Here is a 288,358-nt window from a genome sequence, read left to right on the forward strand (position 1 = left end):
GCTCCAGGTTGAGGTAAAGAAAGGTTATTATTGAATAAGTACATTTATCAAGCACATCACAATAGGAAACTTATGTTGGGTACACACGGGAAATTGAAAAAAACATACAGATCACTATACTAACACACATGTTAATGGGGCAATCTTCCCGCTGGGCAATTGTGCTCTGACAGGGGGACTGTCACTTTGAAACACACTCCTGTAGCATTTCTGCCTATGGTCACCTTAAGTAAGGGCAGATGATTCATCTAGAATTTACTTCCTGTAATCCATCTGCCCTTGGCTCAAGCATGTATGCAGGAGGTGTGCCTAGCTGAGAAATTCCCTCCTCCTCTCCTCATGAAGACTCCTGGGATGTGTGATATCCAGGACCGTTTTTAAGGCAGGGCAAAAGGGGCAGCTGTCCTGGGCTCCATCATTGTTGTGGGGCCCAAAGCAGCTGCCTCATACTTGCCAACTATCCCAGTTTAAATTCCCTTATCCCTTGAAGTTTTAGTCCCGTGCTGTGTCCCGATATCTTATGCCGCGTACACATGTAGCAGACTATCCGGCGGATTTAGTCTGGCGGACAAACCGCCGGACTTTTCGAACGAGCTACCTGCCCACACATTGTACTTTTGCAGTGGACTAGGTCGTACCGCTGGACTATCCACCATACTTTTAAAATGAACGGACTCTCCCACACACACGGAGGAAAGTCCGCTCATTTTGAGCGCTTCTCCGGGTAGCCAGGACCAGCGAAGGAGGCGTCGCTGGCCCCGTCACCTGGTATGGAGTTAAAGGGGAATCCCTACGCCGAAAAAACAGCGTGGGGGTCCCCCCTGGGTCCATATTAGACCCTTATCCGAGCATGCTACCCGGCCGGTCAGGAAAGGGGATGCGGACGAGCGAGCGCCCCCCCCCCATCCTGAGCCGTACCAGGCCGCGTGCCCTCAACATAGGGGGGTGCTTTGGGGAAGGGGGGGGCCACGTGGCCCCCCCACCCCAAAGCACCTTGTCCCCATGTTGATGAGGACAAGGGCCTCTTCCCGACAACCCTGGCCATTGGTTGTCGGGATCTGCGGGCGGGGGGCTTATTGGAATCCATGAGCCCCCTTTGATAAGGGGGCCCCAGGATACCGGCCCCCCACCCTATGTGAATGAGAATGGGGTACAATGTACCCCTACCCATTCACCTGTGAAAAAAATGTAAAAAAAAACACAACACACGAGGGTTAAAATAGTTTATTGCACAGCTCCGGGGGTCTTCTTCCGTCTTTGGGGGTCTTCTCGCCAGACTCCTCCGCTATCTTCTGCTAACTCTTTTACTAGCGGAGGAGCCCAGCTTTCTTCTTTGCCGCCGCCCTCTTCTCCTGACTTCGGGGGTCTTGTCCCCCTCTTCGGTTCTTCTTGCCAGGCCACCGTGCCTTCTTCTAGCTCTTTTACAAGCGGTGGCCCAGTCTTCTGTCGCCGCCGCCTTCTGTTCTTCTCTTCTTCTGTTCTTCTCTTCTTCTGTTCTTCTCTTCTTCTGTTCTTCTCTTCTTCTCTTCTTCTTTTGGTGAGCTGTTGCCTCGTCGCTGTCTCTGGTCAAAATGACAGGCACGCGGCGTGCGGCGACTTATATAAGGACATCGCCGGATGATGTCCCCACCCATTATGATGTCACAGTCCCAGAGAAAGCACCCCCCCATGTTGAGGGCATGCGGTCTGGTACGGCTCGGGGGGGGGGGGGGGGTGCTAGCTCGTCCCCACCCCCTTTCCTGGCCGGCCTGGTAGCGTGCTCGGATAAGGGTCTGATATGGACCTGGGGGGGGACCCCACGCCATTTTTTCGGTGTAGGGATTCCCCTTTAACTCCATACCAGGTGACAGGGCCAGCGATGCCTCCTTCGCTGGTCTGGCTACCTGTAGCTGCGCTCTAAATGAGCGGACTTTTCTCCAGGCGGTAAAAGTCTGTTTATTTCAAAAGTACGGTGGACTAGCACACACACGGTCGTATTGTCCGCCGGACTAGCACACACACAGCCGGATTGTCCGCCGAAATGCGATTGATGTGCAAAACCACTTTCTTAGTCCGCCAAACTTTTGGGTAAAAAAAGTCCGCCAGAGCCCACACACGGGCGGATTTTACACCCGGATTGTTTGATCGTGTGTATGCGGCTTTAATGTAAAGTTCTGTTGCTGCTGCCCAGCTCTGCCCTATTGCAATGTACAGATGACTCACCTGCAGACCCTGTGTTTACATGTGAATAACATTCATTTATATGTAAATAGTGTCAGCATTAATATGTAAACGGTCGCAGACCACGGCATTGATATGTATATAGAGGCAGAATTCATATGTATATCATGTCCCCCTGAGGTCATATCTACTATCATTTCTGCTGAATGCTGCCCACTGTGGAGGTAAAGGTGCATGCTTGAAAGTCCTGCCTACAACTATAGTCATTAAGCCTACTTCAGCCTGTTCTGCAAAGGTAAGCAAATTGGAGGTGGAACCCTTCTTCAAGATAACACGGTGCCATAGCACCCTGAATTTTGGTGCATGTGAATACGCACATCTCAGCCGATGCATGAGGGTGTCTTTAACAACTAATAGCAGTGCTGTGTATCTGCTAAAGGGCAGCATGTTTCTGTGGTGTCAGGAAATGTTAACTCAGGCTAAATGTTTCAGTTACATTGGTGGTCAGTGTATATCTTCTCATTACATTGGGGCTTGGTGAACAATCCTTTCATTCACACTAGTGCCCAATGTGAAGGTCCCCCTTACATTGGTGGTCAGTGTAGAAACTCTTCTATATATTGGTAATCGTTAAAAAAAATCCCTCTTTACATTCGTGGTTACTGTGAATGCTCCTATTACGTTAGTGGTCAGTGTGAATCCCCATTACATTGGTGGTGGGTGTAGAAACTCTTTATATTGGTCGTTAAAAAAATCCAAACTTGCATTTGTGGTCAGTTTCAAATCCTCCCTTATATTGGTGGCCCATGTAGAAGCTCCCTTTAAATTGGTAGTGAATCCCCCTTACATTGGTGGCCAGTGTAGAAATACCCCTGTATTAGCTGTTGATTTAAAATCCCCCATTACATTGGAAGGGGAAGGACATTGGGACTTTTTAGGTGCATAGTAAATGATCAAAATATCAAATATAATGTATAAAAATGATTTTATTTTCTATTTTGAAGAACAAAATAAAAAATGATTATTGATTAAAATATAACAATGGCTGGTACAGTTTGTCACAATTTCATCAAAACAGCATTATAAGATGGACTTCCCAACATGTTTCGCCCATATTTCGGGCTTCTTCAGGGGATGATGTCCAGTTTGGGGGTACAAGCTTTCTATAGAAAGACACAGAAACATATATATATATATCATATTAAATCAATATATTTTGAAATTTATATACTGTAGTATATTAACATTTACATTTTCATTATGCATATGCATCTCCGCTGCCAAGGCACCACTGCTTACCTATATCTCCTAGAAATATAGATCCAAGAACTTCCGGGATAGCTAGGTGTCTAACTGCATCACAGGAACCATGTGTTACAGGCAGCCTTAGATGGCATTCAAGGACCAACTAAAAGGATAGGAACATGTATCAGATGCGTTTAGATATCAGAAAGAAAGATGACGTATCCTTCCCGATATTGAAACTTACAGGAACAGGTTCTGCAGCAGACATGATACCAAGGGCTACACACTCTCAACACCAACAGGTACTTTTTTTCTAAGGCTATCTAATGGCACAAATGGAGGAAGGAAAAAATCAATTGAACACTTGCAGTACAGATGCCAGCAAGAGAAGATGAACACAGAGAGTTTCAGAGACTATTATCAGCATAGTGTGCCTAGAGAGAGAGTGAGGCTATTTTTCAAAGCTTTATCTGTTACAAATTTATCTGGTTTTTAAATGGCGACGTGCTTGTGTCCCTCAGTTCCTGCATCGCCTAATTGCTGTACACAGCGGCCTTAAACACCATCCATCCAGTGCAAAAACCAGATGCGGACGTACAAGCCGCGCTGTGCATGCGCAGATCGCGTTGTTCCATCACCGCTGGGTCTTAAGGCCCAGTCGAAAGACGGAAAACAGGACTCCATCTAGTGGATGGGAGGGAGAATTTCACATGTCAATAGACATATAGAGATCCGAGGAGGGACAGCGAATGGTGTGCACGCCGCACAGTGAATCGCCCATGTTCCCAATTTCCTTCCTCTTCCATTTATTAAACTTAGGGATGTGGTGCCAAAATCTATTTGGTCTGTTTGTGATCTTAAAAAAATCCCCCCATCACATTGGTTGTCAATGTAAATTCTTTATAACATGTCCCTTTACATTGGCGGTAAGTGCAGAATTGCCCTTACACTGGTGGTCAGTGTCAATCCCCCTTTACATTGGTGGTCAGTATAAATCCCCCTAACATTGGTGGTCAATGTAGAAGTGTCACCTTACATTGGTGGTCAGTACAAATCTCCTTGACAATGGTTGTCAGTGTAAAGTCCTCCTTACATGGAGGTCTTTGTATATTCCCCCTTACACTGGTGGTTGGTGTAAATGCTCTTATTGCTTGGTGTCAGTGTAGAAATTCCTCTTTTCTATTGGTGGGTGGTGTAAAATCCCCATTACATACTGGTCAGTGCTAATTCCCCCACACATTGATGCTCATGGTAAATCCCCCCTAACACTGGTGGTCATTGTAAATTCCCCATTACACTGGTAGAATCCCCCACTATATACTTGCCAAAGATTTTCAGCTTGCACTACATGATTCAGAATCTGCCACAGTGTACTGCCTCTTAACTAATCTCATCCCCCCACCACTGCCACTCATTCGATCAACCCCCTAGCACTGCCACTGATCACACCCCCTCCCCCCCATTCCCCTAGCATTGCCACTGATCCCAGGAGTCCTTAGATTCCTAGAAGTTTTCTGTCTATTGATGGGTCCCCTCACCTCCCCCAGTCCATGGTGTGCAGGCAGTGAGGATATTATGTGCTGTAACCTTTAGCAACCAGTGAGAAGTAATGCTGTGCACTAACATCTTGCAACCAATCATTGAGCAGTAAGGATATGTAGTGACCTCTAGGAACCAATCAGTGAGCAGTAATAGTGTGCAGTAACCTCTAACAACCAATTAGTGAGTGGTATAGATGTCCAGTAACCTCTAGCAATTAATAAGTGTGCAGTATTGATGTACAGTAATCTCTAGCAATCAATCAACAAGCAGAAGTCATGTGCTGTAGCGTCTAGAAAATAGTGAGCCATAATGTGTGCTGTTACCTCTAGCAGCCAGTCAGTGAGCGGTAATGATACACTGTAACCTCTGGCAAACAATCGCAATTGCTACTTGATCTGATTCAGTAAACTGATTTTGAGTCTAGCTGTTATTTATTGTTTGTCTCGGAGCATGTGGAGAGCAAAATTGCATGGACGAGGGAGCCCAAGAAAATGTTTGCACAGGGTCCAGTCAATATTAACAACGGCCCTGATGATATAATTTGTGAAAAAAGAAAGAAAATACCGCGCTGTCGCTCTGAATACTAAATAGCAACCAGCACAGCAAAAGACGATTGCAAACAAGTGATAAATTAAATGTGCAGCGCTAATAAGAACAGTCGATATATGATAAGAGACCATATAAATGATAAACTGAAATACTAAGTGATAAACTGAATATGTTACATATACATATATTAATACATGTGTGAAAACACGAATATACAGTGAGATGCGTCCACGTGAAAAAATAAATTTATGAGAAAAATATATATAAAAAATATAATGAGTCCACAGGTGAAGACTAGGTTTAAATTAGTCCCAGAAGTTGAATACCATCCTTAGGACATCAGTGGAAGGATAGGTGAGGAAAATAGGTATGGAAGATAGCCACCACCAGCAATGAGAAGGCTTACCAGAGATACTGGACTCAAGAGGTGCGTCGCCAAGGCTTGTGGTGAAAACACACCAATGGAATGGAAACTCCATGTCTGCAATCTCTGGCTCAAAAGAGAGATATTCACTCCTTCCTTCAAATGGTTCACAGCAACACCCAATGGATAATTTTAAAGAGGGGTGGACCAAATCTTTCCCATGCATTCATACGATGTAACCAAAAAATGAAAAAAGGTCCACATAGTGTAATATGATTGATTATTATTATAATACACAATTTATATAGCGCCAAAAGTTTGTGAATCGCTTTACAATGTAGAGGGGGGACAGCACAATTACAGTACAGTTCAGTAGAGAAGGGACAGGAGGGCCCTGCTCGTAGAGCTTGCATTCTAAAGTGAGGGAGTGGCGTAAAAAGGTAATAGACACAGGGAATGATTTGGTGGGGGTGGCTCGGGGACAGTTGTTAGGTGGGTGTGGCACAGGCTTCCCTGAATAAGTGAGTTTTCAGGGATCTCCTAAAGGTGGACAGGTTAGGGGCTGATCGGATATACTGGGGCAGGGAGTTCCAGAGGATGGGAGAGGCTCTGGAGAAGTCCTGAAGGCGAGCATGAGAGGAGGTAACAAGGGAGCTAGAGAGCATTAGGTCCTGGGAGGAGCGCAGGGGACGATATGATATCTGCAGAAGAGGTTGGTGATGTAGCTGGGGGCGATGTTATGGATGGCCTTGTATGTTGTGGTTAAATAAAACAAAAGCATTTTTACATAAAGTATGCTTAGATTGCTGTGCCGCAAATAATGCCGTGTACACACGACCGGTTTTCCAGTCGGAATAAACTCTGAAGGTTTTTACGACGGAATTCATCTGAAACTGTCTTGCGTACACACGATCACACCAAAGTCCGACCGGCAAGAACGCGGTGACGTACAACACGTACAACGGGACTAGAAAAAGGAAGTTCAATAGCCAGTAGCCAATAGGATTGTAAAAGACCTGGGACACCTTTGGATGTTCCAAGGGAGTAGTAATGTGACACACATAATGTGGTGAACAGTGGGTGTGGCCAAATTGCATTTACAGTGGGAGGGACTTAAAGGGGCATAATTAAATAAAACAAAAGCATTTTTGCATAAAATATGCTTAGATTGCTGTGCCACAAATAAGAGTCTCACAGACATGCACAATCAAAAAAAATAAAACAATTTCAAAATCAACCTCTATATTATGTGTTTTTGGAAAAAATTGATTTACTTTGCACTGATTTTATATATCATTCTTTGTGAATCTTAATATGGACTGTATTTATGTTATTTGATCTTGATTGCATTTGTTTTCACATATACGGACACTTTATTATTCGTTTTGTTTTTGAAAAAAGTTGTTTTATAGTGCACTATTGTTTGGAGTTTGTTTAATTGAAGGTATGGTGAAATCACTTTCTTGGTGTTGAGCATACAAGCATTATATCAGGGGTAGGCAACCTTTTGGGCACAGTGTGCCAAAAAATGTTTTCAAAGAAATTGAGCGTGCTGATTCTATAACAAAAAAAATTCAACTTCACACTCTCAATCACGAAAAGGATTTTGTATAAAGTAAATGCTGTAAACTACTTTAGTAGTGAGAAATTAACATCCTGCACTCTCACGCCTCAGATCAGCCCCAATTCCTGCACCTTCACACCTCAGATCACTGTCACCCCTGCTCATCTATCCCACCACTGTACCCCCTTTGCACATCTGCCCCACCACTGTGCATCTGTCCCACCACTGTGCATCTGCCACACCACTGTAATACCCTGCACATCTGCCCCACCACTGTGCATCTGCCCCACCACTGTAATACTCTGCACATCTGCCCCACCACTGTACCCCCCTGCACATCTGCACCACCACTGTAACCCCCTGCTCATCTGCCCAACCACTGTACTACCCTGCACATCTGCCCCACCACTGTACCACCCTGCACATCTGCCCTACCACTGTACCACCCTGCACATCTGCCCCACCACTATACCCCCTTGCTCATCTGCCTCACCACTGTACCCCCCTGCTCATCTGCTCCACCACTGTAACCCCTGCACATCTTCCCCACCACTGTAACCCCCTGCACATCTGCCCCACAACTGTACATCTGCCCACCACTGTACTACCCTGCACATCTGCCCCACCACTGTACCCCCCTGCTTATCTGCTCCACCACTGTAACCCCCTGCTCATCTGCCCCACCACTGCAACCCCCTGCACATCTGCTCCACCACTGTACTACTCTACACATCTCCCCACCTCTATACCCCCCTGCTCATCTGTCCCACTACTGTAACTCCCTGTACATCTGCCCCACCTCTGTACCCCCCTGCTCTTCTGTCCCACCACTGTAACCTCATGCTCATCTGCCCTGCCAATGTTCTCCCTTTTCTAATCTGCCCCATCACTGTACCTCCATGTACATCTGCTCCACCACTGAATCATCTTCTCATCTGTCCTAACACTGAACGTATCTGCTCATCTGCCCCACCACTGTAACCCACTTTCTCATTCTCACCTGCCCCACTACTGTACCTCCTGCACATCTGTCCCACCTAGGGTTGCCACCTTTTCTTGACGCCAAACCCGAACACATTAGTGGAGCACAGAATTTTTTATTTTTTTTATTTTTAACACTATGGGATTGTAAAAGACCTGGGACACCTTTGGATGTTCCAAGGGGAGTAGTAATGTGACACACATAGTGTGGTGAACAGTGGGTGTGGCCAAATTGCATTTACAGTGGGAGGGACTTAAAGGGGCATAATTAAATAAAACAAAAACATTTTTGCATAAAATATGCTTAGATTGCTGTGCCACAAATAAGAGTCTCACAGACATGTATAAACTTCAGCACAATCAAAAAAATAAAACTCTTCCATTGCATAGAATTTTGTGTACACTGAATATAGTCAGAGAGCTAACATTTTATCTCAGCATACCATAAAAAAGAAGGCCTTAATTAAAATAGTCAGGGACTGCTTATCAACCAGTAACTTAAAGCAATCAACACTTTGGTCAGAAGTATGCAATGTACAATATAGTGTATATTGATGTCCATTTATGAAGCAGTGAAAATTTTTCACCGTTCCGTTCTCCGGCATTCACAGAGGAGATCGTTCTCTTCTGAGTGGCAGTTTATGAAGCGGTGTAGATCCCTTCTCCTTTTAGAGGAGTAAAGCGATCTATAAATGCTTCAGTGGAGCTTGCCCCTGATACTGGAATCTTGTGAGACATACAGTACCAGAAATTCACAGAAACACAGGGCTGTCCATTTATTAAGCAGTGATAAATTATCCCTGCTCAGTAGAAATGAGCCGAACACCCCCTGGTTCGGTTTGCAGCAGAACATGCAAACATGCAAAAAGTTTGTTCGAACACGTGAACAACATTAAAGTCTATGGGACATGAACATGAAAAATCAAAAGTGCTAATTTTAAAGGCTTATATGCAAGTTATTGCCATAAAAAGTGTTTGTGGACCTGGGTCCTGCCTCAGGGTACATGTATCAATGCAAAAAGAAAAGTTTTAAAAGCTGAAATTTTCTCGGGAGTAGTGATTTTAAGAATGCTTAAAAAGCAAAAAGATCCCTAGTGGTGGACTTTTGAGGCACGAACAATGAGTAGAAATATATAAAGAATTTATTAAATTTGTAAGATCTTTCTGCTTTTTGGTCTAATACTGGATGTCGCACACAAAATTGCAAAAAATTGCCATTCCATACATATTGTTAAGGATGCTTAAAGTGAAACACTAAAAATTAAATATTCCTTTAAATATCGTGCCTGGGGGTGTCTATAGTATGCCTGTAAAGTGGTGCAGTTTTCCCGTGTTTAGAACAATGCCACAGCAAAATGACATTTCTAAGGGAAAAAAAGTCATATAAAACTGCTTGCGGCTGTAATGTATTGTTGGGTCCCAGCAATATAGATGAAAATTATTGAGAAAAACGGCATGGGTTCGCACCCAAATTTTTTTAAAAATGGCGTGGGTGCCCCCAAGCGCTATATACTATGAAGAGAAGTATATATACTATACGGCCTGCCCTATATACTATGCAGAAAATTGGGCCTTAGGTGTTGGTGGTACCAGAACACTGTAAGCCCTCACAGCTCCTTTTGGTGAGCGCAGTCACAGGCCCTGCTGTGAAATACTATATCAAAAATTGTAATTACATGCCCCTGTTAAACAGGGGCAGAAAAATTGGGCATTTGGTGGTAGTGGTGCCACAACACTCTAAGCCCTCACAGTTACTCTTGGTGGGCGCAGGAACAGGCCCTGCTGTGAAATATCATATAAAAAATGTTAATTACCTGCCCCTATTAAACAGGGACAGGAAAATTGGGCCTTGGGTGGTGGTGGTGCCACAACATTGTAACCCTTCACAGTTACTCTTTATGGGTACGGGCCCTGCTGGGAAATTGTAATTTTAATTGCATGCCCCTGTTGAACAAGGGCAAAAAAAATTGAGACTTGGGTGGTGGTGGTGGTGGTAGAGGTGCCAAAACACTGTAACCCCTCAAGTTACTCTTGTTGGGTGCAAGAAATGACCCTGCTGTGAAATATTATATCAAAAATTGTAATTACATGCCCCTGTTAAACAGGGGCAGAAAAATTGGGCCTTTGGTGGTGGTCAGGCCCGGATTTACTCCCTTTGCTGCCCCAAGGCCGGGTCCTTCAATGCCGCCCCCCTCCCCCCCCCCCCACCCACACACACGCGCACCACCATTCTCGTCCGTTATTGATGACTGCTACAATAGATCAAGTGTCAGGTCACCTTGAGACCAGGTGACAGATGCACCCCGTAGAGATTAGGAGTGCACCGCAAGGTTGTGGACCCTACGGCTGACTGCTATGGACGGGGTCAAGGTGATAGGAAGGCAGGGCCGCCAGAACACCAAGATGGATCCCACCGGGGTTAGAGCATAAGATTCCCTGGGGTGCGGAGTCTAAGAGCCAGCAGGTGTTCACCAGAGCCTCGAGTGGTGAGGATGGACTTGGCTGCAACTGGCTCCAGGTCGTGACCCCAGGGGTCCCCCAGCTCACACCCACAGTAGGCAACAGGAGGATAGGGATGGTGAGGGACAAAGCCAAGGTCGGGGCCACAAGCAGACAAGAATAGTCGGGGACACTCCAAAAGGTCAGGATCACAGGCAAACAGGGATAGTCAAAGACACGCCAAAATCGGTAACGGAAAACAGTAGAAGAGCACACGGCAGGAAACAAGAAGCTAACACACAAAGGTTGATCAGCAGGATTGGCTTGCAGTGCACAGGTTAATATAGGGTTCTCTGATAGGAGCTAGGGTGGAGCCATGCCAGAGGATGGATTATAAAAGCAGTCAGGTGAGGGTCGGCTGGTCTCTAGATATGAACACATGGAGACAGGTAAGCAGACGAACTCTATTGCATAACCATGACATCAAGCATCCTGAGACTTTTCACTAACATTAGCAATTAAGTAGTAGTAGTATAAACATCAGACTGTTTACTAAGACCCTTTACTAACCTAGTCAATGAATTAGTTAAAGTACACAATAAATTCAAATGAGAGGTCTTACCATGCAGCAAAGCAGGCTGAGGGTTCTGCTGAGAAGGCTGGGTGCATATCACAGGAATGCTGCAGGCTTCAGCTGGTCCAGATGAGAGAGCAGGGGATCCAACTCTGCCAAGGAGATCATCTGTAAGATGCAGGACTGGTTGCCCCTCTGCTTCCTCTCAGCATCCCTGGTTGCCCTGGTGACTGAGCTCCATCCCTGGAGAGAGATGCATAGCTCTGCCTTGCTAAGTTGCTTTGCCTATGGTCCAGCCAGCAGCCGTCCCTCTGCCTCTCTCCATCTATTCAAAAAATGGTGCGGCCGGGGGGCATAATGACGTTACTGCACATGCGCCGGCCAGGTGAGTGTGTACGAGCTTTCCCGAGCCTGGTTGGCTTCGGAACGGCGCATGCTCAGTTGCGTGGTTGGGTCGCGGCCATCTTTTTTACGGGCACCGGTGCCCGTAACGGACTTTAACGGGCAGCCTGAAAAAGGTTTAGTGCGGGGGACGGCTACAAAAGCTGCCCCTGCACCACTGCCATCCCAAGGCCTGGCTTTGTGGGAAATCTGGTCCTGGTGGTGGTGATGGTGGTGCCACAACACTGCAACCCCTCACAGTTACTCTTGGTGGGCACAGGAACAGGCCCTGCTGTGAAATATTAGATCAAACATTGTAATTACATACCCCTGTTAAACAGGGGCAGAAAAATTGGGCCTTAGGCAGTGGTGGTGGGGCCCTAAACCAAAAATATTGTTGGAAGCTAGCATCATCAAGATTGATGAGGAATAGAATAGTCATTCAGCATAGTCTTCAAGTGATCCCACACCCATAGAAAAATCAATCAGTTACATGAGCATTGGGTGCTTGATAGCTGCTGCTGATCCAAGACTGATTCATTTTTATTAATGTGAGTCTATCATGATCCATTACAAACCCACCAGCAGCACTGAATGTGCATTCAGAAAGAATGCTGGATGCAGGACAGGCCGGTAGCTCAATTGCATATTGAGCAAGTTCTGGCCAGTGGTCCATCATCAAGACCCAGTGACCCAGTGGATGCTCTGTTGGAAAGGTCTCCAAGTCTGCTCTTGGTCCTAGATATTCCTGCACCATGTAATGCACATGCTGGCAATGGTTGCTTGAACCAATCAGACCTTGACGCTGAGGATTAAAGATTGTCTAATCGGTCAGCCGGTCACCTTCTCCATCGCTCTTCCTCTGACTGAACGAAGCCTCAGCAACACATTGTCCAGCACCAGGAATTTGTAACCTCCCAAGGTCTGGAAATGCATTGCACAAACTTTTCTTCAAGGCCTCCTGAAGATGTTTCATCCTCTGCTCCCTCTGCGAAGGCTGGATGAGTTCTGCAACCTTACCCTTGTAACGTGGATCAAGAAGGGTTACCAGCCAGTAATGATCCCTCTCCTTGATACCACGAATCATAGGGTCCTTTTGCAGGCTTTGCAGAATCAGGGAGGCAATGCAGCATAAGTTTGCAGAGGCATTTGATTCTGAGTCCTCTGGGTCACTAAAGATCACATTCTCCGTAAAAACTTCATTACAGCCACATACAACTCCTTGGGTTTCTGGGGACTGAAAACCATCCCTTGAAGACTGCTGCTGAGTGTTATCCTCCATGTCCATGCTGACACAATCCTCCTCTTCCTCTTCTTCCTGTGTGTTTTTGGCAGGCCCGCAGGAATACTATCTGGATAAAGGGGGCCTTGAGAGGTAAGGAAGTCCTCCTCTTCCCCCTGCTGTTCTGCTTCAAGTGCCCTGTCCATTATTCCACAATGCGTGTACACCAACAGGAAGACAAGAGGGACAGTATCACTGATGCATGCATTGTCACAGCTCACCATCCTTGTGGCCTCCTCAAATGGTGACAGGACAGTGCAGTGTGATCAGTAGCCACTGGTGTGGCGAATAGAACCCAAGCTCCCCTGATCCTGTCCTGGTACCATACTCACACAGGTACTCATTGATTGCCCTCTGCTGCATGTACAGCTGTTGCAGCATTGCCAACATTGAGTTCCACCTGGTGGGCATGTCATAAATGAAGCGGTTGGTGGGCAGGTTGCATTCCCTTTGAGTGTCAGCCAGCCAAGCACTGTATGACCGGCGGAAATGACCACAGACTTTTCTGGCCTGCCTCAGGAGAGCCTGTAAGCCTGGGTAAGTGCTAATTCAGGATGTGTGCCAAACATGGAACATGGGTCAAGTGTCCCTGTCGTAGGGTGGAGAGAAGGTCGGTGCCATTGTCGCATACAACCATTACTGGCTGAAGCTGGTGTAATGTCAACCACCTCTGAGCCTGCCCCTGCAGAGCTGACAGAATCTCTGCCCCAGTGTGGCTCCTGTCCCCTAAGCAGACCAACTCAAGAACTGCTTGCCATCTTTGTGCCTGAGTGCTTGCGTATGCCCTTGAACGCTTACGGAGCACTGCTGGTTCAGAGGACAAATCTGCAGAAGAGGCCATAGAGGAAGAAGAAGAGGGGGGTGGAGGAGAGACCTGTGGCAGAATCCCCAGTAGCATTTTGGAGGTGTGGTGGCAGAATAAGATCCAACAATACTGAACCCTGTCCTGCATCCTTCCCAGCTGCCAGCAGTTACCTAGTACCTAGTGCACTGTGAAGGAAAGGTAATGTCCCTGCCCATGCCTAATAGACCATGAGTCAGCGGTAATATGCACCTTACTGCTAAAACGCTAAAATACCAAAACATTGCCTTCCACATGCCGGTAGAGAGCCAGAATGGCCTTCCGTGAAAAGAAATGGTGTTTGGGAACTTGCCACTGAGGTCCAGCACATTCCACACATTTATGAAAGGGGGCAGAGTCTACCAGCTGAAAAGGCAGCAGTTGGCCAAGCTAGCATTCAGACGTTGAGCATGTGGATGGCTGGGACCAAATTTATTTTTACGATTTAGCAACTGGGGTAGGGAAATTTGCCTACTAAAATCAGATGGAGGTGTACTGATAGCAGATTATCTGTAAGTACTTGGGACACCTATTGCTATACCTTCAGTCCTCTCAGTGCAGGTTTTTGAGAAGACCGGAGGTATAGTGTGGGTTGGAGATCCCAGATAAGGAACAAGAAGAAGTCCGCCTTTTTCTTTGATGTATGAACCAAGGAACTTTTCAAAATCAGCGGGGAGTCAGCAGCGTCCTGAACCTGCAGAGCTCTGCAGTGTGATGCAGTAGGGTGGCTGCCCTTAAGCTGCCCCATAGAGGACATCCTGCCTCTTTGGAATTGTGCCGCCTCCTCCTCTTTGCTATCAGGCACCCAAGTAGAGTCAGTGACCTCATCACCCCCTCCATCCTCATCACTGGAGCAAACTTGGCAGTATGCTGCAGCTGGGGGAACATGATTGCCAGTTTCTTTTTCTTCTTGGGAAACCCCTCTCTCTAGGCTCACGTTACTCCCTTCCTCAACCTAGAAACCAACATCGGAACCTTCCAATCGCTGCGCATCCTCCAGCAGCATGTAGCCGACACTGTGGTCGAATAGTTCAGGGGACTCCTCCATGCATGATGGTGGTGCTACGGAAGGAGTGACTGTGGACAAGGAGCCAGTGGAATAGGCCACTTTGGCAGCTGCATTGGAAGGCAAATTACTCTGAGCCTGGGTGACAGAGGATGAGGATGGCTTTGTTATCCACTCCACCTACTCTTCTGCATATTCTGGCTCAATAACACGACCAGCAGCAGAACAAAAGGACAAGCGTGTCTCATGGCCACCTGCAGAGGATGCACCATGTCCACAACCAGCACTGTTGACTGTAGACACAGAGGCTGCTTGTCATCTTTTTGTGGCTTGTGAGTGTCTGCCTCTCCTTGGTGGCCTTCCGGACATGATGTATATTTTGTTTTGCAAAACCACACTACACTGTATTGTGTACTTTTTACACCACCAGAAAAGTAGTAGCAACTGCACTAAGGCTGCACTTTATTGTGTACTGTGTACACCACCAGAACAGTAGTAGAAACTGTACTACGGCTGCACTGTATTGTGTACTGTGCACACCACCAGAAAAGTAGTAGCAATTGTACTATGGCTGCACTGTATTGTGTACTGTATATATATATATATATATATATATATATATATATATATATGTATATATATATATATATATATATGTATATATATATATACGAGACTGTATATTTATATTAATACACCGCCTGAAGTATATTAGAAATAGTGCACTACGGATTGCACTGTAGATATAGGTTACACTGGATGCAGAAATATATATATACTGTATATATATATATATATATATATATACACACTAGACTGACTATATATATATATATATATATATATATATATATATATATATATATATATACAGTATATATATATTTCTGCATCCTTGCATTCTGCATATTTCTGCATATATATACACTAGACTGACTGTGTATATATATATATATATATATCAAATACACTGCCACTAACTGAATAACCTGCCTGCTTAATCTAAATCAAGCTATCTCTCCATCCACGCCAACAACACTACACAGGGCCGCCGTGTAGGTAGCGTTATATAGTGTGGGGCGTGGACTTAGTCCCCCAGAGCCATGACTGGCCAAAGGCACCCTGCAAAAGTTTGGTGTGATTTTCATTGCGCTGAATGCTGGCTCTGGCTTAACCAAAACATGTAAACATATGAGATCAAATGTAAAATGTAAACATATGAGATCATCTCTGATTGCCAGCTCTCCCTCCTCACACAGAGACTACATGTGAGAAGGGAGAGTGACCTGCAGCTGCAGCGTGAGCCGTGAGTGTGTGAACACAAACACAATCATGCCCACAGTGCCATCTGTCCCCAGTGCCACCTATCAGTGCCACCTGCCCCCAGTGCCACCTGCCCCCAGTGCCACGTGCCATCTGTTATCAGTGTCACCTGTCATTAATGCCACATGTCAATGCCATCTGTCATCAGTGCCACCTGTCAGTGTCATGTGCCAACTGTTATCAGTGTCACATGTCATCAGTGCCACATATCAGTGCCATCTGTCATCAGTGCCACATCAGTGTCATCAGTGCCATGTATTACCCATCCCATGTGAGAGAAATAACCTATTACAATGAAAATTTTGTGGAAAAAATAAATAAAATAAAAAAATCCTAATTTTGCAAAGAATTGTGGGAAAAAATGACAATAGACAATATCAAAAACCTCACCATGCATCTTACTTAATACATTGGAATGTCTACTTTCAAAAAAGGGATCATTTGGGGGGTATTTGTACTTTCCTGGCTTGTTTGGGTCGCAAGAAATTGATCGGCCACCAGTACATCAGGTGTGATCAATTTTTTATGGTTTGCACCACAGCTTGTAGACTCTCTAATGCCCGTGCACACAATCCGAATTTTGGTTGGAAAATGCTCTGATGGTTTTTCCAACGGAATTCCACTCAAGCTGCCTTGCATACACGCGATCATACAAAAGTTCTCTGAACTTTCGTCTGTCAAGAACGTGGTGACGTACAACATTACGATGAGCCAAGAAAATTAAGTTCAATGGTTCAGAGCATGCGTCAAATTGTTTCCAAGCATGCGTAGAAATTTTGCACGTCGGACTTTCTACAGACGATCGGAATTTCCAATCTGAACTTTTTCTGACCGAAAAATTGAGAACGTGCTCTCAATTTTTTGCTGGCCAAAATTCCACCAGCAAAAGTCTGATGGCACATACACATGATCGCATTTTCTGACCAAAAGCTCTCATCAGACTTTTGCTGGTGGAATTTCATGGCATAACTTTCACAAAGACCAAATAATATCCACTAATTTGCAAAATTTAATCACAGAAACAAAGAAAAATGTGTTTTATTTTCACAATTTTCAGTCTTTTTTCTTTGATAGCGCAAAAAAATAAAAAACCCAGAGGTGATCAAATACCACCAAAAGAAAGCTCTATTTGTATGAACAAAAAGACAAAAAATAAATTTGGGTACAGTATTACTTGACTGAGTAATTGTCATTCAAATTATGAGAGCACCGAAAGCTAAAAATTGGTCTGGGCAGGAGGGGGTTTAAGTTGTAGACAAGTGGTTAAAAGGATACAGAGTGCAGGTGTTCAGTAGTAAGTGACGCAAAGGTTCAGGAATAATTTTAACAAACTTCCCAGAAGCTCAACAGAGATTCCACAAACTGTCTCTGACTGTGGTATTCTCAATCACAGTGAAATCCCTTCTTTCTGAGATTGGTAGTGGCAACCAAGCGAGTCATCTTCCTCCAGATGGTGAACGGGGCTAGCAGGATTGTGATTGGCTTTAGAAGTGGCCAATGACAGCCCTCCTCCTGGAAACAGGGACCCTAACCCCCCCCCCCCCCCCAGCGGAACTGCACCCGATCTCTTCCCCATCACAAAAGCTGACGTTCGCAGCTACAGCCAAGTTAGAGAACCAAACAATGTTTCCCATCTTTTACAATGTGTGGGGGCACAGTGCCTCCCCATCAGTGCAGGTGCGGTGTGGGGAACTGTGAGAACGGAATGCATTAGTGTCTCACTGACACTTCCCTGCACTGCTCTGCTGATGGGGAGGGAGTCGAGTGCCGGTGTTCTGCCGAAAAAGGCGTATAATGACCCCCCTGTACTGCGTAGGCGCAGCGCTTGCGCAATAGGAATCACAATGGAGCTGCCAAAAATAGCCGAAGCTGAACACCTGTGAGCCAGCTGTACACGGCGCCTGCATGCCAACAATATTATAAAAAAACACTTTGTAACAGGGCCCCTCGCAGGCTCGCTTCGCTCGCCAGGCTTCGGGCACGGCCCCGCTTCACTCGCCATGCTTCAGGCACAGCCTCGCTTCGCTCAGCATATTAGTATTCTGACTCTATGTCCACTTGGATGGTGGGGCTTGAACCTGGACTAAGGCTGGATTCACACCTATGCATTTTTAGTGCTTTTTTGAATTTTGCAGATTTGCACTACAGCCCACCTAACATGGTTTCCCATGGAACATGTTCTGTAGTGCAAATCTGCAAAATGCAAAAAGCACTAAAAATGCATAGGTGTGAATCCAGCCTTAGGGCAGAATGTAATGTGCATGTGCCGTGTAGAGCTGACGATCAGATGTTCATCTTCTGAGACTTTCGGTGGCTCCATAGTTGTTCGTACTGTGCAAGCGCAGCACAAGCACAGTACAGGGGGATCCTTATCCACCGGGGGAACTTTCTCGGCAAGACACCGACAAAAGAGGCTTTGTGTGCGGCGGGTTGCCTATCCCTGCCTTATATAATGTTTTGTTTCGTACATTTACATTCGTGTGGCTGTGCTGATTGATTTCTATTTAGTGGTTGCATGTTTCTGTCACAGGTACACACATACAGTTATTACTTTTGCAGCCATGTCGTGTAAATGAATCCTGCATTTCTAGAGATACTTATTGGGAGCAAGTTGCAAAATAGATTTTACACAGAAACATGGACGATAAATAGACCTATAATGACATTTCAGCTATCCTCTAATAGCTTTACTGACCTTGAGAACCAAACAATTTCCCTTGAGATGCTTGCTGATCCACACTTTTCAATTATAACGAAGGCTTTACCAACATGTTTAGCAAGAGAAAATTAGCTCATGTATACCAGTGATGACGCAAGACATGGAAATCAAAGGAAAAACAAAAACATATTTGCAGAATTAGATACTGTACAAAATGGAATCTTACTGAAAAAAAAGACGATGGTAGAAGAAAAAGATAAAAATGACAAAGCTGCAACCTGCTGAAATTTGTTGTTAAAGAACACTACTCCAAGCGACATCTGTGTAGATGATAGTAGTATCATCAACATTTTCAAAGGTTCACATTTATATCCAAAATAAACAAACTTTATTAGGAGGGATGGCTCACATTTTTTAGATTTCAGTATGCATTGGTCACGTTACTTAATATGGCTCATTCACTTATCTGTCGATTATGAAGAATGAAGAAACCATACTCATTAAAGCATCTTTAGCATTTTTGACACATTCGTGAAGTGTTGAAAGAGCATTAAGAAAGCTTGTCAAATGCTAATGAAAGAATTGATTTTCTAGAGAGGAAATGCACAAAGGTGAAGTGATGTAGATGGGAATTCTTTAGGTTGTAGTGTGATAGCAGACATTTTTGTGATTTCTCTGCAAGATGGATATATATACTTAAGTGCCGGTTCACACTATTGCGATGCGAGAACCCTGCGAATCAAATGCGAGTTCACACTGCCATATGCGAACTTCTGGGGAGTGTCATTATATGTTAACAACACCCCCATTTCAGCTTGCATATCGCACTGCAAACTGACAGTTCGGACATGAATCGGATCGCTTATGTGTGAACACATATGCGATCCGATTCTGGTCCAAACAGAAAAAAAGGGTCCTGTGCATGCTTGATCCATATGCGGTGCAATATCAGCTATACTATCTGTATGGCTGACATCGCACCACACAGACATCGCATGTAATGTGAACAGCAGTGGCGCTGCGAATTACATGCAATGTCTGCCATCGCAATAGTGTGAACCGGCACTTAAAGGGATTGTAAAGGTTCATTAAAAAAATAACAAACATGTTATACTTACCTGCTCTGTGCTCTGCGGTTCCCTGCCAGCGATTTTGGCTCCTATCTTTCATCAGGTGCCCCCCCACGGAAAGCCGCTTTCCATGGGGGGGACCTGTACGGGGTCCCTCCTGAGTCCCGCTGCTGCGCCACTTGACACAGACAGCAGGACTCGCCCCTGCTCCCAGCTCCCATGTCACTGGATTTGATTGGCAGCCCCAGGAGCCAATGGCTCCTGTTGCTATAAATCTGTCCAATGAGGAGAGAGACAGTGACTGGAGCCACTGGGCTCATGCACATTGCTGGATCAGATTGGGCTCAGGTAAGGAAACGGGGGTGGTTTGGGGGGGTGCTGCAGCAAAGAAGGTTTTTTACCTTACTGCATAGACTGCAGTAAGGTGAAAAACTTTGAGACTTTACAATCACTTTAATCGCTTTATAACACTTGGCTTGGTCCAGTTTAAGATGATCATAGAAAGGTCACTTGCTGGCACTTCCTTTGCTTGTAAAGTAAGTTGCTGACACCCAATCTTGCGGGCACATCACTTACTGGCATGGACACTCGCTTGCACTGACAGTTGCTGACACTAACACTTGTTTGCACTGACTCTTGCTGGCACCGGCACTTTTTGACACAAAAAGTTTTGCCACTGGCAATAATGCTCAGTGCCTCTGCTCCTACCTGGCACTGTGAGTATGGCTGGCTGGGTTGATGCTTCTGCCGACACACAGAAGCAAATGGCGTTAACACACAGCTGCTCTGTACAAACAGGAAGTGGCAGGAGCTGGTCTGTCCTAGTTCTCTGGGATACAGGACCCTCCACTGCCTCTCCCTCAGCACTAGGGATGAGCCGAACACTCCCCGTTTCGCATCCAGAACATGCGAACAGGCAAAAAATTTGTTCGAACACGCGAATAATCAAAAGTGCTAATTTTAAAGGCTTATATGCATGGTATTGTCATAAAAAGTGTTTGGGGACCCGTGTATCAATACAAAAAAAAGTTTTAAAATCTGGCGGTTTTCCGGGAGCAGTGATTTTAATAATGCTTAAAGTGAAACAATAAAAGTGTAATATTCCTTTAAATTTCGTACCTGGAGGGTGTCTATAGTATACCCGTAAAGGGGCGCATGTTTCCCGTGTTTACAACAGTCTGACAGCAAAATTTAATTTCTAAAGGAAAAAAAGTCATTTAAAACTACTCGCGGCTATAATGAATTGTCGGTCCGACAATGCACATAAAAGTTCATTGATAAAAATGACATGGAATTTCTCCACAGGGGAACCCTGAACCAAAATGTAAAAAAAATGCATGGATGTCCTCCTAAATTCCATACCAGGCCCTTCAGGTCTGGAATGGATATTAAGGGGAACCCTGCGCCAAAATGTAATAAAAAAATGGCGTAGGATTCCCCATCAAAATCCATACCAGACCTGAGGTCTGGTATGTGACTTAAATGTGACTTAAACACAGGATATAGCCACACGTGTGAACAAGCCATAATGCCTAGTACACGTGGCCATCATTCGGCCCATATGTATGTGAGCCACTGGGTTGAACAAGAAAAACTATAGTGCCACGTACACACGATCCCACATTCCGATAACAAAATACATGTTTTTTTTCCGACAGATGTTGGCTCAAACTTGTCTTGCATACACATGGTCACACAAAGTTGGTCGGAAATTACGAACGTCAAGAAAGCGGTGATGTACAACACGTACGATGGCACTAGAAAAGGGAAGTTCAATACCAAGTGCACCTTGTGTTAGTAGAAGTTTGGTGAGACACGATTTTCACTTTTCAGACTTGTGCTTTTCCGATCATTACTGCTCTTCAGTCTGTGCTTGTGGGTTCGTATCTGGTTTTCAGTGTGTGTAGTCAATTCGCATTTGTTTTTCAGTGCGTATTTTATAGTACATATTTGAATTTGTAGTGCGTTCTTGTCTGCTTGTTTTTGATTTTCAGCTCATTCTTTTCAGGCCTTTCTCTTTTTCAGTGCGTTCTGTTAGTTTGTTCTGACCAGCTGAGCATTTTGAAGTCATGTTGTGGTTACGTCCTTATTATAGAGTTCGTGCTGTGCAGGGGCTTGGTGTTGGGGTTCTTGCTTTGATCCAAGTCCAGTCCATGGACAAGGTGGGGAGGAGTTCATGGACGAAGAATTGGTTGCTCCAGGGTGACCAATTCTCGCACATGTCTTTGTTGCAGGAGATCCATGCGAATAATCCTGATGATTTCAGGAATTATCTCTGACGGACCCCGTTTTTCACCGTCTGTTGGCTTTGCTGTACCCTTTTATTAGCAGGCAGGACACCTGCATGCGGCAAGCCATCACTCCTGAACAGAGGCTAGTCGCCACCTTGCGGTACTTGGCAATGGGAGAAGTCTGCAGGACATCAAGTTCTCGACAGACATCTCCCCCCAGGCTCTGGGGATCCTTATTCTAGAGACCTGTTCTGCCATCATTCAGGTCTTGCAGAAGGACTATATTACGGTAAGTTTTATCCTTTAACATCACATTCTATGTATTTAATGTTTGCTAATCTATTTGATTTATTCCATCATTCGCAAATTACCATGATTGTAATATGTTGTGAATGTCCCCTTTGTCCTCATGCATGCTTGAATTTTTTAAACTTCCTTCTTTGTCCTTCATGGAGGAGGACGTAAGGTATTACGAAACATGTCGGGCTGTTTATGCTGATACCACCACGTTTAGAATATCCCCCAGCAGGGGTGTATATTTGTTCTTAATTTAACCGTTTTTTATTTATTTCTTTTTTATTTGTCATAACCTGGCCATTTTGGGTCATACCTCTGGTCTGCTGTATATATTTTTTAATCTAATAAATTTGTCGATTCTTTAACGGTACGTTCACGATCGGAGTCCACTTTTGTTTTCCCTTCCCTTCGCTCGTGGCCAGGCGGCCCGAGCGTCTTATGTCTTACTACAGGTTTGTTCATTGAAGAACCTTCGTATATGATAGCCTATCGGAGAGCTCTGCAAAACTCTGGAAACTAACAGTGATTGGACGGCCACCCTGCCCATCTGCTCCGCGTCAACTGAGAGGAAAGCAGGACGATCGGCTGGTTCCGGAATCTTTCGGCCCGCGTCGGTAACCTTCAGAAGATCCGTACGTGCTCACGCCCTCAGCGGCATGTGAGAGCGGAGTATGCATCTGTGATCCCTGCAGAGGGTTTGTCTGCCAGCGCTAATGACTCCGTTGGTCTGGAGTCTATCCATTGCGGTAAGAGTCCAACTTTTTTTTGGTCTGGAAGTGATACTGGCAAAACCAGGAAGGTCTCATCAAACTTTTGAGAAGGACTGATTTCCCTGTTCTCTATAATTTGGGGACTTATGTCATAACTAGGATTTTTTTTCTTTTTTTTCATATAAGGACTTTTGATTGAATTTCTTACATGGTGTATTTTTTTGACTCATGTTTTATATATAATCTATATTGGATTTCATTACTTTTTACACTATAGATTTCACGTGTATTCAGCGCAACTTTACACATAATTCTTCATGCATATTTGCCTTCAATAACCTCCCCAGCATGCTATCCTGGGCCCATACCCATCTAGCCTAGTCACTTAACAATGTATTTTGTCAGCTCCATAGTAGTGCTTTACCCTAAACACCCCCTAAAATATGTTTAAATGTTATTTGTGTGCTTAAAGTCATGCAGCCTGCCTGAGGCTTTTTTTGGGGTCCCAAAATCATTTGGAACCCTTCTTACCCCAGCCGCTAAGTCAACCGATACCAATCCTCTATCTGCTGACTTTGCCGAACCCATACACACTATACCTACCTCTTTTGTGGTCATATTTCTGTATGAATTCACCAAAGCATGTAGTGCAAGGGCCTGCCTGAATACTTTCAAATGGTACTGTTTAAAGTTTTGTTCTCCTATTATCTTGATAGATTGTTGCAGAATGTAAAAAAAAAGTGCTTCAATTTGTACAGTGTGTATTTATATTTTTATATTATGACACTTCTTACCTGTCCAGTGGGCTGCCAATAGTGTAAGTAAAGGAGGGGCTGGCCAAAGTAACACACTTTATTTATGCATTCAGCTCTCAATGAAGTGGAGACGGTTACCTGTCTAAAACATCCCCCCCCCCCATAAAATTTTAACAATGGGCCATCAGAGGGAGTGAGGAATCTGATAAGTGTACTTTATATATTTTTCTTTAAATACGCCTTCAAATAAATGTTATACTGATGTTGGCCAAGTATGTTTGTGTCTAATCTGCTTGCAATGTTATGTGCAAAATTACTAATTATTTTTTTTCTTTTTTGACTCCACAGTTTCCTTCAACACCACAGGAATGGCAGACCGTGGCTTCCCAATTTGCCCAGCGGTGGGACTTTCCCAACTGTGAAGGGGCAATAGATGGGAAACACATCCACATAGTCCCACTCCCCAACTCGGGGTTATACTATTATAATTAAAAGGGATTTAATAGTATAGAGATGTTGGCGGCAGTGTTGGCGACATGATTTTCCCTATGTGGACGTGGCCGGATGTCGGATGGTAGAGTAATCGATCAGACAGAGTTTTACCGGCAGCTGCAGAATGGCAGCTTGGGCTTGCCACCTCCAGAAGACAATGTGGAAGGACTCCCATTTGTCTTCGTCGCAGATGAAGCATTTGCGCTGGGGGACCATCTTATGCGGCCATTCCCTATGAGGACCCTCACCGCAGAGAAGAGGGTTTTTATTTACCGGCTTGCCAGAGCCAGAAGAGAGGTGGAAAATTAATTTTTATGATAATGGCCAGCCGGTTCTGCCTATTTCTGACACCAATCCACATGGCGGAATATAAACTGAACCATATTGTGCTTGCCTGCTGCATTCTACACAATTTTCTAAGAAAAAATGTTACAAACTATGTGGTCTCAGTTGGGACTGAGGCCAGCTTTCCTGATACTTCAACCCTGATGGCACTTGAAGCTGGCTGTCCTGGCTTGCCCCCTCAAAGTGTCCGCAAAGTGAGACAAAAATATCTGGAGTATTTTGAGGGTAGGGGGGCCATTGATATTCCACACAATCAAGAAACGTTTTAAAAATAAATATTTTTTTGGATAAACTGAAATAATATTTCCTTGTATTTACTGCTTGTGTTTCTTTCTTTTGTGATTTTTTGGTAGTCACAAAAATGGTGTGATTGTGGCAAATTAAAAAGCACTGTGGGTGTTATTTGCTAAAGGAAAATACACTTTGCACTCCGAGTGCACTGTAAAAATGCACTTAAAATTGCAATGAAAGTGCACTTGTAGTGCAAGGTGGATTTGCCTTTAGTAAATAACCCCCATTGTCACTGTAAACACCAACTTACTCCAAAAACTGTTTTTGAGCATTGAAAGAAGATGCCACACATTGTTGAGTAGAAAACATTTTACTCAAAGCACATTCACATGTGCGTTAGAAAAGGGTTTTTGAACAAACCAACATCTTTGGTGTATGAAATTCTTTTTGGTCACATTAGAAATATACTTTTTTGGGGTCAACAGGCATGTTTCCAGACATAACATACACAATTCAGGAACTTGCAAAGTTCAACTTTGATAAAGTGAAGGAAATATCAGACATTAGTATGTCCAAACTGTGTTGATATTGCCTTCAGCAGATGGGGTGATGTCACCAGTGTAAAAGCCAAATTTTGAAGATGCACACACATTGGGATTCAAAATGGGGATTTCCCTCCTGATCCCATGTCTAATGTCAACATGTGCTATCTCCCATCATGGGGGATCAATGCACGTGTTTTGGGGGTGCAACCCCTTCCTCTCAACTACTTAATTTGCGAGTAAGGGATTCCACCCACAAAACGCATACATTGAGATCCCATGATGGCAGATAGCACATGTTGACACACAGTGTGCAACTTCAGAATTTGGCTTTTAAAATACTTTAAAACTTGTTTTTAAAATAAAAAATACACAATAAAATGGTACAATGAATGAATGAATGAATTAATTAATTAATTAATATTACTGGCTGTGTGTTGAATTATTTTGAGGGGACAGCAAATTTGTTACAAGCTGTACACTCACTACTTTACATTGTAGCAAAGTGTCATTTCTTCTTGTCACATGAAAAGATATAATAAAATATAAAATATTTACAAAATTGTGAGGAGTGTACTCACTTTTTTCTTCAATCAAATTTTTTTTAAATACATTTTTCTTAATACAAACAAAACAAACCCTCCCCAACGCCTCCCCAAAAAAAGTCAACATTTAGGGCCGGTTCACACAGGGGGCGACACGAGGCGACACGACTTGCCGTGCCGCGACCTGACAAGTCGCCCCCGTTCTGTACAATGGAACCGTTCTCAGAGGAGCGGCTCGAGTCGCTCCGACTCAGAAAAAGGGTTCCTGTACTACTTTTGGGCGACCTCGGGGCGACTTGCATTGACTTCTATACAGAAGTCATTTGCAAGTCGCCGCTGAGGTCGCGGCAGGTCGCGGCGAGGCAAGTCGTGTCGCCTCACATCGCCCCCTGTGTGAACCGAGCCTAAATGTCCTTCTGTAAGCAGACAAAAATACCTGATTCCCTGGAGGAAGATTCCTCTTCCTAGATGCAGCTCCCAGCCAATAAGTTCAGGTAAGGGAAAAAACTTACATGGGATAATGCAATAAAGCCTGATTGCCTCACAAATCTGGTCCTCACTCTCCCAGTCTGAGTACTACTGCGCATGGGATCACGTGAGTTGATATTAAAAGAAATTCAGGTACTAAATGCAGTTGTATTTAAAAATACATTTTTTATGCACGCATACATTAATTAAATGTTTTTTTCTAATATTTGACTGGAGTTTTTGTTTTTGAGGTATGTGTTAAAAGTTTGGTGAATGCTATCAGAAAACTTCAAAATAATCGCTATCCTTCATAACACACTTTTGGCAACGTTCATAAAGCTTCTGGAAGCTGTCAGCAAAGACCTATTTAGCAATCAATGGCAGAACCGCTATCACACATTCTTGGATTGATGCCACATCCACAAAACATGCGCCTTTCTTGCTGGTCTTCAGGCAACTCTTTTTGGGCCACGGGAAGAAGGTGAACACCATTCCAGTGATTGCCGCTTGGATTTCGGATCGAACTAGTAGCACCAGGTCCCATCCCCTGTAATGATGGTTCGTAGAAAGGATGGATCCTGGTCACACATGGTAAGAAAATCTCCACGGGTTTCCATCGGTTTTGCTTTCTGTTCATCTGTCAGTTTGTGTGGCAAAAAAACAGGAACAGTTCTTCCGCTTACCCAAATCTTTGTAGACTATGGTGCACACGTGCTAATGTCCAAATCTGGCATCAAGAGTCAGTCAGTGATCTTGTACCAGCATTTGTCACACTCACTCGATCATGTCTGGGGTTCTGCTTGTCCATGGCTGACCCGAATGTGGCTAAACCTTAGTCGTTTCCTTCCTGTCGTGAAAGCATTTGAACCAGTCAGAAATACATTTCCTGCTTGTGGCTTTCATCCCACACACTTTCACCAACATTTCACGAGTCTCCGTTTTTCCCAATTTGTAACAGAACTTGATGTTCACTCATTGCTCCATTGCACTGTGACCCTACCTCTCACGTGACTACGTTCAACTGCCCACAGACGTTCACATGTACTCCACGCTAGATGGCACTTCTCGACATGTCTCTGGATAGTGATGTGCATGCGCATGCACCTTGCCCATGTTGCCGTTGAGGTATTGGTCCATTCACCAAACTTTTTAGACACACCCCATATCCCACCCCTTACGTTTACTGCAGGCTGGGGCTCCTGGCTGATAGACAAACCTAAAGTGTCACACATTTTTCAAATGCATTTATATGTAAAACTAAGGAGTGCTTCTAGTAATGGCAACTGTCATGTATGCATTTCCTCTGTATTTGTAAATACCTGGTTGACCTAGCCATTTCTAATCACTTCCTAGTTGCAGATGGCAACCTAACAAAAGCTGATTCTCTAGCTGTAGCGTTGCCACCCTTTTTGCACATATGCCAAGTAAATCCAGGGGAAGACAATTACTTCTGTTCTTCCCTTAAAGCTGCCCCATGTGACTCTCGTCAATTTAAAGGGTGACTATATTCAATCGCTACTCGAGTGATGTTTCCACACTGTCTCTCAACAACCCACTGCCACGGCATGCCACGAGACATGATTAAGTGTTATCTAACAGGGGCGATCGGTAGAGGTTTCCTTCAGCTGCTAGCCACCACCCATGACAAACATTCCTCAAGACTGAAGGGTGTGTTTCACATAGTGATTAGTAGCAGTTCCTTCAGAGAAAGATATGGAGTATCAGGCTGGATTCACACTAGATATAATGTATAGGAAGATCTATATGACATTTTTACAATAGGTTTAATAATACTTTAAAGTGGTTCTAAATGCAGACTTTTTTTTTTTTTTACCTTAAAACATTCTCTGCATTAAAAAAAAAAAAACCTTCTGTGATCAGCCCCCCCCCCCCTTATATTTCCATGAGTTGTATCTTGATCCAGTGCTGTGTCCAATAATGGCAGCTCTCTTCTCTCTCTCCTTCCTCACAGGACATGAACGCAGCAGAGGGAGCCATTGGCTCCTGCTGCTGTCATTCTGAGATGTGAGGAGAGAGCAGGGCCATGCAACTCTCTGCGTGTCAATGGAGACAAAGAGCCCCACTCGGGATCAAGCCTGTGCGAGTGCCCCAATAGCAAGCGACTTGCTCGGGGGGGACTCTTAAGGGGGGAGGAGTCAGGAGCGCCAGTGGGGGGGGGGGGGGGCTAGAAAAAGAGGATCAGGGTGAAAAACCTTTGCAGAGAGAAGGTAAGTATAACATGTTTGTTATTTAATCTTTATTACAGGCACACCCCACTTTTAAGTACACAATGGGGTTTATTTACTAAAGCTATAAAGTGCAAACTGTGTGAGGATCTTCACAAAATAAGTTTACACACTTAAACATCATTCAGAGAAATAGGAGTAGGCTAGAATTAACTGAAATGTCATGTGGAAATGAATATATAATTTTACATTTTGACCATAGATATTCTTTATAGTGATTGTAAAAGATAAATACAGGCATACCCCACTTCTAAGTACACATTAGGGTTTATTTACTAAAGCTGGAAAGTGCAAAATCAGGCTCACGTCTGCATAGAAACCAATGAGCTTCTAACCCCAGCTTGTTCAATGAAACTTTGGTAATAAAACCTGGTAGCGCATTGGTTTCTATGCAGACGTGAGCCTGATTTTGCACTTTCTAGCTTTAGTAAATAAACCCCATTGTGTACTTAGAAGTGGGGTATGCCTGTATTTATCTTTTACAATCACTATAAAGAATATCTATGGTCAAAATGTAAAATTATATATTAATTTCCACATGACATTTCAGTTAATTCTAGCCTACTCCTATTTCTCTGAATGATGTTTAAGTGTGTAAACTTATTTTGTGAAGATCCTCACACAGTTACTTCCATGAATTCTGTGACATGTATTTACTATGTCTTGTGTGTAGGCACTACTGTGTCACGCATTTCACAGAGCCTGCCTTCTGTACTAGGTGCTAAGGGGAGGAGTTTCAAGAGGAGTTTCAAGAGGCGGAGTCAGTCCAGAATTACAGTTTGCAGGTAGCATAGCACTGTGGGATATGTGGTCCTTATAAATTGAAAGTAGAGGGGAAGCTGTAAAGCATGCAGAGAATCCAGTAAGTCATGGAAAGAGATGACCAGCAGACAAGGCAGCACTCACAACATAAGGGGGATTTTTAAAGAATGCTTATATTGGATTGTTGGATTGTCAACAATATTGATTGTTTGTATTGCTATTACAATGCTGATTTACTAAAATGAAAGTGTAACTGCATTCGTTCATCAGGGAACTCATTTACGCATCACAGCATTCTCTTGAAGGCAGCAAACGGTTAACGTTTGGGTTGAGCATCCAGTTTTAGCTCAGTCTGGTGTGTCTGTTTTTATTCTCAGTAGCTGCTGTTTTTTTACTAAATTTCACTCTATCAGAATGATAATATTTATCTCTATTTTACTCCTTATTTACAAGCAAATGTTATCTATTATAAACTCGATCAAATGAGAGAGCCAGATCATTCCTTCATATCTTTCAAGGCTGTATGACCAGCAGCTGCATTATTATTTTCTGTTTTCCGTCTTTTTATGATACTTTTCATCTCTAAGAATTAAGCGTGTTCACGTTTTTGTCTGCTGATGGAAAGTTTGGCTTTGATATTTTTAACCGAGCATTGTGTGGATAAATAGGGATGTGTACTCCTTGTACCAAATGACTGAAGCATGAAGAGTATGGAGCAAGGCTGCATCTTGCTGGAGGCAGATAAATAAGGTAAGTGTTTGTTTAAGTTGATGTATCGGTGCTGTGATGATGAGGATGGAGTGGACACTGTGCAAAATAATAGCTGATATGTCATTTTCCCTTTTGTTCAAAGCAGATAAGTGTTTACTACAGATAATAATGCAGTGATAATCACTGTCACTGTTCTTGGAAATAAAAGGCATTAGGAGATTTTTTTTTTTTTTTTAATTTTTATTTTATTTTAATTACAATGAAGTGAAAATGCTAAAATACTTTGATTTACCATAAAGATGTAACATTAGGACAATTGTAATATTATTACATTTTCACAGTGTATATCATTGATAAAGATGACTATAAAATGTGTTCTGCATTGACGATGCATAAGTTACAATAATATTTCATTTTTGCAGTGTTTGTCATAGATAAAAATGACTATAATGTGTTTTGTGATGACTATGCATATGGTAAAATAATTTACGGTAATACATTTTCACTGTGTATATTATAGATAAAAACGACTACAAAAAGTATTCACTATGAATAAGTTAAAACATTATTATATTTTCACAGTGTACAGTATATAATAGATAAAGACAACTATAACATATGTTTTGCGTGGACTATGCAAAATGTACAAAAATATAAAATTTTCATATTTTAGATCATTTACAGAAACAACTATATTAAGTGTGTTTGTGTTGGCTGTGCAAAAGTTACAATATTACATTTTCACAGTGTATAGTGTGGAAAAAGACACAAAAAAATGCGTTTTGTGTTGACTGTGCAAAGGTTACAATAATATTAAATTTTCAAAATTTTTTATATAATTGAAAAAGACAAGTATAAAATGCGTTTTGTGTTGACTGTGTTGAAAACTTCAATATGCACCAACTTTGGAAATATCAATATGGATAAAAATTGGACTTTTGTTTGTTGAAAAAGACTGACATATAAATGCATTAAAAAGGGGTAGCAGAAAAAATGCAGTATGAGGTCCATTATCAAGGATTTTTTTGATTTTCTATAGGGGCAGAGGAGTCAAATGAATGTACTGTAAGGACTTGCAATAACATGTATTACTAGGTCACTCACCCTATAATTCTTGTCATCTGAAAGGCCGCATGTACACACATATCCTGGATTAAATGTTTTATTACAGCGTTGCTTGTTAACAAAACACACATTAGGAATAGAGGTCCAGTCCATCATGCCAATTTATTACCCATTGCATAGTACTTCATCATTATCTATTTTTTAAATCTGTTTTTACTCCATACACTCTCGTTTTATTAGGCCAAGGAGCCAGATCCAGCTGAATCCTATGGGGACATGTGATGGTTTGTATGGGTAGACTAATCATTTGTCCTCCAGAAGATTTACCCCCCCCCCTTACTGACCAGGCCATTTTTTGAGATATGGCACTGCATTACTTTAACTGACAATTGCGCGGCCATGCAACACTATATCCAAATAAAATGTATGTAATGGCAGCATTTGATAGCACACTGGTAGCATTTGATGGGCGCAGTGGCAGCATTTAATGGCACAGTGGGAGCATTTGATGGGCACAGTAGCAGCATTTGATGGCACAGTGGCTGCATTTGATGTGCACAGTGGCATCGTTTGATGTGCACAGTGGCATCGTTTGATGGCACAGTGGCAGCGTTTGATGGGCACAGAGGCAGCGTTTGATGGGCACAGAGGCAGCGTTTGATGGGCACAGTGAGGCTGCAGTTGATGTTTTTTTTTTTCAAAATTTTTTAGTTTGTTTGCGCCCCATCTAAAAATCTTGAGCACCAGCCGCCACTAGTCATAACCCTGGTCAGTTTATTTTTTGCCATCTTTGTTCCATTGGGGACATTTAACTTAAATTCCTGTCCCACAGTCAAAACAGGAAGTGAGAGGAAATCCCTGCAAGTTAAGGGAATCCATTGGGGACCCCGAGGTCACTAGAACTAGTGGCCCCATTGGAAGAGTTCCCTCTATTACTTTCCTTTTACTTTCACTTTCAATGATAATGGTAAACAGGACAAATAGTGACGGGTGAATCTCCTTAACAGGACACAGAGAGAAATAAGAACTGACTAAACTGTTCTAATCCATCTCTACTCTATCCAAAAATAAAAAAAGGTTTTGACTAGTTGTACTTTAAGGACGTCTTTTGCTAAAGAGGTATTTATTAGACCAGCATACCAACCAAGTGTTAAACAGTCACATTTATAATAGCCACTATAAAATTGCATTCTCACCTGCCATTGTTTGGTGTTCCTGATCATAAAGATCTGAGCTTGATTCATACAGTTGGTTGCCTCCCCAACTTCGGCAACCTTCCAGATCTGGCCAGCAGCTGCCGAGGGCAAAGAGCACATGAGGGTTGGAGAGGTACTCAGATCTTACATAGCATTGCACAGAATTCAGCCCCCAGCTTGACACAGTAAGTAACGATGGTGGCACCTTGAATTGATCCCCAGCATCAGAGGCAGCAATGAGTTTGCTATTTTGGGTTCTGCTCATTTCAGTGCTGAGAATTCAGAACTTCAAGTGTCCAAACTAAACAGATTAGGGGGAACATACTATTTTTTTAATTTCCCTCATTTCAATGTCTTTAAAATATATATAGGATAGCCTCCTTAGCATTTTATTCCTTAATAAAGAACACAATAGAATTATTATGGTTAGGAGATTAAAGAATCCTAAATGGATTGTTCTGTGAATTGAACTATCAGCAACAGCAATGAACAGATGTTAATCATATGTTATCATTTATTTAAAGGCAAGCAACTGAATTATTTAAATGTATTTCGGTTAGAATAAATACAAACAGACCCTCCATTTATCCATGCAAACAAGAAGTAGAATCACATTTTAGAAGTCCATTTGTAGTGTATTCAGAGGGGACAAATTATAAATAGGCTTCAGGTAGATCTCCCATAAAATGTATTCACACAACAATTTCCAAAATAAGACAAATGGCTTTGTCTTATGAGTATTGTGAGTATTGCCTGAAGTCTCCACTTCACCATAGTAATTCCTGTGGGATTTTACAAAATAGCAGAACAGCCCAACATCGACATCCTGTTTATGAGTTGGCGTTCAGGTTAATAAAGGCCAATGGGTGGGTCATTTATTTAAAGACTTGCCTCGCAAAAGTGTCACTTACCCCAGATGTCCTTTCTGGTTATCTAGAGGTTTTTTTCCCCATACGGAAACGATAATCAACCCTTTAAAGGGTAAGCTCAACTTTAACAGGCAATGTATGGAATGCCACTCAAGAAACATTGATTGATCTAAAACTCAACTCCAGGAAACTTGCAAATTCTCCCTTGCAGTGGGGCTGCACTACACTGAATGAATTACTGCTCATTTAAGTGTAGGGTTGTGGAAAAGAAGATTTACTTACTGGATCCTCAGCACTGCTAGACCAACCCTCACAATATCTTCTTCCCTGTACTCCAGTGGTTTAAGGTCCTGATGTCATCAAGACTGATGTAGGGTCCATTGCCCTACAATGGGCATAATGACACCAAGGAACAGTCCACCGCCGAAGCATGGGGAGGACCATCTGCTGGGGGAGTAGAGAATTGGGTAAGTGAAAGCGCTTTTACTCCCCCCTTGAATAAACAAGCTGTTAACCCTTGCAGTGCAGATGCAGCCCCAGAATTTTCAAATTTTCCAGAGTTGGGCTTTAGGGTTCCTTAACTTAACAACACTAATGGTGTTTAAGGGGGATCTATCGTGATTGCAACCTATAGTCTGCTATTACTAATTTCATGAAATGCTAGTTGCCTGGCTTTCTTGCTGATACTCTGATCTCAAAACTATGTTCTACAATGTAAGTAGGTCACTGGCCTGAAACAAGTACACTAAAGAGGAGTTCTGACTTCACTTTAACTTGACTTGTTGCACAATTGTTTCAGGTAAGTGATCTATAAACTATATATGGTAGGTGATCAGCATGACAGTCTGGCAGCTATACTGTACTTTTATTTTTATATAAGGTCAGCAAAACATTGCAGTTACCTAAGGGTGCTGTGCTCCAAGAAGCTTACTTAGGTGACAGATGCGAGAAGTATGGCATTGGTATACAATAAAAAGTGTGGACTAGGGGACAAAGAAACTGAAAATATAAATTATTGATTTGAGGGATATACTTTCCCTAAGAATACAAGGAAAAATGAATTCTCAAAATACAATACCAGCAAAGGCAAGCATCCCTAACATCTATTTTTATAAGGCGCCGAGTGTAACATTCAACAAATTTTCACAGCAAGTGTAATTTAAAGCACCATTACCATACATGTGCAGTGAATACATAGTGAAAGGCACATTCACTGCTTTATGAATATACCCCTTAGGGCCTTAATTGCAAATGCTGAGGTTCCCTTGACGGGATGTAAGTCTGACAAATTCCCTTCACCTCATGTACCAAAAAGTCATTTGTAATGTAAAGGCTAATGGTACTGCATAAGCACTCAGTTGGGACTATGGATACTTACAGTACACTTTTTAAAGTTTCAGCACCAATTGTCATGTTTTTTTTCTCTCTGTTTTTTCAATGTGCTACAAAAATGACAAATGATATTTGTGTTTCTGTTGGAGAGTTTTCTCCCCAAGTGGCAGAAGGGGGGGGGGGGGGGGGGAGAGAAGCGAGGAAAGGTCCCCTCAGGATGAACGGACAAAAATAAAGGTCTCTTATATGGTATTGACTGGCGTTGGGCTTTAAAGTGATAGTAAAGCTTTGTTTTTGGTTTTTAATAACAAACAAGCCATACTTACCTGCTCTGCGCAGTGGTTTTGCACAGAGCATCTCCGATTCTCTTCTTTTTGTGTCCCCCGGATCCTCTTTCTTGAGTAGTGCCCCCAGAGAAAGCTGCTTTGCCTGGGGGCACTGCTGCATGCTTGCTCCCGAGACGCCGCTCTATGCATCCATAAGATACATAGAGCTGCAGCTCAGCCCCGCCTCCCAATGGCCAATGGGCTCCCGCTGCTGTCTCAGCCAATGAGAAGGGAGAGTCCCGGGATTGCCGAAGCTATCATGAACATCGCTGGATCGGAGGAAGCTCAGGTAAAGATTGGGGGGTCTGGGGGAGGGGGCCGCTTAGAATGCATGAAGGTAAAAAACCTTGAGCCTTTAGAACAGGGTTATGCAATTAACAGACCTCCAGCTGTTGCAGAACTACAAGTCCCATGAGGCATAGCAAGACTGACAGCCACAAGCATGACTCCCAGAGACAGAGGAATGATGGGACTTGTAGTTGTGCAACAGCTGGAGGTCCACTAATTGCATATCCCTGCTTTAGAACTACAAAGCATACCAATTTTATTGATATTTCAAATCCCCAATAGGATCAAATTTAAAGTGGTTCTAAAACCTGTGTGCAGCTCCCCCCTCACCTCCCCCTTTTATTTAACTGAGCCCGATCTTGATCCAGCAATGTGCACAAGAGCAACAGCACTCTCCCTTCTCATAGGCTTAGACACACTGTCAATCACAGTCAATGGGGAGAGAGCTGGGGCAGGGGCGAGCCGTCCTCTGTATGTCTATGGGCAACTCACTGTTAGACGATCACAGACTCGGTGAGGGAAATGGTGTGGGGGTGGAGCGCTGACACGTAGGTTCGCACCAGAGATCTTGGCCCCGCCTGTGACCCCAGCCTCCCTTGGCACCGATGCCGAGCTTACAGAGGCTGCAGTGCTGGCTAATGGCATTCTCCCTACCCATAACAAATACTCTGTATCTCCATGAGCTGGTCTCTGGAGCTCAGCTCCTGGCACGGTGAAGCGAGTCTTGCCTGGGACTCCCCCCTTTTTCCTGTTCCCAGTACCCCTGGACTTCCCATTATTGCTGCTCCCAAGGCCAGACACTGGAGGAGGTGTCTCTTCTAGCCAGCGGAGCGGCATAGTGATATTGCAGCTGTGAGTCGGTGACCGCTGCTGGTGCCCCCAGAGACCGATGGGTGGGAGACAGACTAAGGGGAACTACTAACGCTGGCTGAAGCACAGACCCCCTGTGTTGATGGTGAGGAGGAGACGACAGAGTCAAGACCTACAGCCTCTCTGAGAGAGGTCACCACTGTAGATCCACCTAAAGGATGGGGAAGGAGACTAAATTGACAGTGGGAGGAAAACGTTTCCTTAAATAAGAGCTCAGTGAATGTTCTTAACTAAAAGCTAAACAGACTTGATTTGAGCTAATTTCTCCCCTCTTGTAATGTGGATGAATAGCAGGAGACCTGAAGTGTATTTAGGAATTGCCTACTTTCCTCCTAGTCACTCATTAGTACCTAGCCTGGAATTCATTTTTCTTTCTCTCTGGTGTGATACGCAAATACTATGCAAACGGGAGCATATAAGAAGAGCTAAATAAATGCTATAAAAAGGTTAAACAAATGTTAATTCAACGCTCTACTGATGCATTTAAAGGCTAAAATTAACTTTCAAATTCATGCTACTGAACTATAACAGCAATTAAATATATAAGCATAAATGCATCTCCTTTATAGGCTGACGGTCAGCGGACACTATTGAGTGACCCAAGAATTGCTTCCCCTTTTAGCCTTATTTTTGTCATTTTTGTTTTTGCTTTTGATTTGTGCTGTAAATTAACCCCTCTAGTGATTTATTTGCTCTTATTAAGTGGTGGCAAGAAGGAGTAAACAGATGAACTCTGGAGGTTTGCAGAGATAAATGTGTTGATTTATGAGCAGTCTGCTGAGGCCCTTTGAGGAACTTAATATTTGGTGAATTTTTTCCTCCCTCCCCCCACCTGAGTATCTCTGAGCTATAATTTAGAACTTGAAAAATCTTTCTTTCAATTGAACGAGCAACTGACAAAAATGAGAGGAAAGGCAAATAAAACAGGCAAAGGAGCCCTGCCTTCTCCAAGCTCAGGAGGTATCCAGCGCTACATGTCAGCAGATACCAGTATAGTAGAGGATGGACATGGCAGCCCTGAGCAGCGGACTGCATTACGAACAGGGACTAGTAGGCAAAAAATGCTGGAGGAGGAGAATAAGGTGGGGAAACGTAGCCTCTACCTGGTCAAGAAGCAATGGGAGTAATTCCCAGGGAGGTCTTAAAACTCAAAATGGGGTGCAGAAGTAGAGAGGAGGAAGCGAACAATCAATGGAAGAAAACTCACAACCTATGGGAGCTCAGGAGGGAGTCCTGAAAATTAAAGAGATACTGGCGGATATGTTGGTAAAAAATGGAGATATTGTTAAAAGTAGACATTGCTGCAATACGGTCAGATATTGGGCAAGTCCTAGGAAGGGTAGAAGATATAGAGGGGTGACTGGATGATCATGATCAGAGACTGTAGGAAATAAATGAACAGATGAAATCCCTGCAGAGAATAAATAGAGCTGTTCTATATAAATTGGAAGACCAAGAGAATCAAAGTTAACACCTACGAATAAAAGGTCTCCCAGAGAAGCATAGCAATGAAGAATTGACAAAAGTGATGCAGTTTAATCCCTTATTGGAGAGACAAATGGCAGAGATACTGAAAATTGATAGCGTGCATAGGATCACAAGATATCACACCCAAAGGACAGAAAACTCAAGAGATGTGATAGTGAATTTTCACTATGCTGAAGAGAAATCCAAAATTATGGAAAAAATTTGTAAATCAGCAGGAAACTCCTATGAAGAAGTTGAGCTTCAGATTTTTTCAGATTTATCCACTGAGACTTTAATGAGACGGAGATTCCTTAAACCTCTAACTGAACAAATGAGGATATTGAATATATCATATCAATGGGGATTTCCAGCTTGTCTTAGAGGAAAGAAATATGGCCAAACTGCAGTCTTGAGATTTCCAGAAGATCTGGAGGATTTCTGTCATAAACTGGACATCTTAGCCCCCCTACCAGGTTGGGGGGAGGAAGAAGGAACATTACCCCCTCAAGGCAACATGAGATGGACTGTGGGGGATGGAAGAGGGAGGGGGGCGGGGAGGAAGAGGGGGACCCATATAGGGGAAGCTTCCTCTGCCAGGAAAAAGAGTGAAATATTGAAGGAGAAATTTAAAATAATGAGTGGGGACAGGGGGTGAGTGGGGATCAGGGGGAAGGGGCTGGGGGTACTGGCAGGGGGCCTAGAGGTGTCAGAGGTAATAGCCCCTTGGAAGATATGGAGATGAGACGACATTGGGGTGATGTTTGCTGGGCCCATATACTGAACAGAAGGAGGGATTCTGTCCAGGCTTTTTTAGGTCTACTGTTCCAGAGGGGAGGGGGGTTAGGAATTGTGGGGTGGGGGGGTTTGAGGTTGAGGGGGCTTTCCTTTTTTTTGTTGTTTCTTTGTTTTCTCTCTCTTCTCTCTCGCAGCCTCCTCTGGGCGAGCAGATGCTCCCTGTACTGAGCCATGGTTTTTGTAAACTTGGTCACTTATATTGTGAGGGGACTAAACCCCTATACAAATGCACTGATTCCTATGTAAATGACACTGGCAGTGAAAGGGTTAACCACTAGGGGCGGCAGATTAAGGGTTAAGTGTGTCCTGGGGAGTGTTTCTAACTGTGGGGGGCATGGCTACATGTGACCCGTCACCGATCTCTGCTCCCGATCACAGGGAGCAGAGATCAGTGATACTGTCACTAGGCAGAACAGGGAGATGCTTGTTTACATTAGCATCTCCCCATTCTTCCTCCCCGTGAGACGATCGAGGGTATTCCCACGGTGATCGGGTCCACGGGAATCGCGACATGACTCATGGAGGTCCCGGCTGGTGCGCACGTGATGGCACGGCGGCAAATTTAAAGGGTCATACAGGTACACCCATTTGCCCAGCGGTGCTATTCTGCCGAAGTACATTGGCGTGCACCAGTCGGGAATCGGTTAAAGCAATTGCCCTTTCTGACCCTTTCTGACCATGCCCCAGTTGCAATTCAACTGGAAATATCAGGTGATCTCCCGGTAAGGAAAAACTGGAAGCTAAATGATTCTCTTATTCAGGATCCTGAAATAATCAAAAGATTTGAGCAGGAGTTGGAGGCCTTCTTTGATGTTAATGATAGAGCGGAAATCCCTAGGTCAACTCTATGAGAAACACACGCCTTTGTAAGGGGAATTTTGATAGGGATTGGAGTGTGGAAAAGAAAGAAAGGGGAAAAAAGATGGCCCTTCTATATAGGGAGATACAGGAATTAGAACAAAGAACAAGACCTAAAGGTATTCCTGAGATGCAAGAATTAACAGTAAAAAGAGAGGAATTAGAGGAATTGTTAGAACAGGAGAGAAAATGTGCTTTTCATTCAGTAAATAAGGAAAGATATCAATGGGGTAACAAATCTGGAAAATGGTTGGCTAGAAGAGTAAAGGAAAAAAATAGGACCTTTATTCTTAAAATCAGGTATGACAGGGGAGAGATGGTGTATTCTTCCCCATCGCAAACATATTCAATTTATATTATAGTGATCTATATAATGTGAGCCAGAGTGGGGAAGATAGAGAGAAGCAGAAGATTGAATCTCAGGAGTCTCTATGGGGCCTAGACCTTCCCAATGCTTCTAAGGAGGATCTTGAATATCTTGAAGCGCCAATTTCGCAAGAAGAGGTGGAAAGAGCAATAAAGAACATGACCCTGGGAAAGAGCCTTGGCCCCGTTGGATACTCCATCTTGTATTATAAAATATTTCAAAAGTTTTTGATCCCTAAGCTGTGCGATTATTTGAACGCATTGGCAGAAGGAGAGACTCTCCAGGAGGAGTCATTACTAGCTCATATAACCCTAATTTTAAAAGAAGAGAAGGATCCAGCATCCCCAAGGAGCTATAGGCCAATATTTGTGTTAAACACAGATATTGAGATCTTTGCCAAAATAATAAAAGAAAGATTGAAACCTTTGTTACCAAGTTGGATCCATAATGATCAGGTGGGGTTTGTGACAGGGAGAGAGGGGTCTAGAGGGGTCTATGTTCCCGATACACGAAGCAATAAGGAGGGAGACCCCAGTTGTACTTCTGTCAATAGATGCCAAAAAGGCCTTTGATAGGGTATATTGGGGTTTCATGTTTGAAACATTGAGATATGTGGGTGTGGGTGAGAGGATGATGCATTGGGTATCGGCTTTTTACCACCATCCAACGGCTAAAATTAGAATAAATGGGAACCTGTCTTCTCCCCTTGAATTATTCAATGGGACAAGACAGGGGTGCCCCCTCTCTCCAATGTTGTTTATAATAGCACTGTAACCCTTACTAGCTTCTATCCGTAAAAATCCTGATATTGAAGGAATCAGAGTAGGGGAATAGATTAGCTGCTTATATGGATGATTTGCTTTTCTATATTTCTAACCCCATGACAACAATCCCAATAGTCCTAAAAGGAGCTGAGTCGGTACGGGAAACTGACAAACTTTAAAATAAATATGTCCAAATCTGAGATTTTGCATATAACTAAACCGAGGGAAGAGCAGTAGGCAATTCAAACCAAATTCCCCATTGTATGGTGTAAGGAGGAGCTGGGTTATTTGGGTATAAAATTGACAGCAACCCTAGGGGCTATGTTTAAGGCTAATTATATCCCAATGTTTAATAAGATTAAGGAACAACTGAACATCTTGCGATACAAAACCCTTCCATGGATAGAGAAAATAAACGCATTAAAGATGTATGTATTACCAATGTTGATATATACTTTTCAAATGATCCCAATAACACTTCCTCAGGATTATTTCAGGAAATTAAAATCAATGGTATTAAAATATATATGGGCACACAAGCGCCCTAGGATTGCGTATGCAACATTGGTTAAAGAAAAAGAGATGAGGGGACTAGCAGCACCAGACTTTAAAAAATATTATCAGGCGATCTCTATTTCTCGCATTGCAAACTGGATATATAACAAAGAAGAGAAAAGTTTTATAAATGTAGACATATCACAAAGTAAAGCAGATATAGGGAAGATGGTTTGGATACCACCACAATACCGAGATTTAGGTTCTAGCACAAATCCACTAACGCAAAACACTTTGAAGATATGGGATGGATTGGGTAGGATTTATCACTGGTATTATAACTCACAGCTAATGTCGATATTAGGTACAAATAATTTTAAACCAGGGAAAGAAGAACACATATATTTCACCAGATGGGAAAATAGGAAGAAATATACCTGCAAGATGTGTTGAAAGGAAATAGATTATACACCTATGCAGAAATTACATGCGAATGGGTAAACAATCCACTAGATAAATGGAGATGCACAATTATACGGCATTTTACACAATCATTACCACAACCACTACGAGGAAAGGGACACATGAGGTTAATTGAGAAATTGTTTGGTTCCCCCTTAAGCTTAAATCGAAGTATATCTAAAATATATAAATTTCTGATTAAGCAAGTAGAATATGAATATCCATCTTACCTAGGAAAATTTAAAGAGAAAATAGGACCTCTTAGAGATGAGGAAAAAATATAAAGAATAGCCTGCTTTTCTGCAAGGGATGTCAAGACAATGGAAATGTGTTATAAACTACTGGCTAGGTGGTATGTGACCACCCAAAGGGCACATAGATACGGGGGAGAGAGCCCTTCAACTTGTTGGAGGGGCTGTGATGCCCCAGGGACCTCTGCGCATCTTTGGTGGGAATTCATAAAAATACAACCCTATTGGGAGGGTATTATAGGGGCAATTTTTCAAATAACAGGAGAAGGGATTCAGAAAGATCCTTGGGTATGTTTGTTCCATGATACTAGGAAAGCGGTCTCCCATTCTAAAAATTTCCTTGACCCATATCTCCTGAATGCAGCTAAACGTTTGATCCCACGTTTATAGAGAACTCAGGAGGTCCCAAAGATGAAGGAGTGGGTAGCAAGGGTGGAATGGGTGAGGTCCATGGAGGAAACAATACACACAATAGAGGACTGACTGGGGATATACTATAAGATTTGGCAAAACTGTATTGAGTTTAAGAAATCGGATGGATATATGTCAATGATGAAGGTACAGAGAGAGGGGGGAGGGTGGAGGAGTAGAGAGGGAATATTTAATTTTTAATTATTTTTTTGGGGGGGGGGGGGGGTTAAGAATAAAAAGAGGGGGTGTAGCAAGTGATCTTAATAAGGAATGTAATACAGAATGTTGATTGGTATTCTTTTAATATTATTTTTATTTTTGATATATTTAAAATAAAATAAAGAATATAAAAAAAACAAAGCTGGCCTGGGATTGGGCCCCCATGAATGCCCCCATAGAAAGCGGCTTGCTATTGAGGCTTTCAGCGGGGGGAGAGGAGCTATGTGCGTTGATTGGGACCCAAAAAGAGGAGGATCAGGGCTGCTCTGCAAAAACCATTGCACAGAGCAGGTAAGTACAACGTGTTTTTTTATTTTTATTTTTTATTTGAACTTTTACAGTCACTTTAAGTTTTAATGTTTGCAGCACAGTGGCTTGGTGGTTAGCCCTTCTGCCTTTCAGCTCAAGGGTCCCTTTTTCAACTCATGATTTATTGTTTTGAGTTAACATGTTCTAATGCATAGGTTTTGTTTGCATAGGCATTGTCCCATACTCAAAGGTTGTGCTGGTAGGTTAATTGGTTTCTTTGCATATTAGCCTTACTGTGTGTATGATACAGCCTTTAGATTGTAAACTCCATGACGGCAGGGGCTGATGTGTATGTACAGTATGTAAAGCGCTGTGTAACCTGTCTGCAAACGATCGCCTCTTCAGGTCCATGTAAAATGTGAGCCCTGGACAGAGGGTACCACATCATTATTTATCACTGTAATACAGACAATTTCCTCACACAATAGATTGATCAAAAAAGTGTTTTCTAGCTCAGTCTTTCACAACTAGGATACCATGAAACCCTAGGGCAGTGATGGCGAACCTTGGCACCCCAGATGTTTTGGACCCATGTTTCCCATGATGCTCCACTACACTACAGAGTACCTGAGCATCATGGGAAATGTAGTTCCAAAACATCTGGGGTGCCAAGGTTCACCATCACTGCCCTAGGGCTACTCCAGAGATTGCAAGAGGGTTCCTTCAGCAGTGGAGAATTGATCGCCAGCCTACACTGACCACCAATCAGTGGCATATCATCCATGGGTGCAAAGTGTGCAGTACACACGGGCCCGAAGGGGATGGGGCCCACTGTGCTCCGACAGATACTGCACTCATGGATGAGACATGTTTCAGGCACCACAGAAGCACCTGTCACTAAATAGATACAGCGCTGCTAATTTTTTACACCATCAGCCTGAATGCTTCTCCCTCCATCTCTCTCGGCACTCTCGACCACTGTGATCCAGCTCTACCTGCAAAAAAATGCCTATGGGGAGGCAGACAAGTGCTGGCAGGATGGGAGCTCATTGTCCGAGTTCTGAGATCCTGCTGGCAGAGATGTCTGCTGCAGGAGTTCATTCTGAGATTGGTGGAAGGAGGAGAATCCAGCCCTATGGTGTATCAACTGCTGCTGTGTGCCTGTAGCCAGCGTCAGTTGCTCCATGCATGCCACTGCCCAGTGGCCTCTGTAGTGCTGGAGCGGTGACTTTTCATATGTTGTACTTTCTTACCATCTGCACTCCTCTTTCTGCACTAACTACCCATTATCATACATTTTGCACTTCTCGCCTGCACATACTACCCCCCACCATACACTCCGCATTCTTCTCCTACTGTCATACACTAGATGTGTGACTGCGACAGAGTGAACCAGACATAAATAGGCGAAAGTATGTTTATTAAAGTACCGTATATACTCGAGTATAAGCCGAGATTTTCAGCCTCTTTTTTGAGGCTGAAAGTGCCCCCCTCGGCTTATACTCGAGTCATCGCTGTCTGCCCGCTCGATCAGCGTGTCGAGCAGACAGACAGCGGCCATTCTATGATTCAAAAGCCGCGCCTCCGGCTCCGCCTTCGCCTGTGATAGGCGGAACACTGAATTTCCCAGCAGCCTGTGTTCCGCCTATCACGGGCATCGTCTCATCCTCGTACTACGGACGAGGATGATACGACGTCCGTGATAGGCGGAACACAGGCTGCTGGGAAATTCAGTGTTCCGCCTATCACAGGCGAAGGAGGAGGCGCGGCTTTTGAATTTTACAATGGCCGCCGACGAAGAGGGCACGGGACGGAGGCAAGGCAAGGCACGGCACGGGACGGGACGGGACGAAGGCAAGGCACGACACGGGACGGAGGCTCGGGACAAAGGCTCGGGACACAGGTAGGCTGGACACACACACACACACACACACACACACACACACACACACACACACACACACACACACACCTGTACTGCCCACTAAACATGATGGGATTTTTGTCGTGGCTATGACGCAAAGTGGCTGCTGGATGGTCTTCTCTGTGTGGGTGGCCAGCGGGAATAAATCTGCGACTCAACTATTCCCTTTTCCCTGCCAAAGTGAATGGGTCCTCAGCCCTGGTTCACACTATATTGCCATGCAGCTAACACTGCAAACCCTATTCATTTCCGCACTGCGTTTTGCGATCTGCTGCGGGTGTAGGTGCAGGTAGGCTGGACACACACACACACACACACACACACACGGATGGAGACACACACACACGGATGGATGGATGGATGGAGACACACACACACACAGGGATGGATGGATACACACACACACAGGGATGGATGGATGGATGGAGACACACACACACAGGGATGGATGGATGGATGGATGGAGACACACACACACAGGGATGGATGGATGGATGGATGGAGACACACACACACAGGGATGGATGGATGGATGGACACACACAGGGATGGATGGACGGACACACAGGGATGGACGGACACACAGGGATGGACGGACACACAGGGATGGACGGACACACACACAGGGATGGACAGGCATGTCTCACCCTCGGCTTATACACGAGTCAATAAGTTTGCCAGTTTTTTTGGGGGTAAATTGGGGGCCTCGGCTTATATTCGGGTCGGCCTATACTCGAGTATATACGGTAAATGCATATAAATGTAAACACACCACCAATACAAACCAAACAACCAAACAGCGATAATAAACTAACCAGCATATGTAGCAAAAGGGAGTACCAGAATTGTAGTCAAGCCAGGCCAGGGATCAAGCTGCAGGGCAAGGATCCAGGGATACAGGAGCAGATACAAACAGGTCCAGGATACAGGGTTCAGGTTCAGGATCAGGCTAACAGATAAACAGGCTGCAGGTCAAGGCACAAGGACAATACCAGGGCAAGGTGTGTGTGCACTTGCCGGGTATTTATACAATGGCTGTTATCAAAGTCATGTGATGCCTGATTGCAGAAGGTAATACCTGCTCCACACTGCCAGGATCCCTCCACTGGTGGACCCCAGTACTGCGGCTCAAAGTGACATAATTCCAACTGGGAAAAGGTCTTCTGACAGCTCCAAACTACCAGGAGACACCTGCTGGTGGATCTCAGTACTGCATGCCAAATGATCGATATTACCAGCGGAGGAAACCTTTCCTGACACCTACACACACTACCCCTTTCCCATACACTCCGTACTCCTCTCCTGAACATTCTACCCACCGCCATACACTCCACAATCCTTTCTGCACATTGTACCCACTGCCATATACTATGCACTCCTCTAATACACATACTACCCTTCAGCCATACACTATGCACTCCTTTCCTGGACATACTACCAACTGCCATACACTCTGCATTCTTCTCCTGTGCATACTATCCACCGCCATACACTCCTCTCCTGGTCATAATACCCGCCACCATACACTCCGCATTCCTCTCCTGCACATACTACCCACCACCGTACATTCCACACTCCTCTCTTGCACATACTACCTACTGCCATACACTCCTAATTCCTCTCCTTGACATACTATCCACAACCATACACTCCACACTCCTCTCCTTTACATACTACACCTCCCTCCTCTCCTGAACATACTACACTCTGCCATACACTCTGCAATCCTCTCCTGCACATACTACCCAACGCCATACACTCTACTTCTGGTTGCTAGGCCGTTCCTGACTATTTTAATAAAGTTCTTCTTTAAGGTAGGCTCAGTCAAAGTATTAGCTCTAATGGCAGTGTTTCATTTTAAATAATGATTGTGCTGAGGTTTGTGCGTGTCTGTGAGACTCTGGCTTGTGCCAGCAATTTCAGTATATTTTATGAGTACAAGAAGGCTTTTGTATTATTTAAACACATCCCTTTAAGCCTCTCCAACTTTTACTACAATGTGGCTCTACTCATCATTTGTCATTGCGTGCTACATAATATTACTTGTTTTTAGGATTATTACTGAATATAATTTTATGATACACAGAAGATGGATGTTAAAAAGTGATCTACACTGGGTTTTATTTTTTTTGATAAGGGTTTAAATACTTTACATTCTCTACATTCTTTCCTCTTGTATATAAAAAATACTTCCTGTTCAAGTTAATGTCCTGTGAGCCCTAGATACGGTATAATGACTTTTAGCAGGGGTCATCTGAGAACTGAAATTGTTTCAAGGGTTCCATTGGGTTAAAAAGGTTAGGAAAGGCTGGTGTAGCTTATCAGTGTATCCCTATTTTTCTGTTGGGGAATAAGGTAGAAAAAAGCTATTCCTGAGTAAGGGTTCCAACGTGGCCATAGGCCCAGCAGCAGTTGCTACAACCATTTTCTCTGCAATCACACTATTTTATGTGAAAAATGCATTATGCACTGGCAATGGGACAGCACAGTGGCTAAGCGATTAGCACTTCCACCTAGCAGCACTAGGATTGTAAATTTGAATCCCAACCACAGTACTACCTGCCTAGAGTGCATGTTCTCCCTGTGCCTGCATGGGTTACCTACTACAGGCCAAAGACATGCTAGGTAAATTGGCCCTTGTACACTATGTATGAATGTGAGTTAGGGATCTCAGAGAGTACACTCCTTGAGGACGGGAACTGATGTGAATGTACAATATAGACATTAAGTGCTGTGTAAATTGTCAGTACTATATACATACTAGGGATGGGCTGAACACCCCCCTAGTTCGGATCGCACCAGAAAGAGACAGTTTTTGACAATTCCTTTGTTAAAAAAGAAAAAAAAGTGTCCCGCGATGTACATCCACCATCAATCACACTGCCCAATGGACTCGGGTGTCAGGAGGCGTGATTGAAGATGGATGTACATGGCGGGACACTTTTTTTCTTCTTTTTAATAAAGGAATTGTCAAAAACTGTCTTGTGGTTTTTACTTTTTGACACTTTTTCTGGTGAATGGGTAGGGTACAATGTACCTTATACCCATTCACATAGAGGGGGACCAGGATCCAGGGGCCCCGTGGTTAAAGGGGGCTTCCAGATTCCGATAATCCCCCCGCCTGTAGATCCTGACAACCATCGGCCAGGGTTGTTGGGAAGATGCCCTTGTCCCCATCAACATGGGGACAAGGTGCTTTGGGGGAACCCCAAAACCATCCCCATGTTGAGGGCAAGTAGCCTGGTAAGGTTTGTGGGGGGGACTTGTCCCCTCCCCTTCCTGGCCTGCAAGGCTGCATGCTCCGATAAGGTCTGGTATGAATTTTGGGGGGGACCTCACACCAATTAGATTTTTTTGGCGTGGAGTTCCTCTTAAAATCTATGCCAGACTCAAAGGGCCTTGTATGGATTTTGTTTATTTTTAAAAAAATGGCGTGGAGTTCTCCTTAAAATCTATACCAGACACAAAGCACCCCACATATTTTTTTTTTCTTAATTCTGTCAAAGGGTTCCCTTTAACCACTTAAATACACTGTATTATATACTTTGCACTGCACTATATAACCTGCACTGTATTATATATACTACACTGACTGCACTATATATTCTCCACTGTATTATATATACTACAATGACTGCACTATATACTTTGCAATGTATTATATACTACACTGATGGCACTATGTACTCTGCACTATATTATAAACACTTCACTGAATGCACTATATAATCTGAACTGTATTATATATACTACACTGACTGCACTATATACTCTGAACTGTATTATATATACTACACAGACGGCACTATATACTCTGAACTGTATTATATATACTACACGGGCTGCACTTTAAACTCTGAACTGTGTTATACTGTATATACTACACGGACTGAACTATGTACTCTGAACTGTATTATATATATTACACCGGCTGCACTATACACAAACTACCTGCCTATTCATTCACTACATTTGGTCGCCGTGTAAGCAGCAGCCTTATATAGTGTGGGGCATGGTCTTAACGCCTGAGCCATGATTGGCCAAAGGCGAATTGAAAAGCTGATGTTCGACTCAAACATCAAGCCCATCCCTAAGTACCTGTAATAAATACATCTGTGAAGCAAATGTATTCTTTTCAAGATGTTATAAAACAAAATAATGTAAAATGCTTTAGGCTCCATTCACACTTGTATGACTACAAAGCTGTGCCGACTTTGCAGTGCAACTTTGACGCAACTTTGGATGGGTGCAGCATGGATACAGCTTTGGCTTTGACCAGTGGTAATGGACAACTATTACAAACAAGTTGCATTGTTTAAAATTCAGGTACCACATTCATTCAACTTCTGACGGTTAACATTGAAGTCTATAGCACTCAAGTTGCATGAAAGTCGGACAAAAATAGTGTATGAACTACTTTGAAGTTGCTGCAACTTTAAGTCGCATATATATATATATATATGAATGAGTATCATTGGAAAACATTGGGAACTACTTGTTCCCAAAGTTGCATGACAAGTCGCACAAGTGTGAATGGAGCCTTGAAGGCAATATTTGTGCAGGTGTAACCCTCATAAATTTTTACTAGAGATGCACCGAATTTTCAGCCGCCAAAAAATTGGAATGCCTGCTAAGAGAAAAGGTGTCAAATGGCACCAAAAGCACACAGAGTTTACTGCGGTATTGCAGTGATTTTACTGCAAATCCACATCGATTTTGCTGTGATTTTATGGCACCTTTAGGCCAATTTTACCATGATTACTATGCTTATGGTGTGTTTTTCATAGGTCATGTGACTCAAAATCCGCTTAAAAAACATAACGCAAGTGTGTTAATGATGCATTCTTGCTGCGTTTTCAATGCATTTGAACTGGGAGGTGCTTTTTTGTGCGTTTTTTTAACTGACCAAAAATGCACCAAGCTGGATTTTTAACACTACAATGGAAGCGCAAGGGATCACTGTGAAGACATACATAGAATTTGAAAGGATATTTGAAAGGATTTTTCTTGAGCTTTTCTTGCACTAAAGGTGCCAGTAATGGCCGACAATAAATTAATATTCATTTAAATTTATTATATTATTAAAAAGTTGAATATAATACAATTTTTCTAAATAAAAAAAATATAAATATTTTTTGAAAACTCATTTTCGGTTTTGTGTTTGGTTTTCAGCCAAGCGCATCCAACATTTTTGATTTCCGTTTCAGCACCAAAATTTCCATTCGGTGCACCTCTACTTTTTACTACAGTATTCCTCCTGCCATATCTTACCAATATCAATAAACCAGTACTGTTCCATATTATTTAGGCATAATAAAGGATCAGGATTTTCAGCTAAGAAGGTGGCCTATGGATGACACAACCATTTAGCCTTTACGGTCTTGGTTGTGTTCAGTCACATAACTTATCCCCTAGCGCTGTCAAGTTATAAAGTTAGGACAGTGCCAGCGGGCACAGGGACTAAGAAAATAATTTCCGCCTGTCTGCAGAAAACTAATGGCATCATTCTCCCAAGATACTCCTCACAGGTCTAGGCAAAGTTACCTGCTTGGAGCTCAAGAACTTCTTTTTAGTAAGGGAAAAAAACAAAAAACAATTACTGTTAATGTACATTGTAACATATCAGGAATTTATTAATGTAGACTACTAAAATTACTGATGGTCCACTTTAAATATTATTTGTAAAGAGTTCTGCATTAGGCAATTGTACAATGATGGCACTTATACTTTGAAACACTTAAACTAAATAAGAGAAAAATATGAAGTAAAAGTACTGTCTGTAACAATTTCTGCAAAATGAGATCAAGTGACAGCTTTTGGAAAATATTAGTAGGCTTTCACGATTGATTAGGACAGTGATGCCAGGGTAGAATTTCTTCAGTCACAAAGTAAAACCTATTGCGTAATTTAACACTGTATATTCATTTTTGTGTTGATTTTGAAAAGCACTTCACAAACTGTTGGCATTATAAAAACTCTGTATATTCATAATAATGATAATAATAATAATGATATGTGATTTTATATAGTAGGTCAACATGTAATTGCAAATAGACGTGCTTAAATTGAATAAAACATCTGCTCTATTTTTAAATGTAATTTTATTATTTCATACTAAAATTATATGTAGCACTGACCCTCAAAGGATCTGCTGGTTTTATTGGGCTTACCGTTACCTTCTTGACCTCATCTGCGTCTAGGGGTTTCCCATGGTAGATGGCCCAAAGAATTGCAGAAACTGACACTGGATCCTCTTTTTGGGATATTTATTGAAAAAGATAACACAGTTTCTCATTGAAGGGTAGAGGGTTAGGAAGGAAGTTCAGGTACTTTTGGAACTGCAAAAATAGAAAGTCTCTCACAATAGAAATCCAGAGAATTACCATCTCACAACTGGATTCTCACAACTGCCAGATAGGTCTTCTCTCACTAAGCCTAGCAGCTGATAGGGTGTTAAGTAAAACAAAGTCTCTGCCACAGACTTGAATGTAGAATAAGTGAACAAAGTCTCTGCCACAGACTTGAATGTAGAATAAGTGAACAAAGTCTCTGCCACAGACTTGGATGTAGAACATTTGTGAAGAAGTCTCTGCCACAGAATTGGATGTAACTGAGGGACGTAGGTAGATTTAAAGAGCTATCATACTGTACCAGTATCTCGCAGCTGGTCCGGCGATACTGTATGAGTGTAGATCCATTTAGTGTCCTTCAACTGAGCCTCCAGGCTCCTTCGGAGGAGCCAGCCTTGTGTGTGGCCTCCTGCCAAAGAGTCCTCCCCTGGGTGCTTCTCCAGTTTCTGGGCCTTTCCTCAGATGAGACGGCACCGGACCACCTTTGAATCCTCCTCTCAATTACTTCGCCTCGGGCTATCCAGCCCAGAGACTCGGAATTGGATGGATCCGCACCCCAGGCCATGAGGGCCATGGGGGCTGATCAGGAGGACCAGGACCAAACAGACAGAAAGATCTTCTGGACCGGAACCCAGAAGCATGTGATGTCAGCACCTTAAATACCACCTCCCAGAGTGCACAGCAGGATGACACTCCCACTGGGCTGGTTCCGAGAAAGGATGGCACTCAGTACGCCCAGCCAGACTGTGTTCTCACACTTGCCAGCGGTGTCAGCTACACCTGTGGCCAGGGAGAACCCAGTGCAATCCAGCTAGACTGGTATTGAAACCATAATTTGGCATAATCAACCCTAAAACCCAACTGTGGCTTTAGGAATATTAAATTGAAAAAAACACATAACGAGTGCTCGTCAGGAGCCGGCACTACATATACTAAACTTAAATAACACATTTAACCACTGGGCACTTAAACCCCATTTCCTAGCCAGGCCAACTTTCAGCTTGTCACATTTTGCATGACAGTTACTCAGTCATGCAACACTGTACCCATATGAAATTTCTGTCCTTTCTTTCACACAAATAGAGCTTTCTTTTGATGGTATGTAATCAGTTTTGTTTTTTATTTTTTGCACTATAAATAAAAAAAGACAGACAATTTTGTAAAAAACAAAACAAAAAAACCCGAAAGCGTTATTCTTTGTTTCTGTTTTAAAATTTGGCAAATGAGTAATTTTTCTTTATAAATTTTGGACAAAATGTATACTGCTATATATCTGTAGTAAAAAATAACCCAAACCCAGTGTATATTATTTGGACTTTGTGAAGGTTATAGAGTCTACAAGCTATGGTGCCAATCACTAAAAATTGCTAAAAATCACACCTGATGTAATGATGGCCTATCTCATTTCTTGAGACCCTAACAAGCCAGGAAAGTACAAATACCCCTTCCAAGGCAAGTTTTTTTACGTAATTATTTCCCACAATTCTTTGCACAATGAAGATTTTTATTTATTTTTACTTTTTTCACAAAATTCTCATATTAACAGGTTATTTCTCTAACACGGCCTGTGCATACCACAAATTACACCCCAAAACACATTCTTCTACTCCTCCTGAGTATGACGATACCACACGTGTGAGACTTTTACACAGCCAGGCCACATACAGAGGCCCAACATGCAGGGAGCACCATCAGGCTTTCTAGGGACATAAGTTACACATATCATTTCCTGACTAACTCCTACACTTTTGAAGGTCCTGGAGCACCAGGACAATGGAAATTCCCACAAAATTACTCCATTTAGGAAAGAAAACACCCCAACGTATATTCTAGGAAGCATAATGAGTCTTTTGAACATGTCATTTTTTCCACGTTTTTGGAAAATGTGGAAAGAAAATTAAAATGTATTTTTTACACTTTTCCGGAACTGACGGGTACTGATGAGGATCCACTGATAGGGTAGCACTGATGAGCACTTACTAATGGGCACTATATTGCCACTGAGGGGCACTTTAGTGGCACTGTAGAGCACAGATGTGGCATTCCTAGGCACTGATGTGGCACTGCTGGGGCACAGATTTGGCACTCCTAGGCACTGCTGGGGCACAAATGTAGCACTCCTGGACACTGATGTAGCACTGATGGGGCACTCCTTGGCACTGATAGGGCACTCCTTGGTACAGTTGGGCACTGATGTGGCACTGATGGGCTCTGCTGGGGCACTCTTTGGCCTTTCTGGGCTCTGGTGGGGCACTCCTTGGCACTGCTGGGCTCTGGTGGGGCACTCCTTGACACTACTGGGGCACTCCTTAGCACTGTTGGGGCACTACTTGGCACTGATGTGTCACACCTGGGCACTGCTCCGCACTCACACTGCAGCTTCACCCTCCTCTCTTCACATGATCGGTGTGAGAAGGGAGAGAACCAGACACGATGCCGGTTTGTTGACAGTGATTGCTCCATTCAATTGGGGGCACGCGAAAGCACAATTCTGGGAGGATGTCATTGTGCTCCCTGACAGAATTATCCAACCATGCTGTAGCCGTCATTCAGCTATGGCCCGGTCAGGAAGAGGTTAAAGTCATTATAAATGGAAATGTTTGATAACTGAAATATATAATTTTTGTAGCCTAGAAGCATTTAGATCTCTACTATAGGATATAGAAGAAAATCACAATACGTTTAGAAAACACATTGTAGAAAATTTGTGAAAAATTAAGTTTTACTACTAGTTCTCTAGTAGTTATTGAGTTGCAATACACTATCTGCTATAGAATTGTGTTGGAATTCATGATTTAGTATTAATATTATACAAGATTTATATAGCGTCAACAGTTTGCACAGCGCTTTACAACATGAGGGCAGAAAGTACAGTTACAATACAGTTCGATACAGGAGGAATTAGGTCTATTTATAAAGCAGTGAATGTGGCTTCTCTGGTGGAGAATCACTCACTTCTCATTTAAAAGACACGGACCTGGAAGATTTACCTGCAGAGAATGTTTGCTGAATATCAGACTCACTAGAGTTGATTTACTAAAGGCAAATAGGTTGTGCATTTTGCAGTTTCTCCAGAGCTTAGTAAATTAGGTAAATCTTCACTTTGCAAAGAGTACCCAATCACGTGCAAGGAAAGAAAAAACAGCATTTTTGCTTGCACATGATTGGATGATGGAAGTCAGCAGAGCATCTGCTCATTTACTAAGCTCTGGAACAAATGCTTTTGCAGAGTGCAACTGCACTTTGCCAAGTGCACAGTCTATTTGCCTTCAGTATATCAACCCTAATGTTTTATAAATATGCCCAATGTCTCTGGGGCCTATTTATAAAGTTGGTGCAAAGAAGAACAGACCTTTTTTACTTTTCATCAGCATACAGAAGTCAGTTACCAGTAACAATATGATTAAGTTCTCGTAAAATAAGGATGCAACAAAAATATAAGAAGATCATGAGAAAGAAACATAAAACACATAGGGGGTGTCTCATGATTGTACATTTTTAACATCTTTTATGGGGGGGTGGAAATTACACCTTCTTCTAATTTATATTTATTTATTACAGCACCTATTCATTTGCAGTATACTCATATTGAAGTACGGAGGTCAATCAGATGATTGAAGATTGGCTGTTCCTGGCGTTGTACAGTTCCTCTCTACTTCCAAGGTGAGAGCTGCAGAAGTTTTACAACACCAGCATGCATAAGAGCAGGAATATGTCCTGGATATCTTTGACCCCTCTTGACATTGGTGCTAATACTATTACTCTATTTAGGGAGCCAAATGTATATTGTATATTAGTAATTTTTTTTCATTGGTACGTTTCTCAGGGCAGTGACCACCCCATGTGATTTTTTTACACCCCCTTGCCTATTAGCCCATAAAATAGGCCTTTTTAATTTGACAGATTTGGCCCGTGTTAATATCAGTGAGGTTCGGGTTCAGCATCCGAACTTCCTTGAAGTTCGCCAAACCCTGCTCAAACTGAGTACCGGGCAGTTTGGCTTATCACCAATCATATCTAAACAACAACTTGAAACAGTTCTGAACACATTTTGTGCCCTGATGAAGTCATGAATAGGGATTAATAGGGCAAAATCTGTAACATGAAGGGATTGTTGGAATATTTGTTGGGGAAAGAGATTTATAGTAAAAAAAAAAAAAAGAAAGTAAAGAGTATAAGTATATGTGGGAGGATAGTAAGTCCAGGTTCACACTATGAAATGCACAGAAATGTGACACGCATTCCTGTGCAATTCCCATGTGATTCTGTGTGGTGTGATTTGTCACACTACATCACACCAAAAGTAGAGCATGCTCTACTTTCAGAAACACACTGCATCCTGATCATATGGTACCTTTGTACTGTGCGATCTGGTGCAGGCAGACGCACTGCAATGGTGACCTGCAATTGGGATTTCCTTTAATTAACATTAGAAAAAAGATATACCTGTGTTCAAATCCCAATAGCTTGTACATGTATTTGAACTATCAGGTGCTAAAGGGGTGTGACCACATAATAACACTACAAATTCTGGATGGATCCTCTGCACACTGCTATACAATTCCCTGCAAACTATGCAATGAAAAACAGGGATATTTAGTTCGCATGTATTGCAATACATTTTTAAACTGGTCAACTGTGCCAAAGTAATCCCTCTTCTGGCCAGTCCTACACTGCCTTGACTCTGTAAATGCTAAGGTGGACACCATGCCAACATGGGGCATAAAGACCCAAGGTGGGGAAGAGTGATCAATTTTAGGTTCAAATCTGGTTACTGGCCTGCGTTACAACAGAGATTAACTTTAACACCTGCTGCAGTTCGCAATTGCAGTGCTTTTTGAACGTGGTACAAGAAATGTGCATGGAATGTAGATTTTGCCACACCGCATTCTAATGTGAACCTAGCCTAAAGATGATAAGTACATGATTGAGAAGTATATAAATAAACAGACCAAGTGCAAACACAGCTGAAGATATGGTTACTTTTCTTAAATACATTTTGGAAAATGCATATACAGTAAAACCTTGGATTGCGAGCGTAATTCATAACAGAAACATGCTTGTAATCCAAAGCACTTGTATATCAAAGCAAATTTCCCCTTAAGAAATAATGGAAAATCAAATGATTCATTCCACAACCATTTATTTATAAGTCCTTCAGTTTATAGTCCATATGAAAAGTTTATAGCAATGTGACCAGGTTGTGTAACCATAAAATATCAATCCTCAAATGGAAGCCTCTACAAGGGAATTAGAAGCTAAATCCAGCAGGAGCTACAGGAGTATAAAAGAGAAGAGAGGCACCTTTAAGTGTAGCAATATGTTGCTAAATGTTGTACATTCATTTAGAGCTGGTTCACACAGGAAGAAGGCGCTTTCAAAAATATAATAATTTAATAATCGTATGTGTGCACCCTCATCCCATTAGATTAGTTTAGAGAGAATGTAGATATCTCCTTTCTCCCAAGGTAGACATCAACAAAAAAGAGGGGGGGGGGTGAGTATCGGGACTATTGCGGGGCACATGGAGTATTTTAGTTACATAAGAAAGGAATATCAAGACAGTAAGTCATAAAAAACAATTTATTTAAAGAGAACAAATAAAAATGAGACACACAAAGATATACAAAATCTCAAGGTACAGTTGGTAGAGACTCATAAGGTGATTATTCAACTAGTTTCGCTTAATTGCTTCATCAGGATAACACCTAGGTCTGCAGGTATACAAATAGATATAGACATATCATTAATATCAATGGATACAAAACGCACAAACATTAAAATTAAACAGATCTGCACAATTTGTTGAGACATGAGAGAAAAAATGTCATCATTACAATATTAAACGCAGAGGTATGTTCCTACCTCTCCTTTCAGGCCTGTCTCTGCTCCCAGCCAACTCCAGAGGTGCAAAGGGAAGGAATCTCTCCCGGCGACTGGGGGAGGGACAAATCGCAGTACCAGCGACAGGTTGACATATTATAAGGATTTGCTAGGTATATAAAAATATATAAGTGTGGTCAAAATAAAATCAACCGAGTGAATAAGTGGAGATTTGGTGAGAGGAAGACCATCACAAGGAAGAGAAGGAAAATATGTATATATAAATATACCACAGTGAAACTAGAATAAAATAGGGAAGTGAAGAGTAGGGGGCCAAGGGCCAAGAGTGATATATCATCACTCAATGGCTGAAAGAATTCTGTGAAATGGGGGGAGGAGAAAGAGGTGCAGAAAGTGAATGAATGAGGTGGTAGCCACGGTGGATAAGTCAGGAGGACCAAAAGGTCCATTAGGAAATAAGACCAATGGACCAAAAAAGTGAATAGAGAAAGACCATGTGTGTAATACCCAAATATATATGTATTCAATTTTACCTCTTCTTAGAGAAAGAAGGAGACATTTTTGGGGATCCCGGGGGAGCAATGGATAGAAGGACTAGCTGGCTATAGAGGGTAGTAAGCCAGAGACTGGATAGAGGGCAAGGGTGGCACACGGTCCATCTTGGTTATCCCAATATTCAATAGGTTCAGATGTTTCCCACCAGGTGCTGTATGGCACATCCATAGAGTAAAAAGATACAAACAACCAGGATTAGGATCATGGATTGAAAACTGAGAAGGGTTCAATGGGATGGGTTAGTTGCCTACCCTTGTGTCCTCTATCGATTGTGTCCCGGGTCCCGTCGCTGCTGCAAATAGGCGTTATGAACGCCCTTTTATACCTCCCAACCCCGCCGCAAGTCCTCACGCCGTGTCGCCGGCGTGTGACGTCGGCGGGGTCAGTGGTCCGGCAAGGCGTAAAGGGATATCCGCCCAGCGCATGCGCCCAGGCCGAACGGACACCAAAAACATGGCCGCGCCCATATCATGGACGTTCGGCTCACGTAGTCCGTTCGGCCGGCAGCGCATGCGCACCCAGCGGCATACCACACGCACAGGTACTGTAGCGAAATGTCAGGGGAGGGGAATGGACCCGCCCCCGATCGCATCAGTAGGGCAGAGGGAGGAGCACCCAACCACCGCATCATATTGCGGATGAACGGGCACCCACCTCTGTCCCCGGGCCACACCAGCCGCCGGGAATAGAAACCCCCACACACCAGGGGGGACCAGGAGTAGGCCAGAGACGTGGGCTATGTGTGTCAAGGGGAGCCAGGAAGTTGCCCCTGCATATATAAAATACATAAAGCAAAAATTATATACAAATGCACATATTACTATACAAATAAGTTACAAAAATAATGTGAAATACAAAGAAGGTATTTATTATAAATAAATAATAAAGAGCAAAAACATATTATTTTGCCCGGACACAATATGGGGACAAGGCCCAGTCTGTGTCAGGGCGAGTCACTAACTGGGCACGGATGGCGGAGAAGGTAATATATCTAGTACCACCATATCTTATTTAATTTATTAACAGGGCCAGATCATATATAGGAAAAACCAGAAGGAAGGGAGGGGAAGGGAAGGGAAGGGGGGAGGGGAAAGGGGGAGAGGGGGGGAGGGGAAGGGGAAAAAAAAGGGGGGAGGGGTTTAGAAGGGGTAGGGGGAGGAAAGGGAAAAGAGGGGAGAGGGATGTTTGGCGCAAGGTGGGGGCAGAGATCCAGAACAAATAATTCCCCATATAATGTAAGTATATTCCATGGTTAATTATAGAATGCCTATAGAAAGGCTTTAAAGGAGTTGGTTTCGTTGAGTCCAGGGGGGACCAATGCGTTTAGTTTTTCGATCCATATAGCTTCCTTTTGCAGGAGTAGCTTATCCCTATTGCCCCCCCCTAATATTCAGTGGGACCACATCCAATGCCACAAATTTGAGGGTTTTTACCTCATATCGGTGGTATAATCCGATATGCCGTCCGATAGAGGTCAGTTTCCCATTAGTCGTGTAATAAATATGGTCCCCTACTCTCTGCCTAAATTCCCGTATGGTTTTCCCAATATAGTATGCCCCACAATGGCACATCATTAAATAGATAATGCCAGTGGTGCCACAATCGGCTCGAGATTGTAGTTTATAATTTTCTCCGTTCGGGAGAACCACTGATGTTCCCGAATATATCCATGGGCAGATAGGGCAGTGGCCGCAGGGAAAGGTACCTTTTTGACTAGATTGCTGGGTCGGTTCGATCTGGTAGTGGCTACTGGTTAGTCGATCTCTCAATGATCTAGCCTTACGAAAGACTATTTCAGGAGTATCTTTTACATATTGAGTGAGTATGTGGTTTTCTGTAAGTAAGTGCCAGTGTTTGGAGAGTATGGTTCTGAGTGTATCCTGATGGGCCGAAAATTGTGTGATGACCTTGACTGTCTCTGTTCTAGTATTTTTCTTTTTAGGATAAAGTAAAGATGTTCTATTATAACTTCTGGCCCTATTGAAGGCTTTACGTAGGTTGGTAGAGGAGTAGCCCCTCAGTAACAAGCGTTCTCTGAGGGCTGCTGCTTGTACATAATAGTCATCCTCACGTGTGCAATTTCGCCGGAGTCGCAAGTATTGTGCGAATGGGATACTACGCAACAAGGGTATTGGGTGGGCACTCGACGCGTGTAGCAAGGTATTGCCAGCTGTCTGTTTTCTATAGAGGCTTGTCTCCAAGAGACCATCTGGGCTTTTTGAAATATAGATATCCAGGAAAGAGATCCTGGAGGGGTCTGTAGATACTGTAAATCGTAAGTTTAGATCGTTTCGATTGATCAATTTGACAAATTCGAGAAGTTGGTTGTTAGAGCCTGTCCAAATAATAAATAAGTCGTCAATGAATCTAAACCAACATGAGATAGACTCCAGATGGGCCTGGAATAGCTCAGATGAAAAGACTTGTCTTTCCCAAGCGCCTAAGTACAAATTCGCATAGGAGGGGGCACACGATGTGCCCATGGCCACGCCCTGTCTCTGCAAATAATATTGTTCTTCAAATAAGAAAAAGTTCCGGGTAAGAATAAATTCAAGTAGCTGCAGAATGAAATTATTAAGGGGCCAAGATGACTCCTCTTGTTCCATTAGAAACATTCTGGCTGTCTCGACTCCCCCCTCGTGGGGAATGCTTGGGTAGAGAGCTTCCACGTCCAAGGCCACGAGAAGGGAGTCGGGAGGAACCAGAATGCCCTCTATATGTCTTAAAAGGTCAGTAGTGTCACGGATGTATGACGGGAGGCTAGAGACATGAGACAGTAAAAAGCTATCAACAAATTTACTGGCATTATCAGTTAACGATCCTATCCCCGAGATAATGGGGCGGCCCGGAGGTTTCTTAAGGTCTTTATGTGTTTTAGGTAAGCTGTAGAAAGTTGGAGTACAAGGATGTTTAGGGACTAGGAAATCCAACATTTCCTTGTCAATTAAGTTTTGTCGAAAAGCTTGAACGCAGATGTGCGTAAATTCATTAGTGAAGTCAGATATTTCAGTTAAGGTAATCGGTTGGTAGCAAATCCTATTATTTAGTATTTGGTAACACATCTCTCGATATTGGGGGTTAGACATTATAACGACATTGCCCCCTTTATCTGAGGGTTTTATAACTAGTTCATTACGCTTTTCCAGGTTCCTGAGTACCTTTTGTAATTTAGGTGATAAGTTGGGTGTAAATGGGTGCCACGTGTTTTTTTTGAGGTCTCTGATGCACTCATATAGAAACGCCCAGATGGTTGGGCATGTCATTAGATCAGGAAATTTTTGGGACTTGGGTTTAAATCTACAGCGTTTCAAGGTTTGTGTTTGTTCGCTATCAGGCAAATCTAGAGATGGGGGAGTTGCCGGGATTTCGCATGCAGTCGATGGAGTCTCGGTAGCTCCCTCGTCATACAAGAGAAGGAGGTCCCGAAGAGCTCTGAATTCATCCATTGTAAAGTGTTTAGTCTTTTCCACTAATTCACGTTCAAGATTAACATTTCGTCGTTTGTCGTCAAAGATGTATTTGAAAGTAAGGTTTCGTGAGAATAGATATAGGTCTTTTATCGTTTCAGTTGCATTTATTGGTCTTAAAGGACAAAATCCCAGTCCCAATTTTAGGATCTGTATTTCATCTGCCGACAAAGGAAATTGTGTTAAATTTATAATGTCTAGACTTACTGACTGGGAGTATTCGGAAGGGGAATGGTGGGGGGAAGTGAGGGTCTGCGAGTGAATGTATCGATTTTGGTTTGCTGTTTCCTGCATTCCAATAGTGTTGGGTCTAAAAAATCACCATCAATTGGGAACTTTCTAGAGTGTGTGGATATTGATCCCAGAACTTTTGGGATCACATTGTGTAGTGTCGAAGTGTTGGGTGTGAAGGATGTTTGGGTGGATGTAGGAGAAGTCTCTGCAGTATTGTGCGCAGTTTTTTGTTTCAAGGAAGATTTTTTCCCCTTGCCTTGAGGGTTTGGTGGTGTATTGCTTTGTTTGTTACGTTTGCGAGAAGATTGTGTAATGTCCGTATTACGAAGTTCTGTTATATGTGATGTGGATGAAGATAGTGAAGAATCTGATTCTCCATGATATCTTGTTTCCCTTGTTTGTCTATCTTGTGGGACTACACGTCTATCTCTAAATTTGCCTGTCCATTTATAGGCAAAGCCCTCAGAGAGGCACCTTTAAGTGTAGCAATATGTTGCTAAATATTGTACATTCATTTAGAGCTGGTTCACACAGGGGCGACTCAGATCCGACTTCAGGTCGCCCCTAGTCGCCTCAGGTCGGACAACATTTAAAAATCAATGTAAGTGAACGAGAGCCGTCTTAATGCACGCTACTGAAGTCGCTCTGACTTCAGAAGAGGTTCCTGTACTACTACAACCCGACTTGTAGGCGACTGGTACCCATTGATTTCAATGGAGGTCGCCTCCAAGTCGGATCTCCGTCTATACGGAGGCGACTCTGACAGAATTATTAGCTCTGAAGGGGGAACTCCACGCCAAATTTATGTAAAAAATTTGGCATGGGTTCCCCCTCCGAGAGCATACCAGGCCCTTAGGTCTGGTATGGATTCTAAGGGGAACCCCCTACGCCCAAAAAACGGTGTGGGGGTCCCCCCCAGATCCATACCAGACCCTTATCCGAGCACGCTACCCGGCCGGCCAGGAAAGGGGGTGGGGACGAGCGAGCTTTCTTCGCCGCCGCCCTCTTCTTCCGACTTCAGGGGTCTTGTCCCCCTCTTCGGTTCTTCTTACCGGGCCACCACTTCTTCTTCCAGCTCTTTTACAGGCGGTGGCCTGGTCTTCTGTCGCCACCGTGGCCGTCGCTGCCGCCTTCCGTTCTTCTTCTGGAGATGTTGACTCAACGCTCTCTCCGGCCTCAATGCCAGGGATGCGGCGACTTATATAGGGACAAGGGGCGGGGTCACCGGTTGATGTCACATGGTGACCCCACCCCCTTACGATGTCACAGTCCCAGCATCCTCCGGGACTGTGACATCGTAAGGGGGCGGGGTGACCATGTGACATCAACCGGTGACCCCGCCCCTTGTCCCTATATAAGTCGCCGCGCACCGCGTCCCTGGCATTGAGGCCGGAGAGAGCGTCGGGTCAACATCTCCAGAAGAAGAAGAAGAAGAACGGAAGGCGGCATCGGCGGCGACAGCCATGGTGGCGACAGAAGACCAGGCCACCGCCTGTAAAAGAGCTGGAAGAAGAAACGGTGGCAGAAGACCCCCGAAGACGGAAGACCCCCGGAGCTGTGCAATAAACTATTTTAACCCTGTGTTGTGTTTTTTTTTACTTTTTTACACAGGTGAATGGGTAGGGGTACATTGTACCCCATACTCATTCACAGTGGGTGGGGGGCCGGTATCCGGGGGCCCCTTATTAAAGGGGGCTCCCGGATTCCGATAAGCCCCCCGCCCGCAGACCCCGACAACCAACGGCCAGGGTTGTCGGAAAGAGGCCCTTGTCCTCGTCAACATGGGGACAAGGTGCTTTGGGGTTGGGGGGCCGCACGGCCCCCCCTTCCCAAAGGCACCCCCCCATGTTGCGGGCTCGCGGCCTGGTACGGATCAGGAGGGGGGCTCGCTCGTCCCCACCCCCTTTCCTGGCCGGCCGGGTAGCGTGCTCGGATATGGGTCTGGTATGGATCTGGGGGGACCCCCATGCCGTTTTTTCGGCATAGGGGGTTCCCCTTAGAATCCATACCAGACCTAAGTTCCTGGTATGCTCTCGGAGGGGGAACCCACGCCAAATTTTTTACATACATTTGGCATGGATTTCCCCCTTCAGAGCTCATTCTCTGATTGGCCACGGCAAAAGTCGCCTGGCCTGGGGCGACTTAAAGTCATGTTGTAAGTCCCCCCAGGTCTAAGTCGTGTTCAAGTCGTCTCCAAGTTGCCTCACAAAGTCGTCCTGGAAGTCGTGTCGCCCCTGTGTGAACCGGCTCTAAATGTAACCATATTGCTACACTTAGAGGCACCTCTCTTCTCTTTTATACTTAAGATTTATAAAAAAAGAAAATAGCTTGTCTTGCAAAACGCTATCAAACCAAGATACTCTCAAATCAAGGTTTTACTGTACATAATATGCATGGTGACCTTATCCCGCGTACACACGATCTGAATTCCTGGCAGAAAAAGACAGATGAGAGCTTTTCAACGGAAAATGCGACCGTGTGTATGCCGCATCGGAATTTAGCTGTCCGAATTTCCACCAGCCAAAAATTGATAGCATGTTCTCAATTTTCCAGACGGAAAAACTTTCTATAGGAAATTCCGATCGTGTGTATGCAATGCTGAAAAATCACGCATGCTCAGATTCAACTACGAGACAGAAGCTATTGGCTACTGGCTATTGAACTTCCTTTTTCTAGTCCCATTGTACGTGTTGTACGTCACCACGTTATAAACTATCGGAATTTGGTGTGACCGTGTGTAGGCAAGACAGCTTGAGTGGAATTCCGACGGGAAAACCACCAGAGCTTTTTCCGACAAGAATTCCGATCGTGTGTACACGGCATTACAAGACATCAGTTTGCCTGTGAAAAGTTTTAGATAAAGTAGAAATTAGTTTGACAGACTAAAAACTTGATTTCAATGTTGTCCAATGAAAAGTAAACACTAAGTAAACCACATTAACCATATTTTCGAGCCATTTGTGCTGTAATGGAATCTGTAATCATTACAAGGTCATTCCTCTTGCCAAGTTCACATTGTTCTTGTTTTATTGGTGTCGGTACTTGATTCCCCAGGTATGTGAAGCTGTATTTATTTCTGTTCAGAAACATGAATATTATTCATCTATTACATATGCTTCGGCTTTTTTCTCTAGGCTACATTCACACATATGTTTTCGCCTGACAGCATGTAGATAGGGGGAAATCAGAAGGGGATCTCAGTGATTTGCTGCAGCAGGCAGCCCTATTGAAATGTGAATAGCTACAATTAGCTACGGGAGGCGGCAGCCTCCCATTGCTTCAGAGGCCACCTTTGGTAACTGAAGGATTATTCTGCACAAAATATAAATAAACGGGGGGGGGGGGGGGGGGTCTTGTTTTAGAATCTGTGCCAACATATTTTTCATTCGTCAGCTAAGGTGTGGCACTCATTTCTCATGCTTACATATACAAAACAGATATTAACCTCCCTGGCGGTACGATTATTTCAGATTTTAGGTGCTGAAAGCGGGACAATTATTTTGCATGAAAATTTGGCGTTTTATATTGTAGTCCTGTAATTCTTAGGAATAACTCACTTAAATCTGTCCAAACCAGAGTCTAGCAGACATCCCGGGTATGATAAAGTTTGAAAAATGAAATCATAAACTATAATATAATGAATAACTATAAATAATTATACCAAATAATAATATAATAATAAAACGATTCAATAATATAATCAAATCAAAAACACTGAAATTTGCTCAGTTGCAGAATTATCACTGTCATTACTTTTCAGTATTTGATGACAGATCTCCCCACAAATCGCTATCCCTCAAGTGATTCTAATTTATTATCGCTGTTTTCTAGCTGGTCTAAAACCATTTTTGATGTAAAGGGACAGTTTTGGTTGCTATGGACAATCTCCAGTTTCCAGGCATAAAGAACAGTTTTTATAAGATAAAACTACATGCAGGACACTGGGCAGACCACTAGGGACAAAGGGGATGTGAAATAATTACATACAGTAATGTAATCTGTAAGATTACATTGTACTGTATGTAATGTGTGTGTTTTACTTTTTGAATTTGGCGCTGTTCTCTGTCCCCGTGCGTCACAATGCTCACAGGGAACGGAGCTCGGCTCGGTGATAGATCAAGCGGAGGATGGCTCGCTCGTACAGCGGGGAGACATCGCTGGATCCAGGGGACAAGGTAAGTAACCTCTTCCTGGATCCTGTGATGGGATCCCGAGTCTGGCTCAGGGTTACCGCTAACGGTACTGAATTTTCACCCCAAGCCAGACTCGGGAATATGATAAAAAAACAACACAAGATACAAGCGCTTTAAAAGATACTGGTGTGTCCTTTTCAGTTCAGTCTGTATTGTTCATTAAAATAAATTCAAAACAGTTTTTATCAAAGCAAGATGTTTTTAAAAAAAGTTATCTGAGAAAACAGTACTTGGAATTTGCTGAAAATCCAGAAAGGTTGCTTGCTGTCCTTAGAGGATAAGGGATGTATGTGCACAATCACCTGCGGCAGCTGCTTCTTTAGAGTGAAGTCGTCTCATGAATAGGATACCAATAAAGGAATATATAGAAGAGCGCCAAATCAGTAAAAAGTGCATTTATTTTATACAATTAATAAAAGTCTCACTTACATCCATAATTATTATTGTCCTCCGTTTGATAGTCAAATCACTGTTCCCTTTCGCTGGTGCTGTTACTGGATGAATCCTCCTCCACAGTGCGCTAGGGGAAGCTCTGCTGTGTTCTGTGATGCACAGAGACTCAGACTGGCTCGTAGACAGCATGTGACGTCAGCCAGGGGGGTACCCAAAAGCACAACGCGTTTCTGAGCTTGCGCAAGCCTCGTTCGGGCATGCGCGCTCCTTTCTCAAGTGCAGGTATAGGCAATGCTGCAGTGGACTGCTCTTAAATAGGAGAGTGAATAGATAATAACAGACAAGATAGCAGTTAACCCTATAATCGATGCAAGCTGGTTGAGAGGGTTATACTAATGATAATACTATGGCAAGTGAATAAAATATATGGTAACGAAGGTAAGCTTGAAAAAGGTGAAAAGTTTTAGAGAAGAGTTATATATATAGGGAACAAAGAATGTATGTATAAAAGAGTTGTGGAAAATGAACAGAAATTAAAAAAACAATGAAAATGAAAAAAAATAAAAAATAATACATAACAAAAAAATTAAAATAAATAAATAAAAAAATAAATAAAATACATTTTTGCAAAAATACTAATAAAATTAATAATGATAATAATAATAATAATAATAATAATAATAATAATAATAATAATTTAAAAAAAATGGAAATAAAAGTAAAAAAAAAAAATGAGAATAAAGATGAAAATGTAAATAATAATAATATTAATAATAATAATAATAGGAATAAAATGATAATAATAAAAATAAAGATAAATATAAAAATAAAAAATAAACATGAAAATAACTATAAATATAAAGATGGTAATAGTAAGTATATTTATAGGTGGTAGGTAATTTTGGATCTCAAAAGTATTGATAATAGGCCAAATTGAGGAATGCCTATAGAGACGTTGAAAACAACTAAAGGCTTGAATAATGTGAACATGGTAATCATAATGATAACAACAACAATAGTAGTAATAGCAATAATGCTACCACCATTACTCTTACTACTAATCAGTCTTGACTGGTTGGAGGTATTATAAATGAAGAAATAACTTCATGTTAATAGCATATGATCATGAGCCCAGTTACAGATAAATGCGACTTAGTCGCATTTTTAAACGCACGACAATGATGTTGATGGTGGAGATACAAGATCAATATATCACAATTGTATGTGAAAACTCACGTCAAGATTGATAGAGGTGATGCGATTAAATTATGTTTAAAAGATATGTGTATAAAAAGGTATATGTATAAAGGAGGAAGGAAGGGAAATTGTTTACGAGTCTTCACAGTTAAAATATATACCCAAGTTCTGTGTGTACATAAACGGAGAGATCAAACATAATTGTATAAAAATCATATACATAAAAAGGAGAAATCACATACATAAAAAAAAGGTATTCCATATGCATATATATACCAAGGAGAGGAGAGGAAGGGTATTGGCATTGGGATCGCAGTCCTTCCAGGAGAGAAATGAGGAGAGAAATGAGATCACTAATATATAAGTGAGATAACAACAACAATAGTAGTAATAGTAATAATGCTACCACTACCACCACTACTACTACTAATAAATCTTGACTGGTTGGAGGTATTATAAATGAAGAATAAACTCATGATGATAACATATAATCATCAGCCCAATTACAGATAGACTGCGACTTAGTCGCATTTTTAAACGCACGACAATGATGTTGATGGTTGAGATACAAGATCAATATATGACAATTGTATGTGAAAACTCGCGTCATAATTGATATAGGTGATGCGATTAAATTATGTTTAAAAGATATGTGTATAAAAAGGTATATGTATAAAGAAGGAGGGAATGAAAATTGTTTACGAACCTTTACAGTTAAAATATACACCTAAGTTCTGTGTGTACAGAAACCAAGAGATCAAACATATAACAATTATATAAAAATCATATACAAAAAAAAATAAAAAAAAGAAATAAAAAGAAAAAAAAAAGAAATCGCATACATTAAAAAATCGCATACATAAAAACAAAGTATTCCATATGCATATATATACCAAGGAAAGAAGGAGAAGGGCATTGGTATCGCAGTCCTTCCAGGAGAGAAACAAGGAGAGAAATGAGATCACTAATATATACTGTAAGCGAGAACTATTTTAGAGGATAGTATGGATCTCAATTTCCTCATTGAGGCCATTAGGAGCGAGGGAGTCCAAAGAAAAAATCCAATATGTTTCGCGCTCACATAATCTGGAGAAGCGTTCTGCTTCAGACACCCCCGCTGGTATGGACTCGATAACCCAAACTTGTAGGCCCATGGTGGATCGATCATGAAATTCTAAAAAGTGTCGGGGTACACTATGTTTGTCTGAACCCAGTTCAATCAGTCGTCTATGTTTGCCAAAACGCTGTCTAAGAGGGCAGATGGTCCGGCCTACATACAGCATTTTGCAGGGACAGGTGAGGCCGTACACGACATAGTTGCTGGAGCAGTTGTGGAACTGGGTTGCTGAGTGTATGATACCCTTATGGGTAAAGCTCTTCTGGCCATGATTGACAAAATCGCAAGTCTTGCACAGTGTTAGCCGCCTTTACTAATAAAATAAATAAATAAAAATTCCAGTATACAGTATCTCACAAAAGTGAGTACACCCCTCACATTTTTGTAAGTATTTGATTATATCTTTTTATGTGAAAACACTGAAGAAATTACACTTTTTTACAATGTAAATGTAGCACCCTCTACATTAGGTAGGTGCTTAGTGGTGTTTTTTTGACAGCATAGGATATAGAGACAGGTACATTTAGCCAGGGTCCTACTCTTTACTAGGCCTGATTGTTTATTTGGGTATGGGAGTGTCAGAGTAGAAGGGGGTGTGGCCGTTTACACTTGGGCTCAGGGATGCCTCCTTTGCTTGACAGTAGACTCTGCTGGAAGGAGAGGATGCTCTGCTGAGACCTGAGTGGCAGGAAACCCATGTAAGAGAATTGGCCAATGGTTCATTTTTAATGGGAGGTCTTTCATTAAAAGGGGGGGTCACATGCTCCAGAGGGATCTGAGAGTGTAGTGGGAGTTGGAGGGCCTGAGGCCCTGGAGTTCAGAGGTCCTCGAGCCTCTGGGAGGAGGCTGAAGGCACGGGAGTTCAGAGATCCCAGACCCGGATACCTGGAGGCAAGTCCAGGTAGGCCGAAGTCTGGCCCCTGGAGGAGACGTCCACATGAAACGCTGGAAGAAGAACGGGCATCCCAGGCGGGGATGTGCCGGACAGCAAAACTGGGAATCGACTTTCTGTGAGTAGAACATGGACTGTTGATTGGGAGAGAGCAATGGGAGTGCAACCCAGTAGGTCTACCACATAACCTAATACTGTGTATCCAAGGACCACGGTATCAAGCACTTTTCCAGGACAACAGAAGTAATGAAAATAGGCAGTGTGGCCTGTGACTTCGAGGTCAACATCCACAGCATTATTCAGAGTGATGCTTATCTGTCCATATTGGAAGTGCAACCGGAGATAGAAATTGGAACCAGGAAAGGATCGCTCTAAGGAACTTAACTAACAAATGCTACGGCTACAGATTAGTACCCTTGTGACCTAAAACTGGGGTCGGATGGGGCATCTCATATACTCTACTGAACAGCCCACCGATTTATACCCAGAATAAAGCATTATAAAATCCATTGTTCTGACTGTTTGGGGATCGAAAGCGGAACCACTTGACAAAAGGTAATGAACAAACCCAGCAGCCCCCATGGGGGTACCGCTACATAAAGTAGTGAGTGTACAGCTTGTATAACTGTGTAAATTTGCTGTCCCCTCAAAACAACTCAACACACAGCCATTGATGTCTAAACCGCTGGCAACAAAAGCGAGTTCACCCCTAAGTGGAAAAGTCCAAATTGGGTCCAAAGTGTCAATATTTTGTGTGGCCACCATTATTTTCCAGCACTGCCTTAACCCTCTTGAGCATGGAGATCACCAGAGTTTCACTGGTTGCCAGTGGAGTCCTCTTCCACTCCTCCATGACAACATCACAGAGCTGGTGGATGTTAGAGACCTTGCTCCTCCACCTTCCATTTGAGTATGCCCCACATATGCTCAATAGGGTTTTAGGTCTGGAGACATGCTTGGCCAGTCCATCACCTCTACCCTCAGCTTCTTTAGCAAGGCAGTTCTCATTTGCTCTGACATGCACTGTAGCTGTAAGGTTTTATATAGACAGGTGTGTGGCTTTCCTAATCAAGTCCAATTAGTATAATCAAAATACTGCTGGACTCAAATGAAGGTGAAGGACCATCTCAAGGATGATCAGAATAAATGGACAGCACCTGAGTTAAATATATGAGTGTCACAGGGTCTAAATACTTAGGACCATGTGATAGTTCAGTTTTTCTTTATTAATAAATCTGCAAACAAGTCAACAATTCTGTGTTTTTCTGTCAATATGGGGTGCTGTGTGTACATTAATGAGGAAAGAAATGAACTTAAATGATTTTAGCAAATGGCTGCAATATAACAAAGAGTGAAAATTGTAAGGGGGTCTGAATACATTTCATCCCCACTGTATAATCAGTAGCAGCCAGCACAATACTAAGACAAGTGTAACGCAAGGAATAAGTAAATGGTTCACATCTCCACTCCAAACCGCCTGAAGCTCAAGCAAGTTCTGAAGCTTTTTTTGTCACTCGAATCAGGTGGATTTGGGTGTTTTTGGCATGTTTGTTTTCCCATAGAAATGAATGGAAACACGTAAAAAGTGAAATTATGTGTAGCGCTCAAAACACTGAAATACATATGTATACAAACTAATGGGGGACCCCAGATGATGTCTCTTTAGACAAAACGCGTTGGGGCGAGCCCTGCTGATGTCATTGTGTTACCCACAAACTTAAATTTTAAGCGCTTGATCCATTTTCTAAATGTGAGAGTTTCCAATTCTCTTTTAATACATTTTATGTGTATACAAATTCACACTATGTGGAGTATTTTCTTTTTTGGTCATGCTATTTTGAACACTTGAGAGGATATGGTCTGACAAGTTGGCTGCTTCTGAAGTCCGCTTTTTGGTGACATCTCTTGACCAATTGGATTGCCTTACAACTTGATCTGGAACCCATATTTTGGTGGTTGCACCATAAGCCTTGTTGACTCATTGAGCATATGCCCATTTGACTCCTCTCACTCCTGTAAGCCTCCTCACCAACCGGTGGTGGTTCTATTGTCTGTGTCCTCACCTGAACATTGATGTCACGTGGAATCCCAATTCTAGTTACACAATTTGTTTTCACCGTTTATTTAACCACTTAAGGACCGCCTCCTGCACATATATGTCAGCAGAATGGCACGGCTGGGCACAAGCATGTATCTGTACGTTGCTCTTTAAGTGCCCAGCCGTGGGTCGGGAGCGCGCCGGTCCTCAGCTCCGTGACCATGGCCGATCAGGTCACAGAGTTGAAGAATGAGGAGAGGTCTGTGTAAACAAACCTCTCCCCGCGTTTCCTACTGAGGCTGTCACTGATCGTCTGTTCCCTGTTATAGGGAAAGACGATCAGTGACGTCAGACACCAAGCCACATCCCCTACAGTTAAAAAAAAAGCACACACACACACACACACTTAACCCCTCCCTGCCCCCTAGTGGTTAACTCCTTCACTGCCAGTGTCATTTACACAGGAATCAGTGCATTTAAATAGCACTGATTGCAGTATAAATGACAATGGTCCCAAAAATGTGTCAAAAACGTCTGATGTGTCCACCATAATGTAGCAGTCACAATAAAAATCACTGATCGCCGCCATTACTAGTAAAAAAATATATATTAATAAAAATGCTATAAAACTATCCCCTATTTTGTAAACGCTATAACTTTTGCGCAAACCAATCAATAATTGCGATTTTTTTTTTAACCAAAAATATGTAGAAGAATATGTATCGGCCTAAACTGAGGAAAAACATTTTTTTTTTATATATATTTTTGGGGATATTTATTATAGCAAAAAGTAAAAAATATAGCATTTTTTTTTCAAAATTGTCGCTCTATTTTTGTTTATAGCACAAAAAATAAAAATCGCAGAGGTGATCAAATACCACCAAAAGAAAGCTCTATTTGTGGGAAAAAAGGATGCCAATTTTGTTTGGGAGCCACATCGCACGACCGTGCAATTGTCAGTTAAAGCGACGCTGTGCCGAATCACAAAAAGGGGCCTGGTCCTTTAGCTGCAAATTGTTCCGGGGCTTAAGTGGTTAACCACTTGGGTACCGCGCTATTGCAAAATGACGGCAATAGCGCGGACCCACATTTCCGGGACTACGTCTATTGACGTAGTCCTGGTTACGAGCGGCCTGCGCGCCCCCTGAGGGGCGCGCGCAGCGCGCTCTGTGATCGGCGAGTCCGTGAGACTCGCCTGATCACCGATCCGTGTAAGGGGTCGATCCCGACCCCTTATCACGTGATCAGCTGTCAGCCAATGACAGCTGATCATGTGATAAAACGGAGCCGGTAATCGGCTAGTATTCCTCCTCGCGCTGACAGCGCGAGGAGAAAAAAAAAAAGCCGATCGCCGGCGGCCGTGTTCGGGACATCAGTCCCGATCACGGCCAGCATATCCAGCGGACACCTGCCCCCTGCCAGTGCCCACCTGCCACCCGCAGTGCCATCCTGAACTAAAGTAAGTGCCCCCCTGTCAGTGCCACCCAGCAGTGCCCATAGTGCCCACAGTGCCACCCAGCAGTGCCCACAGTGCCACCCAGCAGTGCCCACAGTGCCACCCGCAGTGCCACCCGCAGTGCCACCCACAGTGCCACCCAAAATCTGCCTCAAAGGTGCTGCACCCCAGTGCCGCCCATCAGTGCCCAGCAGTGCCGCCCATCAGTGCCCAGCAGTGCCGCCCATCAGTGCCCAGCAGTGCCACCTATCAGAGCCACCTATCAGTGCCACCTATCAGTGCCCATCAGTCCCATCTATCTGTGGTACCTATCAGTGCCCATCCGTGCCACCCATCCGTGCCACTTATCCGTGCCACCCATCCGTGCCATCTTATCTGTGCCCATCTTTGCCCATCAGTGCCGCCTTATCTGTGCCCATCGGTGCCGCCTTATCTGTGCCTATTAGTGCCGCCTTAACTATGCCTATCAGTGCCCACCAGTGCAGCCTATCAGTGCCCACCAATGCAGCCCATCAGTGCCCACCAATGCAGCCCATCAGTGCCCACCAATGCAGCCTATCAGTGCCGCCTAATCAGCGCACTTCAATGAAGGAGAAAAATGACCCGTTTGCAAAATTTTATAACAAACTATTAAAACATGATTTTTTTTTTTTTTTTTTTTGCATCTTTTTTTGTTTGTTTAGCAAAAAATAAAACTCCGAGCTGTAACTAAATACCACCAAAAGAAAGCTCTATTTGTGGGAAAAAAATGATAAAAATTTCATTTGGGTACAGTGTTGTATGCCCGCGCAATTGTCATTCAAAGTGCATCAGCGCTGAAAGCTGAAAATTGGTCTGGGACTGAGGGGGGTTTAAGTGCCCAGTAAGCAAGTGGTTAAAGACTGCTATGTTTATGCTTTAAAACAACTTTTACGTGATGGCACATGGACTTTAGTTTGGGTATGAAATTCACATCTCATTTTCATTATTTGTTTTTGTGGTCATTGCACAGTGTACATTAGTTTGTATACATATGTATTTCAATGTTTTGAGCTCTGCACATAATTTCACTTTTTACCCAGCTGAACTTTCACTGCTCTAGATACCAAACCTGATGAACTATTTCTGTCTGTCTGAGGATGGTGAAATAAAATGTTAGCCGTGGCAGCCTATACTGTATATGTTCACAGTGCAGGTTTCCGTATACGTTTTTTTTTTTTTTTTGATTGTTTGCAAAGTTCAGGGCACTGTATACTTAAATATGCTTGTTTATGATTTCACATAAGTGTGAACTGTATTTTTTTTCTGCCCAGAAACCTGTGAACAGTTAATCCATTACAAATACAACACACCCTGCTTCCTTCCCTAGTTACACTTATATACTCTTTAGAGGCCATTGTTTCTTCCTGAAGGATTAACCTGCACAGTGATAAGGCATTATTGAGGTATTTTATTTAAAAATGATGTTAGTTTATTTGTAATTTTTCAGCTACTGATCACCCCTAAGGCCCCATTCACATCTGATCGTTTTGTAGCTTGAAGCCTGAAGCTACAAAACGCTAGAGGGGAAAAAATGTATTATTCTCTATGGAGATGGTTCACATCTCCACTCCAAACCGCCTGAAGCTCAAACAAGTTCTGAAGCTTTTTTTTGTCGCTCAAATCAGGCGGATTTGGGTGTTTTTGGAACATTTGTACTCCCATATAAATGTTACTGCGTGCATTTTTGCGTGATTTTCTGCTCAGATTTAAAAAAGTACAAAATAAATTAGTAATAATATATGAATAAATAAATGTAAAATAAATACACAAATAACTAATCATCATAAATAAGTAAAATAAATGAATAATATGTAATAATATATTAATAAATAATAATCAACTTCTAACCTTAAAAAATATTAAATACATGACATGGGAATTTTTAGATAGGCAACTCCTATCCTCATATATATTAGTGATTCCTAATTAATAACTACTGCAGTAGGGAACAGACACAAAAGATACACTCAGCATCTTTCCAAATAACTATTCTGCTCATGATTACGTAGGTATCACATTAATATTACAATTGTACTTTTATGGTAACAAAGGGCGTTACATAGGCAGGCTAATTCTAATCAGGACTCGAAAGAATGCAAACTTGTACTGAAAACATTATTAGTGCCGTGTGCCCGGTGAGGGCAGTGTATAAAATAGAATACAATTATATACAGAACTTACAAATTTCCTTTACAATACATTATTATTTTTATTATTATTATTAATAATAATAATAATAATAATAATAATAATAATAATAATAATAATAATAATAATAAAACAATAAACACCCAAACTCCAACAAAAACACTTTATTAATAATAATAATAATAATAATAATATATTTTTTTGTATTAGGGTCAGGGTGTTTAGTTATTTATTATTATTTTATTTTTTAAGGGGTAATGGTTAAAGGTAAGGGTTAATTATTTATTTATTGCTACTTAGTAGTAATTTATTGAATTCATTTCTTTTTTATTTATTTGTGTATTATTTTACATTATTTTACATTTATATATCCATGTATTGTTATTTGTATAAATAATAATAATAAATAGAAATAGAATAAAAATAATAACAATAATATATAACCCTAACCACAACTCCTAATCCTAGCCCTAACCTAAACTGAACTCAGACCCCTTACCCTAAAGAAAAAACATTATAATAAATGAATAATAATAAAAGAAGAAATAAAAGCTAATGGAAAAGCTAAAAAAAGCTGAAATACCTAGCAACAAATTAATTTATAATGACAATAGAAACTACCCAAATGACCCTGATCAAAAGTTACATACCCCAGATCTTAATACCGTGTATTGTCCACTTTAACATCAATGACAGTTTGAAGTCTTTTGTTGTATTTGTGGATGAGGCTCTTTATCTTCTCAGATGGTAAAGCTGCCCATTCCTCTTGGCAAAAAGCCTCCAGTTCCTATAAATTCTTGGGCTGTCTTGCATGAACTGCATGTTTGAGATCTCCCCAGAGTGGCTCAATGATATTGAGGTCAGAAGACTGAGATGACCACTCCAGAACTTTCACTTTATTCTGCTGTAGTCAATGACAGGTCGCCTTGGCCTTGTGTTTTGGATCATTGTCATGTTGGAATGCCCAAGTACGTCCCATGCGCAGCTTCCTGGCTGATGAATGCAAATGTTCCTCCAGTATTTTTTGATAACATACTGCATTCATCTTGCCATAAGTTTTGAACAAATTTCCTGTGCCTTTGTAGCTCACACATCCCCAAAACATCAGAGACCACAGTAAGAATGGTGTACCTTTCATCATAGGCCTTGCTGACTCCTCTCCAAATTAAGCATTTATGGTTGTGACCAAAAAGCAAAATTTTGGTTTTATCACTCCAAATGACTTTGTACCAGAAGTTTTGAGGCTCGTCTCTGTGCTGGCTTATTGTAAGAGGGATACTTTGTGGCATTTGTGTAGTAATGGCTTTCTTCTGGTGACTTGACCATGCAGCCCATCTTTCAAGTGCATCTTCAGAGAATACTATATTTCACCTGAAGTTATTTGTGGGGTTTTCTTTGCACCCCAAACAATTTACCTGGCAGTTGTGGCTGACATTTTAGTTGGTCTACCTGACCGTGGTTTGGTTTCAACAGAACCCCTCATTTTCCACTTTTTGATTAGAGTTTGAACACTGCTGATTGGCATATATTTTTATATCACTTTCCTGTTTTATACAGTTCATCTACCTTTTCCCACAGATCCCTTGGCAATTCTTTTGCTTTCCCCATGACTCACCAGGGTATGTAAACTGTTGATCAGGATCATTTGGGTATTCAGCTAAACACTAACCATGAGTGAAAAAAATGTTTTTGTGTTATTTATATTCTTTGAAAAATGGCCTACTGAAACCCTACTTTAAAGTCATTTTTGCTGGTATATTTGGCAAAGTCATTCCTATATTTTTTGACAGGTCTGTTTTTTCTTGTTGGAGAAAAGCCACTGTCATTCTCTGATGTTCTTAACCTCCCTGGCGGTGAACCTGCTCGGGTTGTGATTTTACTCTCATAAGCGGTAACCCCGAGCCGGGATCGCATCACTGGATACAGGGAGAAGTTACTTACCTTGTCCCCTGGATTCAGCGATGTCCTCCGCACTGTGTGATCGAGCTGTCCTCCGCTCGATTCACACAATGCCCGAATGCCACCGAGCTCCGTTCCCTGAGACGTTACGGCGCACGGGAGTGGAGATCGGCGCCAAATTCAAGTCAAAACACACAAAACACACAGAGTACTGTAATCTTACAGATTACAGTACTGTATAAAAAAATACACACCCCCTTTGTCCCTAGTGGTCTGTCCAGTGCCCTGCATGCACTTTTATATTATAAATACTGTCTTTTTCTGCCTGAAATTTGGAGATTGTCCATAGCAGCCAAAAAGTGTCCCTTTATGTCAAAAGTGATTTAAGACCAACTAGAAAACAGCGATAATAAATTATAATCACTTGCAGAATTGAGCGATAGAGATTTGTGGAGAAATTCGTCATCAAACACGAAATCTAATGACAGCGACAATTCTGCAAATGAGCAAATTTGAGTGTTTTTGGATTTGATTACATTATTGAATAATTTTTATTATTATTTATTATATTATAAACTTTATCATACCCGGGATGTCTGCTAGACTCTGGTTTGAACAGATTTAAGAGAGTTATTCCTAAGAATTACAGGACTACAATATAAAACGCCAAATTTCCATGCAAAATAATTGTGCCGCTTTCAGCACCTAAAACCAGAATGAATCATACCGCCCGGGAGGTTAAAAGTGTTACCCTGGTATCCATCTGCAAAACCTTCAAATTGATGACACCCCTCTCCTAACATCTCAAGCTGTACACCTTTGTAGAAATACTTGTATATTTATAATCCCATTCTGTCTCATGAATATTTGAGCCAAAGATATTGCCAAAAATAACTGTGAATAAGTAAAGTTTTCCCACTACATACGACATATGTTCTAACAAGGGGACTAGACCATTGCGATATGTATGTACAGTGTATTATGTTTGGAGTGATTGGGAGGTTTGCAACAAATGATGGATATGTTTGTATATACACAATAAACATCTCCAAAAATCTGGCAAAATGACCAGAAAAAATAGATATATTTCACTACATGTATAATGGAGTGGATTTACTAAAGGCACATAGACTGAGGACTTTGCAAGTGCAGTTACTCCAGAGCTTAGTAAAGGAGGGGAGCTCTGCTGACTTCCATCATCCAATCATGCACCAACCAAAATGCTTTTGATTGCCTATTCTTCTTTAAATTGAAGCTTTACCTCATTTACTAAGCTCTGGAGCAACTTACAAATTACACAATCTATTTGCCTTAAAGTGTTATTAAACCAAGAACCTGCATTCACTGTATCTGGTCTCCCATAGTACACAGAACATGGAAATGCATTTATTTTAGTAAATATAAACAGCTTAATAACTTTTCTCATCAGTAGTATATAGCAGTCTTGTGACTTCTATCATTGTCTGGTTAAAACTTGTAGGAGGAGTTTTCATTCTTCTCTGACTGTCCTTTGAAGCTGCAGGGCCCCTGACCCTCTGTCTGACAGTGCTGATTGGCCCTGTGTGTGGATCACATGCACTGTCCCAAGAAAAAAACCTCCCTAGCAATACACACCAAACTGCGCATGTGCAGAGTGCGCCCAAGGCTCTGTACTATCAGGAGATGGATTGGGGACTGTGGAAGAAGTGGAGGATAAGAGAATGCAGCCTTTTTACACAGTGCAGAGGATTAACCCTTTAGGTTCCACAGTGAGTATAACAAGCATGCTTTACTGCACATACAGACTGATTTTTACTGTTGTGGGTTTACTAACACTTTAAAGTAGAACTATAGGCACAACTTTATTTTTATTTTTTGCATTTTGGATAGAGTAACGGAGGGTTATAACCCTTTTTTTGTCATCTGATTTCCCCTCTATTACTTTTCTGGGGACAACCCTTTTACTTTCAATGATAATAGTAAACAGGACAAATGGAGAGGGTGAATCTCCTTAACGGGGGCACAGACAGCAATAAAGACCTGAAACATGTTCTAATGCCTCTCCACCTTATCCAGTTATTTTAGTTCTACTTTTAGTAAATCAACCCCAATGATATCCATATTCCCATATTTAGGTTTCTATGCATTCATGTTGTGACATTAAAGGCATTTTTTTTAAATAACAGACCTGTCATACTTACCTACTCTGTGGTTTTGCACAGAGCAGCCCCATTCCTCCTTTTCCACAATCCCCCGCCAGTGCTCCTGGCCCTTCCCTCCTGTTGAGTGCCCTCAGAGCAAGCAGCTTGCAATGGGTGCAACCAAGCAGGCATGCTCCCAAGCCGCTGCTCTGTATGTCCATTCTAGCACAAAGCCACAGCTTGGCCCTGTGACCTTTCTTTCCTCATTGGCTCACTGGCTGTGGTTGACAGCAGCGAAAGCCAATGGTTCCCGCTGATGTCTTAGCTAAATAGGAGTGAGAGTCCCTGGAGAGCCAATCATCTTGTGCACATTGCTGAATTAAGGAGGAGCTCTGGTAAGTATTAAGGGGGCTGTTGCACAATGAAGTTTTTTGACCTTCATGCATAGAATCATGGGCGTCCGCAGGTATGGGGCAAGGGGGGTCAAGTGCCCCCCCTGGAATCAGGGATTGGATCTTAAATTCAGCACAGTTGCATCTCTATTGAGGTGCTGCACCCGGGTGCCACCTGTCAGTGGGGTGACACCATTAAGGTGCTGTCAAGCCCCCCCATCAGTGTCGTGAGACTTTGGGCTCTTTTCCCTGCTCAGTCCAGCAGAGAACTCGGTGGTGCTGTGATGGGATAAAGGCGAGCTGCGGGCTATCAGAGGTTTCCCCCGCTTGCCCCACCCATTCTCCTGTCAGGGAGAAGAGACGGCGGCTCTCACCAGGTTCCCCTTCCAGCTCCGTTCCTTCCCTATTGGCCATAACTGAGGCCAAATCAAAGACGACTAGGAGAGGCAAGCTTCATGGGACATATAGTCCTAAAAGATTGGCGGCCCATTTTCTACAGGGAGGAGGCTACAGCTCGATCCAGAGAGAGATTGAGAGTCTGCAGCCTGGAAAAAAAGCTGAGGGAGAGAGTTCTACAGGACGAAGAACGAGAAGACATGAGAGTGCCACGCTGCCCAGCGCCACCAGAGAGAGCCACGCTGCCCAGCACCACCAGAGAGAGAAAGACTGAGACACTACCAGGGTACAGACATGCTACACTACTGAACAGTATCGCCCTTGGGGAACCCAGAGTGAATGATCGTCCAGCCAGAGTGCTCACTGCTGTAGTTTCGCAGGGTCTGGTAAGAAGGCCTATTGGCCATTATCCATTACTAATCCTAGGGATTGTAATACGTCTGCAGACTCTGACTATAATAATGTGAAAATTACATTGTTGAAATGGGGCGGTGCATGGATGAACCTAAAATGATGCCGCCCACCCTGAAAAAAGTTCTGCGGACGCCCATGCATAGAATGCTTGAAGGAAAAAAAAAAAACCTTAGCCTGTAGAACCACTTTAAATAATGCCTGGGCCACTACTTAACCCCCCTAGCGGTAATCCCGAGTCTGGCTCGGGTTAGGAATATACTGATAGGAGCGGTAACCCCGAGCCAGACTCGGGATGGCTTCGCTCGATGCAGGGGAGGACACAGGGAGAGTTACTTACCTTGTCCCCTGGATCCAGCGATGTCCGCCGCGCTGTGTGATCGAGCTGTCCTCCGCTCGATTCACAGTGCCGAACGCCGCCGAGCTCCGTTCCCTGCGGCGTTACGGCGCACGGGAGCGGAGAACGGCGGCAAATTCAAAAAAGTAAAAACACACAAAACACACACAGCACTGTAATCTTACAGATTACAGTGCTGTATTAAAAAATACACACCCCCTTTGTCCCTAGTGGTTTGTGCAGTGCCCTGCATGCACTTTTATATTATAAATACTGTTTTTTACTGCCTGGAATTTGGAGATTGTCCATAGCAACCAAAAAGTGTAAATTTTTCAGTGTTTTAGGATTTGATTACATTATTGAATAATTTTTATTATTCTTTATTATATTATAAACTTTATCATACCCGGGATGTCTGCTAAACTCTGGTTTGAACAGATTTAAGAGCGTTATTCCTAAGAATTACAGGACTACAAAATAAAAGCCAGATTTCCGTGCAAAATAATTGTACCGCTTTCAGCACCTAATTCCAGACTGAATCATACCGCCAGGGAGGTTAATTACCCAATGCATTTAATTATTTTTTCTGTGAATTGACTTTAACCCCTTTTAATGCGATATTACTGTTTTATGTACTGTTAAATACCGCAAAACGTTATAGTGAGTTGACAGTTGCAGTATCGCATGTGATATTTAGGGAGAATGTGTCCAGATTCCTAAAAATCACATGCAAGATGCTTTTATGAATGGAGCCACAGTGTCAGTAAAGTTAACTATAGATATCGGATGGTGGTAAGACACAGCAACATGATACCATTAGTAGAAGTTCCTTTTGCCATCTCTTAAAACCATACATACTTGGCTCTTACCAGGGGCGGACTGACCATTGGGCCACTCGGGCACTGCCCGAGGGCCCCGAGCTACTAGGGGGCCCCATTAGAGTTGCCAGCCCCAGTAAAACCAGGGACAGTATGTAAAAATCTGTGTTTTTTTTTACATCTGTCTCTGAAATGTCCCTTACCGACATCCTTTTGGTCTAAAAATCCCAAGATTATAGCTGCCCCACCTCTCCAGTACCTTCTCAGCCAATAGAAACCTGTCTGTGTATACTGTGTGTACATGTATGTGTATACTGTGTGATTGTATACTGTGTGTGTGTATACTGTGTGGCCCCATAATCTCGGATTGCCTGGGGGCCCCATAATCTCCTTTTGCCCGGGGGCCCCATGAGTTGTCAGTCCACCCCTGGCTCTTACCTTTTCCCAACATGCATGTTCTTATCTATAGAGGGATAGATCAGTAAGGTGCTGACACAATGCTCAGGGGAAACCCATAACAAGCAGTTTATAAAAACTCAAGTGTGTCTCATCATTAATCTTCCGAGACTGAAGCTGACACATAAGGATCATCTATGCATATTTTTAACATTTGGCAGTCAAATGATGACATATAAAGCATGTCTGGTACTACTGTGAACTGATATCTCTATGCATAAAACATTTGTTTAGTGTGGTCAGTGAATAACTATTTCTCTGTGTTTGCTTTTTGGATATATTATTTGGGCAAAGAATACTACCTCATGGGAGATATAAGTGTGTACCAGCTACAAGAAACTTTCCTGTCACTTCATGATGCACTAAACCTGCATTCTAAATCAAGCAATATCTGCAATTATCAAACAACAAAGTACACACCTATGAAGTTGTCTTCCTAGACCAGGGGTCTCCAAATTTTCTAGAGAAAGTGCCAGGTTACTGTCCTTTAGACTTTAGGTGGGCAGGTTTGTGCCCTGTGGGACTAAACAATGCCTGATCTTTGGTATCAGCAGGAGAATTAGTTGGTGTCAGTGGGAGGCATAGTGGCCCATTCTTGTTTTCAGTGGAAGAGATAGTGCCGATATGAGGGTGTCAGAGGCAGGAAAAATGGCGCACTCTGTGATCGGCGAGTCTATGAGCGAGGGGTTGATCCCGACCCCTTACCACGTGATCAGCTGTCAGCCAATGACAGCTGATCATGTGATACAACGGAGCCAGTAATAAAAAAAAAAGCCGATCACGGCCAGCGTATAAGTGCCCACCTGCCTCCTGCCAGTAACCCCCAGATGATTAATAAAGTGCCACACAGCAGTGCCACCCATCAGTGCCCATAGTGCCACCCAGCAGTGCCATGCATCAGTGCCCACAGTGCCATACATCAGTGCCCACAGTGCCATACATCAGTACCCACAGTGCCATATCATCAGTGCCCACAGTGCCACCTATCAGTGCCCACAATCTGCCTCAAAAACATTGCTGCACCTCAGTGCCACATATCCGTGCCCATCAGTGTCATCTACCAGTGCCCATCAGTGCCCATCAGTGCCGCCCATCAGTGCCCAGCAGTACCACCTATCAGAGCCACCTATCAGTGCCACCTATCAGTGCTCATCAGTCCCATCTATCAGTGGTACCCATCAGTGCCCCTTAGTGCCACCCATCCGTGCCACCCATCAGTGCCACCCATCAGTGCCACCCATCAGTGCCCATCAGTGCCGCCTTATCTGTGCCCATCAGTACTGTCTTATCTGTGCCTATCGGTGCCACCTTATCTGTGCCTTTTAGTGTCGCCTTAACTGTGCCTATCAGTGCCCACCAGTGCAGCCTATCAGTGCCCACCAGTGCCGTCTATCAGTGCCCACCAGTGCCGCCTCATCAACGCATTTCAATGAAGGAGAAAAATGACCTGTTTGCAAAATTTTATAACAAACTATTAAACATGATTTTTTTATTTTTTTTATTTTGCATATTTTTTTGTTTGTTTAGCAAGTGTCCAGTAAGCAAGTGGTTAAGAAGCCTTTCTCTTTAGGCCCCTTTCACACTGACGTCCCGTTCAGGCCCGCCTGTCAGTTTTTCAGGCGGACCTGAACGGGTGCTCCATAGAGCTCTATGGAGCGTCAGATGTCAGCGGTGACATGTCCGCTGACATCCGACCCGCTCCAATACGAAAAAGTGTAACGGAGGAAAAAGCTATTTTTCCATCCGTCTACGGATCGGATCGGGTGACGACGGGCACTGCGGTCCGTCGTCATCCGATCTCCCATAGGGGAGAGCGGTGCTGTGACAGGTCCGTCCCTGCGCAGTATGCAGAGACGGACCTGTCATCTCCCTGCTCAGCGGGGATCGACGGAGTGATCCCCACTGAGCAAATGGATATCCACGGGGCGGATCAGAACTGATCCGCCCCGTGTGAAAGGACCCTTACACTTTCCTCACTGCCATCTTTCCAAACAATTGCACTTTGAATAAATATGAAGCTGGAATGACTTCAGATATCAATGGGAACCTGAAACAAAGAAAATCAACAATGACATACAGATACTATCTATTAATATCTGGAGGAATAATAGCAACCTATTAGCAACTCTCTTTCATGTTGCAGGGAAAGATTAGAAAATAAAATGTTAATTGAATCTAATAAATGGATTTCGCCATGAAACATTGAGGCAATTAGCTATTCAGTTAAAACCCCTTAAAATATCTATATTGTGCAGATCATTTTGAGCAAATAATATAATTTAAAGCTCACCAGTCAGATTAGCAAATAACTGGTTATGTCCTCTTAATATTCAACACCTAGTTTCTTCTAACTGGGAGGATAAAATAAATGCATAACATTTTTAGGTAACTCTTAACAAAGACTCCTCATTATAGCAATTAAGTACCGGAGCTCTAGCACTGCGGGCACAACGCTACACAATGAGGTTTATTACCTAAAGGCAAATAGGCTGTCCATTTTCAGTTGCAATTACAGTGCAAGTGGATTTGCCTTTCGTAAATAACCCCCCCGTATAACAATCTGTTATATATGTAGCACTCACCCCCAAAGGAGCTGCTGGTTTTGTTTGGGCTTACCGTTACCTCACCTGCTTGCCTCTCCGTCTTAGGGGTCCCATTGGAAAGTGGCCCAAATCATGATGAATCTGACACTTAGTCCTTTTTTTAACATTTATTCAGGAATAACAAAAAGCCCTTCAATAGAGTGTCAGAGGAGGGGGAGTTCAGGCACCTAATAATTGCGGGTTAGAGGTATTGGTCATATCCAGAGGACAAACAGCTCCACAGACTGGATCGAGCAATCACCGGATAGGCCCCTCTCACTTGACCTAGCAGCCGATGAGATGCTCAACAAAGTCTCTGCCACAGGCTTGTCGATTGAACTTAGAAATCTTGAGAGTTTTAGGAGAACTACCATAAAATACCAGATTCTTTCAGCCGACCAGGCGATATTGTATGGGTATTGATCCTGGTTGCGTCCTCCAACTGAGTTTCCAGGCTCCTCCAGAGACACCAGCCTTGCGCTCGGTCCTCCACCGGAAAAGTCCTCCACTGAATCCTCCAGTTTTCTTGGCTTCTCCCAACAGGCGAGACAGCACAGGAACACCCCTGGATCAGTAGGCCCCAAGACATGTCTGGGCCTACACTTTCAGTGCAGAGCCCCAGGCCAGCCGGCCCCCAAGGAGCAGGATCATACGACACAGACCCCATGCCAGGAGGACCATGAGGTCGGGATAGCGGACCTCGGAAAAGAACCACCCAAAAATGATGTCGGTACCTTAAATACCCTCTCCCAGAATGCACAGCACTCCCACTGAGCTATTTCCGAGCAAGAGGTGGTATTCAATACATCCAGCCTGCTGCATTTCCACACCTACCGGCGGTGGCATCGACGCCTATGGTCAAGCTGGAACCAGTGCAACCCAGCTAGACTGGTACAGAAATCAGAACTTTGAGAGAGAATTAGTCTGAGCCAACTACAGCTTCAGACAACTAAGTTTGAAAAAATAATAGCGTCTGCCCATCAGGAGCAGGGCACTACATATATTTTTATTAAATGCCTTTAAAACAGTGTCAACTCCTGGCTACCATGTGGATGGCATTTCTCCAGAATGATTTGTCTTCTGTTTGAGTTTTAAATCTTCACAATGACATATTCATTTGTCTGTGATTGTATACATTTACCCTATTGTTGGTCATCTGATCTTCTTTTCCCTTCAACTTTTCCAAGCCTAATTGTCTTTTCCAGTGAGTACGTTCTTTTCATAATATGTTCAAAATTAGGGTTGAGCTTCGTGTTCGACTCGAACATTGGCTGTTCACCCGTTCGGCGAATTCCGAACGTTATGGGCCGTTCGCGCCAAATTCGTTTGGCGCTCACGGCCCACAATGCACTGCGATGGCGCAGTGCATTGCTGGCTCATGATTGGCCAAGCATGCACTGTGAGCCCGCATGCTTGGCCAATCACAGTGCTAGGCAGCGAGGAGAGCCATGATTGGCCACAGGCAGGATGCCTGTGGCCAATCATAGCTCAGGCTGTGTAGTACACGCCCCACACTATATAAGGCCGCCAGCGCGTGTAGTGTGTTGGCGTCTGAAGCAGTTAGTGGGTGTTCTGTGTACCTTCAACACAGTATACACCGTATACACCGATCGTTATCGGCCGATTTTTCGATCTTGCTCTTCTGTAGTGGTTGTTGTCTGCTTGCCCTGACCGCAGTATACACCGCTATATTCACCTATATAGCTAGCGATATATCTATCTTTTATAATAGAGCTTGCAGTCAGTGTTAGGAGCTTGTGCGTGCTGTCTGCGTGCTCTGTACCCAGTACACACCGCTATATCCACCTACATAGCTCTTCTCTATTTGAGCCATCTGCCATCTGCAGGAGTTATTGGAAGTTGTGTGTGCCTCCAGCACAACACAGTATACATCTGTATTTACCCTTTATTGCTGGTGTTCTATAATAAAGGCATCTGCAGGAGTAAGTGGGTGTTGTGTGCCTCCAGCACAATATACACTACCCAATTGCTGTTTTTCCCAACTCCCTTCAGGCCATTACCATGTCTGGAAGGCCAGCAAGGAGAGGCAGACAGGCGCGAGCCGATAAAAGAGGGCAAGCAGGCTCTGTGTCTAGAGACAACAGTGCTGGTCGTGGACGCGGTGCATCGTCATCATCAGCACGTGGCCATGGGACACGCTTGTCCTTCTTTTCAGCAGCTGGACATGTTGAGCCGCAACATGCCAACGACTTGGTAGAGTGGATGACCAAGCCCTCTTCATCCTCCTCATCCTCTCTCACCCAGTCTCAGGGTACTAGCAAAGCAGCTGCCAACGCATCGTCTTCCCTCCTCTCAATGTCATCATCAGTGACTCCTTCCCTAGACCCACCACATCCTCCTGAGGAGTCTCCTGATCTCTTTGAGCACAGTGTTGGGTACATGCTCCAGGAGGATGCCCAGTGTTTTGTAGGCTCTGATGATACTCAGCTAGAGGAAGGCAGTAGCGTGAATGCAGTGAGAGGGGATGCTCAAGAAGGACAGCAATCTGGCAGTCATGTTCCACAAGCTGCAGCATACTGCCAGGTTTGCTACAGCGATGAAGAGGGAGGGGATGATGAGGGCACTGACTCCATGTGGGTGCTTGGTAGGAGAGAGGAGGAGGAGGAGGAGGCACATGTCCAACAAGGCAGGATGCCCTCCGGGGGCCAGCTTAGGGGCAGCACACCGACTGAATCACACCGCAGAGCTCCGCCTGTGCAGGGCGCTGTCTCTGCGCGTTATTCTAAAAGTTCTTTGGTGTGGGCCTTTTTTGAGACGAGTGCATCAGATCGCACCGCTGCTATTTGCAACATATGTCTCAAGCGTATCTCGCGTGGCCAAAACATCAGCCGCTTGGGCACCACATGCTTGACCAGACATATGTTGACCTGCCATGCAGCTCGTTGGCAAGCGTACCTCAAAGACCCACACCAAAGAACAAACCGGACCTCTCCTTGCTCCTCATCAGCTGGCATCTCCAACCCCACTAGACCTTCAGTCCTCTCTGAAACCTGCTCTGAGAGGAATGAAGGTGTAGAATTAGGTGTGTCACAGCCAAGTGCTTCCGGGCACTCTGCTAGCAGTACACCCACGTCCGATTATAGCAGGCAAATGTCCCTGCCCCAGCTGCTGGACCGGCGAAAGAAGTTCACTCCCAGCCATCCACATGCCCAGCGGTTGAATGCTAGCTTGGCTAAATTGCTAGCACTTCAACTGCTGCCTTTTCAGTTGGTAGACTCGGCCCCCTTCCGTGAGTTTGTACAATGTGCGGTTCCTCAGTGGCAGGTCCCCAAACACCACTTTTTCTCACGGAAGGCAATTCCGGCTTTCTACCGGCATGTGGAAGGCAATGTCCTTGCCTCGCTGGACAGGGCAGTCAGCGGTAAGGTGCATATTACCGCTGACTCATGGTCCAGCAGGCATGGACAGGGATGTTACCTGTCTTTCACGGCCCATTGGGTCACTCTTCTGACTGCTGGGAAGGATGCAGGACAAGGTGCAGTAGTGTGCACCACGCCTCCAAAATGCTACTATTGGTTGTGACACACCTCTCTCCTCCACCCCCTCCTCTTCTTCTTCCTCCATGGCCTCTTCCAGTGCTCTGTCCTCAGAACCAGCGGTGCTCCGTAGGCGTTCCAGGGGCTACGCAAGTACGCAGGCAAAACGATGCCATGCCGTGCTTGCGCTGGTTTGTTTGGGGGACAGGAGCCACACTGGGGTGGATGTTTTGTCAGCTCTGCAGGGGCAGGCCAAGAGGTGGTTGACGCCACGCCAGCTTAAGCCAGGAATGGTGGTTTGCGACAATGCCACCAACCTCCTCTCCGCCCTCCGACAGGGACAACTGACCCATGTGCCCTGTGTAGCTCACGTCCTTAACCTGGTGGTGCAGCGGTTCTTGGGCAGGTACCCCGGCTTACAGGATGTCCTGAAGCAGGCCAGGAAAGTCTGTGTGCATTTCCGCCGATCATTTAAGGCCTGTGCTCGGCTGGCTGAGCTCCAAAAGGAGTTGAACCTGCCCAAGAACCGCCTTATATGTGACATGCCCACCAGGTGGAACTCAACGTTGGCCATGCTGCAGCGGCTGCACAAGCAGCAGAGGGCCATCAATGAGTACCTGTGCGACTACGGCACCAGGACAGGGTCAGGGGAGCTCGGTTTTTTCTCACCACGCCAGTGGGGCATGATCAGGGATGCATGCACTGTCCTGTCACCGTTTGAGGAGGCCACAAGGATGGTGAGCAGTGACAGTGCATGCATCAGTGACACTGTACCTCTTGTCCACCTCTTGGAGCATACGCTGCGTGGAATAATGGACAGGGCACTTGAGGCAGAACAGAGGCAGGAAGAGGAGGACTTCCTTGCCTCTCAAGGCCCCCTTTATCCAGACAGTGTTCCTGCTGTGCCACCCATCACACAGGAAGAGGATGAGGAGGAGGAAGAGGAGGAGGAGGATGATTGTGTCAGCATGGAGGTGGAGGCTGGCACTCAGCATCAGCAGCAGCAGTCTTATAGGGATGATTTACAGTCCCAAGAAACCCGTGGACTTGTACGTGGCTGGGAGGAGGTAGCTGTGGATCATGTTGTCCTTAGTGACCCAGAGGACTCCGGACCGAATGCCTCAGCTAACCTACGCTGCATGGCCTCCCTGATCCTGCAAAGCCTGCGGAAGGATCCTCGTATTCTTCGGATCAAGGAGAGGGACCATTACTGGCTGGCCACTCTCCTTGATCCATGGGACAAGGATAAGGTTGCCGACCTTATCTTGCCATCGCAGAGGGAGCAGAGGATGAGACATCTCCGGGAGGCCTTGCAGAAAGGTCTGTGCAACGCGTTCCCAGAGACTGGGAGGTTACAAACTCCTGGTCCTGGACAACGTGTTGCTGAGGCATCGGTCAGAAGGAGCGGTGGAGAAGGTGGCCGTCTGACTGATGCTTTCAGACAATTTTTTAGTCCGCAGCCCCAAGGTATGATCGGTTCCAGCAACCATCGCCAGTGTCTGATTTACATGGTGCAGGAATACCTAGGGGCAAGGTCAGACTTGGACACCTTTCCCACCGAAAATCCTCTGGCTTACTGGGTCTTGCGGATGGATCACTGGCCAGAGCTTGCACAGTATGCAATTGAGCTACTGGCCTGTCCTGCATCCAGCGTTCTTTCGGAACGCACCTTCAGTGCTGCTGGTGGCTTTGTTACCGATCACAGGGTGCGCCTGTCCACCGAATCAGTTGATCGACTGACCTTCATCAAGATGAATCAGTCTTGGATCACCCACAGCTACCAAGCACCTGAAGCTGATGTAACCGAATAATTTTTTTTTAAATATCACATCCCTTCAAGACTGCCTATGCTGATGCTGAGTGACTGTCCTGTTATGTTGATTGTCTATCCTCTTCCTCCTCCGCTGATATGTTGGAAGAACATTTCTGGTTCTGGGTGATGCCATCAGCCCAATTCTTCTGCTCCTGTTTAACAGGGGTGTTTAATTACAATTTTTGATGCAATGCTTTGCAGTAGGGCTAATTCCTGCAATAAAACTAAAGTATATGGGAGAGGTTGCAGTGTGGTGGCACCAGTGCCTAAGGCCCAATTTTTCTGCCCCTGTTTAACAGGGGTGTTTAATTAAAATTTTTGATGCAATGCTTTGCAGCAGGGCTAATTCCTGCAATAAAACTAGAGTATATGGGAGAGGTTGCAGTGTGGTGGCACCAGCGCCTAAGGCCCAATTTTTCTGCCCCTGTTTAACAGGGGCGTTTAATTAAAATTTTTGATGCAATGCTTTGCAGCAGGGCTAATTCCTGCAATAAAACTAGAGTATATGGGAGAGGTTGCAGTGTGGTGGCACCAGCATCAGTGCCTAAGGCCCAATTTTTCTGCCCCTGTTTAACAGGGACATGTAATTACAATTCTTGATATAATATTTCACAGAAGGGCCCGTTCCTGTGCCCACCCAGAGTAACTGTGAGGACTTATAGTGTTGTGGCACCAGCACCACAACCACCAAAGGTCAATTTTTCTACCACTGTTCAACAATGGCATGTAATTACAATTCTTGATATAATTGTTCACAGCAGGACGCTCCAGCGCCCACCAAGAGTCACTTTGAGGGCTTACAATGTTGTGGCAAAACCAACACCTTGTTCCGCCATTTCTGCAGACCATATAGGGCAGGCCCCTACTTTCAAACATCCAACTTACAAACATCTCCTACTTGCAAACGGAAGGAGACAACAGCAAGTGAGATGAAAAAAGATGGACGACAAAACAAATTATACAGGGGTGATAACCCTTCCCTATGTTTTCCAAAAAGCTTAACTGACTGGAGCTACACTTTAAAAATGTACCAGTTGAAAATTACAAACAGATTCAACTTAACACAACAAACCTACACAGTCCCTGTCTTGTTTGCACCGCCTGTATACTGCTGTTCTGAGTATATAGGGCCTGGGGGCCACACGCATTTCCTTTTTTTAATATGGGTACGGGGTTCCCCTTAATATGCGTACAAGACCCAAAGGGGGCTGGTAATGGGCAGGGAGGGCTACCCATGCCATTTTTCTCAATGATTTTCAACCATATTGCAGGAACCAGATATAACATTAAAACAGGCAGTTTTAAATGATGTTATTTCCGTTTAATGTCATTTTGTGCAGGGACTGTTCTAAACACGGGAAACACGTGGCACTTCACAGGCATACTACAGACAGCCCCCAGGCACGATATTTAAAGGAATATTTCACTTTTTTTTTTTCACTTTAATCGTCATTAAAATCAGTGCTCCTGACAAAACTGACATTTTTAAAAACATTTTAGGCATTGACCCATGTCCCCTGGGGCAGGAGCCAGGTCCCCAAACCCTTTTTAGGACAGCATCTTGCATATTAGCCATTAAAATTAGCACTTTTAATTTCGAACGTTCGAGTCCCATAGACGTCAATGGGGTTCTAAAGTTCATACGAATTTGGGGTCTGTTCGAAAGTTCTGGTGCGAACCGAACCGGGGGGTGTTCGGCTCATCCCTATTCAAAATAAGAAAGACACCGCCAAGTCATCATAGTCATTTGGGCTTCTAGTGAAAGACTGGGCTTGATTTGTTCAACGGTTAATTCATTTGTTTTACTTGCTGTCTACAGTATTTGTAGAATTCTTTGCTAGTACCAAAGTTTAAGGCAAAAATGCTTTTCCACTTTTTTCGTCATTGCCCATCATTCACATACATTGAGAAATCGAGAAAATACCATGGCCTGGAAAATTCTGATCTGTGTACTTATAGATGCATCAGTATTTTCTAAGTCTTTAATCCTTGCTCTTCCAAATGCCAATTTGCATCATATTTACTAAATGCTGGCTCTATCGTTGTCAATAATGTCACCATAAACTATGAAGTTAAATGTCTTTCCTGTTATCATAACTTTAGGTAACTTTAGTTTCCTTAATATATAGCTGAAGTCCCATGTTTTAACGTTATTTTACTTCATAGCGCTCTTAAAGAGGAACTGCAGTCAGATCTCATAATTTGTAATAAAAAAAATCTTTGCCATTTTGACACTTACCTCCAAACACTTTGCATATTGTTTCATATATACTGTGATTCTGTACTTGCCAAATATGCTGCAGAAAGCTCCCTCCACTGAGTCTGGCTGCAACCATTTTAACTGTGGGCAGCTGAAGCCAATGCCTGTTCACTTCCTGCATTTACACAGACTCACAGAGGCACACCTTCTGCTCTGCAGCACTCATTGGCCCTCGTATGACTCACCCCCCCTCCATTCATGGCAAACTCTCACGAGAGTGAGAGAGAGAGCTGTGCATGATGTCAACAGCCTTGACTAATTAGCAGACAAGAAACAGGAAGTGGGCTGTATAAGGTATTTACTGGCAGAAAAAAAAAATTACTATCCAAAGTTAAAATAACAAGGGCAGAAGATTTAATAGATGGAGAGTTGAAAAAAATGATTGAAGCCCGATTTAACCTCCCTAGCGGTATTTCCGAGTGTGGCTCGGGGTGAATTTTTAGTACCAAAAGCAGTAGCCACACTCGGGATCGCATTGCAGGATCCTGGGAAAGTTACTTACCTTGTCCCCAGGATCCTATGATGTCCTCCTGCTGTGTGTGCAAGCCATGTCTCCGCTCGATCTATCACAGTGTCGAGCTCCGTTCCCAGCGAGCGTTGCGACGCATGGAGACAGAGCACAGCGCCAAATTCAAAAAGTTAAAATCACAATACACATACAGTACATTGTAATCTTACAGATTACATTACTGTATCACATTATTTCACACCCTCTTTGTCCCTAGTGCTCTGTCCAGTGCCCTGCATGTAGTTTATTATTATATATACTTTTCTTTCTGCCTGGAAACTGGAGATTGTCCATAGCAACCAAAAAATGTCCCTTTACATCAAAAGTGGTTTTACACCAGCTAGAAAACAGCGATAATAAATTAGAATCACTTGCAGAATTGAGCAATAGTGATTTGTGGGGAAATTCGTCATCAAACACGGAAAGCGACTACATCGACAATTTTGCAAATTTTAATGTTTTTGTTTTGATTACATTATTGAATAATTTTTATTATTATAATATATGTTAGAAGGCCAGTATGGTGGCCTGAATTTATGGGAGGAGCCCGGAGGAGTAATTGATCAGCCCGTTCAGCTGTGTTCCTTATCAGCCAGTATGGTGGCCGGAATTTATGGGAGGAGCCCGGAGGGGTATTTAATCAGCCCATTCTGCTGTGTTCCTTGTCGGTTCCTGTCTGCAATAGTTGCTACATCACAGATCTAGGGCCGACTATTCGAGACCGTTCGATAGAGTGAGTGCAGTGTTCGTGAGTTCCGTCTTCATTGAAGTCCTGTCTTCGTCCTCGTGTTACAGTCTGTTTTTGCCGTCGTGAGCGTGTATTTGTCTGAGTCGCAATACTCGAAAACTTGCCGGTGTCGTGCAACGCATCTGGTCCGGCTGTCGCGGGTAGGGCTTCGGCTCCCATTTCTCATTTCATGTTATTTCATGTCACTAAACTGTGATGCGTTGAACTCACGAACCACTCACTGAAATGTCACCTTCGTATTTTTCCGATATTGTTTCACGCATCCGTTACCCCTAAACATGTGTGCTCCTTGCTTCTCGAAAGAAGTCGTGGTCACCCGTTCGTGACACCACATCGAGCATTTCATTTCACAAACCCGCTATACCGACCAAATCACTGGTCTCTACTAAAACGTCTGAATCGTTTGGATAATTTCGAAAATTCCCAATCAGATGTTCTAAGTTCTAATTAACCGGCTCATTTCAATCGTTTCAATCATTTCAATCATTTCATTTCATTTCATTTCATTCTTCTCGAAAGAAGTCGTGGTCACTCGTTCATGACACCACATCGAGCATTTCATTTTTAAACCTTCCGCATACCGACCAAATCACGGGTCTCTACGTCCGAATTGTTCGGATCATTTCGAAAATTCCCAAACAGACGTTCTAACTAACCGGAGAATTTCAATCATTTCAATCATTTCGATCATTTCAATCATTTCAATCATTTCAATCATTTTTGATCATTTCAATCATTTCATTTCATTTAATTAATTTCGGTCACGAGTCGCGCTCCGATTCGAATCTAGTCGCATCTCCGATGCACCGATTGGCTCCGGTGTGCCCCAGTTGTCGGCCTCATTTCAATGCATGCTCCAGAGACAGAATCATTTGCAGGTTCAGCCACGGTTTTCGATTCTTGTCTTTGTCATGGCATATCATTTCTGGTCACCTATCACGCCCCGTTATGAATCCAGTCGCATTATACCGATGCACCAATTCGCCTCGGTACGCCCAGTTGTTTGGCCTCATTTCTATACATGCTCCAGAGACGGATTCTTTACCGAATCGGTGGGCCAGTCGTTGATTCCGGTCTCTGTCATGGTGTGTCACTTATTACGCTCCGATTCGAATCCTGTCGCAGTTATATGCACCGATTCGTTCCGGTGTGCCCAGCTGCTTCGCCTCATTTCAGTACATGCTCCAGAGACAGGGTTCACCATTGATTCTTGAGCGCAGCCGTTGATCCCTGTCTTTGTCATGGGTATCATTTCGTTTCACCTATCACGCTCTGACACGAATAGTCACGCCTGTTCACTAATTCGTCTCGGCGTGCCCCAGGACAGGCCTCATTTCAGTACATGCTCCAGAGAACAGGGTCACTGTCGATTCTTGAGCGCAGCCGTTGATCCCTGTCTTTGTCATGGGTATCATTTTGTTTCACCTATCACGCTCCGACACAAATAGTCACGCCTATGCTCTAATTCGTCTCGGCGTGCCCCAGGACTGGCCTCATTTCAGTACATGCTCCAGAGAACAGGGTAACTGTCGATTCTTGAGCGCAGCCGTTGATCCAAGTCTTTGTCATGGGTATAATTTCGTTTCACCTATCACGCTCCGACACGAATAGTCACGCCTATGTTCTAATTCGTCTCAGCGTGCCCCAGGACTGGCCTCATTTCAGTACATGCTCCAGAGTCCGTTTCGTGCTCAGTCGCAAAGTTACGGCATGGCGATTCGGGCCTCTATCATCATTCACTCATTTCACTCATTTCACTGTCACCTCCTGCACCTCGGTTCAAACCCAGTTGTTTTACAAATTCGGGTTCTAGCCAAGGGGCCGTGCTCATTTGGCCTCATTTCACTAATTGCCTCATTTCAGTACATGCTCCAGAGTCCGACTCGCTGTCAGTTGCGCTGGCGACACGACCGAGCTGCGCCTCTGCCATGGCAGGTTCTCCTCAAAGGCAACATTTAGTTTATGTTTGTTCGTCTCATTTCATTTCATTTCCAAAAAAAAAAAAGGGAAAAGGAAAAAATAATAATAATAGAAAAGAGGAAAAAAAAAAAAGGGGGGAAAAGAAAAGAAAAGAAAAAAAAAATATATAGGGGAAAAAAAATATATATATATAGAAGAAAAAAGAAAAAAAAAAAAAGAAAAAAAAAAACATTTCATTTTGTTTGTTTATTTCATTTCATTTCATTTCATTTCATTTCAAAGCTCACCACTCCCATTGGAGTCACCATTTGGCCAGTTGTCTGTGACAGGTATGGAGTTCTCAACTGGTTTTGCCTTTGTGTTTACAGGTCAGTCGAGTCCAGTAGCACCCTCCATGCACTGATTCGTCTAGGCATGCCCCAGTTGTCTTGACCTCATTTCGTTCTGTGCTCCGCAGTTCAAACTCATCGTTAATCATAACATACCAATTCTTGTCTATATCACGGCAAACATTTCATTTATTTCATTTCACATACTCATCGCTTACCAAGTCAAATCCACTCAAACCAGCAACACATTAATCCGCCCCCGTCATTTCAGCCTTACGGGTATAACTCAACAATTCATATCATATGCACCGATTCGTTCCGGTGTGCCCAGCTGCTTCGCCTCATTTCAGTACATGCTCCAGAGACAGGGTTCACCGTTGATTCTTGAGCGCAGCCGTTGATCCCTGTCTTTGTCATGGGTATCATTTCGTTTCACCTATCACACTCTGACACGAATAGTCACGCCTGTGCACTAATTCGTCTCGGCGTGCCCCAGGACAGGCCTCATTTCAGTACATGCTCCAGAGAACAGGGTCACTGTCGATTCTTGAGTGCAGCTGTTGATCCCTGTCTTTGTCATGGGTATCATTTCGTTTCACCTATCACGCTCCGACACGAATAGTCACGCCTATGCTCTAATTCGTCTCGGCGTGCCCCAGGACTGGCCTCATTTCAGTACATGCTCCAGAGAACAGGGTAACTGTCGATTCTTGAGCGCAGCCGTTGATCCCTGTCTTTGTCATGGGTATAATTTCGTTTCACCTATAACGCTCCGACACGAATAGTCACGCCTATGTTCTAATTCGTCTCAGCGTGCCCCAGGACTGGCCTCATTTCAGTACATGCTCCAGAGTCCGTTTCGTGCTCAGTCGCAAAGTTACGGCATGGCGATTCGGGCCTCTATCATCATTCACTCATTTCTAGGGATGAGCTTCGTGTTCGAGTCGAACGTACGTTCGAGTCGAACGTACGTTCGACTCGAACATTGGCTGTTCGTCCGTTCGGCGAAATCCGAACTCTTGGTCCGTTCGCGTCAAAATTCGTGTGGCGCGCACGGCCCACAATGCACTGCGATGGCGCAGTGCATTGCTGGCTTGTGATTGGCCAAGCATGCACTGTGACCCCGCATGCTTGGCCAATCGCAGCGCCAGCAGCGAGGAGAGCCATGATTGGCCACAGGCAGGATGCCTGTGGCCAATCATAGCTCAGGCTGTGTAGTGCACGCCCCACACTATATAAGGCCGCCTTTGAGGCGGCCTCGTGTAGTGTGTTGGCATCTGAAGCAGTGGGTGTTCTGTGTACCTTCAACACAGTTACACACCAATCGTTTTTGGCTGATTTCCTATCTTGCTCTTGTTTAGTGGTTATTGTCTGTGCCCTGACCGCAGTATACACCACTATATTCACCTCACCTATATAGCTAGTGATCTAGCTTTAATAATAGAGCTTGCAGTCAGTAGTGTTAGGAGATAGTGCGTGCTGTCTGCGTGCTCTGTACCCAGTACATACCGCTATATCCACCTACATAGCTGTTCTCTATTTGAGCCCAATTGTCATCTGCAGGAGTTATTGGAAGTTGTGTGTGCTTCCAGCACAGCACAGTATACATCTGTATATACCCCTTTATCTCTGCTGTTTTCTGGTTATTGTCTGCGTGCCCTGACCGCAGTATACACCGTGATATTCACCTCACCTATATAGCTAGTGGTCCATCTTTAACAATAGAGCTTGCAGTCAGTAGTGTCAGGAGATAGTGCGTGCTGTCTGCGTGCTCTGTACCCAGTACATACCGCTATAATCCACCTACATAGCTGTTCTCTATTTGAGCCCAATTGCCATCTGCAGGAGTTATTGGAAGTTGTGTGTGCTTCCAGCACAGCACAGTATACATCTGTATATACCCCTTTATCTCTGCTGTTCTATAAAAAAGGCATCTGCAGGAGTTAGTGGGTGTTGTGTGCCTCCAGCACAATATAAACTACCCAAATACTGTTTTACCCAACTCCCTTCAGGCCATTACCATGTCTGGAAGGCCAGCAAGGAGAGGCAGACAGGCGCGAGCCGATAAAAGAGGGCAAGCAGGCTCTGTGTCTAGAGACAACAGTGCTGGTCGTGGACGCGGTGCATTGTCATCAGCACGTGGCCATGAGACATGCTTGTCCTTCTTTTCTGCAGCTGGACATGTTGAACCGCAACATGCCAACGACTTGGTAGAGTGGATGACCAAGCCCTCTTCATCCTCCTCATCCTCTCTCACCCAGTCTCAAGGTAGTAGCAAAGCAGCTGCCAACGCATCGTCTTCCCTCCTCTCAATGTCATCATCAGTGACTCCTTCCCTAGACCCACCATGTCCTCCTGAGGAGTCTCCTGAACTCTTTGAGCACAGTGTTGGGTACATGCTCCAGGAGGATGCCCAGTGTTTGGTGGGCTCTGATGAAGACACTCAGCTAGAGGAAGGCAGTAGCGTGAGCGCAAAGAGAGGGGATGCTCAAGAAGGACAGCAATCTGGCAGTCATGTTCCACAAGCTGCAGCATACTGCCAGGTTTGCTACAGCGATGAAGAGGGAGGGGATGATGAGGGCACTGACTCCACGTGGGTGCCTGGAAGGAGGGAGGAGGAGGAGGAGGAGGCACATGTCCAACGAGGCAGGATGCCCTCCGGGGGCCAGCTTAGGGGCAGCACACCGACTGAATCACACCGCAGAGCTCCGCCTGCGCAGAGCGCTTCCTCTGCGCGTTATTCTAAAAGTTCTTTGGTGTGGGCCTTTTTTGAGACGAGTGCATCAGATCACACCGCTGCTATTTGCAACATATGTCTCAAGCGTATCTCACGTGGCCAAAACATCAGCCGATTGGGCACCACATGCTTGACCAGACATATGTTGACCTGCCATGCAGCTCGTTGGCAAGCGTACCTCAAAGACCCACACCAAAGAACAAAGCGGACCTCTCCTTGCTCCTCATCAGCTGGCATCTCCAACCCCACTAGACCTTCAGTCCTCTCTGAAACCTGCTCTGAGAGGAATGAAGGTGTAGAATTAGGTGTGTCACAGCCAAGTGCTTCCGGGAACTCTGCTAGTGGTACATCCACGTCCGATTATAGCAGGCAAATGTCCCTGCCCCAGCTGCTGGACCGGCGGAAGAAGTTTACTCCCAGCCATCCACATGCCCAGCGGTTGAATGCTAGCTTGGCTAAATTGCTAGCACTTCAACTGCTGCCTTTTCAGTTGGTAGACTCGGCCCCCTTCCGTGAGTTTGTACAATGTGCGGTTCCTCAGTGGCAGGTCCCCAAACGCCACTTTTTCTCACGGAAGGCGATTCCGGCTCTCTACCGGCATGTGGAAGGCAATGTCCTTGCCTCGCTGGACAGGGCGGTCAGCGGTAAGGTGCATATTACCGCTGACTCATGGTCCAGCAGGCATGGACAGGGACGTTACCTGTCTTTCACGGCCCATTGGGTCACTCTTCTGGCTGCTGGGAAGGATGCAGGACAAGGTGCAGTAGTGTTGGAGGTTGTTCCGCCACCACGCCTCCAAAATGCTACTATTGGTTGTGACACACCTCTCTCCTCCACCCCCTCCTCTTCTTCTTCCTCCATGGCCTCTTCCAGTGCTCTGTCCTCAGAACCAGCGGTGCTCCGTAGGCGTTCCAGGGGCTACGCAAGTACGCAGGCAAAACGATGCCATGCCGTGCTTGCGCTGGTTTGTTTGGGGGACAGGAGCCACACTGGGGCGGATGTTTTGTCAGCTCTGCAGGGGCAGGCCGAAAGGTGGTTGACGCCACGCCAGCTTAAGCCAGGAATGGTGGTTTGCGACAATGGCACCAACCTCCTCTCCGCCCTCCGACAGGGACAACTGACCCATGTGCCCTGTGTAGCTCACGTCCTTAACCTGGTGGTGCAGCGGTTCTTGGGCAGGTACCCCGGCTTACAGGATGTCCTGAAGCAGGCCAGGAAAGTCTGTGTGCATTTCCGCCGATCATTTAATGCCTGTGCTCGGCTGGCTGAGCTCCAAAAGGAGTTGAACCTGCCCAAGAACCGCCTTATATGTGACATGCCCACCAGATGGAACTCAACATTGGCCATGCTGCAGCGGCTGCACACGCAGCAGAGGGCCATCAATGAGTACCTGTGCGACTACGGCACCAGGACAGGGTCAGGGGAGCTTGTTTTTTTCTCACCACGCCAGTGGGGCATGATCAGGGATGCATGCACTGTCCTGTCACCGTTTGAGGAGGCCACAAGGATGGTGAGCAGTGACAGTGCATGCATCAGTGACACCTCTTGGAGCATACGCTGCATGGAATAATGGACAGGGCACTTGAGGCAGAACAGAGGCAGGAAGAGGAGGACTTCCTTGCCTCTCAAGGCCCCCTTTATCCAGACAGTGTTCCTGCTGTGCCACCCATCACACAGGAAGAGGGTGAGGAGGAGGAAGAGGAGGAGGAGGATGATTGTGTCAGCATTGAGGTGGAGGCTGGTACTCAGCATCAGCATCAGCAGCAGCAGTCTTATAGGGATGATTTACAGTCCCAAGAAACACGTGGACTTGTACGTGGCTGGGAGGAGGTAGCTGCGGATCATGTTGTCCTTAGTGACCCAGAGGACTCCGGACCGAATGCCTCAGCTAACCTATGCTGCATGGCCTCCCTGATCCTGCAAAGCCTGCGGAAGGATCCTCGTATTCTTCGGATCAAGGAGAGGGACCATTACTGGCTGGCCACTCTCCTTGATCCACGGTACAAGGGTAAGGTTGCCGACCTTATCTTGCCATCGCAGAGGGAGCAGAGGATGAGACATCTCCGGGAGGCCTTGCAGAAAGCTCTGTGCAACGCGTTCCCAGAGACTGGGAGGTTACAAACTCCTGGTCCTGGACAACGTGTTGCTGAGGCATCGGTCAGAAGGAGCGGTGGAGAAGGTGGCCGTCTGACTGATGCTTTCAGACAATTTTTTAGTCCGCAGCCCCAAGGTATGATTGGTTCCAGCACCCATCGCCAGCGTCTAATTTACATGGTGCAGGAATACCTAGGGGCAAGGTCAGACTTGGACACCTTTCCCACCGAAAATCCTCTGGCTTACTGGGTCTTGAGGATGGATCACTGGCCAGAGCTTGCACAGTATGCAATTGAGCTACTGGCCTGTCCTGCATCCAGCGTTCTTTCGGAACGCACCTTCAGTGCTGCTGGTGGCTTTGTTACCGATCACAGGGTGCGCCTGTCCACCGAATCAGTTGATCGACTGACCTTCATGAAGATGAATCAGTCTTGGATCACCCACAGCTACCAAGCACCTGAAGCTGACGTAACCGAATAATTTTTTTTTGAAATACCACATCCCTTCAAGACTGCCTATGCTGATGCTGAGTGACTGTCCTGTTATGTTGATTGTCTATCCTCTTCCTCCTCCGCTGATATGTTGGAAGAACATTTTTGGTTCTGGGTGATGCCAGCAGCCCAATTTTTCTGCGCCTGTTTAACAGGGGCGTTTAAGTACAATTTTTGATGCAATGCTTTGCAGCAGGGCTAATTCCTGCAATAAAACTAGAGTATATGGCAGAGGTTGCAGTGTGATGGCACCAGCACCAGTGCCTAAGGCCCAATTTTTCTGCCCCTGTTTAACAGGGGCGTTTAAGTACAATTTTTGATGCAATGCTTTGCAGCAGGGCTAATTCCTGCAATAAAACTAGAGTATATGGCAGAGGTTGCAGTGTGATGGCACCAGTGCCTAAGGCCCAATTTTTCTGCCCCTGTTTAACAGGGACATGTAATTACAATTCTTGATATAATATTTCACAGGAGGGCCCCTTCCTTTGCCCACCCAGAGTAACGGTGAGGACTTATAGTGTTGTGGCACCAGCACCACAACCACCAAAGGTCAATTTTTCTACCACTGTTCAGCAATGGCATGTAATTACAATTCTTGATATAATCGTTCACAGCAGGGCGCTCCAGCGCCCACCAAGAGTCACTTTGAGGGCTTACAATGTTGTGGCAAAACCAACACCTTGTTCCGCCATTTCTGCAGAGCATATAGGGCAGGCCCCTACTTTCAAACATCCAACTTACAAACATCTCCTACTTGCAAACGCAAGGAGACAGCAGCAAGTGAGATGAAAAAAGATGGACGACAAAACAAATTATACAGGGGTGATAACCCTTTCCTATGTTTTCCAAAAAGCTTAAAAATAGTTTTTTTGACTGGAGCTACACTTTAAAAATGTACCAGTTGAAAATTACAAACAGATTCAACTTACCACAACAAACCTACACAGTCCCTGTCTTGTTTGCACCGCCTGTATACTGCTGTTCTGAGTATATAGGGCCTGGGGGCCACACGCATTTCCTTTTTTTAATATGGGTACAGGGTTCCCCTTAATATGCGTACAAGACCCAAATAGGCTGGTAATGGGCAGGGAGGGCTACCCATGCCATTTTTCTGAATGATTTTCAACCATATTGCAGGAACCAGATATAACATTAAAACTGCAAGCAGTTTTAAATGGTGTTATTTCCGTTTAATGTCATTTTGTGCAGGGACAGTTCTAAACACGGGAATCACGTGGCACTTCCCAGGCATACTACAGACACCCCCCAGGCACCATATTTAAAGGAATATTTCACTTTTTTTTTTCACTTTAATCGTCATTAAAATCAGTGCTCCCGCCAAAACGGCCGTTTTTAAAACTTTTTTTTGCATTGACCCATGTCCCCTGAGGCAGGAGTCAGGTCCCCAAACCCTTTTTAGGACAATATCTTGCATATTAGCCGTTAAAATTAGCACTTTCCATTTCGAACGTTCGAGTCCCATAGACTTCAATGGGGTTCTAACGTTCGTAACGAACGTGGGGTCCGTTCGAAAGTTCTGGTGCGAACCGAACCGGGGGGTGTTCGGCTCATCCCTACTCATTTCACTATCACCTCCTGCACCTCGGTTCAAACCCAGTTGTTTTACAAATTCGAGTTCTAGCCAAGGGGCCGTGCTCATTTGGCCTCATTTCACTAATTGCCTCATTTCAGTACATGCTCCAGAGTCCGGCTCGCTGTCAGTTGCGCTGGCGACACGACCGAGCTGCGCCTCTGCCATGGCAGGTTGTCATCAAAGGCAACATTTAGTTTATGTTTGTTCGTCTCATTTCATTTCATTTCATTTCATTTCCAAAAAAAAAAAGGGAAAAGGAAAAAATAATAATAATAGAAAAGAGGAAAAAAAAAAAAGGGGAAAAAGAAAAGAAAAGAAAAAAAAAATATATAGGAAAAAAAAAATATATATATAGAAGAAAAAAGAAAAAATAAAAAAAATAAAAAAAAAACATTTCATTTTGTTTGTTTATTTCATTTCATTTCATTTCGTTTCATTTCAAAGCTCACCACTCCCATTGGAGTCACCATTTGGCCAGTTGTCTGTCTATGACAGGTATGGAGTTCTCAACTGGTTTTGCCTTTGTGTTTACAGGTCAGTCGAGTCCAGTAGCACCCTCCATGCACTGATTCGTCTAGGCATGCCCCAGTTGTCTTGACCTCATTTCGTTCTGTGCTCCGCAGTTCAAACTCATCGTTAATCATAACATACCAATTCTTGTCTATATCACGGCAAACATTTCATTTATTTCATTTCACATACTCATCGCTTACCAAGTCGAATCCACTCAAACCAGCAACGCATTAATCCGCCCCCGTCATTTCAGCCTTACGGGTATAACTCAACAATTCATATCGGATTCATTTCATGTACTCCACGATCGTTTGTGTCAGATTCATCACATAACCAATTCATAGGATTCATTTTACACCTACATCCGATTCATATCGGATTTATTTTGCACGCATCCAAGTACAACTTTGTGCAAGCTTGTTGCTAGCACGCATCCAATCACAAACGTCCTGCAGTCACCGCAAGCACATCTAGGCATAACTCCCTGCAATCGTGGCAGACTCACATCCAAGCATAAACTTCTTGCAATCGTTTCAAGCACGCATCCAAGCATAGACTTCTTGCAATGGTTGCTAGCACACATCCTAGCATAAACTTTGCAGTTGTCGCTAGCAAGCCCCAGGCACAAACGTAGTACTATCCTTGCTGGCAGGCAGTTCTGGCTGGCTCAGTGCATTGCTGGGTAAGGCCTGGATACTTTCCTAGCGTACGTAGTATAACGGGGTGCTATGTTGTAGGTAGGTTGATCCAGGGAGAAATCTGATTGCCGCTCGAGGTGTCAGGAAGGAATTTTTTCCTCTGCTGTAGCTAATTAGAGCATGCTCTGCGGGGGTTTTTTGCCTTCCTCTGGATCAGCTGTGGGGATAGCATTGGGTGTGTCGGGTTGTGCAATGTTGTTTGTCTAAATTGTTGATTTTGTCGTGGGCTGGGTGGACTTTTGTCTTTTCAACCTAGCTAACTACGCATCCTAGCATAACTTCTTGCAATCGTAGCAAGCACGCATCTTGGCATAACTTATTCAGTCTTTGCAGGTCATACTGCTCACAGCCCTGTGTCCGGACGTCCGCGACACCACCGAGTCCAGCCACCACAAACACATCTCCAGTGACGTTAACTCCCTTGCTATCATTGTGAGCACACATTTAAGCGCAACACTTGCTATCACGGCTAGGCGCGCAACTTAGCATAACTTGTGATCATTGCAAGCACTTTTGTTGGCACTCAGCCACACATCATTTTCAGCAGTACTCATTTGGCCACTTGGCCCCAGTGACATTTTTCATACGCCACTCGCCATTCCTGACGCTCATTCCTCCCGTTGGGCAGTTGAGTTCAGCTTCCGTTCTACACCAGAGGTCGAGTTGCCACACGCAGCTGGCTTCTTCTCATAACACTGTCAGGCTATATCTAGCCAGCATCCGACATTTCTATCCTTACAGGACCCCGGTGAGCCGTCTGTTGATGGCCCATACAGTAAGATCCCCTCTAACTGGTATCCAGAAACATCTGCCCGTAGCTAACGCTAGACGCTTGCCCATCACAACTGCCATCTTTAGGGACATGTAGAACATCCTCGCACGCCAGTTTCCCCCTTGACAAGCTGACCCTATCAGGTCAGTTTTTCAAACACTTCACCCACACACAGGGGTATACCTAGAAGCAGCTTCAGTCTGTTTCGAGTATGCTCAGTTCTGCAATATAGTCATTCCCCAGGGTTGATCTTTATGTCATGCATCCTCGTCTTCCCCTCCCAGATTCAGGGCCCCCTGTCAGACCCTTAATCTGGATGCCACGGATCTTTCAATATCAGAGGTTCCGTACTACGTAGATCGGTATATCATGTTCATACCGTCTATCTCGCCCCTATCACCCCAGCTAGTGACAGATGTAGCTACCATCACAGGCTTCGCTGCAATTTTTGCCCACCATCAGGCAACCAGCAGAGATTATTGCAAAGATAGGTCTAAATCCCTAGCAGTCATGTCCTTCCTGTGTAGGCTGGTACAGCTGTCGTTATAAATTCAGTTTAAAGTTGACTATACATTGTTCCTGGCCTAGAGCAATCTCGTAGCAGATGTGCTGACGTATTTGACTGGAGCCGATCCAGTGTCAGCCATTGTCCTTGGTCGGTCTCACCTAAACCCCGGTTTAGTACAATATCTACAAACAGCGACCAAGCTCGTAAACGTCTCACTTTCTCGCAACATGCTCAACCTACCAGACGGCCTGGAGGGCCTTCAGAAATTCCGGACACACTACTCCTGTGAAACTTCCAACATCAGGCAGTTACTGGCCTTTCCCTCATACTGTCATACCCAGCTGCCTATCCCATAACACTGTTCGGCTATACCTAGCCGGCAGGCAACATTTCTTGTCCTTGCCGGACCCCGCAAACCTTCTTTATTCATGTCCCACGCTGGTTGAACCGTGCTTCGTGAAGTCCAGGAAATCCAACCGATGGTCGGTGACAAATGCTTACCCGAACGGGTGACATCCTTAAGGGTATACCGACCATCCTGACTATCCCTTCGTTTGGTCTCTCCCCTAGCATGGTCCTACAAGCAGCCAGGTGTTGGCCTACTACAGGTTCCTGTGACCTGGAAAGTTCACCTGCGGTAATCCAGCAGGCCGAGAGCTATGTAGACGCTACTTAGCCTGATACAAAGATCACTTCGTACTTCACCTAGCGGTTTCAAAGAGCAGCAAGTAAGCTCCAGCGTAGACATCCACTTTACAGAATCGGTAATAGCGGGTCCCCAGACAATGTCATTGAATAGCTAGGCAGGTAGGAGTCTGCCTGCTTCACCCAGTACAGCCACAATTCTCAGGTGGAAATGGCTCAGGCATCTATTAAACTCACTCAGTGATCAAACTCAATCAATAAAGAGCAATTCCCTACCAGAATGTTTTTGCCCCCTTATTTTGGTATACCGTACGTTAGACCAAGGCACACTTTCAGGTCTATTTCAAGTGGTAAGTTTATGATAACCCTGTTTGTCATCCTTATCCATACCGGACATAGGGCTCTGAACCATAAGTTAGAAGGCCAGTATGGTGGCCTGAATTTATGGGAGGAACCCGGAGGAGTTATTGATCAGCCCGTTCAGCTGTGTTCCTTATCAGCCAGTATGGTGGCCTGAATTTATGGGAGGAGCCCGGAGGGGTATTTAATCAGCCCATTCTGCTGTGTTCCTTGTCGGTTCCTGTGTGCAATACCCACCCTCCCATCCCCTTTTTAGGGCATTTCTCAAGGCATCATACTCCTCACAGAGTACTCATTTCACTTCATTTCATGTTCATTTCATTTAATCCTCATTTCTTATCTAGGGTATGCCCCCTTATTTTAGTATACCGTACGTTAGACCAAGGCACACTTTCAGGTCTATTTCAAGTGGTAAGTTTATATTAACCCTGTTTGTCATCCTTATCCATACCGGACATAGGGCTCTGAACCATAAATTATTATTTGTTATAATTATTTATAGTTATTTATTATAATTTATGATTTCGTGTTTCAAATTGTATCATAACCGAGCTGTCTACTAGACTCTTGTTTGGACAGATTTAAGTGAGTTATTCCTAAGAATTACATGCCTACAATATAAAATGCCAAATTTCCACGCAAAAAAATGTACCGCTTTGAGCATCAAAAATCTGACATAATCATACCGCCAGGGAAGTTAAGGTCCTCTAAATTTTCAGCTAAGAACATAGTGTCATCAGCATATAGAAGTGTAGCGCTACCCTCGTAAGGGCCGCTGATAGAATCTGTACCCCACAGGTTGCCCCGACTCTGACACCCTGGGTTCAGTCATTTTTACCAACTGTTACCAATAACAAGAGACTTGCACAATATCAATGAAACTGTTTAAATTTGTTATATAAATTTGTTAAACTGTAATAAAAGGGACACATGAAAGTGTAAAACACTGTAGATTATAGAGGTATTCTTATCTGAACAATATAACACTGTAAGAATATTACAATAAAAAAGGAAGTACACAGTATGATCCAAATTTAGTCAAACCCTTATACGTTCACAGAGACCTATGTGAACAGGTCAGCAGAAGTGTAGGGAACTGATAATTTATTTTCTATGTCAGACTCACTCACTTCTGTCTCCTCGACCCACAGGCTAATAACATCAATAGAATATAGCCGAACACTATGCAAAATAATGTATCTAAAGTGGCTGTCTCCTTTAAATAGAGTTCCAGAGGTTGAAAGTAGACCTTTTTGTGCTAAATAACTTTAGTCACTTGAGCAAATAAAGAGAGGATCTAAATGTTGAAATGTTACTCCTTAGAATCCAGTAGTCTTCAGCTAGCCTTGCTGTGTTATGAATAAAGTAATCCTGGATGGTAGGATACAGCAAAGTTGGCTGATCTATGAGGTATCTGTATTTCATTTCAAACTTTTCCTATATGGCTTTGATAATGTTGTATCCAATAGGATTGCTGTTAATAAAAATGTGAATAGGATAGATGTGTTCATAGAGTGTAAAGGCTGACTTCAGTGGCACCACAAGTACCAGAAAGCTGAATTAGGTAGAAGATATCTATATGGAGTATTCTAATGAATCTATATGGGCAAAATCCCGCTAACCCCACTGGATACAGAAGCAGCTGGCAGTGATGCAGGTGATGGTGAAGAAGGCTCTTTCAGGAACCCTCGTGATTCCTGACTCTGGGAATGGTGTCTGACCCCGTCACAACATGCTGTGGCCTACTTGGATCTGAAGTGTAGGCATCGCTGGAAGATCTGGAACAGTCTCTGGACCGCTGTAATAGAGAAGTAATGCTGTCCGCAGAGGTCCCTCTGACTGCAGCTATACGACTCTCCGCTGTGCAGGCCACAAATCAGCATCAATTCACACTGACACAGAGCTCCTGCTGGCAGAATCCAAGGCGGTGTCCCAAGAGAGCAATGAAGGCCACGGCCAGACCTATTATATCCTCTCCCAGAAGTCTGTTCAGTTTTCTCAGCATTCTGGTAGTGGTAGTTCAAACCAGTCCTGCTGAAATTGAAACCTCAGCATTCTGAACTACACATCCCACGATGCTTTGCTCTAAGTTCAGTCTGAACAAAAATCAACACATTGAGTCCAAGCCAACACTAGAGGGAGACAACCCCACATTAACTAACACCGTACACTGTCTCTGAATTGCAGACATATTAGCCAGCTCCTGGCTACAGAAGGTTTATGATTTTTCTTTCACCAATTTCAATAACTTTGTCCTCTTCCTCTATGTGTATTTTTAGTTCTGTTTTGTATGTTTGCAATAATACTTTTTTTTTTAGAAAGCTGTTAAGACCTTGTAAGCTGCATGAAAGCACTAGCATTAGAATCCTTTACACAATGTAATCATTCCTACAAGACACACCAGATCACTCCAACCACGTGATAAGATGAATGATTGGTGAGAAAGTAAATGCAGGCTTCAGTCAACACACTGCCTTAGGTACAGTTACTGAAAAGGATGCAATAAACAACTGACGTGTCTATTCTGTCAACCACCTGTGTCTAATTACTTACACAAACATTGCTTGATATTGACAGTGTTTACAATTGGAGTTTGGCAATCCAAAACCTTCAGAATTGTTATATAAAATGTGCAATAATCGTGCCCTTCAGATTAAGCACAGATAAGCAACATGGTTGTCAGGTATTGCAAATTGCTGAAATAAAATAAAAAATAAAAAAAACAGTCAAACATCATTCGTTAATCAGTTCATTCCTTTCTTTACATGAACACTGAAGACATTCATTTTTTGATATACCGTACTTCTCCCTCCATGGAGCATATCTGAGCCAGGATTGCATAGCATGCACTGGACTCCACCAGCTCAGCACCTGTCACCTCTGCCCAGTGACACCGCTACAGCTTATTGACTCTTTGCTCCAACATCGTATGCACCACTTCGTTGGGTACTGTAGTTTCTCCCAGGTAGCTCTGTACTGTTCTCTATCTCTGCTTTGATTCCTTGAGACCTTGCACAATATTCCGTGAGTCCCAGACCAGGTCCCTAGAAGACCCTGTACCATAATCAGACCCAAATTGGGGTACCAATCACTAGGGAAGAAACCCTAGCATAATACCAGGGTCTTCCATCACCTATACCAAGTCGGCTCGGCTTCCTGGCTGGCTGGCGTATTGCACTTAGACACTTGTACTGTAGTCACTGGCAAAGACAACCCAACCCCCCAAGGGTTAACTTGACTGCTCGTAGGACACCTGTACTGTATCTTCTCCATGTAATGTCTCTGCCCTTACTGTGACCATGTGAAGTGATACTCCATGCATGCACCCCTTTGTGTGTGTCCTTAAATAACTTCAGACCAGAGAAAAATCAGTTTACAACAAGAACTCATTTTACTGCAGGCACTTCTTTTGTTACTGCCAAATCTTACAGCTTTATTCCAATAGATATGCTTTCAGCTCCTAATACATAGTCATCTCTCTGATGCCACCTGTACATTTGCCCAATAGTTGATCATACCTTTAGTATTTAAAATGTTTATTCTGGTTGAGCATAATGTCCTTGTACTTGAACCCTGATCAGATTACCCCCTAGGGTGTGTGTGCATAGGACAAAAATCAATTACATGGTAGCACAGTCCCCCTCTCTTGTTTCTATACACGGAGCGAGCCCTGGCAGATATCCCCTGATATTTATGGCCAATAGGGGGCAGCATGAACATCGGGAAGAGAGCATGCTCACAAAATGTAACTCTCTCCTGACTAGAGGGCACCAACCCCAGTATAGACACATCATATAGTGCAGACAGTTGAAAAACATATGACATATCCTACTGTCAACTGCAGTCTCGTCATCGCTGTTTGACAAACATTGCATTCTGTTTTGATCATTTCAGTTGACATGCTTATATTTGTGCGCAACAGAGAAATAAACAACCTATAAAAAAAACATGACATAAAGTTAGGAAACGACAAGGTGACGTAACATTTACACACACAATGTAAGCACCCATCTAGTCCTGGTTTCAAGATGGACACTAGTATCCCCGATAAATACAGGTTGTCAACACACAAAAGATGCATTAATATGGTCTAATATTAATGGCAGGAGAATTGTGTCTTGTATACGTTTGCTTCAAGTCTATCCCATAACTGGCCTTAACAGCAAAGAGCACATGGAAGGGTGACGCATGTCCAACAAAAACAAAGAAAACTCCCAGGTCAACTTACCAACCAGCCTGCAACAAACTGAATTGTCCTGTCTAATAGTTCACAATAAAAACAGGGGTTTAGTTTGCACACATTTGCAATTACATGTGCAAGTGGCAGAGGCCTGCGACAAGGCACCCCAGTATTATCTGCAGTCTTGACTCTATACTGACTCTATAAATCTGCCTTGGCAAACCTGCCCTCAATCCATTACTATATAAAGTATCTCACCAAAGTGAGTACACTCCTCACATTTTTGTAAATATTTTATTATATCTTTTCATGTGACAACACTGAAATGACACTTTGCTACAATGTAAAGTAGTGAGTGTGCAGCTTGTATAACAGTGTAAATTTGCTGCCCCTCAAAATAACTCAACACACAGCCATTAATGTCTAAACCACTGGCAAAAAAAGTGAGTACACCCCTAAGTGAAAATGTCCAATTTGGGCCCAATTAGCCTTTTTCCCTGCCCTGTGTCAGGTGACTCGTTAGTGTTACAAGATCTCAGGTGTGAATGGGGAGAAGGTGTGTTAAATTTGGTGTTATTGCTCTCACTCTCTCAACTACAAAATCAGCAATGTTATCTGTTTAAAATAGTTAACTAGTTATTCATCTACATACCGTATACTCTTGTAGAGGCATATAATTCATAAACAAAATAGATAGATTGTATCTACTGCATCAGAGATTGAAGAGGCACCACCCAATTAAGGTGTGCACCTCAAAGCTCAAAACTAAGGTGTTGGTAAATTACATTATTTACTAGCCCGTTCTCTCGCTCTCCATCCTGAAACATCCCCAGAAGAAGTGTGTGTGTGGGGGGGGCGGGGGGGGGGGGGTGGGAGAAAAACTAGCAGCACTGCAGGGCAGCCAACATGGGGAAAGCCAAGGCATGCCATAGGGGGCATCCGGCACCACATGTAGTGATTAGGGTGTGCCCAGGAACACCTGACACACCCCTTGCGCATGCCTATGATAGTGATAAACACATATTGAGATTTTATCTAAAGGATTGTTTACCCAAATCTATATACCTAAAATTAGATATACTGAATATTAGAATGTCGAATTTAGTAGAGTGCTGAAGGCGGTTCTTTACTTACAGTAGTTTTTATTTCAGCCAGCGGGCTAAATGAAAAAAACAGGTTCCTCCATCCACACAAATATGGTAGATGTAGGAATCCCCACCCATGGGGATATTGGAGATCCTAGCAGTGGCATTCAGAACTGTCAGAATAGACCAATCAGTGGTTGCAGCCACTGATTAACAAAAGTTTTCCAACTTGTGCGTTCGACAGAATTCGATCTAACAACTGACTTCTGTTAAACGGGGCCATCCATACACTCATTGAAATTTAGGTGGTCCCTGCTGAACCAGGCCACATTTCGATCTGTTTAACTTCAGTAAGCAACATGTTGATGTTCAATAAGTTCTAATTATGTAATTATGTTTACTGTAATTATTATGGTTTGTAAATGAATTCAAAACACAGCTGGATTACATTTTTTGTATTACAAGGACGTTGTGACTTTTGGCTCAGACTGTTTAACGAAAAACCTAACTACAGCCAAAACGTTATATTCAGTTTTGGATATGGTAGAGAGGGGTTAGAACAGCTGTCAGGTTTTAGAACTGAAATCCAGGCAAACAACCATATACACAGATGAAGTACACATTTAGAAGCTGTTTTACCTAACCTTTTTTTTCTGTCCATGTATATTTGAGATTTTCACAGGTCTTTCATGCAGTTCTTTCTTTACCTTTTCACTGTTGTAGTTTATTACTGCATAAAGGTGCTATCTGAAGCTGCTGCCTTGTGGTGCTGAACTGGTTAACAGCTGTGTTAGTGAGTGTAGGGCACTGTTGAGTCAGGCAACACTGCACTGTGGGAACTGTAGTCCAGAGGAGAAAGACCGTGTAATTGAGATCTTTTGAAACTGCATTTCCCAGAGGGAGTTTGCCAAGAGGAGGGGAAAGAGTTGCATTTTCTCAAGCTGTACAGGACACAGCTTCCTCTTGCCATGAGGAAGTATGGTGATTGAACATAGCTGTCCAGTGTGCACCATCACTGCAGCATGTCAGAGGCCTGAGCGGGATTAGGAGTGCTGAATTAGGAAATGCCAACAGCCAGAATCACCTGGGTACAGAGCAGAGAGTGGACTAATCGCTGTGTGTGGAGTGGTGAGTTGCTGATCTGGGCATTTACTATCTGCTGCTAAAGAGTGAGACTGAGCTCTCTCTAGGAACTGACCATACAGTCATCTAGTAGCCTTATTGCTGCCTGCAGACTTGATTCTTATGTCCACCAGCAGTATGACTAAGCCCCAATGCCACAATTGGGCGGCGCAGTGTTGTAGTGGGATAGGGACAATTGTAGACACACACCCACACTCATTTAGAATAGACTGGTGTCTTTATTCAACCTTACTAACTATGTAACTATGTAATGCTAGCTGGCTAAAGAGTTAGGACTATTACTGTCTCTTTGTAGCTGCTACACACAGACCTTTACCTATTGCTTATGTAGCACTGACTCCCAAAGGAGCGGCTGGTTTTAATGGGTTTACCGTTACCTTCTTCTGCTCGCTCCTCGTGTCTAGGGGTTTCCCGTGGTAGATGGCCCAGAAACTTTAGCGACTGATGACAGATCCGCTTAAAGGGATTTTTATTTGCAAAAATGTAGTTAACAACAGTCTCTCAGTATAGGATCAAAGGGTTAGATGAAAAGTCCAGGTACTCTTAGTATCAAAGTCAGTAATAAAGAACTTTCCTACTTTGAATAAATCCAGAGAATAGCCATTCACAGCTGGATGTTCACTCTAGTTAGATAGTCCCTCTCTCACAAGGCCTAGCAGCCAACAGGGCGTTTGAGTCAAGAACAAGTCCCTGCCACAGGCTTTGTTGTAGAACATGAACAAGGAAACTAGAAAACTCGTAGAACACTCGTGTGGTACCAGTATCTTGCAACCGGTTTGGCGATACCGCGTGAGATTGGATTCACTTAGGTCCTTCAGCTTTACCAGGCTCTTGCTAAGAAGCCAACCCTTGCGTGGCCTTCTTCTGAAGAGTCCTTCCCTGGATAACTACAAAGTTGCTGGGCCTCTCCACACAATAAGCTACACTTATGCTAAGAGTTACCTCTCCGGGCACATTGCACCATAGCCTAGAAATTCTTCTAGCGTGCACTCTAGATTAGGTATAGTATTATTATTCATATTGCTGTTAAAGGATAAGTTCACCTTTAGAAACATGTTGCATGTTCCACCTATTTTTATAGTGGAACATGTAATATGGTCCTGCTCCTGCAGCCTTTCCTCTATCCCCCTTTTAATTGTGACAGAGGGCTACGGATCTTCTCCCCGCACCCACAGTCACAATTTGAAAAGAATGCGGCCATGTGGGTAGAGCACAAAGTTCTGTGAATGACTGGACTACAATTATGGACATCCTTTGTGATTTACGGCTTGTAGGGATGAACCAAACACCCCCCCTCCCCAGTTCGGTTCGCACCAGAACATGTGAACGGACAATAAATTTGTGCGAACATGAGAACACAGTTAACCACTTGCCTACTGGGCACTTAAAGTGGTTGTAAACCCTTACAACACACTTTGACCTACAGGTAAGCCTAGATTAAGGCTTACCTGTAGGTCCAAGAAATATCTCCTAAACCTATATGGTTTAGGAGATATTTGCCCGAAGACAGGCACAGCTGTCTATGGCGCATGCGTCGTAGATAGCGGCGCGCAGGCGCATTGAGCGCGGCATTTTCAACGACGGAGCTGCCGCGCGTGTCGGCTCCCGTGCGCATGCGCGGGAGTGACGTCATCGCGGCTTCGCCGAATGACAGCGGTGGAGCTGCGAGACCCCACTGAGAAGATGAATGCGCCGGACTACAGGGGACAGCGGTGACTTCACTGGCTCCTGTGTCAGGTAAGTGACACATAATGGACTACTATGCGATGCATAGTGGTCCATTATGCTTTGCCTTTGCAGGGAATGAAAGAGGAAGTAAACTCATCAGGGTTTACTTCCTCTTTAAACACCCCTCCTGCCCAGACCAATTTTCAGCTTTTGGTGCTCTCACACTTTGAATGACAATTACTCAGTCATGCAACACTGTACCCAAATTAATTTTTTGTCCTTTTTTTCCCACAAATAGAGCTTTCTTTTGGTGGTATTTGATCACCTCTGGGTTTTTTATTTTTTGCGTTATAAATGAAAAAAGACGGATTTTTTAAAAAAAAAACACATTTTTCTTTGTTTCTGTGATAAAATTTTGCAAATTATTAATTTTTCTTCATAAATTTTGGGCACAATTTATACTGCTACATATCTTTGGTAAAAATAACCCAAATTAGTGGATATTATTTGGTCTTTGTGAAAGTTAGAGAGTCTACAAGCTATGGTGCGAATCATACAAAATTGATCACATCTGATGTACTGGTGGTCTCAATTCTTGTGACCCGAAAAAGCCAGGAAAGTACAAATACCCCCCAAATGACCCCTTTTTTGAAAGTAGACATTCCAAGGTATTTAGTAAGAGGCATGGTGAGGTTTTTGATGTTGTCATTTTTCCCCACAATTCTTTGCAAAATGAAGATTTTTAATTTTTAAAAAATTTTTTCCACAAAATTGTCATTGGAATAGGTTACTTCTCTCACATGGCATGTGTATACCACAAATGACACCCCAAAATAAATTCTCCTCCTTTTTCACAGCCTGGCCACTTAGAGAGGCCCAACATGCAGGGATCACCTTCATGTGTTCTAGGAGCATATTTGGCACTGATGACACGTGGCACTGGTGTGGCACCGATGACAGATGGCACTTATATGTGGCCCTGGGGACAGATGGCACTAGGGACAAATGGCACTGGGGACAAATGGCACTGACAACAGGTGGCACTGACAACAGGTGGCACTGGGGAGAGATGGCACTGACAACAGGTGACACTGGGGAGAGATGGCACTAACAGGTGGCATTGGGGACAGGTGGCAGTTTATTTTACTTTTTTTTTTACTTACGGCAGCTGCAGCCGTTCATCTCTCCCTCCTCACATGCTGTCTGTTTGAGGATGGAGAGCGGTGCTGAGAGATGATCTCATATGTTTACATATGAGATCATCTCTCATTGGACACGCCGATCGCACTGTAAACGGCTGCTGTGATTGGCCGTTTACAGCGATCTGTGACTGGCTGTGTCCGAGGGACGCGGCTAGCACAGAACTTCCCCAATGCGCGCTCTCAGGAGCGCGCATTGTGGAAGTAAATAGGAGGACGTCCAGGGACGCCCTCCCGGCAGGTAACGTCCGCACTGTAGCAGTTTTTCGGCTATAGCACGGGCAGGAAGTGGTTAAAGTCTATGGGACACGAATATGAAAAATCAAAAGTGTTCATTTTAAAGGCTTATATGCAAGTTATTGCCATAAAAAGTATTTGGGTACCCAAGTGCTGCCCAAGGAGACATGAGGATTTTTCAGGAGCAGTGATTTTAATAATGCTTAAAGTGAAGCAATAAAAATGAAATATTCCTTTAAATATTGTGCCTGGGGGTCCCCTTAGTCTTCCTGTAAATTAGCACATCTTCCCCATGTTTATAACAGTACCACAGAAAAAATACACTTCTAAAGGAAAAAATGTCATTTAAAATTGCTCACGGCTTTAATGTATTGCCGGATCCCGGCAATATACATATATTTTTTTTTAAAAAAACAGCATGAATCCCCCATCCCCCCAGTCCATACCAGGCCCTTTGGGTCTGGTATGGATATTAAGGGGACTCCACACCAATTTTTTTTTTTAAAGGGCGTGGGGGTCCCCCCCAAATCTATACCAGGCCCTTCAGGTCTGGTATGGATTTTAAGGGGAACCTCGCGCCAAAATAAAAAGAATGGCATGGAGGTCCCCCCAAAAATCCATAACAGACCTGAGCATGCATCCTGACAGGCTGCAGGAAGAGGGGGGGAGGACGAGAGAGCACCCCCCTCCTGACCCGTACCAGGCCACATGCCCTCAATATGGGGAGGGTGTTTTGGGGTGCCCCCAAGACACTTGTCCCCATATGGATGGGGACAAGGGCCTCATCCCCACAACCCTTGCCCGTTGGTTGTGGGGGTATGCGGGTGGGGGGGCTTGTCAGAATCTGTAAGCCCCCTTTAACAAGGGAATATGTGCCCAAAGTGGTAGTCACGGCGCTCACCTACTATTAGTTGTACATAATGTAGGCTCATCTGCTATTAATTTACACTTTGTTTAGGAATATATAAAGGTGTAACTGAAAAGTGCCTACGGGACAATATCTCATAAGGTGTCTCACATAAAATGATATACAAACATGAAAAATGAAAATGAAAAAAAACATAATATTATATAAGAAACATCAAGTGGGTATAATATATGTGTAAATCCCTAGCCATATGTATAGAACAAATTGTGAAAAAAACCTACGACACATAATACCATTACATTCACTTATTGCGATTTACCAGAAGTGCAAAAATGCTAAAGTGCTAAACATGCAAAAAAGTGCCTTATTGACAATAGTGACAAAAGCCACTGCAAAAAAGTGCTAAGTGCCGCCCGCTTAAAATGCCATGGTATGTAAATGATCTGTCCTTATGCGATTATAAAGTCGCTAAGTTATAACGTGCAGTTTTTAAATGTCCAACGGCAAAAGGACAAAAAAGACAAAAAGACAGTACAGCTTCAATAAAAGTTCTTCTCTAGAAAAGGTGACTGTGTGCTTTGATTTTTAATGGATTCCTGGATTGTGACCGGTGCGATTTTTCGTGTGAAAAGACAATAATCCGCACTCACCAGCTCCCTCTCCCCTTAAGGGGTTAATACGCCTCCACAGTGTGAGCCCCTGTGTCGCTATGCAGAGCTGGTCCAGTTAAAATCCTGTAGTAATCCAAAGATTTTCAACTCCCTCTCCCCTTAAGGGGTTAATAAGCCTCCACAGTTCCTCATTAAAAATAAGATAGAGCAAACATAGTGTAATCCAGTTTTTATAAGCTTTATTAAGGTAAAAAGAAGAAAACGACTCACACATTAGAGGTTTAAAATATCGTTTTAATGAACGTGGGTGTCAGCAGACGACATCCGATGACGAAACGCGTAGGGTGTGGCCTAAGGTGAATACACTCTCGTATAGCGGCAGCGGCGGCGGTGGCGGTGAATTAAAAATATGCTGACACCCACATTCATTGAAACGATATTTTAAACCTCTAATGTGTGAGTAGTTTTCTTCTTTTTACCTTAATAAAGCTTATAAAAACTGGATTACACTATATTTGCCCTATCTTATTTTTAATGAGGAACTGTGGAGGCGTATTAAGCCCTTAAGGGGAGAGGGAGCTGGTGAGTGCGGATTATTGTCTTTTCACACGAAAAATCGCACCGGTCGCAATCCAGGAATCCATTAAAAATCAAAGCACACAGTCACCTTTTCTAAAGAAGAACTTTTATTGAAGCTGTACTGTCTTTTTGTCTTTTTTGTCCTTTTGCCGTTGGACATTTAAAAACTGCACGTTATAACTTAGCGACTTTATAATCGCATAAGGACAGATAATTTACATACCATGGCATTTTAAGCGGCACTTAGCACTTTTTTGCAGTGGCTTTTGTCACTATTGTCAATAAGGCACTTTTTTGCATGTTTAGCACTTTAGCATTTTTGCACTTCTGGTAAATCGCAATAAGTGAATGTAATGGTTTTATGTGTAGTAGGTTTTTTTCACAATTTTTTCTATACATATGGCTAGGGATTTACACATATATTATACCCACTTGATGTTTCTTATATAATATTATGTTGTTTTTTCATTTTCATTTTTCATGTTTGTATATCATTTTATGTGAGACACCTTATGAGATATTGTCCCGTAGGCACTTTTCAGTTACACCTTTATATATTCCTAAACAAAGTGTAAATTAATAGCAGGTGAGCCTACATTATGTACAACTAATAGTTAGGGATGCACCGAAATTTCAGCCGCCGAAACATATCGGCCGAAAATGCCCTTTTCGGCAATTTGCCGAAAGGAAAAAACGGCCGATAATTGAGCCGACAATGGGGCGGGGCCTGGGCGGAACTCCGCCCCCGCCCCGCCCCTGGTGCCTCCCATGATGGGGGTGAATAGCGCAGGACTGATGCAGCCAGCGATGCCCCTCTGCAGTGAAGAGAGCCGTCTGGTTGAATAGAGCGCCGGGAACATCACAGCTTTAATTTCAATAGCTGTGTGTTCCCCGTCGCGCGCCGTCACACAGCCCCTCCCCCTTGTCCGGGGAACTTTGATAGACAGATCACCCGATCACCCGTCCAGATTGGACAGGTGATCTGTCTATCAAAGTGCCTGGACAAGGGGGAGGGGCTGTGTGTGACGGCGCGCGACGGGGAACACACAGCTATTGAAATTAAAGCTGTGATGTTCCCGGCGCTCTATTCAACCAGACGGCTCTCTTCACTGCAGAGGGGCATCGCTGTCTGCATCACAGGGGGCAACACACACTGGCTGCATCACAGGGGGCAACACACACTGGCTGCATCACAGGGGGCAACACACACTGGCTGCATCACAGGGGGCAACACACACTGGCTGCATCACAGGGGGCAACACACACTGGCTGCATCACAGGGGGCAACACTGGCTGCATCACAGGGGGCAATACTGGCTGCATCACAGGGGGCAACACTGGCTGCACTTATCTCTTATCAGGTCGCCAGTCTCTGACCACCTCCTGTACCAGGTCGCCAGTCTCTGACCACCTCCTATACCGTGTCGCCAGTCTCTGACCACCTCCTGTACCGTGTCGCCAGTCTCTGACCACCTCCTGTACCGTGTCGCCAGTCTCTGACCACCTCCTGTACCGTGTCGCCAGTCTCTGACCACCTCCTGTACCGTGTCGCCAGTCTCTGACCACCTCCTGTACCGTGTCGCCAGTCTCTGACCACCTTCTGTACCGTGTCGCCAGTCTCTGACCACCTCCTGTACCGTGTCGCCAGTCTCTGACCACCTTCTGTACCGTGTCGCCAGTCTCTGACCACCTCCTGTACCGTGTCCCCAGCCTCTGACCACCTCCTGTACCGTGTCCCCAGCCTCTGACCACCTCCTGTACCGTGTCCCCAGCCTCTGACCACCTCCTGTACCGTGTCCCCAGCCTCTGACCACCTCCTGTACCGTGTCCCCAGCCTCTGACCACCTCCTGTACCGTGTCCCCAGCCTCTGACCACCTCCTGTACCGTGTCCCCAGCCTCTGACCACCTCCTGTACCGTGTCCCCAGCCTCTGACCACCTCCTGTACCGTGTCCCCAGCCTCTGACCACCTCCTGTACCGTGTCCCCAGCCTCTGACCACCTCCTGTACCATGTCCCCAGCCTCTGACCACCTCCTGTACCATGTCCCCAGCCTCTGACCACCTCCTGTACCATGTCCCCAGCCTCTGACCACCTCCTGTACCATGTCCCCAGTCTCTGACCACCTCCTGTACCATGTCCCCAGCCTCTGACCACCTCCTGTACCATGTCCCCAGCCTCTGACCACCTCCTGTACCATGTCCCCAGCCTCTGACCACCTCCTGTACCATGTCCCCAGCCTCTGACCACCTCCTGTACCATGTCTCCAGCCTCTGACCACCTCCTGTACCATGTCTCCAGCCTCTGACCACCTCCTGTACCATGTCCCCAGCCTCTGACCACCTCCTGTACCATGTCCCCAGCCTCTGACCACCTCCTGCACCATGTCCCCAGCCTCTGACCACCTCCTGTACCATGTCCCCAGCCTCTGACCACCTCCTGTACCATGTCCCCAGCCTCTGACCACTTCTTGTACCATGTCCCCAGCCTCTGACCACCTCCTGTACCATGTCCCCAGTCTCTGACCATCTCCTGTATAAAAATATTTTTTTAAAACAGTCATTTTCGGTATCGGTGCTGTTTCGGTATCGGTTTCGGTTTTCGGCCTAGTGTATTTTTCATTTTCGGTATCGGTTTCGGCACCAAAAAACCCATTCGGTGCATCCCTACATAGTAGGTGAGCGCCGTGACTACCACTTTGGGCACATATTCACTTCTTTCACCTCCCGGGGTGATTATACATGGTAGTGGCAGCCCCTTTTAAATTTTAGGGTTCTAATTCCGTTTTCGCGTGGTTTACTTATAGTATTTAATTTTATTTTACATTTAGGGTCCATAGCGCACCTACCCCCTTTTCTCTTACCCTTTAACAAGGGAGCCCACCGATCCCATCCCCCTTATGTGAATGGTTATTGGGTACATTGTACCCCTACTCATTCACCAAAAAAGTGTCAAAATATTATAAGGACAGGAGACAATTTCCCATCCCGCCAGCTGCTGTCTTTTCGCTGTGACAGCTCTTATATAGGCAAGGGCGTGTCCATCCACTGACGTAACCGGATGACCCCAGCCTCCCTCTGACGGCACATGATGTCCGAAGGGGTGGGGTTTTTTTGGGGGGAGGGTTGGGCCTATCGGTGCCATAAAGATGGATGGACATCCGGGTTACTTTTTTTCTATTTAATAAAGGACTTGTCAAAAATCTTGTATTGTGGTTTTTACATTTTGACACTTTTTTTGGTGAATGGGTAGGGGGTGTGGGATCTGGGGTCCCCCCTACACCGGGCAAGGGTTGTGGGGATGAGATTCTTGTCTCCATCAACATGGGGACCCCAAAGCACCCTCCCCATGTTGCGGGCATGTGGTCTGGTATGGTTCTGGAGGGGGGCGCTCTCTCGTCCCCTCCCCTTTTTCTGCAGCCTGCTAGGTTGCATGCTCGGATAAGGGTCTGGTATGGTTTTTAGGGGGGGCCCCACGCTGTTTTTATTTATTTTATTTTGACATGGAGTTCCCCTTAACCATTTCATTACACTATATTTTATATTGTACACTGCACTATATACCCTGCACTGTATTATATATACTACACTGACTGCACCATATACTCTGAATTGAAGTATATATACTATACGGACTGCACTATATACTCTGCAGAACAATTGGGCCTTAGATGTTGGTGGTGCCAGAACACTGTAATCCCTCACAGTTACTCAAAGTTGGGTGCAGGAACGGACCCTGCTGTTAAATAGGGATGGGCCGAATGGACCCCTGTTCGATTCACACCAGAACTTTCGAACACCGTGAAAGTTCGGACCCCAACTCCATTAAAGTCAATGGGATCCAAAGATCAATAATCAAAAATGCCCATTTTGAAGGCTTATATGCAAGTAATCTCTGCTCCAGTGTGGTTCCTGTCCCCTAAACACACAAGCTGAAGCACTGCAAGGCAACCCTTTAGCCTGACTCTGGGAATAGCCCTTTGAATGCTTAGGGGGTACCTGATGTTCCTAGGACAATTCTGCAGAGGAGGGCATGGAGGTGACAGAAGAGGAGGAGGAGGGAGTAGAGCTCACAGGTCTGGCATAATCACCACCAGCTGTATAGAGACGTGGGGGCACAACAAGCTGCAGCACCAAGCCCTGTCCTGCATCTTTTCGAGTCACAAGCAGCATTACCCAGTGAGCTGTGAACAAAATATATCGTCCCTGCCCATGCTTGCTGGACCACATGTCAGCAGTAAGGTGGATTTTATGGTTGTGTCAGGAAGGGCATGCCAGCACCCAAGATGGCTGCCGAAGAAGACGACCTGTTACCTCTTCATGTCAGGAAGGGCATGCCAGCACCCAAGATGGCTGCAGAAGAAGATGACCTATTACCTCTTCCCCTTTCAGGATGCCATTGGTGTGCACGCACCATGTGACAGCTTTTTCCGCCCAAACAGGCTATTTAAACGCAGCCAGTTTCCAGGCTCAGTGCTGTCTGCTCTACAGCGTTCCCTGTGTAACCTGCAATTAACTACCTAACTTCTGTTCCTGTTGTGACCTGGCTTGCTTCCTGACGTTCCTGTTTCCTGCCTGCATCCGACCCCAGCTTGTCCCCCACTCCGCACCTGCCTGCTCCTTCTGCCACTCCGCTGCCAGCCTGTTGACGACCCGGCCTGTAATCTGATTCTGCTTCTGCTTCAGCCCCTGTTCCTGATGTGCCCATTGTGTATGACCCGGCCTGCCTGTACTTGCCTTCTCTTCAGTCTTGAGGGTGCCACCATCCCTTCTGCTGCATCTGCTCTCCTGCCTGTGGGGACCAGTTGTCTACTTGTTCCAGCTACCTGCTCACCACTGCTCTGGAATTTCTACAGACACCTCTACAGCTCGGCCGAGTGCTCTGAGCCAGCTCCAGGTTCAGTGATCCCGCCAGGCACTCGTGCGACTCTGCATCTCGGTGCTTCCCGTCAGCTCTATCAGGGGCTCCAAGTCAGAGTTGTAACATAGGCCGTCCTCTGCATATCAGGCTCCATCACCAGGTACGGGACAGGTTGCCTTGCTCAACAATGCCAGAACATTCCCTTCTACGTGACGGTAGAGAGATGGAACGACCTTACGTGAACGGTGGTAGCGACTGGGAACCTGACATTGTGGTACAGCACATTGTGTAAATTTATGGAAGGGGGCAGAATCCACAAGGCTGAAAGGCAGAAGCTTTGACAAGTTTGCATTCAGACACTGGGCATGTGGGTGGCAGGGACTGTATTTTTTTCCCGCTGCAGCAGATGGGGCAGAGAAATTTGCTGGCTACAGTCTACAGCTGGTGGTATGCTGCTGGCAGATGTGCTGCTAGGACCTGGGACATCCTGTGCTATACCATAATTCCTGTCAGTGGAGGCTGCTGAGAGGTAATGACTCGGTATCGCAGGAGCAGAGTGGGTAAGGAGGAGGAGGGATGGATTTGTGCCCCTTTTGTGTGGCTTTTAGGTGCTCTTGCCAACGGGCTGAGTGGTTGGATGTTAAATGCCTTGTTAAGCATGTGGTACCCAAATGGTTGGTGTTTTTGCCAAGTTTGATGTGCCTGAGACACAGTTTGTAGATAGCAACAGTCTGATCTGCTGCAGATGTGCTAAAAAAGGCCCAGACAGCTGAGCTTTGCGGAGTGGGCCGGGAGATAACAGCTGCAGAATGTGATGGAATATGGTGGCTGCTCTCTACTATTTCTTGATGTCAGCCTCCTTGGGGTTGTGCCGCCTCACCTTCAGTTTCCTCCTCTGCTCTATCTGGCACCCAAGTCGCATCAGTGACCTCATCATCATCATCATCATCTCCATCTGCTCCATCTTCATATTTACCTGGAGACAACTTGGCAATACGCTGTGGCTTGGGGAACATGAATGCCAATTTGTCTACCACTGTTCCTCCCTCTCTCTAGGCTCATGTTCCTGTCATCCTCAACCTCACAACGAACATCTGAATCCAGTAATGGCTGGGTATCATCAAGCAACAAGTGGCTGACACTGTGGTCAAATAACTCAGCTGACTCCTCAATGGCTGATGTTGGGGCTATGGCAGGAATAGATGTGGACAAGGAGGCAGGTTTATCCACTCTGGCAACTGCAGGGGACTGCACAATTGTCTGTACTTGAATGGCAGAGGATGAGGAGGATGAGGGAGGTTTAGTAAGCCAGTCCACCACCTCCTCTGCATGCTGTGGCTGGATAGCACAGGCAAACTCACTAAACAAAGGAAATGATGCCCTGCCTGAATCCTGATCACCACGTCCACCTTTGCCTGTGGACACATTTGTTGCTGGCCCCCTTACAGTGCCAAGGGAACGTCTGCCTCCCCCTGTTGTCCTCTAAGACATTATCGGAAGGGAGGGGGCGGTGTTTATAAGCAAATGTAAAGAAGAAGTTGAAATCTGTACGTAGATGCACTTTAATCAATGTAAAGATGTGTTTAGTGCACTTTAATTTGAGTACTCACACTACACAGACACACTCCACGAATACACTATAATATACTGCAATATAATGTGCCAAATGTACAGTGATGCACAGAACTATATTGTGTTAAACTGGCAGTAATGCACACAAAACAATATGGTGTTAAACTGGCAGTAACACATGCAAATCTATATGGCGTTAAACTGGCAGTAACGCACATAGAACTATATGGCGTTAAACTGGCAGTACGGCACAAAATGATATGGCATTAAACTGGCAGTAATGCACACAGAACTATATAGCGTTAAACTGGCAGTAACACACAAAACTATATGGCGTTAAAATGGCAGTAACGCACAAAACTATATGACGTTAAACTGGCAGTAACGCACGCAAAACTTTATGGCCTTAAACTGGCAGTAACACAGTCAAAACTATATGGCATTAACCACTTGCCGACCGCCTCACGCCGATGTACGTCGGCAGAATGGCACGGGCAGGCATAAGCACGTACATGTACGTGATTTGCCTCCCGCGGGTCGGGGGCCCGATCGGGCCCCCGCCCGGTGCCTGCGGCGGTCGGTTTTCGTTCGGGAGCGATCCCGGACGAGGGGACGGCCATTCATTCATGGCCACCCCCTCGCGATCGCTCCCGACGAATGGAAATCCCCGGTGACATCACTTCCTCTCCTGTAATGTAAACACAGGAGAGGAAGTGATGTATTCTCTCCTCCGTGTCGGTATTTTTCGTTCCGACACGGAGGAGAGCGGATCAGTGAGTTGCACCAACACATCCCACACACAGTAGAACATGCCAGGCACACTCACACCCCCCCTTTACCCCCCGATCACCCCCCCAACTACCCCTGCCCCCCCAGTCACAGTGACACCAATGTCATTTTTTTTTTTTTTTTTTTTTTTTTTGCATTGGTGTCATTTGTGACTGTAATAACTGTTAGGGCAGTTAGGGTTAGCCCCCTTTAGTTCTAATGTACCCCCCTAACCCCCCCAATAAAGGTTTAACCCCGTGATCACCCCCCGTCGCCAGTGTCACTAAGGCTGGGTTCACATTGCAGCGGTTTATGAGAACGAATGTGATTCGCACCGCACTGCAGTGCAAATCACATCCGATCTCTGTGCGATTCGAGTTCAGCCATTCGCCGCACCCGCCGCACCCGCCACACCCGCCGCACCCGCCGCAAATTCGCACGGGACCCTTTTTTTGGCCCGCAGCAGAATCGGATCGCATGGGTGTTCACACCATGCGATCCGAGTTTGCAGATCGCACTGCGATATGCGAACTGATCTGGGGGTGTCAGTAACATTTCACTGACACTCCCAGCAGTTCGCATAGGGCAGTGTGAACTGCCGCCGGGAGGCATGCGATGCGGGAACCCGCCGCGGATTCGCGGCGTTTCCGCATCGCTCCAGTGTGAACCCAGCCTAATAAGCGATCATTTTTCTGATCGCCGTATTAGTGTCACAGGTGACGCTAGTTAGGCAGGTAGGTATTTAGGTTCGCCGCAGCTTTTTATAGCGCTAGGGACCCCCATATACTACCGCATAAAGCCCCCTGATTGCCCCCTAGTTAACCCTTTCACCAGTGATCACCATATAACTGTTACAGGTGACGCTGGTTGGTTATTTTTTTATAGTTTCAGGGCACCCGCCATTTATTACCTAATAAAGGTTTAACCCCCTGATCACCCGGCAGGTGTCATTTGTGACTAATAACTGTTAGGGCAGTTAGGGTTAGCCCCCTTTAGTTCTAAGGTACCCCCCTAACCCCCCCAATAAAGGTTTAACCCCGTGATCACCCCCCGTCGCCAGTGTCACTAAGGCTGGGTTCACATTGCAGCGGTTTATGAGAACGGATGTGATTCGCACCGCACTGCAGTGCAAATCACATCCGATCTCTGTGCGATTCGAGTTCAGCTATACAGATAGTATGGCTGAATTCGTGTCGCACCCGCCGCACCCGCCGCAAACTCGCACGGGACCCTTTTTTTGGTCCGCAGCAGAATCGGATCGCATGGGTGTTCACACCATGCGATCCAAGTTTGCAGATCGCACTGCGATATGCGAACTGATCTGGGGGTGTCATTAACATTTCACTGACACTCCCAGCAGTTCGCATAGGGCAGTGTGAACTGCCGCCGGGAGGCATGCGATGCGGGAACCCGCCGCGCATTCGTGGCGTTCCCGCATCGCTCCAGTGTGAACCCAGCCTAATAAGCGATCGTTTTTCTGATCGCTGTATTAGTGTCACAGGTGACGCTAGTTAGGCAGGTAGGTATTTAGGTTCGCCGCAGCTTTTTATAGCGCCAGGGACCCCCATATACTACCGCATAAAGCCCCCTGATTGCCCCCTAGTTAACCCTTTCACCAGTGATCACCATATAACTGTTACAGGTGACGCTGGTTGGTTAGTTATTTTTTTATAGTTTCAGGGCACCCGCCATTTATTACCTAGTCTCACTAGTGTACCCCTAAATTTAGGGGTGTCTACTTTCTAAAATGGGGTCATTTGGGGGGGGGGGTTTGTGCCATCTTGGCATTTTATGGCCTTCAAAACTGTAACGCCCTTAGAAAGCCTGAAGGCGGTGCTTGGTTTTTGGGGCCCCGTACGCGGCTAGGCTCCCAAAAAGTCCCACATATGTGGTATCCCCGTACTCAGGAGAAGCAGCAGAATTTATTTTGGGGTGTCATTTCACATATGCCCATGGCATGCGTGAGCAATATATCATTTAGTGACAACTTTGTGAAAAAAAAAAAAAGTTTGTAATTTTCCCGCAACTTGTGGCAAAATATAAAATATTCCATGGACTCAACATGCCTCTCAGCAAATAGCTTGGGGTGTCTACTTTCTAAAATGGGGTCATTTGTGGGGGTTTTGTGCCATCTTGGCATTTTATGGCCTTCAAAACTGTAATAGGTAGTGAGAAGTGAACTCAAAAAATTACGCCCTTAGAAAGCCTGAAGGCGGTGCTTGGTTTTCGGGGCCCCGTACGCGGCTAGGCTCCCAAAAAGTCCCACATATGTGGTATCCCCGTACTCAGGAGAAGCAGCAGAATTTATTTTGGGGTGTCATTTCACATATGCCCATGGCATGCATGAGCAATATATCATTTAGTGACAACTTTGTGAAAAAAAAAAAAAAAAAAAAAAAGTTTGTAATTTTCCCGCAACTTGTGGCAAAATATAAAATATTCCATGGACTCAACATGCCTCTCAGCAAATAGCTTGGGGTGTCTACTTTCTAAAATGGGGTCATTTGTGGGGGTTTTGTGCCATCTTGGCATTTTATGGCCTTCAAAACTGTAATAGGTAGTGAGGCGTGAAATCAAAAATTTACGCCCTTAGAAAGCCTGAAGGCGGTGCTTGGTTTTCGGGGCCCTGTACGCGGCTAGGCTCCCAAAAAGTCCCACATATGTGGTATCCCCGTACTCAGGAGAAGCAGCAGAATTTATTTTGGGGTGTCATTTCACATACGCCCATAGCATGTGTGAGCAATATATCATTTAGTGACAACTTTGTGTAAAAAAAAAAAAAAAATTTTTTTTTTGTCATTATTCAATCGCTTGAGGCAAAAAAATAAAATATTCAATGGGCTCAACATGCCTCTTATCAATTTCCTTAGGGGGTCTACTTTCCAAAATGGGGTCATTTGGGGGGGTTTTGTACTGCCCTGTCATTTTAGCACCTCAAGAAATGAGATAGGCAGTCGTAAACTAAAAGCTGCGTAAATTCCAGAAAACGTACCTTAGTTTGTAGATGTGACAACTTTTGCGCAAACCAATAAATATACAATTATTGACTTTTTTTTTACCAAAGACATGTGGCTGAATACATTTTGGCCTAAATGTATGACTAAAATTGAGTTTATTGGATTTTTCTAATAACAAAAAGTAGAAAATATCATTTTTTTTCAAAATTTGCGGTCTTTTTACGTTTATATCGCAAAAAATAAAAATCGCAGAGGCAATCAAATACCATCAAAAGAAAGCTCTATTTGTGGGAAGAAAAGGACGCAAATTTTGTTTGGGTACAACATTGCATGACCGCGCAATTACCAGTTAAAGCAGCGCAGTGCCAAAGTGTAAAAAGACCTCTGGTCATTTACCAGCAAAATGGTCCGGTCTGAAAGTGGTTAAACTGACAGCAACGTGCATACAACTATATAGCGTTAAACTGGCAGAAAATGCATGAAAAACTATATGGCATTAAACTGCCAGTAACACACAAAGAACTATATGGCGTTAAACTGGCAGTAACGCACACAGAACTATATGGCGTTAAACTGGCAGTAACGCACACAAAGCGATATGGCGTTAAACTGGCAGTAACACACACAAAACGATATGGCGTTAAACTGGCAGTAACGCATGCAAAACAATATGCCGTTAAATTGGCATTAACACACACAAAGCGATATGCCGTTAAACAGGAAGTAACACATACAGAACTATATGGCGTTAAACTGGCAGAAACGCACAAAACGATATGGCGTTAAACTGGCAGTAATACACAGAAAAGTAAATGGCGTTAAACTGGCCGTAATGCACACAGAATAAATGGCGTTAAACTGGCAGTAACGAAATTAAATAGACGGTGTTCAACCGTCACTACACTGATGCTATCTGAACTGTCCCTACTCTGGCTATGCACTAATGTCAACATTACTGACACGGTCTCACTACACTACACTGAAACTGTATGAGCTGTCCCTACTCTACACTAATGTATGTATGAATGACGCGGTCTCACTACACTACAGTGAAACTATCTGTGCTGTCCCTACTCTAGCTGCACACTATGCAAAGCTGAATGATGGTCCTCCTCACTACACTCACACTGTCCCTAGACAGACACTAAAATAATATTCTACACTGACAATTGAAGAAAAATAGCACAGTATAGCACAATAACTAACTAATAATACTTAACAGAGCCCTATTTTATCTCTCTCCACGCCAAAATCACACTGAAAAATACTTTATACTGTGGGGCGGTAATGAGCCATGATTGGATAAAGTCATGATGACAGTGTCCAATCATGACTCTGACAGTGCGCTGTGCCCTGCTTGGCTGAAACTTTCACTGCTTCAGCCAGTCAGAGCTTGCAATGCACTGTTCAGTGCCGCAATGCATTGTGGTCAGTTTGGGGGGCCGAACAAACAGTTGAACGACTCATTTGTTCGGATGTTCACCGAATGACCAAATAACGAAAGTTCATACTATTTGAATATACACAACACATATCATAGAATAGATTATTTTTTGCTCAGTCAAATAGGCCTGATGATGATCCCTTCCTCTGACATTGGTAACTTTTTGTGGTCAGATCATGCTCCAATATTTGTGGAGCTGGCAATAACTCAATATAGGAAACCACAAGGATCATGGAGGTTAAATGATAACCTCCTTAAAGATAAAAATGTGAAAAGGATGTTGAACAAACAATAAAAGAATTCCTGCAGACCCATGAAACAGAATACATCAATCCCTATACAATGGGAAACATTAAAATGTGTTTTGCGAGGAATATTCAATAAACATGGGGCTAGATTGAAAAGGGATAAAGAGCATAAAATATTGCAACTATTGGGAGAAATGTAATTATTAGAAAATATGCATAAACAAAATCTCAACCCAATAGCTAGAATAAGGCTAAAGGATAAGCGTATTGAACTACAAACAATGTCAAATGAACAATCCCTGCGAATAAGGGATAAAAATAGAAACCAGTTCTACCAAAATGGGAATAAACCAGGAAAGGATTTAGCGAGAAATCTAAAACAACAACAACCCTTGACCCCTATAACTAAAATTCAAAAGATGTCTGGAGAAATAACATATGACCCTGGGGAAATTTCTAAAACATTTCATATATACTATTCTAAGCTTTATAATTTATCAATACAGCAAGGAAATAAAGGAAGAAAAGTTTAGAGGAAATACGCCAATATATGAGAGAAACAGCATTGACTAGCCTACCTAAAGAAACAATGGAAGAACTAGAAAAATACATCTCAGTAGAAGAAATACAGCAAGCTATATCCGCACTGGCTCTGGGGAAAAAGCCCAGGTCCCGATAGATATACTTCAAAATTTTAAATGAGATTTCAGGAGATACTTATTCCCATCCTGAGAAAGACCTTTAACTCTATATGCGATACGCCAACTATTTACACCACAAAGTATGGAAGCTCATATTGCACTGATCCCAAAACCAGAAAAGGACCACACTTTTGTGGTAATTATCGACCAATCTCCCTTACAAATATAGACTTATGTCTATATTCTAAGATCATTGCAAATAGATTTACAGCCATTTTACCTGCACATATTAATTTAGATCAAACTGGTTTTACAATGGGTAGGGAGGCAAGGGATAATACAATAAAAACATGTACATTAGTGGAATATGAGAAAGATTTCAATCGGGTAGAGTGGGGGTTCCTGAGAGAAGCTTTAATTCAATTTGAGATTGGACCTAGGGTACTATATAGGATTATGGCATTGTATTCTAATCCTAGAGCAAAAATATGAACGAATGGGATACTTTCTGATTATGTAAAAATATCAAATGGTACTCGACAAAGATGTCCTTTGTCTCCCTTGTATGTGATAGTTATAGAAAATTTGACTACAGCTATTAGAAATAATAGGGATATTCAAGGGATAAGGGTCAAGGGAAGGGAGTATAAAATGTCAGTTTACGCAGACAATTTACTAATATATGTTACCAATCAAATAATGACAATAACAAATCTCGTGAAGGAATTTAAAAGATTTGGCAAATTAAGTAACTTTAAAGTCAACTATGACAAGTCAGAGATGCTGAATATATCACTACCAAATAAGGATCAGGAACTCCTTCAGAAAAATTTCCCTTTTAAAAATGGCAAAAAGTAGCAATTAAATATATTGGGATATATATCCCAACAGATATGACTAAATTGCAGGAACTGAATTACTCTCCAATGATACGCAAGATTATAAAATTACTCCAAATATATAATAAAATGGTCCACTCATGGATGGGGAGAATTAATACAGTAAAAATTGATATATTACCAAAACTACTATATGTAATTCAAGCTATCCCGTTGACCCCTCCAATCAATTTAATCACGCAGTTACGTAAGGCTATAGGAAGCTTTATTTGGCCACATAAATCATCACAAATAAAAAGAGACATTTTAATTAGGACAAAAAATAATGGAGGCCTTGCTCTCCCTGATTTTACTAAATATCTACAAGCCCCATCTTTAATTAGGATCATAGATTGGTACCATAATGTAAAATATAAACAATGGGTAACTCTGGAAGAAGATATTACTGGATTGCAACTAAAATCCCTACCCTGGATTAAATCCCAGCTCCGACCGGAGAAAAAAGATTTAACTCTATTTACGTTATCAACTCTGAAGATATGGGATAAAATCTTGAAAAGGGGACCAATGACCCCTTTATTTTCGAATCCGAAATTTCCACCAGCATTAGAGGGTGTAAACTTTCTTAAATGGAAAAGGATTGAAAATGTAAGCATAATTCAGACCCTAGTGACGGCAAGCTCCCATTATTGCCAGAACTGGGGCCTGAACATAAACACAAATGGATGCAATATCAACAGTTAAATACATATATTAGGACTAATATGCAATCTTCCCTAATTGGCAGACAACCAACTATTTTTGAACAGCTATTAATAAAGGAACAAAGACCGATCCATAATTTATCAACTATAGATAAATTCCTACTCCCTTCTGAATCTCTAAATGATTTAATGTGTATGAGAAAGTGGGAGAACGAAGTGGGGAACCCCATCTCACTGGTAGAGTGGGATAGGGCATTTTCCTTGATACATAAAACTTCAATAGCGATCATAAATCAAGAAAGGAATTTTAAAATCATGATGAGATGGTATAGGACCCCAGTGGACCTACATAAAATAATGCAGAAATGTGTTGGAGATGCCTTAAGGAAAGGGGGACTATGACACACACATGGTATAATTGTTCAATGGTGAAGGATTTCTGGTATAACATATTAAAAATGTATCAGGTTATGAAATACAATCAAGTATTAACATTTCAATACTAACTATTATTCCAGGATCCACAATAACTATTAAGACAGACATCCTTCACCACATGATAACAGCAGCTAGGACAATAATATCTTGAAATTGGCAAAAAGCAAAACGTCCTACAGTGGCAGAAAGGGTTTGTGAGATGAGAGAAATACAGCAAATGGAGATAATGATAAAGTTTGAAGAAATGAGTAGCCAAAAACCACAAATATGGAAACAATGGGAAGAGTTTAGGTCCTTGGCAACCTCATCACAATACTTATGAAAAGGAATGAACCAGGAATGGAAAGGAAAAAAAAGGAATGAATCTTAATGCACACCACCTTAACTACTTGCCAACCAGCCTCCGCAGTTTTACTGCGGCAGAATGGCACTGCTGGGTGAAACGGCATTACCTTACATTGCTTCGCCCCGTGGCCACTAGAGGTGCACGTGCACTGCTCGCCCCCGGAGCCGATGCCAGTGTCTGGTGGACACGAGGACCAACAGGCTGCCGCAATCACTCGTGACACGGCGAGAACAGGGATCTCTTTTTTTTGGGGGGGGGGGAGGGGGGATACAATGTGGTTGTCTATTATGAATGGTAGAAAGGTGATGTAATGAATTCTATTTAGGATAAAAGAGTAATGTATTAATGTATTATTATTAGTATTAATATATAGCTAGAATATAGAATTCATGTGGACAATTTTTATAAAGAAATTAATATATATTTGTATTTGTGTTAAATGGAAAAATAATAAAAAGAGATTGAAAACAAAAATAGCACAGTATAGCACACTAACTAACTGATAGCACTGAACAGAGCCCTGTTCTATCGCTCTCCATGCCGAATTCACACTGAAAATGACTGCCATTGAAAGAATACTTTTATATTGTGGGGCAGGAATGAGTCTTGATTGGATAAAGTCATGATGACAGTGTCCAATCATGACTCTGACAGTGCTCTGTGCCCTGATTGGCTGAAGCTTTCACTGTTTCAGCCAATCAGGACTTGCAGTGCACTGTTCAGCGCCGCAATGCATTGTGATCGGTTCACCGAACAACCCAACAAAGAAAGTTCGCCCATCCCTACTGTTAAATGTTATTTTAAAAAATGTAATTACATGACCCAGTCAAACACTGGGGCAGAAAAATTGGGCCTTGGGTAGTGGTGGTGGTGCCACAACACTATATCACCTCACAGTTACTCTTGTTGGGTGCAGGAACGGGCCCTGCTGTTAAATATTATTTCAAAAATTGTAATTACATGCCCCTGTTATACAGGGGCAGAAAAATTGGGCCTCGGGAGGTGGTGGTGGTGCCACAGCACTGTAACCCCTCACAGTTACTCTTGTTGGGTGCAGGAATGTTCCCTGTTGTTAAATATAATTTCAAAAATTGTAATTGTATGCCCCTGTCAAACAGGGGCAGAAACATTGGGTCTTGCAAGGTGGTGGTGTGCCACAACACTGTAAGCCCTCACAGTTACTCTTGTTGGGTGCAGGAACAGGCCCTGCTGTTAAGTGTAATTAAAAAATTGTAATTATATGCCCCTGTTAAACAGGGGCAGAAAAATTGGGCCTTGGGTGGTGGTGGTGGTCTTAACCAAAATATTGTTGGAAGCTAGCATCATCAAGATTCAGGAGGAATAGGATAGGCAGCATAGGCAGTCTTCAAGGGATCCCAGATCCATAGCAAATTCAATCAGTTACCGTATTTATCAGCGTATAACATGCAATTTTTCCCCTTAAAAGCAGGGGAAAATCGTGGGTGCGTGTTTTTTACGCCGATCCCCGAAATTCTGAGCCTCTGGGCGGCTTCCAGCCGCCTTCAGCTCTTCGAGGCGACTTTCGGCCATCTTCGGCGCTTCAAGGCGACTTTCGGCCGCCTTCAGCCATTATCGGTGGCTTTCGGCCATCTTCGGCCGTTCTCGGCAGCTTTCGGCCGCCTTCGGCCGCCTTCGGCTCTTCTTGACAGCTTTCGGCCGCCGTCGGCTCATCTCGGTGGCCGAAAGCTGCCGAGAATGGCCGAAGACGGCCGAAAGCTGGCGAGAAGAGCCGAAGGTGGCCGAAAGCTGGCGAGAAGAGCCGAAGGCGGCCGGAGGCCCGCCGAGAACTACCGCACATACAGAGCCGGATGTGTATCTCGGCGGCGGCATTTTTAAAAAATAAAATACAAATAGCAAATAAAATAGACACGGCTGCAATGGGGGACAAGACTGCATAAGGCTGCAATGGGGGACAAGACTGCATAAGGCTGCAATGGGGGACAAGACTGCAATGGTGGACAAGGCTGCATAAGGCTGCAATGGTGGACAAGGCTGCAATGGTGGACAAGGCTGCAGATGACAATGATGGGCATATAAATGTAAGTTTTTTTCCCCCTTAAACTTCCCTCCTAAAAGTTTTTTTCCTTAAAATTCCCTCCTAAACTTGGGGTGCGTGTTATACGCCGCCGCATGTTATACGCCAATAAATACGGTACATGTTACATCAGCATAAGATGCTTGATAGCTGCTGATCAAGGACTGATTCATTTTTAGAAATACTCCTATCAACGGAGTTTGTGTACAGACACACTCTTTGATCCATTTGACATAACGCACTAGATGCAGGACAGGCCAGTAGCTTGATTGCATATTGAGCAAGTTCTGGCCAGTGGTCCATCCTCAAGACCCAGTAACGCAGTGGATGCTCTGTTGGAAAGGTCTCCAAGTCTGCTCTTGCCCCTAGATATTCCTGCACCATATAATGCAGACGCTGGCGATGGTTGCTTGAACCTATCAGACCTGAGGACTGAAAAATAGTTTAAAGCATTGGTCAGCCGGCCACCTTCTCCGCCGCTCTTCCTCTGACCAAACGAAGCCTCAGAAACATGTTGTCCAGCACCAGGAAATGGTAACCTCCCAGGGTCTGGAAAGGTGTTACACAAACTTTTTTTCAAGGCCTCCTGAAGATGTTTCATCCTCTGCTCCCTCTGCGAAGACAGGATGAGTTCTGCAACTTTACCCTTGTAACGTGGATCAAGAAGGGTTGCCAGCCAGTAATGATCCCTCTTCTTGATACCATGAATCCTAGGGTCCTTTCGCAGGCTGTTGCCTGAAAACCATCCCTTGAAGACTGCTGCGTGTTATCCTCTACATCCATGCTGACACAATCCTCCTCATCCTCTTCTTCCTGTGTGCTTGGTGGCCCGGCAGGAATGCATTCCTGGATAAAGAGGGCCTTGGGAGGAAAAGAAGTTATCCTCTTCCTCCCGCTGTTCTGCCTCAAGTGCCCTGTCCATGATGCCACAAAGCATGTGCTCCATCAGGAAGACTAGAGGGACAGTGTCACTGATGCATGCATTGTTGCTGCTCACTACCTTGTGGCCTCCTCAAATGGTGACAGGACAGTGCATGCATCCTTGATCAGTAGCCACTGGCGTGGCGAAAAGAAGCCAAGCTCCCCTGACCCTGTCCTGGTGCCATACTCGTACAGGTACTCATTGATGGCCCTCTGCTGTGTGTGCAGCCACTGCAGCATTGCCAATGTTGAGTTCCACTTGGTGGGCATGTCACTAATGAGCCGCATAGTGGGCAGGTTGCATTACCTTTGAATGTCAGCCAGCCGAGTACTGGCATTGTATGACCAGTGGAAATGACCACAGACTTTTCTGGCCTGCCTCAGGAGATCTTGTAAGCCTGGGTACCTGGTCAAGAAATGCTGCACCACCAAATTCAAGACATGTGCCAAACATGGAACATAGATCAAGTTTCCCTGTTAGAAGGTGGAGAGAAGGTTGGTACCATTGTCACATACAACCATTCCTGGCTGAAGCTGGCATGGTGTCAACCACCTCTGAGCCTGTCCCTGCACAGCTGACAGAATCTCTTCCCTAGTGTGGCTCCTGTCCTCTAGGCAGACCAACTCAAGCACTGCATGGCATATTTTAGCCTGCCTGCTTGTGTAGCCCCTTGAATGCTCACTGCTGGTTCAGAGGACTTCTGCAGAAGAGGCCATAGAGGAAGAAGAAAAGGAGGGAGTGGAGCAAAGAGCTGCGGCCTGTACACTGGCCTACATTTACTGTGGCCATGGGAAAATGCAAAATTGTGGCATGTTTTTGCCACGGTTTTGCACTGTTTTTGCCATGTTTTGCATTTTCCCGCAGCCGGTGGTCTAAACTTTCCCAAAGGGTGAGGGAGGTTTAACCTCACCTAAACGTAGTAACTCCTAAACTCTGCTAAAAGCCACTGGGGTAGATTTACTAAAACTGGTGCACTCAGAATCTGGTGCATCTGTGCGTAGTAACCAATCAGCTTCTAACCTCAGCTTGTTCAATTAAGCTTTGGCAATAAAACCTAGAAGCTGATTGGTTTCTATTCAGAGTTGCACCAGATTTTGTACTCTCCGGTATTAGTAAATAATCTCCTATGTGTACATGGACACTGGCTTTCATAGAGTTGAGTTTAGGCCCAGGTTCACACTGAGCTGCGGGAATGAAGCTGTGCGAGTTCAGCTGAGTGGGAATTCACTCCCGCATGTCAGTTCCGATTTCGGCCTCGATTTACGAGACATCTGTGCAGGTTTCTGCACAGATGTCAATGTAAATCGCAGCCCAAAATTGCAAAAAGTAGTACAGAAACTACTTCTTGAAATCGGCGTGGCTCCGTCCAATTAGGACGGTGCCATTGCCGACAATTGCCGCCAATTTAACATGCGATTTGACATGTCAAAACGCATGTCACATCGTACCGATGTAAACCAGGGCTGAGAGCTTTGGAAAAAAATGGCAAAAGCTCCTAAACTCAAGCTTAGAAGCTGCCAGTGTAGGCTTGTGTACATGAAGCCTTAGGCCGCGTACACACGGGCGGACTGTTCGCCCAACTAAGTTCGTCAAACAATCCGACAAACAGTCCGTTCAAAATTTGCATGAACGGACTTGACCACACACGATGAGCAGACAGTCCGCTGAAAGCGTGCGCGATGACGTGTACAGCACGTACGACGGGACTAGAAAAACGACGTCCTATACACTGCAATGCAACCTTCGGCCGTGTAAACCCTTTCTAAGCATGCGCCATACTTAGTCCGTCCAACTTGCCTACACACGAGCGGACTGTCCGCTGAAACCAAGTTTGGACGGACAAAACCAAGTTTGAACGGACTGTCTTACGGAAATTCCGTAAGACTTTGTTCGTCAGACTGTCCGCTGAAACAGTCCGCTGAAGCCCACACACGAGCGGATTGTCCGCTGAAACACTGTTCAGCGGACTAAGTTGGGCGAACAGTCCGCCCGTGTGTACGCGGCCTTAGGCCGCGTACACACGGGCGGATTGTCTGCCCAACTTAGGCCGCATACACACGGGCGGACTGTTCGCCCAACTTAGTCCGCTGAACAGTGTTTCAGCGGACAATCCGCTCGTGTGTGGGCTTCAGCGGACTGTTTCAGCGGACAGTCTGACGAACAAAGTCTTACGGAATTTCCGTAAGACAGTCCGTTCAAACTTGGTTTTGTCCGTCCAAACTTGGTTTCAGCGGACAGTCCGCTCGTGTGTAGGCAAGTTGGACGGACTAAGTATGGCGCATGCTTAGAAAGGGTTTACACGGCCGAAGGTTGCATTGCAGTGTATAGGATGTTGTTTTTCTAGTCCCGTCGTACGTGCTGTACACGTCATCGCGCACGCTTTCAGCGGACTGTCTGCTCATCGTGTGTGGTCAAGTCCGTTCATGCAAATTTTGAACGGACTGTTTGTCGGATTGTTTGACGAACTTAGTTGGGCGAACAGTCCGCCCGTGTGTACGCGGCCTTAGTCCGCTGAACCGTGTTTCAGCGGACAATCCGCTCGTGTGTGGGCTTCAGCGGACTTTTTCAGCGGACAGTCTGACGGACTTAGTCTTTCGGAATTTCCGTAATTTTGTCCGTCCAAACTTGGTTTCAGCGGACAATCCGCTCGTGAGTAGGCTAGTTCGACGGACTAAGTATGGCGCATGCTCAGAAAGGATTTACACGGCTGAAGGTTGCATTGCAGTGTATTGGACGTCGAATTTCTAGTCCCGTCGTACGTGCTGTACACGTCATCGCGCAAGCTTTCAGCGGACTGTCTGTTCGTCGTGTGTGGTCAAGTCCGTTCATTTAAAAGTTGGACGGACTGTCTGTCGGATTGTCTGACGAACTTAGTTGGGCAGATAATCCGCCCGTGTGTACGCGGCCTTAGAAAGTTTAGAGGCATTCCAACCCATACCAATACATTGAGTTAATTTACCACTAAATGGTCTTCTGTCTATTTCGTAATACTAATTCACACTAAAGTTATTATACTTGTTTTCCTAATAAGTGCTTGCAATAACTTTCACTCAACTAGATGTGCCAGTGGGGCTGAGGCTGCTCTTAGGCCGCGTACACACGGGCGGACTGTCTGCCGAAACTAAGTTCGTCAAACAGTCCGCTCAAACTTTTGAATGAACGAACTTGCCCACACACGGCACTTTTTGAGCGGACTAAGTTCGTCGTACTAAGTCCGCGCAACTTTTGAAATGAACGGACTCGCCCACACACGAGGAGGACAGTCCGCTCATTTCGAGCGCGTGTCAAGGTAGGCGGGGCCGGCGACGGAGACGCCGCGGGCTCCGCCGCCTGGAATGGACTTAAAGGGGAACCCCAACGCCGAAAAAAATCGGCGTGGGGGTCCCCCCAAAGTCCACAACAGAACCTTGTCCGAGCACGCTACCCGGCCGGCAAGGAAAGGGGGGCGAGCGAGCGCGCCCCCCCTCCTGAGCCGTACCAGGCCGCGTGCCCTTAACATGGGGGGGTGCCTTGGGGAAGGGGGGGCCGCGCGGCCCCCCCACCCCAAAGCACCTTGTCCCCATGTTGATGAGGACAAGGGCCTCTTCCCGACAACCCTGGCCGTTGGTTGTCGGGGTCTGCGGGCGGGGGGCTTATCGGAATCCGGGAGCCCCCTTTAATAAGGGGGCCCCCGGATACTGGCCCCACCCTATGTGAATGAGTATGGGGTACAATGTACCCCTACCCATTCACCTGTAAAATAAAAGTACCCAAAAAAAAACACAACACACGAGATAAAATATTTTATTGCACAGCTCCGGGGGTCTTCCGTCTTCGGGGGTCTTCTCGCCAGACTCCTCCGCTATCTTCTTGTAGCTCTTTTGCTAGCGGAGGAGTCCGGCTTTCTTCCTCCCCGCTGCCGGCCTCTTCTCCCGACTTCGGGGGTCTTGTCCCCCTCTTCGGTTCTTCTGCCGGGCCACCGCGCCTTCTTATAGCTCTTTTGCAGGCGGTGGCCCGGTCTTCTGTCGCCGCTGTCGCCGTCGCCTTCCGTTCTTCTTCTTCTTCTTCTTCTTCTCCAGAAGATGTTGACACGTCGCTCTCTCCGGCCGGAATGCCAGAGCCGCGCTGCGCGGCCACTTATATAGTGACAATGGGGCGGTGTCACATGGTATATGTCACATGGGTTGGTCACATGGGTTGATGTCACATGGGGACTATGACATCGTAAGGGGCGGGGTCACCATGTGACCAACCCATGTGACATATACCATGTGACACCGCCCCATTGTCACTATATAAGTGGCCGCGCAGCGCGGCTCTGGCATTCCGGCCGGAGAGAGCGACGTGTCAACATCTCCTGGAGAAGAAGAAGAAGAAGAAGAAGAAGAAGAAGAACGGAAGGCGACGGCGACAGCGGCGACAGCGGCGACAGAAGACCGGGCCACCGGCTGCAAAAGAGCTATAAGAAGGCGCGGTGGCCCGGCAGAAGAACCGAAGAGGGGGACAAGACCCCCAAAGTCGGGAGAAGAGGCCGGCGGCGGGGAGGAAGAAAGCCGGACTCCTCCGCTAGCAAAAGAGCTACAAGAAGATAGCGGAGGAGTCCGGCGAGAAGACCCCCGAAGACGGAAGACCCCCGGAGCTGTGCAATAAAATATTTTATCTCGTGTGTTGTGTTTTTTTTTGGGTACTTTTATTTTACAGGTGAATGGGTAGGGGTACATTGTACCCCATACTTATTCACATAGGGTGGGGGGCCGGTATCCGGGGGCCCCCTTATTAAAGGGGGCCACCGGATTCCCATAAGCCCCCCACCCGCAGACCCCGACAACCAACGGCCAGGGTTGTCGGGAAGAGGCCCTTGTCCTCATCAACATGGGGACAAGGTGCTTTGGGGTGGGGGGGCCGCGCGGCCCCCCCTTCCCCAAGGCACCCCCCATGTTGAGGGCACGCGGCCTGGTACGGCTCAGGAGGGGGGGCGCGCTCGCTCGCCCCCCTTTCCTGGCCGGCCGGGTAGCGTGCTCGGACAAGGGTCTGTTGTGGACTTTGGGGGGACCCCCACGCCGATTTTTTTCGGCGTTGGAGTTCCCCTTTAAGTCCATACCAGGCGGCGGAGCCCGCGACGTCTCCTTCGCGGGCCCTGCCTAACTGGAGACGCGCTCGAAATGAGCAGACTTTTCTCCGGGCGGGAACAGTCCGCTCATTTCGAAAGTACAGCGGACTGGCCCACACACGGGCGGACTGTCCGCTGAAACCAAGTTTCAGCGAACAGTTTTACGGAAATTCCGTAAGACTTTGTTCGTCAAACAGTCCGCTGAAACTGTCCGCTGAAGCCCACACACGAGCGGACTGTCCGCTGAAACACTGTTCAGCGGACAAAGTTGGGCGAACAGTCCGCCCGTGTGTACGCGGCCTTAGAGACAAGGTGCAGAACAGAGAACTCAAATTACTAAACAACTCCTAGTGAATCTCCTAGGGTATTGCTAACTATTGCATATGTCTTTCTTTTAGGCCACATGCTCACTGGATATTTAGCCTCAGTGCATAAGGCTCTGGCATATAGGATTGCGCGGAAGGCATGGGTACAACATCCAGCCCTGCTGCTGGTAGCTTGTTAACTTTTATAAGAGGCGGTCAGCTGAAACACAAGCATTCGGGGCATTCATCTCTGATCATATGCTGCCAGTGCCTTCTACCCATACCTAAACATCGGAGTCTCATTTACCGAGGCTAAACACCCAGTTTACAGGGGCCTTATAAGAGATTGAATATTTCTGCTTGCATCCTTTTTTGTGTGACACCATCACCACGTCCAGAAATGAGTGGAAACCTCTCCAATGGGGCACAGCCAGCAATAAAAAGTGGCATGTTTTCCATTACTTCTCCACTGTAATCAACACTAAAGAAACAAAAATGTTTGGGCCTTTGAAATACATATGTACATACCTAACAAAAATTCGGACATCAAAAGCCAAAAAAAGGCTAAACATACCATCTTGGAACTACTTATTCTGTGTATATGATTTTGAGATTTTCCTCATGCCAGACAGATATTAAACTTTTGTCTTCTTTGTTGTAATGGTTGGCTAGGAATGAAGTGTTTATATTGGCACACTGGGCCTTAATATTTGAAACTCCCAAGTTTAGAGTGGCATTCTTTTTGTGTACATTTGTGATGGAAAGTAATAGTCTGTATATGTTCAGGGGTGTGAAAATGTTCTTTTGGTAATGCTGTAATCCGTTATTTTAAATACGTGCACATATTTACAGAGCTGGTTACTTAGCAGAAATTAGTGTTTTATTATGACTTTATAAAATAAATTATATCATAGTGTTAGGAACTGGCTTTAGTGTAATCTCACTAACTTATTTATTATGCAGCGTTGAGGAACACCCGTGTATGCTATGTACTGCATCTACATCTACACTGCTGGGACTATTGGCCTGATTTACTAAAGTAATTGAGAGCCTTCAAACAAAAAAATGAGGCTGATTTACTCAGGCTGGGCTTACATCTATCCATGTCCACGTTTGTTCATTTTTTAGTGCATTTTTTAATGTGCATTGTATATGTGTTTTCATTATTCTATTGGGCATCACAGTGAGTGAAAATTCACAGAAAATGCCTAATTTTTACCAACACATACAATGCAGTGCAGAGATATGAATGGGCTCAGTGGAGTCAGTGTGTGTTACACCTCATAGAGGTGAATCAAGTTTTCAGCTATGCACAGTAAAAAAATAGGAAGTATTTATTTTTTATTTTTTTTAGGCATTTGCAGGTTTTTTTTTTTTGTTTGTTATTGTGTTGTGCACCATGAAATGGCTACACACAGGGCTTTTTTTCTCAAAGAATAGGTGCAGGAACCCCCCCCCCCTTTTCTCCACCCCTACCCACCTCCGAGCAACATTCCTTCGTTCCATCCCCTATCCACCTCCCAGTTCTGCCCTTTTAGACAATACATAACCAAGTATAATTTTGTGGTGATAAGTAATTTGTTTTGGATTTGGTTATGCTAACAAGAAAAGCAGTAAAATAGATTCCCTGCAGCCAGCAACAATAGATCCCCCTAACAACAATGGACCACCTACAGCAAATTTTCCCACACAGCAACAATAGAGTCCCGGCAGCATCAACAGATCTCCGCACAGCCAGAATCAATAGTCTCTCTGGCTGCGAGCAACAATATAACCCTCTCTCAACAGTAGATCTCTCCCAGCAACAACTGACCCCCCGCAAAAAATTTATTTCCTCCAGCTAGAATAGATTATCCAACAGCGAGCATCAATAGACCCTGCAGCACACTCCAGCGCTCCCCTTGCCATTACATACAGTCAGTCCTGGAGGTGCCGGAACCGCGTTCCCCTGCATTCACACTGAAAAAAAGCCCTGGCTACACATGTACCCTGCAGCTGAAAATGACTTAATGCAAATAGTTTTGAGAACACCACACGAAATTCTCATGTCCACGTTCTACCTCAGTGGTCTCCAAACTGTGGCCCGTGGGCAGGATGTAGCCCTCTGCTTTCCTTTATCCAGACTTTGGGGCACCGTGCCATCCAGTGACACCAATGATGGGGCACCCTTCCTCTTACAGACACCAATGATGGGGCACCTTTCCTTCCACAGATACCAATGGTGGGGCACCATTCCTCCCCAGATATCAATGATGGGGTACCATTCCTCCCACAGATATCAATGATGGGACACCATTCCTTTTACAGATGCCAAAGGTGGGGCACCATTCCTCCCATGGACACCAGTGATGGGGTACCATTTCCCACACAGATACCAATGATGGGGCACCATTCCTACGTAAATACCAACAATGAGGCACCATCCCTTCCACTGATACCAACAGTAGGGGGCCATTCCTTCCACTAAAACCTATGATGGGGCACTGTTTGCGCTCACTGACACCATGGCATTTTCAATCCCACTGGCCACAATGTGCCCCCTCTAAAGCCTCAAGGACAGTAAACTGGCCCTTTGTTTAGACAGTTTGGAGACCCTTGTTCTACACATACAGTATAGTGATATGTGTTCCAGATATATTAGCCTTAGGGCAGATATATCAGGTGATTTACTAAAGGAGAACACTCAAAAGAGTAACGTTTCACTTTACAGTTATCCAATCATGTGATGCAAATTCCTGTTTCTTTCTTCTGCACATGATTGAATAATTGAGGCGAATCTTCGCGTTTTTTTTCTGTGAAGATTCTCAACTCCTTTAGGCCTGGTACACATGGTTTAGAAAGCATAAAAAGGCATGTCATAAAATACATTGGGGGATTTGCTAAAGGCAAATAGTCTCTGTATGTTGCAAGTGCAGCTGCACACATTTTTCCCCAGAGCTTAGTAAATGAGGTAAAGCTCTCTTGATTTCCATCATCCAATCATGTACAAGAATTATTATTTTTTCTTTTCACCTGATTGGGTATTCTTTACAAAGCAAAGTTATACCACACTACATTTACTAAGGAAAACACGTGCAACTGTATTTGAACCCCACTGGGGTGAATTTACTAAAGTCAAGTAGACTGTGCATTTTGAAAATGTAGTCACACTTATATTTTCCAAAATAAGAAACATGGTATACTTACCTGCCTTGTGAAATGTTTTTACACAGCAGCCCGATCCTCCTTTTCTCGAGTCCCCCGCCAGCACTCCTGGCTCCTCCCCAGTTCTGAGTGCTGTCATAGCAAGCTAGTTGCTACAGAGGCACTCATGTGGACTTGATCCAGAACTGTGGTCTGTGTGTCCATTGACAAACACATCACTGCTTGTCCCGCCCCCACTTTCTCCTTACAGGCTGTAATTGACAGCAGCAAAAGTCAATTGTGAGAATGATAGGTAATTAATATAGAAACACCCATTGCTCTGTATGGCCAAACCCAGCAAAAACATGACCAATGCTCTTAAGAGGTCAAAGAGGTGAAAAATCAGCATATGTAAGATTATGTTGTGTAAAAATGGTGCAAAGTCATCCTCTGGCCTGTCGAGGCCCAGGCGGGTGATCCACAGGGCACAATTAAGGCCCCTAGTTTGGGGCTTCCAAGGCTCCACCTTACACTCTAAAAAGGACCCAGCCTGGCATCAAAGAGGCCACACTGTCCTATTACAATCACTACTGCTCTTGTCCACCAACAGACCCCACTAAGCCCTAGTCCAAATGGCCATTTCCAAGAGATATCCCTAGAGAGGCTGGAGAAAGTTACTGTTTTATTAAAGGCAAGAATTGTACAAGCCTTGTCACAATGTCACTGGGAGTATCTTACTGAAAGATCATAGTACAGGCATACCCCACTTTTAAGTACCCAATGGGGTTTATTTACTAAAGCTGGAAAGTGCAAAATCAGGCTCACTTCTGCATAGAAACCAATGAGCTTCCAGGTTTTATTACCAAAGCTTAATTGAACAAGCTGGGGTTAGAAGCTCATTGGTTTCTATGCAGAAGTGAGCCTGATTTTGCACTTTCCAGCTTTAGTAAATAAACCACATTGAGTACCATAAAATTGGGGTATGCCTGTATAAGAGAAAAAAGCAAGGACTTGCTTAGGACAGAGAAAGGAGGTTTGGTGATAATTTGGGGGTTTACCTTGGCATACACTTTCATTGTTACCACTGCTACTCTTTATACTGAAGTCACACAATACTTGAATGTTCTGCTTAGTTTATTGCTTATACTTTTTTGGGTTCATTATGGTATTGCTTTTCTTTCATAGCCTATGGAAAACAATGCTGAGGGTGAAAACAGAAGACTATGTTCTACCACCACAGATAAAAACTGTCTGCATCTGGATGAAGCATACTTTCTGGACACCATGTATGACTCAAGCTGAACGACTAAAATACATTATCATGTGCAAGATGTTGGATCCAGACATTTAGGATTATTAAAAAGCACTTCCACATAGCTTTGTGATAAACTGTTTATAAAATGTCTTCGTTCATTTCCATGGGTCCAGAGAACATAACCAACCAACCTTCTGTGACAGAGACAATGTACTGGAATAATAATACCATGTTGTTCAAACCAGTGTTCAATATAGTAATCTCACCCATAACTATCATAATATCAATAATTGGTATATGTGGGAACAGCTTAGTTGTGTGGTACCTCTCTTTTAAGATAAAGAGGAACACTTCCACAACCTATATCTTCAACCTTGCCTTGGTTGACGCTGCCTTTCTGCTTTTTGTAACTGTATTTACTCTTGTTGCTATGGTTTTTACGCTGGCCCCAGGGTTAGAAGCTCACTATGAACATGTTCATTTTATCAATGTGATTGATACACTCATACAAGCTTGCATTTTTGGATACAATACCAGCTTATGCCTTCTTACAGCTATAAGCATTGAAAGATGCATATCTGTCCTATTTCCTATCTGGTATCACTGCAACAGACCAAAACATCTGTCTGCTGTTGTATGTGCCTTCATATGGTTCACTTCTTGCCTGCTTAGTGCCCTTGAGTTAGCTTTTTGTTACAATATTACATACAATCGCACAGGCCTAAAAGATGGATCTGGTAAGGAATGTAAAGTTGTCTTTATTATTATCTGTTGCTTTAGCTTCATGATCTTTATTCCATCCATGACAGTATCAAGCTTGGTTCTGCTTATTAAAGTGTGGAAAAGTTCTCAGCAACGGCAGCCTAGGAAGTTATATGTGGTCATCACAGTAACAGTGGTTTTCTTTCTTGTGTTTGGAATGCCCATGAGAATCTTACTACTAGCATGGTACAAACACCATATTATGCCACCCTTCCCCATGATGGATTTATTTTCTATGTTCTGCTCTACGAACAGTGCCATAAATCCTTTTGTATATTTCCTTGTTGGTCGCAAAGGCACCCACGGTAGAAAAATTACACTCCTGGCTATTCTTCAGGCTGTATTTCGAGATGAAGGATCACAGTATAAAAGAGAACAAAGACAGATATCGGCTGAACCGGAGACAGTGATGTGAAATTACCATGGTTAAAAGGTTATATGTATCCTCTTTAGTTAGACATAGAAAAGTGGAAGTTGGTTAGCCTGGAAAGCTGGGATCAAGAGCCACTGTAGTTCTGTTTCCTGGTTGGATTACAATTTATTATCATTACAGCTGTTTGCACTCTGTTGTCAAACTGACATTTTTTTTAGATGGGGCATCATGATGGAATAATGCGCACATGTATTTAAAGGAATTAAATAAATGTTGATATTATTTAATTAATTTGTGCAAAAATTGATTGAAAGTTTTAAGAATTACATTTTTCATATAGAATTCATTTTTAGGGGTATTTACGTAAAAGTAAAATGTCTGACATGTTAGATCAACTTTTTACGTACATGTCTACGACAGCTTGGATACGTAGCATGTAGCTCAGTTTATGATTATGCTGTTTAAAGTTTAACCAGCTTAGATCTGGCTTTACGCTATTTGATTTTTCTCTTGCAAGGAGAACAATCAACGCTGAAAAGAGAGAAGTGACAGCTGCTTGTTTAATCCAAGCTACAAATGGGCAGCACACAGTGGGAAAGGTGTCCGCCAAGTGTGCCTGGTGACTAATCCAAGCATTGATAATAAAAATAATAAAAACACAATGTAGGGTTTAAGTAATTGATATTGTCAATCATGGGCAGTCATCTGAAAATGAATTATTCATCTTTGGTTGAACAAATTCAATATTTTCCTTAGCGTGACAATCATTTGAATTAACGATTGAACTTGCCATGTGTGTCAAACAGCCATAATTTTATAACCACTGACAGGTTAAGTGAATAACATTATTCTCGTTATGATGGCATCTGAAAGTTGAAAGGATATATTAGACAGCAAGTAAACATGTTGATGTCTTGAAAGCACAAAAAATGGGCATCGCAGTTTTTTTTGTGTGGGGTTGTGCAGGGAGAACAGTCAGGTTGTCCATGCTGACCCATGTCCACAGCCAAAAGGGCCTACTTCGGGCATGTGAGCATAAGAACCATGGAGCAAAGGAAAAAGGTCTCCTGGTCTGATGAATCAGGTTTTCTTTTATATGATGTCAATAGCAAGGTGCATGCGCTTTGCTTACCTTGAGGGAGAGATGGCATCAGGATGCAGTATGGGAATAAGGCAGAGGCAGTGTGTTGCTTTAGGCAATGTTCTGCTGGGAAACCTTGGGTCCTGCCATTCATGTGGCTGTTACTGGACATGTACTGCCTACCTAAACATTGTTGCTGACCATGTACACCCCTTCATGGAAACAGCATTCCCTGATGGCTGTGACTTCTTTCAGCAGAATAATGTGTCCTGTCACATTGCAAAAATTATTCAAGAATAGGGATGAGCTTCGAGTTCGAGTCAAACTCATGTTTGACTCGGACATTGCCTGTTTGCCTGTTCACTGAACAGCGAACAATTTGGGGTGTTCGCGGCAAATTTGAAAAGCCGCAGAACACCCTGTAAAAGTCTATGGGAGAAATCTAAAGTGCTAATTTTAAAGGCTTATATGCAAGTTCCTGCCCCAGGGGACATGTATCAATGCAAAAAAAACTTTTAAAAACAGCCGTTTTTTGGGGAGCAGTGATTTTAATAATGCTTAAAGTGAAACAATAAAAGTGTAATATTCCTTTAAATACCCAGGGGGTGTCTATAGTATGCCTGTAAAGTGGCGCATGTTTCCCATGCTTAGAACTGTCCCTGCACAAAGTGTAATTTCTGCAGGAAAAAAAGTCATTTAAAAGCACTCGCGGCTATAATGAATTGTCAGCTCCCCGTAATACAGAGAACAGTCATTGAAAGTCATTGATAAAAAAAAAAGCGTGGGGTTCCCCGCAAATTCAATTACCAGGCCCTTCAGGTCTGGTATGGATATTAAGAGGAACCCCGCATCAAATAAAAAAAAAATTATGTGGGGTTCCCCCCGAATAACCATACCAGACCCTTCAGGTCTGTGACCATGTTGATGGGGACAAGGGCCTCATCCCCACAACCCTGACCGGTGGTTGTGGGGGTCTGCGGGCGGGGGGCTTATCAGAATCTGGAAGCCCACTTTAACAAGGGGACCCCCAGATCCCGGCCCCCCCATTTGAAATGGTAAGAGGGTACAAAAGTGCCCCTACCATTTCAAAAAGAAAGTGTAAAAAATTGTTAAAAAACACACACACACCATTGGGAAAAGTCCTTTATTAAAAATAAAATAAAATAAAAAAATAATTCCGGCGATGGTAATCCACTCTTGCTATCCAGCGATGGGTGATCTGATCCAGCGATGGGTGATCTGATCCAGCGATGGTCCAGGGCAGTGCATCCATCTTGTCTCCACCGGAGACACTGCAGGAATTCCGGCACCCTGATACGTCTTAGCTGAGGAGGACGGGGCCACCGGTCACCTGGCCCCGCCCCCCCTTTGATGCAAGTGGGAAAGCCGGGCTTCCTCAGTGACGTGCGGGTGACCCCACCCCCCTCTGATGTAATGGAAACCTACATTACATCAGAGGGAGGTGGGGTCACCCGTACATCACTGGGGAGGCCTGGCTTTCCCCTTGCGTTAGAGGGGGGCAGGGGCAGGTGAGGGGTGGCCACGTCCTCCTCAGCTAAGACGTGCCAGGCTGCCAGAATTCCCGCAGTGTCTCCGGTGGAGACAGGATGGATGCACTGCGCTGGACCATCGCTGGATCGGATCGCTGGACCCCGGAGAAGAGATCACCCATCGCTGCATAGCAAGAGTGGATTACCACCGCTGGAATTAAAAAAATATATATATTTTTAATAAAGGACTTTTCCCAACGGTGTGTGTGTGTGTTTTAACAATTTTTTACACTTTCTTTGTGAAATGGTAGGGGTACTTTAGTACCACCTTACCATTTCAAATGGGGGGCCGGGATCTGGGGGTCCCCTTGTTAAAGGGGGCTTCCAGATTCTGATAGGTCCCCCACCCACAGATCCCCACAACCCCAGGCCAGGGTTGTGGGAATGAGGCCCTTGTCCCCATCAACATGGGGACATGGTGCTTTGAGGGGTCACAGACCCCCAAAGCTTCCTCCCAATGTTGAGGGCATGTGGCCTGGTACGGTTCAGGAGGGGGGACACTTTCTCATTCCCCCCTCTTTTCCTGCGGCCTGCCAGGTTGCGTGCTAGGATAAAGGGTCTGGTATGGATTTTTGGGGGGGAACTCCACGCCATTTTTTTTTATTTGGCATGGAGTTTCCCTTAAATTCCAAACACAGACCTGAAGGGTCTGGTATGGATATTTGGGGGGAACCCCACGTAATTTTTTTTTTATTTGATGTGGGCTTCCCCTTAATATCCATACTAGACCTGAAGGGCCTGGTAATTAAATTTGGGGGGAACCCCACGATTTTTTTTTATCAATGACTTTCAATGACTGTTCTCTGTATTACGGGGAGTCGACCATTCATTATAGCAATGAGTGCTTTTAAATTATTTTTTTTCCTGCAGAAATGACACTTTGAGCAGGGACAGTTCTAAGCACGGGAAACATGAGCCCCTTTACAGGCATACTATAGACACCACCCAGGTACGAAATTTAAAGGGATATTACACTTTTATTGTTTCACTTTAAGCATTATTAAAATCACTGTTCCTTAAAAAATTTCAGTTTTAAAACTTTTTTTGCATTGATACATGTCCCCTGGGGCAGGACCCAGGTCCCCTAACACTTTTTATGACAATAACTTGCATATTAGCCTTTACAATTAGCACTTTTGATTTTGAACGTTCGAGTCCCATAGACTTTAATAGGGTTCTAAAGTTCACACGAAGTTTAGTTCTGTTTGCAGGTTCTGGTACGAACCAAACCGGGGGGTGTTCGGCTCATCCTTATTCAAGAATGGTTGGAGGAACACAACAACAAGTTTGTGTTGTGACTTCAAAATTTTCCAGGTAAGATTTGAATCCAATTGAGCATCTGTTGGATGTGCTGGAAAACAAGTCTGATCCATGAAAGCCCCACCTTGCAACTTACAGGAATTAATGTATCTGCTACTGAGGGTGGCTTTGTGCCAGATAACACAGCATAAATCTAGAGTTCGAGTGACAACGTTGACTCAATTGGTCAGGGCTGTTATTATAGAAAAAGGGTCAGTTTTAGTCGTAAAAGGGGGGCCTACCCAATATTAGGTGGGTGGTCATAAAGTTATGTCTGATTGGTGTAACCTTGTTCTGATGGGTGACCAGACAACAAATAGGAGGTGCAACTGAAGGCTCCAACCGCATTCTCTTCTGTAGTACACACAGGGGGTGCTGGCAAGGACAGAGCTAATCCCAGCTCCAATGATACAAGAGACAAAAAAATCATGATTAAGAGAGTGAAACGTGTTGGGGCATGTCTTGGCTTGAGCCTGGGCTGAGGCTCTCATTTCATGTCCATAGGGTCCTTCAGTGATGCACGTGCATAGGACCTTTTTTGTCTCTTGTTCTGTTGGGTGCCACAATCTGGGATGGGTGGCAGAAGACTGTCAAGTGACACTCCACGGTATAAATAAGCAAAGTGACAGATTCTCTTTCACTCAGGATTTTGCCACAGAAAGTACTATTAAGCACATTGGGTTGTGTTTTACCACACAATTGTTTCAGCACCAAGAAACCAATGTATCATATAACACAACCCAATGCACTAACCAGTCTTTTCTGAAGCAATATGCTGAATTATGGGTGGGATTTGTTATTCCATGTCTGTAAAAATCTATTATCTGCAAACTAGATAAAAAATGAATTAGCTTGGCCAGCACTTGGCATGTGTACTGTGTTGCGGCCAAATGTGTTAGTAGGTTTTTTTATGCAGTTAGTCAAAATTACCACTATTTTCACATGAAATATGAATAGGCACACCAAAAGAGAAGAAAACATTCAGAAAGGCAGGCATTCTTTAAAAAAGAATGAATGTACAAAAAGTGCCTGTTTGTTGCATTTGGAGATTTAGTAGAACAACCCGCATAAAATAAAATGTGCGATATTATATTTATAAATATGCAAACGTGATATTCACCAAACATTTACTGTAGATGTATCTTGTTGATGAATGTGTTTTAAAATACAGTGATTGGTTCACGTAAAGTAAATGTTTGGTGAATGTAACAATCTATGTATTTTAAATGATAAAATAATAGTAACTAATTTGTTGAAAATAGTTTTGCAAGAACTTGCATTTGTCTGCTGTTTTGATCTAGTTTGTTGATCGCTTTCTAAGATATTTATAAATCAGTAAACAGAAAAACTATAAAAAATATTTTAAAAATATGGCAATTGGGAGCTGAATTTTACAAAACTCAGAGGAAAAGCATCATCATCATTTGAAAAATAGCTGTGAAGTAAAAGTTCAACGAATCCAAGGGCTGTATCACAGGCATTTATACACTTTATTTTATTTCCTGGGGTACTCATTTTTTGGTGACATTCCAAATTCACTTTATAAATGTGACAAAATCAATATGTAAGAATGACAAACAATAGTGGCATTACAAGCTAATGAATAAATAAACAAATTTCATATAAGCTTTCTAACGATGCCAAAAAAAAGCACAAGTTGACCATTTCAATCTTTTATAACTAGGGTCCCCAATAAGGTAACCAAAACATGAAAAGTATATACATTATTATCAGGAGACAGGTGATGTTTGTGAATGGAAGCTTCGAAGCACAGCCCTGAAAGCAGTTTTCCTCATTAGATTGTCTCTGTATATAGGTTGACCAAATGTACCTGATGGGACAGCTCTGGTTTCAGGAGGCCGTCACCACATAAAATGTGCCCCAGATACATTACTGTTTTTGAGAAGGAATTTTCGATCTGAATGTTTGTAAATATGCGGATATTAATGCCTAGAGAGAGGAGAAATGAGGAGAGAGGAGGAGGAGGGTTGAGGGTTGAGGCCTGAGGCGCGGGCTTAGAGTGACAAGATGGGAGTCGGACAGGGAGGAGCACGCTTGTGATGTCATGAGAGTGAAATCCGTAACCTTTTTGTTACATTTGGACCTTCAAATTCTTCTCTATCCCTTTTTGTACCTCAATCTTCTCTCTGTCCACCTATTATGCCCCAGTTTCCCCTGACTTTCCCTTGTGATTTATCATACACTTGCCTTCTCAGATCTGACCTACCCATCTACCTACTCATACCTAACCTATCCATCTACTCCTTCATACCTGACCCGTCCACCTACCTCCATATACCTGCCCTGCCCACCTACCTCCTCATACCTGATCAATCCACCTGCCTGCTTATACCTAACCTGTCCATGGTGAGAACCCAGGGGGCGATAGTGTGTCACCATGACTCCCAATCCCTCCATATGACTGCGTATTGTCACGACTGCATGTTGCTCACGTATTGTCATGATCACCCATGTATTTTAACAATTACAGCATAAGTGATATATAGAAGAAAAAACGCAGGTGGTCAAGGTGTCAGAGCCCAGGATCTCAACAGAAGACTCAATGCAATGTCAAAGTCCAGTGAGTACAATTGTGGGAGCTAGGGGGGATTTGTCATAGGAGGTGGGTGTTGTATTGGGAGAAAGAGGGACATTTTTCCTTAAGAGTCACTCTGTTGACCCTGATGTTGACCTCTACACCCTGTGCATCAGTTACTCCTTCAGTTCCTACACTCTGTTACACACTCCTGACCTGCGCACTCTCTACCAAGAGTACAGTATGTTCAGATTTTATCTTAAGGCCCGTACACACGATCAGATTTTTTGACAACAAGCATGCAAATTAGCTGTTTTGAGGCAACATCCAACTGTGTATACTCTCCATCGGACAAACATTTTCAATTTTCATCAGACTTTTGTTAGCTGTGCGAACGGACAAACTTTTTGACAACATAAGTCCGATGGAACAAAACCTGATCGTGTGTACACAAAACCATCGGACTTTTGTACAAAGTACAAACACGCATGCTCAAAACCAATGCAAAAGATCAGACAACAATACAGAAGTTGACCAAAGGTGGTGCTGGAGTAATTGAATGTCTTCTTTTGAAGTGTCGTCAGTACGTTGAAACGTCACTACGTTCGTGTTTGTTGCCTAAAAAGTCTGATCGTGTGTATGCAATACAAACTTACGGCCAATGCCCTTTGTACAAAAGTCCACGGGAAAGTTTGTACAAAGTCTGATCATGTGTATGGGGCTTAATAATACCCCTTTGAGCCTCTCCCAATGTTGGCACAATTTGACCACACCTGTGATCCAGCATTATGTGCAATGTGCTCCGCTATGGTCAGTGGGGTGTCTCTGGATTTAATTATGAAAATTTAGGCACCTTAATTTTCAATTAAACTACATCACAAAAGTAAACCAGTAAAACTAACTTAATTCAAAACACAGCAGAGGAAGATGATTCATGTAAACTGTATAGTAATTACAATGCTACTACTATTTCAGTAATTAGAGTAGCCTAGTAGCATTTGTGTCTTTCCAGTAATGTACTCTATAGAACAAATCAGAAGCTTTCCTCTGCTTGTCTTTACTGTACAATGAGTTTCATAGAAACTATGCAGCATTCACTAAACAATTTAACAATAGAAGAACCTAGAGAACCTAGAACCTAGATCTTAGAGAACAAAGCTGTTTTGATTTTGAAAGAATGCAGTCTAGTAACAGTGCACTTATGTGCGGTATAGAAAAGCACTTGTTAAGTTTCATTTATCTTGAAGTATAGATAATTATTTCCAGTAATTGACAAGATAAGACAAACAAAACTGTTCGGATTGTGATATTTATGCAGATTGTTGGATATCAGAATCCAATGTCTAAGCCCTTGTACACACGGTCGGACATTCCGACGGTAAATGTCTGATCGAACCGTGTTGTCAGATAATCTGACCGTGTGTGGGCTCCATCAGACTTTTTCCGTCAGAATGCCCGGCCAACAAAGTTTGAGAGCTGGATATAAAATTTTCCGACAACATGATCTGATCGGACTTTGTCCGATCGTTTGTAGAGAATTCCGATCGGACAAAGTGCCAGGCATACTCAGATCAAATTACGAGACCAAAGCTATTGGCTACTATCCTGAGCGTAGTCCCGTCATAACGAACGAATGTCATCACGTTCTGAACGATTGGATTTTCCGACAACTTTGTCCGACTGTGTGTATGCAACACCAGTTGCAGACAAAATCCGTTGGAAAAAATCAGACAGATTTTGTGGTCAGAATGTCCGACCTTGTGTACAAGGGCTTAGATAGCTTGGCCATGTGATAACAATGAGAGAATCAATCCCAAAACAAATATATGAGGGAAATTCTGGGAGAAAGGATGAGTATAGAAGAAACAGATCATTGATGTGAAATATGATTATACATCCAAAAGATGGAGATTCAAAGCAATGGGTAGAGTGAAACCATCTAAAACTATGTAAGAGGACAAGACCCTTCAATGGTTGTACAGAATATAAAATAGTACAAATATGACTTAACTGTGGTACACAGCTTGTTACCTACTCATAGTATACATGTGGGTCCAAACCTCTGTAGAGCGATCCACATTCAGATCGTTTTTCAGAGGTGATTGACAGATTGCTTGCCGCCCACCAATATGTTGGGTAGTTTTTGCTGCGGGCACAAAGGAAAACAGCAATGTACACACCTCCACCTGCTGCCACTGCAGCTTAAATGTTACTAAACCCAGGAGCCTGTATTCACTTTATCTGGTCTCCCACAGTACACAGAACATGGAAATGCAATTATTTTCTCATCAGCAGTAAATAGAAGTCTTGTGACTTCTATCGGTGTCTAGCAGAGCACTGGTTAAAGCTTGTAGGAAGAGTTTTCATTCTGCTTTGACTGTGAGGCTGCAGGGCCCCTGACTTTCTGTCTGGACAGTGCTGATTGGCCCTGTGCTTATCACATGCACCCCCCAAAAAAAAAACCTCTCTAGCAATACACACCAAACTGAGCATGTGAAGAGTGACTCCAAAGGTCTTATCAGGAGATGGATTGGAGACAGTGGAAGCAGGAAAGGATCAGAGAAGACAGGATAAAACAGCCTTTTTATAACAATGTAGTGGATTAACCCTTTAGGTTTCACGTTTAGTATAACAACTATAATTTACTGCATATACAGACTGATTTTACTGTTGCAGGTTTACTAACATTTTAAGGGTGGTATGCTAAAAATACAGCTCAACCACGCATTTGTACCATCCCCCAGCCACACATCTAAAATTAGTGTAGCGGGGTCTCTTTAAGGACTATAAAACTACTGTTCCCAGAACCCCGCTGGTTCCCAGGATGTTTGGAGTTATGCCCCAGAGACTCATGGGGGAGGGCATATAAGGAGGGGGAGAGGCCTAGTTCTTTCTCTTTGGACACCCCCCCCCCTCTCCTAGCAAGAGGAGGTCTGTGCTGAACTGCTGGAGGCACAAGGCCTGAAGCCTGGGCCTTGTGCTCTTTTCCAAAGAGCCCTCTGCCAGCCTAGCTGCACCTGAGAGACATTTTCTCATCCTTGCTGCAGTACATCAGAAGGATTGAAGACTCGGAGGTCGGTGGATTCCTGTTCCTAGACGAATTGGCGGAGGAAAATGGACTTGGACTTGTCCGGGTGGTGAGAGCTGTTTAAAGACAGATACTTTATCTTTATTATTCGTTTGGATTACAAAGTTGTTCTTCAAGTGCACCACCGAAAGATTACTAGCGAATATTGTTTCACTTGACTTCCATCTAGATCAGTCAGGCCTGACTGCATAGGTAGATAGTGCTGGGTGTTAGTTTACCCATGCGGGGAAGTAGCTGAAAAAGGGCAGCGCTAGAGTTGCATAGCAATACTTTATTATGCCGATTACTCTGTTTATCTTTATTACTGGTTACTGCAGGGACCTGCTTATGTGTTGCAAACCAAATGTTCGATTCATGTTATTCCTTTTATAAAACAACAAGTAAAGTCAGTTATATACTTTCAAAGATTGTCTATGAGCTTGAGTTATCCACCCACGCACACACATATTTAGAGTATAAGTGATTTAATGTGTATTGCTAGATACTAACTGTGCCAGAGTGGGTAGAGCAGATTGCCGGGGGGGTTGGTGGAGCTGTGCTCAGGGCCCAAACCAAACTTGCGGCCCTCTTAAGTGAGGGTATCGCTATACGTGGGGGCTCGTAAATCCGGGATTTCTGAGACAGCGGTGAACACGCCAGAGGTACCGGCATGGACCCACAGGGAGTCAGAGCGTGGTGTGAAGCGGCTAAGGCCGACCCAAGTCAGTCAGTGGTCATTAGCCTCCCAGGGGAGAAATGGTCGACTGAGACCGTAGAGGAGTTAATGAAGTCAGTGTCCCCAGACCATAAACCATGGGTGATGGAGATAAAATCAGACCCAGACATCTCATATCAGTACACGCTAGTGGAATACTGGGATGGGATGCCGGAGGCTTGCAAGCGCAACTGTGTACGGACACAAGACAACAGATCCTATAGGTTGGCGCACGCAACAAAGGAGGAGCCATCGCCAACGGAATCACCGCAGGCTGCGGCCCGTACCTCACCCGAGAGTCTCAGACCAGCACCGGCCACCCTTAGCGCAGAACTGTGTGCTGTCCTGGGGAAGATTGTGGCCCAGTGCAAGAAGGATCCCACAGATTACCCGATGTCGGGGTACAGAAAACTCCGGATGTTTTCAGGGAGGAAACCTGTACCTTCGGAAGAAGAGGGATTTAAAGAGTGGTTAGATAGCGCAACTCAGGCACTAGAGGAATGGGAAGTTCCAGAGCGCAGAAAGAAGCAGAGGATTGTGGAAAGTCTAAAGGGGCCTGCTCTAGAGGCCGTAGGCAACCTGAAGATGAGCAGGACAGACTGTAATGCGCAGGAGTACCTAGATGTATTACAGAATGTGTTTGGTGGGACAGAGAAAATCTCTGAGCTTGCTTATCAGTTAGAGCATTGCTACCAGAAGAAAGGTGAAAAACTATCAGACTACATGGGACGTTTAGATAAAATCATGCATAGGATGATCCTAAGGAAGGGGATCAGCCCAGGGAAAGTAGATGAGGCCCGTGCTCAACAGGTACTGAGGGGAGCTCAACCCATGGATCCTATTGCATGGACACTGCGTGCCCGACAGGATGGGAAGAATCTGGAGTACACTGACCTCATCTGAATTATCAGAGAGGAAGAGGCCCTACTGGAAGAGAAAAGGGAAGAACATCCCATCGAGCCCGTCGAACAACCGGTAGCAATAGTTACACCGGCCATGACTCCCGGTAGAGATAAGGAGGTGGACACTTTGAAATTACAGATGTCCCAGGTGATGGAGATGTTGACTGCTATGATGGCGAAAGGTCAAGGGGGAGCCGAGAAACCAAGTCCTAGGAAGGAGTTGTTTCCAGATACACCAACACCAAGCCCCACTCGAGACCGAGAAGAGATGCTATGCTACAACTGCGGGGGCAGTGGCCACTTCGCCAGTAGATGTTCCAGTCCCAAGAAGAAGAAGATAAATAACCGCCAGCCGGCGGGAAACTCCAGAGGGCCCCGGTGAGGGAGTCAACCGGGTGCCCATGCCTTTCAGTGAACTCCAAACTGAATAGAAGGAAGAGAAAGAGAGAAAACCAGACCCCTCAGAAGGAATGTCTACAAATAAGAAACAATAACATCCCTCAGCGGGTTTGTATTCCCATTACTGTGGGGAGGGTCAATGCATACCAGGCTCGAAAAAGAATAAAGTCAAAAACCAACTGGATGAAGACGGGTCCCCAGAAGAAGGTGGCCTCAACCCGGCCCTACCCAGAAGAATTGGTCGGCCCGTCCCCCACTGTCTCCATCCAGGTGGAAGGAGTCTACACGAAGGCCCTCCTGGACACTGGAGCTCAAGTGACTTTGTTGTACAGAGACTTCTATGATAGGCACTTGAGCCATTTTCCTATACAGAAGATAGAAGAGCTGGAGATATGGGGCCTGGGAGCTCAGAGTTTCCCCTACGATGGTTACCTGCCCATAAAGCTGACCTTCGATCCATCTGTGGCGGGGAAAACAGAGGTGTTTGACACCCTGGCAGTTGTGTGTCCTAGACCGCCAGAGGCCAGCAAGATGTCCCTCATCATAGGGACCAATACGGATCTGGTGCGAAGACTTCTGACCCCTCTAGTGAAGACGAGAAACCATCAAGATCCCAATATCCATCCCATGCTGAAGACAGCCTACCAACGGTTGGTCCTAGAGCAGAAGACCCCAGGAGAGGGGATAGAGAAGGTGTGGAGACTTGGGAGAGAAGGAGTGGTGCTGCAGCCCGGAGAGGTAGCCTGCCTCAGGGCCACGGTGAAGCTTACCTGGGAGCAGCCTGGCCCCTTTGTCATGCTGGAATCCGATCCAAGGGAGGACCACTCAGGCCTGGAAGTGATACCGGAAGTGATTCCAATCAAGGCCCTGAAGAAGGCTCGAGGAAGAGTCCCAGTGAGTGTGAGAAACCCTACGGAGAGACCCATAGAGATCCCTACCAGGATGCTGTTGGGGCAGGTGAGTCCTGCGGCCCCAGTCAGCTGGTCAGAAGTAAAAGGAACGGGTGAAGGAGGAGATGTTTGGGAAAAACTTTCTATGGAGAACCCGGACCTACCTGGAGCCTGGAAGGAGAGAGCCAAGGCCCAGCTGACTAGATGGGAGAGGATTTTCTCAAAGGATGAGTTTGATGTGGGATGTGCCAGGAGTGCCACCCACCGAATCCGCCTCCAAGAAGACAAACCCTTCAGGGAAAGGGTTAGGCGGGTCCCTCTAGCTGATCTGGAGGATCTGAGGGAGCAGCTTGCGGAGTTGAAGAAGACTGGTGTAATTCGGGAGTCTAGAAGTCCCTATGCCTCCCCCATAGTGGTGGTCAGGAAAAAGAATGGGTCGTTGAGGCTTTGTATCGACTACAGGACTCTCAACAGGAGGACCATCCCTGACCAGTATACCACACCGAGAATAGAGGATGCCCTACAGAGTTTGTCTGGTGCCAAGTGGTTCAGTGTAATGGACCTCAAGAGTGGGTACTATCAAACCCCCATGCACCAGGAAGACCGAGAGAAGACAGCTTTCATAACCCCAGTGGGATTCTTTGAATTCAACAGAATGCCTCAGGGCCTGTCTGGAGCCCCTGCTACCTTTCAACGCCTCATGGAGAAGACCGTTGGAGACATGAACCTCATAGAAGTCCTTGTGTACTTGGACGATGTCATTGTCTTCGGGAAGACTTTGGAAGAACATGAGGCCAGGTTGGAGAAGGTGTTGAGAAGACTCAGCGAAGAGGGACTCAAGCTTTCTCCCGAGAAGTGCCGGTTTTACCAATCCTCTGTGAACTATCTAGGACACATAGTGTCTGAAAAGGGAGTGGCTACAGACCCTGAGAAGTTGGAGGCAGTTACCTCTTGGCCAAGACCGACAACAGTCACAGAGCTCAGATCTTTCCTGGGGTTCTGCTCCTATTATAGAAGATTTGTGGATGGGTTTGCCCGGATTGCCAAGCCACTAAACGAATTGCTCAAGACTGAAGGAGAAGAGGATGGCTTGGGACCTAGGAGGGCTGGTGAGTCGGTTCAAGATCAGTGGAACCCAAGGTGTGAAGAGGCTTTCCGAACCTTGAAGAGGAGCCTTACCACGGCCCCAGTCCTGGCCTATGCCGACCCCACCAGACCATATGAGCTACATGTCGATGCCAGTCATGAGGGCCTAGGCGGAGTGCTCTATCAAGAGTATGAAGAGCAGCTGCGACCAGTGGCCTATGTGAGCCGGAGCCTGACTCCCTCGGAGAAGAACTACCCCACTCATAAATTGGAGTTCTTGACCCTCAAATGGGCAGTAGTAGACAAACTGAAGGACTATCTCTATGGGGCGGAGTTTACCGTAAAGACAGATAACAATCCTCTGACCTACCTCTTCACTACTGCAAAGTTAGATGCAACCGGACACAGATGGTTGGCTGCATTATCCGGATTCAACTTCAGTCTAAAGTACAGACCAGGGGCTGGAAATAGGGATGCAGATGCCCTGTCCCGAAGATCTCATGTCATGGCCAATGACTGGGAAGACTGGACCCAGGTAGCACCGGAAGGAGTGTGAGCACTCTGTCAGGGTGCTGAGTTTCAAGCAAGAGGGGGCTCCAGAGCAGAGGAGATAGGAGTCACCGCAGTGGGAGTCCCTCAACCCTACTGTGGGGTAACTCAACTAGCAGAGGAACTCCTGCCAAAGCTGTCCAGAAAGGAGCTGAGCTATGACCAATTGGAAGACCCCATGGGGAGATTGGTCCTTGAAGCTTTGGAGAACGAGAATCCAGAGGGACTTCGACATCACCCTTCCAAGGAGGCTCGCCTGCTGAGGAAAGAGTTGTATAAGCTACAAGTACATCAGGGAGTGGTCTACCGAAGGGGCCCCTCTGATAACTCAGAAGATAAGTGGCAGTTGTTTCTCCCAGAGAAGCACCGAGAGACGGTACTAATTGCCTTACATGAACAGCATGGCCATCTAGGGGCGGAGAGAACTTTCCAGCTTGTCAGAAGCCGGTTCTATTGGCCCTGTATGAGGGCAGAAGTGGAGGAATATTGCCGTTCTTGTGCACGATGCATCCAGAGGAAGACTCTACCCCATCAAGCTGCCCCAATGGGCCACCTACAGAGTCAGGGTCCAATGGATCTGGTGTGCATTGACTTTCTCTGCCTCGAACCCGATTTGAGCGGATTGGGAAATGTTCTGGTGGTAACCGATCATTTCACCCGTTATGCCCAGGCTTTCCCCACCAAAGACCAAAAGGCCTCCACTGTGGCCAAGGTGCTCATGGAAAAATACTTTGTCCACTATGGATTACCACAGAGAATCCACTCAGACCAAGGAATGGACTTTGAGAGTCGTCTGATCCGGAACCTACTGGACTCATTGGGAGTAGAGAAGACCAGGACTACACCTTATCATCCACAAGGAGATGCCCAACCTGAGAGGTTTAATCGGACCTTTCTAAACATGCTTGGAACTCTAGAGACAGAGAAGAAGCAACACTGGAGCCAACACATATCAGCTTTGGTGCACGCTTACAACTGCACCACAAGTGATGTGACGGGTTACTCCCCCTACCGGCTCATGTTTGGGAGAGAAGCAAGATTGCCGGTGGATCTGGCCTTTGGCATTTCCCTAGACCATGCCTCTGCTACCTCCCACAAGGGATATGTGGACCGACTTAGACACAATTTGAAAGTGGCCCATGAACGAGCCCAGGCGGCCTCGGACCAAAGGGGAGCCCGCAACAAGAGGAACTTCGATCTGAAGGTTCGAGTGCAAGACCTGCAGCCTGGGGACCGTGTACTGCTACGCAACCTGGGGATCCCTGGGAAGCACAAGCTTGCTGATAGATGGAGATCGGAGCCCTATGTCATTTGCAGAAAGCTACCTGGATTGCCTGTGTATAAGTTAAAACCAGAGGGGAAAGTGGGGCCCTTGAAGACTTGGCACAGGAATCATTTGCTCCCGCTTACTGAAGCAGTCAGAATACCTCCAGTGAGAAATCCACCAGAATCTGTTTCCATTCTGGATACCCCGGGACCTAGCACTCGGTCTCAGACCTCCCGGGTGAGAGATGGACAAGATTCCCAACGAGGTGAAGGTGGAAGAGGAGAGCTTGAGTGGCTGTGGCCTTCAACAACTCCAGGAAATTCTGCCATAGATCTCCCACCTACTGAAGATACACAGAATGGGACAATGAACCCAGAAGCTACAGAGTTCATTCCATCTAGTGGTGTGCCTGAAGGCTGGGAAGATATCCCTAGCATTTACTCAGAAGAGGAAAGGACCGATGTTCCAGAACCAGTGATGCTGTCAGAGTGTGTTCCTGAAGTAGAGCCTGTGGCACCAGAGCCTGAAGTCCCAAGAGAACAGAGAGCTCGCCGAGTTGTGAGACCCCCCAAGAAGCTAACCTACTCTCAAATGGGGGAGAGCTCTGAGGACTCTGTTGTGACTGCTAGAAGAAGTGCTGAACGCTCTAATCCCTCCACTGACCATTTGGTGGAGGGCAACCCCAGCTCACTCTCTGGCACAGTTAGGCAGGCCACTCATGCCAGTGTGACCTGTGGGACAGGGAATCCCACCTCTGAGTTCTGGTGGAAATTCCCTGTACCAACATCATACCCAGCACTTTCAAAATTGGTACAGGATATGTGTTAAAAGTTTATCTTTGGGGACCAAAGAGTTTAAGTGGGGGGAGTGTGTAGCGGGGTCTCTTTAAGGACTATAAAACTACTGTTCCCAGAACCCCGCTGGTTCCCAGGATGTTTGGAGTTATGCCCCAGAGACTCATGGGGGAGGGCATATAAGGAGGGGGAGAGGCCTAGTTCTTTCTCTTTGGACACCCCCCCTCTCCTAGCAAGAGGAGGTCTGTGCTGAACTGCTGGAGGCACAAGGCCTGAAGACTGGGCCTTGTGCTCTTTTCCAAAGAGCCCTCTGCCAGCCTAGCTGCACCTGAGAGACATTTTCTCATCCTTGCTGCAGTATATCAGAAGGATTGAAGACTCGGAGGTCGGTGGATTCCTGTTCCTAGACGAATTGGCGGAGGAAAACGGACTTGGACTTGTCCGGGTGGTGAGAGCTGTTTAAAGACAGATACTTTATCTTTATTATTCGTTTGGATTACAAAGTTGTTCTTCAAGTGCACCACCGAAAGATTACTAGCGAATATTGTTTCACTGGACTTCCATCTAGATCAGTCAGGCCTGACTGCATAGGTAGATAGTGCTGGGTGTTAGTTTACCCATGCGGGGAAGTAGCTGAAAAAGGGCAGCGCTAGAGTTGCATAGCAATACTTTATTATGCCGATTACTCTGTTTATCTTTATTACTGGTTACTGCAGGGACCTGCTTATGTGTTGCAAACCAAATGTTCGATTCATGTTATTCCTTTTATAAAACAACAAGTAAAGTCAGTTATATACTTTCAAAGATTGTCTATGAGCTTGAGTTATCCACCCACGCACACACATATTTAGAGTATAAGTGATTTAATGTGTATTGCTAGATACTAACTGTGCCAGAGTGGGTAGAGCAGATTGCCGGGGGGTTGGCGGAGCTGTGCTCAGGGCCCAAACCAAACTTGCGGCCCTCTTAAGTGAGGGTATCGCTATATTAGCAAAACATGTAGATTTTCTAATTGCTTTAATAGTTAGGTAATAGCCCCACACATAATGCCACATTCATTTCTTGCTTATTTCTTGGTATGAACACTGAAGTCTGTGAGATAAGTCTGTGCTAAACTGCTTTTAAATTTGATAATTGCTTTTGGTAATTGCTGCATGATGGTTGCTTTTGGTAACTGCACACATGCAATGTTTTTTTTAAAGAAAAAATAACATGCACAAGCATTTAATGCACAAGCATTAAAATCCAATGCAAAATGGGATTTGCACCGAGTGCCAACGCAGTGTGTGGATTGCACTGAGCACTAGGGATAGGGGAACGGTTCGGCATGACCATAAGTTCAGGCCGAACTTTCGTAGTTTGGTCGTTCAGCAAACATCGTCATTCGACCATTTGTTCGGCCCCCCGAACTGACCACAATGCATTTTGTTGCTGAACAGTGCATTGCAAGCCCTGATTGGCTGAAGCAGTGAAAGCTTCAGCCAATCAGGGAATAGAGCACTGTCAGAGTCATGATTGGACACTGTCATCATGACTTTATCCAATCATGGCTCATTCGCGCCCCACAGTATAAAAGTATTCTTACAATGGCAGCCATTTTCAGTGTAATTTTGGCGTAGAGAGAGAACAGGGCTCTGTTCAGTGTTATTAGTTAGTGTGCTATACTGTACTATTTTGCTTCAATTGTTAGTGTAGCATATTAGTTTAGTGGCAGTCTATGGATAGTGTGAGTGTAGCGAGGAGGCCCATCATTCAGCTTTGCATAGTGTGCAGCTAGAGTAGGGACAGCTCAGATAGTTTAACTGTAGTGTATTGAGACCGTGTCATTCATACATACATTAGTGTAGAGTAGGGACAGCTCATATAGTTTCAGTGTAGTGTAGTGAAACCGTGTCAGTAATTTTTTCATTAGTGTATAGCTAGAGTAGGGACAGTTCAGAAAGTGTCAGTGTAGTGATGGTTGAACACTGTCTATTTGATTGCGTTATTGCCAGTTTAACGCCATTTACTTCTGTGCGCGTTACTGCCAGTTTAGCGCCATTTACTTCTGTGTGCATTACTGCCAGTTTAACGCCATATAGTTCTGTGTGCGTTACTGCCAGTTTAACGCTATCTACTTCTGTTTGCATTACTGCCAGTTACATCGTTTTGTGTGCGTTACTGACAGTTTAACGCCATATAGTTCTGTGTGCGTTACTGCAAGTTTAATGCCATATAGTTTTGTGTGTACCTTACTCCCAGTTTAACGCCATATAGTTCTGTGTGCTTTACTGTCAGTTTAATGCCATATCGTTTTGTGTGCGTTACTGTCAGTTTAACTCCATATCAGAGGAGGTGGTGGACTGGCTTACTAAACCTTCCTCATCCTCTTCATCCTCTGCCACGCAAGCAGAGACAAGTGTGCAGTCCCCTGCAGTTGCCAGAGTAGATAAACCTGACTCCTTGTCCACGTCTATTCCTGCCATACCCCCAACATCAGCCATTGAGTTGAGTTGAGTTGAATCTTGATATAGCGTAGCCATTTACCCCATAGGATCTTGACGCGCTTACAAACACATACACATAAACATACACATACTGGGGCCAATTTATTTATAGAGAGGATCAGATTAACCTAACAGCGTGTCTTTGGAGTGTGGGAGGAAACCCACACAGGCAATGGGATAACATGCAAACTCCAAGCAGATGGTGTTGAGATGAAAGTGCTAACCGTTACACATCACTGTGCTGCCCATTGAGGAGTCAGTTAAGTTATTTGACCACAGCGTCGGCCACTTGACAGGAACATGAGCCTAGAGAGAGTGAGGAACACTGGTAGACAAATTGGCAATCGTGTTCCCCAAATCGCAGTGTATTGGCAAGTTGTCTCCCGTGGTAATGTTGAAGATGGAGGAGATGGAGATGATGATGATGATGAATTCACTGATGTGACTTGGGTGCCAGATAGAGCAGAGGAGGAAACTAAAGGTGAGGCGACACAACCCCATGGAGGCTTAATCCTCAGAGTAGAGAGCAGACACCCTATTCCATCACATTCTGCAGCTGTTATCTCCCGGCCCGCTCCCCAAATCTCAGCTGTCTGGGCCTTTTTCAGCACACCTGCAGCAGATCGCACTGTTGCTATCTGCAAACTGTGTCTCAGGCACATCAAATGTGGAAAAATCACCAACCATTTGGGTACAGCATGCTTAACAAGGTATTTAACATTCAACCACTCAGCCCGTTGGCAAGAGCACCTAAAAGCCACACAAAAGGGGCACAAATCTGACCCTCCTTCTTACCCACTTTAATCTGCCCCTGCTACACTGAGTCAATACCTCTCAACAGCCTGCACTGACAGGGATGATGGTATAGCACAGGGTGTCCCAGGTCCTAGCAGCACATCTGCCAGCAGTACATCACCGGCTGTAGACTGTAGCTGGAAAATTTCTCTGCCCCATCTGCTGCACCAGAAAAAAAAATACAGTCCCTGCCACCCACATGCCCAGCATCTGAATCAATCTTGTCAAAGCTGTTGGCTCTAAAAAAAATTCTGCCTTTCAGCCTGGTGGATTCTGCACCCTTCCGTGAATTTGCACCATGTGCTGTACCACAGTGGCAGGTTCACAGTCACTACTGCTTTTCATGTAATGCCATTCCATCTCTCTACCATCACGTGGAAGGGAATGTTCTGGCACCGTTGAGCAAGGCAGTCAGCTGTAAAATCCACCTTACTGCTGACACGTGGTCAAGCAAGCATGAGCAGGGACGATATATTTTGTTCACAGTACACTGGGTAACTCTGCTTGCAACTCGAAAGGATGCTGGACAGGGCTCTGTGCTGCAGCTTGTTGTGCCCCCATGTCTCCATACAGCTGGTGGGGATGATGCCAGACCTGTGAGCTGTAACCCCTCTTCCTTCACCACCATAGCCTCCTGTCGTCTACTAAATTATTACTATTTTAGTCAACACTAACATGGCATTTTAGTAAAAAGACTAGGACTAAAACTAAATTGAATTTATATCACAATGGCTAAATCTGTGTCTGTTGTGAATGTTCAAACCTTAGTACCATGAATAATATACAAGTCATTAGATTTTTACTCCAGGAGTATATGTTGTTTGGCAGTTCTAAAGAAATAATGCATTCAAATTTAACGAAACCCCTTTCGATCTTAGTTGACTAAAATGGCATTTTAGTCAAAAGACTATAACTAAAATGAAATCAAAATGTAATGTCAAAATTAACACTTGTTATCAGTCCCCTTTGAAACATAAACGGACACCTCGCTTGACTTATCAAAAAAATAATGCATCAACTAAAATGTATATAACGTCCCACAAACGTGAAGAAAAGTGCTTGTGCTCCATCCCAAAATAAACAAATAGGTGCTCCACTGCTTGGTGTTCAGACCAGGTGGCCCTCATGGATATACACTCACCCCAGATGTTGATCACCTATCTCTAGTGAGGTTGCTTGCGCTTTGTGGAGAAACAAAGCACCAGGTGGTGTCTTTACTGACCGGTCACACTGCAATTACTCCATAGGTGGGAGCCTATAGTGTAAAACCGTAATTTATTGGTAAAAAGTTGCAGAAACTAACAAAGGTACACTCACATGTTCTAATGCCTAATAAGGCTGGCACCTGGAGTATTCATCATGTGTTTTTAATAAGGGAAGTGTCCGGCCGGCGTTCAGTGGTTACCGTAACCTTGCGGTGTTAGCTACGTTCCCTGGATAGATTTCTCGGCAGATGTGGTGTAGCTATGACACGATCAAGCCTCGATGCATTTCAGCCAATGAGAAGGGCCACCATCAGGAAGCTCTGAGAGCGTAAGACCTTCCTGATGACGGCCCTTCTCATTGGCTGAAACACGTTGAGGCTTCATCCTGTCATCGTGCAAGTGACCTCACTAGAGATAGGTGGTCAACATCCATGTGGGGCACCTGATCTGAACACCAAGCAGTGGAACACATATTTGTTTATATTGGAATGGAGCACAAGCACTTTTCTTCACGTTTGTGGGACTTTATATACATTTGAGTTGATGCATTATTTTTTGATTTAATAACCCAAGCGCAGTGTCTGTTTATGTTTTATGTTGTAGTGTTGCTGTTGAGCCACTGTAGTGTCACATTTTGCTGCCTATCACAGGATGCTGCGGAAGTGACGTTGTTGCGTACTGCGCTTGCGCGATGCGTTCCAAACACTCGCGCCGTGCGTTCCAACATAGTTTCGGCAATACAGTTCAGCGAAACCATCACATAATGTTACGGAAGTGATGTTACACAACACAAACACTGGGCCACGTTGTTGCGTACTGCGCATGCGCGATGCGTTCCAAACACTTGCGCCGTGCGTTCCAACATAGTTTCGGCAATACAGTTCAGCGAAACCATCACATAATGTTACGGAAGTGATGTTACACACAACACAAACACTGGGCCGTTCGTTACAACACTAATACTTCCCTTGTTACCTAGTAGGTTTTGCATTGCTGGGACTTGTAGTGCCTATCCTGAGCTACATGCTTCAATGTTCAGTGTCCTCATCCCTATCCGCAAGCTTCAATGTTCAGTGTCCTCATCCTTATCCCCGAGCTTCAATGTTCAGTGTCCTCATCCCTATCCCCCTGCTTCAATGTTCAGTGTCCTCATCCCTATCCGCGAGCTTCAATGTTCAGTGTCCTCATCCTTATCCCCCTGCTTCGATGAGGACACTGAACATCGAAGCATGGGACACATTGAAGATCGGGGATAAGGATGAGGACACTGAACATTGAAGCAGGGGGATAGGGATGAGGACACTGAACATTGAAGCTCACGGATAGGGATGAGGACACTGAACATTGAAGCATGGGGATAGGGATGAGGACACTGAACATTGAAGCATGTAGCTCAGGATAGGCACTACAAGTCCCAGCAATGCAAAACCTACTAGGTAACAAGGGAAGTATTAGTGTTGTAACGAACGGCCCAGTGTTTGTGTTGTGTGTAACATCACTTCCGTAACATTATGTGATGGTTTCGCTGAACTGTATTGCCGAAACTATGTTGGAACGCACGGCGCAAGTGTTTGGAACGCATCGCGCATGCGCAGTACGCAACAACGTCACTTCCGTAGCATCCTGTGATAGGCAGCAAAATGTGACACTACACCACGATTACACTACTGCTTGTCATTTATTTTGATGTTACTAATTTTTGTCACATATCGTTGCCTTGTTATTTGTTTTTATCATCAGCCCCTTTCTCTGTCTCAAAAGTGAGACATCAGTGGTCCGTTTAGATCCCTGATTAAGGATGCGCTCCTGCTTGTTCGCACAACCCATGTGCAGAGCCTGCCAGGAATTCGGCGCTGTGCTAATCACAGGCAGTGACACCCGATGCAGTGGCCCGATGCATGGCTGCAGGGATTGGGAAATGTCTCACTGCCTGTGATTAGCGCAACGCAGTGCCGACTTCCTGGCGGGATCTGCATGTGGAGTGTGCAAACAGAACGGAGCTCATTCTCATCCCTGATGCAACCTATGGCCAGTGTTGCTGTCTTGCACTTGGAGGCTCAGCGGATTAGGTAAGTATATCTCCACTCTGCAATCCCCTAGACAAAAACGAGCAGTTAACTTATGCAATGTGGGCACAGCCACACTGATTGGGAAACGTAAAGCGGAGTTCTGCTTAAAACAAAAAATAAATAAATGTCAGCTGCTACAAATACTGCAGCTGCTGACTTTTAATAATCGGACTTACCTCTCCCAGGGTCCAGCGATGCGGGGGATCACAGCCCACTTGTTTCCCCCTCCTCTCTGCGGCGCCGGAATTGTAACTGTGGGCGCTCAGCTGTGGCTTCACAGTCGGCCACCCACTGTGCATGCGCGACCCGTGACTGGCCGGGCAATCACCTGGGACCTGTGACGTGTCCCAGATGATTGCCGAGGAAGTGGGAGCTGGGACTCCCCCCAAAAAAATGACATGCCAAACGTGGCATGTCAGGGGGTCACCTCCCCTAAAGCGGAAGTTCCATTTTTGGGTGGAACTCTGCTTTAAGATTTTGCTCAGAGTTAATCTTTAAGTGAGACATAGACAAATCTAAATTCAGCAGTTTATAAGGAACCAGTCTCTGTGCATCCCTCTCTGTTAGACAGAAGTTGATTATTAGAATGACCCGTGCTGGAACAGACATGCTTGAAAACTTTTGTCAATCAGCATCTGCAGCCAATCAACTGTAGCCACTGATTAGTGTATTCTGAAGGCAGGGAGTGATTCTGTCAGAATATAATGTCCCAGCATGGGGAATGGAAGGGGGGTAATTCCTCCATCTACCTCACTTGTGTGGATGGGGGAATCTGTTTTATCCCCTTATCCCCTGGTCATGCCATCTATGCCTAGCTTTAGAAGTGCCCTGCTCTTGAGAGCTTACAATCTATAAGGGCAGTGTAAGTGATACATACGTTGTAACTGTAGGGGGGGGGGGTTAGTTGATGGAGAGGGTAGAAGTTCAGTAAACGTAGGACGAACAGGCTTCTCTGACAAAAATAAATAATAATTCATGGATAATTCTATAAACAGTCTCCAGACATACTCACATATGCTTGCTTCTCCAATGGTGTAGGTTTTCCCTGATCCCGTCTGCCCATAGGCTACTACAGTGATGTTGAATCCTTGAAAGAAGGCTTCCAGTAAAGGCTGGACACAGCGGCTGTACGCCGTCTCCTGGCTGCATGTTTTATCCAGAATATCCTGGAAGTGGAAGTGTCTGTTGGTGCCCAGAGTCATGCCTTGCTGGTCAGGCTCAATGTGAACACAAGTCTGCTGTCCATGGAGCACTTCTTTAGGAAGCAGAGGACGGACTCTGACAGCCACCTGCACAGCTGTCTCCTCCACACGAACGGGCTGGCCTTTGGAACCCATCGGGAAACACTGGAGCTGAATAAAATAACAGAAATGTTATTGCTTTATTATTAATGTTGTTGTAAACCTCAGACATGAAATATGGACAAAGCATATCCCTCTATAGCAGTGGTCATCACCCCTGTCCTCGTGACCCACTAGCAGGCCAGGTTTGCAAGATAACGGAAATACATCACAGGTGATATCATTTGCTGCTCAGTAATTGCAGTATTCTAGTCTGCATCTCCCCCAAGGTAATACATAAAACCTGGACGGTTAGTGGGCTCTGAGGACAGGGTTGATGACCACTGTTCTATAGTGTGAACTTGTCTCAATCCAGAGCATTAAGTGTCATTTCTGTCTGCTGCTTTATTTCTCTGCTATTAGCATTAGTCACTTCTGACAAGTTTTCCTGACACCAAGAGAAAAAAAGGTGACATGGGAGGGAGTTCCAGTACACAGCCTATGCTTGACAGTCTCAGCTCTGTACGTGTGTGTGTGTGTGGTCCCTTCCTGACAATCAGCTCTCAGGGCTCTCCTGACTGAGCTCTGCAGTGTATAATCACAGCTTTCCACCTCCTTTTTTCTGACATTTCAGATAAGCTTCAGAAATTCTGGACAATGACTGTAGATAAGAGAGAGGTGAGAGAAGACTGCAGATAAACATATATAACTTATGTAGGAGGATTTGTTTCATCTCTGTATATCACCTGAGGCCAGTCACTTCACTGAGTATATGTAACAATATACAACTACTTTAAAGTCAATCATCCCAAAAATATACAATCCTAACACAGCACTTACTACAGTACCCCCAAAAAATCAAATCCTTACTGTAGAGACCAAAAAAAAAAAAAGGTGAAATTCTCTTCATTGCTTCAAAGAGAACTGTCAGCATACAAAATACAATGTTGCAAGTCTCTTCTCTTAGCTAGTATATTGTATCATTTGATTTACAACCTGAACCGGCTGCTAAAAGTGGGCCATAGAAGGATCAAAATGTGGCCAGTTCAGCTGGGACCAGCTGAATTTTGATCCACGAGTGGCCTTGCAATTAAATAGAAGTTGATCTGCTGATCGACTTTTGTTCAACCGCCCTGTCAGATAAAATCTGCCTCGATCAGCGGCTGCGGTGCTGATTTATGTATTCTGACGTAAAACTGAAGAAGAAACTGAACCATGTATGGCCAGATAACGCCAATCTCATGCTGCACCGAATCCACGGAACTCTAAAGACACACAGGACCAGTTCTGTTGCTCTTTCTCCTCTTGCGCCGGTCTCACCCTCCAGCTCATTCCAGGTCAGCAGATCACTCTCAGCTCCTCACACCTTAAAGTTGGTCTATACTTAAAGTATGTCTAGCCAAAAATGTTTAAACCAGGTTTTTACTGCTATGGGGGGCTATGTCACTAAAAGGGGGGGGGGAAGACAGAGGAGCTGAAATCTGGAAGTTGCCCCCCAAAAAAGGAAGCCAAAGGGTATAGATCTGGTCACCAGTGTTGCCTGGGGTCTCCTGCCACTGATCTTCTCCCCATTACATGCTTTGTTTAGCACTGTGTCTCTGTGCAGTGGCAGCCATATTGGTAGAAGCAGGGATTTCCTTCCTCATGTCACAGCCTCTAGCAAGGAGAACAGAGAACAGCACAGGAGTTACACCTCTAAATCTCCTGCAGGCAGAGGCAGCAGTGCCTTAGATCTATACAGCTGCATCATTCTCTTCTGATCAGCTGCACGACACTGGGACCCACAATACCATCTTTGTCCCTTTTATCATCAGGATCCAACTTTCTTCCACGTTCTTACAGACAGAGACTGTTCACACCAGAAAGTGATACAGGAAACCCACGTTCCAGGCATGTTTCCCACACCGAATTCAATCATGTCGTGATCTGCAGTGAGTGCCAGTTAACTAGGGCAAAAACAACTAATCGATTATGAAATTAATCAATTACTATTTTCATAAACGATTAATCGGCCACTAACATAACGGGGTTAAAAAAAAAAAATAGCCCTTTATAGTACAAAAAGAGCAAATAATCACTACTGTAAATATTAGTTTCACAGTAAAAAAAATGAACCCCTTACAGTAGTGATTATTTGCTCTTTTTGTAATATAAAGGGCTAATTTTTTTTTTTTAACCCCGTTATGTTACTAAACATCTTAGACCTGGTTTACATCTAGGTGTTTTTTGGTGCTTTTTACAGAATCGCACTACAGTTCATTTACATGGTTTCCTATGGGACACGTTCACATCTATGCTTTTTCAGCCGCTGCATATTTGGAAAGGGTCAGGGACTTTTTTTTTTAAACGCTAAAAGGTGCTTTTTTGGTTCAATAGACTTCAATCGAGAAGCTGCAGAAAAGCATGTAATGCATTTTTGCAGCAATTTGTGTTTTTTAATTAAAAACAAAATTGGGCCAAAATTTTTTTTGTAAAAATGCAAATTGCCGCAAAATCACGTGCGCAAAAATCAAAACACACAGCAAAAACAGATCAAAAGCAAACTGCATACTTGTGTACAGAGCCTTATGCTGGCCACACAGATCAATTTTCAGACGAGAATATTCAGATGAAAAATCTTTGTACATTCGCTGAATGAAAGAATGTTGTTGGAAATTTTCACTTGTTTTTAAAATGAATGTCATTTCTGAACGAAAACCACAAACTGTCTGAAAATTCCTTTGACCAAGAAGTTTTCTAAAATTTTCTAAATTTTCCGATCATTGTGGTTGAAAACGAATGTCGATTTGACCCCACTAATGATTAGAAAATCGAACAAACGTTCTTAAAATTAAATTTTTTTTGAAGGAAGACATTGTTTTTGTATGGTCAGCATATATATATATATAAAAAAAAAAAAATGATCTCTGAGTCAGATGATATTTACCAGATTCACCCTCTAATAGTATAGTATATACAGTATATCTCTCCTCTAATAGTATATACAATATACCCCTCTAATAGTATATACAGTATATCCCCTCTAATAGTATATACAGTATATTTCCTCTAATAGTATATCTCTCCTCTAATATTATATACAGTATAGCTCCCCTCTAATAACCGTATACACAGTATATCTCTCCTCTAATAACCGTATACACAGTATATCTCTCCTCTAATAACCGTATACACAGTATATCTCTCCTCTAATAACCGTATACACAGTATATCTCTCCTCTAATAACCGTATACACAGTATATCTCTCCTCTAATAACCGTATACACAGTATATCTCTCCTCTAATAACCGTATACACAGTATATCTCTCCTCTAATAACCGTATACACAGTATATCTCTCCTCTAATAACCGTATACACAGTATATCTCTCCTCTAATAACCGTATACACAGTGTATCTCTCCTCTAATAACCGCATACACAGTGTATCTCCCCCTCTAATAGTATACACAGTATATCTCCCCTCTAATAATATATCCCCTCTAATAGTATATACAGTACATCCCCCCTCTAATAGTATATACAGCATATCTCTCCTCTAAGAGTATATACAGCATATCCCTTTATCTGTTATTCTCAGAGTGGATTAGAGATTTTGCTCTCTAACCATATAGTTGGTTATTTATATTTATCACTGCATAGAGATATTTAAGAATAAATTGCCTTTTTTTAAAACTTCCCATATTAACTAAATTATACACCACACTTTTTTTTAAGGTCATTAAACCAATTAATCGAAACAATAAATCGGCCAACTAACTGATTATGAAAATAATCGTTAGTTGCAGCCCTACAATTAACCTAATGACTCCCCAAATGCAGGTGACAAACTCAGTGCAGAGCGTCTGCTTGCACTGCAGTACCAATGCGATCCACTTGTTTTGCATTTGGTAAAGTAGTGCATGTACTACTTCTGGTGCCGCCCGATGCGATTTCAGCCCATTCAAATGAATGAGCGTATTGCACCCGGATCGCATGTGAATCGGCCCCCAGTCCCCTGAGGAAACCATGCCGGCCCCTCTGATGAACTGACACTAGCTGTCCCTACCACTTAATGAACCGGCAATACCCCCCCACCCCCTCTGATGAACCGACACTGGCTGCCCCCACCAATTAATGAACCAGCAATGGCTGCCCCCCAAGGAACCAAAAATGCCCCCCCATGAAGAATCAATAATGGCCAACCCCCTAATGAATCGACAATGGCTGCCCCCTCAATAAACCGATCGCCCATGTGATGAATCAACTCTGCCCAGCCCCCCCGAAATTGGCAATAACTGCCGCTCTCTACCCCTGAAGAACCGACAATGCCCCCCCCCCCCCCCACTCCTCCTCTGATAATCTGACCATTCATGTGATGAACCAAATCTCTACCCAGCCCCCAACTCCCCCCCAAAAGATGACTGCTCCACTCTGATGAACCGACAATGTCTACCCTCACCCCCCCCCCCCACCCCAACTGAAGTACCGACCACCCCTACATCAAACTAACGTTGCCCAGCCCCCCCTGACAACACAATGCTGCCTAGACCCCCTGGTGCCTGCAGGAGGATCTGGGGGTCATTCCTCCTGGGGAAGGGGGGGGCGGGATGAAGAAAGCAAAAAAAAAACCTGAGCGGAGGTCCGCTTTAACCAAACATGGTCTTCTCTGTTATCACAATTTATATATGTATTTGTTTTTAATAGAACTATATTAGGAAGGAAATTCACATATTATTTATCTAGCCCTTTGGGCTTTGTTCCGAAACATGTTGGGATTTGTTGCGACCACAATCTACATTTGACTCCATGTCTGGAAATCTGTGTCTTAAGGTATAGCAGTTGTTATATTCCACTTACATGCTTTTAAATGGTGATTGTTTATACGTTTTTGTACTTACCCATTGAATAAAATTTCTATTTCTATACCTTTTCAGTATTGTTGTCTCTATCTTAACATCTGTCTTAAGGCCCATACACACAATCTGACTTTTTGACAACAAACCTGCAAATTAGCTGTTTAAGGGCCAGTTCACACCAGATGCAGTTGCATGCGCTTTTTTTCTGCACTAAAAATGCATGCACAGTTTTTTCCATGTATTCCAATGGCTCTAGTTCACACCATGCAGTCAGTTTCTGGTCAGTTTCCGGTGCAGAAACTAACCGGAAACTGACCAGAACTGACTGTATTGGTGCAGAAAAAACAGAACTGCATCTGATGTGAACTGGCGCTTAAGGCAACATCCGACCGCGTGTACGCTCCATCGGACAAACTTTTTCAGTTTTCATCGGACAAATGTTGGCTGTGCGAACAGACAAACTTTTTGACGACATAAGTCCGATGGAGCAAAGTCCGATTGTTTGTACAGAAAACCATCGGACTTTACAAACACGCATGCTCTGAACCAATGCAAAAGATTAGACAACAATACAGAAGTTGACCAAAGGTGGCGGTAAAGAGCAGAAAAACCATGTGATTTGGTGAAAGTTGGCTTAAAGCGGGAGTCCGCCGGGAGTTCCGCCGTTTTTTTTTTTTTTTAAAGCCAGCAGCTACAAATACTGCAGCCGCTGACTTTTAAAATAAGGACACTTACCCGCCCAGTGCACCCGCGATGTCGGCACCCGAAGCCTATCTCTCGATCGTCTCTCGGGTGCTGCCGCCGCCATCTTGGGTATGGGAATCAGGAAGTGGAGCCTTTCGGCTTCATTTCCCGGTTCCCTACTGCGCATGCGCGAGTCGCGCTGCGCAATAAGGATGGACCCGCTGCCTCTGGGATCTGTGTGTTTCCCAGCAGGCAGCGGGGGACTTTCGGAAAGGGGCGTAATCTACGCCCCTTTCTGCAGAGAGCTATCCCGGAAGTAGGTGCAGATACCTGTACTGTACAGGTACCTGCACCCCCCTCCCCCTGAAAGGTGCCAATTGTGGCGCCGGAGGGGGGGAGGATTCCAATGAGCGGAAGGTCCACTTTACGGTGTACCTCCGCTTTAACAAGTTCACGGGCAACGCCCTTTGTATAGAAATTCACGGGAAAGTTTGTATAAAGTCTGATCGCGTATATGAGGCTTTACCCACACCATCGACTGGGGGCGTTTTTCAATTTTTTACAAACAAAATTGATGTCCTTTTTTTCCCTCACAAATAGAGCTTTCTTTTGGTGGTATTTGATCACCCCTGTGGTTTTTATTTTTTGCGCTACAAACAAAAAAAAGGTGACAATTTTGAAAAAAAAAACAAAAAAAAATAAATAATTTTTTACTTTCTGGTATAAAACATTTCCAAAAAAAAAAGGTAAAAAAAACAAATGTATTCATCAGTTTAGGCCAATATGTATTCTGCTACATATTTTTGGTAAAAAAATAAAAAATCGCAATAAGCATATATTGATTGGTTTATATTTTCCAAAAAAAGTGTGCTTGTAAGATCGCTTCGCAAATACGGTGTGACAGAAAGTAGTGCAGCCGTCTCTCTCTCTCTCTCTCTCTCTCTCTCTCTCTCTCTCTCTCTCTCGGGGTTCTATGTAATTTTATAGCAAAAAAGAAATGATTTTGACTTGTAAACAACAAGTTTGAAAAATAGGCCTGGTCCTTAAGTGGTTAAAGTATAAGAAAAGTAAATTTTTTAACTTCTGCCTACAGATATGCCTATAATAAGGCATACCTGTAGGTACAATGCAGCCAGTGACATAACCAGCACGTGCTCTAAAGGGACGACATACCCATGCAGTACTTTCAGAGGCCTGGCCTCCAGCATGCATGTGTAGGAGTGATGTCATTGTGGCCCCGACAGCGCTGTGCTGGAGGTCTCCATGTGCAGGTAAGTCTGTCATAATGTGCTAGTATACGGTGCAGACTGGTACATTATGACTTAACTACTTCAATACCGAGCACTTTCACCCCCTTCCTACCCAGGCCATTTTTCAGATTTCTGTGCTGTCGCACTTTGAATGACAATTGAGCGGTCATGCAACTCTGTACCCAATTTTATTTTTAAGTGGTTAAAGTGGAGGGTCACACAAAAATTGAACCTCTGCTTTTCGGAACCCCCCCCCCCCCTCCGGTGTCACATTTGACACCTTTCAGGGGGGGGGGGGTGCAGATACCTGTCCAAGACAGGTATCTGCACCCACTTCCGAGCATAGACTCCCACGGGAGTCTATGCCTCTTCCTGTCCCGCCACGTTGTCTGCTGGGACACACTGTGCTGCGCGATTCGCACATGCGCAGTAAGGAACTGGGAAGTGAAGCCGCAATGCTTCATTTCCTGATTCTGTCACCGAGAATGGCGCCGGCAGCAGCCGAGAGAAGAGTGATTGCTCGGCTTCGGCTGCTGACATCGCTGGACTCCAGGAAAGGTGAGTGTCCATTTATTAAAGTCAGCAGCTGCAGTATTTGTAGCTGCTGGCTTTTAATCATTTTTTTTAAGTGGACTCCCTCTTTAAACTTGCCATTTTTGGGGGGGGGGATTTACTACTTCTTTAATAGGAAAGCAGAAGGACTGGCAGGAACACCAACAATTTCACACAAAGGACACAATACAAAGAGAACAGGAGACTTTCTCACACAAGTACATTATTATTATTATTATTATACAGGATTTATATAGCGCCAACAGTTTGCGCAGTGCTTTACAACATGAGGGCAGACGGTACACTTACAATACAAATCAATACAGGAGGGATCAGCGGGCCCTGCTCGTTAGAGCTTACAATCTAGAAGGGAGGGTCAAGTGGAAACAAAAAGGTAATAACTGTGGGGGGGGGGGGGGGGGGGGGGGGGGTGAGTTGATGGAGAAAATGAAAAAACAGTTGTTGTTAGGTGTGGGTAGGGTAGGCTTCTATGAAGAGAAGGGTTTTCATGGATCGTCTAAAAGCTAATAGTAGGAGATAAGCAGACAGATTGGGGTCGGGCATTCCATGGGATTGGAGAGGCTTTGGAAAAGTCCTGGAGGCGAGCATGGGAGGAGGTGATGAGGGAGCTAGAGAGCATAAGGTCTTGAGAGAAACCCAAAGAGAACGAGTAGGTTGGTATTTAGAGACTAGGCTAGTGATGCACCTGGGGGCTAAATTGTGGATGGCTTTGTATATGGTACAGCAGTCACATATGAGAAATATCACATGTTGTGTTTACATATTCTTTACTGTTATGAGTCATTCCATTGATTCCTATGAAGGAGCCATCACACTGCACAAATTCTCAGCAAATCAGCACATGATTATTTCAGCCTTAAGGCGCCGTTCACACTTAGGTGTTTTTGGGCATTTTTCTGCTCTAAGCCTCAGCTCTAAAAACACCCAACAAGATAAATCCTATTAATTTCAATGGCCCCTGTTAACATCTGAGCGTTCTGTGGCCTAAGGCAAAAAAGTACAAGGGATTTTTTATTTTTTTTGCAGATTACAGGCGTTTTAATTCTTTTACATTGGTGACCGTTTGAACTTCAAAACGCCTGTACAAAAAAACTCGCCCGAAAAACACCTGTATTATAGCAACGCCTAGATGTGAACAAAGCCTAAAGTATATCAAAAGCCAAAAACTTCTATTTCATTTTGGTTGGAGTAGGTCAGGTGACATCATTGGCCATTTACCATAGAGTTGACTGAAGACCAGATGGTTCCCAGCCATCTCTATGACCTTCAGAGGCCAGAAGCGATGTCATGACGTCACTTCTGGTGCCAGCAGATGTAAACACTGCCGTTTATTTTAGCTGGAAAGCCTGAGATTGCTTTTTTTTTTATCTCAGGCTTTCCAGCCAAGAGGAGGAATGTGGAGACTTATAAACCCCAAATCTCTCTGTAAAGAGGACCTGTCATGCCAAATTCCTATTACAAGGGATGTTTACATTCCTTGTGATAGGAATAAAAGTGATAAAAAAATGTTTTTAAAGTGTAAATATGGGAAAAATCTAATAAACAATAAAAAAAATGTAATCGCCCTTGTCAGCATGTGCTCGCACGCAGAAACGATTGCATACGTAGGTCGCACCTGCATACGTAAACAGCAATCAAACCACACATGGGAGGTATCACTGCAAACATTAGAGGAAGAGAAATAATTCTAACACAAGCCCTTCTCTGTAACTCTAAACTGGTAACCTGTGAAAATGTTTAAAATGTAGCCTATGGAGATTTTTAAGTTCGAAGTTTGGCGCCATTCCATGAGTGTGCATAATTTTAGGTATATACTTACTTGGAGTAACAGCATCTTTCACATCATACAATAAAAGTGGTCTAACGTTTGTGTTTTTTTATTTCTTTTAATTCATGAAAATGTTTTATTTTCCCCAAAAATTATGTTCGAAACATTGCTGAGCAAATACAGTGTGTCATAAATAATTGTAACGTCCGCCATTTTATTCCCTAGGGTTTATGCTAAAAAAACAAAAAAAAAACATAATATTTAGGGGTTCTGAGTAATTTTCTAGCAAAAAAAAAAAATTATGATTTTAACATGGGATTTAACAAGGAGAGGGATGCCAGAATTGGCCCATTAAGGAACTGGTTAGTATTAGCCCACGTTCAAATTGGGCCAATTTGGCCTTCGTGGCACCTCACCGATTCCCAAAAGTAGTTCCTGTACTACTTTTGACGGCAATTTGAATAAACATCTGCGCATGAACTTGCACAGATGTCTGTCAAATGGCCCACCCACAAAGTCGGACTGCATTGCCGGTTTGAAATTGTGTGAGTTCAGCAGCACGCGCGTTCTAACATTCAGTGTGAACCTGAGCTAATACCCCATACACACGTTCCATAAAACGAATATCAAATACAACAGTGCAAAATGTGCTCTTCCGGTGTTCGTAGCTACGTGTCGGAAATTATATCAAATACGCGTGACCCCTGTGTTTGCCATGCCTTTTGGCTATCCGTTCGTAGTGTACAGGCATATTCGTGTATTTGCTCCTCTACTTTTCTGGGGTTTTGGAATTTTTTATATCAGTAAACATGTCAAATAGAGGGCGTATGAATCTCCTACATGGGGGTGCAGACAGCATTAAAAATTTAAATTTTTGTTAGTAGTATAGTTCTTTAGTGAGTGACAAAGACAACATTTTGTGTTATAAGTTTAAATGTAGTGTTTATTATATGAAATATTGGGCACATGTAGAAGCACTGAGATTAATTTTGTTCAGTTTTATATGAAACGCTTTAATAAACATGATCTGATTTAAAAATATTCTGCAAACTTTATTATTGTCTTTATTTTATTTTTATTTATTTTTTGGGTAAACATTATTACAGTGCAATGAATAAATTACATAATAAATATAATTGTATCCTATTTTCAAGGAATACCCTGATGAATTATTAACTACAATATTATTTTTATCATCCGATAATCGGAACGTGTGTACAGGGCATTAGTGTCAGTGACACTGGGGTTGATTTACTAAAAGTGGAGTGCGTTAAATCTAGTGCAGCTGTGCATGGTAGGCAATCAGCTTCTAACTTCAGCTTGTTCAATTAAGCTTTAATAAAAAATACTTGGGCCCTACTATGGGTACAAACAAGAAAAAACATAAACATATGTGGTATCCCTGTGATTGTGAGGAACAGCAGAATTTATTTTGGGTTTTAATGGTAGGTTATAGTAATACCAAGAAACATAAAACTAGATTATAAAAATATAAAAAAAATAATATATACAGGCATACCCCACTTTTAAGTACGCAATGGAGTTTATTTACTAAAGCTGTAAAGTGCATTTCTGTATAGAAACCAATGAGCTTCTAACAGCAGCTTTTGTTCAATGAAGCTTTTGGAAATAAAACCTGGAAACAAATTGGTATCTATGCAGAAGTGAGCCTGATTTTGCACTTTCCAACTTTAGTAAATAAACCCTATTGTGTACTTAAAAGTGGGGTATGTGTGTATGTATATATATATTCTCTAGTCACTGATCGCGGGTGCAATGCTTTGCAGGCTCCTTGGGGTAAAAAACAATAAAACACATATTTTATTTTCTTCATAAATTTGTGCATTTATTATTTTTCCCCAAAGGTGAACTTAGCATTTAACTTAATAACTGAGTCACAAGAACTTTTCCTCTAGAGTTCTCCTTTTTAAATCTCTCCATGAACCAAACAGATACATACAGGGTAGAAAGAAAAAGGGAAATGTTTATTGCATTCCACCATTTATTTAGGCTTTGGTTCACACTGATGCGAATTGGATTAGGGTTTCCACGCATCCAATTCACATAGCAGGATTGTGACTGACTCTAAATGGAGCCGGTTCACACATCTCCGGAGTCGCTCCGGTGTGAATTGTGTGTCCTTTGGTCCGTTTCAGGTCCAAATTCAGCCAAAAATTCGGGCTGAAATCGGACCTGAACTGGTGAATGTGGACACACCGGACCCCCTGCTGTGAGCGGCTCCGTGCTCTAGTGTGAACCCAGCCTAAAATAGTTGTAAGGTCAAGTAAAAGTATATACGTTTTCCAACCGGTAAAAAATGTACATTAAAGGAGAATTATAGCCTCGTTCGGCTGTACTTCTCCTATGGATCACATGATTGCAATAAATTTTGCACTTCTGTGACCAGTTTTCAGCAGAGAGCGGGTTGACGTTTGCTCTCTGCTGATGTCATGGATGTCAGTCGAGGCACCCGTCATCCCGACAATGGAGTCTGGATCCGCCATCTGCCTGGAGCAACACCTGGCTTAGCCTCTATGCGAGCCGATGAGAGCCGGCTACCCCTGCCCCTCCACAGCTCAGTGCTCCAGTGACCAAGGAGGGAGCAGAGAGCTGTGACTGTCTTTTAAATGAACCCACCTGTGTAATTTAAAGAAAAAAATTAAATAAAACAAAAAATGGTGCAAAAACAGAAAGGCCACCCCTCACATGTATGATACATTGAGACGAAAAAAATTGCAAAACTTTTTTTGTTTTGGATAGAGTGGGGAGAGGAGATTCACTCTATTTGTCCTATTTACAATTATCATTGAAAGTAAAGAAAATCACAAATTTTGGGTTTTCCTCAAAAAAGTAATGGGGAATTTTTTTCAATTGAGACACTAGTTATAGTGACCTCGGAGTCCCCCAAGGAATTCCCCTAATTTACAGAGATTTCCTTTCACTTGCTGTTTGGTTATCAGACAGGACACGAATGGAAATCTCTGCAATGGGGCACAGAATGTAAAAAAAATCTGACAGGGGCTATAACCCTTCCTTACTCTATCCAAAAAAAAAAGTTCTGCTTATAGTTTTACTTTAAGACTGTGTTCACACCTATGCAAATTGGATGCGGCTTTCTTTGCATCCAATTCGCATAGCAGGAGAATGTGACTGGCTCTCTATGAAGCCGGTTCAAATAACTTTGCAGCAGGTCTGGTGCGTTTTGCTGGAAAAACGTGTGCTTTTTTGGTTCGTTTCAGGGCCAAATTCAGCCTAAAATTCGGGCTGAAATCGGACCTGAAGCGGTGAACCAGCACGCACCGGACCCCTGCTGTGCGACGGATGCGGCTCATGTGTGAACCAAGCCTAAATGTAAATTCACACCAAATACAGTGGGACTGCATTGCGAATGGGCAGCTATTCCAGCAAAGTCTCACTTGGGTTGGATTCACACCTATGCAGTTTTAGTGCTTTTTGCATTTTGTAGATTTACACTACAGAACGTGTTCCATAGGAAATCATGTGAAATGGACTGTAGTGCAAATCTACAAAATGCAAAAAGCACTATAAATGCATAAGTGTGAATCCAGCCTTATGCCTTGTCTCTTATGTGCATTGCAGTGGTGTGCGGTCACAATGCAGTACTTTTTATCAGTGCAGTGCAGTGAGAGGCAATTCACTGTCTCGCTCCACATAGCCAGCAATTGAATTTTATGAGATGACATCTCAATAAAGTTCAATTAAAAAAAGAAAAGTTAACACTGCGATCCGCTGAGCTCAGCTGGACCAGTCGCTGCACTGCAATGCAGAGGTTTGTGTGAACCAACCCCAAGAGTCCATATGATTATGATGTTGCATATATGAGCACTTCTTCACCTGCAGCACATCTATGACCTTGGGTACATCCCGCTGTCCAATACATGTAAGAAAGAAGAAAAAGAGAGGGTGCCACCAATTAGATATACAGTTATAGATTTTTAAAGAAATATATAAAATAAAAACACGTACTATATGCATTCACTGAAGCAGAAGAAATGGTAAGCATATCAAGCAGCCTCTGTGGTGTCCATCCCTCCCGTCTGGATTTCTGTCGGCATCTGATGTAATGGAGAAGGTTCAGCTGCTGTGGAGCTTGACAGGTAAGTGTGTGAGGCACAAGCACTGAAGCTGGAGTGTACTCCTGTGACTGTGGCAGAGTGTAGCAGGGACTGTTACGGCGGTCCGAAACTCAGGAGGATGACGTCACACACTGCAGGACTCAGAGGGGGCGTGGCAATGAGAGGGGCCACCCCTTTTTCAATTCATGAAAAAGAGAAAGGCCCGCCCTAAAAAGAGTTTACAAAGAATACCCTATCATGTGCAAGGAGAAACAGGATTTCTGCTTGTACACTATTGGCCAGTTGAAGTCAGCACAACGTCACCTCATTCACTAAAATAAGTGAAAATTCACTTTGCTAAGTGAAATTTTAATTAACTTTGTGAATGAGGTAAAAGTGTGACTTCAATCATCAAAACATTGTACAATATATTTCTTTTCTTTTCCTTGCACGTGATTGTGTATTTCTTACAAAGTGAATTTTCACACTGAAAGGGAACATACTCAAATTCATTGTTAAGTCAAACCCACCATACCAGGATACGGTGCAGAACACACTCATTTAAATCAATATCAATTCTAACACACAGAAGACAGATAAAGTGTATGGCACCTTTCAGATGGGGCAGAATTCATCCAATCAGATCCGTCTTCTCAGCGGGGAGACTTCTCCACTGAGTAGGCAGATGGCAGGTCACAGACACAGCCTGCTGCTCTCTATCGGGCAGTAGATGGAAATCTCTGTCGGGCAGTAGTATGGAAATCTCTATTGGGCAGTAGTATGGAAATCTCTATTGGGCAGTAGTATGGAAACCGCTATCAGGCAGTAATATGGAAATCTCTATTGGGTAGTAGTATGAAAACCTCTATCGGGCAGTAGTATGGCAGTTCATTTTGCATAGTGTGGCCCTGATCACCATCTTCGGTGGTCCCCCGGCGGCTCTCGTGGCTCCACCACACATCAGTAAAAGCCCTGGGAGATCACTCTCCCGGGGGGTGGAGGGTTACCTTGCGGGCGCGCTCCCGAGTCCAGCATTTGCGTTTATAGACACGAATGCCTAACTCGGCCCCCCAAATCCTGGCACCTGCATCATTGGATTTGATTGACAGCAGTGGGAGCCAAAGGCTTTGCTGCTATCAATCTATCCAATCAAGAGCCGAGAACCCCGGGCAGAGAGGAAGAGCACGTCTCTGCCGAGGGATCGAAGGGCTCAGGTGAGTAAAATGCGGGGCTGGGGTCCGGTCAGTGTCAGAAGTTTTTTCACCTTAATGCAAAGAATGCATTAAGGTGAAAAAACAAGAGGGTTTACAATCCCTTTAACCAAGAGTAGGGACCCATTGACACTATTGCTAAATGTAGTACCATTGCAGCAATGCATTCACACTATTGTATTGCAGCAATGCACGTTGTGCACGTTGGTGTGCTGTGGCATCATACTGAATGGCAGCACAACACCCCTGCAACGAAACACACCACCAATGTATGGTAATGCCCTACCATGCTTTAGTGTGTTGCATTGTAAAACATGGTGCAAGCCAGTGGCAGCCCATCCATATGGGGTGCCGCCCCCCTAATCCATTTTCCGGACCCTAATCCTCAAGCAGGGAGCTAAACGCATGGGTTCCAATGTTTTTTTTTTTTTTTTTAAGAAGCACGTGATTAGAGCCAGAGGCTCTAATTGGCTTAAAAAAAAGGTGGGCTCGGGCGCTGAGCACTGCTTCATGAGCCCACCCAATAGTGTGACAATAGTGAATTAATATTTGCTATTATCTTCCTGATTCTCCTCTTGGCCAATCAGGAAGTGGGTCCTGAGACCCGAATGGCCGAGAGGAGAAGCGATTGTATTGGCCGCCAAGGAGGATAAGAAGACGCAGGGGAATATTTTTACCCACAGGTAATCCTATAATAAGGCTTACCTGTAGGTAAAATTAATATCTCCTAAACCTATACGGTTTAGGAGATATTCCCTTTGCATGCTGACGTCAGAGGCGCATGCGCTCTAAATGCCGGACCTTGCCAGGAAGAAAACTCCTACGCACATGCGCAGAGGTGACGTCATTGCGGCTCCAGCCACTCACAGCACAAGAGCCACAAACCCGGAAGACACGCCGAGGGCAAGACGTCAGCTCCCTCAACGTGGACCAGGCTCCAATACGGGGGCTTCGTTCTGAGGTCAGTATTTTTTAACAAGCTAGTATGCGCTGCATACTAGCTCATTATGCCTTTGCCTTGTAGTATTTTTTTTTTCTTTTTTTTAATGTGCGGGTGTACAACCACTTTAAATGGATTGCTCACTCCACGGCTTCCTGTACTCCTCTCCTCCTCCGAGTGATGACAAAAAAAAAAAAAATAGAAATTCATAGTGCTTCACCTGAAAGCTCTTTTATTTTCCCGCGTAATCCACTCAACATTTTCACAGTGCAAATGTTGCACCAAACATGCAAAATCCACAATCTGTAATATATATGCCAGTTTTCAGTTCTGCAATGGATACCACACTTGCGGATTCTGCCACGCGTGATGATGTCATCCAACAAGCCCCACTTAGGAGTGAGGATTATTGGATGAGGTCATCAGGCATGGCGGAACTCGGAAGTGCAATATGCATCGCAGCAAGCTGGAAATAAAAAATATGGCATAAGTATCATGCTGCGTACACACGACCGGACTTTCCGGCAGAAAAGGTCCAACGGACTTTTGGCGGAGTTCCGACGGACTTCCGAACAAACGGACTTGCCCACACACAGTCAGTTCGTTTTGAAAGTGATGACGTAAGACGGGACTAAAAAAGGAAGTTCAATATCCAGTAGCCAATAGCTTCCCTGATGTCGTATTGGTCCGTCAGACCAGCAGACAGACGAACGGTTTTCCAGACAGAAATTGAGTCAGTCGGACAAATTTGAAACATGTTCTAATTTTAGGTCCATCAGATTTTTTAAATGAAAAAGAGAAAATTGAGTACTGTCCGTGATACTTTTTTTATTTGCACTAACATACAATTTTTCAGGACAAGCTTTCGGGTATGTCCCCTTCTTCAAGGTCCAAGCAGTACTGATTACTGATGGACCTTGAAGAAGGGGACATACCCGAAAGCTTGTCCTGAAAAATTGTATGTTAGTGCAAATAAAAAAAGTATCACGGACAGTACTCAATTTTCTCTGTCACAATTGCACTAATACGGCTACAATCACATTAAGTTAAATGAAAAACAATCGGATTAGCCCACACATGATCGGATTGTCCGACGGACTGATTCCATCGGACCTAGTCTGCCCGGACCTAGTTTGCACGTTGGTGCAGCATTTGCACCGTGAGAATGTAAGCAGATTATTTTAAATTGTGGATGAAGAGATCTTTAACCTCCCTGGCGGTATGATTCAGTCTGGAATAAGGTGCTGAAAGCGGTACAATTATTTTGCATGGAAATCTGGCGTTTTATTTTGTAGTCCTGTAATTCTTAGGAATAACGCTCTTAAATCTGTTCAAACCAGAGTCTAGCAGACATCCCGGGTATGATAAAGTTTATAATATAATAAAGAATAATAAAAAATATTCAATAATGTAATCAAATCCTAAAACACTGAAAAAGGGACAGTTTTTGGTTGCTATGGACAATCTCCAAATTTCAGGCAGAAAAAAAATGTATTTATAATATAAAAGTGCATGCAGGGCACTGCACAGACCACTAGGGACAAAGGGGGTGTGTATTTTTTAATACAGCACTGTAATCTGTAAGATTACAGTGCTGTGTGTGTTTTGTGTACTTTTACTTTTTTGAATTTGCCGCCGTTCTCCGCTCCCGTGCGCCGTAACGTCACAAGGAACGGAGCTCGGCGGCATTCGGCACTGTGAATCGAGAGCAGGACGGCTCGATCACACAGCGCGGCGGACATCGCTGGATCCAGGGGACAAGGTGAGTAACTCTCCCTGTGTCCTCCCCTGCATCGAGCGAAGCCATCCCGAGTCTGGCTCGGGGTTACCGCTCCTGTAATTAAAATCCCAACCCGAGCCAGACTCGGGATTACCGCTAGGGGGGTTAAAGCCCAACTCTGGAGAAAAAAATAATAATTTCCATTGAAGTGAGGCTGAGGCTGAGCCCGCACTGCAAGGGTTAACTGTTTGTTTTATCCAGGAGATTAGAAAGCCAATACTCACCCGATCCTCCATTCTACCGGCGCACATCCCTCCTCCATGATTCAGCAGCGGACTGTTCCTGATGTCCTTAACCACTTCATCCCCTGAAGATTTTACCCCCTTCCTGACCAGAGCACTTTTTGCGACTCGGGACTGCGACTTTAACTGACAATTGCGTGGTTGTGCAACGTGGCTCCCAAACAAAATTGACGTCCTTTTTTTACCACAAATAGAGCTTTCTTTTGGTGGTATACCCCTGTGTTTTTTATTTTTTGCGCTATTAATAAAAAATAGCGATAATTTTGAAAAAAACTCATTATTTTATACTTTTTGCTATAATAAATATCCCCAAAAAATATATAAAAAAACATTTTTTTCCTCAGTTTAGGCTGATACGTATTCTTCTACATATTTTTGGTAACAAAAAAATCGCAATAAGCGTTTATTGATTGGTTTGCGCAAAAGTTATAGCATCTACAAAATAGGGGATAGTTTTATGCCATTTTTATTGATAATTTTTTTTTTAATAGTAATGGCGGCGATCAGTGATTTTTATTGTGACTGCGACATTATGGCGAACACATCGGACAATTTTTACACATTTTTGGGACCATTGGCATTAATACAGCGATCGATGCTAAAAAATTGCATTGGTTACTGTAAAAATTTGACAGTGAAGGGATTAACTACTAGGTGGCACTGCAGGGGTTAAGTGTGTCCTAGGGAGTGATTCTAACTGTGGGGGGAGGGGCTGTGTGTGACAAGACACGTCACTGATCACCACTCCCAATTACAGGGAGAGCTGATCAGTGACAGTGTCACTAGGCAGAACGGGGAGATGCTTGTTTACATTAGCATCTCCCAGATCTTCCTCACCGTGAGATGATCATGTGTATCCCCACAGACATCGAGTCCGTGGGACCCGCGGTCACAGTTTCGGAGCTCCCGGCGGGCGTGCCCACAAGCCACCTCTCAAAGGGCAACATACAGATATGTTAATCTGCCTGTATGTGCTCTTCTGCCGCAGTATATCTGTGTGAGGCGGTTAGAAAATGGTTAAATACAGAGCAGGGTTATGGGCTTCATGACATCAGAAACAGCCCACCACACAAGACCACTAGACTGCAGGGGGTGCAGAAGCCGCAGGGTCTTGTGTGGGGAGGATTGGGGGATCAGTATATCTGTATTCCCCAATCCCCCAGAGAAAAAAAGCAATTAATCCCTGTAGTGTGGGCACAGCCCCACGACAAGGGAAAAAAGTTTTCGGCTTTAAGGTGAAGCACTGCGAGTTTCTGTTTTTTTATGCCAAAAACATTCCACCCCGTGACACTTTAATCTGCTCACCTCGGGGTAATGATCTCAGTAGTAATGGGGGGCCAAAACAGCGCATTCTCCAGAAGGGGTTAAAGTAATGGTCTTCACAGACTGACAGACTGCTTACCGCAATGTGTCCTCAACTCTGGTGCATAAAGCGTGATGACATCATCAGTGGTAGATATCAGTGGTAGATATTACATCCACCAACTGGACTTCTTCTTCAGGTCCCCTGCTGAAGAAGTTCCATTGGCAGAAGAACTGTGGGGGAGTAGTGAGATAACCTTCTAGTCTTATCTGATTCTGGGTATATTGGGTTTTGATTGTGCGGATTGAGTTTTGTTATTTATTTGGTACTCATAATAGCATTCACATAGCTCAACCATATAATCTTTATTCTCTATTCAATAGGAGACCATCAGGACAAAAGACGGGAGATACCCCTGGAGAAGCGCTTCAAACACCGAAAACATCTGGGAAAAGGAAGCTTTGGAAGTGTAAGTTTTATATTTTGTCTTTATTGATATATTTTGATAAATATCTATATATTGGTGTCTAACATGAAGAGCTGTGTGGACAGTGTAATAGCCCAGAAGCAACTAATCTGCAGTTATCCTAAACATTGTACTCACTGCTGGTGAAAGATAAAATCTGATTGGTTGCTGCTGTGTGTTATAACCTTCCTCTGTTTTGCTCTGTGAAACACAGATGAAGGAGGGGGCTCTCTGGGGACCCTCATTTAAGGAGGGGCTCTCTGGGAACCCTGATGTAAGGAGGGTCTCTCTGGGAACCCTTATGTAAGGAGGGTCGCTCTGGGAACCCTGATGTAAGGAGGGGCTCTCTGGGGACCCTCATTGAAGAAGGGGCTCTCTGGGGACACTAATGTAAGGGAGGGCTCTCTGGGGACACTGATGTAAGGGGGGGCTCTCTGGGGACACTGATGTAAGGGGGAGGGCTCTCTGGGGACACTAATATAAGGGGGGGCTCTCTGGGGACACTAATGTAAGGGGGGCTCTCTGAGGACACTAATGTAAGGGGGGGCTCTCTTGTGACCCTAATGTAAGGAAGGGGCCCTCTGGGGACACTGAAGTAAGGGGAGGGGGCTCTCTGGGGACCCTGATGTAAGGGGTGCTCTCTGGGAACCCTGATGTAAGGAGGCACTCTCTGGGGACCCTGATCTATGGAGGGGCTCTCTGGGGACCCTGATGTTATGAGGGGGACTCTGGGGACCCTCTTGTAAGTGGGGGATCCGCACCCAGATATGTAACAATTATATATATATATATATATATTATGCATTGGATATATCACTGTTATGCCCCGTACACACGAGCAGACTTTTCGACATCAAAGGTCCGACGGAACAATTCCGGCAGACCATTCGATCGTGTGTGGGCTGCAGCGGACTTTAGATTTGTAAAAATCCGACAGACTTTAGAAATGGAACATGTTTCAAATTTTTCCACCGGAACTCCGCCGGACCTAGTTCCTACCGAGAAGTCCGCTCGTGTGTGTGCTAGTCCGACGGACAAAAACCGACGCTAGGGCAGCTATTGGCTACTGGCTATGAACTTCCTTATTCTAGTCCGGTCGTACGTCATCACGTTCAAATCCATCAGACTTTGGTGTGATTGTGTGTGGCCAAGTCCGTTCATTCGTAAAGTCCGTCAGAACTCTGTCAGAACTCCATCAGAACTCCGTCGAAAGTCTGTCGGACCTAGTCCCTCGAAAAGTCCGGTCGTTTGTACACGGCATTATACTTACAAGGAAATACTCATACTTCTATTCTAACATAGTAGCATCATTCGTGTATTTACCTCCATGTATTATCTTCTACTTAACCATGACATAGGGAACTATATTTCACATTGTATAATACCTCTGTTCTTCTCTGTCCAATGTAGGTGGATCTGGTGAAGGATAGAGTAACGAAGAGGAACGTGGCCCTTAAAATCATCAGGATTTCCGAACTTCAAAAGAGAAAGATCTACAAGGAGAAGAAGGTCCTTGAAGCAGTGGTCGGCTGTCCCTTCCTCATCCAAAGCTACCAGAGTTGGGAGTCGGAGGTATGTCTACAAATCTTCTTCCTGATGAGTCAGAGATTTTAAAATTGGTCATTGCATTGTTTGATAGATGTGAAATAGGAAACCAACCAGACGTTACCTGTATCCTCACTGTCACTATCGGTGGGACTGACCATCTCTTACTTTCAGTAAAAATGTCAAAAACAGATTAAATTGGTTGGCAGTACCTAGTGCTGTAGAGAACCAACACTTCACCCACTCTGATTAACAATTAACAACTAGCTGCTGAGCCACAAGAGTTCTGCTTGCACAGCGGTCAGCGGGGATGAAGGCGCCAACCGCACAACTGACCGATGCCTGCCAATTAATGCTTTTGCAGCCAGAGGCGTGTTTGCATTATTTGCACACGTTTAAAAAATCATTTAAGTACTAAAGATTACGTAAAATCACCAAAATAAGATATATATTCTTAAAGCACAGAATAAAATAGTGGTAGTCAAACACAAAAGTTCAGTAAAAATGCACAAAAGGTAAATTTTAGGGCACATAAAGGCAACCCAGCATGTCAAGCCTTAAAATCTCATGCAGCCTTGACACGACGATAGAATTCAGAACCTTATATTTTACATAGGGGCGCTTTAAAGGCCCCTACAGATCATCAATTTAGCGTTAACTCGGAACAATAGGCCTAGAATCATTGCTCTCACTCCGGTGTGCACAGCAGTAAGTCACGTCTGTAGAGAAGTCAACGATTTTGTGCATAGGTGCCCGAACGCAGGCATTTATGTTTATACGTGCATGCATGTGGAGGTGGGGCTCAAATTTGGGGGGGGGGGGGGGTTAAGTGTTTGGGTGTAACTTACATTATTTTTACTAAACTTTTCATATCACATAGGGGACTTTTTGGTGACAGGTTCTCTAAAAGACCCAGAGGCGGCTCTCTAATTAGGCAAATTAGGCGGTCGCCTAAGGCCTCCCACTCCCAGGGGCCTCGCGGCCGACCTAATTTGCCTACTGTGTGTGGGAGTGAATGTCCCCTGGTCAGCGTCCTCAGAGACTTTAATGCGGGGCAAAAGCCTGCCATATGCGCAACCAGGTTTTCCCCGGCCACTTGAGAACTGCCCGAGAGCTCATGAGTCATGATCCCGAGTGGCTGCATGTAGTCCCCTCCTCTGGCTCCTCCCCTTCTTCCGCGCTCTGAGGATATCCTTCTCCTACCATGTGCACTTGCAGAGAGAGCTCTGATAATGCCCGCAGCGGCTGAGCAGCTCCCTGATCAAATCCATAATGGAGCTGGCGCCTGCCGATCATCCAGATCTCAAGGTACTGCACGACACTACCGGACACAAACAGCATCCCATGACCGGCGCCCAGAATATCACCGCTGCCGGCCACCTGCGACCTCACTCAGACACAGAGCAGTACACTGATGATATGTTTGCCGTTCAGCATATGATGCCACCTACTGACCCCTGTCATCATTATCCTGTTCCTGGGCCTGGCATACTATCATCATACTTCTTATCATCCCCCCTGCACTCCTCTGCCAGCTTCCTACATCCATACCCCTTGTCATCTTCAGCCCTCTGCACCCCTCTGCCAGGTTCCTTCCACCCACCCCACCCCCTGTCATCTTCATTCCCTCTGCCAGCTTCCTACCACCCCCTGTCATCTTCATTCCTTCTGCCAGCTTCCTACATCCCCACCCCCTGTCATCTTCACCCCCGTGTACCCCTTTGCCAGCTTCCTACCACCCCACCCCTGTCATCTTCATTCCCCCTGCACCCCTCTGCCAGCTTCCTGCCACCTCCCCCCTGTCATCTTCATCACCCCTGCACCCCCCTGGCAGTTTCCTACCACCCCACTCCCTGTCATCTTCATCCCCTCTGCCAGCTTCCTACATCCCCCACCCCTGTCATCTTCATCCCCCCGCACTCCTCTGCCAGCTTCCTACCACCCCACCCCGTTATCTTCATCCCCCTGCACCCCTCTGCAAGGTTCCTACCACCCCACCCCCCTGTCATCTTCATCCCCTCTGCCAGCTTCCTACATCCCCACCCCGTCATCTTCATCCACCCTGCACTCCTATGCAAGCTTCCGACCAGCCCACCCCTGTCATCTTCATCCCCCTTGCACCCCTCTGCCAGGTTCCTACCAACCCCTGTCGTCTTCATCGCCTCAGCATCCTTCTGCCAGCTTCTGTCATCTTCGTCCCCTCTGCACCCCACTGCCAGCTTCCTACTCCACCCCCTGTCATCTTCACCCCCTGTACCCCTCTGCCAGCTTCCTACCACTCCAACCTCTCTCATCTTCATCCCCCTGTACCCCATCTTTGAAATCCTATAACTCACCCCCTGTCATCTTCATCCCCCTGCACCCCTGCTAGCTTCTGCTAGCTTCCTTCCACTCAACCCCCTGTCATCTTCATCCCCTCTGTCAGCTTCCTACATCCCCATGCCCTGTCATCTTCATCCCCTCTGCCAGCTTCTTACCACCCTACCACCTGTCATCTTCATCCCCTCTGCCAGCTTCCTACCATTCCAGCCTCTGTCATCTTCATCCCCCCTGCACTCCTCTACCAGTTTCCTACCACCCCATCTCCTGTCCTCTTCCTCCCCCTTGCACCCTTCTGCCAGGTCCCTACCAACCCCTGTCATCTTCATCGCCTCAGCATCCTTCTGCCAGCTTCTGTCATCTTCATCCCCTCTGCACCCCACTGCCAGCTTCCTACTCCAACCCCTGTCATCTTCACCCCCTGTACCCCTCTGCCAGCTTCCTACCACTCCAACCTCTCTCATCTTCATCCCCCTGTACCCCATCTTTGAAATCCTATCACTCACCCCCTGTCATCTTCATCCCCCTGCACCCCTCTGCCAGGTTCCTACCACCCAACCCCCTGTCATCTACATCCCCTCTGTCAGCTTCCTACATCCCCATGCCCTGTCATCTTCATCCCCTCTGCCAGCTTCCTACCATCTCAGCCTCTGTCATCTTCATCCCCCCTGCAATCCTCTACCAGTTTCCTACCACCCCATCCCCTGTCCTCTTCCTCCCCCTTGCACCCTTCTGTCAGGTTCCTACCACCCCCTGTCATCTTCATCCCCCCTGCACCCCTCTGCCAGCTTCCTACCACTCCACCCTTGTCATCTTCACCCCCTGTACCCCCCTGCCAGCTTTCTACCACTCCACCACCTCTCATCTTCATCCCCCTGTACCCGATCTCTGACATCCTATCACCCCACCCCCTATCATTTTTAACCTCCCCCAGTACCCCTCTGCTAGCTTCTTTCCACCCCACCCCCTGTCATCGTCACCCCCCTGTACCCCTCTTCCAGCTTCCTACCACCTCACCTACTATAATCATCATCATCATCATCCCCACACCCTACTTCTGACATCCAACCACCCTGCCCCCTGTCATCAACATCCCCATCACCCCCGTGTACCCCACCTCTAGCATCCAACAATCTATCCCCATCATCATCCTCATCTTCATCCCCCCTGTTCCCCACTATCATTATCCTCCCCCTCTGCTGAAATCCTACCACCCCACCCCCTGTCATCATTACCCTGTACCCCACCTCTAACATCTTACAACCCTGCCTCCTGCCATTATCATCCACATCCCTCTTGTACCCCACCTCTGGCATCCTATCACCCTACCCCCTATCATTATATGGGAGATATCTCAGCCTCTCACCCCAATGCTGCCACCATCAACCTAAACTGTATCCTGTATCCTGCCATCCAACCAACAGTACCCCAACAATTGCGTCACACACCACAATACTGCTCTGCCACCCAGTGAGCAGTAATGATGTGCTGTAACCCCTTTCAAACAATCAGTGATTATTAATAATGTGCAATAACCTCTAGCAACCAGAGTGATAATGATAAGCAGTAACCTATAGAAACCAATCAGTGAGCAGTAATGATGTGCAGTAACCTACAGCAACCAATGGGTAAGCTGTAATTATGTGCAGTAACCTCTAGCAACCAATCAGTGAGCTTGAAGCAATTAGTGAGTGTGAACCAGATCTTTATGTTTACATTATTAACGTGTTTTTTTTAAGATAATTCTCATCAGCTGCAGGCAATAGCAAGCTCTACCGCCATCCTAGCCTTCACCCAAAGCCAGAACCAGAATCCAACCAACAGTACCCCAACAATTGCGTCACACACCACAATACTGCTCTGCCACCCAGTGAGCAGTAATGATGTGCTGTAACCCCTTTCAAACAATCAGTGATTATTAATAATGTGCAATAACCTCTAGCAACCAGAGTGATAATGATAAGCAGTAACCTATAGCAACCAATCAGTGAGCAGCAATGATGTGCAGTAACCTACAGCAACCAATGGGTAAGCGGTAATTATGTGCAGTAACCTCTAGCAACCAATCAGTGAGCTTGAAGCAATTAGTGAGTGTGAACCAGATCTTTATGTTTACATTATTAACATGTTTTGTTTTTTTAGATAATTCTCATCAGCTGCAGGCAATAGCAAGCTCTACCGCCATCCTAGCCTTCACCCAAAGCCAGAACCACATTGCAAGGCAGGAGTTGTAGTTCTCCACACCACACACTGGACTTGGCCCTCCAGTGCCTGCGCTCTGCAGAGACTACAACTCCCAGGATGCACTGCAGGGCACCCAAAGCGAATGCGTCAGCTTCTCCTGCTTGTAGTAGAGGACAGAGTAGTGTATAGAGGGATTATCTGTCTGAATTCTGTCTGTGGCTCTAGTGTTTGGTGGGTGCTGCAGCAATGTGGCGTTATGTTGTATCATGTCTGCAGTCTCTGACCATCCCTTGTATCATGTCTGCGGCCTCTGACCATCTCTTGTGTCATGTCTGCGGCCTCTGACCATCTCTTGTGTCATGTCTGCGGCCTCTGACCATCTCTTGTGTCATGTCTGCGGCCTCTGACCATCTCTTGTGTCATGTCTGCGGCCTCTGACCATCTCTTGTGTCATGTCTGCGGCCTCTGACCATCTCTTGTGTCATGTCTGCGGTCTCTGACCATCTCTTGTGTCATGTCTGCGGCCTCTGACCATCTCTTGTGTCATGTCTGCGGCCTCTGACCATCTCTTGTGTCATGTCTGCGGCCTCTGACCATCTCTTGTGTCATGTCTGCGGCCTCTGACCATCTCTTGTGTCATGTCTGCGGCCTCTGACCATCTCTCGTATCATGTCTGCGGCCTCTGATTATCTCATGTCTGTGGCCTCTGATTATCTCTTGTATCATGTCTGCCGTCTCTGACCATCTCTTTTATCATGTCTGCGGCCTTTTCTGCAGCAATTTCTATCACTCAAATATTTTTTTCAGTTATGGGAGTGAGTGGGGCCTCATGTCTAAGGTTTGCCTAAGGCCTCACAAAGCCTAGAGCCGCCTCTGAAAAGACCCCTGATGTTTCATTGCCCTCAATATAGCTAATGGAGTGCTTCTTCCCCGGCCATATGTGCCGGATTACACCAGGATTCGGAAGTGACGTTTTACACTTCGCTTCTGTGTCATTAGCAGGAAGGGGAGATCAGTGAACGAATGTAGTGATAGAGGACAGAAAATTTGTAAATTGACGAATAAATGTACAGCTATTATGTCCCTTATCTAGTATCTTACAGAAGCTATTTCTAAACACAAATTAAGACAGATTATCACCATCTACAGTACCCAGAACTATGTCCATTTATATCTTCTCAGAATAATTCACTAAAAAGGTTTTAGTTTTTGATCTAGGACTTGGACTATTTTAGAATGCAATCTTAATGCTATGTAAATATCAGATGACTAAATTCTCCACTTTTTCCTATTTTAGAACTGCTTTTGGATCGCCATGGAGCACGCCAGCGGAGGAGATCTTCATCATCTCCTGAAGAAACAGGGATGCTTTGACATTGACACCATCAGGTAGGTACTGTCATAAGCAATGGAAGCACCACTGACTCACATCGTGCTACATCATACCATAGTAACAAATACTTCACCTGTATGACACCACAATACAAAAGAAGAACATACACTCCTATAATAGACAATGGGGGATCTTAGGGCAACACAGGCAATTGAAAACACAACAACTGACCGAGCCAGCCCTGCAGTCACAGCGAGGAATAATTCTCAGATGTCCCATGATCCATTCGCTAACATATAAAATCCTAAGAGACGCTTTGATAATGGTTTTGATTGGGAACTAGGAGCACTTCGGGGTATTTCTGAACATACACATGAAATACATTCTCCTTACTTCTCTATTAGAATACATATATATATATATTGGAAGATTACTCATTATTTTTTCTTAATCCTTCAATAGATTCTACGCTGCCGAATGCATCATTGGCCTCCAACAGCTCCACGAGAAAGGCTTTATCCATCGGTAAGTTCACTTCTTTATTCTATTGCTGCCCACAAATAGTTCTTACTTTACATTTTATCTGTTTAATCAATAAGCTTTACCAACAACTGTAGTGTGAGGACCACCTAAACAATGACTTACCTTTATATCCTATGCGGTAGTAGGTCTTCCAGCTACAAAATGGTTTGTAAATTTTGTGATTCTAAAGCATTGCCTGCAACAAAACTGAAGTCTTCATATTCAATGTACAGTAATACATACTCATGCGTCTCCTATGTCAAAATTAAAATGGTTCTAAGGGCAGACGGTTTTTCATCTTAATGCATTCTCTGTGTGCAGCTCCCCCTAGCCTCTCTTATAATTACCCGAGACCCATCTCGATCCAGCGCTGTTCCCAAGGGCAGGGGTTCACTTCGCTCTCTCTACTCACTGCCCATGGGGGCAGCAGTGGAAGTCACTGCCTACTTCTGATGACAATCACAACCTGTGAGGAGACAGTGGGGATGGGGCAAGCTGCGCTGTGTACATCAATAGACACAAACAGCCAGCTCTGAAGCGAGCCTGCATGAGCGTCCCCATAGCAAGCAGCTTGCTATGAGGGCACTCAAAAGGGGGAGGAGCCAGGGTTACCAGCAGAGGACCAGAGAAGAGGAGGATAGGGGCTATTCAGTGCAAAACCAGTATAACATGTTTCAGTGGCATTGCTACAGAGGGGTGACACCGGTGACACCGGGGCTGCCGTCCACTGCTACACACTGTACTGTATTGCTTGCACTTGCAGAGCTGCAGCTGAGCAGCACGAGCAGGGCACCAAGCCGTGCAGAGGAGGCTGCCTATAACACTCCCCCGTCAGGTTAAGCTGTCCCTCGGGGATCTCCAATGCCTCCCAAAGCAGCCTGAGTCGGAGGGCGGAGCTGGGGGTGTGGGTGCCTTTTCCACTCCTCCTTCACTCTGGCTGATCCTATCACTACATAGAGTCCTAACCTGCCCTATACCACTCCAACCTGCCCTATACCACCCCAGCCTGCCCTATACCACCCCAGCCTGCCCTATACCACCCCAGCCTACCCTATGTTAGGCAGCCCATTCAAATGAATGGGCTACCTTAAAGTGGAGTTCCACCCAAAAATGGAACTTCCGCTTTAAGTGCAGGTGACCCCCTGACATGCCCCATTTGGCATGTCATTTTTTTGGGGGGGGGCGGATACTCTCTTTTTAGAGGCATCTAGCTCCCGCTTCCTCCCGGGGCTTCCGTGGCACCAGAAGGAAGTTCACCTCTCCCCCCTCCCTCCCTGCAATCTTCTGGGACATGTCACAGGTCCCAGAAGATTGTCCAACCATTCACAGCACAGTAAGAATGCCGGTGCCCTGGAGATGAGGGGAAGGGGAGCGGGGCTTCGTACGCCCGCACCGTTGGGCCGTGGGACAGGTGAGTGTCCGATTATTAAAAGTCAGCAGCTACAATTTTTGTAGCTGCTGACTTTTAATAAAAATTTTTCAGCGGAATCCACTTTAATACAACGCACATTAACCTATACCATAAATTGTGTTACTGTGCACATACTGCACCAGTGTGATCTCAGCTTAAAGTAAAGAGGTGTATTGGACATGAAATTTATTTTAAAGGAACATACACATATTAATGCATTACCAAATAATGTTCAAGGCAATGTTCCTCCAACACCAATGCATTGCAGCACACTGCAACACAAGGATACCCACTACCATACATTGTGACACCCTGGGTCAAGAAAAATGGTGCATGTCTGATATAAGGACTGTTGTGGTGCCTATTCAAACATATACAGATTACTGATAATGTATTTCTCTCTATAGGGATATAAAGCCAAAGAACGTGTTCATCGGTGGAGACGGACACATCAGGATCGGGGATTTTGGTGAAGCGACAGAGCTGGGAGAAGGTCTTGCAGGAACCCCCGGATATATTGCCCCGGAGGTAAGTCATGTTAGTCCTGTTAGTCCTGTTAGCTATATCGGCACTTTTATATTGGTAGTAATGGGAGTGTATCATCTGTTACCAGAGAGCTTCTCTAATCATGTGGACTAACACTCTGCTAACAGAGAGATGACTAGAAAGGAAACTGAAATGTTTTCTTAGGTTTCCTACTGCCCACCAGCAAAGCCTGACTACATTATTCCCATCTAATGCTTCTTCAATTAAATATTTCACAAAAAAAAGCTGGAAAAATGTTTTCTGTGGCCGGGTTCATCATGGTGTGGTGCGTTTTGGCCCCAGCGCGGGTGTATGCATGGTTTCTGTGTATTTTTACAGCATTTTTAGCCATTGTCCTATTGACTTCTATTTGGTCGCACGTCTTTATCACGTTTTCTGAAAGTGCACCAAAAATGAGGGATGCAGGATTTTTTGTACACTTTTCGAAAAGGTGGCAAAAATGACCAAGTAGAAGTAAATCAGACCCTGGCTAAAAACGTGGCAGAAATGTAATAAAACCACTCATAATACACCCATTCTTTGGTCAAAACGCAGCACACCAGTGTGAATCGGGCCTAAAGCCCCATACACACTATCTGAGTTTCTGCTGATTTTTGTCTTCAGATTTACCAAAACCATGTAGTGCAAGGGCCAGCCTGATTGCATACACATTGAAACTCCTAAGATTTGACCTTATATTATATGGCTTTGGTAAATCTGAAGGAACAAATCAGCAGAAAATCTGATAGTGTGTATGGGGCTTTATGCTACATTTGGACATGCAGCTAACATTGCTGCACCTCTGAAAAGCAATTTAAAGTGGATCGCTTTTTCAGAGGCATTTGACAGGTGGTGAGGAGGCAATGTTCTGCCTCATCACTGCCTATTTTAACCCTGTAAATCCTGCACCACCACGCTGAAACCACATTCATTACACGTGGGTTTCGGGGCAGTTGCAGTGTGGGCCCATTAACTTGAATGAGTCACGTTTGGTGGCTGTACTGCCAAACAGGACAGGTGGTATCATTTTTGCAGTGTCCATTGCATGTGTGCGACCTAGTCCAGTTTCTATTTTAGCCTGGGGGGGTGGTTGGTAAAAGCGCTCCTTAACCACTGAAGGACCAGGCCTCTTTTTTTAGATGTGTTGTTTACAAGTTAAAAACATTTTTTTTTTTGCTAGAAAATTACATAGCACCCGCAAACATTATTTTTGTTTCTAACACCCTAGAGAATAAAATGGCGGTCGTGGCAATACTTTCTGTCACACCGTATTTGCACAGCGGTCTTACATGCGCACTTTTTAGTAAAAAATACACTTTTTTTAATTAAAAAATAAAACAACAGTAAAGTTAGCCCAATTTTTTTTATATTGCAAAAGATAATGTTACGCTGAGTAAATTGATACCCAACATGTCATGCTTCAAAATTGCGCCCACTCATGGAATGGCGACAAACTTTTGCCCGTAAAAATCTCCATAGGCGACATTTAAAAAAATTCTACAGGTTGCATGTTTTACGTTACAGAGGAGTTCTAGGGTTAGAATAATTGATCTCGCTCTACCGATACTTCACATGTGTGATTTGAACACAGTTTTCATATGCGGGCGCTACTCACGTAAGCGTTCGCTTCTGCATGCGAGCTCGGCGGGACGGGGTTCCGTTTAAATTTTTTTTTTTTTTTACATTTATTTTAACTTTTATTTTTTATTTTTACACTGTTTAAAAAAAATGGTGTCACTTTTATTCCTATTACAAGGAATGTAAAAAAGACAGGACCACTTAAATATGAGATCTGGGGACAAAAAGACCTCAGATCTCATATTTACAATAAAATGCAATTAAAAAAAAGTTTGCCATTTAAAAAAATTATTTACAAAAAATGGCCCTTTAAGAGCTATGGGCAGAAGTGACATTTTGATGTCGCTTCCGCCCTGCAGTGTCATGGAGACGGGTGGGGGCCATCTTCCCCTGCCTTGTCTCCATGCAAAGCCAGTGAGAGGACCGGATTGCCTCCGCCACTGCCGATGGCTCTGGTAAGCGGTGGAGGGCACCGTAGCGTGACGGGCGGGCCGTTCTCCTGCCACCGATAAAAGTGATCTTGTGGCGAATCAGAGACCACTTTTATCTTGTAGCCGACCGCCGACCAAACACAGGGATAACGGGGTTATGGCAGCTAGCTACTGCCATAACAACACTATCCGTCCTCAAAGTGAGGATGTATATCAGTGTTCGGAGGTCGGCAAGTGGTTAATTGCCTGCTTTTACCGTCTCCCCAACCACAGCTGTAACATTCAGAAAGCGTGGGCTTTATTGTAGATTTAATGACATTTAAAGACAAGGGACATTTCCAGTACAAATCCTCCATACCAAGGACAGTCCATCGATATCAGAGATGTCTGACAGCTATGATGTACTTGTGTAGTCATTTCTATATTGTAGTTGTTGTCTGCTATGATCATTTGTTCAATATGGCAAAGCTTACAAGTCTCATCTTTTTCCTTGACAGATCCGTAAAGTGAAGCCATATTCCTCGGCCGTGGACTGGTTTTCTTTTGGAGTGATGCTGTTCGTTTTGGTCACCGGAGTACCAGCCATGCGCTGCAAGGCCTCCATTGTGCCAGGGTTGGGTTTGGACCATCATCTGGAGGATCTGATTGAAAAGGTAAGTACATTCCATCTGTTCATTATAGTCATAGATAACAACACACCACACTACCCTTACACTGAAACATCTGATTTCTAAAAATTGGAATTTGCACGATGAGAGCACCTAAGGCCGTCATTTTCTCCTGAACAACTTTGGGTGCGTTCATAGTTGTGAATACACCTTCTTGTTGATTAGCTGATAGAAGCCCAGAGGCGGTTCCTGCGATTGAAGGCAATTAGCGGCTGACACCTTTCACAGCTAATAATGCCCACTCACATGTAATCACTGATCAGTGTTGCCAACCATCAGTATTTTTACTGGCAGCCGGTAAAAAATGGGTACTGTTCTCCTGCCAGTAAATGCCAGTAATGCCGCGTACACACGATCAAACAATCCGGTGGAAAGTCCGGCGGACTCAAGTCCGCCGGACAATCCCCCCGTGTGTAGCCTCCGGCTGCCTTTTTTTACCCAAAAGTACGGCGGACTTAGAAAGTAGTTTTGCACTCCAATCTTTCCGTCGGACTCGCATTTCGGCGGACAATCTGGCCTTGTGTGTGCCAGTCCGCCGTACTTTTGAAATGAATGGACTTTTCCCGCCCGGAGAAAAGTCCGCTCATTTTGAGCGCGTCTCCAGGTAGCCGGGGCCAGCGAAGGAGGCGTCGCTGGCCCCGTCACCTGGTATGGACTTAAAGGGGAACCCCTATGCCGAAAAAATGGGCGTGGGGGTCCCCCCCCGGGTCCACATCAGACCCTTATCCGAGCACGCTTCCCAGCCGGCCAGGAAAGGGGGAGACGAGCGAGTGGTCCCCCCCTCCTGAGCCGTACCAGGCCGCAATCCCTCAACATGGGGGGTGCCTTGGGGAAGGGGGGGCCGCGCGGCCCCCACCCCAAAGTACCTTGTTCCCATGTTGATGAGGACAAGGGCCTCTTCCCGACAACCGTGGCCGTTGGTTGTCGGGGGTCTGCAGGCAGGGGGCTTATCGAAATCCGGGAGCCCCCTTTAATAAGGGGGCCCCTGGATACCGGCCCCCCACCCTATCTGAATGAGTATGGGGTACAATGTACCCCTACCCATTCACCTGTAAAAAAAAATAAAAAAACACAACACACAAGGGTTAAAATATCAGCGACGAGGCAACATCTGAAGAGAAGAACAGAAGAACAGAAGATGGCGACAGCGGCGACAGCGGTGACAGAAGACCGGGCCACCGCCTGTAAAAGAGCTAGAAGAAGGCGCGGTGGCCCGGCAAGAAGAACCGAAGAGGGGGACAAGACCCCCGAAGAGGGGGACAAGACCCCCGAAGTCGGAAAAAGAGGGCGACAGCGAAGAAGAAAGCCGAGCTCCTCCGCTAGTAAAAGAGCTAGCAGAAGATAGCGGAGGCAGAAGGACAGAAGACCCCCGGACGGACAGAAGACCCCCGGAGCTGTGCAATAAACTATTTTAACCCCTGTGGGCTGTGTTTTTTTTTTCCTTTTTTTCACAGGTGAATGGGTAGGGATACATTGTACCCCATACTCATTCACATAGGGTGGGGGGCTGGTATCCGGGGGCCCCCTTATTAAAGGGGGCTCCCGGATTCCGATAAGCCCCCCGCCTGCAGACCCCGACATCCAACGGCCAGGGTTGTCGGGAAGAGGCCCTTGTCCTCATCAACATGGGGACAAGGTGCTTTGGGGTGGGGGGGCCGCGCAGCCCCCCTTCCCCAAGGCACCCCCCCATGTTGAGGGCACGCGGCCTGGTACGGCTCAGGAGGGGGGGCGCTCGCTCGCCCCCCCTTTCCTGGCCGGCCGGGTAGCGTGCTCAGATAAGGGTCCGATGTGGACCTTGGGGGGGACCCCCACGCCGATTTTTTTGGTGTAGGGGTTCCCCTTTAAGTCCATACCAGGTGACAGGGCCAGCGACGCCTCCTTCGTTGGCCCCGGCTACCTTGAGACGCACTCAAAAATGAGCGGACTTTCCTCCGCGTGTGTGGGCGAGTCCGTTCATTTTAAAAGTACGGCGGATAGTCCGGCGGACTTAGTACGCCATATTAGTCTGCTGAAAAAGTGCCGTGTGTGGGCAAGTAGCCCGTTCGGAAAGTCTGGCGGGAAGTCCGCCGGATAGTCGGCTACGTGTGTACGTGGCATAAGAGGAAAAGGTTGCCAGTCAAAAAATATGGCTGTGACGCTTGGCTCGGAACTGTGCATGCGCAGCTCAGGTCCTGAGGCGGCCAAGACCATCCAAGTGTCTGCTACAATGTGTTTGGGCAGTAAAGGTGGGGGGGGGCGGATCATTGCTAATTGCATACTGTACTTATTTGTAGCCTAAATACTGAAATTGGCACTTAAAACTATAATTTTGTGACTTTTGGAAATGTCAGTAAAAACTTGGCTGTGCCAGTCAATTGTGAGTGTTGTGTCAGTAAATTTCAATCTGGTAAGTTGGCAACACTGTCACTAATGCTGCGATCACATGCAAGTGACTGGCCATGGGAAAAGGCAGTCTGTATCCAGGGCCGATCACTTACATGTGATCGCAGCACCAGTGATTTCATGTGAGTGGGCATGATTAGCTGCCTCCTATTGCCTTCAATGGCACTGCCTACTTACAGCTAATCATGGGATCCCCGCTGGGGTTCTCACAGCCAATCAGCAGGGTGCATTCACAAGTGTGAACCCCGCTCCCCTTTTTTCACCCCTTGTTCTTCCAAGAGTTTTATTTAACTTCTATTTAAGTGCATGGAACAAGAAACTTGTTGAAGTATCTATGTACCTTTAGTTATGGGGGGATTCTGGAATCCCCCTGAGGCTTCATACAATATATGACTTAGGCCCCTTTCACATGCTGTCTAATCAGGTTCACCTGTCAGTTTTCCAGGTGGACCTGATTGGACCATCCATTTACCCCTATGAAGTGACAGATGTCAGCGGACACACGTCCACTAAAGCCCCCGTACCCACGGTCGGACATTCCGACAACAAAATCCGATGGATTTTTTCAGACGGATTTTGTCCAAAACTGGTGTTGCATACACACGGTTCCGACAAAGTTGTCGGAAAATCCGATCGTTCGGAACGTGATGACGTTCGTTCGTACGACCAGACTACGTTTCGGCTAGTAGCCAATAGCTTTGGTCTCCTAATTTGATCTGAGCATGCGTGGCACTTTGTCCGATCGGAATTCTCTACAAACGATCGGAAAAAGTCAGATCGGATTTTGTTGTCGGAAAATTTGAGGTCCTGCTCTCAAATTTTTTCAGTCGGAAATTCAGATGGAAAAAGTCCGATAGAGCCCACACGCGATCAGATTTTCCGACAATATAATCAGATCGGACCTTTTCCATCTGAATTTCCAACCGTGTGTACAAGGCATAACTCCCACTGCTATCCGATCCGATCCTGTCTGCCAAATCCAGAGGGATGGTGGTCCTATTTACCATCTGCCTGGTGGATTGGATGGGATGGGATTGTATGAAAATGGACAGGCGGTCTGTTTTTATCTGATCTCCCCATAGAGGAGAGCGGGACTCTGACAGGTCTGTCTCTGCACAGCGGAGCGGACAGGACCTGTCCTCTGCCTGCTCAACAGCGATCAGCGGAGCGATCCACCTGAGCAAGCAGTCCATCAAACGGATCCTCCCCGCATGAAAGGGGCCTCAGGTATCAATAGAAGTGTGCGCTCCTACCTGGGCTCAGGTACTTCTCCCCATAGAAGTAATACCTCTGACTGCTCATACTGTGATAGAATACAATGATTGGACTTAGTAAGGAGGCTGAGGGGTCACCTACACTTAGGTTTGTTAGGGGGAGGGGTAGGATTAGATGTTGTAAAGTGTAAAGGGTAACTGAAGTGCTGAGATTAGGTCACATGTTTGGGTCATAATAAGTGTTAGGAGGAGATGTAGAGAAAGTCTGGGCGTCATTTTTCATTTCATTTGAAAAATGAATTGGAAGTTGAAAATGGAGAAGGAGAACTATAAACAAAGTTTATTCATTTTTCAGCTCCTGCATAAAAACCCTATGAAGCGTCTGGGGCCGAACGGAGATATCCAAAGTCACCCGTTCTTCAGAACCATCAACTGGGATGATCTCCGGCAGCTGAAAATAACTCCCCCGTTTATCCTATAGGTAAGTAGTAAGGTAAGTATGTGTATTGGTAAGTATGTATTAAATGTGTGCATATGTGCAAAAAAAAAATATATATAGATAGATAAGCTAAGTATGTAGATAAGATGTATAAAGCCAAGATAAGATAATATAAGGTAAGTACGTAGGTAAGTATGCTTATACTTAAGTATGTATGCAAAAAAAACAAGAAAAACAAAAAAAAAATTAGATAAGATGATATAGATAAGGTAAGTACGTAGGTAAGTATGAGATATCCAAAGTCATCCGTTCTTCAGCACCATCAACTGGGATGACCTCCGTTAGCTGAAAATGACTCCCCTGTTTATCCCATAGGTACGTAGTAAGGTAAGTATGTATATTGGTAAGTATGTATTAAATGTGTGCATGTGTGCAAAAAAAACAAAAAAAACAAAAAAAAAATTGATAGATAAGCTAAGTATGTAGGTAAGATGTATAAGCCAATATAAGATAATATAAGGTAAGTACTTTTAAGTATTTAAGTATTTTTATACTTAAGTATGTGTGCAAAAAAAAACAAACAAAAAAAAAATAGATAAGATAATATAAGTACATAGGTAAATATGTATAAGTATGTGTGCAAAAAAAAAAAAAGATGACATAGATAAGGTACTATTTGTAGTTAAAGCGGAGTTCCACCCAAAAGTGGAACATCCGCTCGTTTTTCTCCTCCCCCCTCTGATGCCTTGGCATTTGGCACCTTTCGGGGGGCTTTGACAGGTATCCTGTCCCCACTTCTGGGAGTCTGGGCCGCGGTGCATTACGTCATAGCCCAGCTACCTCCTCCTCCTTCCCCCGATGCCGGGCCAGTAGGAGAGTGCAGCAGTGCCTCGCGCATGCGCAGTAGGCACCTGGCGTGAAGCTGTAATGCTATACTGCCAGGTTGTCTTACCTGCAATGGTGGCGGCAGCACCTAACAGCTGATGGAAACATCAACTGCAGTGCTGACATCGTTGGGCTCCAGAACAGGTAAGTGTACTATTAACCACTTGCTGACCACCTCACGACGATAAATCCGTCGGCAGAACGGCACCGGTACGTTACTTCCCCCCACCCCGTGCCCGAGGCGGTCAGCATCGTTCCGGGAGCGATCCATGCTGAAGGGGAGGCCACCGATTCATGACCACCCCCTCGCGATCGAGAATCTTCCTCTGCTGTCGTAATGTAAACAGAAGATTCGGTTGCCATTCAGTTGCAGTGCGGATTTATTTATCTTGACAGCAACAGAGTTTGCACCCATGATACATAAAGCCGTGACTCCAGCGCTGTAGGAGGTGATTTCACCACCACAGTTAAAAAAAAAGAGCATATATGCCGAAGCATGGGGGCAGCAGGGGTGGAGGAGCGATTTGCTCCTACCTTTTGGGGCGGATGCCCCCATGCTTTGGTATATATAAATGCTGCATGTATGCCCATCATTAGAAGTGGGTGGATGAGGGGAGGTATTCTAACGTTGGGCATACCCACCGATAAAGCTTTGTTTCGTTCAGCCCACAGGCTGCATGAAAAAAAAAGATTTCAATATATGCCCAACAAGGACTGGACTTTGATTGGTTATACCAGAATGATGCCTGCATTTTTAGGTATCATTATTTTCAGCCAGCGGTTGGCTTTCATGCAAAAGCAATCCTAGCGGCTAATTAGCCTCTAGACTGTTTTTAAAAGCAGTGGGAGGGAATGTCCCCCCCTCCTCCCACCATCTTCCATGTATTTCTCTGGCTCTCCTGTCCCAACGGGGAAACTGAGAATGCAGCCGGTGATTCGGACAACTGACCATAGAGCTGATCAGAGACCAGAATGGCTCCAATCATCTCTATGGCCTAAGAAACCGGAAGCTACGAGCATTTTCACCGTTTCAGCCCTATTTCTCCAAAGCAACCCCCCTGTTGAGGGCACGTGGCCTGGTACGGCTCCGGAAGGGGGGGGGGGCGCTCGCTCGTCCCCACCCCCTTTCCTGACCGGCAGGGCTGTGTACTCGGTTAAGGGTCTGCTATGGACTTTGGAGGGACCCTCACACCATTTTTTGCGGGGTAGGGCTTTCCCTTTAAATGCATACCTGGTGACGGAGCTAGCGAGGTGTCAATCTCGCCGTTGGAGGTGGCGACATTGATTTCCTTCGCTAGTTCCATCTACTTGGAGCCACGTTCAAAATGAATGGACTTTTCTCCGTGTGTGGGCAAGTCCATTCATTTCAAAAGTCTGGCGGACTAGCACACAGACGGGCGGATTGTCCTCCGGACTGCCAAGTCAGGCGGACAATTTTGAGGCAAAACCTCTAAGTCCGCCGGATTTTTGGGAAGAAAAAGTCCGCCGGAGCCCACACACGGGCGGATTATCCGGCGGACTCTGAACCACTGGACCAAGTCCGCCGGATAATTTGATCGTGTGCACGCGGCATTACTGTTATACTGTAATGTTACTTTGTTTTATTGTTAACCATCATTTGCTTAGCAGGTACACCATTCAGTTGCAGCGCGGATATATTTATCTTGACAGCAACAGCGTTTGCTCCCATGATACATAAAGCCGTGACTCCAGCGCTGTCGGAGGTGATTTCACCACCACGGTTAAAAAGAGCATAGAGTGGTGTGAAAAAGTGTTTGCCCCCTTCCTCATTTCCTGTTCCTTTGCATGTTTGTCACACTTAAGTGTTTCGGAACATCAAACCAATTTAAACAATAGTCAAGGACAACACAAGTAAACACAAAATGCAATTTGTAAATGAAGGTGTTAATTATTAAAGGTGAAAAAAAATCCAAACCATCATGGCCCTGTGTGAAAAAGTGATTGCCCCCCTTGTTAAAACATACTATAACTGTGGTTGTCCACACCTGAGTTCAATTTCTATAGCCACACCCAGGCCTGATTATTGCCACACCTGTTCACAATCAAGGCATCACTTAAATAGGAGCTGCTTGACACAGTAAGGTCCACCAGAAGATCCTTAAAAGCTACACATCATGCCGAGACCCAAAGAAATTCAGGAACAATTGAGAAAGAAAGTAATTGAGATCTATCAGTCTGGAAAGGGTTATAAAGCCATTTCCAAAGCTTTGGGAATCCAGCGAACCACAGTGAGAGCCATTATCCACAAATGGCGAAGACATGGAACAGTGGTGAACCTTCCCAGGAGTGGCCGGCCGCCCAAAATTACCCCAAGAGCGCAGCGACGACTCATCCAAGAGGTCACAAAAGACCCCACAACAACGTCCAAGGAACTGCAGGCCTCACTTGCCTCAGTTAAGGTCAGTGTTCATGCCTCCACCATCAGGAAAAAACTGGGCAAAAATGGCCTGCATGGCAGAGTTCCAAGGAGAAAACCACTGCTGAGCAAAAAGAACATCAAAGCTTGTCTCAATTTCTCCACAACACATCTTGATGATCCCCAAGACTTTTGGGACAACATTCTGTGGACCGATGAGACAAAAGTGGAACTCTTTGGAAGGTGTGTGTCCAAGTATATCTGGCGTAGAAGGAACACTGCATTTCATAAAAAGAACATTATACCAACAGTAAAATATGGTGGTGGTAGTGTAATGGTCTGGGGCTGTTTTGCTGCTTCAGGACCTGGAAGACTTGCCGTGATAAAAGGAACTATGAATTCTGCTGTCTACCAAGAGATCCTGAAGGAGAATGTCCGACCATCTGTTCGTGTACTCAAGCTGAAACGAACTTGGGTTCTGCAGCAGGACAATGATCCTAAACACACCAGCAAGTCCACCACCGAATGGCTGAAGAAAAACAAAATGAAGACTTTGGAGTGGCCTAGCCAATGTCCTGACCTGAATCCTATTGAGATGTTGTGGTATGACCTTAAAAAGGCCGTTCATGCTCGAAAACACTCTAATGTAACTGAATTAGGACAATTCTGCAAAGATGAGTGGGCCAAAATTCCTCCAGGACGCTGTAAAAGCCTCATTGCACGTTATCGCAAACGCTTGGTTGCAGTTGTTGCTGCTAAGGGTGGCCCAACCAGTTATTAGGTTTAGGGGGCAATCACTTTTTCACACAGGGCCATGATGGTTTGGATTTATTTTCACCTTTAACAATAAACACCTTCATTTACAAATTGCATTTTGTGTTTACTTGTGTTGTCCTTGACTATTGTTTAAATTGGTTTGATGTTCCGAAACACTTAAGTGTGACAAACATGCAAAGGAACAGGAAATGAGGAAGGGGGCAAACACTTTTTCACACCACTGTATATGCTGAAGCATGGGGGCAGCAGGGGTGGAGGAGCGATTTGCTCCTACCTTTTGGGGCGGATGCCCCCAATCTTTGGTATATATAAATGCTGCATGTATGCCCATCATTAGAAGTGGGTGGATGAAGAGAGGTATTCTAATGGTGGGCATACCCACCGATAAAGCTTTTTTTCATTCAGCCCACAGGCTGCATGAAAAAAAAGATTTCAATATCTGCCCAACAAGGACTGGAATTGGAGTGGTTATACCAGAATGATGCCTGCATTTTTAGGTATCATCTTGGTATCATTCTTTTCAGCCAGCGGTCGGCTTTCATGCAAAAGCAATCTTAGCAGCTAATTAGCCTCTAGACTGCTTTTACAAGCAGTGGGGGGGAATGTCCCCCCCTCCTCCCACCGTCTTCCATGTTTTTCTCTGGCTCTCCTGTCCCAACAGGGAAACTGAGAATGCAGCCGGTGATTCGGCAAACAGACCATAGAGCTGATCAGGGACCAGAATGGCTCCAATCATCTCTATGGCCTAAGAAACCGGAAGCTACGAGCATTTTCACCGTTTCGGCCCTCCTTCTCCAAAGCAACCCCCCTGTTGAGGGCACGTGGCCTGGTACGGCTCCGGAAGGGGGGGGGCGCTCACTCGTCCCACCCCCTTTCCTGACCGGCCGGGCTGTGTGCTCGGTTAAGGGTCTGCTATGGACTTTGGAGGGACCCTCACGCCATTTTTTGCGGCGTAGGCCTTCCCCTTTAAATGCATACCTGGTGACGGAGCTAGCGAGGTGTCAATCTCGCCGTTGGAGGTGGCGACATTGACTTCCTTCGCTAGTTCCATCTACTTGGAGCCACGTTCAAAATGAATGGACTTTTCTCCGTGTGTGGGCAAGTCCATTCATTTCAAAAGTCCGGCGGACTAGCACACAGACGGGCGGATTGTCCTCCGGACTGCCGAGTCCGGCGGACAATTTTGAGTCAAAACCTCTTTCTAAGTCCGCCGGACTTTTGGGAAGAAAAAGTCCGCCGGAGCCCACACTCGGGCGGATTATCCGGCGGACTCTGGACCGCTGGACCAAGTCCGCCGGATAATTTGATCGTGTGCACGCGGCATTACTGTTATACTGTAATGTTACTTTGTTTTATTGTTAACCATCATTTGCTTAGCAGGTACACCATTCAGTTGCAGCGCGGATATATTTATCTTGACAGCAACAGCGTTTGCATAAAGCCGTGACTCCATCGCTGTCGGAGGTGATTTCACCACCACAGTTAAAAAAGAGCCTATATGCCGAAGCATGGGGGCAGCAGGGGTGGAGGAGCGATTTGCTCCTACCTTTTGGGGCGGATGCCCCCATGCTTTGGTATATATAAATGCTGCATGTATGCCCATCATTAGAAGTGGGTGGATGAAGGGAGGTATTCTAATGGTGGGCATACCCACCGATAAAGCTTTTTTTCATTCAGCCCACAGGCTGCATGAAAAAAAAGATTTCAATATATGCCCAACAAGGACTGGACTTTGATTGGTTATACCAGAATGATACCTGCATTTTTAGGTATCATCTTGGTATCATTCTTTTCAGCCAGCGGTCGGCTTTCATGCAAAAGCAATCCTAGCAGCTAATTAGCCTCTAGACTGCTTTTACAAGCAGTGGGAGGGAATGTCCCCCCTCCTCCCACCGTCTTCCATGTTTTTCTCTGGCTCTCCTGTCCCAACAGGGAAACTGAGAATGCAGCCGGTGATTCGGCCAACTGACCATAGAGCTGATCAGAGACCAGAATGGCTCCAATCATCTCTATGGCCTAAGAAACCGGAAGCTACGAGCATTTTCACAGTTTCGGCCATCCTTCTCCAAAGCAACCCCCCTGTTGAGGGCACGTGGCCTGGTACGGCTCCGGAAGGGGGGGGGGGCGCTCACTCGTCCCCACCCCCTTTCCTGACTGGCCGGCCTGTGTGCTCGGTTAAGGATCTTCTATGGACTTTGGAGGGACCCTCACGCCATTTGTTGCGGCGTAAAGCTTCCCCTTTAAATGCATACCTGGTGACGGAGCTAGCGAGGTGTCAATCTCGCCGTTGGAGGTGGTGACATTGACTTCCTTCGCTAGTTCCATTACCTTGGAGCTACGTTCAAAATGAATGGACTTTTCTCCGTGTGTGGGCAAGTCCATTCATTTCAAAAGTCCGGCGGACTAGCACACAGACGGGCGGATTGTCCTCCGGACTGCCGAGTCCGGCGGACAATTTTGAGTCAAAACCTCTTTCTAAGTCCGTCGGACTTTTGGGAAGAAAAAGTCCGCCGGAGCCCACACACGGGCGCATTATCCGGCAGACTCTGGACCGCTGGACCAAGTCCGCCGGATAATTTGATCGTGTGCACGCGGCATTACTGTTATACTGTAATGTTACTTTGTTTTATTGTTAACCATCATTTGCTTAGCAGGTACACCATTCAGTTGCAGCGCGGATATATTTATCTTGACAGCAACAGCGTTTTCTCCCATGATACATAAAGCCGTGACTCCAGCGCTGTCGGAGGTGATTTCACCACCACAGTTAAAAAAGAGCCTATATGCCGAAGCATGGGGGCAGCAGGGGTGGAGGAGCGATTTGCTCCTACCTTTTGGGGCGGATGCCCCCATGCTTTGGTATATATAAATGCTGCATGTATGCCCATCATTAGAAGTGGGCATACCCACCGATAAAGCTTTTTTTCGTTCAGCCCACAGGCTGCATGAAAAAAAAAGATTTCAATATATGCCCAACAAGGACTGGACTTTGAGTGGTTATACCAGAATGATGCCTGCATTTTTAGGTATCATCTTGGTATCATTCTTTTCAGCCAGCGGTCGGCTTTCATGCAAAAGCTATCCTAGCAGCTAATTAGCCTCTAGACTGCTTTTACAAGCAGTGGGAGGGAATGTCCCCCCTCCTCCGACCGTCTTCCATGTTTTTCTCTGGCTCTCCTGTCCAAACAGGGAAACTGAGAATGCAGCCGGTGATTTGGCCAACTGACCTTAGAGCTGATCAGAGACCAGAATGGCTCCAATCATCTCTATGGCCTAAGAAACCGGAAGCTACAAGCATTTTCACCGTTTCGGCCCTCCTTCTCCAAAGCAACCCCCCTGTTGAGGGCACGTGGCCTGGTACGGCTCCGGAAGGGGGGGGGGGGGCGCTCACTCGTCCCCACCCCCTTTCCTGACTGGCCGGCCTGTGTGCTCGGTTAAGGATCTTCTATGGACTTTGGAGGGACCCTCACGCCATTTGTTGCGGCGTAAAGCTTCCCCTTTAAATGCATACCTGGTGACGGAGCTAGCGAGGTGTCAATCTCGCCGTTGGAGGTGGCGACATTGACTTCCTTCGCTAGTTCCATCTACTTGGAGCCACGTTCAAAATGAATGGACTTTTCTCCGTGTGTGGGCAAGTCCATTCATTTCAAAAGTCTGGCGGACTAGCACACAGACGGGCGGATTGTCCTCCGGACTGCCGAGTCCGGCGGACAATTTTGAGTCAAAACCTCTTTCTAAGTCCGCCGGACTTTTGGGAAGAAAAAGTCCGCCGGAGCCCACACACGGGCGTATTATCCGGCAGACTCTGGACCGCTGGACCAAGTCCGCCTGATAATTTGATCGTGTGCACGCGCCATTACTGTTATACTGTAATGTTACTTTGTTTTATTGTTAACCATCATTTGCTTAGCAGGTACACCATTCAGTTGCAGCGCGGATATATTTATCTTGACAGCAACAGCGTTTTCTCCCATGATACATAAAGCCGTGACTCCAGCGCTGTCGGAGGTGATTTCACCACCACAGTTAAAAAAGAGCCTATATGCCGAAGCATGGGGGCAGCAGGGGTGGAGAAGCGATTTGCTCCTACCTTTTGGGGCGGATGCCCCATGCTTTGGTATATATAAATGCTGCATGTATGCCCATCATTAGAAGTGGGCATACCCACCGATAAAGCTTTTTTTCGTTCAGCCCACAGGCTGCATGAAAAAAAAAGATTTCAATATATGCCCAACAAGGACTGGACTTTGAGTGGTTATACCAGAATGATGCCTGCATTTTTAGGTATCATCTTGGTATCATTCTTTTCAGCCAGCGGTCGGCTTTCATGCAAAAGCTATCCTAGCAGCTAATTAGCCTCTAGACTGCTTTTACAAGCAGTGGGAGGGAATGTCCCCCCTCCTCCGACCGTCTTCCATGTTTTTCTCTGGCTCTCCTGTCCCAACAGGGAAACTGAGAATGCAGCTGGTGATTCGGACAACTGACCATAGAGCTGATCAGAGACCAGAATGGCTCCAATCATCTCTATGGCCTAAGAAACCGGAAGCTACGAGCATTTTCACAGTTTCGGCCCTCCTTCTCCAAAGCAGCCCCCCTGTTGAGGGCACGTGGCCTGGTACGGCTCCGGAAGAGGGGGGGGCGCTCACTCGTCCCCACCCCCTTTCCTGATCGTCCAGGCTGTGTGCTCGGTTAAGGGTCTGCTATGGACTTTGGAGGGACCCTCACGCCATTTTTTGCGGCGTAGGGCTTCCCCTTAAAATGCATACCTGGTGACGGAGCTACCGAGGTGTCAATCTCGCCGTTGGAGGTGGCGACATTGACTTCCTTCGCTAGTTCCATCTACTTGGAGCCACGTTCAAAATGAATGGACTTTTCTCCGTGTGTGGGCAAGTCCATTCATTTCAAAAGTCCGGCGGAGTAGCACACAGACGGGCGGATTGTCCTCCGGACTGCCGAGTCAGGCGGACAATTTTGAGTCAAAACCTCTTTCTAAGTCCGCCGGACTTTTGGGAAGACAAAGTCCGCCGGAGCCCACACACGGGCGGATTATCCGGCGGACTCTGGACCGCTGGACCAAGTCCGCCGGATAATTTGATCGTGTGCACGCGGCATTACTGTTATACTGTAATGTTACTTTGTTTTATTGTTAACCATCATTTGCTTAGCAGGTACACCATTCAGTTGCAGCGCGGATATATTTATCTTGACAGAAACAGCGTTTGCTCCCATGATACATAAAGCCGTGACTCCAGCGCTGTCGGAGGTGATTTCACCACCACAGTTAAAAAAGAGCCTATATGCCGAAGCATGGGGGCAGCAGGGGTGGAGGAGCGATTCGCTCTTACCTTTTGGGGCGGATGCCCCCATGCTTTGGTATATATAAATGCTGCATGTATGCCCATCATTAGAAGTGGGTGGATGAGGGGAGGTATTCTAACGTTGGGCATACCCACCGATAAAGCTTTGTTTCGTTCAGCCCACAGGCTGCATGAAAAAAAAAGATTTCAATATATGCCCAACAAGGACTGGACTTTGATTGGTTATACCAGAATGATGCCTGCATTTTTAGGTATCATCTTGGTATCATTCTTTTCAGCCAGCGGTCGGCTTTCATGCAAAAGCTATCCTAGCAGCTAATTAGCCTCTAGACTGCTTTTACAAGCAGTGGGAGGGAATGTCCCCCCTCCTCCCACCGTCTTCCATGTTTTTCTCTGGCTCTCCTGTCCCAACAGGGAAACTGAGAATGCAGCCGGTGATTCGGACAACTGACCATAGAGCTGATCAGAGACCAGAATGGCTCCAATCATCTCTATGGCCTAAGAAACCGGAAGCTACGAGCATTTTCACAGTTTCGGCCCTCCTTCTCCAAAGCAGCCCCCCTGTTGAGGGCACGTGGCCTGGTACGGCTCCGGAAGAGGGGGGGGGGGCGCTCACTCGTCCCCACCCCCTTTCCTGATAGTCCAGGCTGTGTGCTCGGTTAAGGGTCTGCTATGGACTTTGGAGGGACCCTCACGCCATTTTTTGCGGCGTAGGGCTTCCCCTTAAAATGTATACCTGGTGACGGAACTACCGAGGTGTCAATCTCGCTGTTGGAGGTGGCGACATTGACTTCCTTCGCTAGTTCCATCTACTTGGAGCCACGTTCAAAATGAATGGACTTTTCTCCGTGTGTGGGCAAGTCCATTCATTTCAAAAGTCCGGCGGAGTAGCACACAGACGGGCGGATTGTCCTCCGGACTGCCGAGTCAGGCGGACAATTTTGAGTCAAAACCTCTTTCTAAGTCCGCCGGACTTTTGGGAAGACAAAGTCCGCCGGAGCCCACACACGGGCGGATTATCCGGCGGACTCTGGACCGCTGGACCAAGTCCGCCGGATAATTTGATCGTGTGCACGCGGCATTACTGTTATACTGTAATGTTACTTTGTTTTATTGTTAACCATCATTCGCCAGGCCAGCATTGATGAACTGGGTCGTTATGTCTTTTTGTACGGTACTTTGGAGGATAGATTATATGTTTTGGTGAGTGTATATATACCGCCTCCGTTTAAAATGGAGGTGGTGTGTAGACTCATGGACTTTATGGTTGATAAGGAGGATGTACCAGTTATGATACTGGGAGATTTTAATGAAGTGTTGGACAGTTGAATTGATAGATTCCCCAGTAAAACTCAAATCGGGGAAATGGGGACAACGAAACTAAGCCACTTCCTGAAGGAGGTCGGTTTTTTAGACATGTGGAGGGTGAGGAATGCGGGTGTGAAGCAGTATTCCTGTTTCTCGGGCTCGCATTCAACACTCTCCAGAATAGATTTGGCTCTAGATAATGAAGAAGCATTGCAAAGCGTGAGAAAAATAGAGTATATGCCTAGAGGGGTATCGGACCACTCGCCTCTGGTAATGTCAGTGAGTATAGGGGGGGGGAAAGAAAACACCGGGGAGTTGGAGAATTAGCCCATTCTGGCTTGAGTTAATAAAGGATGTCGATGACATCTCAAAGAACTTAAAAGAGTTTATAGTGTTTAATAAAGACACTGCCCCTATTAATTCAATTTGGGATACACTAAAAGCATTTATCAGAGGCATCTTGATTCAACACGTGGCTAAAATTAAACAAAAATCTAGGAGATGGGAGGAAAAAATTAGGAAAGAAGTCATTGAGGCAGAGGTTAACTTTATTAAGGATCCGACGCATGAGAAGCAAGTAATATGGTTAAATAAACAACAGGGGTATAAATCGGTAATTATCAAAAGAGAAGAAAACAAACGATTATTTCAGAAACAATGTTGCTTTGGGGAAGGAGAGGGAGTGGGAAGGATGCTGGCCCGATTAGTGAAAGCTAATTCCCCTCCTTCTACTATCCCAATGATTAAATCTATGAATGGGACAGTTATTACCAACGGGAAGGAGATAGTCGAGACATTCAGGGCCTATTATAGGGAATTATATAAAACACGAGACCAGGGGAAGGAAGAAGACATGGCGTCATTCTTGGAGAAAGTGAAAATTCCAACTATCACTCAAGATGAGACAGAGGACTTAGAGGCCCCTATAACCCTAAATGAATTACATCAGGCGGTGGCCGGAATGGCCTCCCAAAAATCTCCAGGCCCAGATGGACTCCCGATGGAGATATATAAGAAATACGGCGAGATTCTACTCCCGGAGCTGCTTAGGACCCTGGAAGGGGCAAGATTAAAAGGGAAATTACCAGCATCCGCAATGGAAGCGACCATTATTGTGATACCCAAAGAAGGAAAGGATCCCAAAGATGTGGCCTCGTATAGGCCTATATCGCTTTTATGCTCTGATATTAAAATATTGGCTAAGGTACTCTCAAATAGGTTAAATAAAATTATCATTAAGCTCATACATCCAGATCAGACAGGATTCATAACGGGACGATCAACTAGCATGAACATAAGAAGGGCATTCCTGAATATACAAACGCCAGCGGTGGAGGGGGGCTCAAGAGCGATTTTATCTTTGGATATGACCAAGGCTTTTGACAGTCTAGAGTGGAAGTATCTATGGTATGTTCTAGAGCTGTGCGGATTTGGTTCCACGTTTATTGGATGGATTAAAATGATGTATAGTGCCCCCAGCGCAAAATTAAGAATTAATGCGGAACAATCCGAAGAAATAGAAATGAGCAGAGGGACAAGGCAGGGGTGCCCACTCTCTCCACTGCTTTTTGCAATTGCAATGGAGCCGTTGGCAATGGCTGTTAGGTCACATGCCGAGATAGCTGGATTCCAAAGGAAGGGAGGGAGGGAGGAGAGAATCGCTTTATATGCGGATGATGTCCTCCTCTTCCTAGGAGATACCGGCCAATCTCTTGAGAAGGTAATCAAATTAGTAAAAGACTTTGGAGACTTTACGGGTTTGGTAATAAATTGGGGGAAGTCAGAGTTGCTCCAAGTTGACAACCTGAGCACTGTGACGGCACGGGGGATCCCGCATATGGAAGTGGTAAGCGCACTGAAATACCTCGACATATACCTAACAACAGATGTCGGCCAGTATGTGGATAAAAATATAGTTCCGTTACTGGGGAAACTCAAGCGGAGCTGTGATGCATGGAGCCGGCTCCCTTTATCGGTAGCAGGCCGATGTAGCCTGATCAAGATGATATGGTTACCACAATTACTATATGTATTACATAATGCCCCGGTTTGGTTACATATGAAGTGGTTTAGGAAATTTGAAACCCTTTTTCGTGAGTTGATCTGGAAAAAGGGGCACGCAAGGATCCGGCTCCGGGCATTACAGCTACCAACAGACAGAGGGGGAGTGGCAGTACCATGCCCTAGGAATTACCATTTAGCATCGCAGCTGCAGCATATGGTGAGCAGTGATCAGGAGGGGAAAAACAACTTGAATACTGGAGCTATGCTGATAGAGGCTCCACATGAAATGCTGGGGGATGTATTAGAGGCACGCTCCTTTCAGCATAAGGATCCCACAATAGTAATGATGAGTAAAGTATGGAAGATCGCAAAAAAACAGATGGGGTGCACAGAGTGGTCAAAACATACGCCCCTATGGGATAACAAGAACTTGCAGGAAGTATTATTAATAGGGAAAATTAGGACCTGGGAGGAGAAGGGTATAAAGAGGCTGGGTCAAATATATGAGGGTAGAACCTTGAAAACATTTGCAGACCTAAAAAGGGAATATAATATACTGCAGCAGACATTCTTCCAATATCTACAGCTCTGACATGCCCTAGAAGCACAGTTTGGCTCCCAGATGCCCGAACTGGATAAGACATCTTTATCACAGAAGTTATATAAGATAAATAAGTCTAGGGGGTTCATATCCACTACATACGAACTACTATGTATAGGCTCTGGTACAGAACTGGATTTGGTTAAGCAGAAGAAGAAATGGGAAGAGGATATAGGAGAAATCACAGAGGGACAGTGGAGGAGAATACTGGAGCTAGGCCCACTGACATCAATCTCTCCATCACAAAAAGTATCACACTTGATGGTGGTACATCGCGCCTACTACACACCTAAGCGGCTGCTCACGTTTGGTAAGAGAACGGACGCTAACTGCCCTAGATGTAGGGGCTTTGGAGACCTTATACATATGATGTGGAGGTGCCCAAAGCTGTTTCGATATTGGCAAGAAATAGTTGAAACTATAAACAGCATCTTTGGGACTAAGTTGGACTTGGACCCTAGAACCTGTATACTAGGTTACAGGAGAACTCAGGGGGAGCAGAGGAGTACAACTATTGCTGTTATAAGATGCCTGTTTCAAGCACGGAGATTGATAGCACAGAAATGGCAGGCAGCAGGGGCACCTCTCTCAAGCGAATGGACTCAGGCCATAAATGATTTAGTGTGGAAGGAAAGGACTACATATATACGTAGGGGAAACCTCAGAGGATTTGAGAAAATATGGGAACCGTGGTTGAAGGAAATAGAGTACCCACTGGATTAACAATATCAGACGAGGATAAAGTTAGGCTTGTGATAAGATACCTTAATAACCGGATATGAAATAACTGTGGTTACAGCGAGTAAGAGGATATTAAACTGGCAGTAGGAGGGGGGGGGACGGGGGGGTGGGAGGGGGGTTGGGTGTTGGGGTATGTGGCGATAAAAAGGTATAATGCATGGGTTGTAGAGACCACTGTTTTTAGTTCATATGCACTTTCTGAACTGTACTTTGACTTTTTTGTATGACAATACGAAATATAAATAAAGAGAAATTAATTAAAAAAAAAGAAGTGGGTGGATGAAGAGAGGTATTCTAATGGTGGGCATACCCACCGATAAAGCTTTTTTTAATTCAGCCCACAGGCTGCATGAAAAAAAAGATTTCAATATATGCCCAACAAGGACTGGACTTTGAGTGGTTATACCAGAATGATGCCTGCATTTTTAGGTATCATCTTGGTATCATTCTTTTCAGCCAGCGGTCGGCTTTCATGCAAAAGCAATCCTAGCAGCTAATTAGCCTCTAGACTGCTTTTACAAGCAGTGGGACGGAATGTCCCCCCTCCTCCCACCGTCTTCCATGTTTTTCTCTGGCTCTCCTGTCCCAACAGGGAAACTGAGAATGCAGCCGGTGATTCGGCCAACTGACCATAGAGCTGATCAGAGACCAGAATGGCTCCAATCATCTCTATGGCCTAAGAAACCGGAAGCTACGAGCATTTTCACAGTTTCGGCCCTCCTTCTCCAAAGCAACCCCCCAGTTGAGGGCACGTGGCCTGGTACGGCTCCGGAAGAGGGGGGGGGGGCGCTCACTCGTCCCCACCCCCTTTCCTGACCGGCCGGGCTGTGTGCTCGGTTAAGGGTCTGCTATGGACTTTGGAGGGACCCTCGCGCCATTTTTTGCGGCGTAGGGCTTCCCCTTTAAATGCATACCTGGTGACGGAGCTAGCGAGGTATCAATCTCGCCGTTGGAGGTGGTGACATTGACTTCCTTCGCTAGTTCCATCTACTTGGAGCCACGTTCAAAATGAATGGACTTTTCTCCGTGTGTGGGCAAGTCCATTCATTTCAAAAGTCCGGCGGACTAGCACACAGACGGGCGGATTGTCATCCGGACTGCCGAGTCCGGCGGACAATTTTGAGTCAAAACCTCTTTCTAAGTCCGCCGGACTTTTGGGAAGAAAAAGTCCGCCGGAGCCCACACACGGGCGGATTATCCGGCGGACTCTGGACCACTGGACCAAGTCCGCCGGATAATTTGATCGTGTGCACGTGGCATTACTGTTATACTGTAATGTTACTTTGTTTTATTGTTAACCATCATTTGCTTAGCAGGTACACCATTCAGTTGCAGCGCGGATATATTTATCTTGACAGCAACAACGTTTTCTCCCATGATACATTAAGCCGTGACTCCAGCGCTGTCAGAGGTGATTTCACCACCACAGTTAAAAAAGAGCATATATGCCGAAGCATGGGGGCAGCAGGGGTGGAGGAGCGATTTGCTCCTACCTTTTGGGGCGGATGCCCCCATGCTTTGGTATATATAAATGCTGCATGTATGCCCATCATTAGAAGTGGGTGGATGAAGGGAGGTATTCTAATGGTGGGCATACCCACCGATAAAGCTTTTTTTCGTTCAGCCCACAGGCTGCATGAAAAAAAAGATTTCAATATATGCCCAACAAGGACTGGACTTTGAGTGGTTATACCAGAATGATGCCTGCATTTTTAGGTATCATATTGGTATCATTCTTTTCAGCCAGCGGTCGGCTTTCATGCAAAAGCAATCCTAGCAGCTAATTAGCCTCTAGACTGCTTTTACAAGCAGTGGGAGGGAATGTCCCCTCCTCCCACCATCTTCCATGTTTTTCTCTGGCTTTCCTGTCCCAACAGGGAAACTGAGAATGCAGCCGGTGATTCGGCCAACTGGCCATAGAGCTGATCAGAGACCAGAATGGCTCCAATCTTCTCTATGGCCTAAGAAACCGGAAGCTACGAGCATTTTGACAGTTTCGGCCCTCCTTCTCCAAAGCAACCCCCCTGTTGAGGGCACGTGACCTGGTACGGCTCCGGAAGGGGGGAGGGGGCGCTCACTCGTCCCCACCCCCTTTCCTGACTGGCCGGGCTGTGTACTCGGTTAAGGATCTTCTATGGACTTTGGAGGGACCCTCACGCCATTTGTTGCGGCGTAGGGCTTCCCCTTTAAATCCATACCAGGTGACGGAGCTAGCGAGTTGTCAATCTCGCCGTTGGAGGTGGCGACATTGACTTCCTTCGCTAGTTCCATCTACTTGGAGCCACGTTCAAAATGAATGGACTTTTCTCTGTGTGTGGGCAAGTCCATTCATTTCAAAAGTCCGGCCGACTGCTGAGTTTTGGGAAGAAAAAGTCCGCCAGAGCCCACAAAAGGGTGGATAATTTGATCGTGTGTACCCAGCATTACTTGTTTTATTGTTAACCATCATTTGCTTAGCAGGTACACCATTCAGTTGCAGCGCGGATATATTTATCTTGACAGCAACAGCGTTTGCTCCCATTATACATAAAGCCGTGATTTCAGCGCTGTCAGAAGTGATTTCCCCACTACAGTTAAAAAAAGAGCATATATGCCGAAGCATGGGGGCAGCAGGGGTGGAGGAGTGATTTGCTCCTACCTTTTGGGGCGGATGCCCCCATGCTTTGGTATATACAAATTTCTTCATGTAAAAGCAATCCCAGTGGCTAATTAGCCTCTAGACTGCTTTTACAAGCAGTGGGAGGGAATGTCCCCCCCCCCCCCTCACCGTCTCCCATGTTTTTCTCTGGCTCTCCTGTCCCAACAGGGATCCTGAGAATGAAGCCGGTGATTCGGCCAACTAACCATAGAGCTGATCAGAGACCAGAATGGCTCCAATCATCTCTATGGCCTAAGAAACCGGAATCTACGAGCATTTTTTGATTTAGATTTTGCCGAATGTAAACAGTGCCATTGGGAAATTGGGAAAGCATTTTATCACACCGATCTTGGTGTTGTCAGATGCTTTGAAGGCTGAGGAGAGATCTAGGGTCTACAAGACCCCAATTTTTTCAATATAGAGTACCTATTGTTATCATAGGGTATATTTACATTCCCTGAGATAACAATAAAAATTATAAAAAAAAAAAAATGAAAGGAACATTTTAAAAATAAGATAATAAACAAAAAAAAAAAAGCACCCCTGTCCCCCCCCTGCTCTCGCGCAAATTTGAATGCAAGAGTTGGTCTGGCGTCAAGTGCAAACAGCAATTGAACCGTGCATGTGAGGTATCACCAGGAAGGTCAGATCATGGGCAGTAATTTTAGCAGTAGACCTCCTCTGTAAATCTAAAGTGGTAAACTGTAAAGGCTTTTAAAAGCCTTTAAAAATGTATGTAGTTTGTCACCACTGCACGTTTGTGCGCAATTTTAAAGCATGTCGTGTTTGGTATCCATGATCATCTTTTTTAATTCATCAAACATTTAGGCAATATACCGTATATACTCGAGTATAGGCCGACCCGAATATAAGCCGAGGCCCCCAATTTACCCCCAAAAAAACTGGCAAACTTATTGACTCGTGTATAAGCCGAGGGTGAGACATGCCTGTCCATCCCTGTGTGTGTGTCCGTCCATCCCTGTGTGTCCGTCCATCCCTGTGTGTCCGTCCATCCCTGTGTGTCCGTCCATCCCTGTGTGTCCGTCCATCCCTGTGTGTCCGTCCATCCATCCCTGTGTGTGTGTGTGTCCATCCATCCATCCATCCATCCATCCCTGTGTGTGTGTGTCTCCATCCATCCATCCATCCATCCATCCCTGTGTGTGTGTGTCTCCATCCATCCATCCATCCATCCATCCCTGTGTGTGTCTCCATCCGTGTGTGTGTGTGTGTGTGTGTGTGTGTGTGTGTGTGTGTGTGTGTGTGTGTGTGTGTGTGTGTCCAGCCTACCTTTGTCCCGAGCCTCCGTCCCGTGCCTTGCCTCCTTGCCTCCGTCCCGTGCCTTGCCTCCTTGCATCCGTCCCGTGTCGTGCCTTGCCTTGCCCCCGTCCCGTCCCGTGCCGTGCCGTCCCGTGCCCTCTTCGTCGGCGGCCATTGTAAAGTTCAAAAGCTGCGCCGCCGCCTTCGCCTGTGATAGGCGGAACACTGAATTTCCCAGCAGCCTGTGTTCCGCCTATCACAGACGTCGTATCATCCTCGTCCGTAGTACGAGGATGATACGACGTCCGTGATAGGCGGAACACAGGCTGCTGGGAAATTCAGTGTTCCGCCTATCACAGGCGAAGGCGGAGCCGGAGGCGCGGCTTTTGAATAGAATGGCCGCTGTCTGTCTGCTCGACACGCTGATCGAGCGGGCAGACAGCGATGACTCGAGTATAAGCCGAGGGGGGCACTTTCAGCCTCAAAAAAGAGGCTGAAAATCTCGGCTTATACTCGAGTATATACGGTAGTGTGTTTTAGTGCATTAAAATTTAAAAAAGTGTGCAACAAATGCATTTGAAAAATCGTTGTGCAAATACTGTGTGAAAAAAAGTGAAATACCCACCATTTTAATCTGCAGGGCCTTTGCTTTCAAAAAATATATAATGTTTGGGGGTTCAAAGTAATTTTCTTGCAAAAAAAAATTATTTGTTCATTTAAACAAAAAGTGGTAAGTAGTAAGGTGCATTGGTAAGTATGTATTAAATGTGTGCATGTGTGCAAAAAAAACAAAAAAAACCCTGAAAAAAAAAAATAGATAGATAGATAAGCTAAGTATGTAGGTATGCCGTGTTTGGTATCCATGTACTCGGCCTAAGATCATCTTTTTTATTTCATCATACATTTAGGCAATATAGTGTTTTTTAGTGCATTCAAATTTAAAAAAGTGTGTTTTTTCCCAAACAAATGCATTTGAAAAATTGTTGTGCAAATACTGTGTGAAATATCCACCATTTTAATCTGCAGGGCCTTTGCTTTAAAAAATATATATAATGTTTGGGGGTTCAAAGTAATTTTCTTGCAAAAAGTGTCAGAAAGGGCTTTGTCTTCAAGAAGTTAGAAGAGTGGGTGATGTGTGACATAAGATTCTAAATGTTGTGCATAAAATGCCAGGACAGTTCAACCCCCCCCCCCCCAAATGACCCCATTTTGGAAAGTAGACACCCCAAGCTATTTTCTGAGAGGCATGTCAAGTCTGTGGAATATTTTATATTGTGACACAAGTTGCGGGAAAAATACATATTTTTTTTTTTTTGCACAAAGTTGTCACTAAATGATATATTGCTCAAACATGCCATGGGTATATGTGAAATTACACCCCAAAATACATTTTCTTGCTTCTCCTGAGTATGGGGATACCACATGTGTGAGACTTTTTGGGAGCCTAGCCGCGTACAGGACCCCCGAATACCAAGTACCGCCTTCAGGCTTTCTAGGCCCGAGATTCCGACAACCAAATCCATCGGAGTAATTCCGACTGATTAATTCCGGAAGAGGTCCGGAAGGGATGTTGCATACACACGGTCGGACTAAGTTGTCAGAAAATCCGATTGTACATAACGTGATGACGTTATTTCGTTACGACTGGACTACGTTCAAGCTAGTAGCCAATAGCTTTGGTCTAGGAATTTGATCTGAGCATGTTTGGCACTTTGTCCGTCGGAGTAGGCTACACATGATCGCAGTATGTCCGATAGGAGCATTTTGTTGGAAAATTTTACCGGCAAGTTGGAAAACAGTCCGATGCAGACCACACACAGTCGGAATATCTGACAAAACGGTCCGATAGGAAACATTCCGTCGGAATCTCCGACCGTGTGTACAAGGGCTAAGGGTGTAAATTTTTGATTTCACTCTTCACTGCCTATCACAGTTTCGGAGGCCATGGAATGCCCAGATGGCACAAACTCCCCCCCCCCAAATGACCCCATTTTAGAAAGAAGACACCCCAAGCTATCTGCTGAGAGGTATGGTGAGTATTTTGCGGACCTCACTTATTGTCACAAAGTTTTGAAAATTGAAAAAAAAAATTTTTTCTTGTGTTTCTTCATTTTCAAAAACAAATGAGAGCTGCAAAATACTCACCATGCCTCTCAGCAAATAGCTTTGGGTGTCTACTTTCCAAAATGGGGTAATTTAGGGGGGTTTTGTGCTATCTTGGCATTTTATGCCTTCAAAACTGTAATAGGTAGTGAGGAGTGAAATCAAATATTTACGCCCTTAGAAATCCTGAATGCGGTTCTTGGTTTTCAGGGCCCCGTACACGGCTAGGCTCCAAAAAAGTCTCACAAATGTGGTATGTCCACACTCAGGAGAAGCAGTAGAATGTATTTTGGGGTGTAATTTCACATATGCCCATGGCATGTTTGAGCAATATATAATTTAGTGACAACTTTCTGCAAAAAAATAAGTTTGTCATTTTTCTGTAACTTGTGGCAAAATATAAAATATTTCATGGACTCAACATGACTCTCAGCAAATAGCTTGGGGTGTCTACTTTCCAAAATGGGGTAATTTGGGAGGGGGGGGGGGTGTTTGTGCCATCTGCACATTTTATGACCTTCAAAACTGTGATAGGTAGTGAGGAGCAAAATCAAAAATGTATGCCCTTAGAAATCCTAAAGGCGGTGCTTGGTTTTCGGGGCCCTGTACGCAGCTAGGCTCCCAAAAAGTCCCACACCTGTGGTATTCCCATACTTAGGAGAAGCAGCAGAATGGATTTTGGGGTGTAATTCCACATATGTCCATGGCATGTTTGAGCAATATATCATTTAGTGACAACTTTGTGCAAAAATAAATAAATAAAAGTTTGTAATTTTCCCACAACTTGTGGCAAAATATAAAATATTTCATGGACTCTACATGCCTCTCAGCAAATAGGGGTGTCTACTGTCCAAAATGTGGTCATTTGGGGGGGGGGGGGTTTGTGCCATTTTAGCATGTTATGGCCTTCAAAACTGTGATAGGTAGTGAGGAGTGAAATCAAATATTTACGCCTTAGAAATCCTGAATGCGGTGCTTGGTTTTCGGGGCCCCCGTACGCGGCTAGGATCCCAAAAAGTCTCACACATGTGGTATCCCCATACTAGGAGAAGCAGCAGAATGTATTTTGGGGTGTAGGTCTACATATGCCCATGGCATGTTTGAGCAATATATAATTTAGTGACAACTTTGTGCAAAAAATAAATAAATAAATGTTTGTCATTTTCCCACAACTTGTGGCAAAATATAAAATATTCCATGGACTCAACATGCCTCTCAGCAAATAGCTTGGGGTGCCTACTTTCCAAAATGGAGTTATTTTGGGGGGGTTTGTGTTATCTTGGGATTTTATGGCCTTCGAAACTATGATAGGTAGTGAGGAGTGAAATCAAAAATTTATGCTCTTAGAAACCCTGAAGGCGGTGCTTGGTTTTCGGGGCCCTGTACGCGACTAGGCTCCCAAAAAGTCCCACACATGTGGTATCCCCGCACTCAGGAGAAGCAGCAGAATGTATTTTGGGTTACAATTCCACATATGCCCGTGGCATGTTTGAGCAATTATAGGATTTTTTGTACTCACCTCAAAATCCTTTTCTCTGTAGTTCACCGACTGACACAGCTCCTTTCTTAGACCATTGGGTTAGACCTTCAGGACTAGGCAGAACATGTTAACATGTTATAATAAAACTAGAACTTTCTAGTTCCGCCCAAGGGGTGGTCCCTTAGGTAACAAACCCTAAGCCTGCTACTGCAGCCTCAGTACGTTAACAAGCAGTATAACGTAGACAAAAATAGGATGGGAGGGTGCTGTGTCAGTCGGTGAACTACAGAGAAAAGGATTTTACGGTGAGTACAAAAAATCCTATTTTCTCTTACGTTCACCACCTGACACAGCTCCTTTCTTAAACCATTAGGATGTCCCCAAGCAGTGCCAAGCGAGGGACGGGAAAACAGCATAAAACTTCACCCACAATGGCATGTGGGAACTAGCATAAAAACTTTACCCACAAAACAACAGTGTGTGGGAATAACCAAGAACTTTTTTACCCACAAAAAAACAGAGTGCTCCTCAATCTGGGAGTCACTACCTCCAAACCGCCTCAGAACTTGCGGTAACAAATGCAACAGTGCATTTCTTAAAAGCAACTGTGCTTTTAACAAAAACCAGGAAAAAATGTACGTGCAATTGCAATTACACGGCTGCCTGCAAAACTTTGCGGTCAAAACAGGCATCAGCTGATGCAACGACATCTACCTTGTAGAATTTTGTAAAGGTGTGGACAGACGACCAAGTCGCCACTTTACACACTTGAGCGACAGGTGCTTGATGTCGGAAGGCCCAAGAAGTTCCAATTGCCCTGGTGGAGTGGGCCGTGACCAGAAAGGGGGGGCACCTGCCCCTTCAATTTGTCTGATCTACCTAGCAATGGCAACTGAAGAGAGGGGGGGGGGAGACAGAACAAAAAACAGGAGGCCAGAGGACTCATACTGCAGCCTGGAGTATAAGCTGTGCCCAAAGGCAATATCCTCATGATCTTTAATATCGATTTGATAAAATCGGATAAACGTATGAACCAAAGACCAAGTTGCAGCCTTACAGCCTGATGATGCAACACCCAAGAAGCACTAATCGCCCTGGATGAGTGTGCTCTACATCGGATAAGGAAGAATTTTCTTCTTTGAGCTGAAGCTTGAATAATCACTTTGACAAAACCATTTGGAAAATAGTGGATCTAGACGCTGCTTGTCCCCATCTTGGACCCTCTGGCAGTACAATCAAAACCTCTCTTTTGCGAACCAGAGTGGTTTAAATAGATTCTGATCGCTCTTACTACATCAAGAGACTGCAGTGCTTTCTTTTCCCCAGATTAAGGCTTTGGGGAGAAAGAAGGAAGAATAATATCTTGGTTTAAATGAAAACCTGTTACCACCCTTGGTATGAATTCAGGATGAGGACCTAAAACCACCTCATCCTTATGCCTGAAGAAATATGGCTCTTACAAGACATAGCCCTTAGTTCCGATACTAGTCTAGGCCCTTGTACACACGGTTGGAGAATCCGTCGGAGTGTGTCCTATCGGACCGCGTTGTCGGATAATCCGACTGTGTGTGGTATGCATCGGACTGATTCCGTCGGAATATCAGTCGGACCCAATTTTCCAACATGTTGGTAATATTTCCCGACCAACTGGGCCAATCGGACCATGTGTAGAGAATTTTGATCGGACCAAGTGCCACGCATGCTCAGATCAAATTCCTACATCAAAGCTATTGGCTACTAGCCTGAATGTAGCCCCATCATAACGAAATTACGTTATCACGTTCTGAAAGATCGGATTTTTCGGCAACTTTGTCCGACCGTGTGTATGCAACAGTTTCGGACAAGATCCGACGGACAAAATCCGACAGGTAAAATCTGACGGATTTGGTTGTGGAAATCTCCGACCGTGTGTACAGGGGCTAGCAGAAGAAATGGCAAGCAGAAAAGATTATCTTTTTTGTCAAAAGAACCAAGGGAATTTCTCATAAAGGTTCAAACGGCCGATTCAGCAAAGCCGATAAGACCAGTTTTAAATCCCAAGGATTTAGAGGTGCCTTGATAGGGGGAATAAACTGTGTTACCCCCTGAATAAGCTACGCACCAAGAGTGTGAGGCAAGAGGCCATAGGAAAAGACACCGACAAGGCCTGGATCTGGCTCTTGATAGAAGTCAAGGCCAGCTTAATTTCAGATCCCATATGCAGGAATCAGGAATGCTGCCTATTGACATACTTCCTGGGGTGCAAACCCCTGGATCCACACCAAGAAACATACTCTATAGACATACTCCAGACTCTATAGTAAGTGATTCTGGAAGCCAGCTTCCTTGCATTTAATAAAAGTACACACTACCAAAGGAGATCACCCACAATCTTTTATAGAGTGGGATTCAACAGTCAGACCTGTTAAATTTTTTGTCCGTAAGGTAGGATGAAATACCAGACCTTGCCCTTCACGGTAGGCTCCGAGACCTTAAAGGAAACCTTCAGGAACCAGGGAACACTCAGGTTAACCCACAATCCTGGACCTGCGAAAGGACCCTGCCGGGGAACTTTTATTGGCCTCACTACCAAAAAGTACTGAATACCAAGGCCCAGCTCTCAAAGAGAAGCATTCGCAAGCAAACTCTAATTTCTTCGGATTAGGAGGTCCGGGTACCATTAATTTAGCCCATTACAAAGACATCAGAAGGGATTCGGTCAGGATGGCTGGCTCTCATCAAAGGATTACTGCCCGTGTAGCTCAGCATAACACATTCTTACTCGTGCCCAACACCATAGACACTGGTGAAAAAAACGGAGGACTTAAGCCGCATACACACGGTCGGCGAATCCGTCGCAATACATCTTATCGGACCGTGTCGTCAGATAATCTGACTGTGTGTGGTATGCATCGGACTGATTCCGTCCGGATCTCCGTCCGACCCAATTTTCCAACATGTTGGAAATATTTCCCGACCAACTGGGCCGGTCGGACGTAATCCGATCATGTGTAGAGAATTTTGATCGGACCAAGTGCCACGCATGCTCAGATCAAATTCCTACATCAAAGCTATTGGCTACTAGATGGAATCTAGTCCCATCGTAACGAAATTACGTCATGAAAGATCGGATTTTTCGACAACTTAGTCCGACCGTGTGTATGCAACAGTTTCGGACACAATCCGTCAGACTAAATCTAACGGACAAAATCCGACGGATTTGGTTGGCAGAATCTCTGACCGTGTGTACAGGGGCTTACAGTAATGGGAGGGGTTATATGGGGGAAGTACACACCGCATGGGGCATACCAGTGTCCAGCACCTGATGGTCCGATATAACCCATATAGTTATTACTATGGCTCTGTGTCCTGATGTAAGAGAAGAAAGGTATTTTTTTATCCAAAAAAAGTGCGCTTGTTTGACCACTGGGTAAATACGGTGTGAGAAAAAGTATTGCAATAAACACCATTTTATTCCCTAGGGTGTTAGAAAAAAAATATAGAATGTTTGTGGTGCTAAGTAATTTTCTAGCAAAAAAAAAAAATGATTTTAACTTGTAAACAAGAAGTGTAAAAAAAAGAGGCTCAGTCCTTAAGACGTTAATGCTGACAAGTTAAACAATTTTACAGTGGCTGCAAGAAGGTGGTCCATTCTTTTTGTTATATTTTATGTTCATTTTTATAATATAGAGAACACAAAAAACAATTGGAAGACTCCATGATGATCCAGAGTATTGCAGGGAACCAAATTAAAGGAGATACAATGCTATACTATGTTACCCACAGCTAGGAACAATCCCAATCTTTGAAAAGAAATTAACAGTCAAATCTTGGGTTGAGATCTATAAATGAAATCTCACACAAATCAAAAGATGAGGACCGCACTCCTTTCCTTGTTCGAATTTGGTAACAGATGGGTGGTTGTAGCGACTGTAATGAATGGCACAGTGTGGTCACTATGTCTCCTTGAGAAAGAGACCCTGCATGGCCCCTGAAATGATGGCCTACAGGAACATTGCACTAACAGGTTAACCTCCCTGGCGGTAATCCCGAGTCTGGCTTGGGTTGGGATTTTACTAACAGGAGTGGTAATCCCGAGCCAGACTCGGGATCGCATCGCTGGATACAGGGGAAGACACAGGGAGAGTTACTTACCTTGTCCCCTGGATCCAGCAATGTCCTCCGCGCTGTGTGATCGAGCTGTCCTCCGCTCGATTCACAGTGCCGAATGCCGCCGAGCTCCGTTCCCTGCGGCGTTACGGCGCACGGGAGCGGAGAACGGTGGCAAATTAAAAAAAGTAAAAAGACACAAAACACACACAGTACTGTAATCTTACAGATTACAGTACTGTATTAAAAAATACACACCCCCTTTGTCCCTAGTGGTCTGTGCAGTGCCCTGCATGCACTTCTATATTATAAATACTGTTTTTTATGGTTGGAATTTGGAGATTGTCCATAGCAACCAAAAAGTGTCCATTTTTCAGTGTTTTAGGATTTGATTACATTATTGAATAATTTTTATTATTATTTATTATAAACTTTATCAGGATGTCTACTAGACTCTGGTTTGAACAGATTTAAGTGAGTTATTCCTAAGAATTACAGGACTACAATATAAAACGCCAAATTTCCATGCAAAATAATTGTACCGCTTTCAGCACCTAAAACCAGACTGAATCATACCGCCAGGGAGGTTAATGTATAGGTTAGCAACGTAAAGCTAGTTATGTACCATTGTTTTATTATCTATAAATTAAAATTATCAGAAAAGTGACCCTTTAGCGTGTGTGAAGGTTAGTTCTCTATGAGGAAGTGTATGCACTGGCTGGTGTAAAAGGTATGGGAGAGTGACATGCACCACACATGCCTGTAACTGCATTACATTACCCATAAATTCTTATACGTTATGATTATCAATAATCTAATAAGCAAAAATGCAAAAGGGAGTAAAAGTACTTCTGTACAAAGGTTATGCCTATATGAGTTTGCCCATAGCAACCAATCAGGTTCCAATTGTCATTTCTGCAGTCCAGCTTTGAAAATTACGGAAAAATGGTGGATAGGCTGCTAAGAGCAACACACATTCTTCATACATAAGTCCCCTAAAATCGAATAGAAAGGAAAACATAAAAGCAAAAATTTATACATAATGATTGCGGAGGATACCTGCAACTTGTACTGCTCCATGGCATCTTCTAAAGCAGACAGAAAATCTCTATTTTCATCTTCCAGCTTCTGAATTTTACTTCTCAGATCTTCAATACACTTGTCTTTCTCTACTCCACCACCGTGGCACTCAAAACTCAGCGAGCCCTACCATTAGGATAAACCGCAAGTTAACAGTAAAGCAATTGCAATAATGCTATAGAAATGTGTTGATTAGTCAGTTAGTTTACTAACAATGGAGGTTGATTTACGAAAACTGGCGAGTGCAAAATCTGGTGCAGGTTTGCATAGTAACCAATCAGCTTCTAACTTCAAGGGGTTGTAAAGGTTCAGGTTTAAAAAAAAAAAACATGCCATACTTACCTCCTCTGTGCAGTTGGTTTTGCAAAGTGGCCCCAATTTATTTCTTCTGGAGTCCTTCCGTGGCGCTCGTGGCTCCTTCTCTTTGAGTGTCCCCGAAGAAGATACCCATGTGGGTGCGTTCTTGTGTCCTGTGTCTGTTGACAAAGACAGCAGGACTCGGCCCTGCCCACCCCCCCCCCCCCCCAGTGTCCACGTCATTGGATTTGATTGACAGCAGCGGGAGCCAATGCCAATGGCTGTGCTGCTATCAATCTATCCAAATCAGGCCATGAGACACTGGTCGAAGCTGGTGTGCTCGTTCTGGGCCCGTAGAAATTACGGGGCTCAGGTAAGTATAAGGGGGGCTCTGGGGCGCTGCTACAGCAAGGAAGGTTTTTCATCTTAATGCATAGAATGCATTAAGGTGAAAAACGCTGAGGGGGTTTACAACCCCTTTCAGCTTCTTCAATTTAGTTTTGATTTAAAAAAAAAAAAAAACGTAGAAGTCTATTGGTTTCTATGCAGAGCTGCATCAGATTTTGAACTCTCCAGTTTTAGTAAAATCAACCCCTTGTATCCCAAAAGAAAAATCAGGATACTTCTAGATATTAGCAAACTGCTGACTGATATTTTTTTGGTCAATGTGCTGATCGATGATTTGCATGTCTATAGGCATCTTGGCACATACCCCTAGGTCATGATTTCTTAATCACCCCCCTACTGGTAGTTGTAGTAAAACACCTGCTAGGGGGAGCCGTTATTCTGAGAGGCTGTGATTTTGTCCAAGAGCAGTGAGTGATAGAGTACACTTGATGTTTTAAACTGTATATTACTGCAATCTGAGACTTAACCTATAAGCATTGTGGTGATGTATCACGAACAGTGTCCATTCTTGTTAGATGAAAATAATCTAATGTCCCAATCTCACATGCATACATACACCTACAAGGGCCAATTCAGGCAGGAGGGCAAATAACTCAACAACATGTCTTTGTAGCATGGGAGGACACCAGAGTACCACGAGGAAACCCATGCAAGCACAAGGAGAACATGCAAACACCATGCAAGTAGTGTCCTGACCATACAACCAAGGACCCTTGTGCTGCACGGCAGAACTTCAAACCACTATGCTGCCCCTATGTGCAGCAACATCTGATAGTGATAATGCAGTTTTGAAGTTCTAATAGGGAGGATATACAGTACATGTGCTAGCTTGCAATAGTAATGATTCTAACTGGGTTCTTCAGAGCAGATACAGGCACAGCAAGTCCAGTCATATGCAGTGAATTCTCCGTATGGTGGCTGCATCTTTGCAAATCGCAAAACACATTACAAAGTCACAATGGTATGTGCATATTCTCTACACCACATGATTCAAACACGAGGCCCACAGGCCAAATCTGGCCCGCCAGGCCATTTAGTGTGGCCCTTGTATCCAGGGCTTTTTTTTTCAACCGGTACGTGGCTCTCGCCTTCTGCTTACCATCATCTGTTTTATCCTTCTGTGTTTACAAGGACAGCTTTCCTCTCGGCAGTTCTCTGGGATGCCTGCCTGTCCTGCACTCATGGTGGGGACAAGGGAGATGCAGATGCAATTAGGGATGGGGAATCATGTGGCAAGCTGCACTGTGATCTCAATCTGTGACTGGGTGCACGAATGCCGACCAATGATCTCCCTGCGATTGCGAGACAGAGGCGGGGCCACCTTCACTGCCAGGAGGCCGGGTAGGTGAGATGCAAGGAAAATCAGATGTGGACAGCCTGTGAAAGAGAGCTCTGTCTACTCTGTATGTAGCGCACCCGTAAACCCTGTGCTCGTTATATAACGCACCCCTAAACCCTGCGCTCGGTTTGTAGGGCACCCCAAAACCCTGCGCTCGGTTTGTACTGCACCCCTAAACTACTGCGCTCGGTTTGTAGGGCACCCCTAAACTACTGCACTCGGTTTGTAGGGCACCCCTAAACTACTGCGCTCGGTTTGTAGGGCACCCCTAAACCCTGCGCTCGGTTTGTAGGGCACCCCTAAACCCTGCGCTCGGTATGTAGCGCAACCCTAAACCCTGCGCTCGGTATGTAGCGCAGCCCTAAACCCTGCGTTCGGTATGTAGCGCACCCCTGAACTCTACATTGTATACGTTTCCCTCTTTCCTGGACAAAACAAGCTATTAACCCTCGTGGTGTGGGCACAGCCTCACCACAAGGGATCCATTTTTTTATCTATCCAGAGCTGGGCTTTACCGTATCTCCAAATATGGTTTCGGAGGTAAGTTCAAATTTACATTCAGAGGGTCTAAATTAGCAATAGAATCAAAATAATGAACAAAGCTTTGTCAACTTTTTTCATGTGAATTGCATGCATGCTAAATAATGTGGATGCCTAAAGTTAGTTGTCGGGCACATTTTTGTGCCTGCGCTGCATGGGTTAACTGCTCTTCTTTGTCTAAGGGTTTGGAATGCCATGATATACTCAACTAATCCTCCCAGCACAAGATATATCCCTTCGGATCCTGCCTGCAACCCCCCCGGTGTGGTCCAGTGGTCTTGTGCGGCAGACTGTTCCTTATGTCATCACGCCCATAGGCCTCATTGCACACTGACAAAACAATCGGTCCACCTGTCAGTTTTTCAAGCGGACCCGATCTGACCATTCACTTCTCTCTATGGAGTGGCAGATGTCCGGCAGATTGGATCATATGACAGTTGAATGTAAAACAGGCGGTCCATTTCCATCCTATGGCCCACAGGGGGCAGCGGCTGTGTCTGTGTCTGTTCTGCATCAGCAGATTGGACATGGACCTGTTATCTGCCTGCTCAGCAGGGATCAGCGGTGCGATTCCCTGCTGAAAGTGGATCTGCTGGTGCAGTGGTCATCAACCCTGTCCTCAGGGCCCACTAACAGGTCAGGTTTTATGTATTACCTTGGGGGAGATGCAGACTAGAATACTGCAATCACTGAGCAGCAAATTATATCACCTGTGATGTATTTCAGTTATCTTGCAAACCTGGCCTGTTAGCGGGCCCCGAGGACAGGGTTGATGACTACTGTGCTGGTGGATTCCGTCAGTGTGAAAGGGGTCTATAGACTGGCCCTGGATGTAAAGATGTCAGGAACAGTCCACCGTTCGACATGGGGGAGCATCGTTTTCCGAAGGATCAGGAGAGTATAGGCTCGGTGTTTACCCCTAGACAAAAAGAGCTGTTAACCCATACAGGCACAGCCTTACTGCATTGGGAACAAAAAAATTTTTGCACAGAGTTGAGCTTTAACACTAGCAGGTATTTATTACCTTTCACAGAATTCACAGTACTCTCTGACAATCTTTCTTTCTCCCCAGAAGGACAGCACCAATGGGTAAAAAGTAACATTACTTTAGCATTATTTTTAAAGGCAAACCAAGACATATAAAATAAATCTCAGTTTACAATATCATTTGAGAAGACACGGGGCATGATGGCCTCTAGGAGGCCTCTATGTCCCACAATAAATGTCTAGTATTCTGTAATAAGAAAGCAGAATGCTGTAATTGGTTACACAAAGTGATCACATAAAATTTTAAAACAAACATGCTTCAATTTACACTTTATATGGTAACACTCTGATCCCGGTGAAAATGTGCTACAGCGGGGGTGCCCAATCTTTTATAGAGCAAGGGCCACTTAAGCGGTTCAGTCGCAGGCCACAATAAGCGGAGGGGGCGGATGACAGATCCGTCTCCACTACATATGCAGAGCGGACACAGCCCACTCTACTCTATGGACCATCTGATTCGATCCACCCAGATGGAAGAGGATGGATCCACTTCTGTTTTTTTTAGCGGATCGGATTGGAGGTAGGCAAGTGTAAATGGACACAAGTCTGTTTACATCTGCCACTCCATAGAGATTAATGGAGGGTCCCATTGAGTTGGGCCAATCGCGTGAAAAGGGGCTAATGCCCCGTACACACGATCGGACTTTCCGCCAACAAAACCGTGGATTTTTGTTCGAAGGATGTTGGCTCAAACTTGTCTTGCATACACATGGTCACAGAAATATTGGCCAACAATTCCGAACGCGAGAACGCGGTGACGTACAACACATACAATGAGCCAAGAAAAAGGAAGTTCAATAGCCAGAGCGGCTCCTTCTGCTAGATTCCGAGCATGTGTGAACTTTTGTGCATGGACTTGTGTACACACGATCTGACTTTCCAACAACAAAGTTTTGCTGGCGGAAAATTTGAGAACCTGCTATCAAACTTTTGTTGTCGGAAAGTCTGACAGCAAACGTTCAATGGAGTAAACACACGGTTGGACTTTCCGACAAGCTCACATCCAACATTTCCCATCGGAAAATCCGATCACGTTTACGTGGCGTAAGGCTGCTTTCACACTGATGTGATGCGGTTTTCCCACACTGCGGGTGCAGCACAGTGCACCTCTGGCTTCCCTGTGGGTTACCTGCGCTTTGCCATAGAATTCTATAATATCCTGCAGGTGTGGCGCACTTTATAAAAGCGCACCAAACCCACAGAAAATAACATAAGTCTATATATAGCACAGTGCAGTTAACCCTGTGGATCAGTTTGAAAGCAGCCAAGTAACCATTGCAGAACAGATATACTCATATATACACTGTGATTTTAGTAATAACTTTACCTTTAATAACATTCAGGCAGAATGCATTTGGTATCACTCTTGTGAAAGTAGCCGGTGCTTTACAGGAAGCATTGGCTTATGCGGCTCTGCTCTGAAGCCGCTTGCTTCCTCTACCACCTGCCCCATTCACAACACCGATGCTCTGGGATGACAGGTCGGCAACCCGCGATCTGGGCTTGCCAAGCTGCCATCCCAGAGCAGGAGGTCACAGGCCACATCAGAGGGCTCCACGGGCCACAGGTGGCTGCTGGCTGGGCATCCCTGTGCTAAAGCAATAATTCATTTATAGCCGCAATAGAATTTGTTTTTGTTTTTTTTTTCTGATCCATACCTTACATTTAGCCTGCTTTCTGCTGAGTTTTGCAGTGGATTCCTCAATAGAGGAGCTTTCAATTCCACTATCCAAACCGGACGCTGATGTGACTTCACTCCTCTCCTCTTCTACGGTATACATCCAATTCTTCACTCTTTGCATCTGAGCAGGCGAGAGGCCTTCTTCTGACAGAAGGTCCATAAGTAGGAGATATCCCATGTCTGTACATGTCCTGTAATGGGCACACTCAGCCATTAGTCTGGACACATTATCTTCTGTAGATCTCCGGAGAACAGACTTGGCTGGGTCAAACCTGCTGAGGATCCGGGTTTCTGAACGGTGTCTCTGTTCTAGAGCTCGCTGCAAGGACTTTATCTGTTGCTGGAGGTCTTCCACTTGCTCGGCATCTTTCTTGCAATTGATAGTTGCTTTGTTCTTTATGCTTTGTGCTCGGTTGGCATAGTTAAAGCGGGATTCCACCCTAAAGTGGAACCTCCGCTGATCGGATCCCTCCCCCCCTCCGGTGTTACAATTGACACCTTTCAGGGGGGAGGGGGGTGTAGATACCTGTCAAAGACAGGTATTTACACCCACTTCCGGGCATAGACTCCCGTGGGAGTCTACGCCATTTCCTGCCCTGCCGCGCTGTCTGCTGGGACACACACGGGTCCCAGTGACAGCGCAGAGATTTCCTATTGCGCTGCGCGACTCGCGCATGCGCAGTAGGGAACCGGGAAGTGAAGCCGATTCGCTTCACTTCCTGATTCCCTCACCTAGAATGGTGGCGGCAGCAGCCGAGAGCCGAGCGATCGATCGGCTGCCGGCATCGCTGGAACCCGGGACAGGTGAGTGTCCATTTATTAAAAGTCAGCAGCTGTAGTATTTATAGCTGCTGGCTTTTAATATTTTTTTTTTGGTGGAATCCCTCTTTAAGTGTATTCAGGGTTTCGTCAAAGTCGGAAGCTGAAGGGCTTATACAAGAGATCATAACTGTCTTAGCATTTCCTCCTAAGGAATCTTTCAAAATCCTATAAACAGAACAGCAAATAAACAGTAAATAAAAAAATAAAAAAAATTGGCAAAAGAATGGAAATATACTTGAAGTAGCCAAACACTATAATCCCCAATACATATTATGATGATATAGATCGATTTACAGTATATCTGTGAGAGGCACTAAATGCATGTAACAAAATATATCTGATGCTAGGTCCATCTAGGTCAGGGATGTCCAAACTTTCTTCAAAGAGGGCCAGATTTGATAAACTGAACATGCGTGAGGGCCAACCATTTTGCCTGACATTCTTTTAACCATTAAAATTCAGTGTGTTCGTCCGAGCACTAATACACTACCCAACAAGAATTCTCTTGCCTTTGTGGCTGTGTGTGGTGAAGAGATGAACTCAAGTGTATTATTTGGATACACCGAATTTATTGGCGCATAACACGCACCTTCACTTTAAGAGGGAAGCTTCAGGAAAAAAAAAATTTAAATAAAGAACTGTGAAGCAAAATAAGGGTCAGTGCCCATCTGCAGACCCACAATTGCCAGGAACGCAGCGCCCACCATTGCCAGGAATGCAGCGGCCACCGTTGCTAGGAATGCAGCGGCCACCGTTGCTAGGAATGCAGCGGCCACCGTTGCTAGGAATGCAGCGGCCACCGTTGCTAGGAATGCAGCGGCCACCGTTGCTAGGAATGCAGCGGCCACCGTTGCTAGGAATGCAGCGCCCACCATTGCCAGGAGTGCAGCGCCCACCATTGCCAGGAATGTAGCCCCACCATTGCCAGGAATGCAGCCCCACCATTGTCAGGAATGCAGCCCCACCATTTCCAGGAATGCAGCCCCACCATTTCCAGGAATGCAGCCCCACCATTGCCAGGAATGCACCCACCATTGCCAGAAATGCACCCACTATTGCCAGAAATGCAGCCCCACCATTGCAGGGAATGCACCCACTATTGCCAGGAATGCAGCCCCAGCATTGCCGGGAATGCACCCACTATTGCCAGGAATGCAGCCCCAGCATTGCCGGGAATGCACCCACTATTGCTAGGAATGCAGCCCCACCATTGCCAGGAATGCAGCCCCCGCCATTGCCGGGAATGCACCCACTATTGCTAGGAATGCAGCCCCACCATTTCCGGGAATGCACCCACCATTGCCGGGAATGCACCCACTATTGCTAGGAATGCAGCCCCACCATTGCCAGGAATGCACACCCACCATTGCCAGGAATGCACACCCACCATTGCCAGGAATGCAGCTCCCATTGCCAGGAATGCAGCCACCCCTGCCAGGAATGCAGCCACCATTGCAAGGAATTCACCCACCATTGCCAGGAATTCACCCACCATTGCCAGGAATTCACTCACCATTGCTAGGAATTCACCCACCATTGCTAGGAATGCAGCCACCATTGCCAGGAATGCAGCCACCATTGCCAGGAATGCAGCCCCACAATTGCAATTGCCAGGAATGCAGCCACCATTACCATCAGTGCAGCCATGGAGGGCAGGACAAGCGCCAAAGACAAAAACAAGGGTGAACAGCGGCGCTAGATATGGTGATAACATAAAATTATTTGTAGTCAGAGTCTTCAAGCGGGAAAAGTGATACTCCTAAGAACCAAGGCCTGAGGTGTGCCTTGGCCTAGCTGGTCAGTATGCCTGAGAAGAGGGCATACCCTGAATGTAAGAATAAGAACGAAATACTATGAGAATGTATGAAACTGGGGAACGGGTGGGTGGGAACTCAGAAACCCTAACGACACTGGCCCTGACAGAGGAGGAGGCTTAAATAGCCCTCTCAGGCTCCTCCTACAAATACAGGCTGGCCTGCGGCCAGCCTTACAACTTGTAGTCAGAGTCTTCAAGCGGGAAAAGTGATACTCCTAAGAACCAAGGCCTGAGGTGTGCCTTGGCCTAGCTGGTCAGTATGCCTGAGAAGAGGGCAAAAAGACACAAAATTTAGGTGAAGAAGGGAAGGTAATGAACCATCAAGGATAAAGGTGTGCTCCCGGATGGCAGCAGTACGTATCCAGCAAGTAACAGGAAAGGGTTCGCAATGGCAAAAGAACACACCGTCTCCTGCCTTGGCGATGAGAAGGAACCCCCTAACGAACCTGTGACACTACCCTAAACCCAACTGAACATCCCCTGAAAGATTGAATTGAGCCTGATGCCCGTGACCCCCAGACCCGAGAATGAACTGCTTGTGAAATGAGAGGATACGCGAGGGGAAAGGAACAAGGCCTGGCCCAAGGAAACCCCTGCAAAAGATGATGAACTACCCCAATGAAATAGCCCAGAGACATATCCCCCCAAGAGGGTGAGTGGCAAAAAGACCACTAGCAGGAGTGCGAAAAGCTGGAAACCTGATGGATGTGATGGAGTATGCGGATAAGGCCCATGCACCATGGCAATAATACTGTCAACCTGGGGAAATCAAACCGGCCGCAGGACCCAGGTCCCAACGGATACGATCGGGTCATGCTACAGCCTGAACCCAACAGCTGGGACAGAAACCTGAACCAAGCAGGGCCAAACTCCCTCCTGGGGCAATGGTCCCCATGGCATAATAGACATACCCAAGCCCCCCCTACTTGGAACAAGCCGGGGATCGGAAAAGATGACTGGACTGATGTCCCTAAATGGAACTCCAGGCAATAAGGTCAAACAAGATCAGAGCCAAGAGTGGCATCCAAAACCATTGTGACATCTGCCCAACCTAGCCCCCAAGGACCGCCACAGGGACATGGCTTAACAAACGCCCTGAGAGAGACTATACATCCCTGGGCAGTAACCAGGGCCTCAACAAAACAGGACATCAACTGAAGGAAAATTATTGACTGCTTCTGACCCAAGGGTGAGCCCAGTGGTGAAAAGACATCAGCACCAATCCACTAGCCCCTAACAACGGCCGGGCTGAAGGTAGTGATAGTAAGCATGGATGATATCGGTATGGATGCCAAGACGGCCCCAACCTGACACACAAACTAGAGAAATGACAGACCAGACATGAGAACAACAATACCCGCTGCCTAACTAAAAATGAAACATGAGCAGAAAAGTCAAGACCACTGCACTTAAAAGAACCTGACGGACGGACCCCCCCCCCCCACCCAACATGTAAGTGGTAAGTGAGCCCGAGTGACCTGCAGTGCAGAGACAGGCAATTACCTGAAAAATTCAGGGCTAGTGTACCCACAGGCCGTGGTGGGTAGTCGTATAGATGTGGTGAATGAACATGCAACGTATGACGTATGGTATACGGGCGAGAAGATTGAGGACAACAATCAATTAATAAACGAAAACCTCAGCCCGTATGGATCTATAGACGTGACAGATCCTGACGTGTGAGCCCTAGCTACCTGACCCAGATACAAACATGACACCGACACGATGGGACATGACAATCAACAAGGACGAACGACTACCAGAGTATGCCATGAGTGAACAATGCCACTCTGAGACTGAATACCAAGTCTGAAATACCATGACAGGCATGCTGACAGCAACACAAAGACAGAAAACGTTGAGACAGAAAACGTTGAGACAGAAAACGTTGAGACAGAAAACGTTGAGACAGAAAACGTTGAGACAGAAAACGCTGAGACAGAAAACGCTGAGACAGAAACACAACATGCCATGATGAAAAAACACCATGACAGAAAACGCTGAAACTAACCGCTGAAGCAGAAACAAAGTGACAGAAACAGAGGCAAAACGCAATGACAGCAACAACCAAAACTGAAACGCTGAGGCATAAATGAAATTCCAGAAATCCTGGGCCAGAAATGCTATAACAGAAAAACAGCAGAATCCTGGCCAGAAATGCAAAGCCCGAAAACACGCTGAGACTGAATGCACAGACAGAAATCCTGGTTCAGAAAGCCATGACGGACATCCTGGTTCAGAACGCCATGACGGAAATCCTGGTTTAGAACGCCATGACGGAAATCCTGGTTTAGAACGCCATGACCGAAATCCTGGTTTAGAACGCCATGACCGAAATCCTGGTTCACAGCAGTCCAGGGTCAGAATACTACAACAGCAGTCCAGGGTCAGAATACTACAACAGCAGTCCAGGGGCAGAACGCTATGACAGACATGCCGGGGCAGAACGCTACGACAGGCATCCAGGGGCAGAAACGCTATGCCAGACATGCTGGACAGAAACGCTATGACAGTAATGCTGCACAGCACGCCGTGACAATAATTCTGCACCGCACGCCGTGAGGGAAATGCAGCACAGAACGCTGTGACGGAAAAGCCGCACAGAACGCTGTGACGGAAAAGCCGCACAGAACGCTGTGACGGAAAAGCCGCACAGAAACGCTGTGACGGAAAAGCCGCACAGAAACGCTTGAGAAAGAAACGCTTGAGAAAGAAACGCTGAGACAGAAATGCTGGACAGAAACGCCGAGACAGAAATGCTAGACTGAGCGCTGTGACAGAAATGTCACGTGGAGCTCAGGTGGGGGGGGACCCGCCACGTGGAGCTCAGGCGGGTGGGGAGACCCGTCACGTGGAGCTCAGGCGGGTGGGGAGACCCGCCACGTGGAGCTCAGGCGGGTGGGGAGACCCGCCACGTGGAGCTCAGGCGGGTGGGGAGAGGAAAACCCACCACATGGAGCCTGGGGGGGGGGTGCCCACCACGTGGAGCTCAGGAGGCCCACCAGGTGGAGCTCAGGAGGGGGGGGGATCAACCACGTGGAGCTCGGGATGCCCACCACGTGGAGCTCAGGTGGGTGGGGAGGAGGAAACCCACCACGTGGCGCACAGGCGGGGGGGGAGGACGCCCCACCACGTGGAGCTCAGGAGGCCCACCACGTGGAGCTCAGAGGGGGGGGACCCAACACGTGGTGCTCAGGAGGCCCACCACGTGGAGCTTGGGGGGGGGAGACCCAACACGTGGAGCTCAGGAGGCCCACCACGTGGAGCTCAGAGGGGGGGGACCCAACACGTGGCGCTCAGGAGGCCCACCACATGGAGCTTGGGGGGGGGGAGACCCAACACGTGGAGCTCAGGAGGCCCACCACGTGGAGCTCGGGGGGGGGGGGGGCCCAACGCGTGGAGCTCAGGAGGCCCACCACGTGGAGCTCAGGGGGGGTGGGGGGGGGAGACACCCAACGCGTGGAGCTCAGGAGGCCCACCACGTGGAGCTCAGGAGTATTGTTAGATGTGTGAAATTGCTCCAGGTGCCCTTTGATTGTATTTAGTTTTTTTTTTTTTTTTTTTTAACATTCCTTAGTTCCTAATTTTGTAGAATCCACAGCGAAAAAGGACAATTTCTCCTTTACAATGAAGTACAACAGGTCAGTGGGACATTCCTCAGATCACATTCCTTGTACCAACCTTGCAAGCACTTATCTATGTACAGTATCGCTTTAATCTCAGTTGTTTAGTGAACAAGGTATCTTGCACTTTAGAGATGATTAAGCATTTGACCCTGCATATGTGAGGGGGAGCCGGCGCGGCCGAATATCTCCCCCTCCCCCAGCCAGGAGAATCGGTGGTTACCCTACATATGTGAGGGGGAGGGGGAGTCGGTGCAGCCGATCATCTCCCCCTCCCCCCCACGAGCAGAAACGGCGGGCGCTCCATACCCGCGAGGGGAGAAAGGGAGCCGGCGGCAGCCGACTACCTCCACCTCCCCCCACCAAGAGAATCGGCGGCCGCCCTGCCGATCACCCCCTCCCCCGCCGCCACATGAAAAAAGGGGAGAGAGGATCTAGCGGCTCTACACAAGGATGGTATTTTACAAAGAAAAATGACATGATTAAAATAAGCTACATACACATCACAACAAGTGTGTTTTTTTTTTTTTTTTTTTTTTTTTTTTATCCCCCGACATCCAACCCGCACATAGCTCTAAAACTTTACTGCAGGAAAAATGCGGGGGGGGGGGGCAGCGCAGCCGAATACCCTCCCCTCCCCCTGCCAGGATAACCAGCGGGTACACTGCATACCCTCCACAGATCCAACACAGCTGTGCATTTCATTAGATGAAGGGGCCGAGTGACACAAGTAAATAATTAACCTATTCTGCTCTGCTGACAGATTTTAATACAAGATAACACAAAAGGGGCATAATGAGCTTAAGATAAGTTGTGGAGGCGGAACAGGGGGGGGGGGGGGGGGGAGTCGGCGCGGCCGATTATCTCCCCCTCCCCCCCACCAGGAGAATCGGTGGAACACAGCACATGGGGGGGGGGAGGGGGAGTCGGCGCGGCCGATTATCTCCCCCTCCCCCCCACCAGGAGAATCGGTGGAACACAGCACATGGGGGGGGGAGGGGGAGTCGGCGCGGCCGATTATCTCCCCCTCCCCCCCACCAGGAGAATCGGTGGAACACAGCACATGGGGGGGGGGAAGGGGGAGCCGGCGCGGCCGATTAGCCTCCCCCTTCCCCCCCAGGAGAATCGTCGGAACACAGCACATGGGGGGTGGGGGAGGCGGCACGGCCGATTATCTCCCCCTCCCCCCTACGAGGAGACACGGCGGGTGCTCCGTACCTGCGAGGGAAGAGAGGGACCAGGAGCGCAGGTCCAGCCGAGCAGGCAGCCAGAGCGCACGGGGAGAGAGGAAACGCCGGGCGGCCGAACACCCCCGCCCCCCACTCAGAACCAGCCGACCCTCCGCACATGCGAGGGGGAGGGGGTGCCGCGGCGGCCGACCACCTCCCCCCCGTCAGGTGAAACGGCGGCGCCGAGCACAAGGGACCAAGGGGAGCCGGCGGGCGGAACAGATAGGCTCTTTACCGATGGAGAGCAGAGCCAGCCGATCACCCCCTCCCCCGCTGCCACAAGAACAAGGGGAGAGAGGATCAAGCGGCCGCCAAACATCAGGCGGACTCTTGGCGGCCCCTGGTGACAGCCGTGTATGGGAGCATAAACAGCGGCGGCCGATCGCCCCCTCCCCCCACACAGGGAGAATCAGCCGGCCGCCACGTGGGTTTGGCGGCCGGCTCCCTAGGAGCATGAGTGGACGGTAAGGGACAGCTGCATCTCCGATCCCCCCTGGCACGAACGCGGACGGGCGGCATGCTATTCAGAGGGAGCGGAGGGTGGTGAAGGATGGCTGGACTGTCGCCCCCCCCACCACCACCACCACCAACCACGCTGCAGGAACATCGGCTGCAAATACCCCTGCAGACAGCAGAGCGACCTCCACCCAGGTGACCGCGGTGAAACCCGGGGGGGGCAACAGAAACCGCTAAGCCCAATCCACAGACAAGCTCTGCTGCTGCCGCCCACTCAGAAACCCTAACGACACTGGCCCTGACAGAGGAGGAGGCTTAAATAGCCCTCTCAGGCTCCTCCTACAAATACAGGCTGGCCTGCGGCCAGCCTTACAACATAACAACTGGAATATAGGTATACATAAAATGTGTGTGAATAAGCACACATGATATTAAAACATTTGTTTAAAACATAATGTCCATAAATGATCCGAGATCTTGTATGATTAGCACCTGGAGGCAGCTCCCTTAGAGTGAAGCGATGAGCTCTGTGTAGAAATGGGAACAGAGGGGCGCCAGACTGAGTGCAGTATAAATCATATATTTAATAAAAACAAGTAGTAACTCACAGGTTAAATTAGATGAGTTCAGTATGCAGTGAAAATCGCCAGTCCTGGAGTCTCATAAATGTCTTCCCTTTGCAGCCTGGGGCACTGGTGTGATCTTACAGGGATCCAGAAAATGCTGGGAACCAGGAGGCAGGAAACAACAAGCAGCTGGTCGTGACTTCACAGGAACAGGAAGTGTGATTATTCACAGTGGCAAGGAATGGTAATGCATTTCGAAGCTACAGCTTCTTCATCAGACCATCGCTTCACTCTAAGGGAGCTGCCTCCAGGTGCTAATCATACAAGATCTCGGATCATTTATGGACATTATGTTTTAAACAAATGTTTTAATATCATGTGTGCTTATTCACACACATTTTATGTATACCTATATTCCAGTTGTTATATAATTTTATGTTATCACCATATCTAGCGCCGCTGTTCACCCTTGTTGTTTCCTGCCTCCTGGTTCCCAGCATTTTCTGGATCCCTGTAAGATCACACCAGTGCCCCAGGCTGCAAAGGGAAGACATTTATGAGACTCCAGGACTGGCGATTTTCACTGCATACTGAACTCATCTAATTTAACCTGTGAGTTACTACTTGTTTTTATTAAATATATGATTTATACTGCACTCAGTCTGGCGCCCCTCTGTTCCCAAGCGCCAAAGACATCCTACAGGAGAATTTCCTGTTTACACAATGGCCCCTTTAAGAGGAAGTCCCACCTCCTCTGATGGACAGAACAGTCGTCCAATGGCAGAGATGGGACTTCCTATTACAGCTGCCGTGTAAACAGGAAATTCTCCTCCTGTGTGCACGGCACTCGTCCTGCCTCCTCCCTCCGAGGCAGCCGGACTATATATCTTTTGTGACCCCGGCGCTGGGAGATTGCCGGGGGCAACAAAAGATGTATATGTTTAAATAACCAGGCAGGCCATTCAAAACCGGACTGCGGGCCACTATTGGCCCGCGGGCTGGACTTTGGACATGCCTGCTCTATAGGGTTAGGGTGAGAAGGCGCCACCGACACCCAAAGACCAATTTTTCAAACCTGTTACTTCTATCCAAAGTCAAAGTAACACCAGAATGTATCCTAAAAATCTTTTTCCCAGTGCACCGCAAATAAAGGCAGCTTGCAGGGAAAATGTTGTTTTTTGGGCTTTATAAATGCAATTATTGCTGCAGCAGAATCTAGACATGGTACAGATCTGCCACTTTACAGGTAGACTAAGGGGACCCCCCAGGCACTATTTTGGAAGGATTTTTCCATTTTTATGGTTTCACTTTAAAAATCTAAAAATCACTGCTTATTTAAAAATTTGGTTTTTCACGAACTTTTTTTTTTAGGGGTCCCAGGGCAGGACCCGGAGCTCTATAACCATTGTATGCCCAATTACCTGCATGTAAGCCTTCAAAATGGGCACTTTTGATTTTTGACATTCGGGTCCCATTGACTTTAATGGGGTTAGACATTCGAGTCCGAACTGAAGCGGTGTTCGAAAGTTATGGGGCAAACTACACAGGGGTCTGTTCGGTCCATCCCAACTGAGCACAAATGCAGTGGAAGGTTCGCACTGAGCTCCAATGCAGTATGAGGATTGTACTGAGCACCAATGCAGTATGAGGATTGTACTGAGAACCAATGCAGTGTGAGGATTGTACTGAGCACCAATGCAGTGTGAGGATTGTACTGCGCACCAATACAGTGTGAAGATTGTACTGAGCACCAATGCAGTGAGAGGGTTGTACTGAGCACCAATACAGTATGAAGATTGTACTGAGCACCAAAGCAGTGAGAGGATTGTAGTGAGCACCAATGCAGTGTGAGGATTGTACTGAGCACCAATGCAGTGTGAGGATTGTACTGAGCACCAATACAGTATGAAGATTGTACTGAGCACTAATGCAGTGTGAGGATTGTACTGAGTGCCAATGCAGTGAGAGGATTGTACTGAGCACTAATACACTGCAAGGTTTGCACTGGACACCAACATAGAGTGGGTTTTGCAGTAATCACCAATGCATATTTGGTTCTGCACTGAACACCATGACATAGTGGATGACAGAGTGTACCGGCCTGCCATTCATTATGTACTACAGCCGGTCCCCGAGTTACAAGCAAGATAGGGACTGTAGGCTTGTTCTTAAGTCAAATTTGTTTGTATGTCGGAAGAGTACATTTTTAAGTGTAACTCCAGCCTGTGCGGTGATGTGGGATGTTCCAGACACTTCTGGGCATGCAGTGGCGTTATTTGGGCCTCTTGTGGCCATGCAATACTGCAGTGTGGGATTTGTTCGGCACTGCGGCATGGCTGGTTGGCAGTATCCTTGACCTGAGTGGAGCATAAGTGGCCAGCAGTGACATCACACAGCCTCCATTCGTAAGAGTCGTTCGCAACTTCTAACTCGAGGAATGCCTGTTTTGTGTTGATCTTTGTGATTGGTCACAGTGATCACATGATACCGACAGGGCCAATCACATCCCATCTGTTCCATGTAATTAGGTGTGGCCAACCACAGCTAATTATAATAATAAACACTAATTGAATAGTTTTCATTCAGAAAAAATGGTTGGTCGTAACCGTAAAATTCACTGTTATAAGCAATCATAGTGTATTAATAAAATCCTGATCACCTCCTCAGAGTAGTACAGTGTTACTATGGTAACACTGTATTGCTTTTTTCACTGTATGTAAAAACAAAAATAGTGAAAAATTAAAAAACAAAAATGTTAATTTTCCCAAAAAATTGTGTTAAAAAAAAATGACAAACTACAAAACACATGCCATGTCTCTTACTAAATACCTTGGACTGTCTACTCTCTGAAAAGGGGTAATTTTGTAGATAGCCAGCTATAGGTGAGGGCGGTGGCAAGTTTTTGTTATCACGTGTGTGTTTGTATTGGTCCAGCAGTGCACCAACACCTTTGCCGCCATTGTGCTATCGCTGGGTGTTTGGTGTGCTCCTGTACCTTTAAAGAGGGGTGGGCTCCCCTTCAGTCCACCTGCTCTCATTTATCCATCAGAATGCATGTGCCTCCACTGTGGGGACCCTTATATTTTAGTGTTAGGACCACAGATACCAGGGTGCCGTGACGTGGCTCTGTGGCTCACACATGCGTTTGCAAATGCGTGCGGTCTAAACCTCTGTTTTTAACGCATACTGTTAGGTCAATTTGGTTGTCTGCGAGCTGGTGGTAAGTTGGCTTTGGTTTTTTCCTGGATATTCCCCAGACATTGTTGTTTTGGAGATAGTTGTACTGGCCTGGCATTTTCAGGGATCAAGAAATGAGATCAGGCCGCCAGTACATCAGGATTGATCGATTTTCTGATATGTACATGCTAGGTCTTTTTATTTGTTTTTGCTAAATAAACCAAAAACGACTGAAAATTGTGAAAATTGTTTCTATTATAACATTTTGCAAATAAATAATCTTTCTTCTTTTCTTCATTTAAAGCGGTTGTATAGGGTGTTTTTTTTTTTTTTTTTTTTTACTTTTTCCTACAGGTAAGCCTTATTATAAAAAAAATCTCCTAAACCTGTATGGTTTAGGAGATATTCCCCTCGCAATGAGCCACTGACTGCAGCGGAACATTAGCGCACAGGGGATTTTCGGTTGAAAGCCCGGCAGACGCCAGACTTTGCCGGAAAGAAATCTCCCGCATGCATGTGCGGGAGTGACGATATCGCGTCTCTGGCCACTCACAGCACCGGAGCCGCGATACCCGGAAGACACGCCGAGGAACATTTCAGCTCCCTCTGCGTGGATCGGGCGAGATGTCAGGGGCTCGTTCTAAGGTAAGTATTTCATAATGAGCTAGTATGCGGTGCATACTAGCTCATTATGCCTTTTCCCTTGCAGGTCTAAAAAAAATAAAAAAAATAAAATGTCAGCGGTTTTACTCCCGCTTTAAGGCCAAAATGTATACTGCTACATTTCTTTGGTGAAACTATTCCAAATCAGTATATATTTCATATGGGTACCACTTTGCATGACGGCGCAATTGTCAGTTAAAGTATGTCAGCGCTGAAAGCTGAAAACTGGTCGGGGCTGGAAGGGAGTGAAAGTGTTCGGTATTGAAGTGGTTAAACAGAAGAAATTCATAGAAAGAGCCAATAGTAGCTCTGCGTGTAGCTAAAGGACTGAATACCTGGTTAAATGTATAACTATAGTGAAGGAACTAAGATTTATAACAATAGTAAAGGAACTATTGGGAGAATCTGTCTCCATTTCACCATGAGAACAGTCATAATAGGGTAATATTTGTGCTAGCAGGCTCCGAGGGTACAACGTGTGCCTTGATAACAAGGCTTAGAGCAGTTCTGTGCAGTGCATTACAGAAACTGATGGATATGCTGATAACCTAACTTGTTAAAGCCAACAACAAACATAAGATTGTTGACTATTGTATGGGTCACCAAACACATAACTAGCAAACAATATCATTGCAGACAATGGCCTATGATTTCCCAAGAGAAATACAGCTGTCATATTAGGTGGGTCATGAAATGCCATGATCATTAGGTGTATGCACGATATTGAATATTCAGCTGACTGGATGACGACACTGTAATATGGAAAGGTTTAGTACTACATTAGAGCTATAGCCTTAAAATTCTTCCTAAGTAAATATAATTTCACAACTGTTTTTAAAACTGCTATTTACTTCTCAGATTGTGGCTTTGTTATGGTAGTTAAACAGAGCCACACCTACAATAGAAATTCAGAATGTTTTATTTTACCTATGGCCATCAGAAAATAAATTGTGTTTATTTCGTTTTGAACATGATGAAGTAAGACGGGACTAAAAACGGAAGTTCAATAGCCAGTAGCCAGTAGCCAATAGCTTCCCTTGCGTCGTATTTGGTCCGTCGGATCAGCATACAGACAAACGGTTTTCCCGATAGGAATTGAGTCCGTCGGACAGATTAGAAACGTGTTCTATTTCTAGGTTCCTCTTTTTTTTTTCTTTTACGAAAAACAATCGGATTAGCCCACACACTATTGGATTGTCCAACGGACTGATTCCATTGGACCTAGTCTGCCAGAAAGTCCGGTCATGTGTACGCGGCATAAGTGTAACTAAAAGGCAGCCTCATTTTTGGTCACTTTCCCAAGGAATCTCTGAAGAAACCTCAAGGCACCCTGGTACGTTCCCTATTCCATCCAGTGGGTCAGATCGGATGGAAATGGACATGCAGTTCGTTTCCATCCAACTGCCCAATAGAGGAGAGTGGGCCACCGATCCCCACTGATCTCTGCTGAACAGGTGGATGAAAGGTCTGTGTCCGCTCCGCTATGCAGAGCAGACACGGACCTGTCATCCACCTGCTCAGTGGGGATCAGCGGAGAGATCCCCTGCTGAGCAGGCGGATTCCGCTCAGATGGATCTGCCCCATGTGAAAGGGGCCAAACAGGGACATGACCACAAGAGCTTACACTCTAGGGTACATGAGGAGACATCTGCCTATTGATTATTTGGCAGCTGTGGTGGCACATCTGATGGAGCTGTGCTGATTATCAGCACAGACCCCCCCCCCCCCGACAGGTAGAGCCGCCAATCAGCTCTCCCTGTTACCGCAAACTGAGGAATGCTGTTTACCGGTGTTCTATCGATGTGTGCCCTCTCTCAAAAAGTGCCCACACATGCGCAGGACAGAGCCACACTCCAGCTGAATTCCCGATCAGCTGAAGTGACATGACCATGGAGCATGCGCACATCACAGGAGGCATTTTTTGACGGGAGAGGGAATTTCACATACACAATTGAAAGCTATTCACAGAGCGGAGGGGGACACTGTAGTTGTTACATTATGCCTCGCTGTTCGCTGTTGCAGGGTGGCTTGTGGCTGTGTTGAAGGGCGGGTTTTGTCTGTGTTGCAACCCACCCTTAGGCCGCGTACACACGTGGGGACTGTTCGCCCAACTTTGTTCGTCAAACAGTTTGAGCGGACAGTCCGCTCAAAATTAGCATGGACGGACTTGGCCACACACGACGAACGAACAGTCCGCTGAAACTTGCGCGATGACGTGAACGGCACGTACGACGGGACTAGAAATACGACGTCCTATACACTGCAATGCAACCTTCGCCGTGTAAATCCTTTCTGAGCATGCGCGGAACTTAGTTTGACGAACAAGCCTACACACGGGCGGACTGTCCGCTCAAACCAAGTTTCAGCGGACAGTTTTACGGAATTTCCGAAAAACTTTGTTCGTCAGACTGTCCGCTGAAACTGTCTGCTGAAGCCCACACATGAGCGGACTGTCCGCCGAAACACTGTTCAGCGGACAAAGTTGGGCGAACAGTCCCCGCGTGTGTACGCGGCCTTAGACACAGGCAACAGGTGCAGTTCAAGACACTAAAGCCGCCGTGCAACACTGACAAAAAGAGACTGAAACCCAGCTCTGCAACAACGAGGCACAATATGAGATCTACCTCCACTCTGTGAATAGCTTTTAATAGTGTCCGTGTCCATTTAAGGCCGCGTACACACGAGAGGATTGTCCGTCCAACTTAGTCCGCTGAAACGTGTTTCAGCGGACAATCCGCTCGTGTGTGGGCTTCAGCGGACTTTTTCAGCGGACAGTCTGGCGGACTAAGTCTTTCGGAATTTCCGTAATACAGTCCGTCCAAACTTGGTTTCAGCGGACAGTCCGCTCGTGAGTAGGCAAGTTGGACGGACTAAGTATGGCGCATGCTCAGAAAGGATTTACACGGCCGAAGGTTGCATTGCAGTGTATTGGACGTCGTATTTCTAGTCCCGTCGTACGTGCTGTACACGTCATCGCGCAAGCTTTCAGCGGACTGTCTGTTCATCGTGTGTGGTCAAGTCCGTTCATTCAAAAGTAGGACGGACTGTCTGTCGGATTGTCTGACGAACTTAGTTGGCCAGACAATCCGCCCGTGTGTACGCGGCCTAAGTGTCCGTTTAATTCTCTCTCCCATTGAAAAATACCTCCTCTGATGTGCGTATGGTCACGTCACTCCAGCTGATCACCAAATCAGCTGGAATGCGGCCTTGCCTTGCCTTGCGCATGCGCGGGCACTTTTCGACGGAGGGCACATATTGATAGAACACCGGCAATTCCTGGTTCACACAATGATCAGCTGTGATTGGTTACAGCTGATCAGGAGGTAATCCATCAGAGGCTCCATACCATGATTTGGGATGCAGTTTGTCAGCATCTCCGATAGCGGCACTGCGCGCTCCTGCAGGCGCGCGCCAGCATGTTATCCTGCTGGATAACTGAACCGCCGTCCGGCCGTCATTCTGCTATAGGCCGAGCGGGAAGTGGTTAAAGTACTCTAAATCACTAACACAAAACAGGCTATTAACCTGCATTGAATGTGGAGAGGGGGTGGGAGTGTGACGATGCCACCCGCGTGATGAGAACAATCATGTCCTCTCTCACTCTCAGGTCGCTCAGTCAAGATTCGGGCAGGAAGTCAGGCACAGGCAGCCATCTCAGCACTGTCAGCAGAAAAAGAGCATCACGCACAAGTACCTGCAGGCTGCAGCACTCCCTCCCTGAGAGCATGCCACCGGACTGGAGAAGAGGAGGAGGTGGGTGGAGCTAAGCACTCTATGTGGATGAGGAGGACGTTTAATCCTCCTCCGCTGTGAATGCTGGGGCCACCTCGGCCTCCCTCTGTGTCTGTGTCTGACGTCACTGCTTGCTAGAAGTCAGGCGGCAGGGACAAGCAACCAGTTTGGGAATTGGGCAATATACAATGGATATAAAAAGTCTACACACCCCTATTAAAATGCCAAGTGTCTGTGATGTACAAAAATGAGACAAAGATAAATAATTTCAGAACTTTTTCCACCTTTAATGTGACCTATAAACTGTACAACTCAGTTAAACAACAAACTGAAATCTTTTAGGTGGAGGGAAATAAAAATAAAATAATATGGTTGCATAAGTGTGCACACCCTTAAACTAATACTTTGTTGAAGCACCTTTTGATTATTACAACACTCAGTCTATTTGGGTATGAGTTTATCAGCATGGTTCATCTTGACTTGGCAACATTTGCCCACTCCTCTTTGCAAAAACACTCCAAATCTGCTAGATTGCATAGGCATCTCCTGTGCTTCAGATCACCCCACAGATTTACAATCAGATTCAGGTCTGGGCTCAGGTTGGGCCATTCCAAAACTTTAATCTTCTTCTGGTGAAGCCATTCCTTTGTTGATTTGGATGTATGCTTTGGGTCGTTGTCATGCTGAAAGATGAAGTTCCTCTTCATGTTCAGCTTTCTAGCAGAAGCCTGAAGGTTTTGTGCCAATATTGATTGGTATTTGGAACCATTCATATTTCCATCTACCTTGACTAAGGCCCCGGTTGCAGCTGGAAAAAAAACAGCCCCAAAGAATGATGCTGCCACCACCATGCTTGACTGTGGATATGGTGTTCTTTTGGTGATGTGCAGTGTTGTTTTTGCAGCAAACATATCTTTTGGAATTATGGCCAAAAAGTTTAACCTGCGTTTCATCAAATCATAACACATTCTTTTGGGAGAGTTCAGATGTGTTTTTGCAGAACTGAACCAGGCTTGGATGTTTTTCGTCATAAGAAAAGGCTTCTGTCTTGTCACTCTACCCTATAGCGCAGACATATGAAGAGTACAGGAGATTGTTGTCACATGTACCACGCAGTCAGTACTGTAGCTCCTTTAAAGTTGCTGTAGGCCTCTTGGCAGCCTCCCTAACTAGGTTTTTTCTCGTCTTTTCAGCAATTTTGGAGGGACGTCCAGTTCTTGGCAATGTCACTGTTGTGCCATATTTTCTCCACTTGATGATGACTGTCCCCACTGTGTTCCATTGTATATCTAATGCCTTAGAAATTCCTTTGTTCCCTTCTCCTGACTGATACCTTTTAACAATGAGATCCCTCTGATGCTTGGGAAAGCTCTTTGCGGACCATAGCTTTTGCTGTAGGATGCAACTAAGAAAAAGTCAGGAAAGACCTACTAGAACAGCTGAACTTTATTTGGGGTTAATCAAATAATCAGAGGCACGTTAAATGATGGCAGGTGTGTACTGACTACTATTTAACACAAGTTTGAATGTGATTGCTTAATTCTGAACACAGCTACATCCCCAGTTATAACAGGGTGTGCACACTTATGCAACCACATTATTTTAAATTTTTAGTTTTACAGTTTATAGGTCATAATAAAGATGGAAAAAGTTCTGAAATAATTTATCTTTGTCTCATTTTTTTACATCACAGAAACCTGACATTTTAAGGGTTTAAGTTTATCCACTGTAGCTGATAGAACGCACACTCTCATTTGAGAGCTGACTCGTGCTACACAAAAAGAAAAGGCATTTTGATGGGGGGGCACAGTATAATGTTGGTGGGGCCATGGCCCTCTCTGGTCCCCCCTAGTGATACCGCTTTTCTCATTGTCAACTAAATGAATTTGTATGAGTGGATTTATAAATTTAGTAGTTAAAAAGAAAATTAGTCTTTGACATATAAATAATAAAAATATTGTCCCTGGGATAAAGAGTGCTAGTAAGGGTGAAGGCTTTGTTAAATGCACAGGGTGTCACAGGAAAATGGAGCAGCTCCTGGATGAATACGGCTGTGACCGATGTGAGCAGGTTGTCCTCCTGAACCCCTTACTCAGCTCATTTTAGAAATCTGCAGGAGCAAATTGCAACAGTGAAGAGATGTGACAACCTTGAAAGAGTCTTCTGCTAACTGAGCAATAAGGTAATGGGGTTGAAATGGTGGGTGGAGGGAAAAGTCATGACTGAGGTATTGCTGATTTCCACCTGACATGAAACTTTCTTATCAAACATTCCCTTAGAATTACCCATCATATGTAAAGACACAACAACCTTATTATGGATTTAAATCACCATAGCAGCCTTTTCCCAGTTAGCAAGGATACCGTGGCACAAATTTGTGTTAGTGTTGAATTGTAAGTCTTGTTAACTTGCTGCACATTTTCACTGGCAGGTTTTACACTTGCAGAGCACTTGAAGCACAAGTTCTAGTTGACACTTTTCCAATTTGTAGCAAATTTGATGGCAAGTCTCTAGCAAGGGCAAAGTTGCAGTGGTGAGTCTACAGCAAGAGCTCTGCAAGTCTACAGCATGAAGATTCAGCCACGGTGACCTCTGTGGTGGGATGACTATTGCACAACATAACTGAACCAGAACTTTCAGCACACTTGCAGAATTTTTGCAAAGAAAGTTGATCTGGAGCCCTGCAATGCGGACTTGCTGCAATTGGGCAATTGCTTGCTATCTAGGTTATTAACAAACCACAATTAACAAAAATGACTTCAAATTACATTCCATGAAAACAAACTTTACCATGATAATGTACATAACTGACCTTCTCTTAAGGCTTAGGTATTTGAAGGCACGCATGGTCTGCCGAAATGGCTGTATCAACCACCAAGTTCCACATCACGGCCCCCAGCTGCAATTATGCTGCCTTGGGGACAATTAGTTACAAAATTACCACCCGAAACATCCAAAGACCAATATTCCATTACTGACGTTACTTAGTAGGGCAGGTACACCCATACCAGAGATGGGCCCAACCCATCATTCTCCAAATACTTTTTTGACCATGCCTGTCTTCAAAACCCTGACTCAACAATGACTCAACTGGACCCCACTTGCATAAAGATTGCAAAAGAAACATGCACCCCAACACTCACCAAACACAGTCAAGGAAAAAGAAACAAAGGAAGGTAAACCACCCAAACCGTAACAATGAGTGGAGGGAGGGCTTGTGAAGTTTCTCCAATGCTGATCAGGCTCCAAATGACCCTTCAAGCAACATCCCCTCCTATCATCCCCCTAGTGCCCCACCCTGCCACATCCTTGTCCAATAATATAAGCCTCATTTTTAAATCCAAATCATTTAACCTGCCTGACTACAGCCTAGACTGATGTGATGTAGGCCCTCCTCTTATGCTAGGCATACAGTTCCTGGCCTATTACTGGATGATCAGTTAAGAAGCTTGGTTACTGTAGTTAAAAAGACTGGTAGGGGCTCACAGCAAAGGAAGGCCAGTCCTGTGTCTGAGCACAAAAACAAACCCAAAGGTAGCAGCCCTAGATGTAACTGCTACGCCTGATAGATAAGCGCACAGCAAATCTAGTAGGGGTGGGGAAGGTAATGAGGAAAGCCTAGAAAGTTGGTGATAATAGGGGGTCCTATAATCAGAAGGACACTAAAGTCTAGTTTAAAAAAAAACAACATTTTATTCAAGTATATATAGTATAGTTAAATCAAAAGTGCCTTCTATTACTCTCAGCTACCTCCAAATTCTTTTTTTTTTTTGCTACTGTATTACAACTTCCTGTTAGATGGTGACTGCATTCATTCTCCATGGTCCCTCTATATTTAGGAACATTCTCTTGCCCACTCCCAACATGGACTAGGGACTATGAACTGTGTACTAGGGACTCTTGGATTTGTAGTGTGCATGACCACAACTAACATGCACTGCTCGTCGCAAACAAATGGAAGTGAGGGAGAAATTATGAGGTTCAGGAGTTCATGGTGGATGTTACAAGGAGGCAAACAAACACAGTACGAAACTATTTAATCAAAAATAAAATAGGCCATTACGTAGTTGATGTGTATGGATGATTTTTAGAGAAAAATATATATTATTTAGCATCACTTTAACACCTAACAAAACATAAATGCAAATTTGTCAAAATGTAAAACTCATATCTTAAATTTCTGTAAGGTTGACACTGCACAATAGCTCAAACTATGCACTCTATAAAAGTATGCTGAACTTCCTCATTAATGCATACAATAAAAACATTTCACAGGCTGAAGCCCACTCAAAGAATTTAACAATTGGCAAGCCCATAACTGCACAACAGTAGTTGAACAGAAAACATTCTTCAGTTATACTGCATGTTCTATCCAGCAGACTCCATGCTCACCCCAGAAACCACAAGGATTTTCCTGCGGTATCCAGAATATGCAGTAGAATACAATGACTCATTATCTTGTATAGAAAAATAGAAAACAGTACCGCTCTCACTAATCCTTTTCACTTTGCTTACTTAAGGTAGGAAGTTCCCTTAAACTACGTGACAAACAGGTAGGTCATACATGTATTTTCATCAGACAGTGTTAACCAGGGACCTTGATACTGCGTGACCCACATAATAGTCACAATGGCTGCTGAATTACTTCTGTGGTGTTAAATACAGGTACAAAATGAGAACTTGACTACACTTTATGATATAAAACAAAGCTTCTATATCATTAGGAAAGCAGATAACATATGTATCCATGAAAGTGGCAATGTATCCTCACATGTACACTACAACCCCAATTCCAAAAATGTTGGGCCAACGGAGTTGATTTACTAAAACTGGAGAGTGCATAAATCTGATACAACTCTGCATAGAAACCAATCAGCTTCGAGGCTTTAGCCCTGGCTACTTCAGCACGACTTCAAAGCAGTGCGATTTCATGTGCAGCTTGCTGATATCAGTTCAACTTCATTTAACAGATATCAATTTTCAAAGTCGCTGTGACTTGAGTCGTAGCAATTTGAATGGTTCCATTGCCACAATGGGGTGAACTGTCAAGTTGCGTGACAAGTTGCGCTGGTGTGAACCAGACCTTAGCCCTTGTACACACGGTCGGACATTCCAACAACCAAATCCGTAGGATTTTGTCCGAAACTGTTGCATACACACAGTCGGAAAAACTTGTCAGAAAATCCGATCGTACTTAACGTGATGACGTTATTTCGTTAGGACGGGACTACGTTCAGGCTAGTAGCCAATAGCTTGGTCTAGGAATTTGATCTGATCATGCGTGGCACTTTGTCCGATCGGAATTCTCTACACATGATCGGACAAAGTCCGATCGGATCATGTTGTCGGAAAATTTTATAGCCCAGCTGGAAAACTTGGTCCATCGGATACTCAGACGGAAACAGTCCGATGGAGCCCACACACTGTCGGATTATCCGACAACACGGTCCTATCGGACATTGTCCATCGGAACGTCCGACCGCGTGTACAAGGGCTAAGCCCTCATTCATGATGAACACGGCTTTGAAATTGTGTGAGGTCATCTGAACTCTCACGATTTCAAAGCTGCATTTCAGTCCGACTTGAAATACATCTGTGTGGGTTCATGAACAGATGTCTTGTGAAATCACCCCGAAGTCACAAAAAGTAGTGCAGGAGCTACTTTTGTAAATTGGTAAGGGAATGCAAAATCAGCATCGCACCGACTGGGATGCTCCTATTGCCGTCAATAAGCTATGATTTCACAATAAGCCACTGTTCACATCGGCACAATTTGACATGCGATTTGACAGGTCAAATCATGCCGATGTGAACAGGGGCTTATTGTCAAAGCTTAATTTAACAATTTGGAGTTAAAAGCTGATTGGCTACCTTGCACAGCTGCACCCGATTTTGCACTTTCCATTTTTAGTAAATTAACCCTCAATGTGTAAAATCGACATAAAACAGAATGCAATGATTTGCAAATCCCATAACCCATATTTTATTGACAATAGAAAACATATCATATGTTTCAGCTGAGAAAATGTATCATTTTAAGAACAAAAACAAGGTCATTTTGAAATTGTTGACAGCAACAGGTCTCAAAAAAGTTGTGGCAGGGCAACAACAAGCTGGCAAAGTACAATCCCAATTTAAATGGATGGATGACATGGACATGGATGTTCAGACTTATGCAATCTGATTCCACAGTTTGCACTGCGTTCTGCGGATTTGGGGGGGTTCGTTCCTTTTACATTGATACCCGCAGTGGTTTGCAGATGTCAGTGTGAACACACTGCTATTCAGATGTGATGCGGGAACTCGCCAGGAATCGCAGGGGTTTGCGCAAGTGTAAACGGAGCCTAAACATCTTGAAACTGAGAAACCCACTTACTGGAGTTTTGGGGGAGGAATGTTGTCCAATTTTTGCCTGAGCAAATGCTGCCCTAAAACCTAGATATATTTTTCAGCACTGATTGTGCCTTTCCAGATGGGCAAGCTTCCCATTCTATACACGCTAACGCACCTAAAATATAAAAAAAATATTTATTACATTTCTAGGTGTTTGTCTGAAGCAAGTCTTGAGCCTGCAAGCTACTATGGACAATTTGAAATAAGAGGAAACCTAATCTCTTACCTCCCAACTTTTTGAGATGGGAACAAGGGACACCTATTAGCAAAAGTATGTAGGACACATGCCCCCTTAAAGGAGAATTATACAAAATAAATGATTAGTTAAACCCACAAGTTACTGTATACTGTAGATCAGACCAAAATGAGGGACAAATGAGGAGGAAAGAGGGACAGAGGGATTTTTTTCAGAATCAGGGACAGCTGGGCGCTATGCCCAATCTGTCCCACCCGACATGCATGTGCAGATGTGCCAACGGCACACAGATGCACACGTGCTGGACAATTAGGAAGTACTATGCTCAATCTGCGCATGAGCTGATTTTTTGACGCATGTGTAGTACCTTCTTAATCACGTTGTGTTCACTCATGGGCGGGGAGCACCCGTACATTTGCACATGTGATGAGGGCATTTGCAGGGTAATGAAAGCCGGGCAGAGCCCTTCAGAACATCTGAGCATGTGTTCATTTGGTTTGGCATAATTCTTGCCTAGGCATGAAAGGCAGAAATGCTGCCCTGCAACATAAAAAAAGTAAAAAGAAATCTGTAAAGATATCCTTCTGTGGGACTGGAGTTTGGTACAATAAATTTGTTTTTGTTGGGGAAGGTCCACTTTAAAGCTGAAGGCGAACTTCAACCCCTTCAACCCCTTCACGTGACCGTATGCAAATATGCGTTCATGACTTGAAGGGGTTTTTTAGAGCCAGCGGTTGGTTTTTTAGTGATAACAACAGATTTGGCTAAAAGCTGCTCAGCTATTATCCTAAAGGAGCAATAGGTGACATCCCCCTCCCACCGCTCTTTCTAGGCCTCTCGTCCCACTGGGAGACCCAAGCCACCAGCCGCCACGTCCGCCGGCTAGGGACCCAAAAAAAAGTTGAATTTGGCTTTGATCGGGTCTCCGATGTAAAATCCCAGAAGCAACGCTACAACATAATTTCCGGTTTACTTGGCTGCCAATGGTGCCAATTAAAAAAAAAATAACAGTATATAGTAAGGCAGATTTTGGGGATCTGAAACTTTTAAGTGTAAAGGAGGGATTTAGGGTCCTTTAGACCCCGGATCCCTCCATAAAGAGTACCTGTCACCACCTATTACTGTCACAAGGGATATTTACATTCCTTGTGACAGCAATAAAAGTGATCAGATTTTTTTTTAAAGGGACAATGTTAAACATAAATAAATACATAATAATAAGAGAAAAAAATATTTAAAGTGCCCCAGTCCCCACGTGCTCGTGCAGCAAACAAACCGCACATGTAAGTCGCGCCCGCAAATGTAAACAGTGTTCAAATTACACATGTGAGGTATTGCCGCAATCATCAGAGTGAGAGCAATAATTCTAGTAAAAGACCTCCTCTGTAACTCTAACCTGGTAACCGTTACATTTTTATAAAACGTCGCCTATGGAGTTTTTTTTTTTAAGTATGGTAGGTAGCTATTTACTCGGTGCAACATAATCTCTCACATTATACATAAAGTGGGCTAACTTTACTGTTTTTCTTTTAATTCATTAAAGTATATTTTTTCCCCAAAAAAATCATTTAAAAGACCACTGTGCAAATACTGTGTGACATAAAAAATTTGCAACGATCGCCATTCTATTCTCTAGGGTCTCTGCTAAAAAATCTATATATACAACTTCCGGTTCCGGCGCTGCATGGAGTAGCTGTCCCCTCTCACAGCTCCTGCACACCGGCCTCAAAAACCAGCCTTTACAGCGGCGATTTCGCCCGAAAACCTTCAGACAGCCTCCCCCATCACACTGGCTCCACGTCTCTCGCCGCAAATCGAGGGCCCCGGCTTCGGCCTACCCAGCTCCGGCCTGCGCGGCCCCACCGGAGGACACAGCACAGCGTATGGAGGTAGGCGATCACACAGCAGGCCAGACAGCATCAAGAGACACACCATCCCCACAGTCTCCTGCTCGTCCATGCCTGGCTGGCCATGTTACACCTCTTCACACGCAGCAATCCCTGCTACCTCCACCATTACAGGACTGTAATACTGAACTACTGGCACAGGCTGTGGCTGCTCTCCTCTCCCCTATGATAGCTGCCTCAGTGGAAAAAGCCATCAGTACAGGCATGCAGAAATTCCAAGCCCAACTAGGGGAACACACTTCTAGGTTGAATGAGGCTGAAAACCGCATTACCAACTTGGAGGAAGAACTCTATCAGACGCAGTCCCTGGAACAAGCCCAGGACAGAACCAATAAATATATCCTGGAAAAGCTAGACGACCTCGAAAATAGATCCAGGAGAAGCAACCTGCGATTTGTAGGCATTCCTGAATTGCTGCCCCAGTCTACCTTGTCGGACCTTTGTTCTCGCCACATCCCTGAGGCTCTGGGTCTCGGGGGGCCCTGCACAGTGGAACGAGCACACCGTGTGGGAGCTTTCAATGCCGAACGCAAATCCCCGCGCCCGATCATAGCTAAATATCTCAATTACTCAGACAAGACCTCCATTTTGCAGCAGTATCGACAATCCAGATCTCTTCAGATTGATGGGACAAAAATCTTAATCTTTGCCGACTAGTCGGTGGACGTCTCCAAGAAACGAAAGGCTTTCCAGCATATCTGCACGGAACTCCACCAACGTCAAATGAAATTCACCCTGGCATTCCCGGCGATTCTGCGGATCAAAGCGCCGAACGGCGAACAACTCTTGTTTCATGACCCTGATGAGGCGACCCGCTTCCTAAAATCATTACGCTCGGGCCCACACCTCAGCCCCACACCCAAAGCGGCTCCAGTTAACCGAGCCCTGGACCAAAGAAGCCCACAGAAAGACTCTCCCAAACGCTTCAGGGCTGCGGGCCCGGCCCAGCTCGCCCAAACCCCACGTTGAAGGGCTTGGATACCCTACAGGTTTTCTTTTTCACCTCTCTCCCGGACTTTAGGCTCTACGCCAACCCTTCTCTCGCCTGGATGAAGTGACCCGTTATGAACTGTTCCCCTCCTGGGCCGTTCACACTTCTCAGGTAGTATTGGGGTAAAGTAACGGCTCTTTGAGCCATCCCGCTCTATCCCTTATTCCTCCACACACACTGTACTGTTCCTCATCTCTGATGAATGTTTTCATGTTCTCTTGGTTCAATTGTTTTATTATTTTCCTTTTCTTCATTGTTCCACTGCTCTCATTTAATATTGCATGTATTGCCGTTTACGAATTTACAACTCCTTTTCCCCTGGGGTCTCATCTGTGAAGATCGCCAGGCACATCCTAGATCCGGCCTGGATTGATGGTTTACCCCCCCCATTCCTCTTCTGTAGTGCAGTAGTACCTGCATTAATCATGGGGCTTGGTTATGGGAGCTGATCTACACAGTGACCCCCATGCGGAAAATAGTGAAGTTAATGATTGTTTATGTTTGCTCGCACTATGTTCATACCTGGCATTTAAACCCTCCCCCCCCCCTCCTACTCCACCCTCTTTTCCTCCTCGCTATGCCTACTCCTATGCAGTCCCCACTCGCTCAACAGGACATGTCAGCCCTCCACTATTTACTGTCATCTTCCTTGCGGCTTTCTAGGCTGACCGCACTAAAGATTTCACTACGAGCCTGTTATGTCTCCTTTGACGATCCATCATGCTTCAGATAGTATCATGGAACGTGAAAGGGCTCCGTTCCCCCTCAAAAAGATTGAAGGTACTGAGGCACCTTAAAAGGCTTAAAACAGATATAGCGTTGCTTCAGGAAACCCATCTCTCTTAAGCTGACTTTGTCCGGATGAAGAAGCTATGGGTGGGTGATGTAGCTGGCTCTGAAGCCGTTGGCCGTAAGGCGGGAGTACTTATCCTCATTAACAAGACTCTCCCCTGTCAGATCTTATCTACTGACGCAGATCAACAGGGCAGACTCCTCTCTCTCCGGGTCCGCATAGGATCAAAAGAGCTCGTTATATCCAATATATACGCCCCGAACAACCCTACAAAACAATTTTTTAGCACGTTAACTAGTTGGCTCCTGCGTTCCCCTCACCTTCCACAAATTGTAGGGGGCGATTTCAACTCCGTTTTTCACCCGGTTGACGACAGGTCCTCGTCTCCACGCTCAGCCACACCCCCAGCCTCTACTAACCCCACGAGCCTGGCGTCGACGATAGGTTCCCTCCACCTTCACGACATCTGGCGATTACACCACCCGACCGACCGTGAGTTTTCCTTTTACTCCCACCCGCACAATGTATTCACTAGAATCGACTAAATCTTTTGTACGAACGACCTGATACCCTTGCTCCCAGAAGCGGACATTCATGACATAGCTATAACAGACCACGCACCCATCTCGGCGACCCTGAAAACCCCAGACATACACCCCAACCCTAACATATGGCGCTTTCCATCCTACCTTCAACACAATTCAGACTTTCAGTCATACATGGAGAAGGAGTGGGCAATTTATACACAGACCAATGCAATACACACTGATAGCCCCAACTTGTTTTGGGATGCTGGTAAAGCATTTCTCCGGGGACGCATTATTTCTTATGCATCCTCATTTAAAAAACACGCCCTTCATAATTACAAAACTTCCAGATCCAGATTGCATCAAGCCCAACGAGAACTCTACACTAATGACTCTCCCGAAAATCGGACGGCTTGGCACTCAGCCAAACAGTCCTTTGACGCATGGGCTGAAACCCTGGAAATCACCAAAAAAACATACCTTGACGCTTCTTTGCACAAATTCGGCAACAAAGCTGGCAAACTTCTTGCCAGACTTTGCAAAGGACCCTACCGCCCGACGGTCATTCCATCCATTCGCGACTCGGACGGTCGTGCTGCGACCACCCAGAAGGGCATAAACGCAGCAATGCTACGATACTACTCTGCCCTCTACTCGGCAGACCCTATTGACCAGTGCACGGCGTGAGACTTCCTCGGTAAAGTCGAGTTGACCCGAATATCCTCCGACCAACTCAATGAGTTGAATGCCCCCATCTCCCCTTCAGAAATTTCCTCCACAATTCGGACCCTAGCCTCCTCCAAAGCCCCCGGCCCTGATGGCCTGACAGGCAAATTCTATAAATCTCTAGGTCACTTGCTGACTCCGACTCTCGCTACAGTCTACCAATGCATCTGGTCTGGCGGTACTTATCTACCCTCCGGCAACCAAGCGATTATCAAACTGCTAGGAAAAAAAGGGAAAGACCCGCAGGAACCTGGGTCGTACAGACCCATTTCGCTCCTAAATCTTGATGTCAAGATCCTTTTTAAAATAGTAGCCAACCGCCTAGCCAATATCATCCCCTTCCTGATTCATTCCGCCCAATCAGGTTTTGTTAAGGGTAGAACAGCAACCATTAATATTAGGAAGGTGATGATAGCACTGGAACACGCTAGATGTAACCCTAATAGTGATATGGCCATTATTACCCTTGATGCCAAAAAGGCTTTTGACAATGTTATCTTTGAATGGCTGTCCATGGTTTTGGGTGAGATGGGCTTCTCGGGCCCATTTCTTCACTTAATCAGCTCTATGTATACCTCCCCAGCAGCTAGGCTTGTTGTCGCAGGCCTCCTATCAGACGAATTTCGCCTGCATAAAGGAACCAGACAGGGCTGCCCTCTATCCCCTCTCCTTTTTAACATTGCTATTGAGCCACTTTCTAGGTACTTATCAACTGTAGCCCCCTTACATGGGATCAAAATAGGGTCACACGAACTAAGAACGTCTCTCTTTGCAGATGATGTTCTTGTTTTCTCTGCCGACCCGTCCGCTGACATGCCCACGATCAAAGATACTTTTGACCAATTCAGAAAATGCTCGGGATTGCGTATAAATTACTCCAAAAGCGAGATACTCCCCTTGGGCTCCCACCCACATCCAATATGGGCGCAAAACTCAATTTTTACAATAGCAAAAACGCATATTACATACCTGGGCATAAAAAATAGGGAGACTACCCTCTTCTCTCTACCACCTGAACTACCCTCCCCTCTTTGCCAAAATTATGCATGAATTTGAAAACTGGATGGATCTGCCTCTGTCGCTTCTGGGAAGGTGCCATTTAGTTAAAATGGTCAGTTTCGCACGCTTATTATACCCCCTTCAGACGATCCCACTACTTCTCTGGCACAAGGATGTCAAACTCCTGAACGCCGCAATCTTCAAATTTATATGGCGAAGCAAAAAACCACGCATAGCATTTACCAAACTCCACCTTCCCAGAACCGAGGGAGGTATCAGTCTCCCTAATCTTAGAACATACAACCTAGCCTGCCTGTTAAGGGTAGGCATGGACTGGATAACCCAGAAGTCCCGATGTTCAAACTACCAACTAGAGTCCGAAATGGCACGTCCCTATTCTTTGACTGCCCTTCTCCACTGTCAGTGGAAAAGTCTCGAGCCGTCCCTTCAACACAATCTTCTCCTGAGAGATACAGCTATCGCCTGGAGAGAAGCCAGAAAAGGTCTCAAGCTCTCTCCGTTCATGTCAAGACACCTTCCGATACAGGGCCATCCAAACTTTGCCCCAGGTCTGGATCACCATCCTTACACAGCATGGCGACAGAAAGGCCTCATTAACTTCTCCTCTTTATGTGATTTGGACTCTGGTCGTGCATTATCTTTCCGATCCTTGGCCCAAAAATACTCCCTACCGGATTCTTCTGCCTTTCACCACGGCCAATGCCTCAGCTTCCTTCAGAAATCCTGCAGGGTGGAGCACTCGAGGTTCAAATCCTCTTTCGTTGACACACTTCTACGCAAAGACTCCTACAAAATCTCTGAAATCTACGAACCTCTACTTCTTAAAACAACGCCTCCTCTACATACCTCCTCAGTTTCCAACTGGGCGAAAGACTTCTCGGACGATGACATAGTCGAAAAGATTCTGCATGGCCTTAACTCGGTGTACAACTTAATCCCGAATGAATCCTGGAGGGAAACCCAATTAAAAATTTCCCACAGAGCGCACATACCGTTCCTCTCTTCAGGGTCACAACATAACTCTCCTGCTCCATTGTGCCCTCTTTGCCAACATTCAAGACCTCCCCTTGCCCACCGCTACTTTTCCTGCTTGGCCATCTCATCGTTCTGGGATCAAATATTGGCCTTTATCTTTGAGGTTACACTTCTGAAACTTCCCAAGGATCCATTGCTCCTCATCTTTGGGTACTGGGACCCCAAACTGCTCCCATGGTCAGCTACCTCCTCACCCCCGGGCAAGGAATGGGCCCTGATTTGCCTGTTACTTGCCAGGAGAGCCATTCTAGCAAACTGGACCTCCACCACTACTCCTTCAGTTTCTCAAGTCAATAGAGACCTCAAGCATCTTCTTCTCCGGGACAAACTTAACATAAACCTACACCAGCCTAAAGCCACAACACGTTTCCATGACAGATGGGACCTGTACATTGCCTTCAAACTCACTCTTCAGGAACAGACCCACCTTGAAAGTCATTCTTTCACTCGCAAGGACCCCCTGCTACCAGCGAACTTTACTATATCGTGATACTTTAGTATACAGTTTACAAAAAAACGCACCTTCTTTTCTTCAGCACCACACTCCCATCTCCGGTTGGGCTCCTCCCCCCCCCCAGGTACAGACTGCTATACCAGACTCGGCAAGTTCCTCACCCCCCCCCTTTTTTTCTCCCCCCCCCCTTCCCTCTAGTCGCCTGTTGTATCTTATGCATGTTCCTTGTATGGCCATGGCTCCCCCAAAGGACACCATGGTGCCATACTATCCGCAGATCCATCCAGTTGAGGTCACCTCCTTCTCCTTCTTTTGAGGGAGGTTGGTTTGGCCTCCATTTCCTGCAAAGAGTAATATGTTCACAATGCATTTAACTGTCAATGTATCTGCTTCCATACGACTCATACCCCCTTTTCAAAAATGTCTTTGTTTATCTTACGGTATTTTCATTGTCATGTATCATCCTTTTCAATAAAAAATTTTGAAAAAATAAAAATAAAAAATCTATATATAATGTTTGGGGGTTCTAAGTAATTTTCTAGCAATAAATACAGATTTTAACTTGTCAGAAATAGGCTTAGGCATGAAAGGGTTAAATATATCTTTGTTATATTGTGTATTATAACATTTTACCTTCCATTTTTTTGTTCTCAGATCTTCTTAAAAATTGCATTCGTAATTTCATCACCTTCTTGCTTCCTTCAGACTACATACTTGACCCATTGTAATCTACTTCCAGACACTTCATTCCAATGAAACATGAGAGACCAATATTTACTAACTACACTAGCAACACTCTTTTCTCAGTTTCAGTCACTTCTGGCAACGTTTCCTTACTTCCCCACTTTTTACAAGCTCTTTATCATTCAGATAACTTTGTACGGTTCATATTTGTGACGTTACGTACTGACATTTGTTTTCAACACTTGCTGAGATTTAAAATACATATAAGTACTTTCAAAAATTCCCCACTTTAGTACTTTTTTCAAGTTAAACCTGTTAAAATATCAGGTTTCTATGATGTAAAAAAATGAGACAAAGATAAATCATTTCGGAATTGTTTCCACCTTTAACCACTTGCTTACTGGGCACTTAAACCCCCTTCCTGCGCAGGCCAATTTTCAGCTTTTAGCTCTGTCACTCTTTGAATGACAATTGCGCGGGCATGCTACGCTGTACCCAAATGAAATAGAGCTTTCTTTTAATGGTATTTAATCACTGCTGGGTTATTTTTTGCAAAACAAAATGCAAAAAGGCAGAACATTTTGAAAAAACAAAACAAAAAAACGGTTTCATAGGTTTAAAATATTAAAAGTTTCATAGATTAAAAGTATAATTTCAGTGTTTACAGATGACGTCAAGCTATGCAGCGGAATAATGTCCTTACAGGATGTCTCCAATTTACAAACCAAACTCAATGCACTGTTTAACCGCTTGCTGACCAGCTCACGCCGATATACGTTGGCAGAATGGCTCTGCTGGGCAAAACCCCATATGGGTACATTAAGAGCCGCCAGAGGGCGCACGCCCACTGCACTGGGGGACCCGGTGCATGTGGCAGGTGGGAGCAATTGTCGCCGGCCAGGCGCGATTGCAGGCACGAGCGCCAGCATGGGGATTTGTGTGTTTAAACACACAAATCCCTGTTCTGTCAGGGGAGAGGAGACATATCATTTGTTCCTACTAATTAGGAACAACGATATGTCTCCTCCCCCAGTCAGTCACATCCCCATACAGTTAGAACACATCTAGGGAACACATTTAACCCCTTTTTCGCCCCCTAGTGTTAACCCCTTCCCTACCAGGGACATTTACACAGTAATCAGTGCATTTTTATAGCACAGATTGCTGGATAAATGTCAATGGTCCCAAAAATGTGTCAAAAGTGTCCGATCTGTCCACCGCAATGTCGCAGTATCACTAAAAATCGCAAATCACCATTACTAGAAGAAAATTTGAATAAATTAAAAATGCCATAAACCGTTCTCATAGTTTGTAGACGCTATAACATAACAACATTTTGCTCAAAGCAATCAATATACGCTTATTGCATTTTTTTTCCCCAAAAATATGTAGAAGAATATATATTGGCCTAAACGGATAAATTTTTTAAATTTTGGGGATATTTTCAAAATTGTCGCTCTTTGTGTATGTATGTAACTATGTAACTATGTTTGGGTGCAGCATTGCATGATCGCGCAATTGTCAGTTAAAGCAATGCAGTGCCAAATTGGAAAAAGTGCTCTGGTCAGAAAGGGGGTAAAATCTTCCAGGGCTGAAGTGATAATGGGCAACTATGTGGCAAATGAGGTTTAACCACTAGCTGATATACTGCGTCAGGTCGGCTCTCCTGAGCGAATCGCCGTACCAGCTTGCGTAGACAAAGTTACGCTGCGGGAGCGTGCCCGCAGGTCCGGCGGCCTCGATGTCTGCTGGCGACACACATTTGCCTATTACAGAGGCAGAACGAGGAACTGTAATGTGGTCATGACTAAGGCCTTATAGGCTGAAACGCGTCAACTTTTTTCATCTGCGTTTGTTCACTGTGGCTTGTCAATAAAAACAAAGATTTTTTAAAGCGCAACAACCAGAGTGCGGATCATATTTCCTACATTACTCTACTCAGCCAGCGACTGGATCGAGCACCCAGGAGCTCTGCTATCTATATGTTGTATGGGCAGTAGCATTGACTTTTCTGTTTATACTTAGAACGGGGAACTGCCTTTGTAAACAAGACAATTCCCTGTTGTGAGAGGGGACATGTCAGGGATCTACTGTTCCCAGTGATCAGGAACAGTGATCTCTGTCATGTCCCTAGTAGCCCATCCCCCCTACAGTTAGAACACACTGAGGGAACACAGTTAACCCCTTGATCAACCCCCAAGTCTTAACCCCTTCCTGTGTAATTTTTACATTGATCAGTGCATTTTTAAATCACTGATCAATGTAATAATATCACTGGTACCCAAAAAGTGTAAGGCTGGGTTCACACCGCTGCGATGCGGGAACGCCGCGAATCCGCGGCGTTTTCCCGCATCGCACACCTCCCGCCGGCAGTTCACACTGCCCTATGCGGACGGCTGGGAGTGTCAATGATATGTTAATGACACCCCCAGATCCGTCCGCATATCGCAGTGCGATCTGCCGACTCGCACAGGAATCGGATCGCATGGTGTGAAATCCGATTCTGTTGCGGACCAAAAAAGGGTCCCGTGCGAGTTTGCTGCGGGAGCGATGCGAATTCAGCCATACTATCTGTATGGCTGAACTCGCATCGCTACGGAGATCGGATGTGATTTGCGGTGCAAATCACATCCGGATCTCCCCCCCGCAGCAGTGTGAACCCAGCCTAATTTGGAATCAGATTTGTCCCCCGCAATGTAGGAGATCGCCGTCATTACCAGTAAAAACAATAAAAATTAAATAAAAGTCCCTAAATCTATCCCATAATTTGTAGACTCTATAAATGTTGTGCAAACTAATCAATATACGCCTATTGCAATTTTTTTTACCAAAGATATGTAGAAGAATATATATCAGCCTAAACTGATGAATAAATAATTATTTTTGAATATTTATTGTAGCAAAAAGTAAAAATAAATTTTTTTTTCCAAAAAAAGGATGTCAATTTTGTTTGGGAACAGCATCGCACGACCGTGCAATTTTGAGTTAATGCGACGCGGTGCAGTATCGCAAAAAATGGGACAAATCCTTCCTGGGCTGAAGTGGTTAATGTGATAAATGTATGTAGTTATGCACCTGGAGGTTAAGAATATGCATGCATCATACATACTAGGTGGAGTACAACTGGGGGAACTCATAGTGGAGAAGGATCTGGGGGTTTTGGTAGGTCATAAGCTCAATAATAGCATGCAATGCCAAGCTGCGGTTTCCAAAGTGAGCAAAGTCCTTTCCTGTATTAAGAGAGGTATGGACTCCAGAGAGAGAGAGATATAATTTTGCCCCTGTTCAAATTATTAGTAAAACCTCATCTGGAATATGCAGTTCAGTTTTGGGCACCAGTTTAAAAAAAAATATCGGGGAACTGGAGAAAGTGCAACCAAACGGATAAGAGGCATGGAGGAACTCAGCTATGAAGAAAGATTAGAGGAACTGAATTTATTCACTCTTGACAAGAGGAGATTAAGGGGGGATATGATCACCATGTACAAATATATAAGGGGTCCATATAGTGAACTTGGTGTTGAGTTATTCACTTTAAGGTCATCACAGAGGACAAGCGGGCACTCTTTACGTCTAGAGGAAAAGCGATTTCATCTCCAAATACGGAAAGGTTTCTTTACAGTAAGAGCTGTGAAAATGTGGAATAGACTCCCTCCAGCGGTGGTTCTGGCCAGCTCAGTATATTGTGTGTAGCTGGATACAATAATCATAAACCGCCCACTTAGTGTATCATCACCGTGCTAACATCAAACCCTCTAAATCTCCAGCTGCTACTTAAACATATAATTATATAAAGACTAGAAGGTGCATACAAATCTGTTAATCCTAATTACCAAATAAATAGTACCTTGTAGCGCTAGTACTGTGTGAAAAAATTGCTTCATTCACTCTACCTATCACCTCTCACTTTGTGCTTTTCATAAAAATATACACACAAAAAATTTTTTTATATACAAAAAATATATCCACTCAAAACAGTGAGCATAAACATAACATATACAATTACTTATACATTAAATATTTGTGAGTCACAAAATGAATTGCAACTTTCCCCCCAAAATTTTTTTTGGACATAGAAAAAATATATGTGAAATAATATAGTCCGTCACCAGGAGGTGATTGCAAATCTTCCAACAATAATCTCTCTTTTCCGTGTGAAGGGCTAATCAGTGTCCAAACAATCGTGCTAGGCTAGTAAAGCATTGAATCTCTTGCGAGATGAAAACAGATGTTCAATCATCAATCACTGGACATTCTCCTTTAAGGCTTCTATAGATATATCTCGCAAGAACCTCAAAAGAAAAAAGACCTCCAATAGTGCAACACTGTAAACACTCTTTAATTTAAAATATATAATCCACTCGTTAATGCACTCACATGAACAATATGAAAGAAAGCACTCAAAAATCACATCAAATCACTTCAATCCTCAGTAACATCGCACTATACTCCAAGGCATTGGTGGTCACAGTGGACACTAGTTAGGCTGACAGTGTGATTGCTCTCTCTCACCCTTCCTTGAATTTCTTGCTTGATTCCTCACAGCAGAGCCTGCAGTTTGAATAGGGCGCCTCAGCCTCCTATTGTTGTAACTCTCGTCCAGCACCTCCTTCCGCCCCAGCATCTGTGCTTAGTGTAGATAGTTGCCAGATAGCCACGCCCACGACATGTTTCGTCATACCAGACTTAATGATGGGATTGGCTATCTGGCTTCATGTTCCGCCTTTTATTCTAATGGCAACTATCCCATAATAGTGCTACTCCCAATCGCGCATGCGCACGCGCGGCCTCCAGACGGATGCACAGACTGCTTTGCCCGCCCACCCAGCATATTACACAGGCTCCTCCCATGGGATTGACGAGACGCCCAGCAGCTCCTAAATATTATGCTATCTCCCCATCAGCTCATCAAAGCGGAGTTTCGCTTGCGCGGACACCACCAGCCTATCCTACGTAGACTCATCTCTGCAAGTGTCAACACTATCAATCACCCAAATCAATACCGCCCTTGCACGGACAGATTAACTCTATCTTCCCTGTGGTCTACTACATAAGGATTAGCTTACCATATCCTCCTATCAGGCATGCATATGGTTCAATTCCCCACATGGCTCCATATACATATATATGCATCTCCGCATACATGCACACATACATATATGCACACTCCTCATGTTTATTGTGTGCAAGAGCCATCAGCTCTCTCACACTCAAAACCCCGCATATATATAACCTCAGTGTTATAATACCACAAAAGTGTGTCTCTGTGTCCCCAGCTATGTAAAAGCAAGGCGGTGTGTCCCTGTGTCACCAATGCCTCGGCGTTTACATCACAATTTATTCCTAAGAATACACATTAATACCAGCTTTCCATAGTGGTGCACTTCTACAAAAAAGGGAATGCAAACCAAGCAATCCATAAAACAAATTAAAATAAAATAGAGTAAAAGTGTGTATATATATGTATATATGCACACATATACGCACACATACACGTACATATACATAATAAAAACACTTTTAAAAGGATAACTAGTCTAATTATTTCTTTTTACACAGATGAACAGACCTCATAGTTCCCCCTCATTTTGTAATTCTTCTGTCCTAAGTGGCCATCTAAAAAATTTTGGGGGAAAGTTGCAATTCATTTTGTGACTCACAAATATTTCATGTATAAGTAATTGTATATATTATGTTTATGCTCACTGTTTTGAGTGGATATATTTTTTGTATATAAAAAAAAATTTTGTGTGTATATTTTTATGACTAGCACAAAGTGAGAGGTGATCGGTAGAGATAATGAAGCAATTTTTTCACACAGTACTAGCGCTACAAGGTACTATTTATTTGGTAATTAGGATTAACAGATTTGTATGCAGCTCAGTATATTGCTTTAAAAAAGGCCTGAATTCTTTCCTAAACATACATAATATAACTGGGTACTGACATTTATAGGTAAAGTTGCTATTGGGCATTGATAGGTGATTGGCTGCACTGATGGACACTGATAGGTGGCACTGGTGGGCATTGATAGGTGACACTGGTGGGTGGCACTGAGGGGCACTGATAGACAGCACTGATATGCACTGGCAGGTGGTACTGATGGGCACTGCTTAGCAGCAGTGGCTGTCCATATGCGGGACCAATGCCCATCTGACAGAAGCCGGTAATTGTTTTTTTTTCTACTCACGCTGTCAGCCGACTACTATCTTCTGTTTACATCACGTGATCAGCAGTGTTGCCAACTGCCCGTTAATTTACGGGCAGCCCATATATGTAAACCCATTTTCAGGCTGCTGATGTCAGTGCTCTCTATCACGGTGCTGGTGTCAGATCACTCTATCACGGTGCAGGTGCCATTGCTGTATGTCACGCTGCTGATGTCAGTGCTCTCTATCACGGTGCTGGTGTCAGATCACTCTATCACGGTGCAGGTGTCATTGCTGTATGTCACGCTGCTGATGTCAGTGCTCTCTATCACGGTGCTGGTGTCAGATCACTCTATCACGGTGCAGGTGTCATTGCTGTATGTCACGCTGCTGATGTCAGTGCTCTCTATCACGGTGCTGGTGTCAGATCACTCTATCACGGTGCAGGTGTCATTGCTGTATGTCACGCTGCTAATGTCAGTGCTCTCTATCACGGTGCTGGTGTCAGATCACTCTATCACAGTGCAGGTGTCATTGCTGTATGTCACGCTGCTGATGTCAGTGCTCTCTATCACGGTGCTGGTGTCAGATCACTCTATCACGGTGCAGGTGTCATTGCTGTATGTCACGCTGCTGATGTCAGTGCTCTCTATCACGGTGCTGGTGTCAGATCACTCTATCACGGTGCAGGTGTCATTGCTGTATGTCACGCTGCTAATGTCAGTGCTCTCTATTACGGTGCTGGTGTCAGATCACTCTATCACGGTGCAGGTGTCATTGCTGTATGTCACGCTGCTGATGTCAGTGCTCTCTATCACGGTGCTGGTGTCAGATCACTCTATCACGGTGCAGGTGTCATTGCTGTATGTCACGCTGCTGATGTCAGTGCTCTCTATCACGTTGCTGGTGTCAGATTACTCTATCACGGTGCAGGTGTCATTGCTGTATGTCACGCTACTGATGTCAGTGCTCTCTATCACGGTGCTGGTGTCAGATCACTCTATCACGGTGCAGGTGTCATTGCTGTATGTCACGCTGCTAATGTCAGTGCTCTCTATCACGGTGCTGGTGTCAGATCACTCTATCACGGTGCAGGTGTCATTGCTGTATGTCACGCTGCTGATGTCAGTGCTCTCTATCACGGTGCTGGTGTCAGATCACTCTATCACGGTGCAGGTGTCATTGCTGTATGTCACGCTGCTGATGTCAGTGCTCTCTATCACGGTGCTGGTGTCAGATCACTCTATCAAGGTGCAGGTGTCATTGCTGTATGTCACGCTGCTAATGTCAGTGCTCTCTATCACGGTGCTGGTGTCAGATCACTCTATCACGGTGCAGGTGTCATTGCTGTATGTCACGCTGCTGATGTCAGTGCTCTCTATCACGGTGCGGTTGATCATCTCCTGCACCCTCTTCTTTGCCTACCTTGACCTTCCCGCTCCTCCATTGCCTTCATGCGCTCCACAGTCCTGAATTGTGACAATTTCACATATAAAAAAGGAATGCTTGTAGTTGTCGATCCCAGATTCACCTCATACATGTGTTATGTCATTGGCCATGTGGTGGGACTATGTGTGCACAGCTAGTAATTATTTTGTGGCTGCAAATTTGACCTGTAGGTTTGTAAAGTTCGCCTCCCATTGAAGTCAATGGGGCCCGCCGCGAACGTTACGGTTCGCAAACTATCGGCCGTGTTCGCGGTTCGCGTTTGCGAAACGTCCCGTCTGAAGTTCGTCCATCACTACTTGTTAGCATGTTTAGTGATCATTAGCTATGAGTAAGCACTAGGCTTGTGCAATTCGTTTCGTAACAAATCGAAATTCAGCCGAATTTTGCATCTTTTGGACATTCGGATGCCTCCGAATAAAAAAATAACAGATAACAACGAATACGAAAGAAATATAACGAATTAATTTGAATGAATTCGACATGATTCGGTAATTCTTTAAAGATCTAATGAAACAAAAGGTCAGCTCAAAGTAAATCCTATAGTCCAATCAGCTAATTAATTTTGTGCCGGAGGATGGATTACTGGCAAAGTGCATTCCTGAGAACTGAGTTAGAAGGGTGTTGTATTGTATTTAAGCAGAGGAGAAGAGACGTTGTCATTGTGTGTGTTAAAAGATTCAATAAACAAACGACTTTTCAAACTACAAATCATTATCACGAATGTCTATACATACATAAATATCGAATTTCAACGAATACGAACGAATGAATTCGACACTCTACAAATAATAACGATTAATCCGAAAATGTATTAACGTAACATAACAAATATAACAGAACGAAATTATGTATTTTACGAATGACAACAAACGAAACTAAACAAAATTTTCAGTTGTGCACAAGTCTAGTAAGCACTACGTTTAGTGTGAAACGTGTCAGATGTTTTTGGTTTTGTATTACTTTGCTGTGACATGTACAGTGTGATCCTGATGTTATAATAAAGGCACGAGAAATTTCATTTGAAGTGCGGCTGTCCAGAATTTTCTACTCACCTTGATTTCCCATACAATTAGAAACACTAACTAGGGAACACATTTAACCCCTCGATCGCCCCCTAGTGTTACCCCTTCCCTGCCAGTGACATTTACTCAGTAATTAGTGCATTTTTATAGCACTGACCACTGTATAAATGTCAATCGCAAACTTTATGCAATTTGTGGTGTTTAATCTGTTCTAGATTGTTCAGATTTCATGTGTATACATATTATTTTCTCATATTAATACTCTCAAAGTTTTCTGGCAGGATCCAAGGGACCTGGGGCTATCGTTGTGTTTTCCACTTCTGGGAGCTGCGATGCGCCTTTGGCCGGTCCCCCGCCTCCCCTCTCGCTGATTGGCCTGTTCGGGGTGGGGGAGACTGGACCCATTCCGCATCGGCGCCACGTACTGGGCCGCCGCTGGGACGCCGTTTTCTGGATGCCGCAGCGCCGGGCAATATGCACCATCAGGCACTGGTTGTGGGAGGCGCTTTCACGCGCTGTATGGGCGGCTCACGTTGCTTGGCGGGAACGCTCCTCCATTCACACCATGCCCACGTGACGCTGGTGGGAGGACCCTCGGGTGGTGGGGCGGGCTATTTATATCCCGGCTCGGTTTGTTTGTCTTCACTGCTTGTGGCTGCTGGTTGCGGTTTCTACAGATCCGTATACTTTGATATAGGACTCATTCAGGTACACTGGTTATTATGGGTGGTGATTTAATCACCCCATCCCCTTATTATTACTTGCCCCCAGGTTATTCAGGGGGCTATACGCTGTTACATTTGCCCCGTTTCTTAGCATTTATTAATTATTAGTGTCTATTCTTTTGCTTATGAATTTAACAATTATCCATAAAATAATTTTCATTTTTTAACAATGGGCTCCTTCACCTTATTATTATTAACTTTATTTGACACCAACATATAGATGCTTATTTTACCATATATTTTTTGTGGGTGGTGATTTAGTCACCCCATCTCCATATTACTATCTGTTCCCAGCTTATCCAGGGGCCTATATGCTGCCTTATCTGCCCCCTTTTCTAGTATTTATTTTCCATTCTTTTGTTCATGAATTTAACATTTATTTATATATTTTTTCTTTTTCAACAATGGGCTCCTTTATTCTATTTTTATTTTTACTGTTTGATATTAATATACGGATGGGTTTTTTACCATATACTTATATCAGTTACATTTCCTATAGACAGTTTTGAGTCCGCACGGATACCACCGGCCGCAGCAGTGGAGATTTTCCTTCCTTGTTGGGGGGTATTTGCCCTGCTCTCTTTTCCTGTCCTGGGGGGTCCCTCCCACCTCAGCTCCCAGTGGAGACATCTATGGTGCCCCTTGATCTCTCGGTGATCGCCAGTGACATGTTGAGTCTGTCAAGTGAGTAGTGATTCAATGGCAATTTCCCGTTTATGTCTCCATTTCCCCTATATCTCCGTTGGGGATTGGGGTCAATATATATTCAATGATATATACTTTTTTCACAGATGTGTCATATGCATCAGCTCCTGATGAGGCGGTATTATTCCCCGAAACGCGTCGAGCTTACAAAGATGCACACCCTGATGACAGTATCTATGAGGACACTTATCTCCCCTTCTTTTAAAAAGTTTCATATGAAGTTTCATATGAATGTGTTTATGGAGCAATACCGGAATGTTATTGTATATCATATACCACTTGTGTTTAATGCTTTTTCTACTTGAGTTTTTGTAAATAACATCTTGACTGCAATTTTCATCCTTCACCGCATAATGTCATGTTTATGGCTTAATAATAAAGGATTTGTTCTACATCTGGTTCCTCTTGGTGCCTCATTCAAAGTCCCAAACTCCCTCTTTCTTCATATTGCAATTAGGGATGGAAGCACCTCTTGCCCCGAGGTGCTTCATTCAAAGTCCCAACCCGTTCTTTTTTCGACCACTGTATAAATGTCAATGGTCCCAAAAATGTGTCAAAAGTGCCGCAATATCGCAGTACGGCTAAAAATCATTACTAATTAAAAAAAATAATAATAAAAAAAAATGCCATAAAAATGTCATAAATCTTTCCTATAATTTTTGCACAAACCAATCAATACACCCTTATTGCGATTTTATCGGCCTCCTGGACCAGTATCGTGCTTTCTTGATGACTTTGCTGCCTGGCTACCCTACTTTCTCTCTTCTGAAATACCCATGATCATTCTTGGTGACTTCAACATTTCTGTCAATGTTAACAGCCCAAACAAAGCTAAACTTCTCGACTTAACCTCATCTTTTGACCTAACCCAATGGACGCATACTTCCACTCACACCAATAGTAATACCCTTGACCTTGTATTCTCCCATTTCTGCAACCCTGGCAACCTCACCAACACCCCCTTTCCTCTCTCTGATCATAACCTCATTACTTTCACTGTATACTTGCCTCCAACTACCCATCCCCCCAAGCAGCAAATAATTACTTGTAGAAACCTTCACCACTTTAACCCTTCTCTTCTCTATTCTGCTACTGACCACCTATATGACATATTCTCTCCCCTGTCCTGTCCCGACCTAGCCACCTCTGTCTACAACAGTTTACTCTCATCATCACTAGATACACTTGCTCCTCTAACCACACGCAGAATCAGGCCCTGACCATTAAAACCCTGGCAAACTGACAACACTGGAAATTTCAAGAGACAATGCCATGCTCTTGAACAACTGTGGCGCACAACCAAATTCCTGCAAGACTTCACCCTTTATAAATCTGCACTTCTAAAATACAATTCCTGCCTCCATGCTGCCAAACAAGCCTACTTTGTCTCTTTTATTAATTCCTTGTCATCCAGTCCCCGTCGGTTCTTCTCAACCTTTAACTCTGCTTCGTCCCCCACCCCCTCTACCCACTAACTCACTCACTGCCCAAGCGATTGCCAATAAGTTCAAAGACAAGATTGATGCAATTCGTGAGGACACCTCCACTGTGCGTACGTCTTCCCCACCCAACATACCTTGCCTAGCAGCACATTCAACACTCTTTTGAATTGGCTACTACTGAAGAGGTTACAAAACTTTTCTCAGATGCCCACCTAACCAATTGTCCCTTGGACCCTAGTCCTTCACAACTACTATGGTCACCCTCTTCTTCTATTCTATGCTCCCTCACTCACATCTTCAATCTCTCCCTCTCTAGTGGCACCTTCTCCTCCCCTCTAAAACATGCGCAGATCACTCCCATACTTAAAAAGCCCTCACTGGACCCTACCAACCTGAACAACTTAAGACTCATCTCATTGCTCCCATTCACCTCTAAACTTCTAGAACGCTTAGTCTACAACTGTCTTAGCTCCTACCTCAGTGAAAATAACCTTTCATTGGGGCATTCTGGAAGTGGATGCGGGTGAAGGTGTAATGTGAAAGTATAGCAATCTCCCTTCCCCCGCCACGTTCTCCTCCAGCCTAGCTGCTACTCTCTCCTCACCGTGGGACCCACGGATACTGCCAACCAATCGGAGCTTGATGGGCAGATGAGCAGGGGCGCCTTCAGTTGCCTGTGTGGCTCTGGGATCCTAGACGCTCTGTGTTCTGTGGACACCGGGGAGGTGACGGCGGCGTTACCTGGATAAGGGAGGGGTTGAGGAGCATCGGCCCTGGAGTGCACCCCTCCAGTGCTTCAAACAGAGACTACAGCTGATCGCAGCTGGGAAGCAACAGCATTGTGAGAGATCTCCGCTGCCCTTCCCTTGGCTTTTTTTTCTTTCCTCTTTCTTTTACTAAGAACTACTCCCCTAGTGTCCATAAGTATAAAGAGGAGAACTGATGATGATATAAGCGGTCCTCCACTGCCCATTATTGTATAGAACGAGAAGAACCTTCCTGGAGGAGAATCCAGAACCATCAGACGGGCGGTGACGCTGGAGAAGTCCCCCTCTCCATATTTTTCTCTGCCCTAACAAGCTGGAACAAGGAAGGTGATCACAGCGTAACAACAGCACATTGGACTTCTGATTTTGGTGAAAAAAAATCAATTTTATTTCTTGGGGGAGTTGGGGAAGGACGTAACCAGAGATGGGGTATTTTCACCCCCTTCAGTAACTACGCCTCATGGCTTTAATTAGGGAAACTGGGACTGGACTGTGCAATATTATGCAATATTATCCTTGAGCCATGGGTCACGGATTCCTGTCTCCGCCCATTTCTTTCCCTTTTGATATCCTCTTGTATCCCACCCTTTCCCTTGCTACCTGTGCCTCCGGCTGATTTTGAGGGGTCAGAGGACGGGGAAGGAGGGAGGAAGGGGAAAGGGCAGGAAGGGGAAAAAAAGGAGGGGGAACTGATATAAATATACTCTCATATGTGACTGCTCTATGTGACTATGCGATTATACCATCACAGCGTACCACTAAAGTGAGCCAGGCTGCTGCTGCTGCTAAACTTAAGGAATTCTGTGACCCCGCATGCTTGGCCAATCGCAGCGCCAGCAGCGAGGAGAGCCATGATTGGCCACGGGCGTCCTGCCTGTGGCCAATCATAGCTCAGGCTGTGTAGTGCACGCCTCACACTATATAAGGCCGCCTTTGAGGCGGCCTCGTGTAGTGTGTTGGCATCTGAAGCAGTGGGTGTTCTGTGTACCTTCAACACAGTTACACACCAATCGTTTTTGGCTGATTTCCTATCTTGCTCTTGTGTAGTGGTTATTGTCTGTGCCCTGACCGCAGTATACACCACTATATTCACCTCACCTCTATAGCTAGTGATCTAGCTTTAATAATAGAGCTTGCAGTCAGTAGTGTTAGGAGATAGTGCGTGCTGTCTGCGTGCTCTGTACCCAGTACATACCGCTATAATCCACCTACATAGCTGTTCTCTATTTGAGCCCAATTGCCATCTGCAGAAGTTATTGGAAGTTGTGTGTGCTTCCAGCACAGCACAGCACAGTATACATCTGTATATACCCCTTTAACTCTGCTGTTTTCTGGTTATTGTCTGCGTGCCCTGACCGCAGTATACACCGTGATATTCACCTCACCTAAATAGCTAGTGGTCCATCTTTAATAATAGCGCTTGCAGTCAGTAGTGTCAGGAGATAGTGCGTGCTGTCTGCGTGCTCTGTACCCAGTACATACCGCTATAATCCACCTACATAGCTGTTCTCTATTTGGGCCCAATTGTCATCTGCAGGAGTTATTGGAAGTTGTGTGTGCTTCCAGCACAGCACAGTATACATCTGTATATACCCCTTTATCTCTGCTGTTCTATAAAAAAGGCATCTGCAGGAGTTAGTGGGTGTTGTGTGCCTCCAGCACAATATAAACTACCCAACTACTGTTTTACCCAACTCCCTTCAGGCCATTACCATGTCTGGAAGGCCAGCAAGGAGAGGCAGACAGGCGCGAGCCGATAAAAGAGGGCAAGCAGGCTCTGTGTCTAGAGACATCAGTGCTGGTCGTGGACGCGGTGCATTGTCATCAGCACGTGGCCATGGGACATGCTTGTCCTTCTTTTCTGCAGCTGGACATGTTGAACCGCAACATGCCAACGACTTGGTAGAGTGGATGACCAAGCCCTCTTCATCCTCCTCATCCTCTCTCACCCAGTCTCAGGGTAGTAGCAAAGCAGCTGCCAACACATCGTCTTCCCTCCTCTCAATGTCATCATCAGTGACTCCTTCCCTAGACCCACCACGTCCTCCTGAGGAGTCTCCTGAACTCTTTGAGCACAGTGTTGGGTACATGCTCCAGGAGGATGCCCAGTGTTTGGTGGGCTCTGATGATGACACTCAGCTAGAGGAAGGCAGTAGCGTGAGCGCAGAGAGAGGGGATGCTCAAGAAGGACAGCAATCTGGCAGTCATGTTCCACAAGCTGCAGCATACTGCCAGGTTTGCTACAGCGATGAAGAGGGAGGGGATGATGAGGGCACTGACTCCACGTGGGTGCCTGGAAGGAGGGAGGAGGAGGAGGAGGAGGAGGAGGAGGCACATGTCCAACGAGGCAGGATGCCCTCCGGGGGCCAGCTTAGGGGCAGCACACCGACTGAATCACACCGCAGAGCTCCACCTGCGCAGAGCGCTTCCTCTGCGCGTTATTCTAAAAGTTCTTTGGTGTGGGCCTTTTTTGAGACGAGTGCATCAGATCGCACCGCTGCTATTTGCAACATATGTCTCAAGCGTATCTCACGTGGCCAAAACATCAGCCGCTTGGGCACCACATGCTTGACCAGACATATGTTGACCTGCCATGCAGCTCGTTGGCAAGCGTACCTCAAAGACCCACACCAAAGAACAAAGCGGACCTCTCCGTGCCCCTCATCAGCTGGCATCTCCAACCCCACTAGACCTTCAGTCCTCTCTGAAATCTGCTCTGAGAGGAATGAAGGTGTAGAATTAGGTGTATCACAGCCAAGTGCTTCCGGGAACTCTGCTTGTGGTACATCCACATCCGATTATAGCAGGCAAATGTCCCTGCCCCAGCTGCTGGACCGGCGGAAGAAGTTTACTCCCAGCCATCCACATGCCCAGCGGTTGAATGCTAGCTTGGCTAAATTGCTAGCACTTCAACTGCTGCCTTTTCAGTTGGTAGACTCAGCCCCCTTCCGTGAGTTTGTACAATGTGCGGTTCCTCAGTGGCAGGTCCCCAAACGCCACTTTTTCTCACGGAAGGCGATTCCGGCTCTCTACCGGCATGTGGAAGGCAATGCCCTTACCTCGCTGGACAGGGCGGTCAGCGGTAAGGTGCATATTACCGCTGACTCATGGTCCAGCAGGCATGGACAGGGACGTTACCTGTCTTTCACGGCCCATTGGGTCACTCTTCTGGCTGCTGGGAAGGATGCAGGACAAGGTGCAGTAGTGTTGGAGGTTGTTCCGCCACCACGCCTCCAAAATGCTACTATTGGTTGTGACACACCTCTCTCCTCCACCCCCTCCTCTTCTTCTTCCTCCATGGCCTCTTCCAGTGCTCTGTCCTCAGAACCAGCGGTGCTCCGTAGGCGTTGCAGGGGCTACGCAAGTACGCAGGCAAAACGATGCAATGCCGTGCTTGCGCTGGTTTGTTTGGGGGACAGGAGCCACACTGGGGCGGATGTTTTGTCAGCTCTGCAGGGGCAGGCCGAGAGGTGGTTGACGCCACGCCAGCTTAAGCCAGGAATGGTGGTTTGCGACAATGGCACCAACCTCCTCTCCGCCCTCCGACAGGGACAACTGACCCATGTGCCCTGTGTAGCTCACGCCCTTAACCTGGTGGTGCAGCGGTTCTTGGGCAGGTACTCCGGCTTACATGATGTCCTGAAGCAGGCCAGGAAAGTCTGTGTGCATTTCCGCCGATCATTTAATGCCTGTGCTCGGCTGGCTGAGCTCCAAAAGGAGTTGAACCTGCCCAAGAACCGCCTTATATGTGACATGCCCACCAGATGGAACTCAACATTGGCCATGCTGCAGCGGCTGCACACGCAGCAGAGGGCCATCAATGAGTACCTGTGCGACTACGGCACCAGGACAGGGTCAGGGGAGCTTGGTTTTTTCTCACCACGCCAGTGGGGCATGATCAGGGATGCATGCACTGTCCTGTCACCGTTTGAGGAGGCCACAAGGATGGTGAGCAGTGACAGTGCATGCATCAGTGACACTGTACCTCTTGTCCACCTCTTGGAGCATACGCTGCGTGGAATAATGGACAGGGCACTTGAGGCAGAACAGAGGCAGGAAGAGGAGGACTTCCTTGCCTCTCAAGGCCCCCTTTATCCAGACAGTGTTCCTGCTGTGCCACCCATCACACAGGAAGAGGGTGAGGAGGAGGAAGAGGAGGAGGAGGATGATTGTGTCAGCATGGAGGTGGAGGCTGGCACTCAGCATCAGCATCAGCAGCAGCAGTCTTATAGGGATGATTTACAGTCCCAAGAAACACGTGGACTTGTACGTGGCTGGGAGGAGGTAGCTGCGGATCATGTTGTCCTTAGTGACCCAGAGGACTCCGGACCGAATGCCTCAGCTAACCTACGCTGCATGGCCTCCCTGATCCTGCAAAGCCTGCGGAAGGATCCTCGTATTCTTCGGATCAAGGAGAGGGACCATTACTGGCTGGCCACTCTCCTTGATCCACGGTACAAGGGTAAGGTTGCCGACCTTATCTTGCCATCGCAGAGGGAGCAGAGGATGAGACATCTCCGGGAGGCCTTGCAGAAAGCTCTGTGCAACGCGTTCCCAGAGACTGGGAGGTCACAAACTCCTGGTCCTGGACAACGTGTTGCTGAGGCATCGGTCAGAAGGAGCGGTGGAGAAGGTGGCCGTCTGACTGATGCTTTCAGACAATTTTTTAGTCCGCAGCCCCAAGGTATGATTGGTTCCAGCACCCATCGCCAGCGTCTAATTTACATGGTGCAGGAATACCTAGGGGCAAGGTCAGACTTGGACACCTTTCCCACTGAAAATCCTCTGGCTTACTGGGTCTTGAGGATGGATCACTGGCCAGAGCTTGCACAGTATGCAATTGAGCTACTGGCCTGTCCTGCATCCAGCGTTCTTTCGGAACGCACCTTCAGTGCTGCTGGTGGCTTTGTTACCGATCACAGGGTGCGCCTGTCCACCAAATCAGTTGATCGACTGACCTTCATCAAGATGAATCAGTCTTGGATCACCCACAGCTACCAAGCACCTGAAGCTGATGTAACCGAATAATTTTTTTTGAAATACCACATCCCTTCAAGACTGCCTATGCTGATGCTGAGTGACTGTCCTGTTATGTTGATTGTCTATCCTCTTCCTCCTCCGCTGATATGTTGGAAGAACATTTTTGGTTCTGGGTGATGCCAGCAGCCCAATTTTTCTGCCCCTGTTTAACAGGGGCGTTTAAGTACAATTTTTGATGCAATGCTTTGCAGCAGGGCTAATTCCTGCAATAAAACTAGAGTATATGGCAGAGGTTGGAGTGTGGTGGCACCAGCACCAGTGCCTAAGGCCCAATTTTTCTGCCCCTGTTTAACAGGGGCGTTTAAGTACAATTTTTGATGCAATGCTTTGCAGCAGGGCTAATTCCTGCAATAAAACTAGAGTATATGGCAGAGGTTGCAGTGTGATGGCACCAGCACCAGTGCCTAAGGCCCAATTTTTCTGCCCCTGTTTAACAGGGGCGTTTAAGTACAATTTTTGATGCAATGCTTTGCAGCAGGGCTAATTCCTGCAATAAAACTAGAGTATATGGCAGAGGTTGCAATGTGATGGCACCAGTGCCTAAGGCCCAATTTTTCTGCCCCTGTTTAACAGGGACATGTAATTACAATTCTTGATATAATATTTCACAGGAGGGCCCCTTCCTGTGCCCACCCAGAGTAACGGTGAGGACTTATAGTGTTGTGGCACCAGCACCACAACCACCAAAGGTCAATTTTTCTACCACTGTTCAACAATGGCATGTAATTACAATTCTTGATATAATCGTTCACAGCAGGGCGCTCCAGCGCCCACCAAGAGTCACTTTCAGGGCTTACAATGTTGTGGCAAAACCAACACCTTGTTCCGCCATTTCTGCAGAGCATATAGGGCAGGCCCCTACTTACTAACATCCAACTTACAAACATCAGACAGCAGCAAGTGAGATGAAAAAAGATGGACGACAAAACAAATTATACAGGGGTGATAACCCTTCCCTATGTTTTCCAAAAAGCTTAAAAATAGTATTTTTTGACTGGAGCTACACTTTAAAAATGTACCAGTTGAAAATTACAAACAGATTCAACTTAACACAACAAACCTACACAGTCCCTGTCTTGTTTGCACCGCCTGTATACTGCTGTTCTGAGTATATAGGGCCTGGGGGCCACACGCATTTCCTTTTTTTAATATGGGTACGGGGTTCCCCTTAATATGCGTACAAGACCCAAATAGGCTGGTAATGGTCAGGGAGGGCTACCCATGCCATTTTTCTGAATGATTTTCAACCATATTGCAGGAACCAGATATAACATTAAAACCGCAAGCAGTTTTAAATGGTGTTATTTCCGTTTAATGTCATTTTGTGCAGGGACTGTTCTAAACACGGGAAACACGTGGCACTTCACAGGCATACTACAGACACCCCCCAGGCACCATATTTAAAGGAATATTTCACTTTTTTTTTTTCACTTTAATCGTCATTAAAATCAGTGCTCCCGCCAAAACGGCCGTTTTTAAAACCTTTTTTTGCATTGACCCATGTCCCCTGAGGCAGGAGTCAGGTCCCCAAACCCTTTTTAGGATAGTATCTTGCATATTAGCCGTTAAAATTAGCACTTTCCATTTCGAACGTTCGAGTCCCATAGACTTCAATGGGGTTCTAACGTTCGTTTCGAACGCGGGGTCCATTCGAAAGTTCTGGTGCGAACCGAACCGGGGGGTGTTCGGCTCATCCCTACTCAGGAGAGAGTAGAGAAGTGGATAGTATCCTATAAGAATAGACTGTAGTAGAACTCTATTACCCTAGAAATCCATGAACACTATGATTTGGGCTTATGAACTGGTTTACATTTTGTAGGATAACTTGATAGGCAATTTTTTTTTGTTATGATGTTTTAGTTTTTACTACACAAATATGCACTAGGCTGATTATTTAGGGGAGATAGGGGGGCGGGGGGTAAGTGGGGGGGCAATGATTACACCATCCCTTGTTGTTAAGGGATATGGTGAAAAGTTCTCTCTGTGCATGTTAGTTGTTTCATGTATTGTTTGTTTTGTTGGTCACCGTAGTGGCTGGTTTCGTTGTGATAGGGGTTGGGCGGGGTAGGGAGGCAAGATAAGAAGATAAGGATAAAGAAGCTAATAACACTTAAGATCACTATATATATAACGGTCACAATAGGATGCCCCTAAATTGGCCCAGTGGGCAGGTGAGAGTGATATATGGGTGGTTTAATTGTGTGTGGTACACCAGAATGTTTGGAATTACTCACCGATTTGAGATTGGGCAATACGGCGACACTAAATGAACACAAAAATGGCACATAACGATAAAAGATATAGATTTTATGGCTTACAGTAAACTAATTTTTGATGGTTAAAACTATGCACTTTAAAAAATTGAGTTTGTGCTCATGGAATGTGTGGGGAATGGGAGATTCAGAGAAAAAGGCAGCAGTTCTCCTTATAGCAAAGACATATGAAGCAGCTATTTTATGCTTACAGTTAACAACTCGGTTTTTGAAGGAACCTTGAAGGAGAGTTCGGAACCTGGAGATCCCACAATATTTATGTTTCTCCAAGGCACATTCTGCGCTCTCCAGGATTTATTTAATTCTGGGGAATGAGGAAATGGTGCCCCTGATAAAAAATATAAATTATAAACCAAGGGGCTTATCGGACCATTCCCCGGTGACAGCAATATTACAGCTGGAGGAATGTAGCCAACCTGGAGAATGGAGGATAAGCCCCTTTTGGTTTGAACTGATGAGAGATTCGAATTAAACTCTACTTCCTTTGCGAGAATTTATAGATCTGAACCGGGGGACGGCCTCAGAGGTAATAGTATGTGACGCTATGAAGGTCTTTTTAAGAGGCTTAATGATCCTACAGATTTCAAAAATAAAAAAACAGACAAAGGACTGGGAGAGATTAATGGGGGAGAAAGTAACAATAGTAGAAGAACAATACATTAACAACCCAAACACACTTAGGAACTGGATAGAGAAGCAAAATAACAACCGGTTAGTGGCTCTCCAGAAGACAGAGAACAAGTACCTTTTCCAGA

The 288,358-nt window shown here is 45.1% G+C and overlaps 2 protein-coding genes and 1 long non-coding RNA gene across 3 annotated transcripts; all 3 read left to right on the forward strand.

The window, feature by feature from the left end:
- Window positions 1-29,995: 29,995 nt before the first annotated feature.
- On the forward strand, window positions 29,996-131,494 carry LOC143962915 (uncharacterized). Its single transcript, XR_013270832.1, has 3 exons — window positions 29,996-30,354; window positions 54,435-54,536; window positions 131,446-131,494. It is a non-coding gene; the product is annotated as an uncharacterized LOC143962915 (long non-coding RNA).
- Window positions 131,495-144,395: 12,901 nt separating this feature from the next.
- LOC143963782 (proto-oncogene Mas-like) lies at window positions 144,396-145,815 on the forward strand. Its single transcript, XM_077473510.1, has one exon. The coding sequence runs from the start codon at window positions 144,607-144,609 to the stop codon at window positions 145,636-145,638; it is 1,032 nt and encodes a 343-aa protein (XP_077329636.1). The 5' UTR covers window positions 144,396-144,606; the 3' UTR covers window positions 145,639-145,815.
- Window positions 145,816-182,763: 36,948 nt separating this feature from the next.
- On the forward strand, window positions 182,764-198,672 carry LOC143961978 (putative serine/threonine-protein kinase PRKY). Its single transcript, XM_077471323.1, has 7 exons — window positions 182,764-182,797; window positions 188,615-188,700; window positions 190,108-190,269; window positions 196,043-196,134; window positions 196,541-196,603; window positions 198,419-198,539; window positions 198,625-198,672. The coding sequence occupies exons 1-7, from the start codon at window positions 182,764-182,766 to the stop codon at window positions 198,670-198,672; spliced, it is 606 nt and encodes a 201-aa protein (XP_077327449.1).
- The last annotated feature ends 89,686 nt before the right edge of the window (window positions 198,673-288,358 follow it).

The sequence above is a fragment of the Lithobates pipiens genome, unplaced genomic scaffold, assembly GCF_037356315.1.
Source record: "Lithobates pipiens isolate NorthernLeopardFrog02 unplaced genomic scaffold, aLitPip1_a1.2 Scaffold_8, whole genome shotgun sequence".
NCBI lineage: Eukaryota > Metazoa > Chordata > Amphibia > Anura > Ranidae > Lithobates > Lithobates pipiens.

Coding starts and splice junctions, on each gene's coding strand:
- LOC143963782 (XM_077473510.1), top strand. CDS start 144,607: ATGTCTTCGTTCATTTCCATGGGTCCAGAGAACATAACCAACCAACCT.
- LOC143961978 (XM_077471323.1), top strand. CDS start 182,764: ATGGAGAAGGTTCAGCTGCTGTGGAGCTTGACAG. Junction 190,270..196,042: donor ACCAGAGTTGGGAGTCGGAG/GTATGTCTACAA, acceptor TTCCTATTTTAG/AACTGCTTTTGGATCGCCAT. Junction 198,540..198,624: donor CCGGATATATTGCCCCGGAG/GTAAGTCATGTT, acceptor ATCTGTTACCAG/AGAGCTTCTCTAATCATGTG.